The sequence below is a fragment of the Aquarana catesbeiana genome, linkage group LG08 (genome assembly GCF_042186555.1).
Source record: "Aquarana catesbeiana isolate 2022-GZ linkage group LG08, ASM4218655v1, whole genome shotgun sequence".
NCBI classification, from domain to species: domain Eukaryota; kingdom Metazoa; phylum Chordata; class Amphibia; order Anura; family Ranidae; genus Aquarana; species Aquarana catesbeiana.
This window is the reverse complement of record NC_133331.1, coordinates 225928123-226195113: the sequence shown is the minus strand read 5'-3', so window position 1 is coordinate 226195113 and position 266991 is coordinate 225928123. Positions and strand designations below refer to the sequence as shown.

At 42.1% G+C, this 266991-nt stretch overlaps 2 protein-coding genes across 2 annotated transcripts; both read right to left on the bottom strand.

Moving 5' to 3' along the window:
- Nucleotides 1-38279: 38279 nt before the first annotated feature.
- Nucleotides 38280-241454, bottom strand: CHAT (choline O-acetyltransferase). The gene is made up of 15 exons (XM_073596902.1): nucleotides 241252-241454; nucleotides 236531-236639; nucleotides 199716-199907; nucleotides 195542-195660; nucleotides 153556-153609; nucleotides 151037-151217; nucleotides 147639-147816; nucleotides 107223-107392; nucleotides 84108-84208; nucleotides 77655-77783; nucleotides 75762-75884; nucleotides 72485-72626; nucleotides 71038-71100; nucleotides 54895-55032; nucleotides 38280-45545 (listed from the first exon to the last, which is right to left on the bottom strand). The coding sequence occupies exons 2-15, from the start codon at nucleotides 236591-236593 to the stop codon at nucleotides 45282-45284; spliced, it is 1917 nt and encodes a 638-aa protein (XP_073453003.1). The 5' UTR covers nucleotides 236594-236639; nucleotides 241252-241454; the 3' UTR covers nucleotides 38280-45281.
- Nucleotides 241455-245635: 4181 nt separating this feature from the next.
- On the bottom strand, nucleotides 245636-248907 carry SLC18A3 (solute carrier family 18 member A3). Its single transcript, XM_073596901.1, has 2 exons — nucleotides 248570-248907; nucleotides 245636-247729 (listed from the first exon to the last, which is right to left on the bottom strand). The coding sequence occupies exon 2, from the start codon at nucleotides 247600-247602 to the stop codon at nucleotides 246028-246030; it is 1575 nt and encodes a 524-aa protein (XP_073453002.1). The 5' UTR covers nucleotides 247603-247729; nucleotides 248570-248907; the 3' UTR covers nucleotides 245636-246027.
- Nucleotides 248908-266991: the final 18084 nt, after the last annotated feature.

The following is a 266991-nucleotide window of genomic DNA, read 5'->3' as shown; positions in this document are numbered from 1 at the left end:
GCAAACTTTTTTTTTTTTTTTTTAATAATTATGAATCTTCTCCATACCTCATTCTACTGTCACTGAAGTTTTCAAAAAAATATTTTTTTTTCAGATTTGCCCAATGTTCCACATGCAACAACATCCTATCTCCATTTCACTTTTCTTATCGAAGGGGGAACACTCAGTCCTAAAGGAATTAAATTACAGACATGGCAGCACTATGTGGTAAGCAGATACTCCAACTTGTGGCTTAAGGGTGTTAAATTATAAACCTTGACAGAGCGGTAAGAAATTTTAAAGATTTTTTTTTTTTTTTGGTTTTGGTTTAGTATAGAATTCTTGCCCAAGAAAAATCAAGATATTGACTTAAAAGCTATTGAGATTACTGCATCTAATCAATTTTCACTCCATTATTGCAGCTAAGTCATATCTGACACTCAGGGGTTTGTGCTTACTATGAGCCTTTCATAGTATTTTGCAGTTTCCTGAGATGTTAGACCAAGGCTGAGACATGAGCAACTGCATCTTTTTAATTAGCATTATTACCAATGGGGTAGTGTGCTTGAGGATGCTGTGACATTTTTGTTCATGCAGAATATTCTTACCATAAACCAACATTTCCCCCCACTTTGTCGTGACAAAAGCTTATATTGCATGTACTAAAGAAAAACAAGGCTGCTGATGTGCTGCACCCAATATTAGGGCACCTTTTTTAGCACTGAGCATTCAGAATTCACTACAACAGGGCACGGATTAGCTCACCCTGCTCACATTCAAACACCAGGAGTGGAGGACTCCCTTACTCCACTGTTTCCAAATAACTTCTTTCCCATTATCAATAGAAGAAAATGCTAACAACAATGCAGGCCACTTCAGGTGGAGAAGTATGTAAATAAAAAGCAGACTTAGGGCTAGGTTCACACTGCTGCTGCAATCAGATTTTGATCCAATGTTCAAAGTGATTATGTAGTGCTACATGGACTCCAGAAGTCTGCCAAAATAGGTGACCAAAATAGGTGAGGTGGAAGCTTTGGTGCATGGAGAGAACTTTGATTTAATTGGTATTGCTGAATCTTGGCTTTATTTTTCACATGACTGGGCTATTAATATTCCTGGCTATGTTCTCTTTCGGAGACACAGCGTAAAACAGAAAGGTGGTGGTGTCTGTCTCTAAGTGGGAAGTGATCTCAAAGCGAGTATGAATGAGGACCTAGTTGATGGTGAGTGTGATGAGGCTGAAGCATTATAGGTAAAACTGCACATGGGTGTTCATACTACAAAGGTAATAATTGGAGTTTGTTACAGGCCACCCAATCGTAATCAGGAGGTGGAGACCTGGCTACATGCACAGATAGAAAGGTCTGCAAGTGCAGAGGGAGTGATAATGAGGGATTTTAACTACCCAAAATTGACTGGAGTAATGGCACTACAGGAACAGTTAAAGGGCAAAAATGTATAAACCTATTTCAAGACAATTTTTTGGTACAGTTCGTAGCGGCCCCAATTAAGAATGATGCTTTGCTGGACCTGGTAATCTCAACCTTGCAGAGCTTATTACCAATATTCATATAAAAGAACATCTGGGTAGTAGTGACCATAACATGATTTCATTTAATGTTAGTTTTAAGCAACAAGCATATACTGGAAATATAAAAACATTTAACTTTAAGAGAGCACATTTTCCAAGGATGAGGGCTACTCTCCAAGACTTAGACTGGGATGGAACATTGGCATGAATTAACACAGAACAGAAATGGGAATTCTTCAAAAAACACTGTATGTGAACACACTGCAAAATACAGTATATTCCAATGGGCAATACATTTAAAAGGCTAAAAAAGCTATAAATAATAACAAAGGAGCTTTTAAAAAATATAAAAATGAAGGAACACTATCATCATTTAAATGTTACAAAGAATATAACAGAATATGTAAAAAAGAAAAGGCAGCAAAAGTTCAAAACAAACGACAGATTACAAAAGATAGTAGGACAAACTGCAAAAAATTCTTAAAATATATTAATAGTAAAAGGGTCAGGTCTGAGCATGTAGGCCCATTAAAAAATAATCTAGAGAGGGTGACGGGACAAAGAGAAGGTACATGTATTATATACTTTCTTCAGCTCTGTGTATACAAAGGAGCATGGGGGAGCTCATGTCCATAATGGGGATGACATTGACATAGCCCTAAATAATCCACAATGGCTCAAAATGGTCCAGAAATATTTAAACAGAATAAAGGTGAATAAGATGGCATACACCCACAGATCCTAAAAGAATTGAGCTCTGTGATTTCAAAGCTATTGGTTCTACTTTTTAGGGACTCCTTAATGACTGGAATAGTACCACTGGATTGGCATAAGGCAAATGTGGTGCTTCTATTTAAAAAGGGAACAAAGTCTTTACCACGTAACTATAGACCTGTAAATTTAACTTCTATAGTTGGGAAGATACTGGAGAGTTTAATGAAAGACCACTTAGAGAGGTCTTGCTGGAAAAAAATATTTTAACAGCTTGACAACTAGTGCACAATGATATACATCTGCACAATGGCATGGCTGCACAAATAAGCGTACCTGTACGTCCCCTTTAAGACGCGGCACCGATCTCTCCCTTCCCCTAGTCAGTCCCATCCCCCACAGTTAGAATCACTCCCTAGGACACACTTAACCCCTTGATCACCCCCTAGTGTTTAACCCCTTCCCTGCCAGTGTCATTTATACAGTAATCACTTCATTTTTATAGCACTGATGGCTGTATAAATGACAATGGTCCCAAAAGTGTCCAATGTGTCCGCCATAATGTCGCAGTCATGATAAAAATCACAGATCGACACCATTACTAATAAAAAAAATAATAATAAAAATGCCATGAATCTATCCCCTATTTTGTAGACGCTATAACTTTTGCGCAAACTAATCAATATACGCTTATTGCGATATTTTTTTTTAACAAAAATATGTAGAAAAATACATATCGGCCTAAACTGAAAAAGAAATTTGTTTTTTTTATATATTTTTGGGGGATATTTATTGTAGCAAAAAGTAAAAAATATTGCTTTTTTTTTTTAAATTGTCGGTCTTTTTTTGTTTATGGCGCAAAAAATAAAAAATGCAGAGGTGATCAAATACCACCAAAAGAAAGCTCTATTTGTGGGAAAAAATGGACATCAATTTTGTTTGGGTGCAACGTCGCATGACCGCGCAATTGGCAGTTAAAGCGACGCAGTGCCGTATCACAAAAAGTGCTCTGGTCAGGAAGGGGGTAAATTCTTCCAGGCTGAAGTGGTTAAGCAACAGACAGCATGGATTCACGAAAGACAGAAGTTGTCAAATAAACCTGATTTCTTTTAATGAGGAGGTAAGTAAAACCTTGGACAGAGGTGTGGCTGTAGACATGGCATAGTTGGATTTTGCAAAAGCGTTTGACACAGTTCCACACGCATGGCTAATGTGTAAGGAAAAAGTCCACAGGCTTGGAAAAATCAGTTATAAATGGATAGAAAACTGGCTAAAAGACTGAATACAGAGAGTAATGGTTAATGATTCATACTAGGGATGCACCGAATGTTTTTTTTTGGTGCAGAAACCGATACTGAAAATAAATCTTCCTTGGTCCCGAAAACTGAAACCGATACCGAAACAGCACCAAAACTGAAAGTAACTGTTTTTAAAAAATATTTTTATAAGGAAGATGGTCAGAGACTGGGGACAATGTACAGAAGATTGTCAGAGACTGGGAACATGGTACAGGAGATTGTCAGTGATTGCAGACACATTACAGGAGATGGTCAGAGACTGGGGACATGGTACAGGAGATGGTCAGAGACTGCAGACACATTACAGGAGATGGTCAGAGACTGGGGACATGGTACAAGAGATGGTCAGAGACTGGGGACATGGTACAGGAGATGTTCAGAGATTGGGGACACGGTACAGGAGATGGTCAGACTGGGGACATGGTACAGGAGATGGTCAGAGACTGGGGCCATGGTACAGGAGATGGTCAGAGACTGCAGACATGCTACAAAAGATGGTTAGAGACTGGGGACATGATACAGGAGATGGCCAGAGACTGGGGACATGGTACAGGAGTTGGCCAGAGACTGCGGACATGGTACAGGAGATGGTCAGAGACTGCAGACACATTACAGGAGATGGGCAGAAACTGGGGACATGGTACAGGAAATGGTCAGAGACTGCAGACGTGGTACAGGAGATCAATGCAGCCTCACCAGTGTCCATCAAATGCAGCTTCACAAGTGCCTGTCAGATGCAGCCTACCAGTCAGCTGTAGCAGTCTGTCTGTGCCCATCATGCAGCCTCACCAGTGCCTGTGTCCATATGTAGCAGCCCGCCAGTGCCCATGCCATGCAGCCTCACCAATGCCCGTGCCCATCAGATGCAGCAGCCCGCCAGTGCCCATGGCATGCAGCCCGCCAGTGCCCATGGCATGCAGCCTGCCAAGGCCCATGTTATGCAGCCTGCTAGTGCCCATCATGTACAGTCTGCTAGTGCCCATGTTCTGCAGCCTGCCAGTGCCCATCATGTACAGCCTGCCAGTGCCCATGTTATGCATCCTGCCAGTGCCCATCATGTACAGCCTGCCAGTGCCCATATTATGCAGCCTGCCAGTGCCCATCATGTACAGCCTGCCAGTGCCCATGTTCTGCAGCCTGCCAGCGCCCATCATGTACCGCCTCCCTAGTGCCTGGTAATGCTATGTCACGCTGTGTGTCAGATCTGAATCACCGTGCAGCCAGTTTCATCCCGGTACACCCCTCAGAGTCTCCGCTCCCTCCTCCTCCCATCCTGTCCTACACAGCCTCCCCAGTGCCTGGTAATGAATGTCACACTCACACGCTGTGTGTCAGAGCTGGATCTGAATCGCCGTGCAGCCGATGTCCCGCCTCCGATGACACACGGCACAATGATTCCTAGCATTGGATCAGAGTGCCGTCTATCACAAGAGGCGGTCTAGGAGGCGGGACATCGGCTGCACGGCGATTCAGATCTCTGACACACAGCATGTGAGCGTGACATTCATTACCAGGCACTGGGGAGGCTGTGTAGGACAGGAGTGAGAGGAGGAGAAGGAGGGAGGGAAGACTCTGAGGGGCGTGCGGGATGAAACATGTGTGGCACCCGGCTGGATGGCCCCGCCCCTTTTTTTCGGCGCCAGTATCAGCAAAAATTCTCTTTCGGCTTTTTGCCGAAAGGGCCATTTTCGGCCGATATGTTTCGGTGGCCGAAATTTCGGTGCATCCCTAATTCATACTCTAAGGTTATCAGTGGTGTACCCCAAGGTTCAGTGTTGGGACCCTTACTTTTTAATAAATTTATAAATGATATAGGATCTGTTATTAAAAGTAACATTTCTGTCTTTGCAGATGACACCAAGCTATGCAGTGGAATAACATCCTTACAGAATGTCTCCATCTTACAAGCTAACCTCAATGCACTGTTTAATTGGGCTATTATGTGGCAAATAAGGTTTAATGTTGATAAATGTAAAATGATGCACTTGGGGGCTAAGAATGTGCACGCATCATGCATACTAGGGGAGTACAACTGGGGGAATCAATGGTGGAGAAGGTTCTGGTAGATCATAGTACTAAGTATAAAATTGATGCGCTTTAAATAAATAGTGCACAATATGCTGCTGCGACTAAGCTTAAATCCAGGAATAAAAAATGCATACATGTGAATAAAATAGATAAATAATTATGGTGCTAATACATGTGTTAAAATTGCCAAAATAAATCTTCAAATTGGTGATGTGACGGTGAATATAAATAAAATAATAATGACACTCTGAGGACAATGTCCAGGCAGAGATAAATAGTGGGGGAAAGTAAAAATAATTAAACAGTTCCTTCCCTTAATCCAGATTGATTGACTCACTGGGTTAGATCGTTTGTATCAGGATATTTAGTTTTTCTTCCATCCCACTTTAGCCATAATACTGCTGGTGATTCGACTCTCAGGATAAAGGTTTTATGCAAAGCAAGCAAAGAAAAAATAGATCATTGTGCAGTGAACTTACTAGATAGTACATAAGCAAAACAGGGACAAGAGATACACTCACAAACTCCCGGTCTATTAGAAGCATGAAGATTGCAGTCAGCCGCTGTGGACGAGGTTTCCCATAGAGAAACAGCTGCTGTTAACCTTCAGGTGTATTGCAGCACTGAACGTCCTAAGCTCCTCCCACGCATTGCATCACTGACACGTGACTTTTTCAAGGATCCTTTTTATTCCTGGATTTAAGCTTAGTCGCAGCAGCATATTGTGCACTATTTATTTAAAGCGCATCAATTTTATACTTAGTACTATTTGTTTGGTTATCTGATCACCCTATATTGATAGCAGCTTTAATTTACTGATTTTATCATAGCACTAACTATATTGGTATATATATATTTTTAAGCACAATTTATTTATATCACACATATCTATCCACATCAGCGTTTGGTTTTTATTCATTTTTTTCTGGTAGATCATAAGCTTAATAATAGCATGCAATGCCAAGCTGTGGTTTCCAAAGGGAGCAAAATCCTTTCAGGTGCAGGCGCAGCCATTCCAACTAAGGGAAACCAGCAGTGGAGCCTTCAGGCTTCACAGCCGGTTTCCTACTGCGCATGCACAAGTTGTGAGGTGCTTTGTGAATAGCCAGCTTGTCTTCAGGGACACACACAGGAACACAGGAAAAGGAGGAGGGCTCGCCACAGAAGAGGTCGTGACGTACTGTGCTGTGGCTGGGCTAGGATGGAAGTAAATTTATTCTTTCAAAAAAGGTAGGCAAGAAAAAAAAAATAAATAAATATCCAAAAACGAGGGGTGGTCTTTAGTTTAAGACCACCTTGTAAAAGTGGGTGGAACTCTGCTTTAGGGTCATTACACAGGACACTTTTTATGTCTGGAGGAAAAGAGATTTAATCTCCAAATACGGAAAGGTTTCTTCATAGTAAGATCTGTGAAAATATGGAATTGACTCCATCAAGCGTTGGTTCTGGCCATCTAAGTAGACTGCTTTAAAAAAGGCTTGGATTCTTTCCTAAATGTACATAATATTACTGGATACTAACATTTATAGGTAAAAATGATCCAGGGAATATCTGATTGCCTCTTGGGGATCAGGAAGGAATTTTTCCCCCCACTGGAGCAAATCGGATCATGCTTTGCTGGAGTTTTTTTGCCTTTCTCTGGATCAACTGCGGGTATAGAATTGTGTATATAAGATTGTATGATTTTTTTTCTCTTTTATTGGTTAAACTAGATGGACTTGTGTCCTTTTTTAATAAGACTTACTATGTAACTATAGTCTGCATACCATGTTTGCCCGAAAATAAGACCTAGCGTTATTTTCCAGGAGGGTTGCAATATAAACCCTACCCTGAAAATAAGCCCTAGTTTAACCACTTCCGCCCCAGAAGATTTGGCTGCTCAATGACCAGGCCATTTTTTGCGATACGGCACTGCGTCACTTTAACTGACAATTGCGCGGTCGTGCAATGCTGTACCAAAACATAATTGTCCCTTTTTTCCCCACAAATAAAGTTTTATTTTGGTGCTATTTGATCACCTCTGCGGTTTTTATTTTTTGCGCTATAAACAAAAGAAGAGCGACAATTTTGAAAAAAAAATTTTTTATAACAGCTTACCTGTAAAATCCTTTTCTTGGAGTACATTATGGGACACAGAGCCATAGTTATTAACTTAATGGGTATATAGGCACCTTCAGGTGATGGACACTGGTATACCCAATACAGGAAGTTCACTCCCCTATATAACCCCTCCTCCTTCCAGGAGTACCTTAGTTTTTGTAGCAAAGCAATCTAAACCCCAAATGAGGGGAGGGACCTCTGTTTCCCATGATGTACTCCAAGAAAAGGATTTTACAGGTAAGCTGTTATAAAAATCCTATTTTCATTATCGTACATCATGGGACACAGAGCCATAATTATTAACTTAATGGGATGTCCCATAGCAATGCTATTTGAGTGGAGGGAGAGACAACCTGCAGGGTACACACAGTCGGAATTTGTTCGGACATTCCGACAACAAAATCCTAGGATTTTTTCCGACGGATGTTGGCTCAAACTTGTCTTGCATACACATGGTCACACAAAGTTGTCGGAAAATCCGATCATTCTGAACGCGGTGACGTAAAACATGTACGTCGGGACTATAAATGGGGCAGTGGCCAATAGCTTTCATCTCTTTATTTATTCTGAGCATGCGTGGCACTTTGTCCGTCGGATTTGTGTACACACGATCGGAATTTCCGACAACGGATTTTGTTATCGGAAAATTTTATATCCTGCTCTCAAACATTGTGTGTGTTTGAAAATCCGATGGAAAATGTGTGATGGAGCCTACACACGGTAGGAATTTCCGACAACAAGGTCCTATCACACATTTTCCATCGGAAAATCCGACCGTGTGTACGGGACATTATACTGCTGACTGCAGCACACTGCGCCCGAAGGCGATATCCTCCTGCCTCCTTACATCCACCTGATAAAATTTGGTGAATGTATGTACTAAAGACCAAGTTGCGGCCTTACAGATCTGAGCCATGGAGGCCTGGTGACGCACTGCCCAAGAAGCACCAATCGTCCTGGTAGAGTGTGCCTTGACTTGAAAAAGGGGACTCTTACCCCTTAAATCATAAGTCTGAATTATAACTTGGCAAATCCACTTAGCGACAATGGATGTCGATGCTGCCTGCCCTTTCTTAGGACCCTCTGGCAGAATAAATAAGACATCAGTCTTTCGAATCTGAGCAGTCGTCTTTAAATAGACTTTGACCACTCTCACCAAATCAAGACAATGTAGTGACTTTTCTTCCCTGGAACATGGTTTTGGAAAAAACGATGGCAGGACAATATCTTGGTTCAGGTGAAAACCTGAGACCACTTTTGGCAAAAAAATCTGGTCGAGGGCGTAACACCACTCTGCCCTCATGAATAATCAAGTATGGCTCTTTACAAGAAAGAGCAGCCAATTCCGAAACCCTCCTTGCTGAGGATATAGCAACCAAGAACACCAGCTTCCTTGTCAGAAGGACTAAGGGAATATGCTGTTGGCTGTTTTTGTAACACTGACAAAACTAAGTTCAAGTCCCAAGGGTTCAAAGGTGATCTAACTGGTGAATTAATCCGCATCATCCCTTGCATAAAACCCCTGACTAAAGAATGTGTAGCAAGTGGTCTTTGAAATAAGACCGATAAAGCTGAGACTTGGCCTTTAATAGTACTGAAGGCCAACTTCATCTCTACTCCTAATTGTAGAAAGGCAAGAATTCTGATATATCTCCGAGGGTGCCAACCCTTGGATTCACACCAGGAAACATAAGCCCTCCAGACTCTATAATATATAGTTCTGGAAGCTGGCTTCCTTGCATTAATTAAAGTAGTGATAACTGACCCGGAAAGCCCACGTTTCTTCAGAATGTGGGTTTCAATAGCCAAGCCGTTAAATTTAGTATTCGCAAGGTAGGATGGAATATCGGCCCCTGTGAGAGTAGGTCTGGCCGTAGTGGAAGGGACTATGGACCCCCCCACCGCCATCTTTAGGATTTCTGCATACCAATACCTTCTGGGCCATGCTGGTGCTAGCAGAATTACTGGCTTTCTTTCCAGCTTGATCCTGCAAAGAATTCGAGGCAACAACTGAATAGGGGGAAATGCATAGATCAGTGAGAACTGATCCCACGGGGTTAACAACACATCTGTTCCGCATGCGAGTGGATCCCTTGTTCTGGACACAAAGTTGATGTCAAGTATCAGGTGTGACCAGAGCTGTGTGGATGGCAACAGAGGAACAAACGCAGGTAAGGTGAAAATATATGATTTATTAAGATAAGTGAATAAATACAACCACCTCCAATATACTACAATGTGCAACCAATCAATCACCAACAGAAACCCACAAATAATAACAGACAAATATATACAAGTAAAGGGGAACCAGAATCATAAACAGGGCCAGGCCAGGGTCGTCAACAGGAGGTCAGCAGCTGAGGAAAAGGAAGACAAACAAGACAAGGAGAGGATGGATGGATCACAGGTTGGATGGGTACAGGTACAAGGCTCAGGGTCCAGGGTTCAGGTAACAGACAGAAACAGGATCAGGTACAGGTACAGATGCAGATACAGAGCTTCCCAGGTTCAGGGTCATGGCGCAAGGAAAGATACCAAGGCAAGGTATCAGTGTGTCTGCTGGGTACTTATACACACCTCCTACAATCACTCAGGTGATGCCTGAATGCAGGAGATGATGTCGGCTCCACATGCCAGGAACTACCCACTAGTGGACGCCAGTACTGCGGCCCAAGGATCACATAATACCACAAACAGGGGAAGGCTCCCCTGGCAGTTCCAGACTGCCAGGAGACACCTGCTGGTGGACCACAGTACTGCACACCAAATGTCAGACAGTATCATCAGTGGGTGGAACCTTTCCTGACAGTACCCCCCCAAAGGAGCAGCCTCCGGATGTACCAGCTAGCTGCTGCTGAGGAAAGTCCATGATTTCAAGCCAGACAACGGATGGAGGTACATCAAGCCGGGCAGCGGGCACATCAAGGCAGACAGCGGGCACATCAAGGCAGACAGCGGGCTCCGGGTCATCGAGCTGGGCAGCAGACTCCGGGTCATCGTGCTGGGCAGCAGGCTCTGGGTCATCGGGCTGGGCAGCAGGCTCTGGGTCATCGAGCTGAGCAGCAGGCTCCGGGTCATCGAGCTGAGCAGCAGGCTCCGGGTCATCGAGCTGAGCAGCAGGCTCCGGGTCATCAAGCTGGGCAGCAAGCTCCATGTCATCGAGCTAGGCAGCAGACAGCAGCACATCAGGCGGGGCAGCAGACAGTGGCAAATCAGGCTGCACGGCACACAGTGACACATTAGGCTGGGCAGCAGACAGTGGCACAACAGGCTGGGCAGCAGACAGGAACACATCATGCTGGTCATCAGACACTTCAGGTTGGGCATTGGGCACTTCAGGCTGGGACACTGGATCTTCAGGCTGGGACATCGGATCTTCAGGCTGGGACATCGGATCTTCAATCGGGGACACAGGCGCCGGAACTTCAAGTGGGGACACAGGCACCGGGATGTCAGACTGGACCGCAGGCACCCAGACATCAGACTGGAAGGCAGGCACCTAGACATCAGACTGGAAGGCAGGCACTGAGATGTCAGACTGGAAGGCAGGCACCGAGACGTCAGACTGGAAGGCAGGCACTAAGACATGACACTGGAAGGCAGGGATTGGGACATCAGACTGAAAGGCAGGCACCAAGACATCAGACTGGAAGGCAGGCACCAAGACATCAGACTGGAAGGCAGGCACCGAGACATCAGACTGGAAGGCAGGCACCAAGACATCAGACTGGAAGACAGGCACGAGACATCAGACTGGAAGGCAGGCACCGAAACATCAGGCTGGAAGGCAGGCACTGAGACTTCAGACTAGACAGCGGGCACTGGTATGTCAGGCAGGAATGGATTAGCTGGTGCGGAGGCAGGTTGGGTTGCTGGTAGGATCAAATGGGTAGGAAAGAACTTCGTCTCTTTTTTAGGTTTAGCTACTAAAGTCCTATAGGTAACTGCAGGACTGTACGTAGGGAATGAAGCAGACTGGAGAGGAGGGTTGGAATATGGCAGGGAAGAGGTAACAGTAGCTGGGGGAAGTTCTTGAGGGATTGCAGACAGCCGAGAAGAGGCAGGTGGGTTAAAGGCAGGATAGGTGCAGGGAGTAGAAACTGGGTATTGATAAAAGACATTTGGGCTGGCAGGTGTCTGATGGCAGAGGTGGTTAGTTGTGGGTTGGCTGGGGCTGATTGCAGCATATCAGACCATGCTAAGAGTAATGGTTGCACAAACTGTAGTTTACATTCTGCCTGTCTGACCAGGGACTGAACAGACTCAACGCACTCTGTTATGACTTGTTGTGAGCAGGCTGAGTAGTGTTCACAAAAGTACGTGGGATCATCTTCCAAAAGCCATACCAGGGATACAACCTGATTAACATTAAAAAGGTGGAGAAAAGTCATCACGGCCTTTGGGAATACTGGGTAGGGCCAGCTCTGTACATATTTGAATTAAAGGCTGCACATCCCCAAACAGCAAACAACCCTGATCCACCAGAGAGTGAGCTAAACGCATGATTTCAAACAACTGGTCACTAGTCCACTCCTTAAGTGTCTGGCAGAGATATTCGCCACTCTCTGACGCCAGCAGAGCATAGTAACTAATAACATCCAAATTAATTTTCACAGAAGTAAACAGAACTGGGATGGTTCCTCTGTGCAGCCACTTCTTGTCAGGAAGGCCTTGGTATACTGTCAAGTATCAGGTGTGAACAGAGCTGTGTGGACGGAAACAGAGGAACAAACGCAAAGGTGAAAATATACGATTTATTAAGATAAGTGAATAAATACAACCACCTCCAATATACTACAATGTGCAACCAATCAATCACCAACAGAAACCCACAAATAATAACAGAAAAATATATACAAGTAAAGGGGAATACCAGAATCACAAACAGGGCCAGGCCAGGGTCGTCAATGGGGGGTCAGCAGCTGGGGAAAAGGAAGACAAACAGGACAGGTAGAGGATGGATGGATCACAGGAGGGATGGATACAGGTACAAGGCTCAGGGTCCAGGGTTCAGGTAACAGACAGGAACAGGATCAGGTACAGGTACAGATGCACATACAGAGCTTCACAGGTTCAGGATCAGGGCACAAGGAAAGATACCAAGGCAAGGCATCAGTGTGTCTGCCGGGTACTTATACACACCTCCTGCAATCACTCAGGTGATGTCTGATTGCAGGAGATGATGTCAGCCCCACATTGGAACTACTCGCTGGTGGACGTCAGTACTGCGGCCCAAGGATCACATAATACCACCAACAGGGGAATGCTCACAGTACTGCACACCAAATTTCAGACAGTATCATCAGCGGGTGGAACCTTTCCTGACAGTTGACTAACTTCATGTTGAATCTGGACGCTAGTAGATCTGCGATCTACTGCACACCAAATGTCAGACAGTATCATCAACAGGTGGAACCTTTCCTGACAGTTGACTAACTTCATGTTGAATCTGGACGCTAGAAGATCTACGTCTGTAGTCCCCCATCTTTGACAAACAGCCCAAAAATATGTTGGGTGAAGAGACCATTCCCCCGGGAATAACTGCTGGCGACTCAGGTAGTCCGCCTGCCAATTCTCTATTCCCAGAATGAAGACTGCCGACAGGCACGGAACATTCCTTTCTGCTCAAGTTAGAATATGGTTCACCTCTGTCTGTGCTGCAAGACTCTTGGTGCCCCCTTGGTGATTGATATAGGACACCGCTGTGGCATTGTCGGATTGGATCCTGACAGGACAATCCCGTAACCTGGAAGTCCAGGCCTTCAGAGCCAGACGCACTGCTCTAGGATCTCTAGCATATTGATGGGCAAGGCTCTTTCGGTTCTTGACCACTATCCCTGGACAGTTGTCTTCTCTAGTACTACTCCCCAGCCTGAAAGCCTGTCGTTACCACTTTCCAGATAATTGGTCTGAAGGATTTCCCTTTTAGCAGATTCTGGGTTGGTAACCACCAATTGAGGCTTTGGGACACCCTTGGGGACAGCTGCATTGGCAAGTCCAAAGCTTGGATCATTTTGTTCCAAGCAGATAGAATACTGTTTTGCAACAGTCTCAAATGGAACAGGGCATAGGGAACTGCTTCGAATGAAGCCACCATCTTTCCTAACAACCTCATGCAAAGGTGAATGGAGGGATCTCCTTTCGACCTGATCATCCGCACCAACTCTCTTATGGAGTTGATTTTTGCCTGATGCAAGAACACCTTTTTCTGGGCTGTATCTATGATCAGACCCAAATACTCTAGCTTTCTTAGCGGTTTTATGGGAAGACTTCTCTAGGTTGAGAATCCAATCCAGACTTTTCAGGTAATTGGTTGTAATGCGTACACTTTGCTCCAAACGAGCCACCTATTGGTCTATTAGCAATAGATCGTTTAGGTACGCCAAGACTGTTATGCCCTGTGCCCTTAACCTGACTAGAGGTGGGGCCAGTATTTTTGTGAACACCCGGGGTGCTGTGGCTAGCCCGAAGGACAAGGCTACAAACTTAAAGTGCTGCTGTTCTACTTCGAACCGCAGAAACCTTTGGTAGGCTGGAAATGTAGGGACATGCAGATATGCATCCCTGATCTCGATAGACGCCAGAAGTTCTCCTTGTAGGATAGAAACTATTGACCTGATCAACTCCAAGCGAAAGGAGCAGATCTTCAGGAACCGATTTAGACTCTTAGATCTAGAATGGGTCTGACATCTCCTTTCGGTTTTGGTACAGTAAAGAGGTTTGAATAAAACTCCAAACCTTGCTCTTTTGTGGGGATCTGTATGATCACCCCCTGAGCTAGTAACCGGTCTAATGCCTGAAACAGAGATTGTCTTTTCCCTGGATCTTTGGGAACGTTTGATCTCAGAAAACGAGACAGTGGAAATTCCCGAAATTCTAGTTTGTATCCTAGAGACACCGGGGAGATGATCCATCTGTCCTGAATTTCCTCTTGCCAGACTTCTGAGTATTGCAGAAGTCTCCCCCCCCACTCTGGCGAGGGGGTCGTCTCTTCATAATGAGGCTTTAGTATTCTGCTTTGCAGATTTCCGGCCCCAGGTCTTTTTCTGTGCCTGGGCCTGACCCTGAGGCTGCCTAGAGGTGGATGCCCCTGGCGCAGGGGAAAGAGTCAGTTTAAATGAAGGACGTTTATACTTTCTTTTGACTGGCAAAAGAGTACTCTTCCCACTAGAAATTGTTTGGATGTATTTGTCCAAATCCTCCTCAAATAGTTGATCCCCATGAAAAGGGAAACTAGTCAGAAGCCTTTTGCAAGGTGCTTCGGCTGACCAATTTTTTAACCACAGGGTCCTACGCATGTGTACTAGCAGAAGCACAAGGCGGGACACCTGGTGAACAGAATCTTTCATGGCGTCTATGGCAAAACATAGCGCCTTTTGGTAGTTCGGCCAAATCACGGGCCTGTTGTGCAGGGACCTCTTTAAGGGCCTGGCTAAATTGGTCCCTTAGGGACTGACAGATGTCTATTGCCAAAACTGCAGGCTGAGTAACGGCACCTGCCAAAGAAAAAGAGGATTTTAACAGAAATTCCAATCTTTTATCAGCTGGCTCTTTAAGCATTTGTGCATTGTCTACTGGACAAGTTAGGCTATTACTCACACTGGAATTAACTGCTGGTACCTTCCATCTTTTGGTGAATTTCTCCTCCATGGGATAGAATGCTGTGAATCTCTTTGCAGGGAGAAAATGCTTATCTGGGTAATCCCATTCAGTATAAATAGGCTTTTCTAATAATGCATGTACAGGAAACGCATGAAAAGGCTGTGAAGGTTTTAAGGAACCTAAAGAAGAAACAGAACTATCAGCTGACTCTGCTAGAAGTAGCTTGAAAGAGGCACGAACCATCTCTGTAATGCCCCGTACACACGGTCGGATTTTCCGATGGAAAATGTCCGATCGGAGCATGTTGTCGGAAATTCCGACCGTGTGTGGGCTCCATCGGACATTTTCCATAGGATTTTCCGACACACAAAGTTGGACAGCAGGAGATAAAATTTTCCGACAACAAAATCCGATCGCGTCAATTCCGACCGTGTGTGTGGCCTGTTCCGACGCACAAAGTGCCACGCATGCTCAGAAGAAATTCCAAGACGGGACAGCTCATTCTGGTAAACTTAGCGTTCGCAATGGATACAGCACTTTCGTCACGCTGCAATGTTAAAAATGGTTTAATACAGCGCACTCTCTTCTTCTTTATAATGTGACAAGAATTAAGTAGTTTTGCTGCTCATATTCACGCACACTTCTCACAAACTTCTTTCGTTACTATTTATCGGGATTCCCTCAATATATTTTGATTTCTCACATCTGACAACATATTTTTGTATATTTTTTATATATTTTTGGGCTTTAATGTAGATTCTTTTTTTGTGTTTCTATTTTATTTTTTTTATTTTTGCGATTTTGATTTGTACTCTCGAAAATGTTTGAGTGTGTTTTTTGTGACAAGTTCCCACAACACCATTGATATGTTGTTCTATTTAATCTGTAGGAGATTGTTTGGTGTTGTTGTCTCTTGTTAATTTCACATTTTATGTTAGAAATGTACCTGAATCCTCACCAACAAACTGTCCTTTTTGGATGAAAACACACACAGGAGAGTAGAATTTCCCCAAAAAATTTATTAAGGGCTCACAACTATAAACAAAGAGGGAGGCAACGCTGGAGAAACTGCAGAAGTGGGTGAAGCCTTGTACCCCCAGGGCAGACATCAATTATTTAAAAGCCAAATTGGTGGCCTGAGCAGTCCTTATCTAAGGGAGGGCAGTGTGGTCCAGAAGTCCCAGAGATCCGGAAAGCAGCAGATGACATCTGGCTGTGGTCATACGAGAGACTGCATCTTCTGTCAGACCAGACTGAACCCAGGGTCATCACTCTCTGGTCTTCTTTCCACGCCTCCTTCCACGTGGTGGCTGTGGTGGTGGAGTTGTGGCAGCAGGAGGAGGAGGAGGAGGATCGTCCATCTCAATGACATCCGTCTTGGGTGTTAGTTCCCCACTCACCCCCTTACGTAGGACTTTATAAATAAGGTCCTCAGAGAGGCAGTGTTGGCCCTCCTGCATGCCCTGCAATTTGGTGGCAGTCATGCAGGCAAAGGCCTCTTCAGGAGTTGGTAAGGCTCTGAGGGACGCAGAAGCCTCCTGGATCAGCCTGAATGCTGAATCCTGCACGGGACTCGGAGTCGTCTTCCTGGCTCGTTTATGTGGCAGGTGGAGGGGAGGGACCTGAGACTCAGTCAGGCTGCGACTTGTCCCAGGCTTCTCCTGGCTGACACTTAGCCCCGCCTCCTCCTGGCTGCCACTAATCCCCGCCTCTTCCTGACTGCCACATTCCACAACCTCCTCCTGGCTGAGGTCTTCCTGTGTATGAAAAAGGGACATAGTTTTATTTTTTTTTTCATCACTCACACACAATTTTCACCTCCTGACTGCTGCAAATTGAATGTTAACAAATATAACTGACTATCATTCTGAGCCCAGCATTTTTCATTCTTGTCCCAATTTTGGGTGCCCACTACTGTCTATTGATATGTAAAACACTTTTTTCAATCAGCAATTAGTGATCAATAATAAAATCTAGTAAACATCATTTATTTATTGACCAGAAATCTGTAGAAGAATGCTATACCTGACTCCAGCTGGGCTCCTCCACTTCTTCCTGGCTGGAAGTCCCAGGTTGGACATCGGAAGCCTCAGCTGGGGCGGAAGGAAGCGTGGAAGGAAGAGTGGAGAGGGATTCCCTGACTTCAGTGTGGTCTGACAGAAATCGCAGTCTCTCATAGTACCACAGTCTGGGGACATAAACGTCATCTGCTGCTGCTCCGGATCTCTGGGAATCTGTGACCTTCTTGCGCTCCCTTAGATAAGTGCTCCTCAGGCCACCAATTTTAGCTTTTAAATAAGGGATGGTTGCTGTGGGGACCACCGGCTTCACCAACTCCAGCAGTTTCTCCAGCGCTGCCTGCCTCTTCTGTTTATGGTTATAGTGGGGGTGTCTCACTTGCCACAGACAGGGCAGCTCCCTGTACTTGTCTATGAACAGGGGCAGGAAATTGTGGTCGTTGAACCCATCCATTTTCTCTGCAAGACACAACACAAGACAAACCCTAATGTAATGCCAAACTCCCCTTATCTTGTTACAATATAGGCTTCCATTTCGAAGCAGTATAGGCCCAAGTTTAGATCTTACCTTCGTTATCACGATCGGCGTCTCCGATGCTCCTTCCTCCGCTCACAGATCGTATGTAAGACGCACGTGTGTTACGCTTTATACACACTGCGCATGCGTATAACTCCGCCCGCCCCTGACGTTCTTTCTAGTCTATTCCCCGCCCCTTTTCGTTCGGCGCAGTGGGGGAAGAGCACATGGCAGATAGACAGCATGATCGTGATAATTGGAGCAATGAGGAGGAGGAGGAGGAGGAAAGGCCGGAGCCTGAAACGTCCCGATCCAGAAGGAGATTTAAGGACTCAAATATGTCCTTTGGGGAGATGTTGGAAATGGTGGACATCCTGAAGAAGGCCGACTATGATGGAAAGTATGGGCCTTACCCCAACCCCAATGTCCGAAAGGCCAAGATCATGGCGAAAGTGGTCAGGAGTCTGCACCGGAAATTCGGGGTACGACGATCGAAAGATCAGCTCAGGAAGCGGTGGTCGGACCTGAAATTACGAGAACATGAGCAGTACAGAAAGATCCGGAGAGTGCTGCAAAAAAGTAAGTAGTTGTGCTGTGTTCCTATTCTTTTTGTGTTTATTACGTTCGTGCTGCTCCATGTGCTTTTAGGAACTGTTGTACAGTTTAAATTGGCAACTTTCATGTTCATGGGCACATTATTCGTTCGGATCAAACATTTTTCGTTTCCAAATATAAAATACCATTGTTTAGCCCATATGCATTTGGCCACCATTTTGACGCCCTATACTTGTCTTCAAAGAATTGGGTTGTGTAGATGGCTTTGTTACTAGAATGAAATGCAAACTAGATTCTGTGTAAGGAGAGGACACTCAGCAGCTGTTTTCACATCTGGACACTGGAGCACTAGTGTGGGACACAAAAACGCCATTTTTATTAGGGGGGCCACACAGGTGCTCCAGTGTATACTATAGGGGGGGCTACATCTGTGAAGCTCACACTAAACAGGTAAAGTATTGCAGGTTGACAAAGGGCATTCAACAAATTACAACTTGGAACTCTGCTAAAATTGACAATTGTACCCCACTTCCAAGCAATGTTTCCTATTTATAGTTCTGACATTAAATATCTGTGTGCTAATTATACCATTTTGTTTCACATAGGGGAGAAAAGACTCGGAGGACACCCCTCATCTGAGGAGACCAGAGCCCCCCCCCCCTCTGGAAGAAGGGGAAATCCCCCCAACACAAGCTGAGCAGGAGGAAGAAGACGTGGTGGAACTAGTCACCACAACAGGTGAGTGTCTGCAACCACAGGCTCAGATAAGAGATGGATGGCGGCATTTTTTTTAAACCAAATTTATTTTGGGGTTCCTCTCTTTTTAGGTGATTGTGAGGTTGTGGATGAAGATCCTTTCACATCCGAAAGTGCCCAGATCCTGATAGGGGAGATCATGGGGTGTAATTTACAATTGGAAATCATCAAGCAAAACATCAATGATGTTATTCCAAAATATAAAAACATCATTGATGTTTTGGGGCGAGTTTAAAACCCCTCCAAATCACTTTCTTCTTTTGTGTGCTACAATGTGCTAAATGTTTTTGTGATTTTTCCCAAAGCCAAATTTGGAGGATGCACACAGTGTGCCAACATGTGCTATCTGCCATCACGGGAGATCAATGGACGCGTTTTGGGGGTGCAACCCCTTCCTCAATAATAAAGTAGCGGTGAGGAAGGGCTTGCTCCCCCAAAACACATCCCTTGATCCCCCGTGATGGCAGGTAGCACATGTTGACATTGGGAAATTTGTGTGCATCTTCCAAATTTGGCTTTTCCAGGGGTGACTTCACCCCATCTGAACGCAATATCAAACACAGTTCCTAAATACTCATGTCTGATATTGCCTTCAAGTTCTACCAAATGTGAACTTTGTAAGATCAAGATTTGTGTCTTTCTTGTTGGTTTTACACAGGCCTGTTTTCTATAAAATGGACATTTTGATTTTGGATAATGCCACCACAAAAATTGGTACACAACAAACATGTTGGTTTGTGTGAAAAACCTTTGGTAAATGCACATGTGATTGTTCAGGTATTAAACTCCCTGGCGGTTTTCCCGAGTGTGGCTCGGGGTTAAAATTCAGCACCATTAGCGGTAACCCCGAGCCACACTCGGGATTACATCGCAGGATCCTGGTGCCTCCTTACTTACCTTGTCCCCGGGATCCTGCGATGTCCCCCGCAGTGTCCGCGGGCTGTGTCCTCCTCCGAAACCTCTCTGTGCCAGGCTCCGTTCCCTGCAAGCGTCGCGACGCACGGGGGCGGAGCCTGGCGGCAAATTAAAAAAAAAGATTACAGTAATGTATGAAATGATTTCACATCCCTTTTGTCCCCAGTGCTTTGGCCCATGCCCTGCATACAGTTTTACATGATATACACTGTTCTTTCTGCCTGGAAACTGGAGATTGTCCATAGCAACCAAAAAGTGTTCCTTTACGTCAAAAGTGGCTTTAGACCAGCTAGAAAACAGCGATAGTAAATTAGAACACTTGCAGAATTGAGCGATAGTGAATCGTGGGGAAATTTATTTTATTACTATTTATTTTTATTTTTTTAAATTATTTATTTTTATTTATTATATTATAATTTATGTTTTTGTGTTTCAAACTTTATCATACCCGGGATATCTACTAGACTCTGGTTTGGACAGATTTAAGTGTGTTATTGTTAAGATTTACAGACCTACAATATAAAACGCCAAATTTCCATGCAAAATAATTGTACCGCTTTCAGCACCTAAAATCCGAAAGAATCGTACCGCCAGGGAGGTTAAAAAGATTGTTAATCAAGAATGTGTGGATTATTGTCTCAACGCTACAACACTTTTGGGGTGATGTAATTGTTGTTTGATGAGAAAATGGGGGTTATTTCCTAAGGGCAAATCCACTTTGCACTACAAGTGCAGTTTCAGTGCAGTTGCAAGTGCACTTGTAGTGAAATGTGTTTTTGCATTTAGTAAATAACAGCCAACAGTGCTTTGTATAAGGTTACACAATCACGCCATTTTCTGCACTCCAAACATTTCTGTCAGGGTCAGCTAAAACAAACACAAGCAGTAAATGTCCACAAAGATTTTTTTTTTTTATTATAAAAAGGCTTCACAGATTGTCTAGCATATTGATGGCCCCCCTACCCGCAAAGAACTCCTGGTATCGTAACCGGACATCACGGGCACTTAGGGAGGGCAAGCCAGGACGGCCGCTTTCAAGCGCCGTCAGTGTGGTTTGATGTATCATTCCGGCCTCAGGCCCAACTGAGCCAGCATAGTTGGCTGAATGTTTCCTTAAAAAGTTATGGAGAACACAGCAGGCAAGTATTATATGGTTCAGTTTATACTCCGCCATATGGATGGGTGTCATAAATAGGCGGAACCGGCTGGCCAGGATTCCAAATGTGTTCTCCACCACTCTTCGGGCTCTGGCCAGCCGGTAATTAAAAACCCTCTGTTCCAGGGTGAGGGTCCTCATTGGGAATGGCCACATCAGGTGGTCCCCCAGCGCAAACGCTTCATCAGCAACGAACACGAATGGGAGTCCTTCCACATTGTCCTCTGGAGCTGGCAAGTCCAAGCTGCCATTCTGGAGACGCCTGTAAAACTCCATCTGGGCGATGACTCCACCATCGGACATCCGGCCATTCTTCCCCACGTCCACATACAAGAAGTCGTAATTAGCCGACACCACCGCCAACATCACTATACTATTGAACCCCTTGTAATTATAATAGTACGACCCCGAGTTGGGTGGTGGGACGATGTGGACGTGTTTCCCATCAATTGCCCCTCCGCAGTTAGGAAAGTCCCACATAAACAATAAACATTACTATTTTTACTCTGAAACATGGCAAGCAGATTAGACACAAACATTATGGGGCAACCTCCAGATAGCATTTATTAAGGGGAATTTAACAACACCAAAGTATAAGGTACACCTATCATATTCCCCCTCCCCCCCTCTCATGGGCCATTTCTAACATTATAGGGGGTGTGTGGAAATCTTGGACAGGTAACCCTCTTCACTTCATTGAGAGATGAATGCCTAAATAATGGGGATTACTTGGAACAGCCTCCCTTAGTTACACTATTGGCAGCCCACTGGACAGGTAAGAAGTGTCTGAATACAAAGATATAAATACACACTGTACACATTTGAGGACATTTGGACATTCTGCTATTACCTATCAAGATAATAATAGGATACAAAAACTTTAAACAGTACCATTGGAAAGTATACAGGCAGGCCCTTGCACTACATGCTTTGGGTAATTCATCCATAAATCTGACCAGTAAAGAGGTGGGTATAGTGTGTATGGGTTTGGCAAAGTCAGCAGTTAGATGATTGAGGATAGATAGAGAATTGGGATCAGCTGACTTAGCAGTTGGGGGAGGGAGGGTTACTAAAAATTATTTGGGGACACCACAAAAAAAAGCCTCTGGCACTCTGCCTGAATTTAAATCAAAAATAACATTTCCAAACATTTTAGGGGGTGTTTGGGGTAAAGCACTACTATGGAGCTGATAAAATACATTGTTAAGTGACTACATGAGGTGAATATAGGGCAGGAGGCACCATTCTGGGGAGATTAGTGAAGGGCAAATATGTATGAAGGACCTAAAATAATAATTACATAAAAATCCAGCATGCATGAGAACAAAGGGGACATTCACAGCATATTACAATCATGGTAATTAGGGAATGAGGAAAGAAATACAAGATATTATCAAACATTCAATACAATAAAATGTGATATTAAAGGATAAAAATCTTACCTTCATATACTCCTTCTGCAGGACCTGTATGATGGCAGAACAGGTCTCTGGGATGATGATACCCAGAGCCTGGGGGGAGATGCCTGTCGAGAACTTCAAGTCCTGCAGACTTCTCCCTGTGGCCAAATACCGCAAGGTAGCGACCAACCTCTGCTCCGGAGTGATGGCTTGCCTCATGCAGGTATCCTGCCTGCTGATATAGGGGGTCAGCGAAGCCAACAGACGGTGAAACACGGGGTCCGTCATCCTGAGAAAGTTCCTGAAATCATCAGGATTATTCTCACGGATCTCACGGAGCAAAGGCATATGAGAGAACTGGTCACGCTGAAGCAACCAATTCTTGGTCCATGAACTCCTCCCCACCCTGTTCATGGACTGGATTTGTGTCAAGGTCAGGACCCCAACACCAAGCCCCCACACAGCACGAACTCTACGAGGAGTACGCATACGAAACATGGCTAGAAAACGGTCGGCTGCTCAGAACGAAGTAACAGAACGCACTGAAGAACAGCAAGGCCTGTGAAGAGCGACCTGAAAAACAGTAACGAAGGAACAAGAATACAATGACTACCTAAAGTCACGCGGAACTTGCTGCACGCACTGAAGAGCAGATACAAACCCACAAGCACAAACTGAACGGCAGAAAACGATCTGAAAGCCACGAGTCTGAAAAAGCGCGATTCGTCTCTCACCAAACTTTTACTAACACGAGATTAGCAAAAGGAGCCCAAAGGGTGCCGCGCTTGGTTCTGAACCGGCCTTTTCTAGTCTCGTCGTACGTGGTGTACGTGACCGCATGGTTGGCGATCGGAAATTCCGACAACTTTGTGCGACCGTGTGTAGGCAAAACAAGTTTGAGCCAACATCTGTCGGAAAAAATCCTAGGATTTTGTTGTCAGAATGTCCGAACAAAGTCCGACCGTGTGTACGCCCTATAAGAGATTGTATCAGCAATTTCTCAGATTGTGAGGCTGGAAAAGGTTCATCTACCATCGTTTTCCTCCCTTCTTCCTGATCCCCTGAGGGTAACCCCTCATCCTCTACCCACTGTTCCCTTGGTAAGGGTTCTGAGGTGGGGGAGGGGGATCTAACACACTTCCTATCCTTTTGGATAGCGGATGCGATTAAAGTTGCTAATCTTCCTTCTAGGCCCTGCCTTAGCCACGCCCATAAGCCATGCCCCCTCCGTCAATCAAAGCCCCCCTCTGTCTTTAATTAGCTCTAATCCATGCACGCGCGGATGGCTGACATGCTCTTTGAGCGAGAGGGTGGCAAGGGAGTGCTTAAAAAACCTTCTGTGGGGAAATAGAAATAAATTCTAAATGAAAAAGCCACTGCCGCCAGGGGGGGGAAGAAGAGGGGGGGAATATAAGCTTCAGTTGTACCTCCCTGCCCCAGGGGGGAAATGTTCAGGATGAGGATACCCTCTGGCTTTTGAGACCACACACGTGCTGTTCAGCTGGGACTTCTGAGCTGACTGTGAAGCGACGTACTAAGGTAAGCATTTACTCCCTCTAGTGGAGACTTTAGGCATGACAACATTTTTACTTATGTAAGAAAAAAGCATAGTTGGACTTTTTACAGTTCCTAGGCTTCTTCCCTTACCTTTTCCTTGCTGCAGGATACTGCTGTAACAGACAGATCCAAATTTCACCCATCACGGCGGGCTGCGTTAGTAAACCTTCAAGGACCGGGTCCCTATTATAGGGGGTCCACTGCCTTGGACCTGTATAGCACCCCTCAGGAAAACTTTAGGTAATGTAGCATGACCAAAAAAGTCCTGGGTTCTGGGGTCCAGCCCTGCAAAGAGAGGCTTTGCAGGCAAAACCTTGTGCTTCGTATACGAGGCCCGGGTACCATCCACCTTGGCTGCAGTGGCACTTTGAATGTATCTGGTCTATGGAGGCTGTTTAAATCCAGCATGGGATCCCTCCAGCTTCAGAGCACATCTTCACTCGTGACCAACACCTTAGACACTGGCGAAAAAACTGAGGTACTCCTGGAAGGAGGAGGGCTTATATAGGGCAGTGAACTTCCTGTATTGTGTATACCAGTGTCCATCACCTGAAGGTGCCTATATACCCATTACGTTAATAACTATGGCTCTGTGTCCCATTAAGTACGATAAAGAAACATTATCTTTTACTTTTTGCTATAATAAATATCCCAAATTGAAGAAAAAAAATGTTTTCCTCAGTTTAGGCCGATATGTATTCTTCTACATATTTTTGGTAAAAAATCACAAGAGTATATTGATTGGTTTGCGCAAAATTTATAGCGTCTACAAAATAGGAGATAGATTTATGGCATTTTTATTATTATTTTTACTAGTAATGGCGGTGATCAGCGATTTTTATCGGGACTGCGATATTGTGGCGGACAAATCGGACACTTGACACATTTTTGGGACCAGTGACATTAATACAGCGATCAGTGCTATACAAATGCACTGATTACTGTATAAATGACACTGGCAGGGAAGGGGTTAACACTAGGGGGCGATCAAGTGGTTAACTGTGTTCCCTAGATGTGTTCTATATATAATTGACCCAGGTGGTATGGATGTGTCATTGCCATCATCCCGTAAAAACTTGAAGAAAACTGCATAAACCTCTATTGAGATTTTTAAGGCAATGAAAACTATGAACTTAAGTAAAAATATGTTTATTACAGATATAAATTTAATTACATAAATACAATTTAAATAAATGGATAGGACTTGATAATGATATCACATTGCTAAATTATTTTAAAAAAGTGCATTGCTAAGAAAAAGGGAAAGATTGGAAGAAAGTGATACATCATACTACACGATACAATCACCACAGACAGGAAACTGTGGCGTTGAGTAGTAAAATTCCAACGCGTTTCAACATGCTTATTTCAAAGAAAGTCTTCTTCAGGGAAATGTATCACAATCTAAAGAAAATTAAAACAGCAATGTTATGAGCTATGTGAAGCTATATACATATCTCGCATGTATTATGGCTACCACACCACTTACATCCTCCTAATGCACTTCGTGGGTAAATGGTATTTCCAGTGTAAAGGAGAGAGGTCCTAATCCTCCATTAGCTGACAATGTCCTATATCCTCTACAAGACGGCTGGATATGACATTACAATCCAAGTATTGGCGTTCCCAGCATCAAATATTTGATAGCTGTATAAAACAGGGTAAAAAAGAGGGTAATGAGAAAAAAGACAAAAAAACCATGATAAGGAAAAGGAGGTAATAGAACCTTCTCATATGCCGGTATTCAGGTATATAGATCCCAAATAAGTACACTTACTTGCAACAGGGAATATAAGTCCAATCAACCTGGAGCAGTCTGCATACCCTGGAAGCCCTCGGCTAGTAATCGAGGGAAGGAGTGACGCCATTTGCCTTCTCTGGCGTCCTTTTAAGTGGTGTGGTGGTACATGCGAGATATGTATATAGTTTCACATAGCTCATAACATTGCTGTTTTGATTTTCTTTAGATCGTGATACATTTCCCTGAAGAAGACTTTCTTTGAAATAAGCATGTTGAAACGCGTTGGAATTTTATATCTGTAATAAACGTATTTTTACTTAAGTTCATAGTTTTCATTGCCTTAAAAATCCCAATAGAGGTTTATGCAGTTTTCCCCTAGATGTGTTCTAACTGTAGGGGGGATGGGACTGACTAGGGGAAGAGAGAGATGGGTGTTCATATGCAGTATGAACACACGATCTGTCTCCTCCCCCCTGAGAGAACTGGGATTTGTGTGTTTAGACACACACACACACACATCCCCGTTCTTATTCTGTAACGAGCAATCGCGGGTGCCCGGCAGTCATCGCACTCCCCGGGCACTCGCACCGGCCCCGGGGACACGCTTCGGGCGTGCGCGCGCCGCTGGAGGTGTCTTAAAAAGCTGATGTATAGCTACAATGGCTCGCTCAGGGAAGCCAAGCTGGTCCAGAAGCGGTTAAAATGCTTGTAAGATCATATGATCCACTCTATTTCAGTAGTATATAATGTACAATGTGTGTGTTTCTATAACATAATTCCGGGAAAGAGAGCTCCGGCGGGTCACAGAAGCCCAGAGAGGTGCTATAATGGAGGTATTTGGCACAATTATATTACAGAAACACACACATTGTACATTATATACTACTGTAATAGAGTAAATTATAGGATGTAATAGAGTAAATTATAGGATTTTACAAGCATTTTAACTTTTTTAAGACAGCACATTACATGGTAAAACCTACCCTGAAAATAAGCCCTACTGTGAGTTTTGTTGCCAAAATTAAAATAAGACCTGGGCTTACTTTCAGGGAATGCACCAAAGTAGTGAGTAGTGCAGGAACCTCTTCAAAAATCGCACCATGCTGAATTGCATTGATGTGAACAAGCGCTATTGAAAACATTGTGATTTCAATTGTCATGCAATTCTGTGTGACTCAAGTCGCATCTGAAATCCCATTAGTGTGAACAGAGCCTTACTGATTGGTAGAGGTGGGGGCTGTGATTCATAATGCAAAGAGAAAGCTGTTGCAGAATAGGGCTGTGACTGATGCTTGAGGGCCACTGTGAAATATGGGGTTTGGCATTAGGAATGATTGATGGGGCAGGCCCCACAAAGCTCTGCATATAGGAGGAGAGGATTAGAATTTTCCCAGGCAATTGACCGGAGGTCTGGGCAGTGCAGTGTCTGTTCATGGCACAAGAGAGACTGAGTCTGTGTGGAGACTGTGGTGCCATTGCTGGATTTCTGAGACCAGGACTAGATTTCTGAGGCCAACCGACCACCAAGTTTTCTGGACCGGATTTGCTGTGTACCAGAAGTGGTGAGCTGAATCAACTGTGCTTATTTCATCATCATCTGCATTTTAATGCCAGTAGAGACTGCCCAATACTTAGCAGCCCAACAGTCATCATCTGCATGTAATTTTAAAAAGACAGTAACATGTGCACCGCTGTACTGACAGGCCTCAAGCTGTCTTAAATTTGATAGTTAGGCCCAGTAGTTACAGCCATCCCCAGGGGTAGCCCTCTCAGGAATGCGTAAGCAGGCTGAAGCAGTCAGTGGGTGCTGTCCTAGCTGGGAGGGCTGGGGTTAATACTTTGCCCAGTCTTTTAGGCTTTTTGGCAGGTTCCTGTCTGGGTCTGGTCAACTTGCCCTGTGTAAGAATAAAAGGAGACAATGGTCTGGTTCAGGGGAGCCACCGTCGCCCTGTAGGAGAGAGCTGCACGACAGAGAGAGAAGCCAAGGAGTTCTAGTGCAACTGTAGGTTGTGAGACCCGTAAGGGTTGAAGACAGGCGAAGAGACCCGTTGGAGTAGGAGAATGTCGTTGGTCATGGCCCGCAAAAGAGACTTTTCACTTGGGGTTCACCCTGAAGACACCAGTGCTGAAGAAATGCCTCTAAAGGACTGTAATTGTTGGACTACATCTTAGCAGGTATGCCAAGCATCACTTAGCCTGTATTTATAGTTTAGAGTAGGGAATTATCATGTCTTGCCTGTTGGACTGTGAAATGTCTCCTTCTACACCTTCGCCAAGTAAAGTATTAAAACATTGTCCTTGCCTGGTCTGAAGTTACTAAAGAGATGTATCGCAAGTAACTGGCACACACAGTTAACAGTGGGTCTTAACACATTGGAGCATGAATACATCCGAGTGGAGTTATGTAAAGACATAAGTTGTTGCCATGAGTGATGGACGTATAACAAGCAGCCTGTTGATAGCGTATACCTGTAATACCGCGTACACACGATCGAACTTCTCGTCGGTAAAAGATATGATGGCTTTTCCGACGGGATTCCGCTCAAGTTTGCCTTGCATACACACGGTCACACAAAAGTTCGCTGAACTTACGACCGTCAAGAACGCGGTGACATACAACGCTACGACGAGCCGAGAAAATGAAGTTCAATGCTTCCGAGCATGTGTCGAATTGTTTCTGAGCATGCGTAGGAATTTTGCGTGTCGGAACTGCCAGAATTGTATTTTCAGATAGAAACTTTTCCTGACCGAAAAATTAAGAACATGCTCTCAATCTTTTGCTGGCTGGAATTCGGCCAGCAAAAGTCCAATGGAGCATACACACGGTCGCATTTTCCAATGAAAAACTCTCATCTGTCTTTTGCGGGCTGAAATTCCGATCGTGTGTACGAGGCATTATAGGTGGCACGGTCTCTAGTAGCCAGCAGTCTGTTTTCCATATCAATGGGAGCAGATTGCACCACAGAGGTTCCCATCCTGTGTAGAGGTACAAAAGTTCAAGAGTTAAGTGCAGGGTGCACAGTGGGGATATTTTTTTTTTATAACCTAACCCTGCTTTAAACTTCTCCACAACCTTATCCCTGACCTGTCTGGTGTGTTCCTTTGCCTTCATGATGCTGTTTGTTCACTAAGGTTCTCTAACAAACCTCGGAGGGCTTCAACAGAACAGGTGTATTTATACTGAGATTAAATTACACATAGGTGGACTCAGAATGGTTCAACTAGATTTTTTTTTTTTCTCAATACATTTTTATTGAATATTTCAAGAAATAAACAAGTTACAGAACATAAAAGAAGCTCATAGTGATATACATTTTAGTGTGAAACATATTCAGAAGTGATGTTTATGAAAATAGTTTACAGTATGTAATCTAAACCTACAGATAATGTTAATAGTATGAAATCACCTTTTGTGTCATCAAAATCAGAATCAATAGGGCCATATAGACCAACATTTGTTGAATGTCACACATTTTGATGAGTTTATCGCTAGGAGACGTTCAAAAGTATAATTCCTGTTAACCGCTTTGATGATGTCTGTTATGTTAATGGCAGTTGTTGATTTCCAGTTGCGTAGGATCAGTAGTCGTGTCTCTAACAGTATATGTGTTACTACAGGTCTGAAGTCTGTGTGAAATTTCTCCATGTGTAAGTGTAAGATTGCCATAGTCGGGTCTGGGGGTGTTAGCATTCCGGTTATAGAGGATATTAGTATAAATACTTGGTACCATATGCTTTTAACTGTAGGGCAGTGCCAAAGCATGTGTAGAAGGGATCCAGTGTGTCCACATGCTCTCCAGCAAAGTGGTGAAGTTCCGGGGAAGTAGGTTGCTAACCTATATGGGGTGTAGAGCCATCTGTTAGCCATTTTAATTGCTAGTTCCCAGTGCTTAACACAGTGAGAGGCTTTGTGTATTTCCTTGAATGATTGTTGCCATTGTTCTGTTGAGAGGGTAATGCCCATTTCAACCTACCATTTTCCCATTGCTGTAGTTTTTATAAATGTGAGTTTATCCCTTATGTAGTTGTAGAAAAAGGATATACCTTTTGTGTTACTGTCAGCAGTTGAGTAGAATCGCCACAGTTTGTCTGGAAGGGATATGATTGGTCTTGTGTGAGATTTAAGAAAGTGTGTGATCCCCAGACATGTGAACTTCTTGTTACTCGGGAGGTTGTATTGTGTCATAATTTGGTCGATAGGTTTGAGTTGTGTTCCGTTATAGAGATCTAATATGTGTGTGATACCTTTTTTGGTCAGATTCTTGACCGTCAATAATGGAATTTTTGTCTCTAGCAGTGTCAGGGGTAGGTTGTAGTGTATTTCTTGTATGTCTTTATGTTTTTGTTCAAGTATGAACATCCATGCCCTTAGTGAGATCTGCATTGGGGGAGTTAATGATTTTATGTTCCATGGAGACCATCCATCGCTTAGCAGTAGTAAGGTCAGGTCTTTTGTTGGTGCTAGTGCTTTTTTATTGTCCACCCATAATGGTGTGTCATTGGTTTTGAACCATAGTTTGGTCTGATCCAATTGTACTGCCCAGAAGTAATCATATATGTCCACTAGGCCTGCCCCTCCTATTTTTTGGTGGGATGTGAGGATATTTCTGGAGCTTCTGGCTTTTTTACCATTCCATATGTATTTCCAACCTAGATTCATTATACTGTTAATATAGTGAAGAGGAATGTGGATCGACAAGGCACGGAATATATGCAATATTGTTGGTAATATCATCATCTTATATGCTGTAATTCTACCGAGCCATGAAATTTCCTTGTTGGACATATCCCTGAGTTGGGCCTCCAATTTGGCTACCAGTGGGACCAGATTAGAATTGACAAGTGTTGAGGTTCTATTCGTAAGTGTGGTACTGAGGTATGTGATGCCTCCTGTACTCCATGTGTAGGGTAGTTGTAACTGTAACAATTTGCGCTTGGGGGGTGATACACCAAGATCCAGTATTAATGATTTGGCGAAGTTAACTTTGTAGTATGAAACTTCCCCAAATGTGTTAAGAATTTTATGGGCTTGCTGTAGTGATGTAACCGAATTAGTCAAAATGAGGATTACATCATCTGCAAAGAGGTTAATGGTGTGTGAGCTGGAGCCAAACTGGAAGCCCGTAATCAAGGGGTGAGTCCTAATAGTCTCAGCTAGGGGTTCAATCATCAAGTTAAAAACTATTGGGGATAGGGGGCATCCCTGTCTAGTTCCATTTGTTATGTCGAAGGGTTTGGATAAAAATCCCGCAGCGTATACCTGTGCTGAGGGACATGAATATAGAGCCATAATGGCTCGTAGTATGGGGCCCTGAAAGCCAAACTTGGTGAGAGTCATTTTCATATAAGTCCAGTGGACTCTGTCAAACGCCTTCTCTGCACCAATCGACAGTAGCAGAGAAGGCGTTCAAGTTTTTTCAGCAAAGTTTATTATACTAACAATTCTCCTGGTTGCGTCTGAGGTTTGTCTCCCCCTCACGAAACCCATCTGGTCACGCTGTATGATATATGGGATGATGTCTGTCAATCTTCTGGCCAATAGTTTTGCATATATTTTTTAATCGGAGCTAAGGAGGGAAATAGGGCGAAAATTTGCTGGTGTGGTGGGTTCTTTGCCTGGTTTTGGTAATGTTACTATGTGTGCTCTTAACATATCTTGTGGGAGGGTGGCGGTCTCAGCAGCTTTATTGAATACTGTTGACATGTGTGGTGATAGGATATTGGCAAATGTTTTGAAGTATTCATTAGAGAATCCATCAGGTCCTGGAGATTTTCCATTGGGGAGTGTGTGTATTGTCTGTTCTGTTTCCTGTACCATAATTGGTGCATTCAGGGTCTCTAGATGGTGTGCAGAAAGAGTGGGGAGATTGATAGCCTGTAGGAATGATTCAATCTTTTCTACTGATGGTTGTGGTGTGTTGGGATCAATGTGTAGGTTGTATAGCGAGCTATAGTATTCTGCGAATTTGTTAGCTATATCTTGTGGGTTCATTATTTTGTGTGACAGGGTAGGATGTTTTAAGTTAGCTATTCTGGTTTTGGATCGAATCGCCTTTAGTCTATTTGCTAGATATTTACCTGCTCTATTAGCGTTTGCATGATAGTTTAGTTGAAGGCGCCTGAAGTGAGTGTCATATTGTTGTGATAGTATGTTTCTAAGTTTTTCCCTAAGGGAGTTTAATTTATCAGTTAATGGTATAGTAGGAGCCTTTTTGTTTTGTGTTGTAGCAGTGTGTATTTCTGAGAGAACAGTGTCAAGCTGCTGAGCCTGTTTTTTCTTTTCTCTAGCTCCTATTTGATTTGCCTTGTGTGAATTCCACAGGATATATGGGTCATTTACTGATCTATTATTGTCTGTGAAGAAATGTTTTAAGTGCTGAGATATGGTTTTTTGGTGTTGTGGTTCGTGGAGTATGCGAGTGTTGCAGCGCCAGATGGGGGGTGAGGAGGAGATTCCCCTCTCTGCAATGGACATAGATATAGCAGAGTGATCTGACCACATAATATCATGTATTGTCGTTGTTTCCACATTTTGTAAGAGCCATTTATCCGTTAAGAATAGATCTATGCGGGAGTATGAACAATGTCTGCTAGAGAAAAAGGTGTAGTCCCTTTCATTGTCATGTAGACATCTCCACATATCAAATAACTCCTCTTTGTGTAGTAATGATTGAAGGGATAATGTTCCTTTACCGGAGGAAGTATCCAGAGATGGGTCTGAAGTCACGTTGAAGTCTCCACAAATCAGGAGATTGCCGTATTTCATGGCGTTCGCTTTGTAGAGCACTTTTTTAAGGAATCTGACTGCGAATTTGGTGCGAACAACGTGACGATTGTATATGGTTTGGAAATAATGTCTCCTGTGGCAATGATGTATCTACCCTCTTCGTCAATAGCAATATCTTTAGGTGCAAAGGATAGAGAATTTTTAAAGGCCAGGAGGACACCCCCTTTTTTGTGGTGTGGTGTGCAGGCCATATAAAGGTGTGGGCAGTCCTTGTGTGCACAGTATGGAGTGTTATCGAGTTGGAAATGCGTTTCTCGGACGCACAGGATGTCCGCCTTTTGTTTGTGAGCTTCTTTCCATAAAGAAAACCGTTTAGCCGGGTGCCTTAAACCTCTAGCATTAATTGAAAGGCATGTAATCGTCATTGTATTATATGTGGGGTAGATCGTGTAGCTATGCCATAGGGGTACTCACTGTAACTGAAGTGCTCAATTCGTAGTGTAGTCTTGCCATTGGAGAAGGATGACTGTGGCGAATCGTATTCCGTGGATGAGGTGAGGTTGATTCGTATTAAGCTGCGTATATCACTTGAAACATGAGATGAAAAGAAACTGAAAACAAAAAGAAAAGTCAACATGTGTAACATAAAAAATGGATCCTAAAATTGATCCTCGTGCAGATGTAACTGCTATTGATGTTATAGGGGAGAGGGAGAGATTTGAATCAAGAAACTCGACCCTGGAGATAAATTCATGTGACAATGGGTTTCAGTTAGGAGCTTCCACCTGCATTTTTCTTATTTGAGCGCTTGAAGGATACAACTTGCCATTCATTTTGAATGAATGTGGGCCCTGCTGGAAAAGGTTGTGAAGTGGGCTGGTCAGGGATGATATTCCATCGCCTTAAAGCAGTGAGCCCTTCTTCTAGGGTAGATATTGAGACAGTGACCCCGTTGTGGGTGATAGAGAGTGTGGCAGGGTATTTCCATTTATGGAGGATTTTATGGTTCCTCAAGGCTTTCGTTATTGTTAACAAGTTACGGCGGCGTTGTAAGGTGTGTCTGGAAAGTTCCTGACGTTGGCATACTGCTAAGGGATGTTTTCTGGCTTGCGTGAGGCCTGGAGTACACGGTCTTTTATGTGGTAAAAATGCATCCTCAGTAAGACATCTCTGGGAACTTCGGCAGGGGGGAAAGACGGTTTAGGGACCCTATGTATTCTGTCCACCAGAAGATCATGTGCTGAAGCTTCTGGAACCAATGTGGAGAATAGGGTCTGGGCAAATTGCAGGAGCTGGTTAGGGGAACATCTTCTGGAATACCCCTCAGTTTGAGGTTGTTCCTCCTAGACCTGTCCTCTAGGTCGGCCATTTTGTCCTTTATCCATGTGATGTCCTCTCCCTGAGCTGTATGAGCCTCCACCATCACATTATAGCTTGTACTTCCCTCTGACACTCGTTTATCCCTCTGACCATGTCTGCTTGCAATATGGAGCGTAAGGATTAGTAACATATCCTTCAGTAGGGTGTCTGAAACGGGCCGGTCTGCAGTGGGAAATTCCTTAATGGGGTCCCCATCACTACTGCTTTGGAGTGTAGGATTGCTGTGAGGCCCGCTTACCTCCATGTCCGGATCGGTCCTATGTCTGACTGGAGAGTTCCTCCTTGGCTTAGATTTGGCTGGACTTCTTGTGGAGGGGCTGGATGGGCCCGAGGAGGACTCACTGGGCAGATTGGAGGATCTAATAGAGGCGGATGGTAGTCCGTTTTTGCCGCTGCTCGGATCGGGCCTGTGCTCTGGCCTACTATCTATCGCTCCGCTGCCATTTTGTTGTAGTCCGCGAGCGGTGTAATAGCTCGTCATTTTCTGCGGCTGCTGTGGGTTTTTACGATGTCTAGGCATCCTTGTGCAGCGGGATCTCACCGTTAGGATGGCAGGTTTATGAGTCGTGACTGGCGGCAGTGGGCTCTGATGGCTGTGGATTATCTCCTGTGGGCGAGCGGAGCTCCTGGGTTAAGTGTCCATCTTGGAGCCCGGTCGCCACACCCCCCCCCGGTTCAACTAGATTTTAATTAGGGGTATGAGAGCAAAGGGGGCTGAATACAAATGCACGCCACACTTTTTAGATATTTATTTGTAAATAATTTTGAAAAACATTTATAATTTTCCTTCCACTTCACAATTATGTGCCACTTTGTATTGGTCTATCACATAAAACACATTAACGTTTTTGGTTGTAACATGACAAAATGAGGAAAATTTCAAGGGGTATGAATACTTTTTCAAGGCACTGTAATAATAAATTTGAATATATTTAAGTGCATGTTTGGAGTTGCAGATTATCTTCTTCTACTAATTGTGTTATAAAGGTACCCTTGAGTATATACTTAAGGGTACCATTATAACACAATTAGTAGAAGAAGATAATCTGCAACTCCATACATGCACTTAAATATCTTCAAATTTATTAGTACTCCATAAAAGACAAATCTGTTACAGCAGACGTTAACGCGTTTCAGCCATGGCGGCCTTGTTCACAACCGTAGTGGCTGAACAAGGCCATCGTGGCTGAAACGCGTTAACATCTGCTGCACCATATTTGTCTTTTATGAAGTACTAATAAATTTGAAGATATTTAACCATTTCACTGCCAAGTCCGTATGCTGTATGGACCTACAGAAGTGCCTGCAGGTGGCCAGGTCACTACGGCGTACGGACCTCACTTCAATGACCATAAGCTTATATCAGAATTGCTCAGCAGACTCTGCTGAACAATTCTATAACTCTGATCAGTGCATTAAAACCCGCTGATCAGAGTTATTAACCATTAATGTGACCGTCCCCCCCACCCATGCCGCCGCTTTCATGCCCCCTGCCTCTCCACCCCCGCTACACCCTTCCATCTAAACCTGCCCCCCACTCTCCTCTCCTATCCCCTTCACCCCCTTCTCCCCCCCAGCACTGTTTACCCCCCTCCACCCGATCTGAACCCCCCTGCAAACCCGCTCCCCGCAGCCACCATCATTAGCCGGTGGCTGCGGGGAGGGGGGGTAGCGGTGCGGGTGGGGGTGAAGTAGGTGCTTGGAGGGCTTAGTAAACATGTGTTTACTAAACTCCTCCTTGTAGAAGAGGGGGAGTATGCAGCGATCACTACTGATCGCTGCTATGTGCCCACTGACACTGATAGCTGATATATTGTAATACTCGCGGTTACAATATATCAGACTGTCATTTTCTGAATTAATGAAATCTTTATACAAATTTTCAATCATTCAAGTAAAGTGATACAGAGAAAAGGGATTATCTTCAGTCCCTTTCTCTGTCTCAAAAAAAGAGATATGGGGGTCTGTTTAGACCTCTGATATCTCACCAAAGACCCCCCCCCACCCCCCAAAAAGCTAAAAATAAAAAAAGACTGTAAAAAAATGTAAAAAGTAAAAAAAAAAACAAAAAAAAAAACGCCCACACTCACCCCTCCAAGGTGAAGTTTCCCCGCCCCCCCACTCACCCCTCCACGGATATCTCAGCTTCTCCTCTCGGCTAACCCGATCCATCCTGATTGGCCAGGAGGAAAAGCCAGAAGACAATAGTGAATATCTATTTGCTTTTGTCACAAGTGGGTGGGTTCAGGGTGCAATGCTCTGCTCCCCGAGCCCAACCTTTTTCATGCCAATTAGAGCCTCAGGCTCTAATCATGTGGCTTAAAAAAAAAACTCATACAAACGTATGAGTTCTTCGCCATGCAGGAGGGCGGTGCCCTAGCTCCCCTAATGGACCGGCCGCTCCTGGTAAGACCCCTTTCACATGGAGCCAACTCTGTCAAACAGATCCACCTGCTCAGTGGGGGATCTGTCTGCTGATCCCCACTGAGCAGGCGGATAACAAGTCCGTGTCCACTCTGCTGATGCAGAGCGGACACGGACACAGCTCGCTATTCTCTATGATGGCTGCCTGTCCAGTTCCATCAGATACCATCCGATCCAATCTGATCTGCTAGAAGGATGGGGAATGGAATCCCCATCTGTCTCTTTTTAGCGGACTGAACTTGATCGGATGCAGGTGGGTGTAAACGGACACATGTCCATTTACATCAGCCACTCCATAGAGAACAATGGGTGGTCCGATTGGGCCCACCTGAAAAACGGACAGGCAGACCTGATTGGTCTGCTTGTGTGTAAGGGGCCTAAGGCCTTGTTCACACAGGGCATACCCAGCATACCTTTACAGGGATGCACAGGTGTTCCAGGCATCTCTGTGCAGACAGTCCCATTGATGTCATTTGGGATATAGCACCTGCACGAACAGAGCCGTTGCTCCCAATTTTACATCCATGTAGGTCTGCATGCATGTCCCTGAGCTTACACTGACTGCGTTTGGGGTCATGTACCCACACGGATGTCAGATTGGGTACAGCAGCTATGCCTATGCAGCCGTTGCATCCCAATTGACATAAATGGGATTGCTTGTACGGGGATGCACGGAACACCTGTGCATCCCTGTGAGGGTAAACATGGCCCCCCATGGGCATACACTTTAGTATGCCACATGTGAATGATGCTTTAGTACTAATTTAGCAGGAATTGTGTAAGTTACATTGTGTTTATGTGCAATATTAATAATTTTTGTGTATTTTTAGTGAAAATAGCAATATGATGAACATTTGCGCAATTATTGCGGGGCCCAAAAAATCAATAGCACTTTTTTATATTCTACAGGTCATGTGCTTTTAGAAAATGTCTAGTTTGAGGGGTCTTTTAAAATTCTGAAAGCTGTAAGTGAAAAAATGAAAACCTCGAGATTTTTAGAGAAATTTTTGGGTACGTTCCATTTTGACCATTTTGCAAAAAGGCGCAATTTAAAATTTACAAATGTTTGTTATTTATTAACTCCATACAGATTAAGCTTTTATATTTAGTAGAGATTTAGCAGGAATTTTGCAAAATTAGCTGTGTTTTTATCTGCTAATAATGGTTTTAGTGTATTTTTTGTATATATGTGTGTATATATATGTATATATATATATATATATATATATATATATATATATATATATATATATTGGGGTCTAAAAAATCAGTAGCACTTTCTTTTTATTCTAGAGGTCATATTCTTTCAGAAAATATATGGTTTTGGGGGTCTTTCACAAATTCTGAAAGCTGTAAGGGAAAAATGAAAACCTTCAGATTGTTTGAGAAATTTGGATATTTACACTTTTGCGTCTGTTCAATTTTCACCATTTCGCAAAAAGGCGCAATTTAAAAGTTACAAATATTTGTTATTTTTTTAACTCAATACAGGTTAAACGTTTATATTTAGTAGGAATTTTGTAAAATTTGCTGTGTTTTTATCTACTAATAATGGTTGTAGTGTATTTTTTGCAAATACATTGGTTTGATAAACATTTGCCCAAATACCGCTGGGTCTAAAAAATCAGTAGCACCTTCTTTTTATTCTACTGATCATGTGCTTTCAGAAAATATATGGTTGGGGGGGGGGGTCTTTCACAAATTCTGAAAGCTATAAGTGAAAAATAAAAAAGCAAAGGAAAAATTGCAAATCTGGCCACCTGAGTGCACAAAATGGAGCACAGGGCCTGGCAGCAAAAGGGTTAAGAGCATGTAGGGAGTTGCGGATTATCTTCTTCTACCAATCGTGTTGCCAGCTGTGTGACTGCTCATCCTGCTCAGAAGGATTTTTGGACAACTTGGGGTAGTAGCACCGTTTCTCTCTTTTGATGACCTTTATAACACATCTGAGCAATCCAATACTGTGTTTCTGACTTCTGAAATAATCGAGTTACAAGATAATAAACCATGTGTAATTTTATTTTTTTTTTCTATTACCATCTAAGTATAGAGTTTTTTTTCTTAAGATAAACTTAATAAACTATTCACACAAAGGCAATTATATATTCCACATTATAAAAATAAAAGAACACTGTTCACTTAGCAGTTTGAAATGGATCAGCATTATGTTTGTAATAAATAATTCTTACATTGATAAAAATAATTCTAGGCTCTCTACAATAGTTACATTTTTTTCATCGGAAACTAGACTTTACTAGAAAACAGATATACACAGAGCACATACAATTAAAACAACATAAAATATGTTAGGGCAAAGTAAGACAGGTGCTTTCTCTAATTCAAGCAGCATTAGAAAAGAACACTATACTGTGGACCCTTTTTCTAGGGAAAATCAAAGGTGCATATAATATACTGAAATTTACTTTCATTACACTCCTTTATAAGCTTCTGGACATGAACAGGAAATGTCATTTTACACAGCCATATTGTTTATGAATGAGGCGCTCAAAGCTCCCTTATAACCTTTTTAAAATAAGCCAATACCCACCCTGGCTCTCATATCTGAAGCAACCAAGAAGATAGTGGGGGTTATTTACTAAAGGTAACTCCACTTTGCACTACAAGTGCACTGCAAGAGCACTTGAAAGTGCAGTCGTTGTAGATCTGAGGGGGACATGCAAGGAAAATAAAAAACAGCATTTTTGCTTGCGCATGATTGGATGATAAAATCAGCAGAGCTTCATCTCATTTCAGAGCTTCCCCTGAGATCTACAGCGATCTACAGTGACTGCACTTACAAGTGCAGTTTCAGTGCACTTGTAGTGCAAAGTGAATTTTCCTTTAGTAAATCAACCGCATTGTTTGTTTTATACAATAATTCACTCGGGGCAGTAGGCCATAAAATCTAATCTACAATCATCTTTTACTGTACTGACTGCTCAAAATTGATGAAATGTAAATGTTAATAGGTTGTTTTTTTCCAATGCCTTACTGGATAATTCCTAATGGGATTTAATTTAATAATATTGTACAAGAACCTATGACAACAATTTCCACAATCTTTGAACACATTAATGTAACTACACATAACTTTTAAAGTCTGACATTTAGTTAATTGCAGTCCCAGCGTGTGATTTTCTCTTTGCATTTTTTAAATTCGTAAAATGGTTAACAGCTTTCATATTTTACTTGTATTTAAACATTTGAACGTTAACTGTGTATTAAGTGACATTAAAAAACAATTTTCCATACTGCCATGCAAATACAGTTTTTTTCCCTTTAAGTATGTTCTAAAGCTAGAACTTTTATACATTTCATTTCAAATTCAGTAGAGGATAGTTTAAACTGCCATCTGTGTCCCATTTGGAAGATATCCCATCAGTTTCCTGTCCTGCAGACAGCAGAAATAGAGAGAATCTCTCCAAAGTGAGGAAGATCCCAACAATGGTCACCAGCACAAATGGGGAGGATGAACGATGGTAACTTGACACAAGGCTGGCTGTCCCCCTCGTTTATGTCTTTTACATTTAGAAAAAGATTTACTAGCCTGGCTAATAGCAAACTCTACAGTCTGTTACTTGTTAGTAGATATGCCAGTTTGTATTCTTTGAAATTCTTAACTGATATTGAATCCTCGCAGACACCTATGTCTCAATCCTATGCAAAAGGGCACCTAACTGCTGCATGGGCAACTTTGGTAACAAATCACTAAATGCACAACAGCACCAACACACTGATATGCTAGAGCTCAAATCCTTAATATATGCAGGAGTTTAAATCTGAATTATTGGTTGAGCTTAGGAAAAATGCATATATGTAAATTGAATTATATATTATGTGGAGGAATGTTCACAAAAAATAGCACGCCCAGTGGAAAAATATTTATATGTTTGTGGCGATAACTGTAATTATTTTAGCTCTTTAAATGTCAATTACTCTGCTCACAAGGAGGCATTGGTAGTTTTCTCTTTCTTTAATAACTCATGCTTGAAAAAGAGAAATATATATATATATATATATATATATATATATATATATATATATATATATATATATATATATAAATATATATATAGTTCTTTAGAGATACACGTACACAGTATAAATTATTACAAATATACACACTTACAAACATCTCTATATTTCATTATGCATAGCTTTGTTTGAGGCTGGATCATTATTATTACTTACAAGTTTGGCACTGAAGTCTTATTGCAAACAAAATTAGACATTGTGGGAAATAAATAGACAGTCTGTCTTTGGATGGTCTCCAAATCGCAGCAGTGGTACATAAGCAGCCACTACTCCAGCACTTGCCAGTAATATGCATAAAGAAAAAATCACTTTTGCTCTGAATCAAAGACATTGGATCATTTTGCCTCAGGAGTCACTGTGTTCCTTAAGTCAACAAACCAACTTTATTCATGTTTAACAGCATGCAAAACTGAGGTCGATTCTATACCCAACCAGTTAATGTTGCAACTTTACCAAGAGCAACATGAGATCTTGTTGTTCATGACAAATAGGTGTGCTGTTGGTCAGATGTTGGTTTTATGGACACACTGATTTCTGAATTATTCTACAAACTGATACAATATCTTTACCATGGGTTCATAGCAGAAACAGTTTTTCCGTTATGTGTATTACTTATCTTATGGAATTAAGAAGCAAGAAAGATCAATTGCTTCTGCACATGTCTTGACTTTGCTTAGTGACTTGTAAAATACAATTTTTTATACAACAATTGCATTGAATAATTTTCATATTTAATTTGTAACAAACTGCATTGTGCATGGTTACTGTGTAAATGGAGGTCAACACTTGCAGTAGACTAACATTTAAGAAAACGTGCACACTCCTCATTCTACAAGCTGACCCTTAGGTTATAGTAGTTCAAAACCTGATGTGAATTGCTTGTTTTTCTGCTACACAGTTCATCCCAGAATTAAATTCATCACTGCTGTTCTGCTGTTCATAACAAGCTACCCACAGACATGAAATGACTTACTCAAAACAACTGGATTGGGTGACGAAGTCATGTCTAAGAGACCTAAGCTTTTCTTACAGCCATTCTCTCTTTAAAGGAACAATTGATTGGCTGGTAAGAATATCCACCTATAAACTGATTGCCCTTCGGTGTCTATAGGTGTTTGACATTTCTGGAAGATTTCAGACATAGAGGCTCTGCATAGAGGAGTGAATGCCTTATTAGATACAGCATGTTTCATGCTAAGCTATGGAATAATATATTTATCTAGCAAGGTTATGTCTTTATACATCGTTATACATTACCGCTATTGCCTTTTTGTAAAATTGAGCATTATTTGGTACATCATGAACATTTTCAAGATAAGTTTTAATCTGTATATCTAGAAATACTGATTTTTTCCACTTTGAAACTGGCAGTGTGTTTCTCCTACTATCTGATGGTTATTGTTTGTTTTTTTTTTTGTTTTTTTACCACCGACATAACATGCTTAAAACCAGACTGGTTGCAGACAAAAACACATATAAGTTATGTTGTATTAAGCAAAATCTAATATTAGTTTACATACACAAGGTCTTGACTCACTGAATCCAGTGTAATTTAATTTACGTTCGGAAATCTCCATTTAGGTAGTGCTTATTACGGCATAATTGCTGCATGCTTCTACTAATGAGACCTTAGCAATGTTAATCAAGAACTACATTATTTACATACTAATTACACAAGATTCTAGTTTGGTACAATATTTTACTCTGAATAGACAATTGTGTACATGAATTACAAAAAATATATATTTTTAAATTACTAATGAATCGATGCATTTTTTATTGCACTCAGTAACTTTGCAGAAATATAGAAGATGAATGCATTTGAAATTCTCTTGGTGGATAATATATATTATTTTTGTAAAGTGCATCATATACAGTACACACACACACACACAAATTTCAGCCTTCTCAAATAAATGCCTTTGTCTAATATGGCTTATCAGGTAAACACCATTTTTTCAATAAAAAGTAAATTCAAAGCTGATAATAATGAAACACTTTCTCCAACACGTATGTTTTCAATGTAAAAGATAGCCCATTCTAAGTTCAAAAGATTAACCCCATTTTATTTGACTGGATTTATATATAATTTGTCTATTTGTAAATCATTTGCAGGGTTTTTTATACTTTATTTTTAAAGCTTCTTATTTATATGTTATCACTCTAATGCCCCGTACACACGGTCGGACTTTGTTCGGACATTCCGACAACAAAATCCATGGATTTTTTCCGACGGATGTTGGCTCAAACTTGTCTTGCATACACATGGTCACACAAAGTTGTCGGAAAATCCGATCATTTTGAACATGGTGACGTAATACACATACGTCGGGACTATAAATGGGGCAGTAGCCAATAGCTTTCATCTCTTTATTTATTCTGAGCATGCGTGGCACTTTGTGCGTCGGATTTGTGTACACACGATCGGAAATTCCGACAACGGGTTTTGTTGTCGGAAAATTTTATAGCCTGCTCTCAAACTTTGTGTGTCGGCAAATCCGATGGAAAATGTGTGATGGAGCCTACACACGGTCGGAATTTCCGGCAACAAGGTCCTATCACACATTTTCCGTCGGAAAATCCGACCGTGTGTACGGGGCATAATAGTTAATGTGCTGGTCCTCATCTAGTAGTCTAGGAATAACATGTGGTAGCAAACTAAATTTGATGTTCTTTGTGCATGTCTCTCAGCCGGCGGGTTTCATGCCACTCTAAATACCCTTTTATTTATGCACATCTACTGTATAAAGCACACCGCTAAATAAATGTTGATATTTCTATTGTATTGCTTTAGAATTTAGCATTATTACCAACCACATTCTGAGTGCTACCTTTTTTTTGCTCTTCTTTCTTCTTTACTTGTTAATTTGCATGTAGCCTACAAGCTCAAGTGTTGGGGATTAACAAACTGGCATGAATATTGAATCAATTACAATTTCACAGCAGTGATTGCTATATTTCAGTATTTTCTAATGAAGTCCCCATGTCAAGTGAACAAATGCAGCTAAGAATTGATGAAATATTGTTAACACTTTTGGGGAGACAGCTGTTTTATCATTCTCTAGCCTGTACCAGGCCAGCACAGTGTTTACAATGCTTGCACCAGATTCAAGCTGAAAAAGGATTGTTTGGAGGACTAGCTCTTAAATATAATGACAAGTCTGTTAAAGTGGACCTTAAATCAAAAAATTAAGATTTGCTATATTATAAGGAACATCTAGAAGTGGTAACTGTGCCTAAGCGGTATTCTAAAAGGTTTACCTTTTGTCTTGAATTCCTCCTGAAAAATAGCAGTGCGCTTTCTGGCATGTAAGTGTAGGTACTCCTGTACCTACAGCCTCTGTGGTGTGAGATTTAAGACACTGCTACCTCAGAATGCTAGTCTTAGAAGATTTGAAGTGGGTTTTGGTTTTCACTACTGTGATGCTCACTGTTCTTCCTGCTGAACTGACAGCGTATGGTCAGCTTAAGTAAACACTGTGCTTGCCTTAAGCTGGCAATACATGAATTGAAATTTGGCCAGTTCAGCAGCTGTCGTCCCAATTGTGATCCATGTATGGGCAGGATGGTTGTATAGAAGTTGATCAGCCGGTGTTGCTGATCAGAATATTTTGTTAACGGGGAAGTCTCCCTGCTGTCAGAATATAAAAGCTCAGCAGGAGGATTCCGTCATCCACCTTAAATGTGTGGATGGGGGAATTGAACAAAAAAAAAATAAATAAATAAAAGACTAATTTATGGGCTGCTTAACTTTTCTCCTCAATAGAGATCGGTTATCCTTTAAATGGAAACCCTGGGACATGGTAAGAAAGTAATAGTATAAAGTATATTTTAAAGTATATCTTTTATTATATTTGTTGGGCAGGGGAGCCCTGAAACCATATGCAAAGCAGCATACAGTCATTTTATAGTTCAGAGGTCACCTATAAACCTTTTTTTATGTTGTTTTATTTTAACTTTTATCTCTTTAAAATGGTTAGATGCCTGGGGGGAGTCACCAGTTAATATTGATGCACAACTCCACCAAAAACCTTTGTCACTTCCTGTTTTTTTCTCTGGCACCATTAATTAGACAAGGCATGTGGGTAGGAGAAATATTCCCAATGGGGACAAACACAGTAGGTAAAGGCTGATATAGTTTTTTTTGTCATTGCTGGACCTGTGTATCAAAGTGATTGTAAAGGGAAAGATTTGTTTTTATAACAAACATGGTATACTTACCTGCTCTGTGCAATGGTTTTACACAGAATAACCCCAATCCTACTCTTCTGGCTCTTCCCCCCGCTGAGTGCCTCCATAGCAAGCCGCTTACTATGGGGGCACTCAGGCGGGCTTGCTCCCAAGCCACTCTCTATTTCTATTGACACACACAGTGCGGCTAAGCTCCCCTCTGCTCCCTGTGATTGACAGCACCTTGAGCCAATGGCTCCTGCTGCTGTAGTGATATAGTAGTAGGGATGAGGCTTGATAATTATTATAATTCAAGTTATTTCTGCAGCAATGTCCTACAGCTGTTGCTTCTGAGCCAGTGAGGAGGGAGAGAGAGAGCAGTGATGCTGCTCTTATGCAACAACGCTGGATTGACATCAGGCTCGGGTGAGTATGAGCGGGGGCTAAAAGGGGATCTGTACACAGAAGGTTTTTTTTTTTTTTACCTTTAATGCAGAGAATGCATTAAGGTAAAAAAAAACTTCTGCCTTTAGAACTACTTTAAATCACTGACTAAAATTTTAAAGATTTATTTTAAAATGCAAGGTCACTTTATTTTGACTTATCTTTCCTTTACTCTTATTTACCTGTTTTAGCAAAATACATCTACTATAGATGAATACATAAATGATTTAAAGTCAGCTAGGTTCCATGCCCATTCTTAGACTCTGATTTTCTTTCTTTTGCTGGTGTTTGTGGCTTAGAGTTGTACTTTAGACAAAGGTCCCCCATATCAGTTAGGCTTTCTTCCAAAGCTTTGGCAAACATAGTGGATGAAGTCTCTTTACAGTCTCGGAAACTTGAGATACAGAAAAGGATGTGTTCAGGCTGGGGATTATAGCAGGCACCATATCCATCTGGGACCACTGGGCCGTAGCAGCAGAACATTTCCATTGTGGTAGGAACCTGGAAAATCATTGAAAAATATCCAAAGGTTAGCACAAACCTACAGAGGTTAGCAATCTGGTGTCAATCCTTCAAAGTAGCAACTTTCATTAACACAAAACAATCTTACTAAAGAGCTGACTGTTCAGTAGTGTTTAACATCTTCGATCACATTTGAAATAGAAAATGGCTTTTAAAGGCTGGGGTAAGAAACTATTGACATACGCTTGTAATATCAGTAGCAACAGTAACATGTTTAGGAAAAGAGACCATATGACTTGGTTTCTGCTGTTACAATGTTATAATTGTTAACCAAATGAGCCTTTTTTATACCAACAAAGAATAGAAATCTATGGCAGATCGTATAGCTTTATCCAGGTAAAACTAAGAAAAGAGATACTCTACTTGTAGTTTTTCACTGATTAAGCTTCAGTGGAAACATGTTGCAAAAGTTTCAAGATGATTACAAACTAGTAAAAAAAATGTATTGTGGGCAGTGCCATTCTGAATGATTGTTTTTTTTTTTTTTGCACCGTCCAGTCTAAGCTCTCACTTCTGAGAGCTCTTTCTTCTTTTTAGCTTTCCCAGATAGAACTTTACCTTAATCCCAGATGTTTCCCCCTTTGTACCTTTTAGGTTCTTTGGACATCTTTCTGGTTTAATAGGGGGCTAGAAGGATGGGAAGTTTCAAAACACATTATGGCCATACAAGGTCAGATGTAATGCACCTAGAGTGCAATTCTAACACTTTACAGCTCCTAGACCCCACTGGTTTAGTTGAAGTCCCAGAGAGTATTTTTTTTTTTCCTTGGAGGGGTGCCTGTTTTGCACCTTGTAAATTAGTTTTTGTAGTCATTCCTAATGTATTACTGTATACATAATTATACAAAATATATCTTTTTCTCTGCATTAAAGTAAAAGACTCCCCACTATCTATTTTAACCCAACTCGCTCCCCCCAACTCCTAAACACTTACGTGACTCCTCTCAACAATCCAGCGCTGTCCTTGCAGCACTCCTCTTCTCTCTCCTGGGTCTCAAGCGAGAATCTGAGAGCAACGGGAGCCATTGACTACTGTCAGTCAAACTCCTGTGATGCGGTAGCATGGGCATGCCTTACTGTTGAGGTGCATGTCTGTGGATGCACACAACCCAACTCAGAAGCATGCCCACATGGGTACACTCATATCACATGGCTTGCTAAAAGGGGACCAGAAAGAGTTTGAAAGGAGTTGACAGTGCAGACAGGGGACCGCCAAGCAGGAGGTAAGGGAATGCTTTGTGCAATATTGTTGCACAGAGCAGGTAAGTATCATCTTTTTTTATCTTAGTAAAAAAAAAATCTAGCCTTTAATAAGACTATATATTAGGAATGAAAACAGAAAGAATTAGAAATGCATTTGTCTGTCATTTTTCTCAATGTAACTTGTATGTACTAGTTCATCTAAGTAGTAGTAACTTATTATGCAGGCCCAGATATTTTACCAAAAATTTAATCTACAAAGTTTTTTGACTAAATAGGAATAGCAAATATGTGTAATTATTACATAGCTGCAGAACGGTAAAGCTCAAAGCTTGTTTTTCGATTTTTGTTGAGTTTTTTCCCCTTTGGGTGTAATGCCCCGTACACAAGGTCAGAATTTCCGACAGAAAAAGTCCGATGGGAGCTTTTAATCGTATATTCCGACCGTGTGTATGCCCCATCGGACTTTTTATATCGAAAATTCAGACGGACTTAGATAGAGAACATATTCTATATTTTTCTGACGGAACAAATTCCTATCGGGTAACCCTCTCGTCTGTATGCTGTTCCGACGTACCAAAAATGATGCATGCCCTGAAGCAAGAACAAGACGTTGTGCGTGTTGTCCCGTCGTACGTGTTGTACGTCACCATGTTCTTGACGGTCGGAATTTGGTGTGACCGTGTGTATGCAAGACAGCTTGAGCGGAATTCCGTCGGAAAAACCTTCAGAGTTTATTCCGACGGCAAAACCGGTCGTGTGTACAGGGCATAACAGTTTGAAAAATTAATCTGCCGGCACAAATTATTAGTGTGACAATAGGATAAGAATTTTTACTTTTGTAGTCAGTAATTAGCAGCATGGCATTCATTGCCGTAGGTTTACAATCACAAAAACTGTATATGACATTGTGCACGTTTAATAATCATACAATAAGCGTGAGTGTCACCCAGTGCATTTTAGGTATTCATTTAGACCTAATGTGGAGCAGTATTTTAAAAAATCTGCATTTCAATAATTACATGTTTAAACTTATTTACACATTTATGTTCTCTGTGGGGGCCCTGATGTAGTACCCTCATGCACTTCTGCAGCAACAGGTCACAAGGTCAGCTGATTGTACTGAACTGTTTCTGCTTGGGTAGATAGTGCAAAGCTGGGGCAGTTCTACTTTACTTAAAGATAGCCACAGGATTTTACATGAAACCCTGATGTCAATGATGGTATCATGAGATTTGCTTCTTAAAGCCGCTTACTATGGGGGCACTTAGGCGGGCTTGCTCCCAATCTATATTTCTAGTGACACACACAGTGCGGCTCAGATCCTCTCTGCTCCCTGTGACCTGTGATTTACAGCAGCTGGAGCCAATGGCTTCTGCTTCTGAGCCACTAAGGAGGGAGAGAGAGCAGTGATGCTGCTTTTGTGCACAGCACTGGATTGACCTCAGGCTCAGGTAAGTATAAGGGGGGGGGGGGCTAAGGGGGGTGCTCTTAATAAGCATTAACTAGGCCAAAATAATGTCCTACATCCCATGGACATTTTTTTTTATTTACCCCCTTTCCGACCAGAGCACTTTTTTGCAATACGGCACTGAATTGTTTTAACTGACAATTGCGTGGTCGTGCGATGTTGCACCCAAACAAAATTGACATCCTTTTATTCAGACGAATAGAGCTTTCTTTTGGTGGTATTTGATCACCTTGGCAGTTTTTATTTTTTGCACTATAAACAAAAAAAGAGCGACAATTTTGAAAAAAAAGCAATACTTTTTACTATAATAAATATCCCCCAAAAATATATAAAAAAAACAAATTTCTTTCTCAGTTTAGGCCAATATGTATTCTTCTACATATTTTTGGTAAAAAATCGCAATAAGCGTATATTGATTGATTTGCGCAAAAGTTATAGCGCCTACAAAATAGGGGATAGATTTATGGCAGTTTTAATATTATGATTCTTTTATTAGTAATGGTGGCGATCTGCAATTTTTATCGTGACTGCGACATTATGGCGGACACTTCGGACACTTCTGACACTATTTTGGGACCATTGTCATTTGTACAGCGATCAGTGCTATAAAAATGCACTGATTACTGTGTAAATGACACTGGCAGGGAAGGGGTTAAACACTAGGGGGCGATCAAGGGGTTAGCGTTTTAGCGCTAAAAATAACGCTCTGAAAACGCTCATAAAATGTTCCCCATGCATCTCAATGGACCCTTTCACACTGAGGCGTTGCGCTGGCGGGGCGTTGAGAAAAGTCCTGCAAACAGCATCTTTGGAGCAGCTTTTGGGCGTGGAAAAAAACGCTTCAAAAAGCCCCTCTCCATTGAAATGAATTAAAAATGCTGTAAAAACGCCTGGATAGCGCCTATAATCCGCCCTGAGCTGTAGAAAAGTCACATGATCTCACAAAAGGGTAAACATGCAAGCAGAAAAGAGAGCATCTACAACAACAGGACTGAAATTGTAGGAAGGTCAGAATGATTAAACAGACCATCAAAGTTCCAAAAAAACAAAATTAAAATGCCAAAAAAAGAATTAATCCCAGAAAAATGAAGATTTGCTTGTTACTTTACAAGACACTGCTTGTTTTACATGATCTCACAAAGGATAAACATGCAAGCAGAAAGATAGCATCAATAACACATGCTTCAATAACGCTTGAAAAACGCTGTTAAAACGACTGCAGCATTGCGTTAATTTTACCGCTAGCGCCCCTAAAACGCGGTAATAACGCTAAGGCGTTTTAGGGTGTTTTTGAAGCGCCTTGGTGTGAAAGGGGTCTTAGTGCATCCTAGGGAGTGAGTCTAACTGTGGGGGGGATTGTCTCACTAGGACATGACAGAGATCACTGCTCCCGATGACAGGGAGCAGTAGAATCTCTGTCATGTTGCTAGGCAGAACAGGGAAATGCCTTGTTTACATAGGCATCTCCCCGTTCTGCCTCTCCGTGACACGATTGCAGGCCCCCGGCGGACACCAAGCCCGCGGGCACGGTCACGGACTATGCAGCGGGCGCATGTGTGCCCACAATGCCGCGATTTAAAGGGGACGTACCTGTACGCCCATTTGCCCAGCCGTGCCATTGTGCCAACGTACATCGTCGTGCGCTGGTCGGCAAGGGGTTAAACGGCAAAAGGGGTTTTCTCAGGTAAGCACACCTTCCTGCCGGCATGCCTGAGCTAACGACAGATGTATTCCAGGAAGTAAATGCTACATGAGTCATCTGCCCTTAAGATGGCTGCCACTTGAAAGTCTAGGGGATGTCTTTCAAAGTGATTGCTCAACAAAATAAAGCATGGAAACATAAAAAAGTAAGCAAGTTTGCTTTGAATAATAAAAATTAATAAAACTGGTTCCTCACTACTCGTTACTTGTTAATTCCAAACAGTGTTGCTGTATCTTACAATGTCCCATCCTGCTGTACTGAATCTGTGTAACTGACTTACTAAATTGATGCTTTTTGTGCCTTGTTACTGATGAAAATCAATAAATATACTGAACAAAAAAATTAATTAACCTCTTCTGGACCGCCCACTGTACATATATGTCATTAGTTTGATGTTATATACTGGGGTTATGGCAGCAGATAGCTGCCATAACCCTGGTATTTTTTTATACAGCGGGTGATCCTCTTTCCGATAAAAGTTGCCCCGGCAGCGGATTCACCACGGGATCAGTTTTAGGGGCGGCGGGAGAGGTGCCCCTCCCTTCCCGGTCATCTCCAGACTTACTGGACCTTTCGGTAAGGCTGGAGCCGATCCGATCCTGTGTGGCTGGGCAGGAAGTCGAGTGAGGGCAAAATAGATAAGATCTAAAATGAGGGGAAGCTCTGCTGATTTTATCATCCAATCACGTGCAAGCTAAAATGCTGTTTTTTATTTTCCTTGCATGTCCCCCTCAGATCTACAGCGACTGCACTTCCAAGTGCACTTGTAGTGCAAAGTAGATTTGCCTTTAGTAAATAACCACCATGGCATTACTAAGCACTCCGTTTTAAGTATTTATACCCTGCAGCTGATTGGTTTAGCTTTTCATCCTGGACTCCAGCTATTACTGATAGCTAGCGATTCCAGCAGAAACACCTGTCTGAGCCGGCCACAAATACAATTTAAAACGGTGCTAAGAAAACAAACGTAGTTAGAGCATAATTTTAAAATGGGACTTAAAGCGGAGCTCCACCCAAAAGGGGGAGCTCCGCTTGTCCGCATGCTCCTGGTTTTGACAGGTCCCTGCTCCCTCTTCCTGGTAAGATCGTTAATCGCGATCTATGACATTTACGCCCCCTCCCCCCCCCGCCTTCTGGAACACACATAGGTCCCAGAAAACAGCGGGACCATTCAGGAAGCGCAGCACGACTCGCGCATGCATAGCAGGAAACTGGCTGTGAAGTCTGAAGGCTTCACTGCCGATTTCCCTCACTTACAATACCGGAACCTGCACCTGAAGCTGATTGACGAATTGACTTGGGGTGCCAACATCGAGGGATCCCTGGACAGGTAAGTGTCCTTATATTAAAAGTCAACAGCTACAGTATTCAGACTCTTCTTTAAGTTTTGAAAGAGAAAAGCAATTTACAATATTCACATTTATCTGGATACAGCAAATCATTTTCTTATTTTGTGGTAAATTCACCTATAATTTGTAATATATTCTGCAAAGTAAATGTATTTTTACGTACACTCGCTTGAAAAGATGAATCACATTTACTAATGGGCCTACTTTACGGCTTTGGCAATCTTGTGGTTTTAACGACATTAAAGACAAACTGGCATGACTGGCATGATAACATATATCTGGCTTTAACAACTTGAATTATGATACACTAAAACATATGATCATATCCAGATATAGGCTGTTGTGGTATTTTTAAATGGTTATGATTTGACCAGTTGACTGGAATGATGTACTGAGACTTATGTATTGTTAGCACCTTTTAATAAGGGAGCTTTTGTAACTGGTTTATAAACAGCTTCTGTTCTCATAGTTACATCAGTTGCCTATAAATGGCATCAAACCTTTATTCATGAACTGCATAATTTTGTAATTTAAGTGCGCCTTACCCTTTAATACTGACCATGATACATTTATTTTTAACATTCAGCAAGAAAAAAGTAAATGAATACAATGTTGGCATTGTCTGCAATGTGTGTATAATTAGACTTAATATACTGTACAGTGTGCTTGTTAAGCAATAAACCATATAACCAATGATAACCAATGTTCCATGGTCCATTATGTATAATCTCTATGAATTATTTATTTATTTTATTTTTTTGTGGGGATAAGCTATATTTTCAATACATGACACACTTGCTATAACAGTGATACACTGGGGTAGATTTCCTAGAACTGGTGCACACAGAATCTGGTGCAACTGTGCATAGTAACCAATCAGCTTCTGACTCCAGCTTGTTCAATTAAGCTTTGACAAAAAAAAAAAAAAAAAACACAGAAGCTGATTGGTTACTATAAACATCTGCACCAAATTGTGTGTGCACCAGTTTTAGTAAATCTCTCCCATTGTGTGGGGAATTAGTTCATTGAGGGACACAGGGTTGAGAAACATTTGGGACATCAAAAAGCAGTCCAACTAAGGAGTGGGCAACATTCGCCAATTCTTATCACTTGTCTTTGAGAGCACCTCACAACGAAGCTACCTCTAGAACCTTCTACAAGAAATGTGTACCTGCAGAGTAGACATTTTGGAACCTATGCCACTCTGTGCCCTTTCATCCCCTGCACACCATTCTAGGGGTGTTTGGGTCATCTTGTCACTTTGGACTATAACCAGGTATGTGATAATATCCCCATTTAGACCTGCTGGGAATGAGGAAGAATACTCCAGCACTTCCTGCCATAAAATAAAGTATGTCACTTCCTACATGACTTATGAGTATGACAACTACAGAAATGTAGTTGGGTAATATAGGGAGGGAATATGTAGTATGCAAATATGATTTGATAATGATGTTTAATAGTGTACAGTAAGCAGGGTTCTGCATAACACTTATAAAGCATAACTTCACTTATGTTGAGAAAAAAACATTCCCCCCTGGGTGATCTATGTACATGCAAGGATTATAACAACCTTTGTTGCAGATTCCTACCTTTTTGTTAGACCCCTTTCACACTGGGGTGCTTTTCAGGCGTTTTAGCGCTAAAAATAGTGCCTCTCAAGCCACCCCAGTGTGAAAGCTTTCACACTGGGCGGTGCGCCTGCAGCATGGGAAAAAAAGTCCTGCAAGCAGCATCTGTGGGGCGGTGTGGGAGCGGTGTATACACCGCTCCCAAAACGCCCTGCCCATTGAAATTAATGGGCAGTGCTGCCGAAGCAACACAGGTGCTTTTAACCCCTTCTTCAGCCGCTTCTATCAGTCAGCTGTGGCAGCTGCAGGGCACTAATGAGGAAATCTGCTGGGCCTGCATTCCTTTAGACGTGTTCCTGTTGGAAATATCTCATCAAAAATGACATTTTTGTTGCAGGGGATGCCTGAAATCTGACTTGTATCTTAGGCAGACTTCTGGGAAATTTGGTGAGCCAATCACACAAGCAGGAAACTATGTTTCTGTGGAGTGGTTAGTACACATTCTGTGTACAGAACAACTCCATGTAGCCATATTACACTGCATTTACAGGAAGTCCTCGAGTTACGAACACAATAGGGACTGTAGGTTTGTTCATAAGTCGAAGTTGTCCGTAAGTCGCAACACTGCATTTGTTAGTGTAACTTCCGGTCGGAACACTGCATTTGTCCACCTGTGCAAGGATGTGGGATGTTCCGGGCGCTTGTTATGTTATCTGGGGCTCTACTGGCCATGCAGTACATGTAGTACTGCAGTATGGGATGTGTCCGGAGGTATCCAGGACCAGCGTGGAGCACAAGTGGCCGGCATTTCAGGCCGTTTGTAAGTAGGAGTCGTTCGTAACTCGGGTGTTCGTAACTCGGGGACTGCCTGTATAGAAAATTACAGCTGCTGCAGATTGCAAAGGAAAGGTCATTTTTAATAACATTCAATTACAGTATGACTTGTATCGCAATTGTACATGCTCTATTATTTTTGTTTTTTTTCCCCTCAAAAGTGGAGTTACCCTTTAAATGATTTTTTATTGTTTTTTCGGTATAATAAAGGCCAAAAAATATTTTAAAGAGTTATTTTGTTTACAATCATTCAGTATGAACAAGCACATAAACATTTAATTTGTGTGTAGCCTCATCCTCTGTTTAACCTAGCGATCATTGTCAGTGGCACAGAAAGTGAGTGGAAATCCAAGATTTTAAGGTTATCACAGGAACTAGTGGTGAGGGGAAATATTCCTGCTGTGACAGCTGTTTTGGTAAATGCTTCTCTTTGATACTTCCTCTCCCTTTCCGCTATATCTCTAGGATAGGAAGCTAAGGGATCGAGATAGGAAGAGGCGACTGATAGAGGTTTTAGGTACAATGTGTATTCCCTAATAAATCCAAAACTTAGAAAAGTTTGGTTAAAGATACTCTAATGCCCCATACACGATTCGGACTTTCCGCCAACAAAACCGTAGATTTTTATTCGAGGAATGTTGGCTCAAACTTGTCTTACATACACACGGTCACACAAATGTTGTCGGAAATTCTGAACGTCAAGAACACGGTGCCGTACAAGACATACGACGAACCGAGAAAAAGGAAGTTCAATAGCCAGTGTGGCTCCTTCTGCTTGATTCCGAGCATGCGTGGACTTTTGTGCGTCGGACTTGTGTACACACGATCTGACTTTCCCCGACAACAAAGTTTTGTTGGCGGAAAATTTGAGAACCTGCTAACAAACATTTGTTTGGCGGAAAGTCCGACAGCAAATCTTCGATGGAGCATACACACGGTCGGACTTTCCAACAAGCTCACATCCAACATTTCCCGTCGGAAAATCCGACCGTGTGTACGCGCCATAAGATCCGCAGAACCATTTATGTTTTAGACTGTTCTTGCTGGAAGCACCACTATCCCACAAGTAGGCAATCAGATTGTGTCCCCCTTCAGCATACTTAGCAGTACATGACCAATGTAAATTGAACATACTGTATAGTTTATAATGGTTTTACTGATATGGATGACCTATAATATTTTGTTTTTTTAAAGCACCTACCTGACTGGTGGAGAGAATGAATCGATTACTTATCAAAAACATATCATCTGTAAAGATCTCAGGTAGTTCCTTGCAGTGTTCATGTGCTAATTCTCTAAGAGCTAGCAAATGGTTGTCTATTGCCTTTCCTGTAATAGCCTGTGAAAAGAATAGAAAATATAATTTAATTTTTTTTTTTCCCCTTGAGATAGGACCTACACATTAAAAATATATAACAGGTAAATACTACAAAGGCTCCTCCAAAGACCTCTTTATTTTTCTGCCTTCAATAAACTGTAATTCTTATAGCATTATGAACAAATTCTGTTTTTTTTCTTTATGAACAATGTATATATCGCTTTTATATGGCTGGAACAGGGGTGAGTAACAGGCTTTCTCCTACCCAGAAGTACCTGGCAGTTTTTTTCTCAAACCAGACGCTGTAATTTAGGGAGGTAAAGAGAACCTGCTGTGTTGCCCTGCAAAAACCCCTCACAGCTACACTAATAGCAGATAGGCTGATTAAGTCAAGGTCAACTTTAGTCCATTATTTTTTAAAGTTGCTTGCAAGCGACTAAAAATACACGGACTAAAATTGGAGCTTCTTCTTTTTGTTCCTGATAGTCAAATGGAAAGCAAAATGAAAGTGAGCATATACAACTGTTTGGACCTCAATGAAAGTGACCCTGTTACTTTGCTGAGGAGGAGCAAGGCATGGATTAAAGTGGATGTAAACCCAATGTCATCCTTTCTAAACTACTGCCATAGGGGTTATCTATAAGGATATACATGTCTCCTGAATGTATCTTTACCTGTCAAATGTCTCCCCTCTGTCTGTTATGAGACCCAAAAAACTGCAGATTCTGTGGGTGGGTCTGTTGTCTGGAGCTCGGTGGGTGGAGTTGTCAGGGCTGGTGCAAGGATTTTTGACACCCTAGGCGAAACCTCATTTTGCCGCCCCCCCCTCTTGGCTCCACACCATTTGCCCTGCCCATGTATACCCCACCTTTTAATGAAGCGCCCATCAATTCAGCCTCACCAGCGTCTATCAAATGCAGCCTCACCAGCACCAATCAAATGCAGCCTCCCCAGCGCCCATCAATGCAGTCTATCAGTGCCCATCAATGCAGCCTCCCCAGCGCACATCAATGCAGCCTCACCAGCGCCCATCAAATGCTGCCTCACCAGCGCCCATCCATGCAGCCTACCAGCGCCCATCAATGCAGCCTCACCAGCGCCCATCAATGCAGCCTACCAGCGCCCATCAATGCAGCCTCACTAGCGCCCATCAATGCAGCCTACCAGCGCCCATCAATGCAGTCTACTAGCGCCCATCAATGCAGCCTCACCAGCGCCAATCAATGCAGCCTCACCAGCGCCCATCAATGCAGCCTCACCAGCGCCCATCAATGCAGCCTACCAGCGCCCATCAATGCAGCCTCACCAGCGCCCATCAATGCAGCCTCACCAGCACCCATCAATGCAGCCTACCAGCGCCCATCAATGCAGCCTCACCAGCGCCCATCAAATGCAGCCTCACCAGCACTCCTCAAATGCAGCCTCACCAGCGCCCCTCAAATGCAGCCTCACCAGCACCCATCAAATGCAGCCTCACCAGCGCCCCTCAAATGCAGCCTCACCAGCACCCATCAATGCATGTTTGCTTGCTTCCATACATTCGGGATTTGGGACACAGACACAGACCTCCGCTGCCCATGCGCCTCTGACACTATGTGCGAACGGAGCGGTGTCTGCCTGCTGATGCTGAGACTTAGTTGCTTGCTTCAGAGAGAAGAGAGAGTAGGAACACCAGTGGCCGGGCGCCCTAGGCAGCAGGGCGCCCTAGGCGGCTGCCTAGTTTGCCTAGTGGTAGCACCGGCCCTGGGAGTTGTGATGTCAGTAGACTCCCCGCTCACCTCTACACTCCCCTATGCATTTTCTCCTGTGTATTTCTTACACTGAACTTCTGCTATGATCTCTAACATCCAGTGAAAAGACAGGAAAGTAACCACATGACTTCAGCATGCCAAATCATACTGAGGTGTGGAACAGCCAATCCTTGCAGAGCTGCTGAAGAAAGGAGTGGGGGTGGGAATTTAAAAATAATGCATGTCTTAGGCTAGTGCACAAGATATGTAAATCACCTGTCACTCACAGCAAGGGGGAGGATTTGACAAAGTTTTTCTCTGTTTGTCAAGTTTTATCTCACTGAACAATAAAAGAGGATTGCTCAGAGATGGATTAACTCTTTGTGGCAAGACTGGGCTCAAATGATAGGAAATCTTATACTCTACATTATGACATAAAAAAAAAAAAAAAAAAAAAATTGGTGTTTATATCCACTTTAACTTCATGCATTTATCTTCTGGGTGATGATGATGGGTTAAAATAGGAACACTACAGAGTTTGGTTGTGACACTTATAGTTTTTGTAATGTAATATGTTGCTTTTTTATTTTTCCAAGTTACTGTATACAGAAAGTAACAGAGCTAGAAAGGACTGGGTGGCAGGCTCCAGTAAAGCAATGCTATCAGTGTAAATCCACAGGATGCCCATGCATTTCATAGCAGAAAAATTAGTGCGCTAATGTCCATACATATAAAGTGATGGCAGGTAGCTAACTTTAGGGTGGATCAATTGACATAATAGTGTTAATCCAATGACTAGTTTTGGTGACATTTAAGCACCACTTTTAGCTGTCAGGTGGGCAGGAAAGAATAAGAAGGAAAAACAGTGGGAAGTGTGTGTGGAGGGGGAGGGGAAAAGGGTACAAGGCAGGTGACCAGTCAGGGTGGGTAACCCTCCTGAGTAGCAATTGCATTCACATAGATGCAATCAACCCATGGAATAACCTTTTGTCAAAAAAGTACAGAGATGTGGCAGAGTTAAAGAAAGCAACCCAGACACTGCAGCATTCAATATTTTGAGTGTCTATCATGTATTTGAGCTATGAATTCCTTAGGGTACATTAGACTAACTAACCTCAGCCACCCAATTCAATTATTGAGGGGCTTGTCATTGACCACCAGTGCCTGCTTATTATCCCAAGAGTAGAAAGTGGTCCTGGTAGCACAGATATTAGAGTGATCTGAAGGGTAGGTTGTAAGGGGATCTCTGATGGGTGAGATATGGTATCCCGGTAAGGATGATTTTGTTATGGAGATGTGCCTTAAGAGTAGAAAAAATGTATTATTCATGGTACCTTCGTCCCATCAAAATATGGAAAGAGGGAGAGAGAGAGGCTGTGTTTGGACTGATGGTACCGTATAGTTAAATGGTATTAAACAGTCAAGAATAAAATTATTCAAGGAATTTTATTACAAAAGGGAATATGATAGCTCATTTTACAAAAGTAGATAAAAACAGATTATGACAATCAGAAAAAATTGCATCCTATCTTTAACAGCTAGGACTTTAAAGCCATCTATATGCTAGTTACTCGAGGTTTCATGGACTTAGCGGCTTCTTCAGGAGCTTTCTGTAGTTGGATGGTGTAGAAAAGTGATTGTAAAATAGCTAAAGAAATAAAGATATAAATATTATTTACAGAATACTTTGTATGAACGCAACAAATAACATTTCATGTGTATATAAGACATCTGTTGCAAAACACCCACCATCCATACGTCTTGATTTCAAAAGGTACACTTTATATAGACTGTACTGTGTTTTATGGGCACAAGTCTGATTGCGTCTATATGCACGCGCCTGCCTGTGGTCTGCATACATGGTACACTATACATAGAGTTAATTCCCCTTTATAGGGACTAATCATAACACTCCATTGAGCCTGCATGATTGTATATAAAAAGCTACCCCATTTCTCAGGTATGTAACCTTACCAATATGTTTATACATGTAAAGAGGTGTACCCTGATTCAAATGTATTGTATATCTGTCATCCCTGAGGGATGACTTTGGATGCATTTGACAACACTTCTTCTTGCTTTCTTTTCTAAATTAGGCTAGCAATAGCTGTATTCAGTGCCTTCCAAAAAGCTCCCTTGCCCTCTGGGATGGGTCGCCTCCTTGCTGGGCCTCTGGCCTCTTGACACCCTCCGTTAAGACGTATGGATGGTGGGTGTTTTACAACAGATGTCTTATATACACATGAAAAGTTATTTGTTGTATTCATACAAAGTATTTTGTAAATATGTATATCTTCTTTCTTTCTTTAGCTATTTGACAGTCACTTTTCTACACAATCTAACTATAGAAAGCTCCTGAAGAAGCTGCTAAGTCTGTGAAACATGTTGAGTAACTAGCATATAGATGGCTTTGATGTCCTAGCTGTTAAAGATAGGATGCATTTTTTTCTGATTGTCATAATCTGTTTTTATCTACTTTTGTTAAATGAGCTATCATATTCCCCTTTGTAACAAAATTCCTTGAATAATTTTATTCTTGACTGTTTAATACCAGTTATCTATAGAGAACCATCAAAGTCCAAATACAGCCTCAATCTCTCTCCCTCTGTCCATATAAGGATGATTTTGTAATAGGACCACCAGACATGTAGCATTGGGCTCCAAAGCACCAGCACAGGTCAGGGACCGAGAAGAAGATTTTATATAATAAAATGGGGAGGTAGTTTAAAATTTAGTTCCTGAGCTGTGATGTTGATGGAGGTTTTATGTGTAAGGAGAAATAGTTGTTCCGCTTCTCATGTGTGAGAGAATGACCCGTTTTCTTTTCCCAGTGTGCAGTGTAGTATGGTCATCGAGGCAATTCATGAGTGAACAAAAGTTGATATAGTCTGCAGTTACCACTTGAGTTAGTGGTTTGTAAAAACAGATTCAAAAGGATTGAGATCACTATGTCTTGACCCCTGGTTTTTAAGATGGGTATAAAAGTTTTGTAGTTGGAAATAGTAAAGCTAGCGTTCCCCCATTTGCCTGTTAGACAGAGAAAAGGGAGACTAATGCCGCGCACACACGAGCAGAATGTCCGACAGAAAAAGTCAGACGGAAGCTTTTCATCGTATATACCGATCGTGTGTAGGCATCATCAGACTTTTTTTTCAAAAAATCTGACGGACCTAGAAATGGAACATGTTCTAAATCTTTCAGATGGACCCAATTCCTATCAGGAAAACCGATCGTCTGTATTCTGGTCCGACGGACCAAAAAAGACGCATGCTCTGATACAAGTACGAGTCGGAAACTATTGGCTACTGGCTATTGAACTTCCATTTTCTAGTCCCGTCGTAAGTGTTGTAAGTCACCACGTTCTGGACGGTCAGACTTTGGTCAGACTTTGGGTTGGCTGTGTGTAGGCAAGACCGCTTGAATGGAATTCCGTCGGAGTTCCGTCAGAGAAACCGTCGGAGTTTATTATGACGGCTAAAACGGTTGTGTGTACACAGCATAAGGGCTTTAAGTCAAGCCAGGGATTGAGCTTGGTAAATAGAAGAATGGCTATGTGTCTTCCATTGGAGAAATGTACCAGCAAGTGATGTGTCCCAAGTCTAAAAGAGGGAGTACTACAGTACTGGAAGGGTAGAAGAACAGGGCCTAAGTTGGGGTTTCGCGAGGAGAATATCTGTTAATAATTGTTCAAGAAGGATCCATAATTTATGTTTGGGTACAGAAACCTTTTTACAGTTTTGCCATACAAAATGTAGTTGGGACATTATTCAGAGGGGTTAATACTGAAAAGTAGCAGGCCCCAACATGAGTCCTTCACCAGAGCTCTGTCCTGTCATTTTGATTTCTATTCAACCTCATTAAGAGAAATTGGCCAGCAGATTAAATGAAATGTCATGTTACCACATAACATTTACATTTTTCATAACATTGACATTTTGCAACATTTATCAATGCCATGCCAGATGGGAAATTGAGAACATCTAATATTATACTGTACTAGGCAGTACATTTGATTAAACCATTTGAAATAGAATCTCAAGGGCACCAGATTTATGTCAAATAAAATCACTTGTGTATCCTAACAAATAGCGCAGCACAGGAGAATTCAGTAGAAGGCTGAAATGGTGTATCCCATCGCAAGAGATTTCCAGTAAAAATTAAAACCATTTGTCTTTGCTATCCTGTAGCATGACATTATATTATAATGCATTATTTCCCACTATAATCTACCTAGCACTGAACACAACTTTTAAGCTTTGTACACTGTGCATTTTTGTAAAGGTTCTTGGTCTTTCACTTGTTAAATTTTGAAATGCCTGAACATGAACTATCATAGTAATATATGCACACATAAAAATAAAAAAAAGTGCTTAGGAACATGGTTTATTTGTCACCCAAGCTATGGAGGTTTTTTGCATTAAAAAGTTGCCTTGAAAGTTTTTTTTTTGTGATGGGAATCTGTATTCCGCCTATTTTGGGTTCTACAGCTCGATTGAGGGGGAAAGGGTCAGCTCCCTGACCAACATTCCATGCCAGATTTTCACGACACAGAAGGTTGCTGTTTTGGTGACAGTTGTCCTTAGAGAGTATGTTCTGCAGTGTCATTTATGTGTTTGCACTGGGTTTTCTCCTACGAGGAAAGACCGTTGTTAAATCTTTTTGAATGATTATTACTGGGTTGGAAAGCACTGAAACCTACACTTCAGATCACTCTACTATCTGTGCTACCAGGACCACTTTCTACTCTGGGGCTAGTAAGCAGGCACTGGTGGTCAATGACAAGCCCCTCAATAAATGAATTGGGTGGCTTTTAAATAATAGTTTGTCACAAAGTTTATGTGTCTTAACCGCTTCAGCCCCGGAAGATTTTACCCCCTTCCTAACCAGAGCACTTTTTGCGATTCGGCACTGCGTTGCTTTAACTGACAATTGCGCAGTCGTGCTCAAACAAAATTGACATCCTTTTTTTCCCAAAGTAGAGCTTTCTTTTGGTGGTATTTGATCGCTTCTTATTATTTGTGCTATAAACAAAAAAAGAGCGTCAAAAAGATCAAAATCATCAAAAACATTTTTTTTCCTCAGTTTAGGCCGATATGTATTCTTCTACATATTTTTGGTAAAAAACCCAACAATAAGCTTATATTGATTGGTTTGCGCAAAAGTTATAGCGTCTACAAATAGGGGATAGTTTTATGGCTTTTTTATTCATTTTTTTTTACTAGTAATGACGGCGATCTGCGATTTTTATCGGGACTGAGACATTATGGCAGACACGTTGGACAATTTTGACACATTTTTGGGACCATTGTCATTTTTAAAGTGATCAATGCTATAAAATTGTCACTGGCAGTGAAGGGGTTAACCACTAGGGGGCAGTGAAGGGGTTAAGTGTGTCCTAGTACGTGTTCTAACTGAAGGGGGGATGGGACTGTGCAGGGGAGATGACAGGTCGTCTGTTCATACTCTGCATGAACAGACGATCTGTCTGTTCTCCCCTCGGAGAACCGGAAACTGTGTGTTTACACACACAGATCCCGGTTCTCAGGGTGCCCCGAGCGATCGCGAGAGCCCGGCGGTGATTGCGACTGCCGGGCACTCGCATCGGCTCCATGGGCGAGCGTGCGCACCTCTGGCGGCGTGCACGCTCCCCCTAGTGAGCCAAGCTATGTTGCGGCAGTACAAAAGTTCTGTCATTACATGCTACGAACAGATGGGCTTTTTTTATTGCAGAAGAGACATGCAATTTCTCTTCTACAATAAAATACACCTACCTGGTTGCTCACAGCAATCCATGGAATGTAAGCTGAGCTGAGCTGCGCATGCACAGCTCAGCTTACAGCAGCCGGCCTGATCGTGTGTGCCAGGACTACTAGCTTTTGTGCATGAAGTAATGGAAAAATGATTGTTCTGAGCTTGTGAGACTCTTACTTGTGGCACAGTAATCAAAACGTATTTTATGGTTAAAAGAATGCGTTTGTTTTACTTAACCGTGTTCCATGAAGCCCTCCTACTGTCAATTTGGCCACACCCAATGTTAGCCGCTACGCATGCCACATTACTACTGGCCTTGGGGCACCCAAAGGTGTCTAAGGTCTTCTACAATACTACAGAGCAGGGGTAAGCAACCTTTTGAGCACAGTGTGCTGAAAAATGTTTTCAAAGAAACTGAGCGTGCCGATTTTATAACAAAAAGATTTCAACTTCACACTCTCAATCACGAAAAGGATTTTTTATAAAGTAAATGCTGTAAACTACTTTAGTAGTGAGAAATTAACATCCTGCACTCTCACGCCTCAGATCAATCCCAATTCCTGCAACTCCACACCTCAGATGAGCCCCAATTAATGCACCTTCACACCTCAGATCACTGTCCCCCCTGCAAATCTGTTTCACCACGTTACCCCATGCACATCTGTCCCACCACTGTACTACCCTGCACATTGCCCAACTACTGTATCACCCTGCTCATCTGCCCCACCAATGTACCTCCTGCTCTTCTACCCCACCTCTGTTCCCCCCTGCTCTCTTGCCCCACCACTGTAACTTCCTGCTCATCTGCCCCACTAATACACCTCCTTTCACATCTACCCCAACACTGAACCCCCTGCTCATCTGGCTCATCACTGTACCCCCTGCTCTTCTGTCCCACTGCTGAACCCTCTTCTCATCTCTTCCACCACTGTACCTCCCTGCACATCTGCCCCACCGCTGTACCCATCTGCTCTTCTGTCCCAGCTCTGAACCCCTCCTGCTCATTTTCCCCATCAATGTACCCTTTTTTCATCTATTATACGCATGATATGCAGAGTGGTGAAAGGCAGTAGAGATGACACATCTATCTGTCCTGGCACACTCATCCTGCTGATCCAACTCTCATATCCAGCCCACAGCCCAAACTTCAAAGGGGGCCTGCACTGGGGCTGCGTCACTGGAAATATCTGAGGGTTCTGAGTTGGATTATGAGATGTATGGGATATATGGGATGTTGCATACAAGCATATGGAATGGATGAGCTCAGGTCAGAGGCATTTTCTGAAAGCAGTGGGCCTGTGTGTAGGATCATAAGTTGGGCCCCTGCAGCTGAGAAAAAGTGGTTGGGTGTGATTTTCATTGCGCTGAATACTGGCTGTGGCTTAAAGGGACACAGAGTGCAGGGGTTCAGTAGTAAGTTATGCAAAGGTTCAGGAATAATTTCCACAAAGTTCAGAGAAGCTCAACAGTAATTCCAAAAGCTGTCACCTCATTGTGATTTTCTCAATCACAGTGAAATCCCTTTTTTCTTAGATTGGTAGTGGCAACCAAGCGAGTCATCTTCCTCCAGATGGTGGACGGGGCTAGCAGGACTGTGATTGGCTTTAGCGGTGGCCAAGACAGTCCTCCTCCTCCTGGAAACAGGGACCGCCCCCCAGCAGAACTGCACCCAATCTCTTCCCCATATCAAAAGCTGACGATCGCAGCTACAGCAAAGTAGCTTGTAAAAGATGTTTCCCATCTTTTACAATGTGTGGAGGACACAGTGCCTCCCCCTCGGTGCGGCATGGGGAATTCTGAAATCGTAATGCATCTCACTGACACTTCCCTGCGCTGCTCTGCTGATGGGGAGGGAGTCGAGTGTCAGCAAAAAAGGCTTTGCGTGCTGCTTGCGGCACTAGTGCTGGGGGTTGCCTACCCCTGCTATAGAGTATACTAAAAAAAAAATTGCCGTGCTCTGCGAAATGTTCGGGTTGACTAAAAGAAAAGGTGGCAACCCTAGCAGGAGAGTGGAGGAAGGATGAGTCATAGGAAAGCCCAGGAGAGCTGCAGAGCTGGAGGAGCTGGATGAGGGCAGAGATAACAGGAGACTGCATAGATACATGTGTATTCATCAAGAGAGGAGAAATGTGCAGGCAAGCAATGGTGTGGGTGTGTCTGTCTGTGTATGCGTGTGTGTCTTTGTATATATGTGTATGTGTGTGTGCCTCTGTGTGTCTGTGTAAATCCAAGAAGTGAACATGCAGCAGCTTTGACTGGCCACAGTTAAAATGGTTGCAGCCAGACTTAGTGGAGGGAGATTTCTGCAGCATATCTGGCAAGTATAGAATCACAATATATATAAAATAATATGCAAAGTGTTTGGAGGGAAGTGTCAGAATGGCAAAGATGTTTTTATTACAAATTCTGTGAGCAGACTGCAGTTTCTCTTTAAGCTGGCTGCACATTATACAATTGTCTTGTTTAATTTCCTTTAGCTTTACCTTCAATTATATAGGACAAGGGCCTGACTGATTGCATACAATTTGAAAGTGTTTAGGTTTGACCTCATATTATATGGTTTTGGTAAATCTAAAGAAAAATTGTACAAGAAAATTGTATAATTTGCAGTCAGTTTAAGGCACTGCAGTGAGAGATTTCAAGTAGCAGATTGAGCCATTCACCAAGCCCATATTTTGGAAATTTAGTGGGGTAACTCACTAAACACTAATACACAATTTGTGTATAGCATCAATGTTGAATTGTAAGGCTTGCATACCCAGTGACGAGTCTATGGCACACAATGTCAACCCCAGTTTCCTGTCAGAAACAAAAAACAAATTTTTCCTTGTTTAGGGTGAGGTTGTTTTCATTCATTCTGTGAAATGTTTTTGAGTAAAGATCAAATTGCTTTTCTCCAGAGAGGCTACATTGATGAGGATATCATCAAAAATAAATTATTACACCAGGTATTCCTGCGAAAATAGTGACCATTATTTTTTGGAAACAGTTTGAAGCTGTGTTTAAAGCAGAAATGCCCCAGATGCCTTTATGGAGGTCTAGTTTAGTGTTTTGACCCATGGCATTTGGAAAATGAATCCTCTGTAGTAGGCTAACAGTCAAGCAGTATTGCTTTGTTTACCAGGCGAAGGTCAAAACATAGTTGGATTGTCCTTTCTTTTTGGCTCTCAACAGGTAATAATATTCTCCTGCAGGAGTTTTTTGCAGCTCTTTCTCAACCACAGCCCAAACTTCAAAGGGGGCCTGCACTGGGGCTGCGTCACTGGAAATATCTGAGGGTTCTGAGTTGAATTATGAGAAAATTTGTGAATGAGACCTAGTCTAGTGTAGACTGCAGGTATTCTTAGCCAACACAGAGCCCAGTGCCCTAAGGTCATATTACAACACTTCCCTGTGCTTTTTCTCTTTGCAAAAAAACAGGGAGAGGGGCGCCTCTGAGTATGTATCATAAAAACAATATCCACTCACATGGAAGAAAGTGAAGTAGGGTGCATCTCTGGGCTGAGCAGGTGGGACTACAGGTCACAGAAAGTCCGCTTCTAGCTGGCAAGGTGCAGCACATCAGATTCCGGGGAGGATAGGGGGCAGTGAGTCATTGGAGCCTGTGGAAGACAACGCTGCAGCTTCAAAATTCCTGTCCAGGGACTGCGAAGATGGAGGATGGCCGTGCGGTGTAGAGTCCAAAACAAAGCTTGAACAGCAAACAACGTGGCACAGGGCAGTGACGTCACTGGAATCCGATGCGTTTCTGAGCGTGCGTGCTACGAATGGTACAGTAGCCACACTCCTTTGTCAATCATCTTGTCAAGCATTCCATGTGAATGGATATTGTTTTTAAAATAATGTGTTTATGATATATACTCAGAAGTGCCCCTCTCCTTGTTTTTCTTTTCTTCACTGGAATTTGCTTCTGCTCTCCTTGGTGGCAGCCCTGACAGACTCACCTATTTCCCCTGACACCTGCCTTTGGACTATTATGGACCTTACATAGTCATATTGAGGTATCTGAGCATTGCGCCTTGTACTTGTTAATAAAAATTTTTCTCTTTGCAGACTATGGTTCCCTGGAAATGCTGAGTTGTAGCTGATCAAAAAAACGGTGAGCACTTTTAAGCTACAAAAGAAATCTTGCTAAAAGAAAAGAATAGTTTTGATTAAGTCAAAATAGATAAGCAAGGTCTGATTCTCTCAGGAAGAGAGAAAGAAAATGTCCAACTCCTGAGGACACTAGCAAAAAAGTCATGCTAGGAGCAAGAGCAGTTATGCTGCTCTATTACAACAACTCTGTTTGGTTGCCAGTGTCCCATTTCATTTGGATGGCTACAGAGCCTTATATCTCTGAATAACCTCCTGTGTCCCCTAATAAGTGAATAAAAAATAATGTTACCAGTACAGGGCCGTTGATCAGTTTTTTTCCGGGTGGGGGGGGGGTTCAGGTCTTTCAAACCCAAAGGCATCATTTACACTTTTATGTTGGGTGAGGTATGGTAAAAACATGTGACCGCAGAGTGGGGCCATGAGGCTTTGCAAAACACAGAGCAAAAATTATCCCCATTCAACTGAATAGAATGCAATGCATGCAGTTGTGGTGCGGTAGTGTACTCATTAGTACAGCAAGCTCCTCCTAAGCTCCCTAGTTTGGGTGATGGGCTGAAAGGAGCCACTGCTGTTAACATGTATCTGCACATCTAGTGGTCCCCATGTTTAAGCTCCGGGGGACAAAACAAAACACATTGGGGTGTGGCCTGGCAGGAACCTGGGCTGAGGTAGTCTCTCCCTTCACTACTACATTACCATAGGACTCCAGGGATTTTTTTTCTCTCTTCCCTTCATTAACTACAGGAGCTGGGATGAGCTCCATCCCTCACCGGCACTTCTGCAGCACATTCGGTATCATCTACATTACTCACCACATCGATTGAGCCTGAGTGACACACTAACAAACTGTGGGTTACAGTGGTTACCTGCTGTTAGGGACAGATTTCTGACCCTGGAGAGATTTTATCCAAGCAAAAAATGTATCTCTACCTGCAGGTAACCACTGGATGTGCAGAGATACAGGTGGATACATGTTTACAGCAGCAGACAGCCTTGTCTCTTTTCAGCCCATCACTCAGGTGTACAGGCTGAGCAGATATTGGAACATCTGAGATCCCGGGTACAGATATTTGCAGTATACTTGCTGCACCATGGTCATGTAGGATGTACGAATGAGACCCAAGACTGGATTTTAACTAACCTTACTGTGCAAGTTGAGCAGGTGCAAGGGACAGCATATTGTGGTAGGCAGTAAATTTAGTGATTTATTTAAACCTTAAAAAACTGTGTCTTATGAAATTGTATGAAATGTTTTAAGAGATTAAAAAAAATATATATATTGTTCACTGCCTAACACAGGATGGTGCCCTTTGCACCTGGTCAATATGGTTGGCTTTTATTCAGTCTTAAACTGTAGTTAACCCAGCTTTTGAACTTGTATTTACAAGTAAGCCTATAATAACGCTTAACTGTAGGTACAGTGAATATCTCCTAAACATGTGATGTTTAGGAGATATTCACATGCAAAGCAGCCGGTGATGTCTCCGGTGAATGCGCTCTGAAGGGACGGCATACCGCTTGGCTGTACTTCTCCAGGGGAGGAGTGCAGTTCGTTCTGCACTTTTGTGACCCATTTTTAGCAAACAACCAGCTATAGCCCACTGTCAGCTAACATCGCTCTGCAGGTCCAGGCTGTGGAAAGATCCTCACTTTAAAGTCAGGATTCACCCAGATGCCTGGACCAGCAACTCGCTCAGCCTCTCAGTGAGCTGCTGAGACCCTGAGCCAGCTGCTCCTGCCCCCTCCACAACCTGGCATTCCAGTGAGCGTGGTGGGGAGGCAGAGCCAGGGACTGACAGTCACCACTCTTTGCTCACTGAAGGCTGAGAACTGAGTGATCAGTGATCTTTGATCGCTCTGTTGTTGGTCTTAGAAGCAGCTGGGGACAGATGCAACATTGGATCGATGCTCCATCCACCTAGGTAAGTATAATAAAAAAAAAATCTCTTTCAAAGGAGAAAAAATCCCCCTCTCCCTCCCTCCTCCCCAAGCAAAGATTCCCACTGTAAAATATCTACCTCCCTCAAATATCCTCCCCCAAAATTAAACCCCCCTGTCTCTAAACCGAACCACCAAAGCAAAAATATCTCCCTCAGTCAACACCCTCTCCCCCAGCAAAGATTCCTAATTATGAAGAAAATCTCCCTTCATCCAATCAAACTCCCTTCCCAGAAGCAAATCCTTGCCAATAACCACCCCCTGTAAACTTCTCTACAAGAAACTCTCCCCTTCTCCAAAAGCAAACCCACCCCCCATTCCTTAACCCCCCCAAAAGAAACTCCCACAGGCCTCCTTCCCAAAATAGACAATTGATGCCTCCCCACTTACCAGACCTCAGATTCAGCATGGCACAGAAGCAGGAAAACTTCTGCATCTCCAGTCTCCCTTCAGCTGTGTCATATGATACCTCAAGGAGGTGTCTAGGAGTTCCCTCAACCGTGCACTGTCAATTGCCGGTGTTCTGTCGAGAAGTGCCCGCTAGCGAGAACTGCCTGGTATGTACGGTGCATGCTCCGTGCACAACAGCACAACAGCTGATTTGCCGATCAGCTGGGCTGACGTAACCAGGGTGCTTGTGCACATTGTAAGAGGTCTCTCTCTATGGGAGATACAATTTCACAGGCACAATTTAAACCTATACAAACAGCGGGGGAGGCCGTAGTTCTCAGATTGTGCATCGCTGCTGCTGGAGGGCGGCTAGTGGCTGTGTTGAAGAGCTGTTTTTGTCTGTGTTGCAACTCGCCCTTTCACACAGGCAAAACCGGCCTTTCAACACAGCAAACCTGCCCTGCAACACAGACAAAACCAGACCATCAGCACACTGTAAAGCCGCCCCTCAACAGCGAGGTACAATGTGAGAACTACGGTCTCCCCCAACTGCTTGTATAGGTTTCAATTGTGGCCGTGAAATGGTATCTCCCATCGAGAGATGGCTCCTACGATGTGCGCTTGCACCCTGTTCACGTCACTCCAGCTGATTGGCAAATCAGCTGAAGTGCGGCTCCCTCCTGCGCATGCATGGGCACTATTCGATGGGGGGCACTTCTCGACAGAACACCGGCATCTGAGACTTCACAGTAATTTCATGCTTTTCAGGGGGACCTCTTATTAAATTGAGGGGATGGGGCACAATAGAACGGGGGCTGGTTGCTGCACTCCGAAACTCTGATTGCTTCTACTGTGCTAAAGCTGAGGCTAAACAGCAGGCACACTGTCTGGACATTTTGCCAGGATGCTCTGGTGGGGTTTGAACACCCCTGACCCCCCCCCCCCCCTTATCTGCACCCCTGTACCAGTAGGACAAACAGAAAATATCGGTTTGAGGTGCTCACTCCCTAAGGAAGCACTGAGTTTAACAGGCACCGCTAGCCTAGAAGTAAACTAGCAATGACCACACTTGGGTGACAATTGTTTATCTGACTTCCACTCTGTCAGTGTTTGCCTAAAAGCAATTTATTTGCACAAGCTTGAGGGAAAAGAGGGTTAGGGTACAGGATACCCATAGAACAATTGTAAGACCCTGAACTCTACACACAGCCAATATGGATCAGGACTTTTAAGCCGAAATCAGCACAATGTGTTCTTCGAATTCAGAATGTTGAGTAGACAGTCTTTACGCTCCCTGAACAAGCCAGCAGACTTCCAGTAAGGTTCCAGCTATAATCAAGTTCCTCAGGACACCTTCAGCAGCTGAAGTTCCTGCCTGATGCTCCTGTCCAGGGTCCAAGTTCTCCCCTTCTGGGCAATATACTCAGTAAAGCAGAGCAAGCTTCATGCCCAAGACCCTGTTCTTGTTCCTTAAGTAAAAGTGTTCTCTGGGGCACTTGGCCTGAGAGGTCATAGCCGCAGCCCGCATCACACGCATTATTCCCAGGCAAAGTCTAGGAGGCAAGATAAAGCTCACAAGGTCACCCTACATATTTATATCCTCCCTCAGTCTGTACCACTGGCAGTAAATCTCCTGGTGGTTGGCCAAGGAAACATAAATACTCATAACCCATTCAGCAGGCAGAATCAAACAATAACACTGGGCTTAGGGGAGACCAAATTAACACAGCTTTATCAGTTTGGCTTAGGATGATTGAAGCTCAGTAGAACTAAACTGAGAGAGTCCCTCCTGTTTAGGGCAAGGCCTTCACAACTTTGTATGTGTGTACACTGTATACTTCCACTTTTCTTGATTGCTGTGTGTAAAGTAAACCATCTGAACACACTGCACTGTCATAGTTAAGTTAATTGGGTTTACTTCTTAGTATCTTTTCTTATTTCTATGTTGAAAGCTGCATAGCGTTGGCACCTTCCTTTAAAGTCCTACATCCTTAGGTGTCATTCTTCTTTAAATATAACTCAATATCAAGTACAAATAGAATCTGAATCCTTGACTTGTAACCCTGACCTGAGTATCAGCTAATGTATATAACAATCGCACACAGCTTGTAATACATACCAAAATAGTATAATTTGTTTGCGCTTCAATAGCATTTTGAAGATGAGCCATTTTTTCTGAATCCTGTAAATACAAAATATAGTATGCTATAGTAGCATATATTCTGACAAAACTCAAATATATACATTAATTTATAGCATTGTTATGCATTTATTTGTTACGCATGTTTAAGAAAATATAATAAATATAAACACATATACAGTATTTACACAACAATTTATACATTTCCTTTAGTAGAAGACTTACGGTAATATATACTATATGCAACAGCCTCTGCCAAAAGCATTAACATTTCAGGTCCACTGTACTAGGAACTTTTGCAGATAAAGGCCTCATGCACACTGGACATTTTACTATGTATCCTAGAAGTCTTTCCTCCTGACAGCAGCGTTTTGGAAGAAACTTGTAAATACATGCAGAATTTTGAGGCGCATCAAGCGCTTGGGCAATAATTTATTCCATTGGCCAGAAAAATAATTTATTCTGGCCACTGAAATGAATTAATGCACATGCGTTAGAGGCGCCTATCATTAACGCGTGTTTAGACCCATTTACAAGCATTTTTCTGCCAAAACGCCGGTGCTCCTGGATGTGCTGGCAGTGATTTTTTTTTTCCTGCCTCTAAACGCCCCTGCCTCCAAACTCTTCTAATTGCCTATATGTACATGGACACACAGGCAGAGCTGTCCTAATGCATGTGCACCCCTGGGCCATGCAGAGTCCCCAGGTGCATGGGTGCACCATGATAATCTTGCATTACATCATACTTGCCAACTGTCCCAGATTTGCGGGGACAGTCATGCTTTTTACTAAATTGATCCAGGATGGTAGCACCCTGGAACCTGTACTGTGACCTCCTGATCTCTGTATTGTGCCTTTCTGCCTCGCCCCCACCTCCCATACTGTGCCCTTTGTGTTAATTAGTCTTTGATTTATGGCATGTTTTCTTAATGTTTAAAATCAATTTTATTGAACATACTAATAAATACTGTATATGTTTAATTCATTAACTGTTTATACTTTAATTCCTGAGAGTAGGTGCATATATTGGGGCAGGCTGGTAGGGGCCCCAGTGCATTATTTTGCCCAGGGGCCCATGATGTTGTTACAGCAGCCCTGCACATTGGCTTTTTTTTCTGCATCTAAATACCCCTGTATGTTAGCCTGACACCCCTAGTAGCCAAGTTAAAAATATCCAGTGTGCATGAGGTTAAAAGTTAATGTAATCCTTCTTTGGAGGTCTTTCACTAAAATACTCATATACCTCTACAAAAGGAGTTAAACTTCAAACTACTTTGAATTTGTTATCATTTTACATATTTTAATCAATGTGATAAGAGGTACAAGTTATTTTTTTATTGCCTTTTCAATGCAAATTAACTACACTATATTGAATGGCAAAATTATTTATAACTTGTATAATCAAAATTTAGTGTAAGCCACATACCGGTATTGTAGCTTTTCCATCTATCATTGCCTTCACAAATACTAGAGCTTCACTCGTGGATGATCTTATGTTGTCCACCCTGCCCATCCGAAAGCGCCGTATGGAAGCACTCTCATAGGTTGGGACAAGTCTCCTGTGGCACCTAGAGTGTGAGAAAAGAATCTTATTTTGAGATATAAAAACAGAATAAAAATTATTTTTTATAAAATATTACCGTCTCTTTAACTAGTTCAGTACTGAAAAAATTCAAACAACTCAATGCTTCTGTAAAATATTTGAAAAATTGTAATACAAAATGGGGTGAATTTTTCAATTTCCCATTGTGCCGGTAATCTAACTGGAGCCTTCCTATGCTGGATAAAATGCTAGATTATCAGATTTACAACTATGTTGACTCTAGATCAGTGATATTCTTCTAACATCCCAGGCACAGATTTGTCAATCTTTGCTTTCTGTGTATACAGCTATGTCGGGCAACACAGTGCCTTAGTGGTTAGCCCTTATGCTTTGTAGCACTGATATTCTTAGTTTGATTTCCACCCAGGACAGTATCTGCATGTAGTTTGTGTATTCTATCTGTGCTTACATGGGGTGGGTTTCCTCTGGGTGCTCTTTTCTACAACATTCCAAAGACAATGTTTTCTACAACATTCCAAAGACAAGCAGTTAGGTCTATTTAGTTCTGTCTAAACAAATCCTAGTTTGTTTGTGCTGTTCACAAATCTAACTGGAGACCCTGGTAATACTCTGAGTGGTTAGAGATCTGGTACTCATTTCAGACATGGAGTCACAGAAGATGTAACGTTCCAAGGTTTGAAGTGCCCGGAGATCGCAAAAAGGGTCAAGGTGGTGAATGAGAGGAATAGGTATATCTTTAAGGGATTGTTTACACTTGCTTTAAAATGTGGCATTGTACATGCTTTTTTAAAGCACTCTGAATGCCAATCAAGCACATGTCACTAAGTAAAATGATAAGCTCACAGTCCTGTTTAAACATTGCATTTAATTTGCTTCAAAGATCATATCCCATGTCCCTTTCTTGGTGCTCCAAAATATCTCCAAAGCCTCCATAGAAGTCTATGACAAAGCTCGCTAGCAGCACCTGCAGGTTTTGAGAGGCTTTTATTCAGCTTTAGCTTTGCTTTGTTTTGGAGGTATTGCAGGTGTGAGATATCCCTCTATGCATTTGGAAACTAACAAGTGAACTGGAAAGACACAATCAGCATTCACTTCTGGTTCATGTGTATATATTGTGGAAGAGTCCGTTGCAGACGTCACATCTGGTGTGCAGCATGGAGCAGCAGGAAGGTGAACAGGGTCCGGAGTGGAGCAACTAGCAGACGGCACACGAGTTGTGCAACATGGGAACATTATAGCAGAAGGTGAGCAGGGACAAGAGAGGGAGGACTGAGCGGCAGAGGATCAGCAGAGCTGGAGGACTGGAGCAGAAGAAAGTAGCAATGTCAGACGTGGTGCATAACGTGTGAGCAATATAGTAGGGGGTAAGCGGAGACCAGAGAGAAAGAGAGGAAGATCAGCAAACCAGAGGATCAGCAGAGCTGGGGCTTACTACTGAGTGGGAGATCAGCAGAGCTGGGGGTTACTACTGAGTGGGGGATCAGGAGAGCTGGGGGCTACTACTGAGTGGGGGATCAGGAGAGCTGGGGGTTACTACTGAGCGGGAGATCAGCAGAGCTGGGGGTTACTACTGAGCGGGGATCAGCAGAGCTGGGGGTTACTACTGAGCGGGGGAACAGCAGAGGTGGGGGTTACTACTGAGCGGGGATCAGCAGAGCTGGGGGTTACTACTGAGCGGGGGAACAGCAGAGGTGGGGGTTACTACTGAGCGGGGATCAGCAGAGCTGGGGGTTACTACTGAGCGGGGGAACAGCAGAGGTGGGGGTTACTACTGAGCGGGGATCTGCAGAGCTGGGGGTTACTACTGAGCGGGGGAACAGCAGAGGTGGGGGTTACTACTGAGCGGGGATCAGCAGAGCTGGGGGTTACTACTGAGCGGAGATCAGCAGAGCTGGGGATACTTCTGAGTGGAGCATCAGCAGAACTGGGAGTACTACTGAGAAGGGGATTTACTTAACGAGGATACTAATAAGCTAGGGATCTCCTGAACAAGGGTACCAATGAGCTGGGGATATGCTAAACAGGGGTGTTAATGAGTTGGGGATCTGCTGATTGGGGGCACTACTGAGCTGGGGCTCTACTGGGCCCCTTTAAAACAAATAGAAATTCAACACGCACACACAGGGCATTTGCCAAGCTTCATTAAAACTTCAAAAAAGCATCATTGAAGAATCACAGAAGTATCACTGAAGTATCAAAAAATGATCAAAGAAGCATATTGAAGCGGTAGGCACTTTAATGTGTACTGAAATCGAAGCAAGTGTAAATGAGCCCTTTGAGTGATTATTATAGCCGTCAGTCTAATAATCCTGGATGGCTGTAAATGAGAATAGGGTAATAGCCTTTATTCCAGCACTGGGTCTTGCTAAGCTATTTTCTCATCACTGGTCTGTACTAATACAAGGATCCCCTCATATTACATGTGCAAACATTTAAAGTTACAATTAAACACCCTTTTAAAATGAGCCATGGTTTCCTTGTTTTAGAAAATATAGACTATAGTCAGCAGATAACCAAATGGAAACAACAATGTGGGCATAAAAGGAATGTTGCTTTATTTTGTAGGAAATTAAATATAAACAATATAAAAGTGGAACTAGGCAAGGGGAACACGCTTATAGAATGTTGTTAAATTGGGAGTAAACGCTCATGGATAATTTATACCTATAGGTGAGACTATAATTAGGCTTACCTATAGGTACTTTAAATATCTCCTAAATGTGCACCATTTAGGAGATATGCACTGTAAATACAGCTGGTGATGTCACCGGCGCATGCGCTCTGAAAGAACGGCCATCTGTGGCGTTCCTTCAGAGTCTTGTGCCATAACGGGTGTGACATCACCACGGCTCCGGACACTCACACAGCTGGAGTCAGCAAACCCAGAGGGAAGAACAGGTGAAGATGGAAGCCTTGTTAGCAGTGACAGCTCACCGCTGGAAGGCTTCATTCTAAGGTAAGTTTCACATAATGTGCTAGTATGCAATGCATACTATAATATAGCACATTATACTATTATAAACAATATCATAATATATTATAACATCATAGTACATTATGGCTTTACCTTGCAGGTTCCAAAAAAAAAAAAAACCCACACACAGCGGTTTACTACCACTTTAAACAGTAAATATGTTACCTGTAGAATGCAAGCTGAAGTGATAGTTGGATGAAAGCATCAGGACTCATTCTCTGCTTTTTGATAAACTCCTTTCCATATTTATTAAACCTATGCACTGTAAAATCAAGATTTTGCACTATCCTGTGAAAACACAGAAAAAGGTGGGATTACATATTGGACTCTATGAATGAAACTCTCACATCCAAGAGAGATATTACACATCTTCTCAGTAATGGGTGCATGTAGTATATCCATTATTTTAACATTGTCAAATGCAGTAGCTGGGATACAGATTTCCTTTTTTATGGTTATGGCACTGACTTAACAGTACATAACTGCAACATCCTGCAACAGCTTGTAAAACGCTTAATTCATTTAAGCCAATTTAATGCTAATAAAGTAGTTTCACCAAGCAAAATATTTATGGTGCTGTACAACCAAGTGATTTCACACTACATAGCCATGCAGATGACACTACTTTCAGCTTTCTATGTCACCCCTCTGCCTATTGAACTAGGAATCGGTATCATTATCTCTGTCCCATGAGTATGGAATTTAGCCAGAAAGCACTTAGGCTCGGTTCACATAGGGGCGACTTGTCAGGCGACCTAGTCGCCTGACAAGTCGCCTCCCGTTCTGTGCTACGGAACCGTTCTAATAGGAGCGACGCAAGTCGCTCCGACTTAGAAAAAGGTTCCTGTACTACTTTGGGGGCGACTTGGGGCGACTTGCATAGACTTCTATACAGAAGTCATTTTGCAAGTCGCCTCGGAAGTCGTTTGCAGGTCGCCTCGCTGAGGCGACCTGCAAGTCGTGCCGCCCCTGTGTGAACCGGCACTCAAGGGAACTTCTGGTTTGTGGTGTGGCAGGGGTGGGAGAATTACAAGAATGGACATCTAGAATTACAATTTTGTTTGTCGTAGAACATTAACCATATTTTGTGTATATTGTATTCATAGGAATACAGTATGTGCATTAGCTGTTTGTTTAGCTCTTTACAATAGCATTGCATTTCCATCATAATCTAATCTTGAGTGGCTGTTGCAGTATTTATTGCTTAGAATAAAGATTCAGGTTCTCTAATGATTCTCAGCGTAACATCATCTTTCACATTATACAAAAAAAAAAAAAATGGGCTAACTTTACTATTTATTTTATTTTTTTAATTGAAGTGTATTTTTCCCCAAAAATTGCGGTTGAAAGACTGCTGCTCAAATACAGTGTGACATAAAATATTGCAATTACCATTTTATTCTCTAGGGTCTCTGCTAAAAAATGATATAATGTTTGGGGGTCCTAAGCAATTTTCTGGCAAAAAATACTGATTTTAACTTGTAAGCAACAAGTGTCTGAAAAAGACCTGGTCTTTAAGTAGTTAAACTGACCTCATTTGCTGACCTAGTTTATCCCTTTGATCTAAAAGAACCCAATGTTACAATGTATCTTTTATCTCTCAATGTTGATAAACATTTGCCAGATGGTTGTTTTTTGTTTTTTTTTGACAGCTGTGAGTGAGCAGAGAACAGCTCAGCACTTGGTATATGAATGAATCGTGAAAATGCTGGATTAAGATCAAGAAGGGGGGTTGAATCGAGATTGCGATTTTTTTAACGATTAATCGTGCAGCTCTAATAGAAACTGTTGTGTTCTGTGCAGTCACCTGTAGGATCTCTGTGCTGATTGAAGTCTGGACAAAGATTTAAAAATGTCTAAATAAGGGACTAAATATTATAAGACTAATTTTACATTATAGATGGTTTGCACAAGGCAAAGTATCTGTTAAAAAAAAGCTAAATTTTTTATCAAAATCTAGAGAGCTTTACATCTGTTTTCTGGAATCCAAAATTATCCTAAAACAATGTAATTTTCTTTCTTTAAGCTGAGAGAGAAGAGTAATACCCAAATACATACCTTTGTAGCTTTTCAGCAGCAGATGCCAGATGGCTTTGAATATCAGGGGAACACTTCCACCTGAGTCTTCTAGGTGCTGAAAGTTCGCTGACTGAATCTGCTCTCACTAATTTTTTGGGACTACTTTTCCTGAAAAGTGATTTAGAAATATTTAAAACGTCAGGACACAAACAGTATAATGACATGCCAAAGGCATTTAGACATTTCGATTTTTTTCAACTTCTCCTTTTTTTTGATCACCCATAGCTAATCATAATATGCTTTTTGAAAAAAAAAAACAATAAAACACAATATTAAATGTTATAGCTATTATAAAGGCAACAGGTTTAAGGCTCCATTCACACTAGCGCGTTTTTTGATGCATTTTGCATTTTGCAGAAATGCATGGGAATTTTTTAACATGGGTTCCTATGGAACATGTTCACATCAATGCTTTTTTGTATCTCTGCGTTTTTGGAAAGGGTCGGGGACTTTTTTTCATGCAAAAAGCAGCGTTTTGCATGTAATGGATTTCAATGGACAAGCATCAAAAACGCAAGTGCACCGTTTTTGCAGCGTTTTTGCAGCGTTTTTGGTGCGTTTTTGCCGTTTTTTTTTTTTTTTTTTTTAAGACTGTAAAAAAAAATGAAAAAAAAAAAAAAAAAAAAACGCAAAACGCAAATCGCGGCAAAAACGCGGCAAAAACGCTACAAAAACGCTGCTCAAAAACGTGCCAAGCATGGAAAAAAAACCTCCAAAAACGCTCAAAAGCAACATGCATAGGTGTGAATCGAGCCTATTGCTGGCCATACACTATACAGAAAATCGGCAGAACCCATTTTCGAAAAACGAACGTTCGACCGTGACCGCAAACGATCGTGCCATCATATAATGTCCGATAATCTGTTCAGTGGACATGAATAAATAATTTTGTGTTCGTTTTTTTACATATACCTAGTGCAGGCAGTTCGGACGGGAAACACATTAACCTTGCAATTTATCGTACGTTCGGCAGAAATTTTCCAAACATGCCGTTCGTTTTTTTTCCACAAAAACGTCACAAACGATTATCGATTTGTACCCACTAACTTGCCGAAAAACGAACGAAGTGTCCATACGAACGATTTTTCGGCCGATTTTTCGTATAGTGTATGGCCAGCATAAGGCTCGATTCACACCTATGCATGTTGCTTTTGGGCGTTTTTAGAGGTTTTTTTTCATGCTTGCCACGTTTTTGAGCAGCGTTTTTGTAGCGTTTTTGATGCGTTTTTGCGGCGTTTTTGCCGCGATTTGCGTTTTGCGTTTTTTTTTTTTTTTACAGTTTTTTTTACAGTCTAAAAAAAAAAATTAAAAAAAAAAAAAAAAAAAAAAAAAAAAAAAACGGCAAAAACGCATCAAAAACGCTGCAAAAACGCTGCAAAAACGGTGCACTTGCGTTTTTGATGCTTGTCCATTGAAATCCATTACATGCAAAACGCTGCTTTTTGCATGAAAAAAGTCCCCGACCCTTTCCAAAAATGCAGAGAAACAAAAAGGCATTGATGTGAACATGTTCCATAGGAACCCATGTTAAAAAATTCCCGTGCATTTCTGCAAAATGCAAAATGCATCAAAAAACGCGCTAGTGTGAATGGGGCTCCATTCACACTAGCGCGTTTTTTGATGCATTTTGCATTTTGCAGAAATGCACGGGAATTTTTTAACATGGGTTCCTATGGAACATGTTCACATCAATGCCTTTTTGTTTCTCTGCATTTTTGGAAAGGGTCGGGGACTTTTTTTCATGCAAAAAGCAGCGTTTTGCATGTAATGGATTTCAATGGACAAGCATCAAAAACGCAAGTGCACCGTTTTTGCAGCGTTTTTGCAGCGTTTTTGATGCGTTTTTTATGCGTTTTTGCCGTTTTTTTTTTTTTTTCTTTTTTTAAATTTTTTTTTTAGACTGTAAAAAAAAAAAAAAAACGCAAAACGCAAATCGCGGCAAAAACGCCGCAAAAACGCTGCTCAAAAACGTGGCAAGCATGAAAAAAAACCTCCAAAAACGCCCAAAAGCAACATGCATAGGTGTGAATCGAGCCTCAGGCTCGATTCACACCTATGCATTTTTAGTGCTTTTTGCATTTTGCAGATTTGCACTACAGAACATGTTCCATAGGAAACCATGCTAGATGGACTGTAGTGCAAATCTGCAAAATGCAAAAAGCACTAAAAATGCATAGGTGTGAATTCAGCCTAACAAGGAACCTAATTTAGGTTCTCCAAAACAAACGCGCAGCCCTGAATATCAGTCAGCTGACATATAAAAAGGCATTTGGACAGCTGCGATCAATTAATGAAGTCTGCCTATCAGGTAGGAGGTGGACCTAGGAATGAAGGCTTTTCCCATCCAAAGCATTATAAAGCCTTCAGACTCCAGGAACAGAACTTAAGGGCTGTGCTTGTTTCTACATCATTCCTTAAGGACACATGATCATTGATAATCCATAGATAATTAGGCTGTACTGCCGACTTCAGAAGGACATAAACACTGGCAAAAAAAAAACAAGAAACAGTTGGCCATGAGGTATGGCCCCCACTCCCATCTTTACTAGTCTGTCTTTATTGAAGTAAAAAAAAAGACTTTGATACACTGCTAAGATGCAGCAATCACAATTCATTGTGATGCCTCAGAAGCTGTACCTAAACCCTGCAAGACCAACAATGAGGACTGCCTGTAAAGTGTACTTCAGGCACTGGGCTCTGATTGTGAAACTTCCCAGGGCTCTATCTACTGTGTCTGTCTACACTTATGGTGAGACCCATTCTCTGAAGACTCCTTAGTGGGCTACTCCCAAGAACAGGGCGAAGATAATCTGGACTATGGCCTTCAGCACTAAGACATTGGTTAAACATGCAACTGTGTACCCTGATGAGTCCCAATATAAGAAAAAAACATACACACAAATGAAAATACTTGGGTGGATTCCTTTATCCTTTTGAGATGACATTGGAAATAACTAGGTGGCAAACCACTGATTTTTAGGTGGAGATGCTGTGAGCATTTAATGAAGGAAACATTTAGGAAAAAAGAATCAGGTATGTTGATTAGTAAATCATTGGGCAGGAATTGTGAATTTCACTTTTACCTGATATACTTCACTGTATTATATTTTACATTTAACAAAATTATTTAAAACTTTACTTTAAACTAAGTACCTGTTATGCATCAAATAATAAAAGTGCTGGACCCTGTAATGCTTATTACTGGGACTTTTGTTGAGATCTACTGTGTAAGCCAGAAGCTCAGCTTGTAATTTAAACTGGCGCTTGGTTCATAACTCTTGCCACAAAGCTTCCTCCTTCCCAATAACCTTATTAACCTCTTCCGATATCTGATGCTAGTAATCAGAACACTTTGCTTGATAATATGCAAATGGCAAGTGAAAGGTAGAAACACTACATCTCATCAACCACCAGAAGAGGAAAAGTATCAAGTTAAAAATATCACTCTATTAAAAATGTATTCTTTAGATCCATGCAGATGATGGGGGTATAAGTGTCCAGTAAGGATGAGCCAACTTCCCCCCCAGTTCGGTTCGCACCAGAACTTGCGAACAGGCAAAAAATTAATGCGAACACGTGAACACCATTAAAGTCTATGGGACACGAACATGAAAAATCGTGCTCTTGTATGCATGTTATTTCCATAAAAAGTGTTTGGGGACCTGGGTCCTGCCCCAGAGGACATGTATCAATGCAAAAAAAAATTTTAAAAACAGAATTTTTTTCAGGAGCAGTGATTTTAATAATGCTTAAAGTGAAACAATAAAAATGAAATATTCCTTCAACTATCGTGCCTGGGGGGTGTACTTAGTATGCATGTAAAGTAGCGCATCTTTCCCGTGTTTAGAACAGTACCACAGCAAAACATTTCTAAAGGTAAAAATGTAACTCAAAACTGCTTGCGGCTGTAATGAATTGTTGGATCCTGGCAATATAGATAAAATAATTGAAAAAAAACTGCATGGGTCCCCCCCCCCAGTCCATTACCAGGCCCTTCAGGTCTGGTATAGATATTAAGGGTAACCCCGCACCAAAATAAAAAAAATGGTGTGGTGGCCCCCCAAAATCCATACCAGACCCTAATCCAAGCATGCAACCTGGTAGGCCGCAGGAAAAGAGGGGGGTGAGAGAGAGCCACCCCCTCCTGAACCGTACCAGTCCACATGCCCTCAACATGGGGAGAGTGTTTTGGGGTCCTCCCAAAACACCTTGTCCCCACATTGATGGGAACAAGGGCCTCTTCCCCACAACCCTTGCCGGTGGTTGTGGGGTCTGAGGGCGGGGGGCTTATCAGAATTTGGAAGCCCCCTTTAACAAGGGGACCCCCATATCCCGCCCCCCCATGTGAATGGGTATCGGGTACATTGTCCCCCTACACATTCACCAAAAAAAGTGTCAAAATGGTAAAAATTACAGTAGACAGTTTGAAACAACTCCTTTATTAAAAAAAAAAAAAAAACTGAAAAAGTGTCCAGTGATGTAACTCCATCTTCGATGACAGCATTGACGACCCAAGGAAAGAAAAAAAGCGGAAAAACTCCGCCTCCATGGGAGGCGTCCCGCAACTGCAGGCTTTTTGCAATGACAGCTGTTATATAGCTAAGGGCGGGGGGGCCACCCGCTGACGTAAACAGGTGACTCCGCCCCTTCTGACATCATGTGATGTCACGTAATGTCAGAGGGGGCGGGGTCACCCATTTACTTTACCGGATGACCCTGCCCTCAGCTATATAACAGCTGTCATTGCAAAAAGCCTGCAGTTGGCGGGAGCCTCCCATCGAGGCGGAGTTTTCCCTTTTTGTTTTTCTCGGGTCGTCTGCGCTGTCATCGAAGATAAAGTTACATCACGGGACACTTTTTTTTAAAATAAAGGAGTTGTCCAAAACTGTCTACTGTCATTTTGACACTTTTTTTGGCGAATGGGTATCGGATACAATGTGGGGCGTTCTGCGGGTGCTTGAATTTCCCGCAAATGCCCCATAATGTTCAGTATTCGCCGAATGGGTGAACACCAGATGTTCGAGTCGAACTTACAGAAAATACCTCCCTGATGTAATTTCAGTTTGTTACAGGGGGCTGATTTCTGAATTAGTATCCACCAACCTGCCTGTGCCCTTTTCAGTAATAGTGCCTTTAATGGCTACTGAAACATCAACTCATTGGACAGGGGGTGGCAGAAAGTGTACTTTTAGAATATTTACTGACAGGTTTACTCTAATGCAAATTCACCTGCTAATGAATTCTGAATGATCTCAGAAACATCTCAAACTGATTTTCAACTGATGGCCCAACTCATACTGATTATTTAAAAAATGTGCATTTATTACTTTTTTTGCATTGGAGCCTGTAAAGCATTGCAACCTTGATCAGTGGGTTGAAAGTGCAATGCTTTGGCTCCTGCAGACTATTCATCCAGCTTCAGGTCTTTACCATGGTACAGACCTTCAGTTGCAGGGCTGGAGGAAGTGTCAATGGACTACAAGTGTGGTGATGTCATCACACTTGAGCTCCATTGATAACTAGAGTCCCTCTACTAAGGTGGAAGAGGGGACTTGTAGTTTTTTTTTAATTCACAGTTCCTTGTAAATAAGTAACATGGCTGCGCAGGTGGAACCATGCCAAATTCAAATAATGACAGGAGCCAAGGAGGAGAAGAACACGGATTCTATAAGGGGTTGGGGTGGGGGCGGCTTGGGGGTGGAGGATTGCAGACTCTGACAATGTTTCATATTACACCTTAAATATGGGTGCAACATGAAACATAGTCAGAGAGAGGCTTTTCTTTTAATCGAGGTTAGGAGTGGTGAAGGTGGTCCCCCTTTTAAGGCTAGGTTCACACTAGTATGCCTGTATTTTGATTATTTCTTTCTTTTCTATTATTATGGGGCCAAAAACATACTATGTCGCACCAAAAGATACCCCTGCACCTTTATCAAGTCACATGGAACATATTGCATAGTTCTGAAAAGGGCTCATGGACAATAATGGGATTTCACTTGTGCATTGTCACAAGACAAATCCTAGGAATGTGAACAGGGACTAAGAGGATTCCTTTTCGGCACCCATTCTTAACTGAACTTGCCCATAAATTCTATTTTCTGATTCATATTCACTTGTAGGCCGAACTAGATGGACCTGTGTCCAGGTTTTTTTTTCTCATGTTAACTATGTGAATAAACTATGTTAAGTCCTTCACTAATTAATTTGACCAGCAGCTAGCCATTGCTTCCATACAAGGTTTTGGTAGATTATTCTTTTAGGTCACACACCAGGTCTTACATAATCCTATATCACAGAAAGCAAGCACTTGCACAGTAACCTATCACATCTTGCATTCCAATATTTATATAGTTTGAGTAATGAAAGCTTGTCTTTGATGTGTTGCTTTAGGCTGCTGTTCATCATTACTCTAAGCAAAATCTGACAACTTACATGTATTTCAACAAATGTTCGGTACATTGTACAAGGACTATTCCATCAAAAGGAGAATGTTCACATATAGTTCCACAAACTCCATCTCTTCCTACAACAAACTGAAAAAAGAAGAATTAATCATAATCATGACAAAGCACACATAATTTATAAATAAAATAAGAACATATTACATTAAATTACATTACAGATACGTAGGCAGTTGCACTTTTCCAAGTCATGTCCTTACTATATGCGTTATTAAGTTTCAGTTGTTACCAAATGAATTTGCATGAGTTTTGACTGAAATTTGCTTACATTAAGTCATAACCAGACTCCTATATTAACATTGCACAGCAATGAAATGTATTACTATGTGAAGTAACTCCAAAGGTTCATGTGAATCTTACACCACTGTATTTCTCTTTAGGTTATAGATAAATTAAGTATAACGGCCATTGTAGCAATAATTCGGGATAAGCATTATATGTATGTATTTATGTAGAACAACTATGCTCCATATTTGCCAGTTCTTGCTTTCCACCAGTCCGCTGCAGGTTTGAATTTCAAGAGGGGGTCCCTCATTTATTTGGGGGTACATGTGCTTAATGCTGAAGGGCATGGTGGATTACCGTGTATGCTTGTGGCCCTAAAACTATGGGGCTGCTAATCTATATATCTCTGGTGTATCACTCTAGTAGGAAGACACATGCTGCTTATTTATACACCGATTAGCCATAACATTATGATGACCCACCTAATATTGAGTAGGCCCCCCTTTTGCTGCCTAAATAGCCCTGACCCATCAAGGCATGGGCTCCTCTAGACTTCTGAAGGTATGCTGTTGGCATTATCCTTCTGACAGAGGCCACTGCCATCAGGGAATACTGTTTCCATGTTTCCATGAAGGAGTGTATTGGTCAGCAACAGTGTTTAGCTTTAGCAGAACATTCTTCCCACCCTGGTGCCATTTCTTCCCCAGGTAAGTGATGTGCACAGAAGCTGAAGGTGAGAGGCAGACTCTGGAGGTGAGAGGTAGAAGTTGGATGTAAAAGGCGGATTCTCGACATGCTGTGAGGGCTGATTGCAAGAGCAGAGCGGAGCTTCCAGGAAGAGGAGTGACAGCGATATGAATAATTGAAGGCTCTGCTGGTAGTTGGGCAATGTGAATAATGAGTCATTGACAGTAACTTGGGGCACTGTGAGTAACTTGAAGCGCTGTGTATAACAAGCATTGTGAGTAACTGGGGCACTGTGTGTACTGAGTCAGAGTAGCTGGGGGCACTGTAATCAATGGGAGCATTGTGAGCAACTGGGCATTGTGAGTAACTATGACACTGTAACCTGGAACAGTGCAAGTTGGGGCACTCTGAGTAACTTAAGGGGATTGTGAGCAATTGGAACATTATGAGCAACTAAGGCATTGTGACAGGTGCACAGTGAGTAACCGAGGCACTGGGAGTACTTTGTCACTGTGAATAATCTGGGGCAGTGTGAGGACTGAGAATTTGTGGGTAACTGACACTAAGTACTGGGGCACTGTATACAGAGACATTGATGTACAGAAGAATAATGACTATGGAGCAGAAATTGAGTCTAAAGTATGTAATATATGAAGCAAGGGAAACATAAATGGTGGGGGAAAGCCCATAGGGTGCTACTGTGGTTAGTGATAGTAGTGGAATTGGAGTACCTAAGATCAATGCACATAGGCTGGCAGAATCCTACTGCAGCCTCAGAACAAACAAGAATAAAATAATATGTGTTGGTACAAAACTAAAAGGTTAGGAGTTTGGTTAATAAAATGGAAGAACTTGAATTACTGATACACAAGTTGGACTTTAACCTCCTGGGAGTATCAGAGACCTGGTCTCACAACTCACATGACTGGTTTGCGACTGCCCAGGGGTATTCCCTGTATCAAAGGGACAGGGTAGGTAGAAGAGGGGGAGGGGTGTGCATGTATGGCAAGAGTGATTTGCAAGTGAACACAAGGAATGAAGTTGCTAACGAGGCAAGAGAGGAGGTGGAATCCTTGTGGCTGGAGCTTCAAAGGGAAGAAACAAAAGGGAAATTAATAGTGGCTGTATGCTATAGGCCTCCAAGCTTGAAGTATTAAGAGGAGACTGATCTCCTTTCACAGTTAGAAATGGCAGCAAAGCAGGGCAATGTGATTATCTATTACCCAAATATTGACCGGGCAGAATGAAATGCTCACTCATCTAAAGGCTTGTCATTTCTTAATGTCTTGGAGGGAAAATTTCATGTGTCAGTTGGTGGCTGCTCCATCTAGAAACACGGCTCAGCTTGACCTACTATGTACAAACAACACAGAACTGATTATGAATGTGGAAGTAAGAAATAACTTGAGAAACAGTGATCACAGGGTAATTACGTAAATCATAGGAAAAGAAAATACAATGGTAGGAGAAGAACATTAAATTTTAAGAGAGCCAATTTTACTAAACTGTGTTCCATACTTCACAACATTAGATGGGAAGATATATTTAACAAAAATAATGTTTAGGAAAAGTGGGAGTGCTTTAAGAGCATATTAAATAATGGCTTTAGCCAGTGTACTCCAATAGGCAACAAACAGAAAGGAATGAAGAATAAAACTGGGGTAAAGAGGCATATTAAAGAGAAAAATAAACTCTCCTTTTACAAAAAATGTGACTAACGCACCATCGTTAACATTCCAACTACAAAGAATGCAATAAGAAATGTAAAATTGTGACCAGGTCAACAAAAATAGACCACAGAAGATAAATAGTGGAATAAAGACAATCCCCCCCCAAATGTTTAAATGCATTATTTGTAAAAAGTATAATCAGGGGACGTTGGATGCATGTGACAAGGAAAGGGGAAATGTATTAAATACATTCTTCTCCTCAGTTTCTACTATGGAAAAGGAGGGGTATAATAGACAAGATGCAATTGTTTGCAACAGAGCACGGATTGTGTGTGTAGAGGTAAACACAGAAGTGATTACAGTTTGGGGTGCAAATGTGAGCAAACAGTGGATGTGCAGATGTAAGGGGAAGGGTTGGGGTGACAAAAAAAAAAGGAGGCAGAGAGAGGGGTTTGAGGTTTAGAAGGGGGGTTTGAGGTGCTGAGGTTAGCATGGGAATTTAGGATGCAAAGGTGTACTGAGATGGAGTAGATAAGGATGCAGAGATTAGCAGAAAGATGGGAAAGGGGGGGGGGTGTCAAAGTAAATACTCCTGGTATTTCACTGGTAAGTGTAAGGCTCTGTTCACGCATATTGGGCAACCCATTCATGAGAAATGCAGGAAGAATTCTCTGACCCTTTTTCCAAATGTGCTGCACCAAACCACATTGCCCTGCAACACCATGCATTTTGGTGTGTGTCAGGAGATGACACTTCCATGCATCTACTAAAAGGCAGCGCATTTCTGTGCATTTCAGGACACTAGTGATCAGTGTGAATACATCACCTTGGGGGTCAGTGTAAATCTCCCCTTACATTGGTGGTCAGTGTAAAGCCCCCCGTACATTAGTGGCCAGTGTAGAACTCCCCCTTTATATAGGTGATTGGTGTAAAACAGGGGTCTTCAAACTACGGCCCTCCAGTTGTTCAGGAACTTCAATTCCCATCATGCCTAGTCATGTCTATGAATGTCAGAGTTTTACAATGCCTCATGGGAAGTGTAGTTCTGCAACAGCTGGAGGGCCGTAGTTTGAGGATCCTTGGTGTAAAATCTCCCATTGCATGGTGTTCGATGTAAATTCCCCACCCACCCTTACACTGGTGATTGTTGTGAATTCCCCATTACATTAGTGGTCAGTGTAGAATCCCCCAATACATACTATGCATACAAAAAAAAGAAAGATTTCCAGCTTTGCTCTACGTTTTAAAAATTTGCCACATTGTATTGCCTCCTAATTTGGTTTATTATACAGGATTTTTGACACCTACAACCTACCAGCAATCACAACAGCTGTTGCAGCTCTCAGTAGAAAGGGCAGTGTTCATATAAAGTTTTCTAAGCATTTTATGCCAACGATGTTTGCAGTGTAATTTGTATTTGTCACTGTTCTGTTTGCAAGAACAGTTGGATTGCCACACTTTAACTACTTGCCGCCCACGCTAAAGCTGAAAGATGGCTGCAGCGTGGGCCTTAATTGCCGGGAGGGCGTTCATGGACGTCCCCCGAGCAAGCGCTGCCTGCGCGACCCTGCAGATTGCGCGTGGCACGCTCTGTGATCACCAAGTCTATGGGACTCGGCTGATCACAGATCCGAGTAAGGGGCCGATCTCGGTCCCTTATTACCACGTGATCAGCTGTCAGCCAGTGACGGCTGATCCCGTGATGTAAACAGAAGCTCAGTAATTGGTATTTTTCTTCCTCACACTGTCCGTCACACAGACAACCGTGGCTGCATTTTCTGTGCCCTGTCAGCTGCCAGTGCCCACTGTGCCACCTATCAGTGACACCTATCAGTACCCACCAGTGCCCACAGTGTCACCTACTAGTGCCCACAGTGCCACCCATCAATGCCCACCAGTGCTGCCAATCAATGCCCATCAGTTTCTCATAATCAGTGCCACAGATCAGTGCTGCCTATCAGTGTCACCTATCAGTGCCTACCAGTGCCCATCAGTGCCACCCATCAGTGATCATCAGTGCCCATCAGTACCAACCATCAGTGCCCATCAGCACCACCTATCAGTGCCGCCTCATCAGTGCTTAACAGTGCCCATTAGTGCCACCTTATCAGTGCCGCCTATCAGTGCCCACCAGTCCAGCCTCTCAGTGCCCATCAGTGCAGCCTCATCAGCACACATCAGTAAAGGAGAAAAATTACCTGTTTTCAAAATTTTATAACAAACTATGAAACAGTTTTGTTTTCAAAATTTTCGGTCCTTTTTTGTTTTATTTAGCAAAATATAAAAAACCCAGCAGCAATTAAATACAACCAAAAGAAAGCTCTATCTGTGTGGAAAAAAAATATTTTATTTGCGTAAACTGTAGCATGACCGCGCAATTGTCATTCAAAGAGTGACAGCGCTGAAAGCTGAAAATTGGTCTGGGCAGGAAGAGGGTTTAAGTGTCCAGTAAGCAAGTGGTTAAATAGATTGTGTAGACTAAGGCTAGCTAGACATGTGAACATTTCTCTTGTTCAGGAAATACATAAATATTTTCTAACTAATGAACAGTATCTTCTTGGCTATGTTTCTGTCTGTACAGTATTTTAAAATGACAATGCTCATTATGTTAATCGGTTAATGATATGCCTCTCGTAGAGCTACACAGATTATAAATGAATGCCCCACCTCTAATCAAAGTATATTCTCTGCATGGTTTGTTGGATGCATAGCAAAAAAAGGTGTCCCTGATTACTTGGGTACATTTCAAGTCAAAAAGTTCTGTCCTAAGTGCACGTTCACACCACAAAAACAACCTCCAGATCTGTTCCGAATTCGCTTTTGATCCATTCCGTATGCTTTACCGATTGCATCCTAAATTATTTTTTTCTTCATTTTCCTCTTTTTTTTATCACTGTACTGGGGTCTGGTGCTGTTTGAGGCGTTTTTGATGCTTTTCAGCATGTTCCAGTACAGTTCTGTGCAGGAAAAAAGCAGCATGTTGTATTTGTGTCTGGACCTGAAAAGCACTGGAACGCACTGCACTGGTGTGAACTGTGCCATTGGAACCCATCTAACCTACTTTCCATGTGTTTTTGATGCAGAAAAAAGCACTGCATTGCACTGCATGTGGTGTGAACGGCCCTAAAGGTTGTTTATTAGTCTCTGTTCTGAAATTAGATCAAATATATTTTCCTATCCCTCTGCATCATTTTCAAGGATGCATAAAATTATTTTACAAGAACCATAAATATACAACTTTCCATGGCGAATGTATAAAATATGTGAGCCCTTAGCATAAAGACTGATGCTCTTCTAGTCTCATTGTCTGGTTATTTAAAAGAAAAATAAACCTACAACCTAAATCAGTGCTGCTGTGTTGCCCCTCAGTAAAAGAAAATTCATCTGATTATATTTTGTATGAAAATCCCCCTGAGATTGACAAGCATTCAGCTTTTTTGTCTGCATATTTATTCATTGTCAGTTTGATTTTTTTTTTTTGTTAATATGCCTGGGCAAAACAAAATAATATTTATTCTCTGGTATTCAGAAATAAATGCTAACTATCTTTCTAAAGCTGAGTTTAATGTAATTGGGAATGTTCTGGATGCAAGAAAACATATTTTCTTTTTTTGAATCTATTGGACCTAACTGAAAATTTTAAGATTGGATAAGTTCACTTCTGTAAAAAAAAATATATATATATATATATATATATTAAATGCACATTTTTTTTCAGGTAAAAAAAAAGTGCAATTATTTATTTTTTTTGTACCCTGTAAAGCAGGGGTCTCAAAATGCTGGCCCTCCAGCTGTTGCAGAACTACAAGTCCCATGAGGCATTGCAAGGCTGACAGTTACAAGCATGACTCCCATAGGCAGAGGCATGATGGGACTTGTAGTTCCGCAACAGCTGGAGGGCTGCCAGTTTGAGACCCCTGCTGTAAAGCATTGCGCCAGCAATCAGCAAATCGCTGGTGCCATGCAGGTCTGCCGGAGATCTGTCAGAGTATCTGTGTGCCCGTACATCCCGTATTTGCAAGCGAATACACTACCTTAAACAATGTAGGCTGGTGATGGTGCCTAAATGTAAAAATTAAAATCGTGTAGCTGCCCCTTTAAAACGATTGAAAACAGACACTCCAACATGAAAATAAACTAAAGGTAAAGGTGTTAGCGCTACTAAACATCACATATATAGTGAATTAACATAGTACTAAATTATATATATATACCATGTGGATAATCATTTGCAAACTAATAAAGTCCAAATAAAACATAAAAAAATTAATCCTAGTTTGATGTATCTTCAAAAAAATGCTTCACCACGAGTGCTCATGAGGTAGATGGCAACTCACCAAAGGTGTTTGATCACTTTTTACAGTAGGTCAAAATATTCTTTATTTGAATAAACCAGATGGATCCTGGGTTTACACTTCTCCACTTTGAAACTCCCTCTGGCAAAAGCTGGGGATGTGGGAATAAACTCCACCAGGGACACAAAGAAGAATTTTATGGTGTAGTGCATTTTATTTAAAAGGTTTTAAAATCTTGTATAAAAAGCACTCACATGTGACTGTGCCAGTCCCGGCACTAAGGTGTCTACAGCATGTGCGGAAAGGGTATACCAGGCTTGTATCCACGCCTCACTCTGGATATACTACTTAGATAGATCTCACACATGCGACCCCGAAATTAAGAATCCCCACTCCGACGTATGTTTTACCATACTGGCATCTTCAGGAAGAGAAGATATGCCATATCCGGTTTGCATTTATAGTGGAAGGGCGGATATTATTGGTTGGACTTCCCAAAAATGGGGGATGGAGACAAAAACGAGATCTACCTCGTCCCAGTATATCTATCTGCCCGTACCGTATGTACACATCCTATCGACAATTGTGGTCATAATTATTTTGTATAAAATCATACAAAACATTTAACAATCATATTTATTTTAAAAACATAAAGAACTCCCCATAATATACATAGTTTGCTAAATTTTAGCATACCATGTATGGGCAGACCATACTTTGGCTCCATCTGTTGGGGAAAAAGGTAATTATCATGAAATATTTAATATAGGTGAATAACAATTGATAATATATGGTACTAAATAAAATTGTAATAAAAGGCTATTTGGTAAGATCCGTCTTCCTTTGAGCACTTGCCCTTGCATGGGCATGTTTATCTTTTAATGTGTATAGTTTGTAACCTAGTTTTTATGAATACGTAGAAACTTTCTTGTATGCATTTATTTATTTTACATATGAATAAATTGTATCATCTTGATTAAATCGTTACATCACGCGCCTTCCACCTCTTTCTTTCACTCGGCCTTCTTTGGATCACCCCTGGTCAGTTTAGGCAGCGGGACACGCATGATCATCCTCTATTTTACATTAGTACTACCATTCTATACCAACATCGCCTTCATGAGCGCAGGAGAAATTCTTTCTCTATCTGGATCTGTTCCAACCCTGACTAAATGGGCACAACTAATAATAGGAAATACACCTTTTTTTTAAAAGGAAACTGTAGGTGGAGTTCCCCAAACATGGTAGACCCATTACAGATAGGGCTGTAGACTATACCCAGGGGCCACACCCCACAACCAAACTGGATTGATAATCAGTAATAAAGCATTTTAAATCTATATCAAGGTTCAGGCCCTGGGGATATAAAGATTGAAGTCTGTATATCCACTGGGTCTCTATCTGGGTGACTTCTTTGGTCATATCTAGACCTCTCCAATGGGGACAAACTTTTTCTATTCCTCAAAATCTAAGTAGAGGGGGATATTTGTTGTGCACTAATCTAAAGTGATTGGAAACACTGTGGTTTTTAAAACCTTTTTTGATGTTATCTACATGTTCTCCAACCCACTTAGCCAAAATTCTAGTGGTTCGACCTATATATTAAAGATTGCAGGGGCACATAAGAAGATAGGTAACATACCTGCTATCACAGGTTATAAGTTGTTTAATATCGTATTCTCTACCTTTGACAAGTGAAGAGAACTTATCTGTTTTTCTAGTTCTGTCTCTATTTTGCATGCTTTGTACTTTCTACATTTGTAAAAACCTGTGCAGTCTAAAAAAGTGGAGGCCTTTTAGGAGGTTGGGTAATATTCTTGGCCAGCATAATGGTACAGCCCCAGTGCCCTTCTGTAAATAAATTTAGGTTTGGTTGGAAGGATTTTTTTCAAATTATGGTCTGTTAATAATATAGGCCACTGTTTTTGATGGCTTTCTCTACTTCCCTATATTGTAAGTTATATCCTGTAATTAATGCAAGGTTTAATTGGTCTCCTGTCGAGTCCCTCTTTTTTGGTACCAGTAGGGTGTCCCTATCCATTTGTCCACCTGTTCCCTAGTGTTTAACAATTGCTGTTTACTATAACCCTTTTCTAGGAACCTTCCTATTAACATGTCTGTTTGGGCTTGATAGTCCTCTTCCTTTTTACAATTCTGTTTTATTCTTAAAAAATTGTCCTTTTGGTATTGCTCTTACCCATTTGGATGGTGACAGCTCCGGGTAGAAATGCACCCATTATGGTCAGTATCTTAAAAATGGGTATGAGTCCCCAAAAGATTCCATGAATTTCTAGGTCCAAAAATTGTTTGATTGACTTATGCCATGTGCTGGTAAAATTGATTTTATACTTTTTTGCATTCATATGGGTTATTAACTCTTCCAATGCTTTTTGTGATCCATCCCAAATAATAAATATATAATCTATGTACTGTAGGTACATTTTGAGTTGTGGCCACTGGTTTGTGAAAATTTGTTCCTCCTCCCATTTATTCAAAAGATGTTGGCAATACTGGGGGCATATCTAGCCCCCATTGCTGCCCCTTTAATTAGATTGTAAACCTCCCCCGAATACCAAAAGTAGTTGTTGGTCATAGCCAAACTCAGGGTTTCTACTAGATATTTAATTTGTGGGGTTGTTAACTCTGAATATTTATTTAGGGCCCATAGGGTGGCATCCAAGGCATCCTTTTGTTTGATAGCTACTGTAGCCAGTAGCATATGGTCCCCCACCTCTATATCCCCGATCAGGTTAATAAGTTGTTACTATCTTTCAAATAGGCTTTACCCTGTGTGGAAACCGGCTGCAAGAAGGTATCTATATATTCCCCTAGTCTGGAGTAGAGTGAACCTATCCCACTGACTATGGGTCTACCAGGTGGAGTCCTCCTATTTTTGTGAATCTTTGGAACCTGGTAAATTACTGGAATTTTAGGGACTTTTGGAAGAAGGTATCTGGCCTCTTTTTTTATTCAGTATTCCTAGCTTAGACCCTTTTGTATTAATTGGTTAAGTGAGGATTTTAGTTTGATAGTGGGATCCCCCAGTATTTATCTGTAAGTGGTTGGGTCCTGGAGAATTCTCTGCATTTCTGCAGTATAATCCTCCTGTATAAAGATCACTACCCCCCCCCCCCCTTATCTGATCACTATGGTCACTATCCCTTAATTCTGTTCTAATTTTTTTGATGGCCTCTCTGATTTGTTTGGTATTCCGTTTACTTTCCATTTACTTTGATATCCTCCTGTACCATATGTTTAAAAACAATGAATTGATGGGAAGAACTTTTGGGATTACAAACGGATTTGTTCCGTAATCCTCTATAAGTTTAAGTGGATTGTATGCCTGTGTCTCTTCTACTGGGAAGTTCCTCTAAAAACTTTTTAACGTTAAGTTTCCTAGGCAAATTTTTCTAAATCTATATAAGTTTCTAATTTGTCTAGGAATTTAACAGGTGCAAATTGAAAACCTTCACTTAAAACTGAAAGCTCCTCCTGTGTGAAAGAAATCTTGGTGAGGTTGAATATACCTTCTTTTCTTTTCTGCCCCCTCTGTAGCTCCTTCTTCCTCCTTGAGGGTGGGCAGCAGGTATTACGTAAGCATGGCCCCCCTCCAAATGGGATGTTGGTAACCCCCGCTTTGTTGGTATTCTGTCTGGGCAATTTTGAATAGTTCTTTCCATTCCCTCCATTCCCCCCTTGTGTATGATATGTTCTGGCAGGTGGTCTACTCCTTCCTCTACCCCTACTTCTAGGGTTTCCCCTATATTCGCCCTATGGGGTCTAAATGAAAAATAATTTCCATTGTGACCTGGTGTAGAGGGGGTCATTGGGGGTTGGTATTGGTTATAAACCGGTACTCTATATTGGGGGGTCCTTGGTAAAATATCACCTCAAAAAGAGGGACCTCCCCCTCCTTCTAAATGGATGAATACATCGGGGTAATTCCCTTTGGATGGTTTCTTATTATTTTTTCCCCCCCTGAGGTTTGGGTGGGTGTGGCCTCAATCTCATAGTGTGATGGGTAGAGTGTATCTTCTGATGGAGAAGTGTTGAGATCTTGCCACTTGTAGATTTTTTTTATCTTTATAATCTTTAATATCTCGCTGGTATTTTTTAATGTTTTTAATTTTGGTTTCATTATCCTGCTTGGTGAGCTAATGTTGCAGTTTATCTGCTTGTTTTTCACCTATACTAAAAATTTCTTGACAATTACCTTTTTTCCTCAACAAAGAGAGCCAAAGTATGGTGCCCATACATGATACGCTAAAAATTTTTTGCAAACTATGTATATTATAGGGAGTTCTTTGTTTTTAAAATAAATATACTTGTTAAATGTTTTGTATGATTTTATACAATATAATTATGACCACAATTGTCAATAGGATGTGTATGGTATAGGTGGATAGATATACTGGGACGAGGTAGATCTCTTGTTTTTGTCTCCATCCCCCATTTTTGGGGAGTCCAACTAATAACATCCATCCTTCCACTATAAATGTAAACCGGATATGGCGCGTCATCACTTCCTGAAGATGCCAGTACGGTGAAACGCACATCGGAGTGGGGATTCGTCATTCCTGGGTCCCATATGTGACATCTAAGTAGTATATCCAGAGCGAGGCGTAGATCGCACGAGCCTGGTATACCCTATCTGCACATGCTGTAGACACCTTAGTGCCGGGACTGGCACAGTCACATGTGAGTGCAACTTTTTATACAAGCTTTTAAAACCTTTTAAATAAAACATACTACACCATAAAGTTCTTCTTTGTGACCATGGTGGAGTTTGTTTCCACATCCCCAGCTTTTGCCAGAGGGGGTTTCAAAGTGGAGAGGTGTAAACCCAGGATCCATCTGGATTTTTCAAATAAAGCGTATTTTGGCCTACAAAGTGGTCAAACACCTTTGATGAGTTGCCATCTACCTCATGAGCACTCGTGGTGAAACATTTTTTGAAGATTCATCAAACTAGAAGGAATTTTTTTTATTTGGTGTTGGGTTTGTCACATTGGACATTGCAAATGATTATCCACATGGTATATATATATATATATATATATATATATATATATATATATATATATATATATATAATTTTTTACTAACTCACTATATATGTGATGTTTAGTAGAGCCAACACCTTTACCTTTAGTTTAAATACACTAAGGGCCAGTTCACACCACATGCAGTCCAGTGCGTTTTTTTCTGCATCAAATAGGCATGGAAAGTAAGTTATATGGTTTCCAATGGCATAGTTCAAACCAGTGCGGTCAGTTCCAGGGCACTCCAGTTCCAGAAAAAAAGAACGTGCAGCATTTTTCCTGGACTGTACTGGAACACGGTAAACGCATGAATAATGCACTGGAACGCATCAAAAACACACCGGACCCCAGTACAGTGAAAAAAAAAACAGGAAAAAAGAAGAAAGAAAGCATCGGGAATGCATCCGGAAATGCATAAAAAATGCATTAAAAATGCACCAGAAAGCACCAAAAATACATTAAAAAGCAGATGAGGAATTTGTATACAGAGTGCCTGTCTCTTTCCCACTTTTGCAGCCCCCCCGCTGGGAAAATGACAGGACTTAAGCAGGGTATACACGGACCAAAAATTGGCCAGTTCAGCCGGTTTGTGTTGATAAGGGGATCTATCAGTTTTTTTTTTCAAACCACATGTTCATACCCAGCTTTCAGGTTCGAATTCAATAAATCAATAACAATACTTTTTTCTGGCCCTTTAAAATGGTCTGCCACCTGTTTCTGTAGATTTACTGACAGAAGCAACAGATTTAGGTAGTTCCTAATCTATCTCTTAATCTAATTTTACAAAGTGGTGCTATTAATGCATCAATTTAAAAAATAACCTTCAGTTCATAGATAACAAAACTGAAAGTAATTAAAATCAACTCTTAGTTGGTGTAAAGAAACAGGTAGAGTGCCTGTCTCTGTATGCTGTATAGCAGAGTGACATATTTGCCATGCTACCCCTTTCCCACTTGTCACTGGTTGTAAAGGATGCTGTCCGCCTTCATAACTGATAGCCTCTTAACAGCCAATAACACTCCGTGGGCGGGGCCTAACCCTAATCAGCCCTTATTAAAAGATAAGTATGGGTTTGGGGGGTTTTCCATATTCATACTTACCTAGGTGGATGCAGCATTGGTCCGGTGCTGCATCTGTCCCCCAGGTGCCCCTGCACTGAGAGCCGAGCCATCGAACACCACAGATCATTCGGATCTGACAGCTCTCTGAGCAGAGAGCCGCTGACTGTCAGTCAGCAGCTCTCTGCTCTGCCCCCTCCTCGCTCACTGGAGTGGTGAGCTGTGGTGGGGGTGGGGGCGGCCGGCTCAGACTCTCAGCGGCTCACTGAGAGGATGAGCGGGGTGTCAGTCCAGGCACCTGGCAGATCCAGACTTCCATTGTTGCGATGACACGGTGCCTGGACTGAAATTCATGAAAACGGGTCACAGGAGTGCAAAACGAATTGCACTCTTGTGATCCATAGGAGAAGTGCAGCCAAACAAGCTTTGGCTATACTTCTCCTTTAATTCCTTTCCACCTTCTCCTTTTAGATAATATTTTTCTGCTGAAAAAATTTTGTTTCTATTTTTTTTAATGACCATTTATACTTTTTTTTAATACATTTTATCTTATTTATTTAATTCCTTTTTCTTGGTATCACATAAAAAAAATATGCAAAATTGAAAAACAAATTTTATTTCATTTGTGAAATGCTTTGCAATGCCTTGCCCAGAAATATAATTATAATCCCATTATAAAAGTGCAATTTATAGAATAGAATCTTTACTTTTTTATTTGAAGTAACACTTTTTTTTTTTACTTATACTAAGCAAAGTAGCAAAAAGTGTTTTTTGTTTTTTTGTTTTTTTTTAGTTTTGTCTATGGATTACTAGGAAAAACTTTTTTGCAAAACAATATCTCCAAAAGAAAGCATTGTTTGCCCTAAAAAATACAATATGTGTATTTTGTTGTTCTTTGTTATCTTTAGAAATGGCTATGTTATCACAGAATTAACAGGCCCATAGCAGAAAGGTAAAAATTGGTCTTGTCCACAAGGGGAATACAGGTGCAAGAGTCCAGCGATTAGAAAAGATAATGAAGTACTGACACCTGTATACTGTCTTTTTTCCAAGGTATTTCTAAAAGCCAATAAATGAATAGTGCTTCAGCTAATAATCTTGTGATAACTCCTGCCTGCATTTTATTTAGTTTTTTTTTTTTTATAGTAGAGTAGGGAAGGGTTAGAATCTGTTTTTCTTTTCCAATAATCATATTAGTTTATATGAATAATACACAGTTACATAGTAGGTGAGGTTGAAAAAAGACACAAGTCCTTCAAGTCCAACCTGTGTGTGATTATATGTCAGTATTACATTGTATATCCCTGGATGTTGTGGTCGTTCGGGTGCTTATCTAATCGTTTTTTTAAACAGTTAATCAAAACAAGGTATGGATACTTCCATTTAGTTTTGTGGATCTGGAGTTCCAATTCCTATGTTTTTTTTTGTATAAATAACCATTACTTTGTTATACAGTATACTGTATAATTATAATAATCATCTTATCATTGCCATCAGACAACGTATATATGGCTTCAACTTATTGGCGGTCCAGATATCCATCTACAAAGCTTCAGTATTTACAACCAGATACAATATGAGTGGAGAGGAAGAGAAGACGATAAAAAGAGTGGAGAGAATAATAAAGAATAAGGAGTAATCATGAAAAATAAATGTGCCATACTGCTCTGATTGATCTATGTGCCCAACCTTATATAGCAGTTTATTGATTTCCAGAGTTGGGGGTTTAGCCATGGGTCCCATGTTTTTGTTAAATAAACTTGTTTTGCTGTTCAAAGTACCCGATCATTTTTCATTTACCTTTATCCAAGATGATTCGTTTATTAATTTAAACAAGATTTTCGAGGATTTCCATGACTTCGCTATTACAATATTACAGATATAATCTATTTCTGCAGCTGTAGTGGCCTCTGTGCCTCCTATTCTGGGTATTCTGGGTATTCTGGGTGTACTACCTGACAGAGAGTCTCACAAATCCATAATTGATGACTTTGTCATTCAATAGGCATACCAAATTGATGTTGTGAGAGTCACAATTAGAATGGAGCAGCCTGTAGCTTCAAATAGTGCTCTTACCAGTCTGGAATCATTGACAGGGCCCGAGATTGTAAACATTTCCCAGTACACTCCTTATTTCAACCTGTTTTTTTTGGAAACTGGGACTATTGTGTCCCAACTACCAAGGATTTTACTGTTATTGCATATATCATTTTTATGTTCTGGTATATACTGATACCTGTTCTGTGCCCCTATAATTTAATTATGTTTTAGCATTGGTATGTGCCTTCTGTTTCCACCTCCCGTTTAGAGCTAGTTGGTACAGTCTTTAGCTAGACCCCCCTCTCTCATGTTCCTCAGATTCTCTTCGTAACAGAAACCATGCTGGGAAACTTCTTACATGTCAAAAGACTGGAAAAACATCCTTTGGTACTGTACTTTGTGAAGTAAAATTGCACTGGATTTAAGCTGTGTGTCTTATTGAAGCATTAAAGTGATACCAAACACAAACTGTTTAAATTAAATTGTCCCTTCTATTTCTGTATATGGGTAAAGGCACTGTTATTTTTTATTTTAGTAGATAGCCGCGCTAACTCCGTTATAAATCAAATCCTGTGAAAAATAAATAATTATAAACAATTATGTGCAAGTGAACCCTATAAATCTCACATGTGTACAAAACACCACTGTGTGCCAGTGTTCACATACTTAAGCCATTTAAATTAATAAACCAAGGTGAATGAAAAAATGTGTATCCAACTTTTTTCAAAACTGTCCACCCAAAAAGGTGAATATCAATGCTCTTGCACTTTCACCAAGATGCATACATCCAATTTCTTATTGTGTACACTAATCACCACCAATTCCCATGCTGAATCCTCCACCATGTAACCAAATTGTCATATATTATGAGCGTAATCATGCAATCCACCCGGGATCCTTTATTCACTATATGGGATGTCCCCTCTTGCTCAATTAGAAAATGAAAGAAATGCCATCATTGCGCAACATGTTTATTCTTCAACATCGGCACTGAGTTTATCCAGCGGTCCATATCGATGCCTTGCAGGCCGTTCTGTGCATGGGAACCGGCGTGCGTTTCAAATCGCAAATTCAATGGTACCAAGGGCAGGAAGTGATATGTGCATTGCAATACTATGCTTCAACGTGTTTTACATGAATAATGCATCATCAGGAAGCCTTTGTATGAGCAGATTTCACATTCTGATGGGATTATAGGTGCAGCACACTACGTAGCACATTTAAATTTAATTTTAAGTTAGGATTTTTTGTGCCGGTGACACATTCTTTTAAATTTTAAGATTTCTGCCAGTCACAGGCTGTGTCACTCCCCTCCAGACTGTGTCTTAGAATAAGAGGGAGTTGAAGCCTCCGTCAATTTACATATAATATTCTGCCCCCATTGTGTTTAGCTGGTTAGTGGGCATGGATGAGGAGGGAGAGAGTGGTCTGTCATTTACCACTGTGTATACACCCACATGTGTGACTTTATAGTCACATGGGCTGCTCAGATGTGATAGGGAGGAAATGCCCAGCATAGAAACTCACTGAAAACTGAGCATGTGCAGAGCTGCCAACACTGCTCTGCAAAATGCCCAGCTCAATTAATCACTTGGACAGAAGGGGGAGATAGAGAACAGCAGGAACTAGGTTTTTTTGCAGAATACAGAAAACAAATCTCATGGTGACTGAGTATGAACAGCATATAATACAGCATTTATTGGTAGTTTTTGTAATTGTAAAGTCTTGTTTTTTTTTTCCTATTAAAAAAATAAACATGTTATACGTACCTGCTGTGTGAAGTTGGTTTTACAGAGATCCTCCTCCTCTGGGGTCCCTGGCAGGAGCTCTTGGCCCCTCCCTGGGCACTGCCCTGTTATCTACAATGTCAGCGGCCACAAATTGCTGGTAAGTGACATAGAACTGGGATATGTGCCAAATGCTCTTTTACAGCATCTATATATCTTTGTTCATAGTTATACAGTCATGTAACCACACATACAGACTGTGCCATATTACAGGTGCTGACAGAGTGTCTAAAGTGATATTAAAGTCTCGTTTTTGTTTTTTTTTTAAATATTAAACATGTTATACTTACCGGAGCCGCTGCTCCTGGCCCCTCCCTCCTGTAGAGTGCCCCCACAGCAAACAGCTTGCTATGGGGGTACCCGAGCCGAGCTGCAGTTCCGTGTATCTATTCAGACACGGTGCTGCAGCCCGGCCCCATCCTCTCTCTCTCTTGATTGGCTAACTGAGTTTGATTGACAGCAGTGGGAGCCAATGGTGCTGCTTCTGTGTCTCCGCCAATCAGAAGGGAGAGTCCCGGATGGCTGAGGGACTCGTGGACATCGCTGGATAGAGATGGGGCTCAAGTAAGTATTAGGGGGCTGCTGCACACAGAAGGCTTTTTATCTTAATGCATAGAATGTATTATGATAAAAAAAGTCTGCCTTTACAACCACTTTAAGCTGTCTGTGGATTCTGGTCAATTAGAAAGTGGTAATATTGTTCTGACAAATTGAGATCTATGGAGGTATATCAGTGCATAAAACATCAGTGGAGACAGAACAATAAGAAGACAGATTTCTAAAGCCTTTACACACTTTGCTATCTACTGTAAGGTTATTTTGGTTCCAAAAAGTACATGTACTTGTTCTTGTCTGTACTCTGAGTAAGTTCAAGGCTGCAAAATAGACTCTAATATCTGCTGGCAATAACACTATCCTAGCCACTACAGTCTGTAGTCTTCTGTTTGCAATACTGCGCATACACCACATTATCTGTGTATTGAATTTGCTTGTGGGACTACAAGGGCTGTTGCTTCTGGGATTATTCCTGCTGCTGAAATGGATGTGCTGTGATGGATTGTTTTTTTCCTGCTCTTTACAAACACCTGTTTTTTTGCATAACATGTCCACACACAAACATAACAGAATGTCCCACAAGAATCTATACATTTGTTACAATTAGACAGTAAGCAACCTTCTCTTCCTCAAGATGAAGCTGATTTGCAACAGGTAGAGGTGCTTGCTAGACTCAAACATGCAATTAATACTTTCTTGAAGCTTAAAGTTATAGAAAACATAAAGTTATTGAAGTATACAGTTTTATAAGAAACAGAGCAGAAATTACATGTTGAATAAAAATGTGCAATGCATGATTTCTGCTAATGAAACATCCAATTATACAGAGCAACTACAGTAAGTAGTGCCCTTGCAAAGCTAACATAAAACACTTGTGACAGCAATAACATGCTATCTGAAAAAATAGTCTTCTCTTCTATCATATAATAATACAGAGGAGTCTGTTCAAGAGCTAAATAGCTTAATGCCCCATACACACGGTCAGACTTTGTTCGGACATTCCAACAACAAAATCCATGGATTTTTTCCTACGGATGTTGGCTCAAACTTGTCTTGCATACACACGGTCACACAAAGTTGTCGGAAAATCCGATCGTTCTAAACGCGGTGACGTAAAACACGTACATCGGGACTATAAACGGGGCAGTGGCCAATAGCTTTCATCTCTTTATTTATTCTGAGCATGCGTGGCACTTTGTGCATTGGATTTGTGTACACACAATCGGAATTTCCGACAACGGATTTTGTTGTCAGAAAATTTTATATCCTCTCAAACTTTGTGTGTCGGAAATTCCGATGGAAAATGTGTGATGGAGCCTACACACGGTCGGAATTTCTGACAACAAGGTCCTATCACACATTTTCCGTCGGAAAATCCGACCGTGTGTATGGGGCATCACTGAGCTTAACCAACAAAGACATATCACAATTGTATGAAACTAAATCTCATTACTTAACATCCACTAGACAAGATAACCCAGTTCAACATTTTCCACACTTAGAGAGCTTACAAAAGCTCATGCAGAGGCAGAGGTTGACAAGGTACAGGTTGCCTTTGTAGAAAAGGAAGCAGAGGTGGAAGCAGAAGCTGCTCAAAAAAAGTGGCAATGGAGGCAGAAGCTGCCTGCAAGGAAGAAGTGATGGAGGCAGAAGCTGCCTGCAAGAAAGCATTGCAAAATCTAAATCTATGACCACAGAGGTAGCCTGAACATTTTTCAGAACATTTGGGATATGTGGCAGGCATGATCTGCTACTAGTTATCCATTTGATGTAGCTACTATTTGATTTTGAACAGTGGCTCTCTTAAATTTAGGTCTGACTTACTCAGGCTGCAGTGTCATATACTCTTAGGATCTGTTATGCAAAAGGGTACTACTAAATACCAAATATACAACTTTTTTGGTTAAGGTTTTCATAACTAAACCATAACTCAACAGATTAATTATACTCTAATTATATCGACTATGATGACAAAGTTCCACCTTTTTCTCTTAAACACGTTATAAAATAAGATAAAAAAGATTTTATACTTACCTGCTCTGTGCAAGGGTATTTCACTGAGCTTTCCCAAACCTTCTCTTCTGGGGTCCCCCGCTGGCGCTCTATGCTCTGCCTCTTCTCTGTGTGCCACCATAGGAAGCCGATTCCTTTGGGGGCACACGTGTGAGCTCGTTACTGAACCAGGCTGTGTGTGTCCATAGACACACACAATACAGCTCGGCTGCACCCCCCTCCTCACTCAATTTGACTGACAGTGGCAGGAGCCAATGACTCCTGCTGCTTCCACTACTCTCAACCAAGCTTGTAAAAGCAAAACTATGAAGAAAACAGGATTTTTGCACTTTGCTACTGCTTTTCTACAAAACTGAGGCATCCTGGGAGTAAGGGGGTTACACCTGGATGGCTATTGTCCAAATGCTTGTGTAGTTGGTAATATAACCCAATTATCACAGATTAACAGAATCTTATATTACATTAATTATAAGAAACAGATTCAAAAATCATGTAGGGTGGGTGAGTAAAGGTTGGGACTTCAGGCAATGGTTTTATTGTTATCTTTGCGTTTCTGGGTCAGTTATGTGCACCCCCCCATTTTTTGTATGGTTTCACAGGTACAGAAAGTGTAAGAACATTTTCCACATGTGCAGCATTAACAACTCCAGAGAAGTTCTAGCTCTTATCCACAGTTTAGGATGGAGTTGGGCTTTAATCTATTTATTTATTTGTGCATGAATGTCAACAGCCTCTGTACAGATTGGTTGTATAGTTCATTTTAGTTTTGAATAAAGAAACAAGATGGATTGGTTGGAGCATGAACTACAACATGTGCTAATTACTAATTAGCTATCATATATTGGACAGCACTCAAGAAAAGATCTAAGGGGATATATATGATTATTTTAGTAAGCTTGTGTTTGGAAACAGATGGATGGATTGTTTGTTTTTTATTTTTCAGAAATCCCTTTGGTGTGGTCCACAGTGGTCCAATGTCTGTTGTACGTATTGTATAACAAACCTGCATCTGTTTTGCACATATTTTGATTCTTGTCAGAAATCAGGCTGGGCTACAGCATTAACGCTTTGACTGCCAATGATATGTCCTACATGTTGTGTGTTTTACCTCAGTATCTTTGAGAGAGTCACTGAACGGGAGAAGCTATCCAAGGAATAGTGGTCTGATGTGCTAGCACCCTTTTTAACAAGGGATCCCCAAAATGAGTACTTTGTATTACAACCCCAAGGATTCCAAGGAGTATACTAAACTTGAAGGAGAAATCATAGGGTAGGGGTTACCATGACTGTTTGTAGTATGTGTTCACACCATGAAAAATCCATGAGGTCCTAAGTTTATGATTTTAAAAAAGTGGTTGCAACCAGAGGTGCTCATGCCTGCTCAGAAAGTCTTGTGACTGTGACATCCAAGCCTTGCCTGTTAGGTTACAGTGGTACATGCAGACCCGAGTCTGGATAAGATGCTGTCCCTTGTAAATTGACATATTGCTACTAAGGACAATCTCCACGATCTGCCTTTCAAGTTGGTAACCTCTGAAAACAGGAAAATATTACCCTCGGGTAAGATTGTTCCTTTTTATCAAATTAGTAAACAGGTTTTAAAGCCTAGTTTCACTTAAAATAACCCCCCACCCCCTAAAAAAACAAAACAAACAAACAAACATAAAATAAATAGCACAAGGGATATTACTTACCATCAAGGTGGTGTCCCTTGTGCTGCTCTGTCTTGGTTTAGCAGAAATCTTCCCCCTTCAATGCCCCCCCCCCCGCCACCATAATCATCCACTGCAGTGGTAGTTAATAGAACTGAGGGAGCTTTGACAAGTGTGCCTAACTATGCCGCCCTTTCTGCTTGCCTACTTCATTCAGAAAAGCTGGTACTACAGCTTCTACTGTATGAATAAAACAGGATCTTTAAATGGACAGGGTGGATCATCAATATGTGAAGATACTGTAGTGTTCTTTCCATTAAGATTTTTTTTTTTTTTTACATTTTTATTCTTTAAATTTTATTTTTCTTTATGGATGCCCATAGGATTGTATTTTGCTGGGTGTTTGCATACAGTTGATTTGAAATATTCCTATTTCTGCTCTGTGTTCTTTGATGACAATATTTCCTCCCAATCTAAGTCTTTGAGATCAGCCCTCAGCCTTGGCAAATTTGCTCCCAAAATTTTTATCTTTCCACTATGTGCTTGTTTTTACAGCATACATTAAATTAAATCATGTTATGGTCACTGATACCCCATTGTTCTTTCATATAAACAGTCGTAATAAGCTCTGCATTGTTTGATACTACCAGCAGAGCATAATTTATAGCTTGGGCTTTTACAAATTTCATCCTTAAATTATCTTGTAATAAATTATCTTGATAAAAAAAAAATCCGCCTTTTAGTGTTCCAGCAGTGCCATTTTATGGTAGTTAAAAGCTACCATTATTACTGCTGCTCCAGCCCTTGCAGCCTATTCTATCTGTGCGAGGAGTTGCATCTCCACCTCCTCATTAACACTGAGTGGCCTGTAACAAATGCTAATAGTTAACCTTGAAGTATGTGCACCCATATACAATGTCACCCATGATGCCTCAGCACTATCACACTCTCCATCAAGGCTCTCTTTCACACTCTTTTAGATCACTTCTCACATTGAAAAAAATACAACCACCTTTTTAATTGACCGTATATCTTTGAAAGAGAGCATAGCCAGTAATATTAATATGCTGATCATGTGAAGAACAATGCCAAGTTTCAGCAATAGTAATTAACACTTAGTTCACTTCATGCACTAAAGCTTCCAACTCTCCTATTTTGCTTGGCATACTTCTGACATTGGTGAACACACACATTTATCCATTGTTGTTGATAAGGTGTATTAGGGAACTTCCAAAACATTAAATCCCCTCTAACCTGCTTCCAGTAGCATTGAATAAGTAAAAAAAAAAAGAGCGCAAGTTTGCCTTATTACACTGTCTAATTCCAGGCCTGTTTTCTTATCAGTGGAAACTTGCCTCCTACCTATTCTTATCAGCTGAAAGAACTATTGCCCAAACCTGGAAAAAGCCATCCATCCCCTTTCAGGGGGTGAGAGATCGCATGACCGCGTTGATGCTTAATGAACAGATGTCGAGCATCCGCGGGGACACTCATGCTAAGTTCCTCAAAATTTGGGAACTGTGACTGTCCTATGCCTTTCCTACCCTCCCCCCAGCTAGCTTGGGCTGCCTGTGAGAGGCAGTCCGGATGTTCCCGAGCCCTTTCCTTTTCCCCATCTCCTGGTCCCCATCCTCCTTGTCTTCCCTTTCTTTCCTAGATTCCCCTATCCCTCCTGTAGCTCTGTACTCAGTAGGGGAGCGACCTCCCTCTCTTCAGCTTCTCCTGTCTGCCTAACTTTCTTCTGTCTTCTGCCCCTCTATCTTTGTTAGTTCAGTTCTGGCTGTACATTGCACCACCTTCTGGGTTTCGAGGGGCCTAGGGGGGTAACCCGATAGTTGTGGGGAGCCTCTTTAGACCCCTGGTTCCTGATGGTATCCTTCGCACCTGAATTTACTACTGTTGCATTTTTTCTATTTGTGTCACTTAATTTTTGCTCTTCTTATGAGCTAATACTTGTTCCAACTTCAATACCAGCCCCTGCGTGGGTGGAAATTTTGCAGATTAACCATTTGTTAAAACTGAATAAAATTATTGAAACAGAATAAGTAAAAAAAAGATTTACCTGCATAGGCTTATCATACCATCGGTTTCCACCATTTTTGTTGTAACCTCCACCATGAAGAAGTTGAAGAGCTCTGTTGGTGTCATTCAGCTCTACACCTGTTGGTGCATCTAGACACACTAGACACATACATCTTTCAATCATATCTAGAGAGTCACGGTTTGTAGAATCTGTAAAAATATAGGCAACAGTATAGAGTATTACAAATGCGTCAGCTATGATGTCAACAATTACCACAAACAATATTTGCATTTTTAGGTATATCCTTTAATGTTGTTCTTTTCTAAAGTAAAAAATGAATATTGACATATCTAATACATCTATGTACCTGAAAAACTGAAAAAGATTAAATTCAAATTCAAATGTTTACTATAAGAGTTGACTGTGCCTTGTGTGTGAAAAAAATGAATGGTGAAAAATGATATTTATAATTTCAAAAAGGTATTTGTATATGTGCAAATTACAGTTAGAGTCTATGCACAATTACAAGCCTAAGGATTTAGGCATGTGTACACCACAGTGTAGTGCATTGTGTATGTCCTAGCATGAAACTAGCATTCTTGCAGTGTTTTAATAATCAGTGAATTGGCTGCATACAGTGATGTCTCCAACCCAAATCCAAACTTCCTTGATGTGCTTCAGCACTCCAGGCTTGCGCACAAGAATAGGACTTTTGATTTTTCAAGCTCATGTTCCATAGACTTCAATGGGGTTTCGGAGTTCGGGTCCAAATTTTTGCTATGTTTTGGTGCGCACCGAACTGGGGGGGTATTCGACCCACCTCTACTGCTTAGGCACAACTGACATTTCTAAATTTTTAGCACAGTAAATATTTTATTTTTGAATTCAGTTCCACTTTAAGAACAAGTGCTCATTTAAATAAAGTGCAGTTATCCTTTTTAACCTCAAATTTACAGTGTACTGCAGATCTCTCAGTTGCCTTTAAGTTGCCTTTAAGCAAACAACAGAAGCCACAACCATGATTGCGAGGTAAGCATGCATCTGGGGATGGCAAGCCTATTTAGCTCACCAGGAGGGCATAAAAGGATAAGCCCACTTTGATTGCAATATGGAAATTGTGGATGGTCATTGCTGAATTCCTGAAAAGGTTCATTCTTAAGGCAGAAGGCATGTCAGACCACTACTTTCACAAAGAATGTAGCAGTCTTTATCTACAGCAAACTGTTAGGGCACAATGTTTTCTACTGAGCCTGAATTACAAAAATATAACATTTAAGATGTTTCAACAAGTTGACATTAGCTATTTTGCTTTAAATGGGCATTTATGATGAAGTACATTTTTTACCCATGTCCTGGCTTTCAGTAGGCGCTGGTAATGTAGCCAGGGCATCAGAGCTGCTCCCTGTCAAAGCTATGTCACCAGTACCTTCCAGGGAGAACTTGTTAATAAACTGCAAGATTCTGCAGTCTTGCAAAATCCCAGTGGGACAAGGCAGAGAAGAAACTAAGAATGAGATTCTTATGCAGATCTTGCACAGACATTATTGGCAGGCTGGTTCAGAGAACAAGAAAGAAGAAGCCAGCCCATATGATGTGTTGCTTTTTTAAATGACCATGCAGGGAGCATTGTGTGGGCAGGAGGAACCAGGGCCTCAAGACAAGAAGTTAAATAGAGGTCTCCTCTTATAAATGGTTAAATGTATTTTACCAAAGAGCTATGACTTTGGCTTGGTGGTGTATACTCAAGACAAAAAAGTTAAAAAGTTTACTCCCGCCCCCCCACCCCCTCCAAAAAAAGAAAAGTAAAGGCAGACTAGTTTTCTATGACAAGGTAGTTGTTCATATTAGCTGTTGATCTGAATTTACAGTATTCAAAAAAGAAAAATATATACTTTATATATAAAATACATTGTTCTCCCTATGATGACTAGCACGCTTTCAACTTCAACAGTCATAAATATCTTACAATAATTTCTGTAACAGTGGTGCAGGTATTCATTTACTGCTTCATCTACTGTTAGATACTTGCAGACTGGAATTTGTAGATCATTAGGCTAGTATGCTCAACAGATATAGTATTGATCAGTTAGCAAATTCACAAGACAAATATAATATTGATCAGGTAATAAATCATTGCCCTTGTTCAGTTTTGCTTTGTTTTTCAATCAATCAACAAGCTTATTATTAGCTTCAATTTGCTGTAACTAACTGTTATTAACAAATGCTTAGAATTTTGTTTTTCATATATATTATTTTTTTTAACAAATATCAAGATTTCTGTATACAAATGAAGTATTTGCAATGAGTACTGTTGAATCTGCTTGTGTGTCAGAAAAAATGTTCATGAACTAATGAGGCTCATTCAGTTTGTGAGTGAAGTTATTTTTGCTGAGACAGCGGTGGTGTATGTGGGTGTAAATAATTCTTTTGGTAGTAGGAAACTTTTATACAAATGTTGTCTGGAATGTTTGTATGCCAGAACAAAGATGTTCATGTTGTGGTAGGACACAGAATAAAGACACAGGCTTATTTATTTCACATAACATTGAACCTACTGTCAATTTCACAAATCAGCATATGCTACCATGGGACCCTTTAAAGTAATGTTCAACTTCTTCAGTATATTTGTTCTTGGTACAAGCTACTAGAACTAGTACCTTTTGGTGCAGAATGAAAAGAATATCCTAACGCTCTCTTAAGGTTTATCTCTAGGAAACACCCTTTTTTTTTTTTTGGATGGTGTGGAGAAGGGTCAAGATTTGGAACTCTTGTCAAGATTGTATTGCTGTCTGTGTCCCCCTTGGAGAGATTACCACTCTATTTGTCATGATGATAATAATCAACAAGAAACAAAGTGAGAAAAAATATAAAATTTTCAAATTTTCCCCAGATCAAAAGGTAAGGTAAAATTATCTATTGGGGACACTTGTTACAGGGAGAGCTGTCTAAGAGGGAGATTTCCTCTTACTTCCTATAGTAGCTCTGGAAAAGGAAGTAAAGGTAAATTTCACCAATAATACACTAAAATAAATTGGCAGAGGTTTTAACTATTTTCTTCATAATTCTTCATAAATGTAGGCCAATATGTGCTGCATATTTTTGATTAAAAAAATTCCAATAAGCGTATAATGATTGGTTTGTGCACAAGTTATAGTGTCTACAAACTATGTGATATTTAAAAAAATATATATATTTTTATATTTTACTAGTAATGGCGGTGATCAGCAACTTACAGTGGGATTGCGATATTGCATCAAACAGTCGGACATTAAATAAAAATATTCACTGTCACTGTACTAATAAAACTGTCTGGGAAGGTGTTAAACATCAGGGGCAATCAAAGGGTTAACTGTGTGCCTAGCTAGTGTGTTTGGGTACTGTGGGAATATTACTAGGGAAAGGCATGGATCCATGTCACTGCTTTGCAAGAACACATAGGATCCATGCTTTCCCTACTGACAGAATGGCGATCTGCCTTGTTTACATAGGAAGATTGATGTTCTGCCTTTGTGCTAGATGATTGGCGGGTAATGGGGGACATCGAGTCCACGGTACCCACAGATAAGCTCCCGATGTGTATATTGGGAGCAGGTTGCCTGCAGCGCACATGTGCGCGCAGCAGTATACCCAATGTACACAAATTAAATCTTTATTGTTTTTTCACAAATAGAGCTTTCTTTTGCTGGTATTTAATCACCACTGGGTTTTTCATTTCTTGCAAAATAAACAAAAAAAAGACAGAAAATCTTTTAAAAACATTTTTTTTCATAGTTTGTTATAAAATGTAGCAAACAGGTAATTGTTCTCCTTCACAGATGTGCACTGATGAGTCTGCACTGATGGGCACTGATGAGGAGGCACTGATGGGCATTGGTAAGCAGCACTGATAGGTGCTGTAAGAAACATCCTACATATAAATCTAAACTTCAGGCAGAAAAAAATGATTCTTTGCAGTGGGACTTTACCTGCACTGATTGGACACAGCTGATCACTTAGTAAAGAGCCGCTAATTGGCTCTTTACCTCAATCTGTGATCATGTGTCTGGAGGAAAAAAAAATATCATAACCATTTTGTTTTATTTAAAAAATAAGACAAAAACAATCTTTAAATATGTTAGTTGTAAAAAGAACAGGTCTGAACATATAGGCATTCTAATCCAATAAATAGGTGTTTGCCATGGGGAACACAGGAAAAATAAGCCATTTAAATAACTTACATAGTTACATAATTACATAGTAGGTGAGGTTGAAAAAAGACACAAGTCCATCCCTATGTGTGTGATTATATGTCAGTATTACATTGTATATCCCTGTATGTTGTTCAGGTGCTAATCTAATAGTTTCTTGAAACTATCGATGCCCCCCGCTGAAACCACCGCCTTCTTTAACTCTATGTAGACAAAGCAGATCAGTGGTGCTGGTGCATGATTTTAACACAAATTCAGATGCACCCAAGTGGCTCAACACTGATGTGGTCCAGAAACAGTTTGACAATATCAATATGAATAAAGCATCTGGACCGGATTATACTGAGTCCTCATTGTCCATTGTTTAAAAATGTTTTTGACTCTTTAATGACTGACTTGGTACCAGTGGATTGGTATTAAATAATAGTGGTAACAGTACTTAACATGATTCAAGAATTAACCCAGTAACTACAGAATTGTTATGCTTACCTTTTTTTTTCAGGAAAGATAGCTCATGGATTGGTAAAATACCATATGCAAGATTGTTTGCTAAAAAATAAAAGTGATGGATTTTGAAATAATAGAAGCTGCCGAATCAAAAAAAGGGGTGCCTATATACATATCATATTTTGGCTGTGCTACTGTGTTTGACATGGTTGCATATAGAGGGCTATTGAATAAGTATAAATAATAGGCTTAAAAAACGAAATCATTAAATGGCTATAAAAATATGCTTACAGGTTGCATGAATAATGACTGATACTTTTTGCATGTTTTCACACATCCCTGCAAGGCGTGTTTAGGGCAGCAGTCCTATGTGTGAGAAACATTCCAAAGGAGTAGACATGTGCAATTCGTTCCAAATTAGTTTTTTAACAAATTTTGTCAAATTCGTTATTTCAGAAACATCCTAATTAACGAAAACCCGTTTAGCATTTTTTTCAGAAAATTTGTGAATTCTACAATTCTAAAATTCGTAATTTCGTAAATTCGTAAATCCGAAAACCCAAAAATGCCAAAATCTGAAATAATAACTATTAATTATTTGGAATTTCCTTTCAAATCTGGCTGTTAGTGAACGTAACGAATACGAATTTATCCAAAGTTATGAATTATCCCAAATAACGAATGCCTTATCTAAACAAATGGAACGTAACACATTAATAATAATAAATAACAATAACAATAAAAATGTTTTATTATTATTATTTATTATTACTTCATTCCGTTCATTTGTTTAGATAAGGCATTCGTTATTTTGGATAATTCGTAACTTCTGATAAATTCGTATTCGTTACGTTCACTAACAGCAAAATTTGAAAGGAAATTCCAATACCTAAAATTTTTTAGTTAGTTATTATTAGTTATTTAGTTATTATTTAGAATTTTTAGATTTTGTATTCGGATTTTCTTTCTTATTTTTTCGTAGTTACAAAATTCTGAATTTTTGAATTTACAAAATTAAGAATTTTTGAATTCACTAATTTTCAAATGTTCAAATTTACGAAATTCAGAATTTCCGGATTTTGTAATTCACAAAATTACGAATTGCATTCATACCGAATGACCCAAAAAATGAAAAAAAAAAAAAACCTAATGAAATGAAAACAAAACATTTTTCAGCAGTGCACATGTCTACAAAGAAGTCCTTGACTCTTTTTAAAAATCGTGCAGCAGCAAAACACTTGGTAACTTGTTAGCATGGCGATGAAATTAAGAATTAATGGCAATGCCGTGCATCTGCTAAAAAGGTTACATAGTTACATAGTTATTCTGGTTGAAAAAAGTCCATCCAGTTTAACCAACAGAGAAAAAAAAATCCCACACACAAATTGAAAATCTCCATATACACAATCCTTTACTCACAGTTGATCCAGAGGAAGGCCAAAAAATAAAATAAAGCATGATCCAGTTTGCTCCAGCGGGGGAAAAAAAATCCTTCCGGATCTCCAGGAGGCAATGTGATATTACCTGGACCTATAAATGTTAGTATCCAGTCATATTATGTACATTTAGGAAAGAATCAAGGCCTTTTTTAAATAATCTACTGAGCTGGCCAGAACCACCTCTTGAGGAAGTCTATTCCACATTTTCACAGCCCTTAGAAGAAGCCTTTCTATATTTGGAGATTAAACCTCTTTACCTCCAGATGTAAAGAGTGGCCTCTTGTCCTCTGCGTATTTTTGTGTGTTTCTGGAAAGCTCACAGTTTTGTGTATATTCTCACACTGCACAGCCGTGAATGTAGTCTTAGTCCTAAAGTGTAGCTAAACCCAGGCCCTTTTTCCTTATTTTTTTTACCTGTTAATTCTTTTATTCTATTATTATTATTATTATTACTATAGGGACACTTCCTGTCCCTGGATGGCAACACTCACACTACTGTATTTATGGAGGGAAACATAGAAGTCATCCAAGCTGGATTTCATTTGTTTCCATACGCAAATGAAAGAGGGGTTGGGGAAAAATAAAAAAGATAAGATTGTGTTTTCTGTACAGCTCACAGAAAGTGACATAGGCACTGTATTGTTTGCAAGATCATAAAGTATTTACTTTACCTGTTAAAAAAGTTTCTAGCTGTAAAAATGAAAAATAATGCAGCCACTGCATCTAAAGACTGGTAAGATGCAATATATACCGTATTTATCGGCGTATAACACACACAGGCGTATAACACGCACATTCATTTTAAGAGGGAAGTTTCAGGGGAAAAAACTTAAATTTTAAATAAGAAACTTTGAAGCAAAATAAGGGTCAGTGCCCATCTGAAGCCTCACCATTGCCATCAATGCAGCCTGATCAATGCCCATCTGCAGCCTCACAAGTGCCATCAATGCAGCCTCATCAGTCCACATCAATGCAGCAGCCTCACCACTGCCATCAGTGCAGCCTAATCGATACCCATCTGCAGCCTAGAGGGGACAGGGAGGGGGGTGGGACAAGCGCCGACAGATTACATACAGTGAGAATCTCCTATGTTAGACATAATAGTGGTCCAATGGCGGCCCAGGAGACGGGACTTCCTATTACAGAGGCCACCAAGTAAACAGAAGTTTCTCACTGTATGTAATCTGACGGCGCTCGTCCCGCCCCCTTCCCTGTCCCCTCCGAGGCAGCTAAAATTGAAGTATTGGTGTATAATACGCACACGCTATTTGCACCCAATTTTCATGGTGAAAAAGTGAGTGTTATACGCCAATAAATACAGTGTATATATATATATATATATATATATATATATATATATATACATATACACTCAGTTTGTAAAGAATACTCAATTGCATGCAAGAAAAAAACAAAACAAAACTTATTTTTGCTTGCACGTGTTTGGATGAAGGAAGTCAGCAAACCTGGGTACAGAGAAGGACAACAAAAAAGGGCATTAAGGATCTTAGCTATAGGGAAAGATCCACAGAACTAAATGTATTCGTCCATCCAGAAAAGTAGATTAAGAAAAAATATGACCGCCTTGTTTAACCACTTCAAGACCAGACTGTTTCAGCAGTCATTGCTCAGATATCACATTTTGGATTACCCTATAAACACTGTACTAAAATAAAATTTATATCATTAGCCGGAGCTTTCTTTTGGTGGTGTTTAACCACTTCCCACCCACCCACCATCAAATGAAGGCTGAGCGGTGTGGCTCTCGTTCTGGGACATATGATGATATGGGGCGATCGCAGGCATACCGTGTTCCTGTGACAACAGTCAGTGCCCATCAGTGACACCAGTCTGTGCCCATCAGTTATGCCAATCAGTGCTACCTTTCAGTGCCCATCAGTGCCTGCCCATCAGTGCCACCTATCATTGCCCATAAGTGCTGCCTATCAGTGCTCATCAGTGCTGTATATCAGTGTGCCACCCATCAGTGCCCATCAGTTCTACATATTAATGCCTCCTCATCAGTGCCACCCCATCAGTGCCCTTCAGTGCCGCATCATCAGTGCCCATCAGTGCAGCCTCATCAGCGCACATTCGTGTAGGAGAAAAATTACTTATTTTAAAAAATTGCTAAGAGAAACTAAGAAAAACTTATTTTTTATCAAAAGTTTGGGTCTTTTTTAATTTTTTTTGCAAAAAAAACCCCCAAAAAACAGTGGTGATTAAATACCACCAAAAGAAAGCTCTATTTGTGTGAAGAAAATTATAAACATGTAATCTGGGTACAGAGTTGCATGACCAAGCATTTGTCATTCAAAATGCGACAGCACTGAAAGCTGAAAATTGGCCTGGGCAGGAAGGGAATGAAAGTGGCGAGTACTGAAGTAGTTAATCACCACTGGGTTTTTAATTTTTTGCTATATAAAGTCTTTTTACTGAAAATTTTGAAAAAATATTTTTCTAAGACTCTGTTATAATATTTTGCAAATAAATAATCTTCCTTCATACATTTAGGCCAAAATGTATTCTGCTACATTTTCTTTACACTTCCTTGCTAAAACGAACCCAAATAAGTGTACATTACTTAGTCGGTGTGAAAGTTGCAGAGTCTACAAACTATGGTATACTGTATATATTTGAAAATTGATCTCACTGCCTATTACATTTCTTAAGGGCCTAAAATGCCAGGGAAGTTAAAATAACCCCCCCCCCCCAATGATCCCTTTTGGAAAGTGAACAATCAAACTTATTAAGTAAGAGGCATGGTGAGTTGTTTTTAAGTTGTATTTTTTTACCACAATTTTTGGGAAAATTAAGAAATTACATTTTTTTTTTTCTTTTTCCACAAAGTTGTCAATTTAACAAGTTATTTCTCATGTACAGCAAATTCATACTTACAAATTACACCCCAAAAACATTCTGATATGCCTCCCGAGTATGACGATACCACATGTGTAAAACTTTTTATATAGCCTGGATGCATACAGGAGCCCCACATCCAAGGAGCACTTTCAGGCTTTCTAGGGGCATAAACTATACATATAATTTCCTGACTACTTATCACATTTTTTGGAGGTCCTGGAGCACCAGGACATTGGAAAGACCCACAAAATGACCACATTTTGGGAAACAAACACCCCAATGTATTTTCTAGGAAGCATTATGAGTCTTTTGAAAACACCCCAAGGTATTTTCTAGGAAACATTATGAGTCTTTTGAAAACATAATTTTTTGCTACATGTTTTTGGAAAATGTGGAAAGAAAACTAAAATGTATTTTCTTACACAAAATTGTCAATTAATATTTCTAACGCACAGCAAAAGATATTTCACACACAGCATGGGCATACTTAATTATGGAATTATGCCACAAAACACATTCTATTTAAAGCCTAACTACATATTATACTAACCACATAAAGGAGCCCAAAATTCAACACCATAAGGTTTTCTAGGGGCATACAGTAAATCATGCATCTAAATTCCTGAGTACCTTTCACATTTTTGAAGGCCTAGAGAGCCAGGACTGTAGAAACACTCACAAAATTACCACGTTTTGGAGAGTAAACACCCTAAGGTATTTATGAGCCATGGGTCTTTTAAAGACTTTATTTTTTGCCACAAGTTTTGGAAAATGCGGATTCCACAAAGTTGTCAATTTTATAAGATATTCACACACAACATGGACATACTTAGAATGACACCCCGAAACACATTCTGCTACTTCTCCCAAATATAGGGATACCACAAGTGTGAAACTTTTTTTTATGTCTGGACTGATTATGTACCTGACATTGCATGTTGTGTACAACAAAATAGTATCAAAAGCAATGTACAAGTGGTCAGGGAATATAACTCATTTATAGCAGTCCCTATTCCTATAAGCCAAACAAGCCTAGCTTACTTTTACTTGGCTGCCCCCAGGAATGCCATGTTCACTGGCCAGGAGGTACAGGAGGCTGAACAAAGGGTGAACAAAAGAGTTCCTGTGGTTCCAATAGAGCAGTTATCTGTATGGGGATGGCTGAGATTGGGGGATTTATACACCCCATGTGAATGAGGCCTTATGGTGACACTGGGATTGGTATGGAGGTGTTCAGGGACACTGTGACTGACTGCTTTAGTGTGGTGAGTGTGTAAGGGCTCATGTACACTTGCAGGTAGATGGTGGTAAAACCCGCAATTGGGAACACAAATGCTGCGCATTGGTAAAGTCAAGGTATCCATGAGAAACAAGTAGATAAATTGGAGGATGATGAATAAACAAATAAAACTTGCTTCCATATAAACCATGAAGACATTTATTATGTGGCCATAGATAAAGCACGCAGTCCAGATAATAGCACAGTCATGTGTGAATGACACAGTCTAATTTAAAAGGTAAATGCCCAAGTCTCATCCAGCCACAAACACTAAATGGAAGACCCAGCACTTGTCATGGAAACAGGCTCAAGGTTCACATACTAGCCGGAAGGCTTGCTAGGATCATCTGTTGGTGTCCTGCAGGGAAGGCACACTTAAGTGTGGTGTGTAGTAAAGCTAGATCCTAACAAGAAGATGGCCCCTCACAGGATGGAGACAATAATGCGGAAGGCCAAGGGAAATGACATGGGCACTCCGGCGGCCCATGACAGAGGAAGGGGCGGGACCAGGGGGGCTCTTTCTCCAATCGGATAATGTGTTTCAAAGCTCCCAGCGTCTTTGTCAAATCTAGTTTGGTGAGGGAGCAAGGAGGATAAATAGTGGTTAGTGGGTTTTTGCCCACTGTAATGTATCTCACTCTGATGACATGAGAACAGTTGTAGCACTTAGGTATCTCTATTTCTAGCTGTTTTTTGGCAATGGGATTGGGACAGAGGGTGAGGATTAGGCTGGATTCCCACTGTTTTGTATGTGTTGCCGCATTCATGGTTATGCACTTGTAGGTATAACTGAGCCCACATATTTTTCCTTTCTCTTTTACACTAAACTGCAGCACATAAATGTAAACCAGTCAAATAGGAGATAATAGTATTTCTATTTGAAAAGTATTTTTATGCAGCAAAATGCATGTGTTTTGCTGCATGAAAACAAGCAAGTGTTTATAGTCCTTCGAAGGTTAACCTTGAAGAATTTCATGCCATGTCATCTAACTGCATCCATTACCTATAATGGATAACTTCTTGTCTATGAATTTTTTATGCTGAAGCAGATGTGGCTTGCTAATATTCCTTTTTATGTTCTGCTGGCTCCACTCACACAACAATCACAGCCATGTCTTCAGAAAATGCCATGATTTTGGTTAGGCTCATTCTTTTCAGCACCACCATGATCCTCTAAGGTCTCTTTGTCATCCGGAACTAGTTCCCACATTATGCCTATAACTATATTGTCACATAACATTTACAAGCTGACAGAGTCAGACATGCAACTCCCAATTGATATTACATAGTCTAGTTGAGAAAAGACACAAATCCATCTAGCTCAACCAATAAAGCGAGGGGGGGATATTGCTAGAGAAAGCTATGGGATCAGAGCATTAAGTGGTTTTTGCCCACTGTACTGTATCTCACTCTATTTGCTAAAACCGTTATGAAATGTTTATTATTGCATGAGAATTAGAATGCCATTTCCAGCGCCTCATCCAAATTAGTCAACTGTTACAAAATCTGTTACTTTTTGATCACTTTACTTGGCAGTCTGAATGAGAGATTGTGTGTCTGATTGACTAAAAAAACAGCAAAAATAATAGTAGTTTCACAGCATTCTATAATTTTTGCTTGATGTAACGGGGGAAACTTTTAAAATTAATTACACACAACAACATGAGAATTATGTCTTGCTCAACGCCAACAAGAGACTATTGTTGTTCTACATAATTTCTTTTTAGCATGCTAGTCGTGGAGAGGTACGTTGAGAGATATTGGATTTGAATGTGCAAAAACTGCAAGAATACTTGATTATACTCAGTATGGGCTAAAATGTGTTATACAATGTTTATTTGTACATTAAGAACATGTAGAACTTTGTATCACATGTAGCTATTTCTTGCAGGAAAGTAATTGTCTATGTATCGACTGTATGTATGTAATACTATTAGCAATGTTAATCTGCATTGTTAATCTGCATTTAATTTATCTGTGAATGTAATATATTTCACAGTATATGGGTGGAATATAACTTTTTCATTCATGTAGTTGGTTTAACTTTTAGAAAAAAATAGAACAGAATTTAGCCTCTCCACCCACACACAAATATGCTTCTCCTTGCCCAGCAGCAATAGAAAGTGGTTTATTTAGTAGGTACATTTCAGACTGTGATTGATTGAGATACTGAAATCTTGTTTCCTTTTTTTTTTTTATTTATAAACAAATATGGACTAGTATGCATAGAATAGAATGCTTTATTTTGTGCAGAATGTATATTCAGAAAAAACACAAACAGCTAGAATAGTTGTGATGAGTTTCTGCATTTTTTGACTAGTTATAAACATATTGAAGATATTGGGTGTTGATTTAATAAAGAAATAGAGACTGGGGCAGGCATAATCTGGAGCAGCTGTGCATAGTATCAGCTTCTAACCTCAGCTCGTTCAAGCATTGAAAATGAAAGCTAGAGGCTGATTGGTTGTCATGCATAACTGCTCCAAATTTGGTCTGTGTTAGTCTTAAACCTCATACATGTGATCGGATTTTCCGCAGACAAAACCTCAGACTTTTGTCCGAAGGCGTGTGCCTGGATTTTGTCTTACATACAAACGGCAGGGAATTGTCGGCCAACAAACACGAAGGTACTGAAGTGGTTTTTCAGCTCTTTAGCGCCACCCGTGGTTTTTCAGCTCTTTAGCGCCACCCTTTGGGCTCCTTCTGCTAATTTTGTATTAGTAGAAGTTTGGAGAGTGTTGATTCACGCTTTTCAGTTTGGGCTTTTCAGTTCATTTCTGAATGGCCATTCATCAACCAGACATGTTGCAGAATCAGAGGAGCTAACGTGTTATTTATTATTGGCCTTGGAGTTATTGCTTTGACCCAAGTCCAGTCCAGGAACAGGAGGAAGAGAAGTTCTTGGACCAAAAATTGGTTGCTTTATTAATTGTGACCAATTATATCATATGCCATTGCTGCGGGAGCTCCAGGAGAATAATCCAGATGTTTTTCGGAATTATCTCCGGATGACGGACCCCTGCTTTCACCAACTTTTGGCATTGTTGACCCCCTATATTAAGAAGCAGGAAACATGCATGAGGCTTTTATTTTATTTTTTGGTTGAATAATAATGATTTGATTTGGTATATTTTCTATAATTTTGGATGCATAGAATGCACTTTTTGGTTAAGTTCTATTGGCAGATAGCATGTCTAATTTTATTTATTTTTTTTTTTTAATGCACAATAAAAAAACATGCGTAGAATAATACTTGGCTATTTGTTTTACTTCAAATGACAGTTTGGGAGTAGGTAGTTACATTTAAAAAAATACAATGTAAAAGTGACAAGGGACGCCAACAGCCTGCCATCACACATTTCCCGTCGGAAAATCTGATCGTGTGTACAAGCCTTCAGTCAATTCCCCTCAATGTGTCTGAACTTAAAAGAAAACTATATTTTACTGTATTTCTGTGCATATATGACAGCTCAAAAATATATAACAGAAGTGAAATCTGGCAGTCATTGAGGCCCATTAGTTTATGAGAAAAAATATGAATTGTATTCTGAAGGGGTTAGGGTTTTAAAAGCACACACAGAGCAAATATGAAGTATCCCCAATCTTGCTATTCTGTCTTGGCATTTACAATTTCATTCTTGTCCTTACCCAGTCTATAATATTGCCTGCTTAAAATATGCTTCTAGTGTGTGCGACAATGGGCAAGTTAAGCTGAACCACTAAAAAAGCAAGATGTACTAATAAAAATTAATGACATCCAGGCACTGTCAATTATTTTACAACTACCTGATTATATGTCAAATATTGGTTTAAAAAGCTACAAGAATAGTGGTAGCTGCACTTTTAAAACACTGCAAAGCACTACTGATATAACAAAGATGATGATGAGTGAACATTATGAAGCACTGTCAGTGCAAGGTAGTAGTGAAGCCACTGATCAGTTGTGCTCTAACACGCTGTAGACATCAATTGCAGGTTGATGATGAGGAATAAAAAGATTAGAAAGCACTGTGTTGAAGGTTCTAAGCAGCACCACATATACTGTATACTAAGGTCAGATAATAATGAGTAAGAAATACTCATAAACAATGTTGTAATTAGGGATGAGCTGAACACCTCCCGAACGGACCGAAAATTTGCACGAACGTTAGAACCCCATTGACGTCTATGGGACTTGAACGTTCGAAATCAAAAGTGCTCATTTTAAAGGCTAATTTGCATGGTATTGTCCTAAAAAGTGTTTGGGGACCCGGGTCCTACCCCAGGGGACAGGTATCAATAAAAAAAAACTTTTAAAAACGGCAGTTTTTTCGGGAGCAGTGATTGTAATGATGCTTAAAGTAAAAAAAAAAAAAAGTGAAATATTCCTTTAAATATTGTACCTGGGGGGTGTCTATAGTATGCCTGCAAAGTGGCGCGTGTTTCCCGTGCTTAGAACAGTCCCTGCACAAAATATAATTTTTAAAGGGAAAAAAGTCATTTAAAACTGCTTGCGGCTTTAATGTAATGTCGGGTCCTGGCAATATGGATGAAAATCAGCGAGACAAACAACATGGGTACCCCCCAGTCCATTATCAGGCCCTTTGGGTCTTGTATGGATATTAAGGGGAACCCCGCACCCAAATTAAAAAAGGAAAGGTGTGGGGCCCCCAGGCCCTATATACTCTGAACAGCAGTATACAGGCAGCGCAAACAAGACAGGGACTGTAGGTTTGTTGTTAAGTACAATCTGTTTGTAATTTTGAACTGGTACATTTTTAACGTGTTTAGCTACAGCCAAAAAATCTATAAATCTATTTTAAGCTTTTTGGAAAACATAGGGAAGGGTTATCACCCCTGTGACATTTGTTTTGCTATCTGTGCTCCTCTTCAGAAGATTTCACCTCACTTTTTGTCCCAATGACAAATGTTTTTTGAAAATTTGGGTTTTTTTTGTGAAACAAGAATTGGTGATAAAGCATCAGTGGAAAGGAGAAAAGTTTTCCCATATTAACTCTTACAGGAGAGAGTTTCCCTTCCTAGGGGTAGATTTCATCTCACTTCCTGTTGTCTCCTTCCGTTTGCAAGTAGGAGTCGTTTGTAAGTTGGATGTTTGAAAGTACGAGCCTGCCCTATAAACTCAGCAGAAATTTGGGCCTTAGGTGTTGTGGCCACAACACTGTAAGCCCTCACAGGGCCCTGCTGTGAAATATTAGATCAAGAATTGTAATTACATGCCCCTGTTGAACAGGGGCAGAAAAATTGGGCCTTAGGCACTGGTGCTGGTGCCACAACACTGGAACCCCTCACAGATACTCTAGTTGGAGCACAGGAACTAGCCCTGCTGCAAAGAATTGCATAAAAAATTGTAATTACACGCCCCTGTTAAACAGGGGCTGAAAAATTGGGCCTTAGACACTGGTGCTGGTGCCACAACACTGCAACCCCTCACAGATACTCAAGTTGTAGCGCAGGAACTAGCCCTGCTGCAAAGAATTGCATGAAAAATTGTAATTACATGCCCCTGTTAAACAGGGGCTGAAAAATTGGGCCTTAGGCACTGGTGGCGGGACTGGCGGCGCCCAGAACCAAAAATGTTCTTACAAGCTATCATCATGATCATTGAGGAGGAAGAGGATAATTACTCAGTATAACAGGATAGTCACTCAGCATCAGCATAGGCAGTCTTTGAAGGGATCTGACATTTCAAAAAAATTTATTCGGTTACATCAGTATCAGGTGCTTGGTAGCTGGTGGTGATCCAAGACTGATTCATTTTTATGAAGGTCAGTCGATCGACAGAGTGGGAAAGGTGTCTAAGTCAGATCTTGCCCCTAGGTATTCCTGCACCATGTAAAACAGACGCTGGCGATGGTTGCTGGAACCAATCATACCTTGGGGCTGTGAACTAAAAAATTATCTGAACGCACCGGTCAGACGGCCACCTTTTCCACCACTCCTTCTTTGACTGACCAAAGCCTCAGCAACATGTTGTCCAGAAACAGGAGTTTGTAACCTCCCAGTCTCTGGGAAGGTGTTGCACAGACCTTTCTGCAAGGCCTCCCGAAGATGTTTCATCCTCTGCTCCCTCTGCAACGGCAAGATAAGGTCCGCAACCTTACCCTTGTAACGTGGATCAAGGAGGGTTGTCAGCCAGTATTGTTCCTTCTCCTTGATACCACGAATACGAGGATCCTTCCGCAGGCTTTGCAGGATCAGGGAGGCCATGCAGCTTAGGTTTGCTGAGGCATTCGATCCGGAGTCCTCTGGTTCACTAAGGACGGCATGATCCGCAGCCACCTCCTCCCAGCCACGTACAAGTCCATGTGTTTCTTGGGACTGTAAATGATCCCTTAAAGACTGCTGCTGAGTGCCAGGCTCCACCTCCATACTGACACAACCCTCCTCCTCCTCTTCCTGTGTGATCGGCGGGCACGTAGGAACACTGTCTGGATAAAGGGGGCCTTGAGAGGTAAGGAAGTCCTCCTCTTCCTGCCTCTGTTCTGCCTCAAGTGCCCTGTCCATTATTCCACGCACCATGTGCTCCAACAGGTGGACAGGGGGGACAGTGTCACTGATGCATGCAATGTCACTGCTCACCATCCTCGTGGCCTCCTCAGATGGTGACAGGACAGTGCATGCATCCCTGATCATGGCCCGCTGGCGTGGGGAAAAAAAACAAGCTCCCCTGACCCTGTCCTGGTGCCATAGTCGCACAGGTACTCATTGATGGCCCTCTTCTGTGTGCAGCCGCTGCAGCATGGCCAACGTTGAGTTCCACCTGGTGGGCATGTCACAGATTAGACGGTTCTTGGGAAGGTTAAATTCCTTTTGGAGGTCTGCCAACCAAGCACTGGCATTATATGACCGGCGGAAATGCACACAGACTTTCCTGGCCTGCCTCAGGACATCCTGTAAGCCCGGGTACCTGCCCAAGAACCGCTGCACCACCAAGTTAAGGACGTGAGCCAAACAGGGCACATGGGTCATTTGTCCCTGTCGGAGGTTGGAGAGGAGGTTGGTGCCATTGTCGCAAACCACCATTCCTGCCTTAAGCTGGCGTGAAGTCAACCACCTCTGAACGTGCCCCTGCAGAGCTGACAGAACCTCTGCCCCAGTGTGGCTCCTGTCCCCCAAGCACACCAGCTCAAGCACCGCATGGCATCTTTTGGCCTGCATACTTGCGTAGCCCCTTGAACGCCTACGGAGCACCGCTGGTTCTGAGGACAAAGCACAGGAAGAGGCCATGGAGGAAGAAGAAGAGGAGGGGGTGGAGAAGAGAGGTGTGTCAGAATCATTAGTAGTGGCATCTTGGAGGCGTGGTGGCGGAACAACCTCCAACACTACTGCACCTTGTCCTGCATCCTTCCCAGCTGCCAGCAGAGTCACCCAGTGCACGGTGAAACTTAGGTAACGTCCCTGTCCATGCCTGCTGGACCACGAGTCAGCGGTAATATGCACCTTACCACTGACCGCCCTGTCCAGCGAGGCATGGACATTGCCTTCCTCATGCCGGTAGAGAGCCGGAATCGCCTTCCGTGAGAAAAAGTGGCGTTTAGGTACCTGCCACTGAGGAACCGCACATTCCACAAACTCACGGAAGGGGGCAGAGTCTACCAACTGAAAAGGTAGAAGTTGAAGTGCTAGCAATTTCTCCAAGCTAGCATTCAACCACTGGGCATGTGGATGGCTGGGAGCGAACTTCTTTCGGCGGTGCAGCAGCTGGGGCAGGGAAATTTGCCTGGTACAATCTGACGTCGGTGTACCGAAGACACTTGGCTGTGACACACCTAATTCTACACCTTCATTTCTCTCAGTGCAGGTCTCAGAGAGGACTGAAGGTATAGTGGGGTTAGAGATCTCAGCTGATGAGGAGCAAGGAGAGGTCCTCTTTGTATTTTAGTGTGGGTCTTTTAGATATGCGTGTCAACGAACTGCATGGCAGGTTAACATATGTCTGGTCAAGCATGTGGTGCCCAAGTGGGAGATGTTTTGGCCACGCGAGATACGCTTGAGACATATGTTGTAAATAGCAGCGGTGCGATCTGATGCACTCGTCTCAAAAAAGGCCCACACCAAAGAACTTTTGGAATAACGCGCAGAGACAGCAGCGCCCTGCACATGCGGAGCTTTGCGGTTTGATGCAGTCAGCGTGCTGCCCTTAGGTTGGCCCCTGGAGGGCATCCTGGCTCGTTGGTGATGTGCCTCCTCCTCCTCCTTCTCTCTCCTATCAGGCACCCACGTTGAGTCAGTGACCTCATCATCCCCTCCCTCCTCATCACTGGAGCAAACCTGGCAGTATGCTGCAGCAGGGGGAGCATGACTGCCAGATTGCTGTCCTTCTTGGGCACCCCCTCTGTCCGTGCTCACGTTACTGCCTTCATCTAGCTCAATATCATCATCAGAGCTTTCTAAACGCTGGGCATCCTCCTGGAGCATGTACCCAACACTGTGGTCAAACAGTTCGAGGGCCTCCTCAGGAGGACATGGTGGGGCTAGGGAAGGAGTCACTGATGCCATTGAGCCGAGGGAAGAGGCCGCGTTGGCAGCTGCTTTGCCAGACAAGGTACCCTGAGCATGGGTGAGAGAGGATGAGGAGGATGAGGACGGCTTGGTCATCCACTCGACCAAGTCTTCCGCATATTGCGGCTCAACACAGCCAGCTGCCGAAAAAAAGGCCAAGCGTGTCCCACGGCCACGTGCTGATGAGGATGCATTGTCTCCACGACCAGCACTCTTGCCTCTAGACACAGAGCCTGCTTGCCCTCTTTTATTGGCTTGGGACTGTCTGCCTCTCCTTGTTGGCCTTCCAGACATACTAATGGCCTGCAGTGAGATGTAGCTGCACTAAGCTGGGATATATATATATATATATATATATATATATATATATATATACTGATACTGCAGCTAGCAAAATCAACTGCCTGCCTGTAGTATGAGAACACCACCAATCTTCTACAGGTAGCTTTAGATGAACACTGTGCAGAGATTGCACTACACTAACTTGTAGCTTTAGCTGCTGAACACTGTGCAGAGGTTGCACTACACTAACTTGTAGCTTTAGCTGCTGAACACTGTGCAGAGGACGCACTACACCAACGTTAAAATAATGTAGCTGCCTGCGGTAGTGATAACATCAGGAAAACACCACCAACCTTCTAAAGGTAGCTTTAGCTGAACACTGTGCAGAGGTCGCACTACACTAACGTGTAAATAATGTAGCTGCCTGCGTTAGTGATAGGATCAGGAAAACACCACCAACCTTCTACAGGTAGCTTTAGCTGAACACTGTGCAGAGGTCGCACTACACTAACTTGTAGCTTTAGCTGAACACTGTTCAGAGGACGCACTACACTAACTTGTAGCTTTAGCTGAACACTGTGCACAGGTTGCACTACACTAACTTGTAGCTTTAGCTGAACACTGTGAGGAGGACGCACTACACTAACTTGTAGCTTTAGCTGAACACTGTTCAGAGGACGCACTACACTAACTTGTAGCTTTAGCTGAACACTGTGCAGAGGTCGCACTACACTAACTTGTAGCTTTAGCTGAACACTGTGAGGAGGACGCACTACACTAACTTGTAGCTTTAGCTGAACACTGTGAGGAGGACGCACTACACTAACTTGTATCTTTAACTGAACACTGTGCAGAGGTCGCACTGCACTAACGTGTAAATAATGTAGCTGCCTGCGGTAGTGATAGGATCAGGAAAACACCACCAACCTTCTACAGGTAGCTTTAGCTGAACACTGTACAGAGGTCGCACTACACTAACTTGTAGCTTTAGCTGAACACTGTGCAGAGGTCGCACTACACTAACTTGTAGCTTTAGCTGAACACTGTGAGGAGGACGCACTACACTAACTTGTAGCTTTAGCTGAACACTGTTCAGAGGACGCACTACACTAACTTGTAGCTTTAGCTGAACACTGTGCAGAGGTCGCACTACACTAACTTGTAGCTTTAGCTGAACACTGTGAGGAGGACACACTACACTAACTTGTAGCTTTAGCTGAACACTGTGCACTACACTAACTTGTAGCTTTAGCTGAACACTGTGCACTACACTAACTTGTAGCTTTAGCTGAACACTGTGCAGAGGTTTCACTACACTAACTTGTAGCTTTAGCTGAACACTGTGCAGAGGTCACACTAAACTAACTTGTAGCTTTAGGTAAACAATACTTTCGCGCCCGTGATAGTAGTAAATTTAAAAAAATTATGAAAAATTAATAGTTGTAATAATAAGTGTATAAAAAACAAAACAAAAAACAAAAAACAAAAACACAAAAAATCACAAATGCAAGCTGCTCCCCTAATTTTGAATGAAACAATCAAATAAGTAGTGGTGTACAGTAGGGGGCGCTAGAGACCTGAAAACATATGTATCTGTCACTAGATACACACACAATCCACATTAACCGCAGTGAATTGAATAATACTGTTTGTGCTGTAATGAAATTATACCAAATACATAATATGTAATAAAAATATACAAATATATAAAATAAAAGTGAAGAACAGTGAAACACAAAAGGGAATCTCCATAGCGTAAAACCATTTAATGTATAAAAATAAAGAACAATAAAATAGCCAAATGGCCTCTTACATTGATCGGTGCCTACCCGGCACTGGGACTGCTTGCATGTCAGGGTGAATGGTGTCAGAAACCCTTCGCATCACATCGCACATGCGGCGTGCATTCCACCCCGTGCGTCTAGCTAGCCAGATGATCCGGAAGTAGGTGGGAGGGATCTATGCCCTATGTACAGGAGCGGTACGTGGTCACATGTCCAGAATCGTCCCACCTACTTCCGGATCATCTGGCTAGCTAGACGCATGGGGTGGAACGCACGCCGCATGTGCGATGTGATGCGAAGGGTTTCTGACACCATTCACCCTGACATGCAAGCAGTCCCAGTGCCGGGTAGGCACCGATCAATGTAAGAGGCCATTTGGCTATTTTATTGTTCTTTATTTTTATACATTAAATGGTTTTACGCTATGGAGATTCCCTTTTGTGTTTCTCATATTTCCTATCCTGAATGAATGGGACGGGAGGGATCTATGCCTAAAGTACCATCCAGCCTTCCAGCCTTCATGTGAACAGGCACAATCCTGTACAAGCGCTAATGACTCTCTTTTTAGTTAAAGGAGTCATTGGTATCTGGTAAGCAGATATCTATTATCTTCAGGTGTTTTTCCTCTTGGGTGACGGAATCTATATATCATCGCAAGATTTGTTGCATTTTTGAAGATCTATGTGTCAGCTTTAATGTTGGTTTCAACTAACTGTTTGCTCTGATCTTTTCAATGGATTGGGACAATCAAACATCACGAATTCATCTATCACACTTGCACTAAGAACTTTTTTGATTTTAATATCACTTTTCACTTTTATTTTATATATTTGTATATTTTTATTACATATTATGTATTTGGTATAATTTCATTACAGCACAAACAGTATTATTCAATTCACTGCGGTTGATGTGGATTGTGTGTGTATCTAGTGACAGATACATATGTTTTCAGGTCTCTAGCGCCCCCTACTGTACACCACAACTTGTAGCTTTAGCTGAACACTGTGAGGAGGACGCACTACACTAACTGTAAATAGTCTAGCTGCCTGACTGTGGTACTAATAGGATCAGAAGAACACCAGCAATTTTCTTCAGATAGCTGTAAATACTGTAACAACACAAGCCTGCCTGTCAGTAGGAAGATAATAACAGGAACGGATCTAGCTAAACTGAATACAGTGTATATGTATATATATATATATATATATATATATATATAACACCTGGGATGCATATATATACACAATACACTGTAAGTGCAGCTAACTGACTGACTGTTCTGCCTGATCTATCTAACTTAAATCAAATGACACTGTCTCTCTGTCTCTGTCTCTCAATGCCGGAACAAGGGCCGCCGTGCAGGCGTCCTTATATAGTGTGGGGCGTGTACTAAACCCCCTGAGCCATAATTGGCCAAAGCCACCCTGGTTTTGGCCAATTACAGCTCTCTCTACAGACGGTGCTGTGATTGGCCAAGCATGCGGGTCATAGTGCATGCTTGGCCAATCATTAGCCAGCAATGCACTGCAATGCTGCAGTGAATTATGGGCCGTGACGCGCCACACGAATTTGGCGCGAACGGCCCATATCGTTCGCAATTCGGCAAATGGGCGAACAGACGATCTTCGAGTCGAACATGGGTTCGACTCGAACACGAAGCTTATCCCTAGTTGTGATGTTTCTGAGCAGCACTGTTGTGTGGGTTCAGCACTATGTGCATATAGAAACTGGAAAGCATGTGCCACTGCAATTTTATAGGAGACACTGGGGTTGATTTACTAAAACTGGAGAGTGCAAAATCTGGTACAGCTCTGCATATAAACCAATCAGCTTCCATTTTTTTTTATGAAAGCGTAATTGAACAAGCTGAAGTTAGAATCTGATTGGCTACCATGCACGACTGAACCTGATTTTGCACTCTCCAGTTTTAGTAAATCAACCCTATTGTTTTTGATGACAGGGCTACCCTGGACTGTCTTGAGGGAGCCTTCAAAATGTTCTGCCATGAGTCAAACAACAGAATAATCTGGCTCGAACATGGTAAATTGATTCAGTCATGGGTTGATGGGTTGGACTTGATGGACTTCAACCTCACCTACTATGTAACTATGTCATTTCTCGTAAGGCATATTATTTTAAGAAAATTGGAGTATCTTTATCTTACAGACATTGCACACTTTCAGATGTTTTCATGGTTTTAGATAGGTATTAGTGTAGTTATATTCTTTGTGCTGTTTGTTTGCCTTACCTTGTAATGATGGGCTCACATGTTGTGCCTGCAGTTTGTGGTGGCATGGCTGATCCAATTCCCCTCTGTCCATTTAATGCTACAGTTGGCCTATCCCTATTTGCCAAAAGGACAAGACAATTTCTTTTCCAGCTAGCATCCAATGCATGCATTGTCATCGCCTCTGTTTTACATCACAAATGTGGGTGTGCGAATGTAATAGGAAATAAATCTTACAGCTGCATCAATGAGTTCTCTGTATGTCTGCTCTTCATACTTGTGTCTGTGTCAGATCTCATTACTGTTTAGCTCTCCCCTGCGCTGGACTGAGAGGCCCAGATTGTTGAATATGTAGTTTCTTAACAGGAAAATACAGTTCTCACACTACAGGCAGAGGTCATACATTAACCTGTGCAATGACATGCAGCATGCCTCATATTTGAAAAAAAACCTGAAACTGCAAACACAGGAATGTGAACATTCACTCTATTATAGGCTGTGCATACAGGGCTACAAATGACACCATGTAACTACACAATGAACATGTTATGCAAGTGAAAGACACAAGGTACAAGTAGGAAGGTTTCCAATTAAAGAATGCCATCTTATCTAATGGAAATGCATGGAGCAATTACTGACTAATTGCTCTGTACCATATCTACGGTTTCTGGCAAACTGTTGAACTGAAGGGTAGCACAACTTTAAAAAGCAGTGGTATGGCTGTACTGCTGCCTAAAATAATACCGCTGCCTAAAATAAAGAGCTTTGTACAGTTAGAAAACACAGCAGGGAGGAATGACCATTTATGTGACCCCTCACATGACTGGACCATCTATAGTGCCAAGCAGAGAGAACTCCATGCGGCATTGCAGGTTAGACATTGCAGCCTGCCTTGTATAAATAGGCTGCAATGTGCATAGGCCTATGAAGTACAATTAAGTAGTTGAGCTGGTTTACTGAATTGGGCAGAGATGCACACATGTATTTGTAGGCAATACAAGATAGCTGCAGCTTTTTTTAATCCAACAAGGACTACATAAAAGGTGAGGATCACTGTTGCAATTATATCTTGTGATACAAAGTATTTCAAAGATACACTATATTACCAAAAGCATCGGGACGCCTGCCTTTACACGCACATGAACTTTAATGACATGCCAGTCTTAGTCCATAGGGTTCAATATTGAGTTGGCCCACCCTTTGCAGCTATAACAGCTTCAACTCTTCTGGGAAGGCTGTCTACAAGGTTTAGGAGTGTGTCTATGGGAATGTTTGACAATTCTTCCAGAAAAGCATTTGTGAGGTCAGGCACTGATGTTTACGAGGAAGCCTGGCTCACAGTCTCTGCTCTAATTCATCCCAAGGGTGTTCTAACGGGTTGAGGTCAGGACTCTGGGCTAGGCCCAACCACTGAAAAACAACCCCACACCATAACCCCCCCCTCCATGAAATGATTTGGACCAGTGTACAAAGCAAGGTCCAAAAAGACATGGATGAGTAAGTTTGGGGTAAAGGCACTTGACTGGAATGCACAGAGTCCTGACCTCAACCCAACAGAACACCTTTGGGATGATTAAAAGTGGAGACTGCGGGGCGTGGCCTGGATGGTGTGAGGAGCGCAGCACGGGAGCTCCGCTCGAGGGAACATCCGTAGCCTCAAAATCCTGCAATTCTCAGTAGCCTTTCTACCACTACAAAGCTTAATATCCTTCTACTGACCTCCCGCTACCATGTCGCCGCCGAAAAAAACGGCAGAATCAATTGCTAAACTCGACAAATACTGGCTGAAGGAGAAGGGGAATTCAGGTGAAAATGGCGCCGATGCATCTTCCTCCTCTGAGCCAACGACGGACGATACAGCCCGGGTTCTAGAGGCAATATCAGATTGCAAAAGCTCCCTGACCTGCAAGATAGAGGAAGTGAAGATTGATGTGTCCCTCATAAGGCTGGATCTACAAAAGCTCAGGGAACGTGTCACTGAAACGGAGACTCGAATTAGCAGAGTGGAGGATGAAATGCCACCATTACAGCAGGCCACGGATCACATACAGCAACAACTCCACTCCATCCTCTCCAAACAAGACGACATGGAGAACCGCTTGAGCAGATGTAACCTCCACTTTGTGGGATTACCGGAGGGTGCGGAGGGCTCAGATCCCCCAGCATTTTTGGAAAACCTCCTCATTTCCACCTTTGGGCGAGCAGAATTCTCGACGTCATTTGTGGTAGAACGAGCGCACCGCTTAGCGGCAAAACCTCCACCGCAAGGGGCACCCCCCAGGACATTTATAGCAAAATTCCTGAACTTTAGAGACTGGGACGCTATCCTTCGCCTCACAAGGCTCAAAGGTAATATCCCTTTCAGGAATTCCGAAATAAAAGTGTTCCCGGATTTTTCAGTGGAGGTGCAGAAAAAAAGAGCGCTCTTTACTGAAGCAAAGCGCCAACTCCGGATTCGTCACTACACGTACGCCATGTTATCTCCCGCTAGGCTCCGCGTGGTGGGGGATGATCGCACCCACTTTTTTGATACACCGGAGGCAGTATTCATATAGCTAGAAGACCGAGCTGCTCCTCGCCGCCCACCACCGGGAGAATAGTTACTCCTGCTGACCATCTTATCACGGCTGAGCTTTCCCTTTTACTGGATTACTCCGTCCGGCTTCAAGACCCTAAAGGCTAATACTGTGACTGTCGAATGTCTAAGGTACCCTCGAGCTACTCCCCACCTACAAGTTAAATGACTGGGCATGCAGTAACTGTTTTATGTTTTTTTATCCTGCCACCTTATTTGATAAGCCCGCTCCTGAAGATAGCTTTCATCGCACTGTTGCTGGCTTTTCAGCGGATGTTCGTCCCACTAGTCGCGGGAGCCGTATTGGACCCCGCTATTTCAATACAGGCTTATACTGTTAACGTTTCACAAGCTAAGTTTCCCCGGTCTGTCTGGGAACACACTCCCCGTACATATTCACGCGAGAGGTGTGGTGAGCCCAGCCAGATCGGCGCAATGGTTTATAGGAATGTTTTGTTTAGTTTTAAGTTTATCGTTCTTATTAATTTTATTACAACACATGGTACTTTGCAGTGGTATATAGATCCGGCAAAAGTAGGTAGAGGTGTGCATGCTAGACCTGCTCGCGTGCTCTCAGGTTGTTTGGTGGACACCTCCCAGCATTACTGGGCGAGTACGCCCAGTTGCTGGGACAGGTTGACACAAAATGAGAGCTATGCATACGCTTTGATCATAACGCTATGTCATCCCTAAAATGCTTAGCGTGGAATGTTCGGGGCCTTAGAGACAAATCCAAAAGGAATGCTGTTATGACGTACTTTAAGGCACAACAGGCACAAGTGATGGTTTTGGTAGAAACACATTTAACTGGTCAATTAATGCTTTCGCTTAAAAAACCTTGGTTGGGATGGGTTTACCAGGCCCCATACTCAGCCTATTCTAGAGGGGTGGCGATACTGGTAGCCAAAACAACGCAGTTTGTTATGTTGACACTGAGATCTGACCCCCAGGGCAAATTTCTATTTATACACTGCAGATTAAACGGACTAGAACTACTTTTGCTGGCAATATATATACCTCCCCCGTTTCAATTTAATGTCATTAATGAGGGATTGGACTTTATGGCACAATTTCCCACACTCCCAGCTCTGTGGATGGGAGATTTTAATACGGTACTGGACAACCACCTAGACAGGACTTCCCTGACATCTCCGATGGACAATACACCCTCCCCCACACGTTTCGGGAAATTACTAAGTGAAATAGGCCTACGAGATGCTTGGAGATCCCATCACCCCTTAGTAAAAGCGTTTACATGCTTCTCTGCGACACATAATACCATGTCGAGAATCAACTTAATCCTTCTATCCAACACATTGGCACCAAACCTCAAAAAAACAGGGATGTCCCCCGCATTCTCTCAGATCACACCCCCTGTTGGATAGAACTTGAAGTGGGCCCTCCATCCTCTTCTTACACATGGAGGCTTAACCCCTTCTGGCTCTCAGTCGTCCCGGGGCTAAATGATCTGGGGGAGGAATGGGAGTTCTTCTTCCGCACCAACACAGGCACAGCCCCTTTTGACTTAGTATGGGACATGTTTAAAACCCACGCCCGCATGCTTTTATCACAAAAAATAGCCAGACACAAACGCACTTCAAACGACATTATCCGGCAGGCAGAACTAGCAATGACAGCTGCAGACAGAGCCTTTTCAGAACACCCATCCACCGAAACAGCGAACCAGGTAAAACTACAAACGCGTATAGTGAATGGGCTTCACTTTGAAAGAGCAGAAAGAAAAATATTCTACATTAAACAAAAAGTGTACGAGTGTGGGGAACGCGCGGGACGTTTATTGGCCTACTTGGCACATATGGAACACAGGCCCCCTACTGTTGTTGCCCTACGAGACCATGCGGGAGCTCTGATACAAGATCCTGACAGGGTGGTTGATGTGTTCTGCGCCTTATATGCTTCTCTATACTCGTCTAAGACTAACAAATCAAAACAAGAAATAGCAGACTTCCTATCCAATGTAACCTTCACACAACTAACAAGTTCCCAAATAGAGATACTGGAGGCGCCCATCTCTAAAGATGATGTTGCGGAAGCCATGTCCCACCTCGCCTCTTCAAAAGCTCCTGGGTCCGACGGTCTCCCACTGGAGTTCTATGATACCTACAGTGAGATCTTAACCCCCAAACTTCACGCGATATTTACCTACATATTCGAATCTGGTTCCCTCCCTAAATCAATGAATGAGGCATTTATTGTACTTATACTAAAGCCGGGTAAAGACCCAACACTCCCAGAATCTTACCGCCCCATCTCTCTACTACAACTAGACATAAAAATATTGGCCAAGGTCCTGGCACTACGTATGAACAAGGTGATACTGAGTCTTATACACCCCGATCAAACCGGATTCATGCCGACAAAAAATACAGCGTTTAACCTACGTAGGCTATATATGAACTTACAGGCCAGACACGACCGAATGGGCACCAGATTGGTAGTGTCCCTGGACGCTGCTAAAGCATTCGACTCTGTCGAATGGGACTACCTTCGGGAGTGTCTGGCCAGGTTCGGGTTCGGTCCTAAATTCATTCGTTAAATCCAGCTTCTATACCAAGCTCCAAGTGCCAGGATCTTGGTTAATGGCAAAACGTTGCAGACATTCCCGCTAACTAGAGGTACTCGTCAGGGCTGCCCCCTCTCCCCTCTATTGTACGCCTTGGCGGTAGAACCCTTGGCGACATCACTGAGAGAACACCCAGGGGTTAGGGGCCTGAGCCGAGGTCCACTGATCGAGAAGATCAGTTTATATGCGGATGATATGCTCTTATACCTAGAAGATTCAGGTGACTCCCTGTTAACGGCCCTCAAAATTATCAAGCAATTTGGAACTTATTCAGGTCTAAAGATTAATTGGGAAAAGTTTCAGATGCTCCCTGTGGATCTTGGAGCCCCAACAGAGACACAGACATCCTCACCACTGATGCGAGTTAGTGAAATTACATATTTAGGCATAAAAATTACACGCACCCCAGAAGACTATATTAGATTAAACTTGGAACCGCTATTTCAAATATTAAAAACTAAAACACAGCTATGGTCCAGACTGCCATTGGGAGTTATGGGTCGAGTAAACTTGACAAAAATGATACTGTTACCCAAATTTCTATATGTATTCTGGCACGCACCTGTCTATATACCCCTGAGATTTTTTAAATCTATAGAAGCGATTTTAAACACATTTGTGTGGGGTAAAGCACGGCACAAGTTGTCCTGGCGGGTGCTGAAAAACCCCACTGATTTAGGGGGCACAGCATTGCCAGACTACAACTTGTACTACTTGACAGCACAGCTATCCCACTTCTTTCATATTGATAAAGGTGATAAGGAGCGATTCATGATTTTAATAGGCTCTCAAGCTACAAAAATACACATCCACCCCTTCCAGCTTATTCTTAGAGAGAATAGAGAATGCAATGGGACAACCCAGGCCTGCCCGAACTATTACATTTACCTGATAATGAGTTGTGGATCTCTAGAGGGGTTGTTTATTTAGCAGACATGTACACCGGGAACGTACTCAAATCATTTCAACAACTAAAAGACCAGTTTGGTCTCCCTAACTTTATGCACTTCCGATACCTCCAGCTTCGCCACGCTCTCCAGACCCAATTTCAAAACTCTCCACCTAACCTGGAACAACTGGATATTCTGGCTGTGATAAATAGCCCAGATCAACAAAAGCTAATATCTATATTCTACTCATACTTAATACGCCCAGGTGCGGTAACAATCGCCTATAAGCTAAAGGAGTGCTGGGAGGGAGACGTGGGTGAGATGGGGGATGAGGAATGGGAAGAAGTTCTAGACGCCTGCAAAAAAGTCTCACACAAACTATCAGACCGTCTTACGCATTTGTTTATCCTACATCGTACCTATCTGACCCCCATACGATTGGCCAAATTTAAAATTAACCATAGCTCACTTTGCCCTAGATGCGCAAGTTCTCAGGGAACATTTTTTCACCTTCTTTGGCTATGTCCAATGATACAAAACTACTGGGCCCAAATAGTTAAATTTATCCATGACAACATGGGTTCCCCTCTAACTCTATGCCCGAAGCAGTGTCTACTGGGAGTATTCCCAGATCCTGAGTCGGATAAATTCCATCATATTTTTCTTCAGGAAACATTGTTCATTGCCAGAGTGCTTATTGCTAAGAAATGGCTTAGAGCATTACCGCCCACTGTCATGGAATGGGTTGCATTGGTAAATGCTGTCCTGCCATATAAAAAAGAAATTTATGCTCATAGAGGTTGCCCCACGAATTACAATAAGATATGGGATACTTGGCTAAATGAAGCCTCCACATGCGATGAACTAGCTGTAATGCCATTTGCCTAAATAGAGATATAATTTACTAGTATTGCTAGTATTCCAACAACTGAGATTATTGATGTGTAGCAAATAAGCTTACATATATTAATATATCTGTTGTATATCCATCACTCTGCCTTTTAAAAAAATTGTCAAGCCTCGACTTAACTGTTATCCATGATGTGCTGATTATACCAGTTATATGTATCACGAAATTAATGCACTGTACACCTGTATATTGTTTCAATAAAGAACGTAATTTGTAAAAAAAAAAAAAAAAAAAAAAAGCGGAGACTGCGAGCCAGGCCTTCTTGTCCACATGAGTGCCTGACCTCACAAATGCGCCTCTGGAAGAATGGTCAAACATTCCCATAGACATACTCCTAAACCTTGTGGATAGCCTTCCCAGAACAGTTAAAGCTGTTATAGCTGCAAAGGGTGGGTCAACTCAATATTGAACCCTACGGACTAAAACTGGGATGCCATTAAAGTTCATGTGCATGTAAAGGCAGATGTCACAATACTTTTGGTAATATAGTGTATATGAATAGTTTCATAGTTAGGTTGAAAAAATACAAGTCCTTCTAGTTCAATCAATAGAAAAAATAAATGAACAAAAAACCTCTATATACAAAACTATACCCAAAATTGATCCAGAGGAAGGCAAAAAACCTTTGAAGCATGGTCCAATTTGCTCTGGTGGTGAAAAATATCCTTCCCAATCCTCTAAGAGGCAATCGGATATTCCCTGGATCAACCGTCTCTGGTATAATAATAAATGGTAATTTTCATGCATTTTGTGCATTTAGTAATGCATCCAGTTCCCCCATTATCCTTTTTGATATGTATATATTTATATATACAATATATTTAATGGTACTGTAAATTTGTTGCAATTTTGCAATTAAAATCTCTTATTTCCCTATGATGAGATCAGCTGCTTGCTTGCTTACTCACAAGACTGTACTGCTTACCATTTGATCTCATCATAAAATGAATAAAAAATGTAAAGGCAGCAAATTTGCAGGATCATATGCCATTTGCTTGATGTAATAATTTAGCGATGAGTATGGAGCCCTAGAAATGGAGGAACTTGGCAAAAATACTTTGCCAAATAACTTGAGGTCTACATCATGTTAGCTGTAAATTATCCAGCATCCAGCACAGAGTCCTGTGCTGGATGCTGGAGTGAATGGTCACAAGCCTAACAGTGGTGGTGACTGTGTTCTCTACAACAAAAATTTCCCTGTACATTCAAGTGGTTCTCACGTACCATCTGCAGGGATTTTCTCCTCTTTTGGCCTCAGTGGGTCCTCTGGCTTTCCCCTCCCGGGGTTTGCGTTGTGTGGGGGAGCTGGGTCAGTATTCTGGGCCATGCACCCCTCTTTTGAGGCCCGCCACCTGTGTTGGATCTCTGGCTCAAGCAAACTGGGAGCATTGTTTTGCACTTGAATGTTTTTATTCAGCATCATCCCACTATATTATATAAGTATTCTTGCTCAATTATAACCTTGAAGAAGGAGAGATACACATGTACTCCGAAACGCGTCAGGTACAAGAACTACTAGTTTGCTACTTGTATCATGTTATGATGACAGCATTGTAAATCCGTTCTAATACATTTTATGTGTCTGTTATACATGTTTTTGTGCCTATTATATTGAATAAATATTTTTCAAACCAGATTAACATTTCTAAATAATTTTTGTGCCTTTAAAGTCCACCACAAGGGGATTTTGTTCTTTTCTGTAATATTGGATGTGGCACAACCAAATGCTCAAATATAGCTGACTCACTCCTTGCGTCCACTGGATATAACACCATCCGCTGGGATGTACCATCCAATTGCATGCTCTCTGGGTGTCCTGTGACCACCAGGGATCAAAACCAGCGTGGAATGCGCGGGGGGGAAAATGACGTCACCGGATGGGTGGGAACAGACAGGGAGACAATACAGGTAATGCGCTCTGAGCTCCTGCTCCTTCTACAGGCCTAAGTGAAAATGTCCAAATTGGGCCCAATTAGCCATTTTCTCTCCCCGGTGTCATGTGATTCATTAGTGTAAACACGGTCTCAGGTATGAATGGGGAGCAGGTGTGTTAAATTTGGTGTTATCGCTCTCACTCTCCCATACTGGTCACTGTAAGTTCAACATGGCACCTCATGTGTGTCTTGCCTACAGTCAAGCATGGTGGTGGGAGTGTCATGGTCTGGGGCTGCATGAGTACTGCCAGCACTGGGGAGCTACAGTTCATTGAGTGAACCATGAATTCCATGTACTGTGACGTACTGAAGTCAAGCATCATCCCCTCCCTTCAGAGACTGGGCTGCAGGGCAGTATTCCAACATGATAATGACCCAAAACACACCTCAAAGACAACCACTGCCTTGCTAAAGAAGCTGAGGGTAAAGGTGATGGACTGGCCGAGCATGTCTCCAGACCTAAACCCTATTGAGCATCTGTAGGGCATACTCAAACGGCAGGTGGAGAAGAGCAAGGTCTCTAACATCCACCAACTCCAGTGGCAACCTGTGAAGCTCTGGTGAACTCCATGCCCAAGACGGTTGAGGCAGTGCTGGAAAATAATGGTGGCCACACAAAATATTGACACTTTGGGCCAAATTTGAACATTTTCACTCACTTTTCTTGCCAGTGGTTTAGACATTAAAGGAGTTGTAAACTCTCGTGTTTTTTCACCTTAATGCATCCTATGCACTAAGGTGAAAAAACTTCTGCCAGTCACCGCCCCCGCAGCCCCCCCCCCCGTTTTACCTACTTGAGCCCTGGAATTTCCAACGGCGAGGACGCGCTGTCCCTCTACCCGAAGTCCTCGGTACTTGATTGGATAGATTGATAGCAGCGCAGCCATTGGCTCCCGCTGCTGTCAATCAAATCCAGTAACGCGGGTGGCGGGGGGCGGGGCTGAGTCCGGTATTCGTTTCAATAGACACAAATGCTGGACTCGGAAGCGCGCCCGCAAGGTAACCCCCCCGGGAGGGCGCTTCTCCTAGGGGGTTATCTGATGTGGGGTGGAGCCGCAAGAGCCACCGGGGGACCCCAGAAATCGAGGATCGGGGCCACTCTGTGCAAAGCGAGCTGCACAGTGGAGGTAATGGAGGTATAATATGTTTGTTATTTAAAAAAAAAAAACAAAGCTTTACAATCACTTTAGTGGCAGTGTGTTGAGTTATTTTGAGGGGATAGTAAATTTATACAAGCTGTACACTCACTACTTTACATTGTAGCAATGTGTAATTTCTTCAGTGTTGTCACATGAAAAGATATAATAAAATATTTACAAAAATGCACACATATATACACACTTACAAACAGTACAAACACATATAGACACACAAGAACATACAGGCTTTTTGCAACTGCAGTATTGTACCTGCAATTTCACTGCCGGGTACTCCAAGGAGTAGGCAGAGAGCTTGGATATCTCCCCCTTCCACAGCTTTCACTTTCCTGACTGCATTTCACAGTCCAGAATGAGCTCCCACTGTGCCAATGTACAGTTCAGCGGGGAGCAGGAACTTGGTCTCATCGAAATGCCTTGATCTACCAGGATGCCATGGCACCCTAGTTGAGAAAGTCTGCTTAACACCCCTTTCACACTGAAGGTGCTTTTCAGGCGTTTTAGCGTTAAAAATAGCACCTGAAAAGTGCCTCTCAAACCTCCCTAGTGTGGAAGCCCGAGTGCTTTCACACTGTGGGCGGTGCGCTTGCAGGATAGAAAAAAGTCCTGCAAGAAGCGTATTTGAAATCAATGGGCAGCGCTGCCGAAGCGCCTGCAAAGCGCTTTGGCAGCAGGGTGCTTTTTGGACACTTTTTACCCCTTTTTAAACCCTTCTTTGGAGATAAAAGCACCCCGCTCCCGCTCACACAGCACCGATAAAGTGCCGATAAAACTAGCGGCGCTTTACCGCTAACGCTCAGGTGGTCTGAGCGTGAACGGGGTCTTAGGCAAGACCACGCTGGACTGGTGAATGATGAGTATGGTGGGAATCATTTAAGGGGTATTTTCCCCCACAAAAGTAGGTGGTGGTGTACTCAGTCGAGATTTTGGGACTGTTACTTTTCTGATACAATGTCAGTCTCTTCAGCTGGAGCAAACTTGAGCACGTGTGAAAGAGCACCCGGTAACAGATAATCCTCTTACTAAGTTTTTTGTTTCAGAACTTTATTGGCAATAAAAATAACAGATGTAGCCAAGGCATTTGGAGGAACAGCCCCCCCCTTCTTCAGGGCTAGTAAGTCACCAAAATGGATAAACATTCAATATCATATGCATGTGAAGAAAGGAATCTGTAAGAAACATCTCTACTCTATATAAATACTGTATATCTAAATGCATATACCAAAATTATAAACAAACGAACAAAGATTTTTATGCAAAGAAATTATGAAAACAGGCAAAAAGTTATATATAACAAATCATGAAAAGAGTTAGAAACAAAAAAATGTAATAACGATCATGATCCTAATTAAAATAATAGCACAAAATTTATAATAATAATTACAAAAATAATAATAAAAATTGTAACAATGATAAAAGTAAGAATAAAAATAATATAGATAAAAAATGCAGCACTGCCTATTCTAAATGGTAAATGGAAAATAATAATGGAGGAACCACCTAATGTGTAAAAAAAATGACCTTAGTTTATATGACCAAAATAAACGTGAATAACTAATACATAACTGCATACATAACTAATAAATAACTAATGCATAACTAATACAAATCAAATAAATATCCTCATAAAATTAGAAAAAGCGTACATCCGCATGCAGCAGTGGTGACCACTTCCTCAATCCAAATGTGTAAATCAATTTTACAACCACACAAAACATTAAGAATGTAATAGTAATGAAAGTAAAAACTATTAATGATCAGTAGTGAAACAAACATTAGAAAAAAAACCACAAAAATACATCAGCAGTCGTGGTGGGAACCCCTTCCCAGTATTAAGTCTCTTAGTATGTAATATTGCTTGCTCAACAGGTTCAAGTAAATAAAGCAATACAAGTGTACAGTGTTAATTAATTTATTAATCAGAATCCTCAGAATCCTCAGTGTGCAGTGACTTCAAAATCACCAAGTTATCCGTCACCTTCCTTTCAGACCTACTGCCAGGTCCCAATATTCCTTCACCTTACTGGGGTCTTATCCTGTGGCAAAGTATTATCAGTATCATCAAATGAATCCTCTGCTGCGATTGTGGTAATAATGGAATCACCCCCCCTTCCTTATTTCAGTTTGGCTCAAAAGAAGTTATAAAAAGGTCATCATTGGTAATATTGTGTATATAGCATGTTAGGGTTCTAAAACATTGTCCCCTTAAGACTGATTCATGGATAAGGAATATGATGTAACACTACTAATATTATGGTACACCATGGTATGATACCAACTGTTCAAAACATAAACATCAGGGTGTGGCCTGTGTTAATGACATCATCACGTTTTTCCTCTTCGGAGGCTGATGGTTACAGCAAGCAGCGATCAAAGGAAGCCTGTGGAGACGCCGCGATCGAATCCACCATGTTATACCGCGCATAAAGATTCTTTATCTTGTAAGTGCAAATTGCTTTGGCTCATTAAATGTATTCATTTAAATACTACACTATGGAGCCTATTCTGTTTATGTCTTTTGAGTGACACGGACCTAGAAGCTTCAGGCATCCAGACATCTACATAGGTTTTTGGGAGACCTAATTCCCTGTGCCTGGTGAGACCGCTTTCTAGTGGTCATTTTAGTCGGTAAGGAGATTATATACTCACTTGGGTGTAAACTAATCTGGATGAAGGATTTCTCTTCACGAATTTTCCTAGTCACCTTATTCCTGCACCTGTATGAGAACTCATTGATTAACCCTTCGTTACACGGATTTTAATTTGGGACTTTTTTTAGTGTTTCATCTTCATTCTTGGGACTTTGCTCTAGTTTTTCTTTTTAAGATGTTTTTCACCAAATGCATTTGAGAATTGATATTCATTGTATCATTTTTATATGTTGTTAGGTATTTTTATATTTCACAATTTTATTGGGATTATCTTCACCATTTCATTTTGATTGTATAAATTTATATTTCCAGTATTATATTAATTTATATTTTGGTATTTCACTGTTATTTTTATTTTTATCATTTAGCACCCATTGGTTAACACATCTCACATGTTTTCCATCTTATTTGGTGAAAGTTTTTTTATTACACATGTTCGAACTTTGTCTTAGTTTTCCTCATCCAATTTTTTTCACTAATTCATTTGATTATTTTTTCCCTTTTTTTTATTAATTGGGAATTCATCATGTCTAGCGCTGCACCCATATCCTATTCATAATAAACATCAATCAGGTTATATTCTAGCCAATTTTATTTTTGGATTTAGTATATCTTTATGCACTTTCTTTTTGCTGTTTTTTGGGGTGCACATTATTTTGATTTTATTAGCACCAATCTTCATGATTATCTGGCCAGCTATGTTGTTTATGGCTAGGATTTACATAATTAAGTCTATGATTTGGCCTCTATCACTTCCCTATATACAGGCGGTCCCCGGGTTACAAACATTCAACTTACAAACGACTCCTACTTACAAACGGAGATAGACAACAGGAAGTGAGAGGAAATCCACCCCTAGGAAGGGAAATTTACTCCTGGGCTCTTTCACACGGGGGATCCGTATGTCCGTTTTTCATCCTTCCGTTTTCAGATGAAAAACGGACATACATGTATCCCTATGGAGCGTCGGATGTCAGCGGTGACATGTCCGCTGACATCTGACGCCGCTCCGATCCGAAAAGTGTAACGGAGGAAAAACCTACTTTTCCATCCGTTTTCGGATCGGATCGGGTGACGACGGACACTACGGTCCGTCATCATCCGATCCCCCATAGGGGAGAGCGGCGCTCTGACAGGTCCGTAGCTGCACAGCGTGCAGCGATGGACCTGTCATCTTTCTGCTCAGCGGGGATCGGCGGAGCGATCCCCGCTGAGCCAGCGGGTGTTCACGGGGCGGATCATCACTGATCCGCCCCGCGTGAAAGAGCCCTAAGAGTTATCATGGGAAAAAGGTGTCTCCACTGAAGCTTTATCACCAATCCTTGTTTCCACACGAACCAAACATTTTCAAAATCCAATTGTCACAGGGACAGAAAGTAAGGTGAAATCTTCAGAACTGGGACTTAGAAATGTAACAGGGGTGTTAACCCTTCCCTATGGTATCCAAAAAAATGTAAAAAAACATTTTTTGGGCTGGCGTTATACTTAAAAAAATGCACCTAATTCTGACTTACATACAAATTCAACTTAAGAACAAACCTACTGGCCCTATCTTGTTTGTAACCCGGGGACTGCCTATATTTGGTCTCTAACAAAATGGCACTGGCTTCATTATTATTCTCATTGACATTGTATGGTATATAAGTAGTAAGATAGCCTGGAGACTCCTTTTCCTTGAGGGAATCATGGAACTGGCGATGAAATGCATCGGGGGAGTCTATGACATCATCACACCATCAAAGAAATGCTGTCGTTAGCTTGGTATACTGTTTGCTTTGTCCCTGGAGTCTTAGCTTGGTATACTGTTTGCTTTGTCCTTGGAGTCTTAGCTTGGTATACTGTTTGCTTTGTCCTTGGAGTCTTAAAGGGACAATGTGTTAGAGAGAAACCTGACATGTTATATATTTATGTGCACAGATTTTAGTGCACTATTTAATGTGAGTGTTCCTAGTCTTTTTAAATAAAATTTGGAACTTTTTAATGGTAATGCTCAATGATGGCCTTTTTTAACCTCTTTTGAGCCAAATTGAAATTCGGAAGAAGGGTGAGTCCATTGTTACCATGATCGCAGCAGAGGAGTCCTTTGAGGATTCAGAGAAAATGTTGCCATGGGATAAGACCCCTGTAAAGGGAAGGAGTATTGGAACCTGTGAATAGGTCTGAAAGGAAGGTGAGAGCATCTATTAAAAGGTGGTGGATCATGTGGTGTTCTTGAAGTCGCTGCACACTGAGGATTCTAATTACTACTGTGGACTTGTTTTGCTTCATTTACTTAACCCTGTTGAACTTTATTCAAGCAAGCAGTATCACATACTAAGAGACTTAATACTGGGAAGGGGTTCCCACCACTATTGCTAATGTATTTTTATGTTGTTTTTTTAATGTTTGTTTCACTGCTCTTCACTACTTAATTAATAGTTTTTATTATTATTATTATTATTATTATTATTATTAAATTGCTCATATTTGTGCGGTTGTAAATTGATGCTATTTACACATTTGGGTTGAGGAGGTTGTCACCACTGTTGCATGTGGATTTATGTTTGCTAATGGTTGGAGGATATTTATATTTAATTGATTTTTATTAGTTGTTCAAATGTATTTTGGTCATTTAAACTAAGGTCATCTTTTTTTTTTTACACATTAGGGGGTTCCACCATTATTGTTTTAACCATTTAGTATGGACAGCACTGCATTCTTTTAATCTATATTTTCAGTTAGGTTTGTGAACACACAATAGTGCGCAGCTGCAAGCCTTTCATTGTATTCACTTCACATACACCTAGTAGCGTGGTGATTAACCAAATACCATTATTCTAAGAATAAAAACAAATGAAAACATTTTAAAAAATAACCAAAAAAAGATGATAAATGGTGGATCGTTGTGAATAAATTATGCTGCGGTGTAGGGAGAACCCTAACAGCCACTTTTAAATGTGACAGCATGTGCGAGGAGAAGATCCTCCACCCGCTGTCAATATGGATGTAACATGTTACAAAAGGTAATCCTGTAAAGATATATGGGCCTCCAGAGACGGAAGGGGAAAAAGGGGAAGGTGACGTTGAATACTTTAGTCAAGAATGAAGTAAGCGCAGTGCCGAAGCACTTTTAGAAACTGGGGGGTGAAGCTGGTGGCATCCAGGCTTTTCCCTGAAGTAGAGGCTTTAAATCAGTGAGCTAATTCAGTTTCTGAGAAAGTGTAGTTGGGAGCCTGCTTAGATTCTACATCAAGGGTCGGTAGGGCTGTTTCAGCTCGTAATCTAATAAGGTTGTTTTTGGATGTTCACCGGAATAATTTATAATTAACTATATTAATTTTTCTATGTGACCTTATGTTGGTGTCTTTGGTGTTATCATTGTGAACAATAAACGGCAATTGGGATTTCTGGATGTGCAGCCACTTCTTTCTTCTCTTACAAGTTTCCCATGGAGGAGGGCCAAGGCTGGCACTCTATGAGATACTCCATTTTAGGCTCTGATTATACACCTAGAGCAGCAGTTCTTTTTCTTGTATATTCATTTTTGATGGTGGTGGTAGGTTTAGGGTAACATCATTGGTAGTTCTAGTAGAGGGTGCATAGGTTGTATTAGATTGTGTGTGTGCATTCTGCAACCTAGCAGTCTACCGCATCTGTCTCCAAGTAAATACAGTTTTTAGTGCATTTGGTTCTGCTGTCTTTGATATGAATGACCATAGAGGGTAAGTAATTATGTAGGTTTTCATTAATGAGAGTTCTACCAGAGTTTAGGAAGACGTGTTGCTTTTAAGAGGCATCAATGAGATAATACCTCCTAATTTTAACGATCTAATATGTGTCTGCTGAAACAATGATGGGTGAGTCTATGCTAGAACCTACATGATATATCAAGTAGTATCAGAGTGAAAGGCACCAGGAGTTGAAAAGAGTCACTAGTATGTTTCCTGAAAATAGACATAGGGGGATTGGAAGTGGGCTTCAGCAAAATTCAGTGTTTAATATTCAAACTCAGTATACGTGGGCTAAGAACATCCAAATAGTGCCCAATGAGCTCAGCATTTTGGTAGAAAAAGATGGGTATTTCCCAGAGTATGTAATGGTAAATAGCCTGAAAGCTGTCTTTTGTTCCTCTAAGCAATCTGTGGGTGGGATTTTGAGCAAGAATGTCAAAGTGTTTAAAATAAATGCAGATGCCAGGGGTATGGGGAAAATTAAATATGGAAATAAGCTGTGCCCATGGCCTAAAGTAGGCTGTGAACCTTAATACTGTTGCAGCAGGTCTTGTCCTCTGTATCATCAGCAGGCACAGGTTTTGCATTATAGACTCTTGTTGGATATTAACCTACTCAGATACTGTAGCTGTTTATAGCAAGGCAGTGTCTACAGTTATTTGGTGCATGCTTTGCCTGAATGTCTGGATTTTAGCCTTGTAGCTTGCTTTCATACATTCTGTCAATACAATCCCTGTCCCAGTCATCCTCAGATTTTTCTAAAAGTCGGTGAAGAGAGAGGGCTGGAGATCAAAGAACACATAAAAGTTGCAGTTCAGGTCATACACAGGCAGATGTTTGAAAGACGTAATGTGAATTTCACTTACAATAACCTTCAGTTATATGAATGGTGAATAATGTTGGTAACACTGTTTATGGTCTATGATCTATAGTTTTAATTACAGTATATTACCTTATATGCAATTCAATTTTTTTTCCCGGTTATTATTTTTTATAACTGATATTGCAGATTTGGAAAAGCTATTTTGTTACCTTTCATTAGAATCTCTCTTGCTCGGGCCCATTCTAATCTTCCGTCAGACGTCAATAATCCAATTGGTGGAAGTCTCTCATCTTCATTTTCTGCCATCCTAACTATTTTCCTGAGCTGAGTAAATAGGTCCCCTTCACTGAGACGGCGAAAGTTGATGACAACATCTAATACAAAGAACTGCAAAACAGATGACAAATGCATCAGTTATATGACAAGTCATGACAGATTTGTAATGTCAATTTGCCAAATGCAGATATTCAGTTGCTGTGACACTAAAATTATAAATGTCAGAATGTTTCTGGTTTAGTAGTTTTACCTAGCAAATCATAATAATAGTAATTGATAACAATACTGATGAAATATATGGAATACAAGCTGTACATCCTTTTTTTCTGTTTAGTGACCAAGCAAATCTACAAGGCAGCAAGCCAAGTATAGTTAAAGTGATGCAAAAGTACGAAAGGTATATATTTTTTATTTTTTTCAAAATAATAAGCATTTACAGGAGGATTGGACTTCCTTTGTCCAGACCTGCTCTATCTCTTGGCTTCTGCCCTGCTGCTCTGCTTTCTGAAAGGTAAGGGAGACTCTACTGGACACACATGGATGTAAGAGGGGACTCTGGTGTGCACCCCTAGATTTTGCAGTAGACACTGCCGGACATTCCTGGATGTAAGGGGCAGTTCTGAAAGCTAATCATGGATGCAAGGAGGGCGGTGGCGGTGCGTCCATAAGGACGCACGGGGGCCGCCCCCTCTCTCCTGCTACCCCCTCTATCACCAATAAATAGATTCATGCATTGCATGAATCTATCTATGGCCGCCGCTGCCACCCCCTATTCAGGCGCCTGGCCCCTTTTCGGGCGCTGGGCGCCTGAATTACAGCGGCGGAGGGTGTTTTTGAACCACCTGATTAGAGCCTAATAGGCTCTAATAGGCGTCAAAAAAAGTGACCTGCGAGCGCCATGCTGGGCGTTCGCAGGTCACTCAGCTGTGTAATGCCCTGTACACACGATAGAATTTTCCGATGGAAAATGTGTGATAGGACCTTGTCGAAAATTCCGACCGTGTGTAGGCTCCATCACACATTTTCCATAGGAATTTCCGACACACAAAGTTTGAGAGCTTGCTATAAAATTTTCCGACATCAAAATCCGTTGTCGGAAATTCCGATCGTGTGTACACAAATCCGACACACAAAGTGCCACACATGCTCAGAATAAATTAAGAGATGAAAACTATTGGCCACTGCCCCGTTTATAGTCCCGACGTACGTGTTTTACGTCACCACATTCAGGACGATCGGATTTTCCCACAACTTTGTGTGATCGTGTGTATGCAAGACAAGTTTGAGCCAACATCCATCGCAAAAAATCCATGGATTTTGTTGTCGGAATGTCCGATCAATGTCTGACCGTGTGTACGGGGCATTAGAAAAGCGAATGAATATTCGCTTTCCTAACACTAAACCGCTTCTCTGCCAATCAGGTGCTTGGGTCTGTTACCTGTCACCTGATTGGCTGAAACAACAGGCGCTGCTATTGGACGCCTATCAGCAGGAGAGCACGGGATATGAGGACAGCAGTAGACGCATGAAGGCCCCCAATCGTCGCTGTCACCCGCTGGGTACAGTGGCAGCGTTTGGCACAGTGGTTGCAATTGATGGCACAGTGGCAGCATTTGATGGCATAGTGGCAGCAGCATTTGGTGGCACAGTGGCAGTGTTTGAGGGCACAGTGGCAGCATTTGATGGCACAGTGGCAGCGTTTGATGGGCATAGTGGCAGCGTTTGGCACAGTGGCTGCATTTGATGGGCACAGTGGCAGCATTTGATGGCCCAGTGGCAGCATTTGATGGCACAGTGGCAGTGTTTGATGGCACAGTGGCAACATTTAATGGCACAGTGGCAACGTTAATGGGCACAGTGGCAGCGTTTAATGGTAACAGTGGCAGCATTTGATGGCACAGTGGCAGTGTTTGATGGCATAGTGGCAGCATTTAATGGGCACAGTGGCAGCCTTTAATGGGCACAGTGGCAGCGTTTGGCACAGTGGTTGCAATTGATGGCACATTGGCAGCATTTGATGGCACAGTGGCAGCGTTTGATGGCACAGTGGCAGCGTTTGAGGACACAGTGGCAGCATTTGATGGCACAGTGGCAGCGTTTGATGGGCACAGTGGCAGCTTTTGGGACACAGTGGCAGCGTTTGATGGCACAGTGGCAGCGTTTGATGGGCACAGTGGCAGCGTTTGATGGCACAGTGGATGCAATTGATGGCACAGTGGCAGCATTTGAGGGCACAGTGGCAGCATTTGATGGCACAGTGGCAGCTTTTGATGGGCACAGTGGTAGCATTTGAGGGCACAGTGGCAGTGTTTGATGGGCACAGTGGCAACGTTTGATGGCACAGTGACTGCATTTGATGACACAGTGGCTGCCATTGATGATTTTTTTTCAAAATGTGTTTGCGCCCCCCCCCCCCCCCCCGAAAAAAATTTTGAGCACCAGCCACCACTGAAGGAGGGAAGTATTTATTCATTACATTTTATGCACATTTATACTTTTTTTTTCAGACCATGAATATTTGTAAATATACCATGTGGTCCTCATACTGAAACGTTAAAGGAGAAGTCCAGCCTGATTTCCTTTGGCTGGGCTTCTCCTATGGGTCACAGGAGTGCAATTGGTTTTGCACTCCTGTGACCCGTTTTCAGCAGAGAGAACAGACTGAAGTCTGTTCTCTGCTGACGTCACCAATATAAGTCCAGGCACCGCGTCATCCCAACTCTGGGAGTCTGGATCCGCCAGGTGCCATCTCAGCGAGCCACTCAGAGGCTGAGACAGCAGCTCCCTGCCCCTCCACAGCTCAGTGCTCCAGTGAGCATGAATGAGCAGAGCAGGAGAGCTGCTGATTGACAGGCAGCAGCTCTCTGCTCGGGGAGCTGTAAGAACTGAGCCATCGGCGGTGTTTGATGGTTCGGTTCTCAGTGTAGAGACGCCAGGAGACAGATGCAACATCCACCTAGGTAAGTATTAATCTGCAATAACCCCCAAACTCATACTTCTTTTTTAAGAGACCCCTTACCTAAACTATGGAAGGAGAAGTAAGCAAAATAAATGGGCTAGTCACTGGAATTTTCTGTGCTTTTCCTGCAGCTGATAGTCTCTCCAATACTTACTTAGGGTCAATGCACACTGACTAACCTAGGACATTGCTCTGGTTGATTAGGGGAAAACCTCAGAATAATGAGAATATTAGCTGTTTGGGTAGATGGGGGTATCTTTTTTTTGCCTTTTTGACTACTTTTTAATAAAAACACTTATTGCAGCTCCAAACACAGTCTTTCAGTATAGTAGTGAAGTATTCAGTGGTCTGTATAATGTCATAATAAAATACCTGATTGTTACAAGCAACAATTATATGCTCTGGTTCTGGCATAACACTGCTCTCTTGGGCCACTAATGTGTCTTTCATGCCACCTGGAAGACGGTAAGATGAGAAGAGCCCATAGTACTGCTTCATACACATAGGCTGACCAGATAGTTGACCACGAGCATAGTCCATTGGCAAAGCATGCCTACAGTAACAGGAAAGATACAAAAAAAATAAACACTGATTACTAAGGAAAAAGTAAATGTAATGCTAACTTGTTACATAGTTACATACTTAAAGTTAAAAACATACTACTGTTGTCTCGCTGATCCTGAAACAATTCCATGTCTCGTGCATCCTGCTACTCTGTTAAACTTGCCAATAGGTATGTCATTCCCGTAGGCAGACTTATTATTTTGGTTAAGCCCAGTGGTATTTTTTCTGCCTTTGCCTATTATTATTGCCTATTCTAGTTTTTCCTGTTGTTGCCTCTCCTTTATCCAGCCTTACTGTTTCAGTTCCAGTTATACCGTATCTCCTGTTTCTGGTCATCCTACATGCAGCCTTCCTGGTTGTATCTATCTTGTATACAGCCTCGCTGTTTCAGTTACTACTACATATATCCACTTAAATAACCTGCTTACAGTTACATTTGTTCCTGTTTCTTATCATACTGTGGCCTGTCTGTCAACTGTTGCTATAGGATAACACAGTGGGATCAGCCAGGGACAACAGGGTCTGGTTACACATTAGATTCTTTGCTTTAGTGGGAACTTTCATGTACCACTGGCAACCTTTCTGTCTCCTGTTTTATTTTTTTATTTTTTGTAAAAAAACAAACAAAAAACTTCCTATAGTGTGCCTATGCCCCCCGAATTCCAGAATGGTGTGGAAATATTTTAATTTTTATTCCTGAATGTGGCCATCCATCTCATTAGGTTTTATCTGAGAAAGATGAAATCAAGGTAAAATCTAACAATGTGAAATTATTAATGGGCTGTTCTAGATGAACATGCCTAGCTGTCAGTCTTCTTGAAAAAATGAAGGGGGTGGGCACAGACCTTTTCATAAGGATGTAAAGTACTTATTTGCATTTCAGGCTTAATACTACATTCATGAGGCTGTAAAAAAAAAAAAAGATGTAAAGTGTTTTTTGTTTACGGATTTGAATGCACCTGCATTGTTTTCCATGGGGATGTGCACACAGGTGCGTAAACATGCATTGCATACAGATCCGTAACCCAAAATAAAAAAAATTGAATCTGAGGATATGCATTCTATACGCTTACAAATGAAAATGCATGCATACACATATAATGGATGCATTTTGTTATAGGAAAATAAAAAGAGGAGGATATGGAGGATATGGAACTATTCTATACAATTTTATGCATTTAACAAACAAATCTAAAAGCAAACATTTTACTGATCATTTCTGCAGGAACGTTATGTTCCAGGAAAAATTGCCTATTTTATCAGCAAAATTGTAATGGATGTGTGAATGTAGCCTTGAATGGTTCTATTCGGTGATTTTTTTTTAATGTGATCATTTATAAAAAAACAAATATGATTAATATTTATTGATTTGTAACTAAAAAATCCTTTTTACTATGATTTTTCAGGTCACATGGGAGCCACTGCTACGTGTCAAGTAACAATTTTATATGCAGAAATCTCTTCAGCTCGCTTATTTCTACTTTACTTTTCAGAGATGCACATTTTCGCATGCTGTTTTCACATAAATTATACTGGCCCTTCATCCATCACTTGTTCGTCTCCTCTAGAGAAACTAGCCATCTGTTTTACAGGCACATCAGGGGTGCCACTACATCTGAGAGCAACTTATTTGGTCACTCCACTGTAAAATTAGGGTTAATGTCTGCCCTCCTGTAATCTGTGAGGTATACAAATACAATGTGAATACATTTACATTTGTGGGATGTTTTTTTCTATGTCCAAAAACAATTGTTGGAGCCTTGACAAGTTCCTTTGTAGTCTATACGTTGATAGGTTGGAATATTGATATAAAGAATCTGTAAACTTTGATGAGGGTGGTTCTGTATTCTCCACACCCTACTAGTCAACCTCTGTATCTCACAAATTTATGGCATATTTCAGCTACTAATCTTTAGACTCCCTCTTCGCTACCAGGCAGCCAGCAAATAAAGTGAGTTAAGATGGAACGTGGATAATAAACAATGCCTGTTATACATGAATATCAATTTTAGAGAACATACCGGTACTAAGAAAAGAGTTGTTGTACCTATGACATAAATCTTTACAATCCTTGTTAAAATGTGTTTCTTGCTTTGTCTATGCTTCCCATTTAAGCATAGCTAACATGTCTATTTGTATATACAAATTTATATGTATTACATTTGTGGCATTTGTAATACATGTAAGCCTTCAAATAAATATACAGTACATATTAAAAAATGAAATAAGCTGGGACATATTCCCAATAAACAAAGTTATATTTAATTGCTGAAAAATAGTTGAGGCTGTTATCCAAGTTCAAATTTATTAGAAGAACAACAACTTACAGATCCAATAAAGTTTTATAATCGAGCACTCCGGAAATGAGATTTGCTGTAAACCTGCAATTAAAAGAAAGAGAGCAATGCGTCTGAGTACATAAAGATGACTTTCACATTACACAGTGAGGTCCCTATTACAGGACACTGGCTAATTATTCCTAGACCCTGGATTATAGAACAACAAAGAACCCCTGTAAATAGGACTACACTGGGTATACAATTAGATTAAAACTATGTTTATAAAAGTATTAAAACTTTATTTATACAAAATAAGACAAAGTACAAAAGAAGCTAAAAGCATTGGTGCGGTTGATACTTATATACCATATACTAAGGTTACATAAATGGAATGGCTGCTGGTTCTGTCTACATGGGTCTGTGTACCATAGAAGACAGAATACCCAACGCATTTCGAATAACAATTCTTTTGGATTTTTCTTCAGGGGTACAGACATTTACAGTGTAATTATTCCTTTTTGTATATGACACGATTAAAACCGCTTTCATAAAAACATGGCACAAAAAGACTTACCGCTGTCTTGGCAAAAGGATTCTCACTATAGTTGTTTATTGAAGGGGGGGGGAAGGAGAAGAAGATGTTCGCTATGCCTGCAGGGGTCCAGAGACACTCCCAAGCCAGCTGGGGCCAACCAGCTCCGGACCGCAAGGACTGTCACCAATTCCTCAGTCAGGGAAAAGGGAAATTTAGAATTCTGTCTGTATACAAATGATTAGCAATCCTTGATGGATTCCTCCTAAAACCTTGAGGGTGCTAGGTTGCAATAAAGGTATCAGGGCAGGTCTGAGCCACGTGGTTCCCTAGGCATGTTTGCAGCAGCAAGAGGACCCTGTATTATGCTGGTACCTTCAGGTGATTGGACACTGACAGGTTTTTGATAGCATCCCTTCTGTCTGCTCTCCTTTCCCTCCCATAACCCTATAACCCTACCCCACTCTGTCCTCAGTTTTTTGCTAGTGTCTAAAGGTGATGGACCTATTCTGCCTTATGAAAAATCACTCTTAGCATGACTATTTTATTATTTTCTCTTTGGACTCTTCAATAACATCTTTACTGTCTCATGACCTGTAGAACTGTAGATAGATAGATAGATAGATAGATAAATATAGGGTGTGTAGCAGATGGGATGTGTTAGCTGATGACATTATATTTTTAAAATGTAACATTTTAGAATGTTTTCAATGATTTTACAGTTACACTTTTTCCCCTTAAGACCACTCCCCCCATCCTCTGTGTATATGCAGAATACCTGTCTGCTGGCTGAGAGCGTAATCATTTTTTTAATAGAAAGAACTGTAGGAACTGAGCTCCCTGAGCAGAAGTAGAATGTAGAAATGTAGTATTTTTCCAAATTCAGTTTTTGCATTTCTGTGATTTAGTAGCGAGCTTTGGTCAGCTTAGCTATGTTTCTGTTAGGGTCTATTTACATCAGCCCATGGCCTCTTGTGTGAGCTGTGAAGGTGCAACACTTTGTTAGAACACTGTGTACTATATAACTTGTTTTTCTTTTTTAAACTTTATTCAAATGACATGTCTTTTATGCTTATGCATTGCAGCAAGTTGTGATGCTGTGTAGTCAGTCAGAATGCTCTGCACTGCGTAGAGATTCAGGCAGGCTTTCAACAAGCTTCAAGAAGTTCTAAAGCCTGCTAACAGCTTGTTTAAAGTAGCAATCAACATAAGGATCTGTGTTCAACATTTACAAGCTGGAGATGACTGGTACTTTAAAAGCTTCAACAAAACTTTCTGAAAGCTCTTCAAATGCTTTGTCAAAGCTTTCTGTTTACACTGCTCTTACACATCTGAAGCTCATATGAAACAGGCCTTTTTTGTTTTTGTAGCACAGTTGAACTGATAGGACATTGCCTTGTCTATATGCTGGGACTACATTGGGCAAAGCATGCGGAGTAGATAGGCTCTTAATGTTCTCAAAGCATGAAGTGTATTATCTCATGAAAGAAACCGACAGGTATCCTGTGCTCCCACCATCTTTCCTATATCTCCATGTGCTAGTGCAATAAAATCTACAAAAAATCGCAACCTAAGCAACTGGCACCCATCATTCTGATCATCCAGAGTAAAGCATCACTCCCTAAGGAGAATGTATTAGGAACAATATTTGTCAAGTAAGTGGGCCTGTAGCTAATGAGCTGAGAATCCGTATTTCTGCCAATCTTGCTAAGCTATTTAACAAAAGTTCTACAGTGAAAAACAGGGGCTACAGGTTCAGGGATGAGCTCAGGCATGTATAGATACAAATCCAAACCTTTCTGAGCTATCCTGCCAGGAAGTTGTCAAAGCAGACAGCCAATCATAGCATACAGATGATATGACAGGGGGAGTATGTGCAGGAGAGGATTAGGGAGGGTATTACAACAGGCTGTAGATAAAGAAGAAAAATGTGGATGGTATGATGGCGGGCAGTGTGCACCAGTGGCGGCTCGTCCATAGGGGGCGCACGGGAACCACCCCCCCATCCATGCGCCCGGCCCCCTAATCTACATGTGGGGCACTGGACGCATGGATTTCAATGGGGTTTAGATAAAGAAGAAAAATGTGGATGGTATGATGGCGTCAGTGTGCACCAGTGGCGGCCCGTCCATAGGGGGTGCACAGGTGCCGCCCCCCCATCCATGCGTCTGGCCCTCTAATCTACATGTGGGGCACTGGACGCATGGATTTCAATGGGGTTTTTTTTTTTGTTAAAGCACATGATTAGAGCCTGAGACTCTACTGTCTTAGGACTCCCGGCCAATTGGATCTCATTCAGGACCAATCTTCCTGTTTGGCCTGGAGGAGAAGCGATGGCCCCGGAGCGAGGAGCTGCAGCCTGGATCCATGTCTGCCTGATCTGCCTCCTTCCTAAGCTAATCGCCACCGCATTCCTATCCGTCTCCCGCGGGAAGGGGAGGGGGATTGCCGCATTCCTGTCCGTCTCCCGAGCATGGGGGAGGGGCGGGTTGGCATTGGTTTGCTGCCCCCCCAAAAAATATTGAGCACCAGCTTGTGGTGGTGTGCACAGGAGAGGAATTCACAGGATCTGGTAGGGGCAGTATGTAGAGGAAAGCAGTGCAGGTGATCCGACATGAGGCGGTACGTGCAGGAAAGAGGTGCAGAGGGTCTGACATGAGGCACTACATACAGGAAAGGGGTGCAGAGGGTCTGACGTGAGGCAGTATGCGCAGGAGAGGGGTGCAGAGGGTCTAGCATGAGGCACTACGTACAGGAGAGGGGTGCAGAGGGTCTGGCATGAGGCACTACGTACAGGAGAGGGGTGCAAAGGGTCTGGCATGAGGCACTACGTACAGGAGAGGGGTGCAGAGGGTCTGACACGAGACAGTACCTGCAGGAGAGGGGTGCAGAGGTCCTGGCATGAGGCAGTACGTACATAAATTGGTTACAGAGGGTCAAACATGGGGCAAAACATGGGAAAAAGGGGAAGAAGTGAGAACCACATTTTATATAGCAATAATTTTGTTTTATTGAAACGAAAAAAAAAAAAAAAGCATATTCCACATATTCCACAACCCTTTGCAATATAGCTACCATATATACTTGAGTATAAGCCGACCCGAATATAAGCCGAGGCACCTAATTTTACCACAAAAAACTGGGAAAACGTATTCTCGAGTATAAGCCTAGGGTGGGAAATGCAGCAGCTACTGGTAAACAATGCTCATCTGCAGCCTCACTGTGCCCGGGTATCTCCTGCTGTGTCATGCAACTGCAGTCTTAGTTCGGTGGCCGTCCTCTGTAACAAAGCCCCGCTTCCTCCTCGTCCATGATAGATGGAACACTGTTCCAGTTTCCCAGCATTGTATCAGTGTTCCGTCTATCACGGACGAGGAAAAGGTGGGGCTTTGTTACAGTGGACGGCCGCCGAACAGTTAAGACTGCATGACACAGCGGAAGACCCTCACTCGAGTATATACAGTAGTTTCCCTTCTCTCTACAATATAACCGGTTCTCCCAAATATAATTGGCTTTTATTACCCTCTCTGTAATATATCTTTGCATAAGAAACTCTACATGTCCTGGGGAAGAGGATTTCATACAGAAAGAACTGACCAAACAAGCAGAGCATGATAATGATCTGGAAATGACATGAGGACTGGTAGCAAATGGTTATCCTAATGTTTGCCCCTTATTCAGTTAAGTCATGTTCCTATCCCAAGTGCAAGCATATCGCATACAGCCTGCTGCGTTTTAGTTGCTCTCCTTGCAACTGTATGATATTAAACAATTTTTTATTTTTTTTCCATTTTGTTTCACTGGTCAACATTATTGAAACCCAAAAGGTTTCCCTGTCAGCGCATTACTTAGAAGAGAATATGACCATGAGCACTATGTGGGGGAAAACAATGCGGAGGGTCTGACATGAGGCAGTGTGTAGAGAAGAGGAATGTGGAGAGTATGACAGTGTGCAGTGTGCCTCATTCATTTGTGCAGAAAAGAAATGGGTCTGTCATGAAGCAATGGTGGGGTTTGCTGTCTGTGCTGTGAATAGGTTTAGTCCTTGTACTTTAGTCCTTGGAGTGGAAGAGGATGGGGTGGAGAGAACATGGAAGCAGTAACCGCAGCCAGGTATAAAGTCCAGAATTCTGAGTGCTGCACTGTTTTCCTGCATTTGCCAAAGACAGATTCACAGTTTTAAAGCGGAAGTAAACCCATCGATTTAACGGTTTAAAAAAACAGTTACATTCCTGCTATGCCGGGAATGTTAACTGTCACATTGGTTGTGCTCTCAACCAAACTGTCAATCCATCCAATGGCTGGTGTTATAACTGATCACATGTGCAGCACCATGGCAGTTGAAGATTAAACAGAGGCTAATAAGGCAGCTTCCTTGGCTGAAAATAATAGGGGGGTTTACTACCACTTTAAGTGTGCACATGTTTCTGTTCCCTGTATGACAAAACGGAAGTATGGGTTTTGAAAAAATAGAATTAACCACTTGCCGCCTGCCATATAACAAAATGACGTCAGCAAAGTGGTTGTGTTATCCTGACCGGGCGTCATATGACGTCTTTCAGGATAACAGTCTGACACACCGCAACACCGATCTAGGTAAAGAATCTCTGAGTCTCTGATAGTGCTGCATATCAGTGCCACCTATCAGTGCTCCTTCAGTGCCGCATATTAGTGCCCATCATCAGTGCCCATCAGTGCCACCTCATCAGTGCCAACTCATCGGTGCTCATCAGTGCCACCTTATCAGTGCCCATCAGTGCAGCCCCATCAGTACCCATCAGTAAGGGAGAAAACTTATTTATTTACAAAGTTTTGTAACAAAAACAAAAAAAATTTTTTTTTTCAAAATCTTCTGTCTTTTTTTTATTTGTTTAGCAGAAAATAAAAATCCCAGAGGTGATCAAATACCACCAAAAGAAAGCTCTATTTGTGGGAACAAAATGATAAAAAGTTTGTTTGGGTACACTGTAGCACGACCGCACCATTGTCATTCAAAGTGCGACAGCGCGGAAAGCTGAAAATTGGTCTGGGCAGGAAGGTGTATAAGTGCCTGGTATTGAAGTGGTTAAGGATAAGGCCTATTTAGGGCTAGTCTGCTTTTTTTTTGTAAGACTTACTTTTAACAAAATGTGGCCTTTTGTTTCAGGTTTGTATTTTTTTTCTTAGTTTTTTCAAGTTTTTTTTGTTTATGTAAATATGTTGCCTTCTCTACGTTAGGGGTGCTTAAAGCAGAGCAGCCATATGTAATTGTACAACTGTTCTTCTAAGTAGAATTGCAGGTTTACCATAACTTTAAATAGTTTGTTTGGGCCAAGCTAGCCAAAAGAAATTATTTACATTACAGAATATTCTGGCTGCTGTAGTAAACTGTAGTAGCAATAGCTACTTACAGTAAGCAGCACAATGTTCCAGCAGCAGTATGAGACACTGACCCTCTGCTGCTGGGTATAGATGAGTTGGTCTTGCTGCATCACCCACTATTCAGGAGAAGCCTTGTACTTTTATAATTGAATAAAAGGTTTCCTCTGATTGGTTGAGGTAAAAAGGCAGGCGAATGATGTTACAATCTTCATTTTGGTCAGTCATCAGAAGAGGTGCATTAAAGAGGAACTTCACTCTCTCAATCAAGATTGACTATCTCTAATACTAATGCTGCTAGCATTAGTAAATAGATAGGAAATTATATCGTATTTACTTGTTTTAACTTTTTTTTTTTCTTTAGTTACTTACTGGTTTCCACTGGTGTCATACATCCCAGGAGTCTTCAGAAGGGGAGGAGGGGCTTTCTCAGCTAAGTACACCCCCCTGCTTGCATGCCTGAGCTAAGAGCAGATGGATTCCTGGAAGTAAATGCTACATGAATTATCTGCCTCATTCAAGATGGCCATAACCAGAAATGCTAGTGGGTGTTTTTTAAGGTGATTTCTTAGCAAAATAAAACATGAAGACATTAATAGATGGAGGAGCCTGATTTGAATATTAAAAATGAATGAAATAATGTTTTTAGTTTGTGGTGCTCAGATATAGTGTAGTTTTGCTTTACTTCATAGAAATACAAGGCTTCTCCTGAATGTTGGGGAAGTGCTAAGACCAACTTAATCTATACCTGGAAGCAGACAGGAAATGTCTCACACTGTTGTTGGCGAGTATTACACTGTTGTATCCTCTGTGTATCTTAATTCTTGTATGTCTATGCTGTTTGTCTCTAGTAAATTTGGGCCTATGCTTGCTTTTTAAAGTTGTCCTGCTGCTAGCCAGTTTTACACTCTGTCTGAGCCTACGCACCCTGTCTCTAGTAAATTTGGGCCTTGCTATTAAAAATTGTCCTGCTGCTGGCCAATTTTACACTGATGTCTCTTTTAAAGCGGTATAAAACCCTAAACCCATAATATAATATATTACAGCTCACCAATCATTAGATGTGGTGGCTGTATCACTTTTCTTTTCTTAGGCTTTTTTTTCCCTATGTTTTCACCTGGTGATCTGGCCAGTAACATACATTACAGTGCCCACACTCTGCATGAAGGAGCACAGGTTGCACCTTTGGACAGCAGCTTTGCCAGACTAGTGGGAGTCTTAGATGTACTAACAGATTTAAATACACTAAAAAATTGAAGCCAAGCTTTGGCTAATCATTTATAAACAGTTAGCAGGGATAAAGACTTTATATAAATAAAAGCTGAACATTGTAAGCAGCCCTGCTAGTGTTTAATGGTTTGTCTTATCGCTGTAACTGATATATACCGCTGGAGAGCTTGTTCTTTTAAAAAACATCAGACTTACTGATGTTACTAGAAGAAAGCCTAAAAAAGAAAATGAATGCAGCCATTACATCTAAAAAAGGGTTGGCTGCAATATAATGTTTGCTTTTTGGTTTAATATCACTGTAATTATTGTAGTAAAACACCTGACTGCGCTTTTTTTCTCTAGAGCATTTCAGCCAATTTTTTACAATTAATGAAAAGCATGTGTCGCTGATAAAACTACCTGAAAACAATCTTTTTTTTCCCAAACTTAAATTTATCATGTTGGGGTGCTCCCCCGCTGTATATAAACCAAGCTAAATGTAACAGAAAAAAATCAACTCCACAGCCAAATATGTGCTGTAAGTGTATGCTGTTACTGATACTGTCCATAAAAATGATATGGTTCCATAACACCGTGTACAGCTTTAAGGCTTTCCAAGCATATTATTTTAAGAATTTCTATATGTTCAGTTTTGCCCCTGAAGCTACATAAAGGGACCCTGTCTGGTATTTTTTATTTTTCCATCGGTACTGTGGCAGGGCAAGGCCGTGCCACTGTTTAACCACTTCAGCTCTGGAAGGTTTACCCCCCCCTTCATGATCAGGCCATTTTTTGCACTGCATTACTTCAACTGACAATTGCACGGTCATACGACGCTGTACCCAAATAAAATGTCATTTTTTTCCCACAAATAGAGCTTTATTTGGTGGTATTTGATCACCTCTGCTTTCTTTTATTTTTTGTGCTATAAGCAAAAAAAGACCGACAATTTTTACTTACTGCTATAAAACATTCCCAATAAAAAAATGTAAAAAAAATCTAATTTCTTGATCAATTTAGGCCAATATGTATTCATATGTTTGGTAAAAAAAATCCCAATACGCATATTATGATTGGTTTGCACAAAAGTTATAGCGGCTACAAACTATGGTATATATATATATATATATATATATATATATATATATTTTTTTTTTTTTGATTTGTACTAATTTGTTACCAGTAATGGCAGCGATCAGCGGCTTATAGCAGGACTGCGATATTGCGGTGGACAAAAAGGACACCTAACTAACACTCTTGACACTTTTTGGGGACCAGTGACACTAATACAGGTGGTCATTAAATTGACCATTACTATCTTAATACAATTTACTAATTTTGATGTAAGGGTATACAAAGCCCACACTTAATATGGCGGATTCAGAGCTTCTTGATGATGGCCCATTGATTGGCTGAAACAGGTAGAGGCTTGATCACGTCATCGCGACACACGTCCGCCCGCGCAACTTCCGGGAATCGAGCCGCGAATACCAGCAGATTGTGGGCCAATTTCCCCTAAAAATCACATGCTATACACACCGGGTGCCAGGACGATAGGCACCATTACATGTGTGTGTAATCTCATACTTGTATTTACCCAATAAATGTAAAAGGGTTTTACGCTATGAGGTTTCCCCTCTGTTATTTTCATCCATCCATGTAAGGTCTATCCAGTGCAAGAGTTGCCAGCAACTCTGTGGTTTCCCCACACACTTAAATGACCATACTAGAGATAGTTGGTCAACACCTTGGGGTGAGTGTACATCTATGTGGGGCACCCAGTCTGAGCACAAGCCTATGGAGCACAGATATTTTTATTATTGAGCACGAGCACTTATGACTGTAAAGGACTTTTATATGTGTTTTTCCAAGATCACATTTGTTATCACCTAGAGTGGTGATGTATACATTTATGACACTAATACAGTGATTATTGCTAAAAAAATATGCACTGTTACTGTACTAATGACACTGACAGGGGGTTAACATAAGGGGCAATCAAAGGGTTAAATGTGTTCCTTGGGTGTGCTTACTAACTGTGGGGGATGTGCTTAGACTGGGGAAATGTAAAGATCCGTGTCACAGGATCAGCACATTCCCCTCTCACAGAACGGCGGTCTGCCTTATTTATATAGACAGACTGCCGTTCTGCCTTTCTTCTGAAAGATCGGTGGGTCCCGGTGGACATACATTTACTGCAGCCGCCCTGCAGTCGGTCGGATTTTCCAATGGAAAAAGTGCGATCGGATTGTGTTGTCGGATATTCCAATCGTGTGTGGGCTCCATCGGACTTTTTCGGCAGAATTTTCGACACACAAAGTTTGAGAGCAGGATATAAAATTTTCCGACAACAAAATCCGATCGTTTAAATTCCGATCGCGTGTACACAAATCCAACGCACAAAGTACCACGCATGCTCAGAATAAATTAAGAGATGAAAGCTATTGGCTACTGCCTCGTTTATAGTCCTGACGTACGTGTTTTATGTCACTGCGTTCAGGACGATCGGATTTTCCGATAACTTTGTGCGACCGTGTGTATGCAAGACAAGTTTGGCCCAAAATCGGAAAAAATCTGATGGATTTTGTTGTCGGAATGTCCGATCAATGTCCGATCGTGTGTACAGGGCATTAGAGTCTGCAAAAGGCTTGAGACTGGGGTGGAGGTTCACCTTCCCACAGGATAACAACCCTAAACATACAACCAGAGCTACAATGGAATGGTTTAGATCAAAGCATATTCATGTGTTAGAATGGCCCAGTCAAAGTCCAGACCTAAATCCAATTGAGAATCTGTGGCAACACTTGAAAATTGCTGTTCACAGACGCTCTCCATCCAATCTGAGAGAGCTTGAGCTATTTTTGAAGGAACAATGGGCACACATTTCACTCTCTAGATGGGTAAAGCTGGTAGAAACATACCCAAAAAGACTTGCAGCTGTAATTGCAGTGAAAGGTGGTTCTACAAAGTATTGATGCAGGGGGGCTGAATACAAATGCACGCCACCCTTTTTAGATCTTTATTTGTAAAAAATGTTGAAAACCATTTATCATTTTCCTTTAATTTCACAATTACGTGTCACTTTGTGTTGGTCTATCACATAAAATCCCAATAAAATACATTTACGTTTTTGGTTGTAACATGACAAAATATGAAAAATTTCAAGGGGTATGAAAACTTTTTCAAGGCACTGTACACTCCTAAAACCCGATAGTAACACCTGACTATTGCTCAGGTTGGGCTTGGGCATCTATTTCTCTCCAAAAGTTATTTGCATGTGTGTCTTAGTAACATCATAGTGAAGTTGTTTCTATTTTAGACTAGACTAACCTCATAAGTAACAGACAGACAGATTTAAAAAAACATAGCTGGATCTGCTTTTCATTCTATAATGATAGCTTCTTAGTAATTGTTTCCCTTGAACAACTAGAAAGAAATATATTATATCTGTCAGTAGCGCCAGGCAGCTGGATGTCTATTACAATTGTGTCTGCATTTCCTGCTCATCCCTGGCTGACTGAATGTGGTCTGAAAAATTATGATTGTAATTGTACCCCTTAGATGGTTGTGACTCCGTAGTTAAGCTGATATTAATTCAATCATTCTCTGTTTACTTAAAGGGATGGATAGTGTCAGCAATACAATTCATTTTAAATACTATTTATTGTTCTACATCAGTGTATATGTCTTTGTGTGTAGAAATCATATTATTCTCCCTAACAGCAGCTTGGTTCCTAAATAATCTGGTGTTAAAATATTATTTGCTGTGTTTTACAACAACCATGCAGGCCATTTGCAGTAGGATCTGGCTAATGTTAAACATTTGCTCATTACATGCCTCTAAAGTTAACCATACACATATAATGCCTTTATTCATATACCCTTATGGCAGGGTCAGACGATGATTTGGCTGTATGCAAGGTAGGGGTATAAATGGTACATTTAAAGCAAATTATGCTTTTGATTTTTGAAAACCACCTGGACAATTTCTGACATTCCAGGAGGCAATTATTGCACAGGGAAAACCTGATCTTTTACTTTGCTATGAAGAAGATGGATCAAAGCTACTGTGCACCGTTACAATTATCATGTGAAAACCGAAGCGGGTCCCACTATCGGACTGACTTGTTAAAGAAAGGCAGATACTGTATACAGAATAGAGAATACTTTATTAATCCCAAGGGAAATTGGGAAATTGTTGTGACACCACCACACTCAACACAAGATCACAACAATGAACAGAACAAGATAACTATATTACCAAAAGTATTGGAACGCCTGCCTTTACACATACATGAACTTTAATAGCATCCCAGTCTTAGTCTGTAGGGTTCAATATTGAGTTGGCCCACCCTTTGCAGCTATAACAGCTTCAGCTCTTCTGAGGAGGCCGTCCACAAGGTTTAGGAGTGTGTCTATGGGAATGTTTGACCATTCTTTCAGAAGTGCATCTCCCCACTACCACCCACCACTTCCACCACATGCCAAGATACACCCAGTGGGCTTGTATGGAAAAGAGGAAGCTACATAGTTACATATTAGGCGAGGTTGAAAAAAGACACAAGTCCAACAAGTCCAACCTATAAGCTGAGGGCCTGGTGGGCGGCCTATCTGACTTCTAGACAGACTTACAAGCCTACCACTTTCACCCGACAGCTCAGAGTGTGGCCTTCCTGCCCAGACCTTGTTGGCGCATGCACAGTTGAGCAGGGCAGGGAGGGAGGGGCTGTACTAAACTGGGTGTGGGAGGGCTGAGCAGAGAGTCCACAACTGGGGAAAAAGGCTTGCCTGGTTAGCCTGTGTAGGTGAAACTGAAAACTCAGGGGACCCAGGACAAGCATGGGTGGGCCCCTGTCTGGCCAACCAGGGCCCTCTGAGTTTACTGAATTACCTATGCAGGATGATGTGTCAAGCATTTTTCTTCAGTGACACAGTGTGAAACAGGGATAGACAACCTTTGTGAGGTGGAGAACTACATCTACATCTGAACAATATAAAAGGGATCAAAGGGGTTTGGCACCCTTTTTTTAAAGATTAACTAGCAAAGCTTGAGAAAATTTGTAAAAAACATAAAAAAAATGGCACTGTAAAAATAAAAACAAAGCCTGCCTTAAAAATGGATAGTGTTAGTCAGTAGAGCATGGACAGTGTCAGTAAGTCAGTGGCTTTGGTGAAATATCCAGTGTCTTAAGATTCCCTGGATGTCTCACTTTTGAGACAGAGAAAGAGATCAAAGATCACCGGGGTTTGGCACTCTTTTTTAAAAGAAATTAACTAGCAAAGCCTAACTAAACTGTAAGGAAAATTTAAAGATATAGGTAAACAAATGGCACTGTAAAAAAACAAAAAAACTTAGCTTACCTTAAAAATGAACAGTGTGTGGACAGTGTCAGTGAACCGTGTGTGGGTAGGTCAGTAGGTCAGTGGTTGTGTCAGCAGGGCAAAGGATAGTGTCAGTAGAGCAGTGGATGTGTCAGTAGGACAAAGGTTGGTGCCAGTAAAGCAGTGGATGGTGTCAGTAGAGCAGTAAATGTTGTCAGTCAGTGCAGCAGTGGACAGTGTCTGTAGTTTTTAAATTTGTATTATTTTTCACAATTTCATTTGGCTTTGGTGAACTATCTCTCTATGTCTCTAAACAAACCCTGGATGTCTCACTTTTGAGACAGAGAAAGGAGATTGAGGACAGAGTGCTCAATCTCTGTCTCTGCAGCCTCAGCTACAGAAAATGAAGGAACAGAAATACTGTAGCTCCTGTTCCTGTTCATTTACAAACAGAAGCATAGTAAACACAGTTTACTAGGCTTCCGTTATGCATGAACACAGTGAGTGATCGTTACCGATCACTCACTGTGTTCATTAACAAAAGGAAGGAGCCTTTAAATATGACATATTTACCCCCCCTCCATCCTGAAACATCCCCTGAAGTAACCAGCATAAGAGTAAAGGGGGGAAAGCTAGTAGCACTAGGGGGAGGGCAGGGGGAACTAGGGGAGCACACAGTGGGGCCCAGGCAGCAATAGGAAGTGGGAAGGGGAACCTAGACAGGGGGTAGCATTTGCTGGAAACAATCCCCTTTCTTCCCGCAGCAGCTGAATGCCGATGGAAGAAGGAGAAGCCAGATTTCAGCTGCTGCAAGAGGGAAAGGGGACTGGTTCCGATAAATGCCACCCCCGCTCCCCTCCAGGTTTTGTAAAACCCAATTTGACAGGGAGGTCACACGGCCCCCTGGAGCATGGGTGGGGTTGCCATTGCAACCCCTGTGACCCTTGAGGTTACACCCATGTTCTTGCTGTAATGTTATCAGCTCAGGATTTATAAAAAACACATTTAAGTTTTGACTCTTGCAGGGGACACCATTCTGGAATATTTATTCTGTTTTTCTGCAAGCTAAACTTTTTTATAATAGGGCAATGGTCGTCTTAAGTGTGCTTTGAGTGCTTATTCCCTTAATTGCTTAGGTAATATTCATGGCATTTATGATGAGTAAATGAAAAAGGCTATCTGTTTTGCTAAGCTTGGTTTTGATATTAGTTAAGAGGCTCTGCCATGGTCTTTCAGTGTACTGATTGTTTAGAATGTGGTTAAAAGGTTGTTTATCATAGGTGATGCAGTCCTGGTGTATTCTCCCTGGGTAGAGTTTGGAATCAATTCCATGCTGTTAAATTTAAATCTTACTTGTGTTGCAACCTGGCAAATTTTAACAGAATAAGGGTATCCTGTTGTTCCTGATTCAGTTTTGGGGTATCCCAGATATCATTATCATCACAACAGGCAAGTGAGATCTGTCATTTTTTGAATCTGTCAAGTGTCAAAGACCTGTACAAAATATCGGTAAAGATTTATTAATGCTTTATCCCTGTTAGTGGCTGTCTGGAGCTAGGAACCACGCTGGACAGAATGGATTTTTTTAGTCTGTATTGAGTAGTTCTATGGATAAATGGAGGTCTATGTCTCCCTTTGGAAATCTAGGCCGCTACCTGAACTGGTCCGAATCTGATGTACCTTTAGTAGAAGGGATATTTAAATAAGAAAAGAGTAACGTCCAGTGTCCGGAGTGATGCCACACTTGGTGCAAGGATATCAATCGTTTATTGAGAATCAAGAATTAACAAATCAAGCCGTGTTCGGGGGAACTGCCTTTACCCTTCTTCAGGACTAACATAGAAGCATAAAAAAGAGGGGGGGGGCAAGAAGTATGCATCTCCAACCCTGCCAGACACGAATGGGAGAGGGACCCCTCCTCACCAATCATCTTAATCCCATTAGCAACCAATATTGATGGCCTGTTCACTCCTCTATCCAACCACTCCCAATATACCACCACATCTTTGATTCATTTGGTAGACCTTCTGATCAGCTCCCTGTCAATCGCAATACACCCACCGATACAAAGTCCAAAACCACAGAAAATCATGCAGTTCTTCACATCTCTAAGATCCAAAATTTAACACACAGACACCACAGGAGGGGATGTAGAGGAGGAACCAGAAAAATAAATAAAGACAGCAAATCAAGCGCAAATAGGAGAGCAACAAGTGGTTAAAAAGATCTGTGCCAGCTAGGAGAAAGCCTAAATCTTACAAAAGCAGCAAAAATCAAACAATATAAATAATTCCTGCAGTGCTCACACACAAATCCTTTATGCAAATATGAACATAAATTAATAAATAACATGTATAAAAATAAAACAAGACACTCACTCTATATTGCCAGCTACATGTTGCTTCTGAGCTGTGTTGCTTTAATGTTGCTAATGCAGTGCAAGCATTTGTGTGTATAATGACAGGTTCAATATGAGCAGCGCAAGGGAGAGGAGCACCAATCAACTTAACACAAAGACAGGAAATCAAAAAAAGAAATACAAGAAACAGTAAAGATCTTTAACCTGTCCATGTACAAACTCACTTCAGTGGAAGAGAAGCTCCTCAGAAAGGGCCTCAATTTCTGCCCTGCGGCCAGACCTAATACATTCAAACTTTCCATAGATCTGAAAAATTACATGACGAAACCCACCCTGCAAAGCTACCAAGCTCACAAGAAACTTAAGCAACAATGAATTACAGACAATGTAACCCCTATACTACTCAACAGTTCCTCGCCAGAGTATGACATTATTTACAGCTACAGACATCAAAGCCAAATCCAAGGCATAGCCCGTACAATATAAGGGAAATTTCATCTCCACCTTCCAGACCCTGGTTGCAACCATCTATAGATTATCGACTACTGAAAGGGTAGTTGATGCTTAGAATAAACTTCCAGCAGAGGTAATGAGCCAGTCAACAGTAAATACTTGGAACATTTTCCTCTTGCTGTCTCTGCTTCAAAACTCCCACATACTGCAGAGCTGCTGATTGAATATATTTAACCCTCTCAGAGTCTAACTAATCCCCTAAGAAATACAGCCCTGGAGAAGGGGAATGCAATTTCACCGAAACATGTTGGCTCTTCTTTATATGTTTATATTCAAACTATAAAAATCATTAAGTGAGACTTTTTTGGACATTGCATTTGCCAGTCACCCAAGTGTTCCCTACGGTAACCCCCTATTGTTGTTATCAGAAAGGTAGCAGCCCTAGATCACAACAGAGTCTATCCCCTACCATCTACAATTAGTATATAACCCATTGGAAGCAATTCCCTTTATACCCCCATACAGTAATCTGCCGCTAGGCAGCCTCCAGCGGCACCAGTTCAGTGTCTTCCACCCAAACTTGATAGTCAACCGTAAATGGCTTCAAACATGCTTGGGACAAACATAGATCTATACTCAAGACAAAAAAAAACATGTATTAAAAAAACAAAAAAAAACAGATAGACTCAATGAACCACTCAGTCTTTTTCTGCTATCACTTTTCTATGTTTCTACCCAAGTTACAAAACCGACAACCTCAACAAACAGGAATGGGAAGCACTGAAAGATAAGGGGATTGTCATAAAAAATTCAGACGGGGTAATAATTATACAAAATCCGGGAAACCTATATTGCGTAAGCCAAAAGTATCCATAGAGAGAGAGCACATTATACTGTATCACCTTAGGAGGAGACCCCATGCAACAGTTCTCCAAAGAATATCACAATTTCATCAAAGAATTACACACTGGCTTATTGACCAAAAACGAGAAAGAGTGCTTGACCATAAACATTCCCAACATCCCCTTCCTCTAACATCTCCCAAAGATCCACAAATCTCAACATAATCCTCCAGGCAGACCCATCCCCTAGACATCAATTCACTAACATTCAATCTTTCTCAATTTATTGATCACCACCTCCAGAACTTCTTGAAGAACCTTCTATCGTGTCTTAGGGAAACTACAAATTTATTATTCAATCTTCAACACCAAACTTGGTCCAGAAACTCCCACTGGCTCACTTTGGAATTGTCCTCACTCTATTCAAACATTCCCCATTCCAATGGTATCACCACCATTAGGCAATAACTTTATTCTGACCCACTCATGCTCAGACAAAAGACAACTTTTCTCCAAAAGGCCATCCATTTTATTCTCACCCATAATTAATTTACTCACTTAGACGACTTTTATTTGCAGATTAAAGGCACAGCTAAGGGGGCGTGGCTTGACTATGGAGGAGTAAGGACGCATATCGCCTCAGCTCCGTACCCACCGCTTCTCAATCAGCAGCAGGGAGAAGAGCCTGCTCCTCCAAATCAGCAGAAAAGATGTCCCAGGGACAGCGGACACTATCCCAGCAATCGCAGGCAGACGGTACCCGGCAGGAGCAGCTGGAGGCTTTCTTCTGCGGGACCCACGGAATGGGACATGAGGCCTCCAAGATGGCGCCGACACCGAACTCTACGAAGGCAGCAAAGGCAGAACAGAAGGCTGCGGCCCAGCAGACACGCCTCATGGAGTCCCAGATCCCCTCTCCCAGGCTGGTGAGTGACACTGCCCCCCCCATCTCCCCGGATCATCTACCTCCCATGACAGGGGCTCTGATTTTGCAGACTTTCTAGGGGATGAGGATATAAAATGGCACATCTGGTCCCTCCCCACCCGGGAGGACTTGGAGAAATTCACTACCAGGGTGGAGAAGGCCTTCAGGGAAGACATAGCTCAGCTAAAGACTGACACTAACCACCTAGGGGTCAGGATGGAAAACGTAGAGCAGAGACTTGATGAGGCCCTGCCTGCCATTTCTATGCTCCAAGACAGATATACAGCTCAGGATCAGAAAATTGAAACTTTATTGTGCCAGTTAGATGACTTTAAGAATCTCAGCAGGCGGGCAAACATCCGCATTCGCGGTCTCCCAGAAGCTACAGCCCCTAAAGATATTGTCCCTACTCTGGAGGATATATTTAGAGAAATACTGGGACTTCCTGCAACAGCACCTATTAAGATAGATTATGCTCACAGGGCTCTTAGGCCTCCCTCAAAGGATGCAGATAATCCTAGAGATGTTATCTGCAAGCTGCACAAGTACACCCTAAAAAATAAAATCATGCAGAAAATGCGTGGCAAATCGTACTTTGACTTTGATGGAGCACACCTTTTCTTCTACCAGGACATCTCTAGGTGTACCCTAATGCAACACAGGGCCCTGTGACCCCTGCTGGATGCTATCCAAAAGGCAAGTCTACCTTACCGCTGGGGGTTTCCCCTTTATTTACAGTCGACCAGAGATGGAATGCAAGCAAGTTATGTACCAAAGATGACCTCCTGCATTTCCTGGACACACTGGAGCTAGAACCAGTAGACTTCCCGGACTGGAGGGGGCCACAAGAATATCCTCCTATGCAACTCCCCCAACCCTGGATACCAGCTAAACACAAAAGTCGTAAGCGGGACAGCAGACGTCCCCCTGCTGCCTCTCCTTCAGGTCCAGCATCCCCAAGGGACTGATGAGATACCCACCGAAGCACTTGCTCTTATTTTCCCCTTCATATTTTTTTCTAATCCCGCCAAGTTTTGGAGGTTTTTTCTTCCCCCTTCTTCATACGCTCTGAGAGAAGCCCAGCCCCCCCTCAGGGTCTACCTACTGTGACAATGGGGAACATGGGCCCTACCAAGATACATGCCTCTGGCTGTTCCCCTAGTGGGCCATATACCTAACCCGATGGGCACTATCCCCCCCATATGTTGATCCTGTTGACTTTTGAAGATAGCCAGAAGTTGAGGCTTTGATCACAGTTTTCCACATCCATTTAACAGCTGCCCGGACTTCCAAAATCCCCCCCTTTGCCCCTGGTAAACAGCTCTATTCTCCTGGTTAATTACAAGCAGCTATGGGGCGGTGGTGGACTGAGGCAGACTCTCACGACCTCCCCTCCCATGTTGGTTCCTGTTCCTCGCGCAGGCCATACCTTATTAGGTATTTTTCCTCTTTTTGGAAATGGGGACGGGTTTTGGGGGCATCCCCCTAGTGGGGCTGAACCCGGCGCCTGCCCCCAGGTTGTTTTACAAAGTGGTACTGTTACCACAGATAGATTGTGTGTTACATGTTTGTATTACTGTTTCTAATCATTTCTTCCCCCTCCTTCTCTCCCCATCCTTCCCCCCTGTTCATCCCCTCTCTTTACATACCCTTTTACAGGAACTGCATTCGGCTCCACCTCTTGCACTACACCTGCCAATGCAGCGTTAAGACCTACCTACCCTATGGACCTCCTATGGCTTCACTTAAGGTAATTACTTACAATGTCCGTGGTCTCTGCTCCCCATGTAAACGCAGAAAGCTATGGTGGGAGTTGAAGCGGTTAGGGGCCCAAGTAGTCTTCTTGCAGGAGACACAGTTCACACCCCAGTCAATGCCCAAACTGCCAACTCACCTTTATAACCAGTGGTTCTTGAGTAACTCACCGGTCGCAAAATCCAGGGGAACGGCTATTGCCATACACAAATCCTGCCCCTTCCAGGTCACAGGGAACAGAGTAGACCCTCAAGGACATTACGTCTTCTTGAAAGGCACACTAGCAGGTCAGAAATTCACACTTGCTACAATTTACGCCCCTAACTCCAACCAACTTACCTTCATAGATAACACGCTGGAGATTCTAGCGGACTCTAGGGAAGGCACACTGATTTTGGGAGGTGACTTTAACGTCAGCCCAGATCCAATGCTAGATACATCACACCGACACCCCTCCCACTCCCACGCCTTCCTTAAACACTTTCGCAGATCCTTACAGAACCACCGACTGATGGACAGCTGGTGTGTGCTACCCCCCTCAGACAGAGGTTACAGCTATTATTCAAAGGTAGATGACGTATATACCAAAATAGATTTTATATGTGTAGACCACCTGACCCTAGAGCTACTACAGGCCTCGACCATTGGAAACCTCACTATTTCAGACCATGCCCCAGTGACAGCCACATTAGCCCTTCAGCCAGGCACCATAGGGCCTGGTCGTGGCAATTGAACGAGTCCTTACTGGGTGACACGGGGTGGTCTCTGGGGTTACAACTGTCCTAACCCACTATTTCAGGAAAAACAACACAGAGGGCATGAGTAAAGGGATCATATGGGAAGGACATAAGGTGGTGGTACGGGGTGAACTAATCTCTTGGGGCTCTAGGCTCAAGAAGGCCCGACAAGTCGACTTCGACAGGGTACTCCAGGCGCTTTTAAAAAGCGGAACCGGAACATAAACGGAACGGTGTCCTGGAGGCTTTGAGGAGACTGACGGAAATGAGAGAACTATTCGCACACCTACTAAACTGCCAGGCTCGTAAACAACTGCGATACATGTCGCATAGGTACTACGAACATGGCAATAAATGTGGCAGAATACTGGCCAGAGCCCTCAGGCGGAAAAGTGCGCTTATGCATGTACATAGGCTGCACCTCCCCTCTAACGAACTCTCTGTTAGGTCCTCTCAAATAGCCTCTGGGTTCCGGAACTATTACACCACCCTCTATAATCTGAACTCTGCTCAGCCCCTGGATGCACAGGCAGCGAAACTGGCAGCTATTCGAGCTTACATGAGCGCGTCTGGCCTCCACCCGTTGACTGACGAACAGTGCTTCATTCCGGAATCCCCCATTACTCCAACTGAGACAGAGACAATAGTGAAATCTTTACCAAATAGGGAGAGCCCCGGCTCTGATGGGTTTACCAAAGCTTACTATCAGTTATTCTTACCCCTGCTATCAAAGGCACTGTGTGGCTACTTTAACACTATAGCTGGTGGTGCCGCAATCCCCCAGGAGGCACTGTTGGCTCATATCTCAGTGATTCCCAAGAAGGGTAAGGACCCTACTATGCCCCCAAACTACCGACTTATATCCCTCTTAAAGCTCCGATGAAATTCACTTGCCGAATGAAACGCGTCAGTAGACGCCCCTGTCTTCACAGTGCCCACCACGGACCTGTCTCTCCCACTACTCCTGCCCTGGGAACAGTCGATGTAAGATGAACACAGACGGCCGCATTGATCCCCACTCATGACTGCAGCCTAATAGCCAGCACTCTCCATGGATGAGCTGATTTTCAACCCCTGTGAATGAACTTGTTCTGGGCTCATTGATCCTGATGGAGACGTAGAAACCTAATTTGGACCACTAAGCTCTCACACACCTGGTGACCAGCGTACCGCTGATGTGAACGAAGCTTCCGTCTGGAGCTCTATCACACAGGCTTCGACTCCAGCGCTGCACAGCCGGTGTGTGTGTCTCTGCCTGTCAGCTGAGCAGTCCGGTCCCGGTGAAGCCGGTGACTACCCCTGCATGGACCAGTAAGTCTTTAATGTTGATACTGTCTGGATACACCTAGTTGGAATTTCCAAAGGGATATCTGTCGGCGGAGACTAATCATACTACTTACCTATGTACATGCAAGTGTGTGCATCAGCCAGCTAATGAAGTAAGCTTCTACTGAAGCCCATTCACACAGACTTGGGTAAGAGAAGGGAACCTACTTCCCCATTCATCTGCTTTCCTGACAAAAAGCTGCTCTATTCAATAGTGTTGCTGCAGCACTTTCCTCTACTCCCCATAATTGTCTCAATATCAGGGGCTTTCATCTACTATCGAAGACTGTTCCTGTAGCCCTCCATGTGTTTTTTCGTCTGCTCCAAATTAAGACTGCCTCCAATATCTGAAGATTTACCACTTAGCGTATTGAAATTTGTAACAGCTAACTACTTGTATTATTTTTCTTGAATGCCTGAATGACTGAGGGGTGCTGTTCGTGGTGATCACTTGTCATATGATAACGTTATCATTAATTTTAACTGTGTGGTGGAGGTATTGCGGTATTTAATTGTATTTATTGTGGGTGGAATTTTTGTTTTTTCTAAATAAAAGAATTCTATTTGATATTTTGGTATACTTGGGTATTCCTCTTTGAAGAATCCTTTCCCTACCCCCTCGGGGTACCTTTTCTACTCTCCCCCTGTTCCCGGGTTTTTTTCATAGTACCAACCTATATCCCTCTTAAATGCTGACATTAAGATCCTGGCAAAAATCCTTGCAACTAGACTAAAGCATCTAATCTCTACCCTTGTACACACTGACCAGACGGGATTTGTCACAGGCCGAGAGGCTAGAGACAACGCCATCAGAGCCAAACAACTAATCCACTGGGCACGCACCTCCCCTGACTCTCCCTTCTATCCGATTCTGTCCACTGACGCAAAGAAATCGTTTGACCAGGTCAACTGGACCTATCTACGCGCAGTGTTAGAGACAATAGGACTGAGAACACATATGTTGACCCTGTACTCAGACCCGAGTGCCCAGGTCAAGGTCAACGGACTCCCTTCCCCCAGGTTCTTGATCAAGAACGGCACGAGACAGGGGTGCCACCTTTCCCCCATTCTTTTTGCCCTGGTGCTCGAACCTTTTTTGCGCACTGTGCAAGCAAACGCAGACATTAAAGGCCTGATGGTAGGCCCTACAGAGAACAAGCTCTCGGCTTATGCCGTTGACATGCTTTTCCACCTTACAGACCCCCTGGTCTCCCTGCCTAACTTGATGCAAGAACTTCAACATTTTGGAACACTATTATTTCAAAATTAATTATGCAAAATCTGAGATACAACTAAGGCCCCTTTCACTCGTGCGGACCGTATGTCTGTATTTCATCCATTTGTTTTCGGATGAAATACATGCATCCCTATGGGATAGCGGGTGCCAGTGGATGAACATCCGCTGACACCCAATATCATCCGTCCCCGCTATCGTCCGATTCTGCAGACGGAGGAAAATCCTATTTTTCTATCTGTCTGTAGAGCAGATCGAATGAACACGGACAAACGGTCCATGTTCATCCAATCCCCCATAGGGGAGAGCGGAGATCTGAAAGGGCAGTCCCTGCACAGTGTGCAGGAACCGCCCTGTCATCCGCCGGCTCAGCGGGGATCAACGGTGAGATCCCCGCTGAGCAGCGGATGTTCACAGGGCAGATCGTCACAGATCCATCCCGTGTGAAAGGGGCCTAACACCCTCTCTGACCAGCAGTTTACAAACAGCCTTCCCATTTACCTGGACTAATTCATCCCTAAAATACCTGGGCATATGGCTGACAGACAGGCCCTATATGCTACTAACTACCCCCCTTTACTGGCAACGGTGAAAAAGAACTTGTCACAGTGGACTAAGACCGCTTTCACCTGGTTGCGACGACCTAACATTGTAAAGATGAATATACTCACACGCATATTGTTCTATATGCAACTGATACCTGTGTCTATACCAAGAGGTTTTTTGCCCAATTGTTTAGTATAATCTCGAGCCTTATCTGGAATAACCGGAAACCGAGAATTGCACTAAGATCACTAAGTCGCCCAAGAGAAGCAGGAGGCCTAGGATTGCCAGATATCCGGATATATTATCAGGCTACCGCCCTCCAGTGGTTCCACACACAAACCAAACTCTGGGTCTCCCTGGAAAAATACCTGGCAGGCAGAAACCTGTCCTATGCACAGTGGTAGGCCCTGGAACACAGGGGGTTGTCGGATTTTACCTCCCCGCTAACGACCCAGGCACCCTCTGTGTCCCTACTGGCCCCACTAGGAGGGTTCCTGTGGTTCCCTCCAGGAGAACAGGTGGCTTTTTTCGGCCCCTGGGTGGACGACAGCAAAGCCAGCTGTGGTAAACTCCTGCAGGATGGTAAACTGATATCCTTAGAGACCCTACGAGATAGACACGGGAGCTTCCCTATGGACTTCTGGCACTATAGACAATTACACCACTTTTTTGAAACTCACAGATGTTCCATACGCGCTGTCACTACTCTTACACCCTTTGAACGCCTCTTCATATCTGAGGATCCACTCCCTCATATGGTCTTTGAACTCTATTATATAATTGGATCTGCGACCTCTGGGATGAAGCCTACATACATCAGATCCTGGGGCTAGTCTTCACCCCCACCCAACTGTCCCACCTCTATCAACTCACTAGATCCAGCTCAATTGACTCCAAGACTCAAGAAACAAACTATAAGATACTGTCGCATTGGTACCGGGTACCAACGGACCTAGCAAGAATTTACCCATCCATATCGGATCGGTGCTGGAGGGGCTGTGGTCACCGGGGAAGACTCCTACACATTTGGTGGGACTGCCCGGTGGTCAGACCCTATTGGGAAGACATCAAGTCCCAGATTAAAGACATTATGGACCTGGACATCCCCCTTTCACCAATACACTACCTACTACACATTCCCCCTATGCCAGTTACCCAATTTAAAAAAAGTATTCTACCTCACTTATTGAACACAGCTAAGCGGTTACTTCCCATATTCTGGAAACGCTCACAAATCCCGAATAGGGCGGAATGGAAGCATAAGGTGAATGAAATAAGAGACGCAGAAGACTGGATTGCCACTTGTAGGGGAACCAGAGGCCGCTTTTCCAGCACCGGTCAGCCTGGACAACATATATTTCAGACCCAGGTCAGGTACCCTCCAGCTTAGATGTGGCCCTGTTAGAACTGGCAGATCCATCCCTCAAAAGAGGCCCCCAGACCTCACAAGCGAGAGCAGAGACCGTGGACAAAGTGACTTAATCTATTTTAACAGCCCAAAGGGGAGGAGAAATTTTTTCCCTTCTGGATACCCATAGTACTTCACTATGGCAGCACAGAAGAAGCGTGAGAGGTGGAGTTGAACGCGGGACTCCAGGTATGTCCTAATTAACCTTTCTTTTTTCCCCTACATTCTATTCTCTCTCTAACTTCTCTTTTTTAATTCACCCTGGCCCCTTGACCAAAGGCGATTCTGATGTTAGATCGATAGGTGGAGCGTGAAGTGTGGACGTGCCAGACAGTTAGACCGAATGGAGAATTTATTGACGTAGCACCACCTGACTTATCTGGGGGTCGATAATAATACTGCTGGCAAGGGGCAGCTACCCTGCCTTGGGGTGATCTCAACACGAGTGGTGTGTGGAGATAGGTTAGCCACTTGATGCCCCCCTATCCTTGTGCCTGCCTGGTCAAATCATCCCTAAGTCACCAGGACAGACTCTAATTTAAGGACAGAGTGGGACCTGGCTGGTACCCCCTCGTACTACGACCCCACTATGGGGGACAAGAGCGAAATGTGGAGGGGGGGGATTTATCCCTCACTCTCCATGAGAGAAAAGAGACTCCACTACTTACTCACCACCTGAGTACTCTTACGAAACCTCACACATACCTAACATACTGCAAATCTTTCCTAACTACTAGTCTTGCTCCCTCCCCTATGGGATTATACCAAGTCCACTCATTTTTCAAAAAACACTAATTTTACCCAAACCTAAATGACTAAATTATGGAGCAATCCAGAACTAACTTGGCTATCTAGCTTATGAAACGTTACTACATATCCTGTAACATATTTTGGATTTTTAATGGATTGTTATGGAGACCTGCTGTCTATGAAACTGCTTTCTATAATGTTTACAATATACAATGTTTACAATATAAACCCATTTTTACTACACTGTATTTATGATACATTTTATTTATGATGTAAGACTTGGTTTTCATAGATCTGGGTTTTTTATAGTACCAGTATGGACCATGTTACAGTCTGTACCTTTGTTACCATCTTACATTATTAAACCATGTTATGCCAATTGATGTCATGTGATGCTTCTACTCAACGTTTTTGGTTCTGCTTTATTTTTAGGTACCTGCCATATTCATGGTTGCGGTGTTGTCTCCTGGAGTGCATGTTTCATTTAAAGTCCCACCTTTTTTGTTCCTTTCCTTGTCCAAATTATCGGGGATGGAGGCGCTTGGCTCTACACACCTCGCGCCTCATTCAAAGTCCCACCCTCCTGTTTAGGTTTTTTAAGTTTATCATACTTATCAAGGGATGGAAACATGCACCCCTTACCCTTTTTATTATATATGAACATTGGTATTGTCCATTATCTTTATTTATTTAGGTGCCTCTTCTATATTCAAGCATCATTTAATTTTTACACTGCGAATCTTGTTTTCTTTCTTTAGTGTCAGTCTGGAGGAGTCTATCATACTATGCTACTGCCCCACACTATTATTCTCATTGCGTGTGCATAGCCACGCTGTCTTTCTATGTTGTTATTGTGTTGGGTTGGGAGGTGGGCTGGTCTGGCTCTTCCGGCTGCTTGGCCTATCTTTGGGAGCTGCGATGCTCTCCTGGGGTCCTCCCCTTTTTCCCCCTCTCCTCAATCTGAGTGACGTGGAGGATCGGGTGTACGTCCAATTGCGCATCGACGTCACGCTTCCGGCGCCGGCGCGCACTGCGTCACTAGCTGTGACGTCAGCGCGCCGCCGCTGTCGATTCCATCTAGCATCCTACACGAGATGATGACCGTCGGACAGTGGGCAGCCGATACTGCTCAGCTGTTTGGCGCCATCGCCTCCTGTTGGCTGCCAGCGTGCCGTTGGTGGTCACCCATGATCACATTGGAGTACAGATACTCCTTCCGATTCATTCCCAGCCCCCACACACTGGTCATCCCCACGGCTTGTATGCACTCCCGGTTTACATGGCCCACACCTCTTCCAGGTAACTCTCTTGGCTTTTTCCACCATCCTTTGTCCTTCTCTTCCCTCCTTTTCTTCCCCTTTGGTGTTCAATCCTCTCACGACTCTACACTGTTCCCACTCTCTGTCATCTTTCCTTGTTTTTTGACCGACACTTGTACCAACACACTTTTTTCACCACTCACACCAGTCACCTCTCCACATACATACACACATGTACATATTCACTATATATCCCCTTGCTCTTAGATGGCTATCACGTGGATCACCCCCATTCCCGTATCCATGGGGATGTTTCTTTAGGAACTGTTGTCTGTTATCGGATCTCCATCTGTGTGCTCTGGGCTAGTCCACCTCAGCTCCCAACAGGCTGATGTTTCGCAGGTTGACCCCCAGCCTTCTACGCCTATGCCTAACCTCATAGGAGTATCTGTAAGTAGTTTTTAGAATCGGGCTCTACCCCCCCTTTTTTCCCCTCCTCCACATTTACACAGATTGAATATACAATATTCATTATTATAGATGTTTTCTAATATAGATGTTTTTTAATACTTATAGACACCTACCTCATACTTGCTCCTGAAGAGTGGCGTTCGCCACGAAACGCGTTGAGCCAATAGATGCCCCTACGTTTATACCATATTATTATCATGCTACTATATACATACCAATTGGACTACACCAATCAACGATGACTATAATCATCTACCATGGAGACACACCTCAGTGAACTTGGCTATCTACATTATTTATGGCATGAACCAACTAGGTTGTTCCACTATGGGATTACGAGCCAATATTTGCCCCCCCCCCCGTTGTCTATAACTGCATCAGTTTTTATTATTATCCCTACTTTACATTTAATTGGATATTATTTACCCACTAAGATTATAATGGATTGTTATGGAGACCTGCTGTCTATGAAACTGCTTTCTATAATGTTTACAATATACAATGTTTACAATATAAACCCATTTTTACTACACTGTATTTATGATACATTTTATTTATGATGTAAGACTTGGTTTTCATAGATCTGGGTTTTTTATAGTACCAGTATGGACTATGTTACAGTCTGTACCTTTGTTACCATCTTACATTATTAAACCATGTTATGCCAATTGATGTCATGTGATGCTTCTACTCAACGTTTTTGGTTCTGCTTTATTTTTAGGTACCTGCCATATTCATGGTTGCGGTGTTGTCTCCTGGAGTGCATGTTTCATTTAAAGTCCCACCTTTTTTGTTCCTTTCCTTGTCCATATTTTGGGTCCAGACCCACTTTGTTAAGGTTTATGCAGAAGTGACTGAATTTCAATTGTAACTTTACTTTGTCGCTCTAAAAATTTTAACTGTACAACTTATGCTCAAGCCTTCAGTATGTTATTCTTATACATAAATAAATAAAAATCTTTTAGGAAAAAAAAAAGTAATAAAGTATTGTATACAGCGCAAAAAAAAAAAAAGAAGAGACACACAGAAGAGCCCTTAACCTCCCAAGAGGATTGCCTTTGACCATCTATCTCAACCAGACAATCCGATCCCCCCATACAATGCCACTTTATTACTAGATATAACACAGACCATACCCGGATTAAAAGCTTCTTGTCTAAACATTGGCATATTCTTCAGTCAGATCTTCTTCTACCCACCCTAACTCTTGCAACCCAACACAAATTCAGAAGAGCAAAGACAACTAAAAAACACCTAGCTCCCAGCAGACTACCACTGACCATACAGCCTTCAACACTTGCAACCAAGACTGGCTGCTATCACTGCAAAAATTTGAGATATCTCTCTTACTCCATACTAACAAATGGGACCACTATACTCCATTCTGCCAGCAATTCTAAGATTTGGCTAATCACCACTTACCTCAAGTGCATTTCCCAGTTTATCATTATCTACTTACCTGTCTTTGCAACCTTCACTATGTTGGAAAGACCATTAAAACCATTTGTGAAAGATTTAACAAGCATAGGTCCAATATTAAAAACAGAGCTCCAGAACACAGTGGGGGTTATTTACCAAAGGCAAATCCACTTTGCACTACAAGTGCAAACTACAAATGCAAAGTGCACTTGAAATTGCACTAAAAGTGCACTTGAAAGTGCAGTTGCTGTAAATCTGAAAGTAGGGGAAGCTCTGCTGATTTTATTATCCAATCATGTGCAAGCTAAAATGCACTTTGCACTTGTAGTTTGCCTTTAGTAAATAACCCCCAGTGTCTCCTCTTTCTTTTCAACACACCATGACAAAAACCGGGATCTTGTCATTACGACAATCATTGACAGATTCAATAGATTCAACAAGCTCTACCAAAGGGAGTCATATTTGCCAGCTCAATACCGTAACCCCTTATGGACTGAAAGAAGTTATAGAATCATGTTAATTGAACTTCCAACTTAATCTATACCATCTTGCTTCTATAGCAGTGATTCTCCACTCCTGTTCTCAGGACCCACTAACAGGCCAGATTTGCAAGATAACTGAGATACATCACTGGTGATTTAATTTGCTGCTCAGTGATTGCAGTATTCTAGGCTGCAAATCCCCAAGGTAATACTTAAAATCTGGCCTGTTAGTGGGTCCTGAGGACAGGAGTTGACAACCACTGTTCTATAGGATGAACATACTCCCCATATATACCCACTACATCGCAGTATCCTTTAAATTCAATCACACTTACACATTCACACTTATAGTTTCCATACTCAATATCCCCCTGGTTCATTTCCAGTACTTTTTGTTTCAGGCCCACAGCTAATTTACAAAAATCTATCATGTAGCTTTTCATGATCTATAGCTGTGATGAGCTCATAGTTTTTTCCTTTTTTTTTTTTTTTTTTTGCCTTTTCCCATTCCCCTTCAAATCACAGTAATCCAGTCCCTCTACACATCTATCAGTCTTCCAGTCACAACTCCCTGTAAAAGTTTAAAATTTCTGGTGCCAAATCTTTTACAACTTGCTGCCTCTGTACCGTTCCAGTTACAAAGTAAATGGCAGATGCATCTGATCCCTGCCATTACTTAGTTGCCATGTTCTTCCCTAATCCAAGCCTGCCGAACCTTCCTAGCAATACTAAACATCAGATATCAACTCCTCAGACCTGTTCACCACCACCTCTTCCCTCTCCCATGGCCAGTTCAGCTCTAATTCTATCCACTGTAGTTCACTCTCCCTCCTCCTTTTCCTTTGTTGAGCCAGCTTTTCATCCCAAGCCTCTCCTAGTCCTTAAAGCGATGTTGAACCCAAGACCAAAAGTATGGTGTTTTGCAGCTTGCCAGTTATTGGATGTTGTAGCTGCATCGGTTTTCTTTTATTTGGCTTTTTTCCCCTGTGTTTTTAGCCTGGAATTCTGGCCAGTGGCATGCATCCTGTATTGGTGGGATGCGGCTTTGGAGGGGGGAGCCTGGGAGGTGCAGTGGATAGCAGCGTTGTTGGCCTGGGGCGAGGGTGTGTTGAATTTATTTTTCAAATTTAGAACCACTGGCAAATTGGGGCTAGGCTTCAGCTCACATTTTATAAGCAGTTGTAGCAGGCATTTTTATTTATTTTAGGATTCGTATGTGCAGGTGCATTCTGCTGGAGAGGAACGCTGGACTTGCTGGCTGTATCTCCTAATCACCTGAAGGCCTAAATCAGGAGACATCTGGGGATTGGTGGGCTGAAATATAATAAATGTTTGCTTTTGGGTTAATTACTGCTTTAACCCTTGAATCCTTCCATTCAGCAGTCCTCGCTTCTCTACATGACAAGCAATCCTCTTATCAGTGCCCCTACAACTGTCACATTCTCATCGTACTGCCAGTATTCCAAATTCCATCTTACCATTCATTCATTTGCCAGATCTAATACTTGTCTCCATTGTCATTTTCCCAGTCACAGTCCTTTCATTAACCCCTGCTGTCTTACACTGCCCATCCTATCCCCCCCCCCCCCTTGCAGCTCTCTTGCCATATTCCATTTCCAGTAAACACAAGCTAGACAAGAAGACATCCAGATACACACACAGCTGAAGGAGTCAGCTTTAATTGCAGATTTGTCCTTGCATTTTGCTAAGCCTCTGAGTATCAGTACTGCTTGGACCCAAAGGAAGGATGAAAATGTGTCCTCTAAAACAAACTACTGTAGTATACAGTATTATACAATGAGCGTGCCTGTTTCATTTTATTCTTGAGCGTTTTGGAGACACCAGTGACTGGCTCAGACTGAGGAGACGGAATGGTCAGAGGGTGACCTTAATCCCCCATGTGCTGTATGACCATCTGTAGTACAGAGGTCAATCCCTTCTGGTAAGAAGCTGGCCGGGGAACACTGCATATTAGTTCTTCAGTTAGTCATCACAGATATTTCACCAGTTGTTACTCACCACAGAACATGACAGCAACTTCTTGTTCTTTTTATTGCGGACTCTATTTGTGGACTCTTTGATCAGGTTTGGATTATGTTTTTTTCTATATTCACTTGTCTTTACAATTTTTTTTAAACTTTAGAGGTTCACACTTCTTTGTCATTCAATTTGTTTTCAGCTCTGCACTTTTTTGTATATATTCCATTTCCAGCAATACCTTCTACTACTTGCTCTATGGTCACATACTGCTTTTCTATAGTTCCATAGCTCTCATTACCACCAGCTGTTTATATATACTGTATCCAACTACTATCAGGACCCCCCCCCCCACACTCCCCCATCCCTAATAAAGTAATTTATTCTAATATATAACATAAAGCAATTCCTATAAAAGCTATAAGACTATATCTTAACAATGCTTCATATTTATTCAGGCTCTTTCTTATTCAGAGACACAAGTACCACCACGGAGCCCACGTATCTTCTCTTCTCCGAACCATATGGGGTCCACACAATACAAGACTCCTGAAATGGGTATTCCACATCAGCCTTCCATGTATCTATGCCATCTATAAAAATCTTGTTGTGTTAACTTTGGATAGTAAAACATTTTTTTCTGCCAGTAAAAACCATACAGCCCACTTCCTCTTTCTTGTCTGGTCATTAGCCTAGGCTTATGACATCATGCACAGCTCTCTCTCGCTCAATCTCGTGAGAGTTTGGGAGGGGGAATGAGTCATAAGAGGACCAATGAGAGCTGCATGGCTGCAGAGCTGGAGGTGTGCCTCTGTGTGTCTGTGTAAATCATAAAGTGAACAGGCAGCAGCTTCAGCTGCCCACAGTTAAAATGGACGCAGCCAGACTCAGTGCAGGCAGATTTCTGCAGCATATTTGGCAAGTACAGAATCACAGTATATATAAAATTATATGCAAAGTGGTTGGAGGGAAGCTTCAAAATGGCAAAGATGTTTTTATTACAAATTATGTGAGCAAACTACAGTTCCTCTTTAATATCATCAACTGATTATCCTTTTACCATTTATATAAAGTTCTTTGATTTTTAATTAATCGATCATGCTTATTTTTAAGTGTGGACAGGTTCACATCTTGGAATATATATATATATATATATATATATATATATATATATATATATATATTTATATTTATCATAGATTTATTGGATTTGTGTTGTGCTTTGCAACCGCAGCTTAAACAGAATGTAAATGGCATAATGCATTTACAGTGTGCTTAAAACATGCTTGGGACACGTTTCAATTGAAGTAAAAAGGGACATCTGAATTCTGCAGGCAATGTTATTTTTACCTCAATACAATGTGAGGCAATGCCATTGCTGCACTGTGTCCACCTCCACCTGCTCCCTAGGAGGCAGTAAAACCCTGTGTTTGAGGCAACGACTGGGTTGTACATATGCCATAGTTGCAATGTATTGCCAAAGCAATACATTACAGCACAAATGATAACCTCTGTTGCGCTTGGTGGGCACTACTGCCCACCTAACATGGCCAAGTCAAGTGAGTGGGGCACACAGTAACTGCGCAAAACGTAAATGATTGCAGCACAATAGTCCAGCATTTAGGGGATTAAAACAAGTGGCGAGGAAGTGACACAACATGGATTGCACTTCAGACAGCAAAGCAAGCCTAAGCATCTGGAATTCTAATGATGTGAATACAGAGTTTGTATATCTAAGCCAGGGTTCTCCAAAGTATGGCCTTCTAGGACACTTATTCCAGTCCTCAGACCATTTTGTACACTTGACATTGGCAGTTGGGCCTATTGTCCCTTCTCTAGTTATACCCCTTGTCATATTGGCTAAATGGCTAACATGTCAGACCTCCAGCTGCTTCTTCTATGTTAATATATTTTATTTTCTTCTTTCTCACACCTCAGTTGATCACCAAGCTTTTGTTGCGCTCTACTATAACAACACTTAAATCAGCACAAAAATCTTTTTCTGCATCTAAGCTCTTTTTTGCCTTTAACTTTTCTACATGAGTAATGTATTTGTGCCTTGAAAAAATAAAACTATCCTTGGTACTCTTATCATGGAGTTGTTAGAGTATCTATAGCAGTGATGGCAAACCTTGGCACCCCAGATGTTTTGGAACTACATTTCCCATGATGCTCAACTACACTGCAGAGTGCATGAGCATCATGGGTAATGTAGTTCTAAAACATCTGGGGTGCCAAGGTTTGCCATCACTGATCTATAGTGACTAAGTATGGTTTCATTTGGTCACCAAGAATCAGCAGAATTTCCCTACTAGGGACCATGACAGCAGCCTTGGTTAGGCTTTTATTGCTATTTACATTGGGAAGCTAACACTCATTTCACGGGTGGTAACATCACTGATATAGGAATTTATAGCGTAACTCCCATTTTGTGATCCCCTCCGAGTAATCAATGAGTATTGTAAAGAATATGACAAACTTGTTTTGCAAATTCCTAACTTTTTCTGCTCTGAAGAAAAAGCTGTTTGTTTCATTAATGCTTTGTGGATTCTGAAATAGAGGGTCTAGTTCATTAAAATCACCTGTTGCATTCTTAGTGTTCTGATGAAAAAAGTTGCAGTGTCTGGATTCCTTTGAAAGAATTTAACCCTTGTAGAGTATCTCACCAAAACTAAAATCCCTATTGTGGGAATTCCTAAAATTTGACTTGTATCTTAACGCAGACTTTTGGGAAAATCAGTCAATCACATCAGCAGGAAATTACATTTTTGGGGGCATTCTGTACACCAACTGTGTACAGAACACCTCTAGGAAGCCATATTGCATTAAATGTTACAAAAATGATAGCATCTGTTGATGGATTGGTAGTTGTCAAGAAAATTAAAGAGGAACTCCAGTCTCCCCTTATAAAATTAAAAGTCAGCAACTACAAATACGGTCGTTGCTGACATTTAATATAAGGACACTTACCTGTCCAGGGATCCAGTGATGTCCCCATCTGAACGGATTCTTCAATTATTAGCTTCAGGTGCAGGCGCAGTAATCTTAGATAAGGGAAACCGATTTCCTACTGTGCATGTGTGAGCCATGCTGCACTTTATGAATGGTCCCATAGTCTTCTGGGACCTGTGATATGTCCCAGAAGGCTGCGGGGAGGGTGGGGGGGTTGAAGGAGTGGGGGCCAAATTTTCGCACAGATCACCGTGGCAATTTGACTGAAAGTGGGAGCAGATACCTGTCAAAACCAGGTATCTACTCCCCCCCCCAAAAAGTGCCAAATATGGCACTGGGAGGGGGAAGGAGTTTGTGGGGGACAATGCAAACAAGTGGAACCTCAACTTTTGGGTAAATTTCCATTTTAATCTACAATATGGCCTGTGTAGCAATTGTATATTGTATACTTTTTTTTTTAATTTGCAACAATTTTATATTTCACAAAAGTGGAGTTATCTTTTAAATGTCTCCTGTGTGGACACAGAAACCAATAAAAACCTAAGAGATGTTTTCATCCTTCCTCACTTTATCTATGACAAAAAAAAAAAGATTTCTCTTGTGGAGGTCATATTTATTAAGCTGAACCTTGACTGCTGTTAAGGCCATTCACTATTGGTTTTAGTAACCCTTTCACCATTCTTTACACTTTTCTGTTTCCTTAGGAAATAATCCTTATATAACAGTTATATGGGCTAACACTGTATGTGCCTGTCTTAAATCCTCTTAAATTACCTCCCCCGTCCTTCTTCCCCACTGTCGTTTTTCTAAAAAAAGGTGCATGCTTAAATGTGCTGCTGGTCTCTTATTAGGATTTGGGAACCGTGGAAACTATTGGTACGCCTGTGCATGCATGGCTGATTGCCGCATGTTCACACAAATGCCACCAGCTTCTGGTGGATGGGCACTGCAGTGCCCTGCGGCATTTGTGAATGTTACATAGTTACATGGTTAGTCAGGTTGAAAAAGACACAAGTCCATCTAGTTCAACCATAAAAATAAATTAAAAATAATATCAAACAATCCAATATACACAATCCTATACCCACAGTTGATCCAGAGGAAGGCAAAAAACCCCAGCAAAGCATGATCCAATTTACTACAGCAGGGGAAAAAAATCCTTCCTAACCCCTGGATCAACTTTTTTTAAAGGTGTATTTTTTTATTGTTTCATACACAAACAACAAATACATAGGTATACATATCGAGCGAACATCGCTCAGATAGTGAAAACAAAAACAATCTTCAGGTATCCAGTCAATATACATAAAGTGACTTGACAATTACATATCTAATCTGCTTGTTTGGATCCTTATGGAATCTAGGTATAGGCATACATTTAACATAATCTAATGTTAATTTTAATGTCATCCCACAGATATTAGGCATCACAGACTCACCCAGTGGTTGAGTCAGCCATTGTTGCCAGCAAAAGGGGGTGAAAAAGGAAGGGGGATGATTTTCCCCCTTCCTTTTTCACCCCATTGTGCTGGTGCCAATGGCTGCATGTGGAGGACACTCGGGAGGCCAACGACGGGGTGAGTCTGTGATGCCTAATATCCCTTGCTGAGGCTGCAGATATTTTTTACAAATTACTAGTGTTCCCATCGGGCCCTCTAATCTATCTATTGATTATCCATTAATACTATGAATAATATTATTCTGGTTATTGTCTTTTAGAGTTTCTGGCTACGGCCCCCTAGTGCATACATGGATAAGTGGGCCACCACTCGCTTTATGTATCCACTGTATTTGGTGTATGTAACACTTAATGGACGTTTGCCTTCTGCTGTGACCCACCCACATGGGTGGTGCTTCTTTGGCCCCTCTGGGAGGAGCCTCCCCAAATGCTCATTGCTGTGTGTGTACATGTGTGTGTGTGTATATATATATATATATATATATATATATATATATATATATATATATATATATGGGAAACTGTAGGGGTTAACGCTGCTAGGCTCTGAGGAAGAAGGTATCCCTCCAAAACGCGTCAGTCGGCAGTGGCCCTTGATATCTCCTGTGTACCATTTGGAGTCTGTCTGTCAGTCAACTAATTGTCCTCATCTGGAGATGGTTTGTATTTGCGAATTTTTTTACATATGTTTGTGAGTAGTATTTTTATCTTATTTTTTAATAAAAAAGACGTTTAAAGGATAATGCACAAGGCTGGTGAACCCTCTTTTTCTTCTTGAGTTGCAAGGTGGTTTTTGCGTTCCGAACCGCTCCTCCCCTCCAGATAAAGTTGGTGAGGACAGAGTCTATCTCTTTGAATTTGGCTTTAGTGATGTAGATTGGTGAATTACTCAAAATATACAAGAAGCGCAGCAGAAAAATCATTTAAAAAATATTTATCCTACCTAGTAATGTTAGAGGAAGATTTGACCATATCTTCAGTGTGTTCCTTCATCTACCAATAAGAGAGTCCAGATTAATTTTTACATATGAGGAGATAGGGTGCTGTATCAAAACCCCCAGATAACAAAAAGAGTGGACAATCTGTAGTGGGCATGTGGGAGGCAACAATATAGAGGCTGTCTGGTCTATCATAAATAGGAGAGATTTGTCCCAGTTAACCTGGAAACCTGAGAAATTACCAAACCGCTGGATAGTATCTAGCAGGGCTGGGAGAGACAACTGGGGGTCTGCCAAACATATTAGCATGTTGTCTGCATACAGGGATACCTTTTCTTCCAGGCTGCAAAGCGTCAATCCCACAATCACCCCACAGGTGTGCCACAAGGGGTTCTATCACCAGTGCGAACAGCAATGGCGACAGAGGACACCCTTGTCTAGTACCTCTCCTTATTAGAAATGGATCAGCAATGGAAGCATTCACTTTTAGTCTAGCCGTAGGCTTATGATACAGTAGTTGTACCCATCTGATAAATGCGTTGCCAAATCCAAATTTAGCCAAGACTTCTAGTAGATATGGGCATTCGACCGAGTTGAAGGCCTTATGAGCGTCTAGGGCCAAAATGGCTGAGAGCCCATGGTATCATGAATCGCCTGCATGTTTTTGAAAAGCCTGTGCAGATTAATGGAAGTCGATCCCCCTGGGATGGATCCAGTCTGATCTGCTCCAATAAGAGTAGTGATTACTGTATTCAATCTCCGGGCAAGCACTTTGGGTAAAATCTTCACATCTGAGTTTATTAGCGAAATCGATTGGTACGATTCGCAAAGAAGGTGTGATCCTTATGGGGCTTAGGGATAAGGACAATCAGTGCCTCCGACATGGAGGGCGGCAACTGTCCCGTCTTTAGGGCAAAGTTATATACCTGAAGCAAGTGTGGTATCAGTAATTCTCTAAAATGCGTGTACCACCCTATGGGGAATCCATCTAGCCCCGGCGTTTTATTTCTGGCAAAGGACTGGATGGCCTCCCCTATTTCCTCAGTCGTCAAGGGAGCATCAAGAAGTGAAGCCTGAGGGTCCTGCAACTTTGGAAGTGAGATGTTAGATAGTCATCTAGTTCCACAATAGTGCAGTGCGCCCTAGAGGAGTATAACGTAGAATAAAACGTAACAAATGCATGCATTATTTCTGTGTTTTGTTCAACTATGATTCCCTCATAGTTGATTCCCTTTCTAATATGGAATGCTGCACGGCTGATAGTCAGGTCTGGAAAGATATGCTAACAGGCGACTGTTCTTGTCGCCGAACTCAAAAAGCTGCTGATTCTGATACAGCAACTTTTTTTGGGTGTGTTCTAGAAGCACCAGATTCTCTTCTCTTGCCCTGTGTCTCCAAACAACATACAGTATGTTTCAGGAGTAGGAGATGTAGAGTATGCTAATGGCTTTAAAGGCATCCCACACCAGATGGATGGAGGCGCTCTGTTTGTTGGTTATCCAATAGGATTTCATTTCAGCCAGGCTCTGATCAACAACAACCTAGTCAGCCAGCCATAGTGGGCTCAACCTCCATATTCGATAAGAGGAAGGTGTTCCTATAGCAAGGTCCATCATCAAAGGAGAGTGATCAGACATCGTTCTAGGGAGGTACTTGACCTCAGACACCTTATTAAGCATAGCCGATGAGACCAGACATAGATCAATACGTGACAGTGTATCGTGAGAGTCAGAGGGGCATGAGTATTCTCTGATGTCCGCATGTTTCCACCTCCAGGCCTCCACCAGGTCAAATTGAGTCAGAATGGCTCCTAAGGGTATGGGGGGCGATGTAGAGCATCAGTACCTATCAATGGAGCTGTCAAGGACTGTGTTGTAGTCACCCGCTATCAATAAGGGACCCTCTGCGATTTCCAAGATTGTGCCCATTACTCGCTCAAAGAATTGTTTAGTAAAGGGTGGTGGAACATACAGGCTAGTGATTGTATACAGTTTACCAAGGAGTTCAAGCACTAAGATTACAAAGCAGCCACCCGGATCTAGTTTGATGTGTTTACTTGTGACAGGAGCTAAATTGGCTAAAAGGATAGATGTATCTCTAGCATATGTTGAATATGTGGAGTGAATGGGATATGCTATTTTAGCTCTTTTAAGGGCCATAACCCTGGAGCCCTGGAGATGGGTTTCCTGGAGGAGGATCACATGCGGATTATGCCTCGTCAAATATTCAAACATCAGAGAACGTTTCACTTTGGAGTTAAGTCCCCTAACATTCCAAGAAATCAGGCGTAATGAAGCCATAAGCAAGTATTAAGCATAGTCATCAGTACACATCTCTCACAGAACAGTAGAACACCCTAACCCTCCCGGCTCCCAGACCCAAACACATGAGAGCAAAATTGCAAAGCAGGGGGGTCATGGTAAGGTCCCACCACTAACAAACCAGATGAAGTGGAAGGAAGTCAGTAGCAATGTGCATCCATCCGTGTTCGCACAGGGCATTTCCCATTGATTGACCCAAATCCTAGAGTGTTCCAGGGTGGTGAAAATTTTCAAACAAGATGGGAAATGAACAAGAGGGGGGGGGACAATGTGGAGGTGATAGTCATCCCGGGTAAAGGGCTTCAAGGCAATATATGGCAAGATGTTGGTAGGTGTCCCCAGCTTCTCGTGGAGAGGAGTGAGAAGGAGGACGGGAAGGCATTGTGGTGCTCTCCCCCCCCTCCCCCTGGCAACATAAGCCAAATGAGGTGTCAAACAGGAGGTAGAGAGATCTATTTGTAGGGCTTTCACATTCAGCGAGGAGGAGACCAACGGTGCTGGTTTCCTGGATCCAGAGGCCCTAGGGTATCCACCCAGTGTGCTGCATCCTTAGGATCAGCAAAAAAGTAGGCCTTGCTCTGATGAATGATCTGCAGCCGTGCAGGATATAGCATGCTGTAGGGTAGTTGGAGGTCCCTCAGCCTTCTTTTGATAGCCAGGAAGGTAGCCCTCTGTTTTTGTGTAGCTACTGAGAAGTCCGGGAAGATGGTGATTCCATTACCATTAAAGAATACACGGCCTTTCTCTCGGCAGCTCTGAGAACCACTTCTCTGTTCCTGAAGTGCAGTAGTTTAATAAGCATGGCACGTGGTGGGGCCCAGAGGGCAAGGGGCGTAAAGGAACTCTATGAGCTTGTTCAATGGATAGTGGTGAAAAAGTGGAGGTGCCAAAAGTGGATGTCAGCCATCTTTCCATAAATGTCTCAGGGGCCTTCCCTCTGAGCCCTCCAAGAACCCCAGAAAGCACAGATTATTATGCCTCGGACGATCTTCCATGTCAGTAAGCTTGTCAGCGGTGTAACCCTGAGCTTGACACAGCTTTCTAACTGAGGCTTGCAAGGGACGTGTCTTCCAGCTCTCCAATGTGTTATTCAGCATTAGACACTCTGTGCTGGAGGTTGTGCGCATCCTGTTTTAGGAAGGATAGGTCAGTTTTAATGGAGTCCATTTGTGTGGTGAGGGAAGCATGGCTGTGCTGAATGACCTCCATGATCTGTGCCAGGGTCGGTTTTACAGGGCCTGTGTCAGGATTGCCTGCATTAGGGGTGGCAGGATCTGTGCCCTCAGCAGGGAAGAATAGGAGGGGATCCTCTGGGCTAGAAGCGGGGGGACGCTGTGACTCACCCTTCCCTGAGAGATGCTGCGCCATGGAGGAGGAAAAGGATGGCTGGCTGTGTCTGTGAAGAATGCTGGCACGCGCCATCTTGCTTCTGCCCGCATGGCGCCATCGGCGGCGTGATTCCCGTGGCGTCCTCCATTGGCGGGCCGTATTTGACCATCGCCCGTGAGGCTGTGGGAGCAGAAGGGGCCCCTGAAGAGCGGACGAGTCTGCAGGATCAGGTGAGAATAAGTGCGGCACGAATGGAGCTCAAGCAACTCGTGTTCTCACATCCCGGTCGTTGGCCATTGCCCCTCCTCACTGGATCAACTTTACCTATAAATGTTAGTACCCAGTTATATTGTGTGCACTTAGGAAAGAATCCAGGCCTTTCTTAAAGCAATCTACTGATCTGGCCAGAACCACCTCTGGAGGGAGTCAATTCCACATTTTCACAACTCTCACTGTGAAGAAACCTTTTCCTCTAGGCATAAAGAGTGCCCCTTTGTCCTCTGTGTTTTGAACGTAAAGTGAATATCTCAACACCAAGTTCACTATATGGACCCCTTATATATTTGTACATGTTGATCATACCCCCCTTAATCTCCTCTTCTCAAGTGACCTTAGGGGATTTTACCCACACTCCCCTAGGCTGTAGCTTCCGGGAGTGTGTGTGAATCTGATAATCTGACTGTCAGTTGTATGACTGAAGTGATCCGGTGGCTGTGCAGCCACTGGATCGCTTTCATAAGCCTCCACCCTTGCCCTAATTCCTGGGCTCCATGCATCCAGCATAGCAAGTATTGTTGGGTAGAGGGGTGGGAGATCAGAGAATGTATATTCGCTGATCCCCCTTTCCTGTTTCGGACCTGGAAGCAATGTGTAAAACATCACTGCCGGGTTCTGGTGTCACTGTCTCCAGCCAGTATGTCTGGGGAAGACACTAATATGATCTGACTGCATTCGTTTCATTGGAGGACAGGTGAGACATCAAGTCTTCTAGACTCCTGATTTCTCATTAAAGAGAACCTGTCACCAAAATTGCATCCCCTATGTCAGGGGTAGGCAACCTCGGTCCTCCAGCTGTGGCGAAACCACAAGTCCCATAAAAACATTGCAAAACCCTGACAATCACAGGCATTGCTCCTAGAGGCAGAGGCAAAATGGGATTTTCAGTTTCACCACAGCTGGAGTGCCGAGGTTGCCTACCCCTGCCCTATGTGATGAAACAAAGTTTAGTAAACTTAAAAAAATTTTTAAAAAAAATTGTAAAAAATGAAAGTCACACCTAAATACCTAATATCCCCCCTCCCCCAAATTTTTTTGAGCCCGCCCCAACCCCCACACACACACATCCAGGGCACCTATGCATGAAAATGTTGATTGGGCTACACGTACTTATAGGCGCACATGCTGAAGTGAGAGCAATCATTTTAGGACCATTTGTCACAATTAACTTTAAACAAATGACTTGTAGGGGCTTTTAAAGCATTGCCTATGGAAAATATAGGGTATTGAAGTTTGTTGCCTTTCACGGGCACACACAATTTTAAGGCTTGACATGTTGGGTGTCTATGTATTCGGCATAACCTCATGTTTTTTTTTATTTTACCAAAGAATTAGGTAATATAAGATGTTTTCTGTACCCTAAAATGTACTTTTGTTTATTTTTTACTGTCATTTTCCATTAACTGTGCTAATATTTGGAACTTGGAACTACCAATATTTTATTCTCTAGGGTCTCTGTTTTCTGAAAATACATCATGTTTGTGGGGTTTAAGTAATCTTCAAGCCTGAAATTATTTTTAAATGTGTGCAAAAAAAATTAAAGTGGTTCTAGCATTAGATATTTGTTTTCATGTTAAGTAAATTCAGATGAAGTAATGCAAAAATGTAACACTTTCGGCTATTTATTAAATCTAAAAAAGATCATAGTACTGTAAAAGATAATGCCTTTATCTGCTCATCTCCCCAGAAGCACAGTCCTTTTTTGTTCAGACATCATCTTGTGTCATTGACCTCCTGCACTGCGATGCTAGCTCAGATTTGACATAATCATTTAAATACTGGTGCCTGTGCAGTTGTTGGTATGTTCACAAATGTGTGATAAAAATCAGTCCTTTCTGCTGCCTCATACCTAGTGACCAATTGGAAAGGTACAATTTACAATCTAATAGCTTGAAAGGGAAGACAGGAAAAATTTTCTGCTGCAGGCTGATGGAATCATCTAAGCCTAGGCAAGGTACATGTACTGGAGCTCAGGGGATCTTTTTTTATTGATAAAAGATACAGCTATTGCAAAAAAATTACATTATTGTTCTGTATTGTGATATGTTGGGATTTTATTATTGAAAACTTGTAAATTTCCACTTTGCAGAAATATTATGGTTCTGCATTAAAAAATACATTCTGCAAAGAAAATTAAAAAAATGAAATAGTTGTTTGAGTGCCTTGTACAAGCAGTTTGAACAATCGGCTATTGTTTCTCTCTATGCAAAATATTCAGCTATACAGGGCTCTTCAGCTTCTTTGTATATGAAAAAGAATTTGCATTCTGGTTCTTTTTTCTAAAATACTTTTAGCATTAGCTGGTGTAACCACAAAACAGATAAAGTTACAAGTCATAAATGATGCATTACAACATGGGAAAACAGAATTTCACAATATTGTTATCCTGTTTTACCTCAGGTGATCATTGGTATCCTGAAAATTGTGTCGCGCAAATATTACGGCTGGGCTGGAATGAACTGGCAGGGGTAGTCGGTTATTCAGATACATGTCATCAAGCCAGTATTCATGTATCTAAGGAAGAAGAAGAAAGAGAACACTTTAACAAGAATAAAGGCCATATATGTAATTAATACAGTTGGCTCTAGATGATAAAGAGGCATAGTATATTTTGTAGTGCTTAAAATGATGCAGAAATATGTATGCCTCATTAAATCCAAGAAGGTAACTTGTTGCTGTTGGAATTGTAGATATGTCCATTGGTTTCTAGTCAGTACAATCTTATTTTCATAGCTGTGCTTGCAGATATTTAAAGGCAAGGGTCAGTCAATGACTTTAAATGTTAACATACAAGAATTCTACTATCATATACAGTACAGTGCAAAAGTTCTAGGAAGGTGTGAAAAAATGCTGTAAATTAAGAATGCTTTAAAAAATAGAAGTGTTAATAGTTTATTTTTATCAATTAATAAAATAGGAATTATATGAACAGAGAGATGAGAGAAATCCAATTCAAATCAATATTTGGTATGACCACCCTTTCCCTTTAAAACAGCATCAATTTTTCTAGGTATACTTGCACACAGTTTTTGAAGGAACTCAGCAGGTAGATTGTTCCAAACATCTTGGAGACCTAACCACAGGGTTTGGCATCAAGGAGACAAACCCTGGACAAACACCCTTTGGCTATCAGATGTTAGGACCAATGACAGACTACATAGAAAATGGAGGATCCCTAAGAATCAATTTAAAGAATTGGGCTGCACTTTGAAGAAAAGGGCCTCTAAGGTTATATTCTGTGGAACATTTAAATAAATTGAACCCTTGCACTTGATTGATAATGATCACAGGACTGCTGCAACTAATGTATCCTGAATATTTGACCCGATGCAATGCTATTCACTGATTCTGATCAAACAAACATATATCAGTCTAAAAAACAGGATAGGGCTACGCACTAAGGAGCCAGGTGGACCAACGAGTATCAGATGCAAGTGTAAAAACCTCCTGGGAGTGGAAGCAAAGTAATACAAACCAAGAACAAAAATGAAAACAGCACACTGAAACTGAGCAATAGCTAGTAGCCAATGATGTTGGAAAATCTTGTCCAAAAAGAGGTTAAAAAACAATGCAATGCTGTCCAATATATCCAAACATATATCAGTGCCCTTAATTCATAAAAAATGAGAACAACATGATCCATACATTTAGAAAATTCATATGCCCAATTAATAACCAAAGTGAAAAAAATACTTATTTGAAAAATTAATGTATACACATAGTCCATAATAAATCATATGTGAATAAAGAGCTCCTTGTTCATAAATATCCGTAGAAAAAGTGCTCCAGTGCTAAAAGTGCTCAATAAGCAAAAAGGGCCTCTTAATAGACGGAAGCGATCTCGAATTACAGAGATCAAATACGCTTTTGTATCCCAAAGAAAGATGAGCACTCTCACTATCAGACCCCCAGGTGTTCACCAAAAAAAAGTCAAAACTAAAAAAAATCCAGAGAAGTCCTTTATTAAAAAAAATGTCCGCCAAAACAGATCAAACGTTAATCACGATGAACGCCGACCTGCATGTAAAAAAAAAAAAAAAAGCCAGCTGAACACAACATGACACTCGTGGATTGACAGGTAAACATGGGGGCAGGGTCTTACAGGGACATCACCGAGTTACCCAACTCCCATGTTTACCTGTCATTTGACAAGTGCCTCTCCCCAGAACACATTGTGTTTGGAGGGGGGAAAGTTTACTTTCAGGTTTTTTTAGTGTGAGTCAGCGTTCATTGTGATTGACATTGGATCAGCTTCGGGGAACACTGGGTTTTTATTTACTTTTGAAATTTTTTTGAGGAATGAGTAGGGGTACTATGTACCCCTACTCATTCACATAGGGGGCAGTATCTGGGGGCCCCCTTGTTAAAAGTCACCCCTGCACCCCCACAACCACCGGGCCAGGGTTGTGGGGAAGAGGCTCTTGTCCTCATCAACATGGGGACAAGGTGTTTTGGGGGGGGAATGCAGCCTGGTATGGTTCGAGGATGGGTACTCGCTTGCACCCCCTCTTTCCTGGCCTGCTAGGCTGCATGCTCCAATAAGGGTCTGGTATGGATTTTTGGGGGACCTCATGCCATATTTTAAATTAAATTTTGCTGTGGGGTTACCCTTAAAAATCCACACCAGACCTAAGGGTCTGGTATAGATTTTCTGGGGGACTCCGTGCCATTTTTTAAAATTATTGGTGTGGGGTTCCCCTCAAAATCCATACCAGACCCAAAGGCCTGGTTTGGATTGGATGGGGACCCCCATGGTATTTTTTTTTTTAATATTTTTATAAGTGGTGCTTCTTTTGTTTATATTTTGCTGTCAGCAGGGAATCTCTGTTTTAGATTTGTTGCCATTCGTTTCTATGTCCATTCAGAAATTCGGATACATCTGAATCTCCAAAAATTACATTTTCTTCTGAAAATTGAATAAGAAAGAAACAATTACAGATGTCTAGTCTGCTGTGCTAGGGGAGAAGTTTATGGGAAATCTGGAGAAGTAGTAAACTAGAATTAAGGGGAGGATGGTCAAACATTCCCACAGACACACTCCTAAACCTTGTGGATAGCCTTCCCAGAAGAGTTGAAGCTGTTATAGCTGCAAAGGGTGGGCCAACTCAATATTGAACTCTATGGACTAAGACTGGGATGCCATTAAAGTTCATGTGCGTGTAAAGGCAGGCGCCCCAATACTTTTGGTAATCTAGTGTACTTTCTATTCTCAAAGCTATCCGGGTTCGGTCACGTGATCTCTCCAGTGATCTCCCCAGAAGTTGGCTTCAGGAGAGAGTGCTAACAATGGCTGAAATGCCTGGGTGGTGATGTCACAGATTTCTATGGACCATCTGTTGTTGGCTGTCCCTCCTCTCTCTTAAAGCTGCCACTGGGAGCCAAGCACGTGACCTTAATGGGGTGTCCTGAAAATAGATAGGTATACGCAGCTTCCTTTTACAGGGCTGTTAGAAGGAGGGTAGGAGCTGTTTTAAGATTAGTTAGATATAGACTGGAATTCCACTTTAGGAGCCCATTTACATGTTTGTGGTGCATTTTACATGTGTTGCGTTAAAGCAGCCCAATCATTTGAATAGGCTTTCTAACCACTTGTTATCAGGGCCATTTCTGACACTTTGCTCCTACATGTAAAAATCTACTTTTTTTTGCTAGAAAATGACTGAGAACCCCCAAACATTATATATATATTTTTTAGCAGAGACCCTATAGAATAAAATGGTGGGTGTTGTAATTTTTTATGTGACACGGTATTTGTGCAGCGTTTTTTTCTAAACACTATTTTTTGTGAAAAAAAACATCTTCATGAATTAACAAAACACTAAAAAGTTAGCCCAATTTTTTTTTTTTGCATAATGTGAAAGATGACGTTATGCCGAGTAAACAGATACCTAACAAGTCACCCTTTAAAATTGCATCTGCCCGTGGAATGGCGGCAAACTACTGTGCTTAAAATTCTCCATAGGCGATGCTTTAAACGCCTTTACAGGTTACTAGTTTAGAGTTGCACAGGAGGTCTGGTGCTAGAATTATTGCTCTCGCTCTGACGTTGCGACAATACCTCACATGTGTGGTTTGAACGTTGTTTACATATGCGTGCAGGAGTAAGGTATGCATTTGCATTTGTGCATAAGCATAGTGGGACGGGGGCACTTTCATTTTTTTTTTTATTATTTTTTTTTTTTTTTATTTCTTACAAAAAATATTCTATTTTTTTTTTTTTTAATGTTTTTTGTTTTATTACTAACTTTATTGCTATCACAAGGGATGAAAAAGCACCATGCCCCATTGAAAAAAATCCAGTGTGGGCTCTACTTTTTCTACCATCTCCTTACTTTACTAAGTTACAGATCTACTTTATCAAGCCATCATCTACCCAGCACCAAACATTTTATTTTTTAGAATATAGCTTTTGATAAGATCAGAACACGGTATGTCATTTTTTATGATACTGGGACTTTTCACATTTCACTTTTCAGAAACAGTATCTATATTGATCCCAAATGCATTGAAAAAAACTACTACTGCTAATAATAATGTCAACTACAATAGTAATTCAAATAACATCTCACCCAGTTTTCTGTTTTCTCTCTCCGCTCGAGCAATTTTTGTTGCAACATTTCCCCAAGGCCTTCGGGCATCACAAACTTCTCCACGATAGCTTTACTTTTTTTATATTGCTCTTCTGACACCAGATGTTTCATACATTTCAGATACATGTCCATTGTTTGTTGTAAAGGAGGCACTGGTAGCTTTGGTAACTCCTACAGCAGACAAAAAAAAAACATGGTTTTTTGTTTCATGTTTATTCATAAGGGATCCTTTACTAGGAGGAACACTTTTCAATTTCCCTTTGTAATATGGATCAAAAGTTCAAATGTTTTGCATATTCTATATAATTCCACATCACAGTATGTGTATACTCTTAATTTTCTATGACTCTGGCAAACAGGTTGTTGACTGATAAATAATGTGACATTTTTATTTGTGGGGAATATGCTAAAGTAAAAATATGCCCAGATTATTGGCTTTGTTCCTAACACTTTGGCTAACACTCCTAACACTTTGGCTCACTCAAGGACAATGGTTTTTCAGATCTGCTAGTTTCCACTTGCAAACTAGCAGATCTGAAGAGTTTCATCCTTAACTTGTAGGAAAACAGCTCTGAAACCATCACTTTCTGGATATAGGATTTGTTTCTAAGTACAGTTGTGCTCATAAGTTTACATACCCTGAATATGAGAATATGAATGATAACACAAAAACATTTCTTTCACTCATGGTTAGTGTTTGGCTGAAGCCAGTGGCGGCCGGTGCTCAACATTTTTGGGGGGGGGTGCAAACAAACTAAAAAAATACTGAAACCCCCAATCAATTGCACTGTATCCATCATATGCAGCCATTGTGTCCATCCAACGCAGCCACTGTGCCCATCAATTGCAGCCATTGTGCCCATCAAATGCAGCCACTTGTGCCCGTCATATGCAGCCATTGTGCCCATCAAACACAGCCACTGTGCCCATCATATGTAGCCATTTGTGCCCATCATATGCAGCCACTGTGCCCATCATATGCAGCCACTGTGCCCCATCATATGTAGCCACTTGTGCCCATCATATGCAGCCACCTTTGCCCATCATACACAGCCACTTGTGTCCATCATATGCAGCCATTGTGCCCATCAAACGCAGCCACTGTGCCCATCATATGCAGCCACTTGTCCCCATCATATGCAGCCACTTCTGCCCATCATATGGAGCCACTGTGCCCATCATATGCAGCCATTGTGCCCATCATATGCAGGCACTTGTGCCCATCATATGCAGCCACTTGTGCCCATCAAATGCAGCCACTTTTCCCATCATATGCAGCCACTTGTGCCCATCAAATGCAGCCACTTGTGCCCATCATATGCAGCCACTGTGCCCATCATATGCAGCCACTGTGCCCTCTCATATGCAGCCACTTGTGCCCATCAATGCAGCCACTTGTGCTCATCAAATGCAGCCACTTGTGCCCATCATATGCAGCCACTCTGCCCCATCATATGCAGCAATTGTGCCCCATCATATGCAGCCATTGTGCCCATCAAACACAGCCACTTGTGCCCATCATATGCAGCCACTTGTGCCCCATCATATGCAGCCACTTGTGCCCCATCATATGCAACCACTTGTGCCCATCATATGCAGCCACTTGTGCCCATCATATGCAGCCACTTGTGCCAATCAAATGCAACCACTAAAATGCAGTGCAGCCCTCTGTGAGAGGCAGATATATTGGGGTAAGGTTATTTTCATTTTACGTACAGTGTGCTGTCTCATACTTTCCTTTACAGACTCGGGCCGTGCATTCCATGGAGCTGCCAACGTCACTTCCAGTTCAACACTAGCATACAGAAACCAAAAGTAACCAGTTAACTAGAAGAACAAAGCTCCCATCCGTAGTAATACTACAGGCGGAAGTTGTCTGGCGCTTTGGAATGCACCACAAAGCAGGTCAAAACCCGGCAAATGAAGCGCCTCGTTTGCAATCTCGTGCTTGCATTGACGTGGTGCTTCCCATAGTGCACTGTGTCTGGCTCTCAAACACAGTGCACTTAAAGAACATTTTTTTCTATTTTTATTTTAAAGGGGCCTTTTTTAAAAAAAAATATTTTTTTTGTGACTGTTGGGTGGGGCGTCGCCCGTGCGCCCCCTATGGACAGGCCACCACTGGCTGAAGCCATTTATTATTAATCAACTGGGTTTACTCTTTTTATATCATAATAACAACAGAAATTACCCAAATGACCCTGATCAAAAGTTTACATTCCCCAGTTCTTAATACTGTGTATTGCCCCCTTCAACATCAATGACAGCTTGAAGTCTTTTGTGGTATTTCTGGATGAGGCTCTTTATCTTCTCAGATGGTAAAGCTGCCCATTCCTCTTGGCAAAAAGCCTCCAGTTCCTGTATATTCTTGGGCTATCTTGCATGAACTGCATGTTTGAGATCTCCCCAGAGTGGCTCAATGATATTGAGGTCAGGAGACTGAGATGGCCACTCCAGATCCTTCACTTTATTCTGCTGTAGCTAATGACAGGTCGACTTGGCCTTGTGTTTTGAATTATTGTCATGTTGGAATGTCCAAGTACGTCCCATGCGCAGCTTCCTGGCTGATGTATGCAAATGTTCCACCAGTATTTTTTCATCACATACTGCATTCATCTTGTCATCTATTTTGATCAAATTTCCTGTGTCTTTGTAGCTCACACATCCCCAAAACATCAGCGATCCACAGTAGGAATGGTATACCTTTAATGATAGGCCTTGTTGACTCCTCTCCAAATGTAGTGTTTATGGTTGTGGCCAAAAAGCTAAAGTTTGGTCTCATCACTCCAAATGACTTTGTGCCAGAAGGTTTACGGCTTGTCTCTGTGCTGTTTGGCATTTTGTAAGTGGGATACTTTGTGGCATTTGCGTACTAATGGCTTTCTTCTGGTGACTCAACCATGCAGACCATTTTTTTTCAAATGCCTCCTTATTGTGCATCTTGAAACAGCCACACCACATGTTTTCAAAGAGTCCTGTATTTCACCTGAAGTTATATGTGGGTTTTTCTTTGTATCCCAGACAATTTTCCTGTCAGTTGTGGCTGAAATTTTAGTTGGTCTACCTGACCAGGGTTTGGTTTCAACAGAACCCCTAATTTTCCACTTCTTGATTAGAGTTTAAACACTGCTGATTGGCATTCTCAATTCCTTGGATATCTTTTTAAATCCCTTTCCTGTTTTATACAGTTCAACTACCTTTTCCAGAAGATTCTTTGACAATTCTTTTGCTTTCCCCATAACTCAGAATCCAGAAATGTCAGTGCAGCACTGGATGAAAGATGCAAGGGTCTGTCAGGAGTCCAGAAACTCACTGACCTTTTATACACACACCCTAATTACAAGCAAACAGATCACAGGTGAGGATGGTTACCTTTAATAGCCATTCAAACCCCTTTGTGCCAACTTGTGTGCATGCTATCAGGCCAAAATCACCAGGGTATGTAAACTTTTGATCATTTTGGTAGTTTCTGTTGTCATTATGATTTAAAAAGACTAAACACAGTTGATTGATAATAAATGGCTTCAGCCAAACACTAACCATGAATGAAAGAAATGTTTTTGTGTTATCATTCATATTCTCTGAAAAAATGGTAAAAAAATCATAAATTCTGCCAGGGTATGTAAACGTATGAGCACAACTGTATAAATTCAGAGGTTCATTAACCACTTAACAAACGGCCCATAGCCAAATGACGGCTACAGGACGGTTGCTTAACTCTGGGAGGGCGTCCAGGGACGTCCTCCCAGAATTCTGCTCTTGCGCGCCCCCTAGGGCGCGCACTCGAGAGCATCCGTGACCGCCGGGTCCAGAGGACCCGGCGCATCACGGATCCCGGTAAATTGTCGCTAATCGCGGACGTTTACCATGTGATTGCACCGTCAAATGACGGCGCGATCACATGTAAACAAACCGGCGTCATCTGATGACGCCGGTTCCTCTCCTCCCCTCCTGTGTACCGATCGGTACACTGTGAGCGGAGAGGGGGATGGATGGATGGATGGCTGCAGCGTTGTGGGCTGCATCTGTAGTGCCCACAACGCTGCACAGTGACATCCAGTCATCCATCCATCCATGCTCAGCCATCCCCACTACTCTGCATGCCCTGCAATGCTGTGCAATACTCTGCAATGCCCCACAATACTCTGCCATACCCCGCAATACCCCTGCAATACTCTGCCATACCCTGGAATACCCCTGCAATACTCTGCCATACCCCGCAATACCCCTGCAATACTCTGCCATACCCCGCAATACCCCTGCAATACTCTGCCATACCCTGGAATACCCCGCAATACTCTGCCATACCCTGGAATACCCCGCAATACTCTGCCATACCCTGGAATACCCCGCAATACTCTGCCATACCCTGGAATACCCCGCAATACTCTGCCATACCCTGGAATACCCCGCAATACTCTGCCATACCCTGGAATACCCTGCAATACTCTGCCATACCCTGCAATACCCCGCAATACTCTGCCATACCCCGCAATACTCTGCCATACCCTGCAATACCCCGCAATACTCTGCCATACCCTGCAATACCCCAAATACTCTGCCATACCCTGCAATACTCTGCCATACCCTGAAATACCCCGCAATACTCTGCCATACCCTGCAACACCCCGCAATACTCTGCCATACCCTGCAATACCCCGCAATACTCTGCCATACCCTGCAATACCCCGCAATACTCTGCCATACCCTGCAATACCCCGCAATATCCCGCAATACTCTGCCATACCCTGCAATACCCCGCAATACACCGCAATACTCTGCCATACCCTGAAATACCCCGCAATACTCTGCCATACCCTGCAATACCCTGAAATATCCTGCATTACTCTGCCATACCCCGCAATACCCAGCCATACTCTGCGATACCCAGCCATACTCTGCCATACTCTGCCATACCCAGCCATGCTCTGCAATACCCCGCAAAAATCTGCAATACTCTGCCATAACCCGCAATACTCTGCCATACCCAGCCATACTCTGCAATACCCAGCAATACCCAGCCATACTCTGCAATACTCGGTGATACCCAGCCATACTCTGCCATACCCAGTCATACTCGGCGATACTCTGCAATACCCAGCCATGCTCAGCCATACTCGGCCATGCTCACCCATACCCAGCCATGCTCAGCCATACCCAGCCATGCTCAGCCATACCCAGCCTCTGTATGTGGCCAGGCTGTGGAAGTCTCACACACGTGGTATCGCCATACTCAGGAGAAGTAGGAGAATCTATTTCGGGGTGTCATTTTTGGTATGTACATGTTATGTGTTAGAAATATTGTATAAATGGACAACTTTGTGTTAAAAAAAAAAAAGCGTTTTAACCACTTCGGGGATATCTGAATGATGGGTGCAGCTACAGGCATCATTCAGATATTAGCTTTTTCAGCCGGCGATTCCCTACACCATAAGAATGATCATAGCGGCAGTTCCACTGCTTGATCGTTCTTACGGGAGGCGAGAGGGAACATCCCCCCCTCCCGCCGCCCTCCGGTGCTTCTACCGACTCACCGCTACGATCGAAGCCAGGATCTTTTTTTTTTTTTTTTATTTCAGGCACAGCCTAGAGGTGAGATGTGGGGTCTTATTGACCCCATATCTCACTGTAAAAAGGACCTGTCATGCCATATTCCTATTACAAGGGATGTTTACATTCCTTGTAATAGGAATAAAAGTGATCAAAAAAATTTTTTTTTTGGAAAAAAGTGTCAAACTAAAATAAAAAAGTAAAATGAACAATAAAAAAAAAATTTAAAAATTTTAAAGCGCCCCTGTCCGTGTGCTCGCATGCAGAAGCGAACGCATATGTAAGTCCCGCCCACATATGAAAACGGTGTTCAAACCACACATGTGAGGTATCGCTGCGATCGGTAGAGCGAGAGCAATAATTTTGGCCCTAGACCTCCTCTGTAACTCAAAATTTGTAACCAGTAAAACATTTTAAAGCGTTGCCTATGGGGATTTTTAAGTGGCAAAGTTTGGCGCCATTCCACAAGCGTGTGCAATTTTGAAAGGTGACATGTTAGGTATCTATTTACTCGGCGTAACTTCATCTTTCATATTATGCAAAAACATTGGGCTAACCTTACTGTTTTGTTTTTTTTTAAAGCAAATAACTGTTTTTTCTCCAAAAAAAAACGCGTTCGAAAAATTGCTGCGCAAATATCGTGCGAGATAAAAAGTTGCATTGACCGCTATTGTATTCTCTAGTGTCTTTGCTAAAAAAACATATATAATGTTTTGGGGTTCTATGTAATTTTATAGCAAATAAGTGATGATTTTTACATGTAGGAGAGAAATGTCAGAATTGGCCTGGGTGCTCCAGAACGCCTGAAGGTGCTCCCCTGCATGTTGGGCCTCTGTATGTGGCCACGCTGTGTAAAAGTCTCACACATGTGGTATCACCGTACTCGGGAGTAATAGCAGAATGTGTTTTGGGGTGTAATTTGTGGTATGCATATGCTGTGTGTGAGAAATAACCTGCTAATATGACAATTTTGTGAAAAAAAAAAAAAAGAAAAAAAAAAACTTGATTTTGCAAAGAATTGTGGGAAAAAATTACAACTTCAAAAAACTCACCATGCATCTTTCTAAATACCTTGGAATGTCTTCTTTCCAAAAAGGGGTCATTTGGGGGGTATTTGTATTTTTCTGGCATGTTAGGGTCTCAAGAAATTAGATAGACCGTCAGTACTTCAGGTGTGATCAATTTTCAGCTATTGGCACCATAGCTTGTGAACGCTATAACTTTCACAAAGACCAAATAATATACACCGATTTGGGTTATTTTTACCAAAGATATGTAGCGGTATAAATTTTGGCCAAAATATATGAAGAAAAATTACTAATTTTCAAAATTTTATAACAGAAACGAAGAAAAATTTATTTTTTTACAGATTTTTCGGTCTTTTTTCTTTTATAGAGCAAAAAGTAAAGAACCCAGCGGTGATTAAAATTGTCATTCAAAATGTGAGAGCACCAAAAGCTGAAAATTGGTCTGGTTATTAAGGGGGTTTAAGTGCCCAGTGGTCAAGTGGTTAAGAGACAAACATGAAAATATCATCAAACTATGCTTGCATTCAGGGCATGCCTATCAAGCAATCTTATCACTTAATGTAGAACTAAAGGCAAAACTTTTTTTTCTTTTTGGATAAAACAAGGGAGAGTTATAACCCCTGTCAGATTTTTTTTGCACCATCTGTGTCCCATTGCGGAGATTTCCCTTCACGTCCTGTCCCATAGCCAAACAGTAATGCCCCGTACACACGGTCGGATTTTCTGATGAAAAATGTCCGATCGGAGCGTGTTGTCGGAAATTCCGACCGTGTGTGGGCTCCATCGGACATTTTCCATCGGATTTTCCGACACACAAAGTTGGACAGCAGGAGATAAAATTTTCCGACAACAAAATCCGATCGCGTCAATTCCGACCGTGTGTGGCCTGTTCTGACGCACAAAGTGCCATGCATGCTCAGAAGAAATTCCAAGACGGAACAGCTCGTTCTGGTAAACTTAGCGTTCGCAATGGATACAGCACTTTCGTCACGCTGCAATGTTAAAAATGGTTTAATACAGCACACTCTCTTCTTCTTTATAATGTGACAAGAATTAAGTAGTTTTGCTGCTCATATTCACACACACTTCTCACAAACTTATTTCGTTACTATTTATCGTGATTCCCTCAATATATTTTGATTTCTTACATCTGACAACATATTTTGGTATATTTTTTATATATTTTTTGGCTTTAATGTAGATTCTTTTTTTGTGTTTGTATTTTATTTTTATTTTGTTTGCGATTTTGATTTGTACTCCCGAAAATGTTTGTGTGTGTTTTTTGTGACAAGTTCCCACAACACCATTGATATGTTGTTCTATTTAATCTGTAGGAGATTGTTTGGTGTTGTTGTCCCTTGTTAATTTCACATTGTACTTTAGAAATGTACCTGAATCGTCACCAACAAACTGTCCTTTTTGGATGAAAACACACACAGGAGAGTAGAATTTACCTAAAAAATGTTATTAACGGCTCACAACTAAACAAAGAGGGAGGCAACGCTGGAGAAACTGCAGAAGTGGGTGAAGCCTTGTACCCCCAGGGCAGACATCAACTATTTTTAAGCAAAATTGGTGGCCTGAGGAGTCCTTATCTAAGGGAGTGCAGTCTGGTCCAGAAGTCCCAGAGATCATGAACAGCAGCAGATGACATCTGTGTCCCCAGGCTGTGGTCATACGAGAGACTGCATCTTCTGTCAGACCAGACTGAACCCAGGGCCATCACTCTTTGGTCTTCTTTCCATGCCTCCTTCCACGCGGTGGCTGTGGTGGTGGAGTTGTGGCAGCAGGAGGAGGAGGAGGATGGTCCAACTCAACCACGTCGGTCTTGGGTGTTAGTTCTCCACTCACCCCCTTACGTAGGACTTTATAAAGCAGGTCCTCACAGAGCTTGCGTTGACCCTCCTGCATGCCCTGCAATTTGGTGGCAGCCATGCAGGCAAAGGACTCTTCAGGAGTTGGTAAGGCTCTGAGGGACGCCAAAGCCTCCTGGATCAGCCTGAACGCTGAATCCTGCACGGGACTCGGAGTGGCCTTCCTGGCTCGTTTATATGGCAGGCGGAGGGGAGGGACCTGAGACTCAGTCAGGCTGCGACTGGTCCCAGGCTTCTCTTGGCTGACACTTAGCCCCGCCTCCTCCTGGCTGCCACTAATCCCCGCCTCCTCCTGGCTGCCACTAATCACCGCCTCCTCCTGACTGCCACATTCCACAACCTCCTCCTGGCTGAGGTCTTCCTGTGTATGAAAAAGGGACATAGTTTTAATTTTTTCTTCATCAATCACACACAATTTTCACCTCCTGACTGCTGCAAATTGAATGTTAACAAATATAACAGACTATCCTTCTGAGCCCAGCATTTTTCATTCTTGTCCCAATTTTGGGTGCCCACTACTGTCTATTGATATGTAAAACACTTTTTTCAATCAGCAATTAGTGATCAATAATAACATCTAGTAAACATAATTTATTTATTGACCAGAAATCTGTAGAAGAATGCTATACCTGACTCCAGCTGGGCTCCTCCACTTCTTCCTGGCTGGAAGGCCCAGGTTGGACATCAGAAGCCTCAGCTTAGACACAAACATTATGGGGCAACCTCCAGATAGCATTTAGTAAGGGGAATTTAACAAGGCCAAAGTATAAGGTACACCTATCATATCCCCCCCCCCCTCTCATGGGCCATTTCTAACATTATAGGGGGTGTGTGGAAATCTTGGACAGGTAACCCTCTTCACTTCATTGAGAGCTGAATGCCTAAATAATGGGTATTACTTGGAACAGCCCCTCCTTAGTTACGCTATTGGCAGACCACTGGACAGGTAAGAAGTGTCATAATACAAAGATATAAATACACATTGTACACATTTGAGGACATTTGGACATTCTGCTATTACCTGTCAAGATAATAATAGGACACAAATACTTTAAACAGTACCATTGGAAAGTATACAGGCAGGCCCCTGCACTACATGCTTTGGGGAATTCCTCCATACATCTGACCACAAAAGAGATTGGTATAGTGTGTATGGGTTTGGCAAAGTCAGCAGATAGATGATTGAGGATAGATAGAGAATTGGGATCAGCTGACTTAGCAGTTGGGGGAGTGAGGGTTACTAAAAATTATTTGGGGACACCACAAAAAAAAAGCCTCTGGCACTCTGCCTGAATTTAAAGAAAAAATAACATTTCCAAACATTTTAGGGGGTGTTTGGGGTAAAGCACTACTATGGAGCTGATAAAATACATTGTTAAGTGACTACATGAGGTGAATATAGGGCAGGAGACACCATGCTGGGGAGGTTATTGAAGGGCAAATATGTATGAAGGACCTAAAATAATAATTACATAAAAATCCTGCATGAATGAGGACAAAGGGGACATTCACAGCCTATTACAATCATGGTAATTAGGGAATGAGGAAAGAAATACAAGATATTAGCAAACATTCAATACAATAAAATGTGATATAAAAGGATAAAAATCTTACCTTCATATACTCCTTCTGCAGGACCTGTATGATGGCAGAACAGGTCTCTGGGATAATGATCCCCAGAGCCTGGGGGGAGATGCCTGGCGAGAACTTCAAGTCCTGCAGGCTTCTCCCTGTGGCCAAATACCGCAGGGTAGCGACCAACCTCTGCTCCGGAGTGATGGCTTGCCTCATGCAGGTATCCTGCCTGCTGATATAGGGGGTCAGCGAAGCCAACAGACGGTGAAACACGGGGTCTGTCATTCTGAGAAAGTTCCTGAAATCATCAAGATTATTCTCACGGATCTCACGGAGCAAAGGCATATGACAGAACTGGTCATGCTGAAGCAACCAATTCTTGGTCCATGAACTCCTCCCCACCCTGTTCATGGACTGGACTTGTGTCAAGGTCAGGACCCCAACACCAAGCCCCCGCACAGCACGAACCCTACGAGGAGTACGCATACGAAACATGGCTAGAAAACGGTCGGCTGCTCAGAACGAAGTAACAGAACGCACTGAAGAACAGCAAGGCCTGTGAAGAGCGACCTGAAAAACAGTAACGAACGAACAAGAATACAATGACTACCTAAAGTCACGCGGAACTTGCTGCACGCACTGAAGAGCAGATACAAACCCACAAGCACAAACTGAATGGCAGAAAACGATCTGAAAGCCACGAGTCTGAAAAAGCGCGAATCGTCTCTCACCAAACTTTTACTAACACGAGATTAGCAAAAGGAGCCCAAAGGTTCTGAACCGGCCTTTTCTAGTCTCGTCGTACGTGGTGTACGTGACCGCGTGGTTGGCGATCGGAAATTCCGACAACTATGTGCGACCGTGTGTAGACAAAAAAAGTTTGAGCCAACATCCGTCGGAAAAAATCCTAGGATTTTGTTGTCGGAATGTCCAAACAAAGTCCGACCGTGTATACGCCCTATAAGTATGAGGAAATCCCTGAAAATGAATGGAATTCCTTGGGACCTCAGGTAACCAGAACTAGTGCGTCCATTGGAAGATTTCCCCTCTATTAATTTTCTGGGGACAACCCAAATTTGTGATTTTCTTTTACTTTCACTTTCAATGATAGTGGTAAACAGGACAAATCGAGAGGGTGAGTCTCCTTAACGGGGGGTACAGACAGTAATAAAAACTGACAGGAGTTCTAATCCCTCTCCACTCCACTAAAAAAAGTTTTGTCTTTAGCTATACTTTAAGTTGCTACTCTAGCATGCCATAAGTGCTGTTGAGTCTTGATTATTAAGGCCTAATGACTCATTTTTGATTATGCTCTCAATAAATTGAAAGTCACAGTAGAAAAACTGATGGGCACTGTCTTTAGGCCAAACCGGAAATTTTTAAAATAATATAATTATTTAGCTTTTAGATCACTTTTCAGAGGGCGTTTGAAAGGTGGTGAGGAAGCATTATATCACCTTCGCACCACCTGATTTAACCCTGTAATGCATTGCAAGAGGAAGAGCGAGTATCATGGGCGGAACTTTATGAAGAAAGAAGAAAGAGTCCTTATGAAAACTTTAATCAGGACTGCTGCACTGTAACATCAGAGCTTACCTCTTGGCTATAATTTTCACTAAAATAAAATTGCATACTGGCTAGAGAGCCTGCTTTGTGGAATTCTGTAAATGTTGTTAACAAAAAAAGAAGACTTCTTTGGCTATGACATTCTTTGACAGTACAACACCTTGTCACTGTGTGAGACAGGTTAGGTGGCACTCAGTGCTCTCATCCATACAGGCTGAGGGGCTACAGGATGCATGTTTGGTACACTAACATACACACTGGTTGTTCAGTGTCCTCTGAGATGAGTAAATCCTGGTATGGATCCTAGAGCTAGGAGGCTTTGTCGAGACTTGGGAAGGATGAAGTCCCAAATCCTGGGTCTTGTTTTACCAGCAACCAGCACAGATATTGTGCAGGAGTGCACAGCCCTTTTTAAAGGGCAAAAGTTTAGGGATCCACACTCCCTAATAGTCCGTGTAGCTAGAAAGGAGCAGCCAGAGATGCATTTGTGCACCAAGAGTTTGAAGATTGTCAGTATAGGAACAGACAGAGCCCTTAATTCTGAGCAGCAGAGTAGTGGTGTTGCAAAAGAAAGCCAGGGGGCTCAAGGGATTGATGTGTTATGACAATGGAATGCAAAAAAAAACCCCTATGATGGTAGCCTTTCATGTGATATAAACTTTATTTGAAATAAAAGTGGGCAAGAAAGCCCTAAAACAAAGATTTGATGAGTGGACTGTAACCTTGGAAGCACTACACTTCAGCTAATTCCCCACAATATATACTGTATACTGTATTGTATATAATAAACATCTGTGAATGCTTTTAGGATCAGCCAGGTTTTTTAGGTGTTACAGGGGGCCAAATGACACAGCACAAGCACTGTGTCATATAACACGCTTTAAAGGAGCAGGATCCTTTTTTTGTTTTGGGTTAACAAACGCTTTATTTTAATGCGTGTCAGTGCACAAAAATGTGAGCATTAACACGCTAACATTAACACCTGTTAAGGTGTCAGTCTCCATTCAATCTTAATAATCACCTAAATAAAACCTGATAAAACTAGGGGTCGGCCTAAAAACAGCAGGTCAGAATAGAATGTTACTGGATCTGTCTGAAACCTTTCCCTTTTATGGCGATCTTAAGGATCCACAAACATAAAGTTGGTTTTACTACAAATGATATGTCCAGTTTTCAAGAGAGTCAAGTTCACTAAACTGTGCTCCATACTACATGACATTAAATAGGATGACATTCTAAGAACATATTAAATAATGGCATTAGCCAGTGTATTTCAATAGGCAACAAATATAAAAGAACGAAAGTTTAAACTGGGTGGCTAAATTCCAACATAAAAAGGCATGTCAAAGAGAAAAACTATTTTAAAAATATAAAGCCGAGGGGTCACCGTCCACATTCCAACTCTACAAAGAATGCAATAAGAAATGTAAGCGCGCGATCAGGACAACAAAAATGGACCACGAGAGACACATAGTGGCGGAGAGTAAAAGTAATCCCCCCACAGTTTTTAAATATATTAATAGTAAAAAGGCAAAGTCCGAGCATATTGACCCCATAAAGGATAATCAGGAAAAGTGGGTTCAAGTGACAGGGAGAAGGCAACTGTGTTAATTACATTCTTCTTCCTTTTAAAATGAAATAGGAGGGATTTAATAAACAAGACTGTATTGTTAGCAACACAACAAGGAATGCACCCTTGTGGCTAACAGAAGCCAGTATTAAAAAAAGACTTGAAAACCTTACACCTACGTGTCCTCAAATAATTTACCCATGTTATAGCCAGACCATTATTCCTAATCTTTAAGGACAGCTTACTGGAATGGTACCAGCTGATTGGTGAAAAGCTAATGTAGTACCAATAGTCAAAAAAGGGCTAAGATATATACTTGGAATATACAGACCAGTTAGCCTAACATAAACACTATTAGAGGTGATGATAAGGGACCATATCCAAGAATTAGTAGGCCCAGGCATTTTAGACTAAGCAGCTCGGAGGGGGTTGGAGGTGTTCACGGGGGGGGGGGGTTGGTGACGAGATTTGGGGTTTCAGGATGTGTTGATTTGATTAGGTACCTGTTTTAGTTTAATGTGACAGATTGGGGCCAGTGAAGGTCAAAGCTGCCATATGATGCTGTTTTTTTGTCTTACTTTAAAGTGGTTGTATAGCCATTATTTTTATTTTTACCTACAGGTAAGCCTATAATAAGGCTTACCTGTAGGTAAAATGAATATCTCCTAAACCTGTACGGTTTTAGAGATATTCACTTTGCATGCAGTCGCTGATATCAGCAGTGCATGTGCTGTGAAGGCCCAGCTGAAAGTCTGGCAGACGCTGCCGGACCTTGCCGTGACATAATCGCGGCTCTATCCCTCACAGCGCTGGAGCCGCAAACCCGGAAGAAACGCAGAGGGAACATGTCAGCTCCCTCAGCATGGACTGGGATCAGATGCCGAGGCCTTGTTCTAAGGTGAGTATTTCATAATGCCAGTTATTAAATTATTACTCACAGAGCCAGTTATAAATTATTACTCACAGAGCCAGTTATAGTATAAACTATTACTCACAGAGCCAATTATAAATTATTACTCACAGAGCCAATTATAAACTATTACTCACAGAGCCAATTATTACTCACAGAGCCAGTTAGAATTTATTACTCACATAGCCAATTATTACTCACAGAGCCAGTAATAAATTATTACTCACAGAGCCAATTATTACTCACAGAGCCGGTTATAAATTATTACTCACAGAGCCAGCTATAAACTATTACTCACAAAGCCAATTATTACTCACAGAGCCAGTTATAAGTTATTACTTACAGAGCCAATTATTACTCACAGAGCCAGTTATAAATTATTACTCACAGAGCCAGTTATAAACAATAGTACACACAGAGCCAATTATTACTCACAGAGCCAGTTATAGTATAAATTATTACTCACAGAGTCAATTATTACTCACAGAGCCAATTATTACTCACAGAGCTAGTTATATTATACATTTTTACTCACATAGCCAATTATTACTCACAGAGCCAGTAATAAATTATTACTCACAGAGCCAATTATTACTCACAGAGCCAGTTATAAATTATTACTCACAGAGCCAGTTATAAACTATTACTCACAGAGCTAATTATTACTCACAGAGCCAGTTATAAACTATTATTCACAGAGCCAATTATTACTCACAGAGCCAGTTATAAATTATTACTCACAGAGCCAGCTATAAACTATTACTCACAACGCCAATTATTACTCACAGAGCCAGTTATAAGTTATTACTTACAGAGCCAATTATTACTCAGAGAGCCAGTTATAAATTATTACTCACAGAGCCAGTTATAGTATAAATTATTACTCACAGAGTCAATTATTACTAACAGAGCCAATTATTACTCACAGAGCTAGTTATAGTATACATTTTTACTCACAGAGCCAATTATTACTCACTGAGCCAGTTATAGTATAAATTATTACTCGCGGAGCCAATTATTACTCACAGAGCCAATTATTACTCACAGAGCTAGTTATAGTATAAATTATTACTCACAGAGCCAATTATTACTCACTGAGCCAGTTATAAATTATTACTCACAGAGCCAATTATAAACTATTACTCACAGAGCCAATTATTACTCACAGAGCTAGTTATAGTATAAATTATTACTCACTGAACCAGTTATAAATTATTACTCACAGAGCCAATTATAAACTATTACTCACAGAGCCAATTGTTACTCACAGAGCCAGTTATAAATCATTACTCACAGAGCCAATTATTACTCACAGAGCCAGTTATAGTATAAATTATTACTCACAGATCCAATTGTTACTCACAGAACCAGGCAATAAATTATTACTAACAGAGCCAATTATAAAAAAAAAAAGACCATAGTTACCATTAAGGAAAGGAGCACTCTCTTGTCCTGGAGCATCAGATCTAACCCCTTCATCGGCGGGAAGAGGAGTGGGCGTACACTAGCTTGCCTATATGCGGTCACAGCACCTCGCCGGCATTCATGTGCAGGAAGCGAGTATGAGACACGCCTTCCGCACTTACAAGCCAGCAAGGTGCTGCGGCCGCATATAGGGAAGATAGTGGCTTCGGCTTCTCCTCTCCTGGCATCCTGGTTGCCAGGTGACGGTGGCTGCGGGGTGCATGCTCAAAACACGACTTTCAGTTGCCATGGTGGGCGGGGGAGAGACTTTCCGATCCTCCCACCATGGCATATACGTGCATAATTATCCACCCGCGCCCGGCCCTGCCAGTGCGAACCGCGACTTTCAGTTGCCATGGTTGCCAGCTCTTTTAAAGACATGCGGCCTCCGGCCCACCGAGCAAACGCCGGTCTGCGCTATGGCCAGTCCGGGCCTGCTAGGGGGAGTACAACTGGGGGAAACAATGGTGGAGAAGGCCCTGGGTGTTCTAGTAGATCATAAGCCAAATAATGGCATGCAATGCCAAGCTGCAGTTTACCACGAGCAAAATCCTTTCTTGTATGAACTGCAGAGGGAGAGATATCATTTTGCCCCTCTACAAATCATTAGTAAGACCTCATCTGGAATATGCAGTTCAGTTTTGGGCAGCAGTTCTCAAAAAGGATATCGGGGAACTGGAGAAAATGCAGAGAAGAGCAACCATACTGATAAAAGGCATGGAGGAGCTCAGCTACAAGGAAATATTAGAGGAACTGAATTACAGGAACTCTAATACAGGAGGTGTGTTATCGGCCAGATCACTTGGTGAAAACAGAGAAAACAAGGAAAAAGATTGGATGTGTCAACAGATGAAAAAAAAGAAAACAAATGCAGCCACAACATCTAATTATTGGTAAGCTACAAAATATTACATTTTTTGGTTTTGGGTTTAATACCGCTTTAAAGGCATCCCGATACACACTAACACAGCACACTGCAGTGTGCAATGCACAGTTGTGCGTTGTGGTTCAATGCATCAGCAAAAATATCAGTACATTGGAAGCCCAATTAGCTCACATAATGCATTGTGTGTTAATGTATATTCCTTAACTACTTGGCCTCTGGAAAATGTACCCCCGTTTATTACCAGGGCATTTTTTACGATACGACACTGTGCTATTTTATACTGACAATTGCATGGTCGTGCCACCATGTACCCAAATAAAATGTATATCCTTTTTTCCCCCACAAATAGATCATTCTTTTGGTGGAAATTGATCACCTCTGCGGATTTTGTTTTTTGCGCTACAAACAAAAAAATACTGACAATTTTGAAAAAAATATCTATTTTTTACTTTCTGCTATAAAACATATCCAATAAAAAAATTTAAAAAATCAAGTTTCTTCATCAATTTAGGCCAATATGTATTCTGCTACATATTTTTGGTAAAAGAAAATTCTAATAAGCGTATATTAATTGGTTTGCGCAAAAGTTTTAGCGTCTACAAACTATGGGATATTTTTTTTTTTTAACTAGTAATGGCGGCGATCAGCGACTTTTACCAGGACTGTGATATTGTGGCAGAAAAATCGGACACTAACTAACACTTTTTGGGGACCAGTGACACTAATACAGTGATCAGTGCTAAAAAAATATGCACTGTCACTGTACTAATGACACTGGCTGGGAAAGGGTTAACATCAGGGGTGATCAAAGGGTTACCTGTGTGCCTAGCCTGTGCTTTCTCACTGTGTGGGAGGTGCTTTGACTAGGGGAAGGCATTCATCCATAAACATGGGATCAATACCTTCCCTAATGACAGAACGGCAATCTGCTTTGTTTACATAGGCAGATCGCTGTTCTGACTGTGTACTGTATAATTGACGGGTGCCTGTGTACATCAGGTCCGCGGTACCCACCGGTGGACTCCCGACGCATGTGCATGCGCCCCAGACCCAGACGTGTCAGATCACAAACTAGGTACATGACCTGGCACCGAGCGGCCATAGTGGGGGTCCGCAAGTGGTAAAGTGATTCTAAAGGAAGTAATTTAGAAAAAAAATATAACAAACATGTTATACTTGCCTGCTCTGTGCAATGGTTTTGCACAGAGCAGCCTTGATCCTCTTTTTGGGTCCCCTGCTGGCGGTCCTTGCCCCTCCCCCCTGCTGAGTGCCACCAATAGCAAGCCTCTTGCTCCTAAGGTGCACTCTGTGTGTCCATTCAGCCCCCTGCTCTCTCCTTATTGGCTCACTAGCTGTGATTACCAGCAGCGGGAGCCAATGGCTCCCTCTGTTGTGTGAGCCAATGAGGAAAGCAAGACCCAGACGAACTCCTGTTCTCATGCACATCGCTGGATCAAAATGGGGCTTAGGTAAGTATAAGGGGGGGGGGTTGCTGCACCCAGAAGGTTTTTTTACCTTAATGCATAGAATTATAATAATAATAATAATAATAATAATAAAACAACCTTGAGCCTTTAGAACCACTTTAATGTATCAAAATGCAGGGTGGATATGTGAATGGGCCCTAAATTGATATAAAAAACGCACTTGGTCCATTGAACAGCAATACAGTAAAATATGAAATAAAGTGTTCCTGATGACGGCTTGATGCTGAAACGTGTAAGATGTGGTTTGGATCATGACGTCACCCAACGCAGCCTGTCCACTCGCGGCTTGATGCTATGGCTGGAGTCAGCAGTACTCAGAAAGAAAGCATGCATACCCTACTGTACCCAACTGTCAGGCTGATACTCCGAGATTGTAAGTGTAATATGTTTATGTGCAAATATAATGTATAGCTTTTTTACACTATGGGTGCCCCTCTTCTCCTCTTTATGTCTGCATGAGCGTAAAGAATATGAGCAGATGAACAAAGTTCCATCCCTATAATGTTGTACAGGAACATGGGGGCTGTAATTGAATGAAGAACCTTTTACCCTTTATGTACTGGAGAGGATTAGATGGTCTGGAGAGGATTTTCCATCTGATTAAAGAACTTTTGTAATGTGTAAAAAGATAAAGAGGATACTGTGTTTGTGGATTACATTCCTCAGTTGGTGAGTACAGTGTGTGTATGGTGATCACCAGAATGTTTTAGACATCACTGATTGGGACACTTTTTTTTGGTTACCAGTGGATTTACCTTGTATAAGGACTGCGCGTTCATGTTATGTGTATATATAATTTTTTGATGTGGACTATATGAATTATTTTAAAGCGTAATTATTTTTTTAAGATGGTTTGATGTTTTTTTATTATTTAGGATGAATTATTTTTGAACGCTTTATTTCATGTATAGATAACCACATACAGCATGGTTACAATTATTATTAAACACATATACCCTTTTGGTCTAGTAACTGCAGCTCATATCATTTTCATATCATTTTTATTTGCATTTACCAATTGGCACAGATTTTTACATTTGTACAGAGTAAAATATGAATACATAAAGAAATGTATAAATACACGTTATGTGCTAGAAATGTCAAATTTGCAAAATAAACAAGTGCATAAAGATAAAGACAGCAGCACTCATCGATATTAGGATACTAAAATATCTAAAATATATATGATGCACCCTAAAGTCTAGGCAGGATTGCTCCTAAATTTACCTGCCAGGTATAGTTGCCTTGGCCAATTGTTAGGGATCAATTTATTTCACCCTAAGTCTGTAACTGCTACACTTCTCTCTTCTGTCGCTGGGTGGCCGGGTACCTGGTGACATTAGGTAAGACAAGGGTGATGCAAGGACAGATTAGTAGTATGTAAGGTGTCTCAGCCAATGGGCAGGGGTTTTCTTGGGCCCCTTGGCCTGCTGAGAGAACCTATATATTTGGGTGGAGTCAGGTGATCGGGGTTCTGTGCCACCTGGGTGGACGTGTTGTTGGCTGTCTGGGCTGCTAGGCTGGAGTTTGGACCTATCCCGGGTACATCTAGCTGCTAAGCTGTCTGAGGGCCTATCCAGAAGCAAGAGAGCAGTGTAGGGTTGGGACTGTGGCTTGCAGTTCAATCAGAAGTGACGGTTCTGCCAGCTGGAGAACCTGATGTGGTCAGAGGTAGAGGGGAAGCTGTCGCCACTAAGGGACCAACCACCTTATTTCCAGGGACCACAGTGAGTAGCTGAAGCAAGTACCGGAGCAGTATTCTCACCAACCGGGGACGGTGAAGAATCTGGAAACTTCAGCAGGTGCCAAACCAGGGACCCAACCAGTGGGGTGACGCTTGAAGATTATCTGGAGTGCCCAGCCAGGGACCCAGCAGGGAAGTGGGGGTGACACTTAAGGAAGATCCTGAGTAAGAAGATTTGAAGAGCTCATGGGATTCAGTGGCAGTGAATCAGCAAGTCTAGTAAGAGAGACTGGGAGCTCAGTGGGCTAAGAATCTACAAGAAGTGATTGTAGGAAAAGTAAAGGAGCTTGTTACAAATTGTGTTAGGAACTGTTATAAGACTGTTGCCATAGGAAACAGCGCCCCTACCCATGCAGATGTGGTGTCTTGCTGGATGCCTTTCCCTGCATGGCTGTCTACCTATAGAAGTCTCAGAGTCTGCTAATTAACATTGCAACTAATAAAGGGTGTCCTGGCCCAAACCCTCTCTGTTTAAGAGACAATAAATCTCTTTGCGTTCAAGAAGTGTCTGGCGCCCATGAATCTATCTTGCACTACAGCCACCATGCCTTGTAACCCACTCTACAAAGAAGGATGTCAGCTATCCTTAACTTAGTTACATAGTTACATAGTAGGTGAGGTTGAAAAAAGACACAAGTCCATCAAGTCCAACCTATGTGTGTGATTATGTGTCAGTATTACATTGTATATCCCTGTATGTTGCGGTCATTCAGGTGATTATCTAATAGTTTCTTGAAGCTATCAATGCTCCCCGCTGAGACCACCGCCTGTGGAAGGGAATTCCACATCCTTGCTGCTCTTACAGTAAAGAACCCTCTACGTAGTTTAAGGTTAAACCTCTTTTCTTCTAATTGTAATGAGTGGCCACGAGTCTTATTAAACTCTCTTCTGCGAAAAAGTGTTATCCCTATTGTGGGATCACCAGTACAGTATTTGTAAATTGAAATCATATCCCCTCTCAAACGTCTCTTCTCCAGAGAGAATAAGTTCATTGCTCGCAACCTTTCCTCATAACTAAGATCCTCCAGACCCTTTATTAGCTTTGTTGCCCTTCTTTGTACTCGCTCCATTTCCAGTACATCCTTCCTGAGGACTGGTGCCCAGAACTGGACAGCATACTCCAGGTGCCTTGTAGAGTGGGAGAATTATTGTTTTATCTCTGGCGTTGATCTCCCTTTTAATGCATGCCAATATTCTGTTTGCTTTGTTAGCAGCAGCTTGACATTGCATGCCATTGCTGAGCCTATCATCTACTAGGACCCCCAGGTCCTTTTCCATCCTAGATTCCCCCAGAGGTTCTCCCCCCAGTGTATAGATTGCATTCATATTTTTGCCACCCAAATGCATTATTTTACATTTTTCTACATTGAACCTCATTTACCATGTAGTCGCCCACCCCATTACTTTGTTCAGGTCTTTTTGCAAGGTTTCTACATCCTGTGGAGAAGTTATTGCCCTGCTTAGCTCAATATCGTCTGCAAATACAGAGATTGAACTGTTTATCTTATCCTCCAGGTCGTTTATGTACAAATTAAATAGGATTGGTCCCATCACAGAACCATGGGGACCCCGCTACCCACCCCTGACCATTCTGAGTACTCCCCATTTATCACCACCCTCTGAACTCGCCCTTGTAGCCAGTTTTCAATCCATGTACTCACCCTATGGTTCATGCCAACGGACCTTATTTTGTACAGTAAACGTTTATGGGGAACTGTGTCAAATGCTTTTGCAAAATCCAGATACACCACATCTACGGGCCTTCCTTTATCTAGATGGCAACTCACCTCCTCATAGAAGTTTAATAGATTGGTTTGGCAGGAACGATTCTTCATGAATCCATGCTGATTACTGCTAATGATACCGTTCTCATTACTAAAATCTTGCATATAGTCCCTTATCATCCCCTCCAAGAGCTTGCATACTTGATGTTAGGTCTGTAATTTCCAGGGATGTATTTTGGGCCCTTTTTAAATATTGGTGCTACAGGTGACCGCGATTTTCTGTCAATCTCGCTGCTGTTATCGACCAGATTTGACACCTGCGAGCCCCGTCGCGGGAGCCAGCGCTGAGCTGGCTCACTCATCGGCAAAGGAAAACTGTGTTTTTTCCTTTCCCGATGAGCGACAAGCATTGCTGACAGGTGTCTGGTATGAATCATGAGGGGGAACGCAGCGCCAAATTTTAAATAAAAAACCGGCATGGATTCCTCTCCAGGGGCATGCCAGGCCCTTCGGTCTGGTATGGATTTTAAGGGGAACCCCCTATGCCGAAAAAACGGCGTGGGGGTCCCCCCAAAATCCATACCAGACCCTTATCCGAGCACACAGCCCGGCCAGTCAGGAAAGGGGGTGGGGACGAGCAAGCACCCCCCCTCTTGAAACGTACCAGGCCACATGCCCTCAACATGGGGGGTGGGTGCTTTGGGGCAGGGGGGGCGCCCTGCGGCCCCCCCACCCCAAAGCATCTTGTCCCCATGTTGATGAGGACAAGGGCCTCTTTCCGACAACCCTGGCCGTTGGTTGTTGGGGTCTGCGGGTGGAGGGCTTATCAGAATCCGGGAGCGCCCTTTAATAAAGGGGCCCCCAGATCCCCAGGAGCCCGGCTGAAGAACCGGACAGCCGTGAGAAGAACCAGACACCTGGGGGCCCCCTTTAATAAGGGGGCCCCCATATCCAGGCCCCCCACCCTATGTCAATGAGTATGGGGTACATCATCCCCCTACCCATTCACCTGGGGGAAAAGTGTCAATAAAAAAACACACTAGACAGGTTTTTAAAGTAATTTATTAGGCAGCTCCAGGGATCTTCTTCTGACATTGGGGGTCTTCTTCCAACTTCTCCGCTCTCTCCGGCCTCTTCTCCCGGTGTCCGGTTCTTCTCCCGCTCTCCAGCCTCTTCTCCCGGTGTCCGGTTCTTCTCCCGTTCTCTGGCCTCTTCTCCTGGTGTCCGGTTCTTCTGCCGGGCTCCTCCGCTATCTTCTGCTCTTTTGCCGCTCTTTTGCTAGTGATGGCCTGGACTTCTCCATCTCTTGTTCCCTCTTCTCTTCTTCCGATGTTGACACAATGCTCTCTCCTGCTGTAATGCTGTGTGCGAGGTGCGCAACGACTTATATAGGCATGGGGTGTGGTCACCCGGTGACCCCGCCCCTTATGACGTCACAGTCCCATGGAAAACACATGGAAACACATTCTCGCGGTCAGGTACTGTACATTGGCTTTTCACCAATCAGCCGGTACCATTCCAGTCAGTAAACTGTCAGTAAAAATTAGGAACAATGGTCTGACAATTACTTGACTGAGTTCCCTAAGTACCCTTGGGTGCAAGCCATCCCGGTGATTTATTAATGTTAAGTTTCCCAAGTCTAATTTGAATTCTGTCCTCTGTTAACCATGAAGGTGCTTCCTGTGATGTATCATAAGGATAAACACTGCCAATGGCATCCCTAGGGGGGGGGCAGAGGGGGCCCTGACCCCCCCAACATTATGCTGTGCCCCACCATGTGCCCCCCAGTTAAAAAAAAAAAACATTTTTTTTTTTTTTTACAAAAAGCCAATGTCTAAGAGGAAGAGTGTCCCCAGTCCTCCTGCGGGTGATTCCTCCCCCCTCCCTCTGCTTGCTGGCACTGCATAATGCACTGCATTATAATGACCCTGCAGGGCTGCCCGATCTGCTCCTTCCCCTGCATCCTCATTGGCAGGGAGAAGAGCGAGTTGCAGGAAGGACTCCACCAGGACCCTCAGTTACTGAAAAAACAGACTGATTTCTCCCGTCCTTAGGACAGGAGAACTAGCCTGTAAATTCCAAGAGATGCCAGACCAGCTGTCAATAGCAGGGGCAGGACAGCAAGGGGAGGCTGGGGATCCCCACAGTGGCAGAACACCAGGGCCCGGTGGCAAGACAACCTTTGCAACCCTGATAGTTCTCCCACTGCTTTGGACCCTTATATTTTCTTGGTATGCTGGTGACATATATCTCTTGTTTTCTGCCACCCTGGGGGGGCCCAATACAGTAGGAAGTGAGCTCACTGCAGAATATGTTGCAGTATGTGGAACTAAGCAAACATCTCAGCTGTGTTTTAAGAAAAAGTTATTACTGGTTTCCATAAAAAGTAAGAAAATCCAAAGCAGTATGTTAGGTCATGGTTCTGAAGGCATATGACCACTACCAGGCAGAGCTCCCTTCCATAATAATGACAGAGTTTTCTCAAAATTTGTTTTAGAGGTCAGCTCCAGGAGCCATCATCCTCCTAGTTTTCAAGAGGTTACTAGGTGTTTATCTCTTCAGTTCAGTTATGTAGTGTGTTCTTTCATTAAACATGTCAAAAGGACTCCTTTTTAATTTTGCCAATTGTATACCCATTCCTATACCATTGACATCAGTAAGTCTACTACGACTGACACCAATGCTGACCTTGCATCTCCCCCCCCCCCCCCCCTTCACCACCCCTTTTTCAGGTACTTTACCTCCCCCTTATCATTCACAGTCCGCGAGGACAGTATGGCCTGCAAAAAAAAACAATAAAAAGCATGCCCCCCCCAAATTCCATACCAGACCCTTATTTAAACATGCTGCCTGGCAGGCCAGAAAAGGGGGGTAACAAGCTCATTAAAAAAATGTAATCAGTAAGTAGAGGGACCACAGGTCCTTTATTAGAAAGAAAAACAAAAACAAAAAACATCCCACATCTATCATCAGTAAAATTATCTAGCAATGATACTTGTTAATCACTCTGAACAAGCATGCACTAATGGAAGGAGTGCATTGGCTGTTTTTAGTATAAACGAATACATGAGTTTGGACTTCTTTAGCCTTTGGTATGGTGTTCCTTCTATTAGTGCATGCTTTTTTATGATAACCTGCTGGGGTACCCACTGGCGGGTAGGCTTGTCTGTTGTAAGCAGCTTAACCTGAGCCAATGAGCTCTCTGAATGTTTTTGTTCTCTCACTACTTTGTACTCACATCAAAGTCCCAGCTTATCTTGGATGCTTTTTTATTCATTGGAATCACCATAGACAACACCCGCCAAAAGTTAAAACCCATTGACATATCCAAACTCATTTGCTGCAAATGACAGCTCACTAGCTGACAGCTGAATGTGAATAAAGGGGGTAGGGTCTCTTGGGTGACACTGACCAAATATGGCCATGACCATATTTGGTCAGTGATATCATGTGGGATCCTGTTCACCTGGGGAGGCTGTCCGGGGGTCCCTTTTTTGTTAAGGAAGCTTACAGATTTGGATAAGCTCCCCCACAGGACCCCAAAACCACAGGGCTAGGTTTGTGGGGATGATGTTGTTGTCCTCAACAAAAAAAGGTGCATTCCCTTGGTGCCCTACCCATGTTGAAGGGGTGCAGCTTGACATAGTTCAGGAGAAGCACACATTCTCTCCCCCTCCATTCTTAGCATGCTGCATGTTAAAATTATGGCCTGGTGTGGATTTTGGGGGGACCTTGAGCTATTATTTTCTTGATTTTTGCTTGGGGTTTCCCCTTAACATCCATATTAGACCTTCATCGAGGATAAGAGCCTGCTAAATTTTTAGGGAGGACCCCGCAGCATTTTATTTGTGTGTAGTCCCCCATTGACATGTACACCAGACAATCTTCTAGGATAAGGATCTGGTATAGATGAAGAGAATTTTCATCCATTTTGTTTACAAGTTGAAGAGAGCAGCCAGGAGCTGTCATATACTGTACTGTCAATTTCAACAGATTTTTTTTTTTAAATGTCAAATTTGCTGTAGTTGGTTGTATACATTGTATAGATGTGACACTTCACAGGCAGATTCAAGGCATCCTCAGGCATGTTTTTCAAAAGGAAATTTTGCATTTTTAATGTTTTACTATAAGCATTGATAAAAATACTGCTCTGCCCCAAACAGAATTTTAAAAAAATGTTCTTTGCTTTAGCACATGCCCCACTTCCCTGGGCAGTGGCCAGCCCCTTGTGTGGTTTGTTTGACAATCATTGCCTATTAGCCTAGAAAATGTGTTTTGGACTTGGCATTCGAACTTCAGTTAAGTTAGCCAGAAATGCCACAAACTGAACACAGGTATATAGTGACATCTGGCTGAAAAATGACACAAAGGGCCTGGTATGGATCGGGGGGGACCCCACGCCCTTTTTTTCACGTTTTTCTATTGGCGGCTGTTCTTGCACCCATTGCCCAGTCTGCTTCCTGGGATGCACAGGCGACTCACCTGCATGAGCCATGGTAAAAATTGCTAGGCACTCATGCCACTCTGTGCTCTCATACCTCCTGTCACTCTACCAAGGACCTGGAGGTTTAAGAGAGGCCTACCCTTTCACATCAGACTCTACCACCAGGTAGATGACAGTATGTGTATGTCTGTGTGTATGTGGGGGGGCTTTCATTTTTTTTAATGATTATTTTATTAAATGTAACATTTTCTACTACCATAATAAGGGGACTGATATGCCTCCTACATGATAGAAGTGCCAGGATGTCTTTATGAAGATATTATGGATGACCCCTGTTCTGTGCCATGCCATTAGTCCAAGCAGATGTGCTTGTACACTTGACAGCTCTGTACCTGGAAAGGCTCAGGTCTGAGTAAGTCCAGGTTCATTCTTGGTAGGGAAGTCCTCCAGAAACTCAGCCATCCTGAAAGCCTGCATCCTCTATTGCTCCTGGGCTCACATAGGAGTCAGATGACCCCTCATACTAGAAGCCATGGTAACTGGTGCCTGCTCACCCACACACCCATTACCCTGTAAAAATATAGCTGCCTGAATTACTTCTACATGAAAAAGAAGCCTCAGTATCAATGGAAAGCATTCTCCGTTCTTTTACTGTCCCCACTATAGTGGGGACAGTAAAAGAGCTTCTTTAAAAGTTAAGGGTATGTGTCTACCTTCCCTGTAAATCCTATGAATGATCTAGTTGTCCAGCCAGATTGGTATCCTTGTTACCCTCTGATAGGGTTAACACTTGTCTGGCTATTTAGAATGCATGGCGAAATAGCCATTCTTACATTAGCTATGTCGACATGAACAACATAATGGTGGGGGGGGGGCATTAACAATGGTGTTGTCACTGCTGATAAATGAGCTATTAGTTTGTCTTCCCATTTCTTCCCAAATAAGTAGCCCTTAGGTAAATTAGGACTCAAAGTATGGAAGGCTGGGAATATCATTTTATTTGGGTATGTGGAGGTTTCAGGTCCCAATTAAGGAGGCTTACCACCAGAGCTACATGCTATGGCTTCCTTGGGAGCAGTGGTGGCCACATTGGTTGAGGGCTTCTGCCCTCAGTGGAGCAGGAAATACCAGAAGGTGGCTGAGGAAGAAGCTGCGCTGTAGTGTACAAGCTGCTGGCTTCAGGATTCACTTATGCTGCTGCACACTCTCCCTCTGGATCAGCCAGACCAGGGATGCTGCTGGCTCAAGGCTCCAGTGTAAGCTGCCTCTCCTGCTGGGTGTTGTCAACTCCAGTGGCCATGACTGTGTTTATCATAAGTACCACCATTGGTTCTCACTTTTTATAGGACTCTGGGGAAGTTCAGGTGGATTTTATATCTTTTTTTTAGGACACATGATCATTTTTAGACTTTTGGATTTTGTGAAAAATGTATTGCAAACTTGCATGCATATGGGGCATGCATTATATGCTTCCAATGCTGGCTGTATAATTAGTTTTTTATGCTTTGAAGGGTGTGTTAATGCATAGCTGCTGTATGTTCACATATTTTTTCATGGTTCAAGGTTTGCTTGTTTATTTTGTCATATGTTTACCTGCTGGTAGAATGTTTGCTGCTGCTAAAAGTCAAGGGAATTCTGGTGGCCCTGGATGACCCTGCATTTCATGGTATGCAGATATCAATTGTCTGGTACTGGACACTGTTCGGTGTCTACCACCTTGAGAAAACCCGTTGTCTGAAGGGCAATTTAAAGCCCTGCTTTACAGCTGCTGGCTTTAACGGCTTGGCTTCTGAAAGCCAAGGGCTGATGGACAGGGTCATCCACCCCATGCTTAAAGTTTGCATGGCCTTGCAAGTAACTTAAGAGTCCTTAAGGATATGCCCTTGTCCTTCCTCCATTACCCACCTCCTGGCTTTTCTCCAGCATAAAATGAAGCATCAGCCGGCCTTACACATGTTAACACTCCCAGTCAGGCTACCCTTGTCACAGTGGGACCTGAACCTCATAATGTCGGTGTTGCAAAAATGTGGTTTTAAAGATATTAGGAAGATCACACTATAAACACTCTAAAAAGAAAGTAGCGTTGCTAGTAGTCATTACTTTGGTACGCAGAGTCTCTGAAGCTTGTTACCTTGCAAGTCTCTATTTTTGGCCCTCATAAGGATAAGGTCTCTTAGCTGTCACATGATTAGGAGCCCTTCCTGCTGACTACTGATCAGAAAATGGGACTAAATGCTGTCAGGGACAGCTCAGTCACCGTGCTCTCTGCACACAACCTCAGGCCACTGTAGACACGTATGTGTGGCAGCTGAGCATTGAAGCCCATTTTCCTTTAATGCTACGTACACACAATCGTATTTTCTGACAACAAATGTTCGATGGGAGCTTGTTGTCGGAAATTCCGACCGTGTGTAGGCTCCACTGGACATTTTTTGTCGGAATTTCCGACAACAAAAATTTGAGAGCTGGATCTCAAATTTTCCGACAACAAAATCTGTTGTCGGAAATTCCGAGTGTGTGTACACAATTCTGATGCACAAAATTCCACGCATGCTCTGAATTAAGTACGAGACAGAAGCGATTGGTCTGGTAAAACTAGTGCTCGTAATGAAGATACAGTAGCACATTAGTCTCTCTGCAAATTTTGTAATCTTTCAATGCAGCGCATTCTCTTCTTCTTTATAATGCTAGAATTATGAAGTTGTTTTGCAGCTGATATTCACACAGAGTTCTGACAAACCGTTTTTTTTTATTATTTCTTATGATTTCATGAATACATTTTTTTTTTGACAGATCTCCAGAATAAGGTTTTGAATTTTTGTTTATAGTAATCTCCTTTTTTTTTTGTTTAAATCAAGAGCTCATGTTTTTTTTGTTTTTTCTAGTGATCTTCTTAATATTTTTTTTTTCATTTTGTGTAAAGTTACCACAACACCATTATTATCTTGTATTTTTTAACCTCAAAGAGATTGGTTGGTGTCCCTTGTTAATTTTACATTGTCTTTTTGAAATGTACCTGCCTACTCACAAACAAACTGTTCTTTTTTATTTTTTACACATAGCCAATGATTTTAGACAAAAAATAGACATTTATTAGTAGTCATACCAAAATAAAGAGGAAGGCAACGCTGGATAAACTTGTGAAATTTGGGAAGCCTTTGTACCCCAGGGTCCATTTAATAGGGAGCACAATCCGGTCCAGGACACCGAGAGATCAGGAACAGCAGCAGATGACATATATGTCGCCAGGCTGTGGGCTTACAGCAGCCTGTGTCTTTTTCCAGACCGGAATGAACCCAGGTCATCACTCTCTTGTCTTCCTTACACGCTTGCTTGCACGCTTGCTTCCAGGCTGTGGCTCTGGTGTTGGAGTTGTGGCAGGAGGTGGAGGAGGAGGAGGATGGTCCAACTTACACAGGTAGGTATTTAGGGCCATATATATCACTTCCTCACAAAAGAGGTGTTGGCCCACCTCCATTTCCTGCATTTGGTTGGCAGCCATGCAGGCATAGGCCTCAAGAAGACTGGGGGGTTGTGAGGACCGCAGAAGCCTGCCGAATTAACCCAAGTGCTGACTCCTCCATGCTCCTCCCCTTCCTGGGCCTTTTTTGTTGAAGGCGGAGGGGAGGGACCTGGGATTTGGTCAGGCTACTGGGCCCGGCCACCTCCTGGCTGCCACTTACCCCCGCCACCTCCTGGCTGCCACTTACCCCACCACCTCCTTGCTGCCACTTTCTATAGCCTCCTCCTGGCTGAGGATTTCCTGTGTATGGAAAAGGGACATAGTTTTAGTTTATTGGTCATCAATCACACACAATTTTGAGAAATATGTTAAACAATGCTATAGCTGACGCAAGCTGGGCTCCTCAACATCTTCTTCCTGGGTAGAAGGCCCAGGTTGGAAGTTAGAAGCCTCAGATGGGGTGGAAGGAAGAGTGTAAGGAAGGATTGAGAGTGATGGCCTGATTTCAGTCTGGTCTGACAGAAACCGTAGTCTGTCGTAGTACCACAGCCTGCATACATAAATGTCATCTGCTGCTGCTCCTGATCTCTAGGAATCCTGGACTTTCTTTCGCTCCCTATTTTATGTGCTCCTCAGGCCACCAATTTTGCACTTCAAATAGTTGATGTCTGCCGTGGGGATCTGCGGCTTCACAAATTCTAGCAATTTATCCAGTGCTACCTTCCTCTTTAGTTGATTTGTATAAAAAGGGTGTTTTGTCGGCCACAGACAGGGCAGCTCTCTGTACAAATCAATGAATTGGGGGAGGAAATCATGATCGTTCAATTGATCCATTTTGTCTGCAAGACACACCACAGGACAATCCCTAATGTCAGGCTAAACTTGCATAATCTTGTCCCACTATAGGCCTCAGTCTCTAAGCAGTATAGGCCACTGATGCCCCAACTTAAAATTGTATCTTCGTTATAACGATCGGCGCTTCCGCTACTCCATCATCCGCTCACAGATCGTATGTACGACGCACACGTGTTACGCTTTATATACACTGCGCATGCATGAAACTCCGCCCGGTCCTGACCTTCTTTATAGTATATTCCCCTTCTCTTTCAGCGCAGTGGGAGAGCACATGGGGGAGAGACAACAGGTGTATGAAGACAGCAGCAGTGACGAAAGCCCGGAGGCACTAACGTCCCGATCCCGGAGGAGATTTAAGGCCTCTAATATGTCCTTTGTAGAGATGGTGGAGATGGTGGACATCTTGAAGAGGGCTGACTATGACGGGAAGCATGGACCTTATCCAAACCCAAATGTCAGAAAAGCCAAGATCATGACTACGAGGCAATCCAAGGATCTGAGGAAACAATGGTTAGACCTCAAATTGAGGGAGCAGGATCAGTACAGAAGAATAAAGAGAGTGCTGCAAAAAAGTATTTTGTCATGTGTTCCTATTCTTCTTATGTTCGTTCTGCTCCATGTGCTCCAGGAAAACATCAATGATGTTCAACAAAAAATGAAGAACATCATTGATGTTTTAGGCAGAAAATAAAACACACCAAAATTTTTGCTTTTTTAAATTTTTATTATAACTTTTCTAAAAAATGTTGAAAGCCAAATTTTGAAGATGCACACATGTGTCAAAATGTGCTATCTGCCATCACAGGATATCAAGGTACGTGTTTTGTGGGTGCAACCCCTTCCTCGCAACTCAATTAGCTGAGAGGAAGGGGTTGTACCCCCGAAACACGTCCATTGATCCCCCATGATGGGAGCTAGCACATGTTGACCTTAGGCATGGGATCAGGAGTGAAATACACATTTTGACTCCCAATTTGTGTGCATCTTCAAAATTTGGCTTTCACAGGGGTGACATCACCCCATCTGCTGAAGGCAAGATCAACACAGTTTGGACATACTATAATGTCTGATATTGCCTTTAATCTCTCAAAGTTGAACTTTGTAAGGTCCTGAGTTGTGTATTGTTGTATGGTTTAAAAAACATGCCTGTTTACCACAAAAAAGGATATTTCTACTGAAAAATTATGATTTTAAAAATATGTTGGTTTGTTCAAAAACCCTTTTCTAAATGCACATGTGAATGTGCACAGAGTAAACATTTTACAACTCAACAATGTGTGGCTTCTTCTTTCAATGCTCAAGAGCAGTTTTTTGCTTAAGTTGTTGTTTACAGTGACAATGGGGGTTATTTACTAAAGGGAACTCCACTTTGCACTACAAGTGCACTTTCAGTGCAGTTTCAGTGCGCTTGTAGTGCAAAGTGGATTTTCCTTTAGTAAATAACACCCACAGTGCAAGATAATTTGCATCAATCAGGCCATTTTCGTAACTCCAAAAAATATATTCATGGTGCGGAAAATGATTAATATTTTAAGCATTAATGCATTACATACATTAACAACAAAAACAAGGTGTGTGTAGCAGACCCACAACATAATAGTTCGCTGAAGAAGAGATTGTCACCTCATGTATCAAAGAAATTACGTTTGCACTATTGAAGAAAATGGGAAAAAAAAATTGGATAACCTAGGAGACAGCTAAAAGAAACACAAGCAGTAAATCAAAGGAAATATTTCATTTTAAAATACAAATTTATTTAAAAAGGTTTCTTAAACATTTTCTGGCATATCAATGGCCCCCCCTACCTGCAAAGTACTCCATACATTTTTGACGGATCTTGCGTGCTCTTTGGGGGGGCAAGCCAGGACGGCCAGCTTCAAGCGCCGTCAGGGTTTGGTCTTGAAATCCTGCCTCAGGCCCAACTGAGGCCACATAGTTCATCGAATAAGAAATGGGTGAGACCTCGTGAGCTGCCAAAAAACTATAAACTACTGTGGACTAAAAACTGAAAAAGCTGCCTGCACTTCCCACACTTCCCCACAATGTGAAAAAATAAATGTATATAAAATGTGCTACGCTACTCCTAACCCACAATCAATACAACCTATGTTGTAAAGTAATCTGGATGATATGTGTATCATAAAACAGTGAATTACAAAATAATCCAATCATTATATAAAGTGCTCGTGCTCCGTGAATCACACACAGTCCATAATGATATAAAAATAATCAACACAGTCCATATAAAGTGATAAGGTGTCTTCATGCAATGTGCACTCCTCCCCCTTCAGTTGTACCCTCAACTTAAGGGCTTAGAAAATAAACCTAAAGATGTTTTCAGCAGATATCCTGGACCATCCTTATATCTCCTATAAGTATACTGGCTGCTGTGTGCTGGTACTCCTCACTGGTTACCTCCTGCTCCTGATAATAGCCCAGCTTTAAGAGGATACCAGTTTTCTCCTGGTCACTTCCAATAACCTCCTCCTTTGCTGCCTCTGCCAACAATGTCTCCTTGCTAGGTCATACCTCATGGAACTTCTTGTCTTTATCAAACATCACTTCCTTTGGTGAATTCATCCATAAATATGACCACAAAAGAAGTAGGTATAGTGTGTATGGGTTTGGCAAAGTCAGCAGACAGAGTATTGGTATCAGTTGACTTGGCGGTTGGGAGGAGGGGGTGTTCCAAATGATTTTGTGACCCCAAAAAAAGCCTCTGGCACTCTGCCTGAATTTAAGCACACAAATAACATTTATACATATTTTAAGGGGTGTTTAGGGTAAAGCACTACTATGGAGCTGACAAAATACATTGTTAAGTGAATAGGCTAGGTGTATATGGGCCCAGGATAGCATGCTGGGGAGGTTAGTGAAGGCAAATATGCATGAAGAACAAAAATGGAGCATTAAAAACTCCCAGCATGCATGAGGACAAAGAGGACATTCACAGCATATTACAATCATGTTAATTCGGGAATTATGAAAGAAATACAATACATTAGCAAACATTAAATACATAGAATGTGATGTTAAAGGATAAAACTTAACTTAATATACTCCTTCTGCAGGACCTGAATGATGGCAGAACAGGTCTCTGGAATAATGATCCCCAGAGCCTGGGGAGAGATGCCTGTCGAGAACTTGATGTCCTGCAGACTTCTCTCTGTCGCCAAGTACCGCAACATGGCGATGAGCCTTTGCTTGGGAGTGATGGCTTGCCGCATGCAGGTGTCCTGCTTGGTAATATAAGGGGACAGCAAAGCCAACAAACGGTGAAAAAAGGGGTCCGTCATCCTGAGATAATTCCTGAAGTCATCAGGATTATTCTCACGGATCTCCCGCAACAAAGGCGTGTGAGAGAATTGGTCACGCTGGAGCAACCAATTCTTTATCCATGAACTCCTCCCCACCTGTTCATGGACTGGGCTTGGGTCAAAGTAAGAACTCCAACACCAAGCCCCTGCATAGCAGGTACTTTACGATGAGTACGTACCCACAACATGGCTTCAAAAAGGTTGGCTGGTCAGAACGAACTAACAGATCACACTGAAAATAAGAAAAACCTGAGAAGAGCGAGGTGAAATTCAGAAACGAGCAGACAAGAATGCACTGGAAATCAAATACGTACTATAAATAGCATGCACTGAAAACTAGATACGAACTGACTACACGCACTGAAAACCAGATTCAAACCCACAAGCACAAACTGAAGAGCAGTAACGATCTGAAGAGCACGAGGCTGAAAAGCGCAAATCGTCTCTCACCAAGCTTCTACTAACTCGAGATTAGCAGAAGGAGCCCAAAGGGTGGTGCACTGGCTATTGAACTTCCTCTTTATAGTGCCAACATACATGTTGTATATCAGCGCGTTCCTGACGATCGGATTTTTCGACAACATTTGTGCGACCGTGTGTATGCAAGACAAGTTTGAGCCAACATCCGTCGGAAATAAATCCCAGGATTTCGTTGTCGGAATGTCCAATCTTGTGTACACAGCATAACTGCATATGTGCATTACACTGTTGGCAAAAGGTTAGAAAGAATCTGTCCAGAAAACCAAAAGCCACTGAAAGGTATGAAGTGCATCCACCTAGAGGTGCCTGCAAATACCTGCAGCAGTTTTCAGTAACTCCTGCTTTGCATAAAAGCCAGGTAAAGTTCTAATACTTTTCCTATTGGCCCACCAATATGTTGGGGTGCCTTACTGGCCAGGAGGAATGTGCAGAATTTAGGAAGAGGCATGCAAGCTTTAGCAGTATCAAGAAGACCCAAAATTCAGGTAAAGAAGGAGGTACAGAAAGCTGCAACAGCTATGCACAGGCACATCTGGGTGCTTGTACTTCAGTCCTTTCAGCAGCTTTTGGCTTTCTTAACGTGGCAGAGTCCCTTTAGGGTAACAGCTAATCTTCTTGCACATGCTCAGAGGCTCCACATCCTCTCTGTTCTTTTCCAGGCATTAGACTTCTCTCCCAATGGGAGAAAGCATGGCCAGTTCAACAGAAGACCACCATGAACTTTTGCACACACTCACTCTCTTTTCTTTTTTTTATGATCTTTTCTAAAAGCCCCCATTATCAATCACCAAGCTGAACAGATTTCCATACAGCCAGGAATCCTGCCCAACCTCTCACTAACTACATACACCTCTAAAGTGGACCCATCACCCTATACATCCCCATTTTCAGCATGGATGACAGCATTCCTCTAAATAAAACCATATTGGTAATATTGGAACATTTCTAACCATCTATCAACAGTAAAATCCAAAAAGCCTACTAAAATATACATATATTTATTTAGGTAAAAGCTTAAGGTGAACCTGTGCACTTTAATGCTTGCCTGCAGCTTCTAAACGTATGCTCCGTTTGCGGTGTTTTAAATGCTGGCTTATATACAGAAACTGCTTTTTGTTGTATATCCTACTAAGCATTACTCTTGTCAATGATATTACTGGTGACTTACTACTGTTTTGGCAATTACACTTTTAATTGCTTTTGTAATCATTGATCCTTCTGTGGCTAATATTTAGCGGGTAAAATAAGTATAGAACATGCCACCATTTTTCTAGGTAAATATATTTCTAAAGGTTCTATTAACATGAAATGTTCCCCACATGCTGGTGTAACAACCCATGCAATCCATGCATACAAAGAAACCAAATCAGATAAGTTCAGAAATTAAGCTATGTGTAATAAAATGGAATAACACCAGGAAAAAGTTTTGAACACGCTAACTGAAATATATTTAATACTTCGTACAAAATCCTTTGTTGGTAATGATAGCTTCAAGACACCTCCTGTATGGAGAATTAGTTGCATGCATTGCTCAGGTGATTTTGTCCCATTATGCCACACAAACAGTCTTCAAATCTTAAAGGGTCTGTGGGCCTCTTCTATGAACTCTGATCTTTAGTTCTTTCCATAGATTTCCTATTGCACACTTGTGGTGAGCTTCAGAAAGACCTGGAATTAGTGGGTACAATTGTTTCAAAGAAAACAATAAGTAATTCACTCAACTGCCATGGCATGTATGCACACTCACCATACAAGACTACATTGATTGCTGAAGAAAAAACATGTTGAAGCTTGTTTAAACTTTGCTGCACAACATTTAGACAAGCCTGTTAAATACTGTGAGAATATAATCTGGTCGGATGAGACCAAAATTTTACTATTTGGATGCCATAATACACACCATGTTTGGAAATCTATTGGCACTGCACATCACCCCAAAAACACCATACCAACAGTGAAGTTTGGAGGTGGAAACATCATGGTGTGGGGCTGTTTTTCAGCATACGGTACTGGCAAACTTAATTTCATTGAAGGAAGGATGAATGGAAAATTGTACCATGACATTCTTGATAAAAATCTTCTGCCATCTACCAGGATGATGAAGATGAAATGAGGGTGGACATTTCAGCAAGGTAATGATCTCAAACACAAAGCCAAGGAAACTCTCAACTGGTTTCAAAGAAAGAAAATAAAACTGCTAGAATTGCCAAGCCAATCACCTGACTTGAATCCAATAGAAAATCTATGGAAAGAACTAAAGATCAGAGTTCATAGAAGAGGTCGACAGAAACCTCAAGATTTGAAGACTGTGTGGAAGAATTTGCCAAAATCACACCCGAGCTATGCATGCAACTAGTTTCTCCATACAGGAGGTATATTGAAGTTGTCATTACCAACAAAAGATTTTGTACGAATCATTAAATACATTTCAGTTAGCATGTTCAATACTTTTCCCAGTGTCATTCCATTGTGTTACACATAACTTTATTTCTGAACTTATCTGATTGGGATTCTTATGTATGTATGGATTGCATGGGTTGTTACCGACATGTGGTGAAAAATTTCATGTCAGTAGCACCTTTAGAAATATATATATTTACCTAGAAAAATTGTGACGAGGTCAATACTTATTTTACCCACTATATATATATATATATATATATATATATATATATATATATATATATATATATATATATATATATATATATATATATATATATATATATATATATATTAACAATTTTCTACTCAAAAGTATAATGTCACTGTGTGTCCAGAAAATTTAATGAATACACAAATTCCATCTTTTCCCTATGCTTAGTATTCAGTCAGACATGCATAAAATTTATCTTACCTCTGCATCTTGTGAGCCTTTGCTTTCTGATTTTTCCAGTGTGGGTTTCTTTAATACTGGCATTGTAAAGCAGCAAAAATGGTATGCTTATTCTCTAAGTAAGTTCAGCCTATAAAGAATAACAGTGCATTGCAGTGAAGATACTATTCAACAATTACACAACAGGATGATAAATTAACATTTATGCATATGTTTAACAATGAAAGTTTGTACTCATAATTTAACATTGTTTTATGGTACTTATTTCCAAATGCAGATTAGCTAATTAAGGAAAATTATTTTGACTTGAAATGTATGTTTCATATGGATGCTGACTGTTTTTTTTATGACATTACTAGTTAGTCTGGTAATGTCCATATTCGGGAAATTACTGGAGTAACTGGATGAACGGAGCCTGATGGGGAACTGAGAGATTAGTTGTTCATCAGGTCTACCTTTCAATCAAAAGTGGATGGTAGTGGGCAAATTTAATAGCACTACTGGACTGAATAGCGGCTATAGATCCATCCAATCCTGTGTGCTGTGAACAGCAGGGTGGACCTGATGGGGACCTTTTCTTTCAGACCTGCAGATTACATTGGGAAAATGTTGCTCTCTCGTTGTAATTAGCAGAGCGTCACAATCATTTTTTTTACACGTTTTCTGTTTTTGTTTGTCAACAGGGCTGTATTTTGATGGCAAGTGATAATTATGTCCTCATGTCTTTTATCATCAGTCACTATTGTTCTGAGATTTGAAAGCAGAATGTTCTCTTCTTTGGTTTCTATGCTGAGCTATAATGAAACTGTATACTGTCCCTGTGAGGATCCACCTGCTGCCCAGGTTCCTACATGTATGGATTGCATGTCTTGTACTACATCTACCTGTGTGCTATCCTTCCTGCACACACCTTTTTTTGCCTTCCTCTTGCTGTTTGCTGTATGTTTCCTGCTTATCACTTGGTGTCTCTGCCATGATCAGTCCCATTTTCATGTGGTGTTTCTACCCTTCCTGTGACTAGTAATTGGGGTGTGTCCATTTGTCTCTTGCTGAAACACCATCAGAAGTTCTGGTAAACACTAATCACTCTCAAGTCCTGCTGCCTCATAGTAAGCCATTGCCACCCACTGGTGACACAGCTTGTAGTCTCTGTCCAGTATGTCTCTGTATATCATAAATATCTTGTTTCAGATATTTCACAACTTCCTAACCCCTGGTTGTCCAATTACCTTCACTGACCTCTAGCAGTGCTTTAGTTTACAATATGCTTCCCCCCTAAAACCAATGAACATCACACAAAGAAAAGGGAGATGGTTTTATATTACTTGATCCACTGTGTTTTGATTCTTCTTAGTAGATCTGCATCCACTACCTATTTCATTTTGGTTGATAACCTAATTCATAGATGACTGAACAAGGAAAACAGATCTTCTGGTGCTGGCTCCTTTCCTTTTCCACCTGCCCTACACAGGTCCGTTAGTGCTAAATTTAACTCTGACTATTGGAATTCTTTACTATGTCAAAGAGAACTGGACATAATGAAGTGACTTAAGCAACCAAAAACTGGCCATCTTTCATTGTTCTGGTTGAACAAAGCTTAAATCAGATTGGTTGCTGAGGGTTATTATAACTTGCACATAATCATTTTTGGTTGGGCTGCCCGAGAGAGAATTTTGAAGGCTGCCATTGCTGACCTATTCCTGAAAATGTATGTTGTCTGGCCATCATGCTGATCAAGTGGCTTCAAAGCTTTAAAAATCACTGACCCAGAACAAACATACAATTTAGTAAAATACAGAGCTCCTGATTTACATTTTCTTTATAAAAAATCAATTGAAATGGCTTCAGTCTGATTGCTATCTTTAAGCATGCATTCACGTTTCCTTATATTCAATATAAAACCAAAGAAAGTGCAGAACCATCATACCAACAAAATAAAAACAAGGAGGATTTTGCAAGTTTTTTAAGATACCACTCTTTATGATTCAAATAAATGTTTGGTACTCTAATCAAAAAGATAGTAATGTGGAGCCAGTCTGCAACTAATGCTTTAGAGGGAATAAAATGTCTTCAGATACAGTCAACATCACGAAACATAAACATACAAAGTCATGAATAGACAAAGGAGACTGAGTAATATATTTTCATTCCACCCTTGGGATAGATAGAATGTATTTTCATATTCATTATTGGGCGGAGAAGGTCTTGCAAAGTAAAAGCATTGTTATATGTAGCTGCACGACAGGGATTGATCAGCTTGTTTACAGGGTCATTTTAAGTTATACATTTGACTACTTTATTTTATTCTCTGACTAGACAAGTATATTTTGAGCACTAGGCATAACATTATACCACATTTTTTGAGCAAACATAGTATTCTGCATTATCTTGGTTTATCAAGAACAGTGGTCTTTGGCCATGTGTTCTCCAATCCATGGCCAGGGAATTTAATGTAACACTTAGCAACCTTTGTTGAATCTTAGTAGCCTTTTAACAAGTAACCCATCTATATGAAAAATTACTTCATTTGGCACTGAAAAAAAGACTTCCTGACTTATATACAGTAAACACTCAGTAGCAAAAACATATTTTTTACAACAATAGTGTTCACTGTTTGTTATTTATTTTTATAACATTTTTATTCATTTTCCAATTATACAAAATATAAATAGTTTATTCACAATTCACAATCTCCCCCCCATATTATTCCTCTTACTCCTTTAACATATAATATACTTGTTTTTCTTTCCTCTATGCCCTCCACTTCTCCTTTCAAACTCCCACCATCGTAAAGTATTTTCTTGTGCTCTTAAACTCTATCCAACTCCTCCATACATTTACAAATGTTTATATTTTATCTTCTCCATAGTGATACATTTCTTCCATGTGGTTGATAAACTCTACCATTTTAACCCAGTCTCTTATCGCTGGGCTTTCTGGAGATTGCCAATATTTTGGAATCAAATATTTTGCTGCATTTGTTCACTAATTGTTTTAACTGAATAAAGCTTTTATGCTAACAAGAGGTAGTGATGTGTTGTGTAGAAATTTAGACTGGAATTCAAAAAACCCTATTCTGGTCTCCAACTCTCCTTGTAACATTTACAAGGCCTGAACATAAAGTCTTATATAAAGTGATTCTTTTTTAAGACAATAGTAAGCGAGTATATGATTTATATTTTGGTCATCTGCAAGTGTTGTTATGGCTGGTAAAATTGTACTTGATAATACAGGACTTGGCCTTTCGTGATTGACTACTCTTTAGCCATGCATTTTGTGGCTTTGGATGGGCCTATGAACTGAATAATGATCTAAAGAGAATGTTATAGAATATAGCATTCCTCCATCAGGTCCACCTTTCAATCAGATATGTGTTAACAGGGGCCCACTAAGACTGTAGTGCATGTGAGAAAGATGTTTGTTATCACAGTTTCATATAAACTCAGCAGTACAAAAATTAAAAGGTAATATATTCAAAAATATGTCTTTCATCCAAATATTTAGACTCAATTTATTGATTATATTTTATAGTTTAACATTGTCCGTGTTGGAGCAAATTGGATCATGCTTTTTGGTGTTTTTTGCCTTCCTCTGGATCAACTGTGGATATAGGATCGTATATATATATATATATATATATATATATATATATATATACATTTGTATCATTTTATTTTTCCTTCTATTGGTGGAACTAGATGGACTTGTGTCTTTTTTCAACCAGACTATGTAACTATGTAAATATTGTGGTTTCTTAAATGCTTGCCTTAGAATGATCAGTGCTGTTAATAGCTCCTTTATATGTATGACAAGGTTAGATCTTTAGTTTCAGCAATGCCAAAAGTAGTTCTCACTTGTGCATGTCATAATACATTTGTATCAAGCAAGTATGCATATCAGAAGTGTTATTTGCATCAATAAAATTACACTTTTACATATCTATATTATCTCCACAAAACTTTGCAATTTAACAGAACTGATGTGTTCAATAGATCCTGCAATACAGCAGAGCTGATGTAGGTTATAATGTGTTTTTATATAAGTCTTTTTAAGGAGGAAGACCTCATAATTATAATTATTCACAAAGTAGGAATCTACACCTTTTTCCTGCATCTACTAAAGGATTACTTTTAGAAATACAAAACTGCTGTCCTCACAAATGGACTCTTATTATTGTTTAACATATTTGTTGTGCTGTGATCCCACCAGCACATCCTGAAAGGCAACTAAATAGTAATGCTTATCAGATAAAGTTGCCAATGATGAGAGATCAGCCTCACTCATTAATAATTAAAATTAACCACAGAAAACATCAGTCGGATTGGTATACAGTTCAAAGCAAGAAATCTTCACAAATTGAATTTGCACAGGACTCTGTTACAATGAAGGCTGCTACTGAAAAGCTATTTGGCTGTCCCTGTGAAGGAGTTTCATTCTTTCTGTTCTGTATATTTATTTCATTTGCCATTACCAACCAAAAGTGAAGGTAAAATGAGCCACTGAAGAGCACTCAAGAGAAGTAGAATAAGAGAAAACAATAATGTGTCTAGAGAAAGCTATGAATGTATTGGTATTCCATCCTCAGCCACCACTGGAAGTGTTCTCTTCCGCTGAGGACAGGTGCCAAGTGTGGATGTCCTCACCATTTCAAACAATATTGAGTCAGAATGGCTCCTAGACTTTGAAAACTTTAAAAGCCTCTTGTATAAAATTGGCCTATTGAATGAATGAAAAGTGCTTACCTGCTTCACTCAATGGATCAGAAAGTAGTGTCGGGAGCAGTGGGGAGCGCTGAACTCGCTGCCATTGTAGGTGGTGTGAGTTGTGTGCTGACGTGTGTGCCGCTGTCCATGGTCCTATCCCCGCTACTGCTGGAAGCACTCACCAGCCTGTGATGTGGACAAAGGCACGAGTGTTAGAGCAGATCGGCCCCCAGCACCCTCCCTGCCCACCTTCACTCTTCTCCCTTATAACTCCTCCCTATGGAAGCCTATTCGTGTACATTGACATCGCTGCTCATACAAACTACAACTAAAATCCTGCCTTCAACACAGGGAAACTTTGCAGAATGACAACCAAACAACAACACGTTTCATAAGGCTTTAGTCAATATGTCTAACTGATTAGATTTGCTGGATATAATACAGAAAATAGGCTGCGACCTGTGTGTGTCCAAAATACAGATATTGTATGCAATATTAGTAAATAGCGAAGTGGAATATTTACAGATACCTGATGCTGTGGGGGGAATGTACTAAAAACTGAAGCAGATGCGCGCAGAAAGCAATAAGCATCTCGTTTCAGCTTGTTCATTTAAGCTGGCCATACACTGTGCAATCTGTGTACACTCTGCTTAAGCTCTACCAAAATGATGCAATTCGAAGGCAAACCTGAACAATTCAATTAGTATTAAATCGTGCAGACCCTTGCACTGGGTAATTGATGGTAGTTCTTAAGAAAATTTGGTGCAATCGTATTGTAAAGTGTATGGCCTTCTAGCTTAGAAAATAAAAACTAGAAGCTGATTGTTGTCATGCACAGCTACTCCAGATTCTCTCTGCTCCAGTCTTAGTAAATATCCGTTCTGTGTGTTCTGTGAAAAACTTAAGAGACAATTAAAACAGGGCGTGCTTTGTTTCTCCCTCCTCTTTCTCTCTTCCTTCAACCTCTGTTCTCTCCTCCTATACCTGTTACAAAATTTTCTCTTTATCGCTCCTCTATCATTTTCATCTTTCTTTCTTTCTTTCTTTCTTTCTTTCTTTCTTTCTTTCTTTCTTTCTTTCTTTCTTTCTTTCTTTCTTTCTTTCTTTCTTTCTTTCTTTTCTTTCTCACTTTTTCTCTCTTTCTCTTTTTTTCTCTCTTTTTCTCTCTTTCTTTGTCTCTCCTTTTATTTTATTTTTTTTTACTTTCTTTCTCTCTTTGTCTCTCTTTTCACTTCTTTTCTCTCCACCCTCTTTCATTTTCGTCTGCTCTCGTTTCTCTCTCTCTCTCTCTCTCTCTCTCTCTCTCTCTCTCTCTCTCTCTCTCTTACATAGTTACATAGTTACATAGTAGGTGAGGTTGAAAAAAGACACAAGTCCATCAAGTCCAACCTATGTGTGTGATTATGTGTCAGTATTACATTACATATCCCTGTATATTGCGGTCATTCAGGTGATTATCTAATAGTTTCTTGAAGCTATCAATGCTCCCTGCTGAGACCACCGCCTGTGGAAGGGAATTCCACATACTTGCCGCTCTTACAGTAAAGAACCCTCTACGTAGTTTAAGGTTAAACCTCTTTTCTTCTAATTGTAATGAGTGGCTACGAGTCTTATTAAACTCTCTTCTGTGAAAAAGTTTTATCCCTATTGTGGGGTCACCAGTACAGTATTTGTAAATTGAAATCATATCCCCTCTCAAGCGTCTCTTCTCCAGAGAGAATAAGTTCAGTGCTCGCAACCTTTCCTCATAACTAAGATCCTCCAGACCCTTTATTAGCTTTGTTGCCCTTCTTTGTACTCGCTCCATTTCCAGTACGTCCCTCCTGAGGACTGGTGCCCAGAACTTGACAGCATACTCCAGGTGCGGCCGGACCAGAGTCTTGTAGAGCGGGAGAATTATCGTTTTATCTCTGCAGTTGATCCCCCTTTTAATGCATGTCAATATTCTGTTTGCTTTATTAGCAGCAGCTTGGCATTGCATGCCATTGCTGAGCCTATCATCCACTAGGACCCCCAAGTCCTTTTCCATCCTAGATTCCCCCAGAGGTTCTCCCCCCAGTGTATAGATTGCATTCATATTTTTGCCACCCAAATGCATTATTTTACATTTTTCTACATTGAACCTCATTTGCCATGTAGTCGCCCACCCCATTAATTTGTTCAGGTCTTTTTGCAAGATTTCCACATCCTGCGGAGAAGTTATTGCCCTGCTTAGCTTAGTATCGTCTGCAAATACAGAGATGGAACTGTTTATCCCATCCTCCAGGTCGTTTATGAACAAATTAAATAGGATTGGTCCCAGCACAGAACCCTGGGGGACCCCACTACCCACCCCTGACCATTCTGAGTACTCCCCATTTATCACCACCCTCTGAACACGCCCTTGTAGCCAGTTTTCAATCCATGTACTCACCCTATGGTCCATGCCAACGCACCTTATTTTGTACAGTAAACGTTTATGGGCTTTTCTCCAATCAGTATTCTCTCTCTCTCTCTCTCTCTTCCCCCTCTCTCCCTTTTCCCCCTCTCTCTCCTCCCCCTCTCCCCCCCTCTCCTCCCCCATCTCTCCTCCCCCCTCTTTCTCTCTTTCATATCTCTCGCTCTCTCTCCCCCTCTCTCCTCTTTCCCCATCTTTCTCTCCCCCCTCTCTCCTCTCTCTCTCTCCTTCCCTCTCTCCCCTTCTCTTCTCCCCTCTCTCTTTCTCCTGTAATCTCTATTTCTCTCTCTCCCCTTCTCTCTCTCTCTCTCTCCTCTCACTCCTTCTCTCTCTCCTCTTTCTCTCTTTCTCCTTTGTTCTTTCTTTCTTTCTTCCTTTCTTTCTTTCTTTCTTTCTTTCTCTTTCTTCCCCCCCCCTCTCCTCTCTCCCTCCCCCTATCTGTCCCCCCTCTCCTCTCTCTCTCTCATCTCCCCCCTCCCCCCTCTCTCTCCTCTCTCTCCCCTTTCTATCTCCCCTCTCTCCCCCTCTCCTCTCTCTCTTCCTCTCCTCTCTCCCCCCCTCTCTCTTTCTCTCCCCCCATCTCGCTCTCTCCCCTTCTCTCTCTTTCTTTCTTTCTTCCTTTCTTTCTTTCTTTCTCTTTCTTTCTCCCTCTCCCCCCCCTCCTCTCTCCCTCCCCCTATCTGTCCCCCCCTCTCCTCTCTCTCTCTCTCTCATCTCCCCCCTCCCCCCTCTCTCTCCTCTCTCTCCCCTTTCTATCTCCCCTCTCTCCCCCTCTCCTCTCTCTCTTCCTCTCCTCTCTCCCCCCCCCTCTCTCTTTCTCTCCCCCCATCTCGCTCTCTCCCCTTCTCTCTCTTTTTCTCCTTTGTTTTCTCTCTCTCGCTCTCGTCGTCTCTCTCTCCTTCTTTCTGCCCTGTTATCTTTCTTTCTTTCTTTCTTTCTTTCTTTCTTTCTTTCTTTCTTTCTTTCTTTCTTTCTTTGATCTGTATTTCCTTACTTCTTCTTTTACCTAGTTAATCTTCAATCTGCCCAACATCGCTGGAATGGAAGAAGGATTTTGGAGTGGTGCATCTAACTACCCCTTAGTGAATTGACCAGCTGTTAAGAGATTTAATTAAATATGTTTTTACCGTTTCCTGGCTACAGTATGGAGGTAACTGTCAGGCTGAGATTGCTAATTTGAAAATTGCAGTGCTTTTCCACAGATGATGGTATGGGACCTGTGTCATGGATATGGGTTATATAGGTGAACTTGTGTAGAAATGTAGCGTTGCCCCATGATGTTTAGAAAACCTAGGTTATAAAGAAACATAGGAGTCTATAGTGATATTTGAATGTGGCCTTGCATAAAGCATAAAGCTATTAATACCGTCTGCTTTCCGAATTACCGGCATTTCAGCACCTGGACAGCGCCTTCTGTAGCACAACTTCTGTGATCCATTGGCGGTGACTAAGAAGGTGATTAATGGCTTGCCTCTGTATTCCTTGTAAGCCGTCATCTTCTTGGACGTTTGATGGACACTTCGTATTATATATTTATTGATAAAGAACTTCTATTTTCCTCAGTCATCAGAAAACGGAAGAGGAGATTTGTCAAAGAAAAGAGTAATGGTACAAAATGTTCAAATGTATTTGAAGACTAATAACTCTAATCAGACACTTGATTTTGTTAATTTTTTTTTTCACTGTACAAAGTAACAAGATCTGTACATGCCCATTACTTTGTCCTGCATTTAACTTGTTGCTTCCCTGCCATCAGTAACCTGAGTGTATTATAGTAAAAGTATAGAGAATCTCAGACGTGAACAGGTAAGCTATGCCTTTGGGTGTGATCAAGTGAATATATTCGTTTTTTATTTTTTTAGTTTTTTTTCTCGTATTCCTGTTGTAAGTTCTTATTGTTCTCATGTTTCTCTGAAGAAGGTACTGGTATTGTTCATTGACACTTCATTTAAAGTTTATTTAATCAAGTCACAAAATATAGATATATACAATATTTATGAACTTTTATTTCCCTGAATATGCAATTTTATTTCATATAGTTATTTCTTTTGTACAGATATACAGTATTTCACATAAAGTGTTTGAACGTTAAAAATGAACAATGAAACAGTCTCACAATACTGCGCCTAGGTTTTGGGGGAGATTGGAAGCCACCTAGCTTGAACTTAAAGGACGGATCGATTGAGAACAATATATATTTATATGTATTTATATATATATATATATAGAATTTACCCCAAGAAATTGCTATAATAAAAAATAGGTTTTACAGGAACCATGACCATCATGAACATGAATACGATGTAAAAATTAGATCTTGGTACGTAAACATATGGCTGATTTTTTTTTACTTTTCACTCCATTAGCTTTGCATACATTTAACTGTACTCGTAATCAGAGGACTGATCGTCAGACATGTATTTCCCTGTCTGGCCATGATAATTGTCCATGCTGTTCTCTTGAACCTCGCCATCTTTAAGATGGCTCTTTCTAGACTTGGCTTTACGCTCTTCCATTTTAATAGTGTCATACAAGCCCTTAGGTTCCTCATCTAGTAAGATGTTCCTCTCAGAATGAGAGGGTTTCATTTGGCACACATTTCTAAGGAATAGAAGGGCGGGGGCATACAGTACATTTGCTAGTCCCATGCCAAGATTAAGTTGGGTGAAGCCCATAGTATGGACAATTTGGCTGGCCACTATAGGCCCAAGGGCATAAGCCACAGAATAAGATATATCTGCTATTGCATAGACGCTTCCATATACAGAGACATGGCGGAGATCTACTAATAAGGCGAGAGTGGGCAATAGTGCAGTGTCTACCAATGCAATGCCAAAGCACAAACCACACAAAGGAATTATAAGCTGTTCAAAAGTTTTACAAGCTGGCACCGTGCAGGAGCTGGCCCCTATTATTACCATTCCTATGGCACCATAGAACCATTGATACTGAGGGTAATTGGCAGCAAGTTTTACAGTAAGATATACCCCTAGTATGTGAGGGAAGAATGCTGGCAGCCAAGTGAGACCCATTTGCCACTCCGAGGCACCCATAGTGGTTTTCATCCAGTTTGCTATGGTGGGTTCCAAAAACGCCAGAGGAATGTTACAGGTGGTCAACGCTCCTGCCACTACAGCGATGTAAGGGTCAATCATGAGTCTATGGATGGGTGTGCCCACTGGCATGTTCTCTCTAGTCCGATTGGCGAAGGGTTTGATCACAGCTAGCAGCAAAATGCCATCAATGAGAGAGATGGAAGCCAAAATCAAAAAAGGTACTCTTTTCCCTACAAATTGATATAATATGCCCCCAAAAGGAGGCGCTACCAAGCTCCCGAAAGAAATAAACGCTATGGCTATACCCAAGGCTTTGCTCCTCTCTGCTTCCTCTGTGTATTTGTCTGCGATCATAGCGATACCAGAGGTGTCTGCAAAGGCAGATCCCAAGCCTTGCAGACTTCTGGCTACAAACAATGTGGCATAGTTCTCTGCAAACGCAAAAATGACAGTTGACAGAAACATAACAATCAGTCCAATGAAAAGAGGGATGTCATAGCCAACCCTGTCCATGAAAGTGCCACTTAGTGGGTTGACCAGCAGCTGTAGGATCGCTTTGGAGGCAAACAGGACTCCTATCTTGATGTCTTCATTCTCTGTTGGGTACGTGGGCCTGATGATAGATTTATTGGAAGAGACTGAGCTGGAATTGATGTCTCTAAAGGATTTTTCACTATCCAACCTCATACTTTGAATATAGTCTGGAATTATTGGAACTATGACCATGTAGAGCATGTTATCAAGAAAAAGTGCCACGCAGACGATGAACAAGACGAGTCTCCTATGGTGGGGGGCTTCCTGCATGGCAGTGCCTAGCCGTTTAGTTCTTTCCCCCATGGCACAGGAGAGTTTCTCCATGGCGGACTTGGCTGCCCCTTGGCTGTCTTCTGAAGCCATGATAGCTCCTTCTTACTTGATCACAAAAAGCAGAGAACGCCAGCAATCACCCCCACTTTGCAAAGCTTCTCAAGGGAACCGCTTCAACCATAAAAGAACCATTCATGGACCATTTAAAGCGTGGATCCTAAAGAAAAAGATATTTAAAGAGCAACAGTCATCCAGTTCTATTCTTTCAGATCATCTATAAACATTACTAAGCATGCAGCAGCACTGTAAGCATTTACAAATAGCACTACAAGGACCACACGTCATTCAAGAGTTAAACTGGTCTTTATTAATAAAAGCCAACTGTGAAAATAACTTTCTCATACACCGTCCCCAAGGTTGGCTTTATCAACGCTGCGCATCCTAACCAAATATATTCTGTTATCTAGTAATCAATGCCCCAAAAATATGTCTATGCAAAGGTGAAGAAATAACAGTTGTGCTTTAAAGGAAATAACAGTCGTGCTATACAGTAAAGAATGACAGCTGTGCTTTAGTATGAAGAAATAACAGTTGTGCTTTAGTATGAAGAATTGGCAGTTGTGCTTTAGTATGAAGAAATAACAGTTGTGCTTTACTGTAAAGAATGATAGTTGTGCTTTAGTATGAACAAATAACAGTTGTACTTTAAAAGAAATAACAGTCGTGCTATACAGTAAAGAATGACAGCTGTGCTTTAGTATGAAGAAATGACAGTTGTGCTTTAGTATGAAGAAATGACAGTTGTGCTTTAGTATGAAGAATTAACAGTTGTGCTTTAGTATGTAGAATTGGCAGTTGTGCTTTAGTATGAAGAAATAACAGTTGTGCTTTACTGTAAAGAATGACAGCTGTGCTTTAGTATGAAGAAATTACAGCTGTGCTTTAGTATGAAGAAATAACAGTTGTGCTTTAGTATGAAGAAATAACAGTTGTACTTTACTGTGAAGAATGACACATAACCCCCCCCCCCCCCCTTTTGAAGGAAACATTGACTTACTTCTCTGTCTCTTTTCTCCTGTAAATCAGTTCCAGCTCTGGAGAAGCATCTTCAGATGTTGGGCTCTCAGCAGCACAGATGATGACCATAGACTTGCCCAAACACGGCTTTGTCTTAATTAGTGGTGGCAAGCGCTGGGCTGGTGGCTGTGACCTGCATACCTGGCTGTGATAGCAGCATTGGAGAGAGAGGTCCACGCTTCACCCGAGCATCCCTCCATTCCTCTGTGCTGCCATTGGCACAGATTGAGTTGCATGCTTCTCGATTCCTCCACTTTCTGCGGAAGGCTGTGACGCGCGGCTAGCTTTGGCCCCCAAGTGGCTAGTTTGGGAGCGGCGTCTCCTTATGCTAATTTAACACATGGAAGAACCTTAACCAATTACTGAGAGCCGACCCTCCTCTTTATTGGCTTCGTAGGCATCGCAAATAGGGAAGGGACTCCCTGTCCTCAGACACTCTTTTTTTATTCCCCCCCCCCCCTTTCATTGAGAACGGTATAATAGAAATGATTCAGTTAACCCTTTGCAGAAGCTAGCAGGATAAAATGTGAGTCCAGCCTTTCTCATCCAGGGATTTCTGAGAAGAGAGAAGTGACAGATTGATCTCCTGCCTACACTGGTTACCAACTAAAGGAACAATACAATTTTACTGCCTGTTATTTTATTATTATTTTTATTTATTATTTTTTACGATTTTTTAAATTATTTTTAATCTTTATTATTATTATTATTATTATTATTATTATTATTCATTTCCTTTCATGATTGTCAGGGAATCCCCTTTCTTTACTCTTTTTATTTAAATCTCTGCACAATCATGCTAATGTACTATGAGCTCCCTGTTCCTTAAAACTTCCCTAAGACATGAAAACTATTTTAAAAGAAAAGTATGGGTATATTTTCTATGGTAGAATCATACGTACCTGGGTGGATGCAGCATTGGCCCAATGCTCCTTCAGTCCCCAGCCGGCTCTAAGTGCTAGTTCACATTAATGCACTCTATGAGATAGCATGTGATTCACAGCGCACTGCAGTGCAAATCACATGCAATGTCCATGCCATGTGATCTCTGCCATAGAGATAGTATGACTGAATTTACATCGCATTCGGTCCAAACTCGCACAGGACCCTTTTTTGGTCCTCACCAGAATCGGATCGCACAATTCACACAATTCATGTCCAAACTGTCAGTTCACAGTGCAATATGCGAGCTGAAATGGGGGGTCATTAACATTGTATTGACACTCCCAGCAGTTCGCATATGGTAGTGTGAACTTCAGTGCGAGTCGGGTGCAATTCAGGAAACCGCAGTGGATTCGCAGTGTTCCCGCATTGCACCTATGTGAACCGGCAATCTGGCTCGGTTCACACTGGTCCACTGCGGGTTCCGGCATCACATCCAACTTGCAGGCAGTTCACACTTCCATATGCGAACCGCTGCAGGGTCAATATAAAGTTCATGACACTGCCAGATCAATTCGCATATCGTAGTTTGAACTGTCAGTTCAGACATGAATCGAATCGCATGGGTGTAAACACTCATGCAATCCGATTCTGGTGCGGACGAAAAAAAGGGTCCTGTGTGATTTGGTCCGAATGCAATGCGAATTCAGCCATACAATCTGTATGGTTGAATTTTCATTGCACAGAGATCGCATGTGATTTGTACTGCAGTGCGGTGCGAATCATATGCGATTCCGCACAGCGCAGAAGTGTGAACCCAGTTTAAGACTGAGAACTGAGCGATCAAACACCGCCGATCACTCATTTCTCTAAGCTCCCTGAGCAGGGAGTTGGCAACTGTCAGTCACCAGCTCCCTCTCTGCCCCCTGCTCACTTGAGTGCTGGGCTGTGGAGGTCAGGCTCTTAGAGGCTCACTGAGAGGCTGAGCCGGGTGTTGGTCCAGGCATGTGGGCGGATCCCGACCATATAGTCTCAATCTTTCCTGAGCCTGGACTGGCTCTTTGATGTCAGCTGACAGCAGGCGTTAGCTGAAAACAGGTCACGGGGGGGGGTCAGAGCAGACTGCACTCCTGTGATCCACAGGAGAAGTACAGCCAAGGTTTCCTCCATGGTTCCTCCATTTGCTATAATAACAGGTTGTCGACAGCTGCAATTATTCGCTACGCTCTGCACAGCCAGCGATCACCTGCATCCACTGGCCTTAATTGCTGGTGTGAAAGTAGCCTTAAAACATCAGTTCATGTGGTGGTAAAGGCTGAATGCAAGGTAAAGGTAAGGTAAAAAAACCTTCTATGTGCTTCTCCCCCACAGCCCCTCTAATATTCACCTGAGCCCCCTCTTGATTGAGCAATGTGCACAAGAGCCTCGGCTGTTCCAGGACTCCCTCTTCTCACTGTCAGCAGCAGAAGCTATTAGCTCCCACTTTGTGGGAAAACACACAAAAATGCTGCACGATTTTTCCGCATTTTGCATTTTTCTGTGGCCGCAGTAAATGTAGGCTAGTGTACATGAAGCCTAAATGTGTTTTTTTTTTCTGTGTTTCTGTTTTCATCTCTATGCTCATGCCCCTCAAGTTAATTAAGCCAGCCTGGTGCAAATTGTTATAATGTCTTGATGTTGCACTATGTCCTTAGGTTGACCAGCTGAGGTGCAGGTAACTGAGCAGGAAGAATTAACATTCTCCACACCTTTCTGCAAGGTTACCACCCACTGCTGGTTTTATCATATACTGTAAAAAGGGCTCACTACATGTCCTGACAAGGAAGTTCCTGGGAAAACCCTTCCAAAATGTAGCTGCTACTCAGCTGGAGTAGATCACTCCCTTTAGGGTAGGGGGGTTGATTGGAGCTCAGTCAGGGTTCCCATAGGGGGGTCTGGAACCTGGAGACCCTCATGGACTTACAGATGCCAGTGATGGACTTATTGACTTTATGGATTATGAGCAATTCATGGACTTTTATGGATTTGGTTGCCTTTTGTAAATGTATTACCTAAATAAACTCTTGTCTTAAAGGGATTGCTTAATGGATTTTGCCATCTGGCTAAGGTACATTCATTTCTTGGGGTACTAGAGAGCTGTGTACAGGAACCATTTGAAGATGTTTTTGAAACTATTACTTGTTATTTGCAAACTATCTCAGTAAAGGATCTTTGTTTACCTGTTTTGCCTGGTCTGAAGTCTCTTAAGGGTGGTGCATGCATGGCATACCAAAAGACCAGCACTTACAACAAAAGGACTGAAAATAGAGAAGATACATTACATGGGTCCTATGTACAGTGTGCTATCCAGAGGAATCTAGAATGTCATTGCTAATTTTTACAGTGTCTGTATCACATGCAAAGCATCCAATCAGCAAGGAGACGGGTGACATGGCAAAGGTGACAGTCACTCTAGTAGTGAACGGGGTTATGTGCTTGGCACCTTCATTAGTGGCCAGTTTCCCACTTTCTGGGACTGGATCCCTGGTGCGGAGTGCCTAGGAAACCAGCCCAGAGAGGCTGGGATGTATGAGGTACCTCGGGAGAAAAGGAGCAAGCATGGAGAATGAAGAGTTTCCTGCCTCCAGTGGCAAAACTGGACTGGTCACTGGGAGAGAGGTAACGTACTGCTGGATTGTTTGAGAGCGGTACAGGCTCTGCAGTGCCGGTCCTTGAATGCTGCTCACCTGGGCAAATGGTGTTCTCTAACAAAGAGTGAATCTGGCGTGTTCAAGTGTCGTCAATGTAAAGAAATCAGCCACAGATTACAGAGATAACTGTGAGAGTTGCTGCCCACTTCTAAGTCTGGGGTTGTGCCTTAATGTTGATTTCACATGACCGCGAACTCCTGCCTAGTGTTTAGGCATTAGCGAATGTAATTTCTTAGTGTCCCCACTAGGGCTCTCTAAGCCTCACCCACATACCAACAAGTATATAATGCAAGGTCTGGCTGGATACAAATTAATTAGATCGTTTAGGTAGGTCCTCATTTTTTATAGTTTTGTGTACATCTAAGATTAAAGTAAAAAGCTTTCTCCATGCAGCCTTCTGCCCCCCTCCCCATACTTAATGAGCCTGATCTTGACCAGTGATGTGCATGTGAGCAGCAGCTCTCTTGGCTCTCTCCCTCCTCATTGGCTCAGAGACAGCAGTGAGGAGGGAGCAGTAGAGCCTCTCTCTGTGTGTGAATGGACACATATGGGCTGATTTACGAAGCATTTGCGCCATGAGTTGCGGTGCACGCCGATGCGCAAATGACATTTTCGTATTTACAAAGCATATGCGCTGGTAACACAGCGCAATTCCCCGTTTACTATTCTCTTCCCGGCGCATGGGAAGAGGCGATCGGTATGTCACTATAGACATGGCGCACGGCATCTTTAACTTCAAATTTAAACAAGCTGGAAGTGCCAATATTATGGGGGTGATGTAGGGTGATGTGAGGAAGTATGGTACTAACTGCCCAAGTCACAAATATGCCCAAAATAGAATGAGAAAGTAACTTTCTCTGAACAAGCCAGCTGTGCCGGCAAATACATTTAGAACTGCGGGAGGTCAACTTACGCACTGCACATGCTCAAACGGCATTTGCACTTGTTCAAATGCGTTGGTTCAGTGTGCCGGCAAAATCTTAGTAAATGTCAAGCAACGTAAATGCACGTTGCCTCTACACTTTTTTTTTTTTTTTAACGCTGGTTCACTTCGCGGCTATAATGAAACGTAGGTCCGGCAATACACATAAAAAGTTCATTGATAAAAACAACATTAAGAAAAAACAAAATTAAGAAAAAAAAAAAAGCGTGGGGTTCCCCCGAAATTCAATACCAGGCCCTTTAGGTCTGGTATGAATTTTAAGGGGAACACTGCGCCAAAATTTAAAAAAAAATTGTGTGGGGTCTCCCTAAAAATCCATACCAGACCCTTATCTGAGCAAGCAACCTGGCAGGGAAAATGGGGGGACGAGAGCACCCCCCCTCCTGAACCAGGCTACATGCCCTCAACATTAGGAGGGTGCTTTGGGGTCCCCCCAAAGCACCTTGTCCCCATGTTGATGAGGACAAGGGCCTCATCCCCACAACCCTTGCCGGTGGTTGTGGGGGTCTGCGGGCAGAGGGCTTATCGGAATCTGGAAGCCCCCTTTAAAAATGTTTAAAAATGACAAGAGACAGCTTTTGACAAATCCTTTATTTAAAGCCTTCTTCTTTCCATCTTCTTCGGGTCTCCTTTTTTTTTTTTTTTTTTTTTTTAGTTTTAAGTTACTTTCCTGGTGCCTTCATGGTAGCACATGCATGGATTGTGCGAATGCTGCCATGGATAGTGACCAGGAAAGTAACATTTCAGAGTGGTAAGTATTTAATTTTCTTTTTAGAAAATGTTTAGGAAATGTATCTTATCTAAAATAGCTGTCCAAAATACAAAGCCTGATTTCAAGCACCTGTGCAAGATGAAGGAAAACCTGCAAACATGGCCTGTTGGGGGGTACTTGAGGACAGGGTTTAGAGCACTGAACTAAAATCAAGCTGAAGACAATCCTATTCTATTTTTTTTGTTTTTTGTTTTTTAGGTTGGGCTTTGTGTCCCTTTTCTTAAAATTGGCTTTGCTTCCTGTCACATAGCCAAACAGGAAGTGAGAGTAAAACCCTAACAATATTTTTCCTTGGGGACACACAGGTCAATCTAACTAGTGTCCCCATTATGCAAATTGCACTCTAGCACTTTGTTGTGTACACCCCAAATTATTAGGTATTTTGGGGTTTATTAAAGGCAAATCCTTTCTGCAATACAAGTGTAGTTGATGAAAATCAGAAGGGTAGCACTGGTGCTTTTATCATCCAATCATGTAGAGGCAAAGATGCTGTTTTTTTTCTTTTCCTTGCTTGTCCCCCTCGGATCTCCAGCAACTGCACTTCTAAGTGCACTTGTAGTGTAAAGTGGATTTACCTTTTAGGAAATACACCCCAAGATACATAATAATTTGGGATGTAAATGACAAAATGCTAGAGTGCAATTTCCCGAATGGGGAAACTATTTAGATTGACCTGTGTGTCCCCAAGGACATACATTGGTAGGGTTTTACCCTCACTTCCTGTTTGGCTATGTGACAGGAAGTGAAAATTTTGAATGAGAAATTGGCAAAATTTGGGAGGTGTCTTCACCCTATCAGGGGTGTAGACATTCCCCAAAACTTCTAATCCCTCTGCAGTCTATCCCCAAGAAAAAATAAGAAAGGATTTTAATTAGTTTAACGTTGCAAAGACACATTCCTAAGTTCAATTGTGATGCATGTTAATGGCCCATTTAGACCTTTAATAGAAAGTCATCAGTTGCCTTTGACTCTAAACATTTTTTTGGTCAGTCCTTGAAATCTGCATCTGTTTTTCTATTAACCACTTGGTGTCTGTGCTATAGCCAAACGACAGCCACAGCGTGAACCTGAATTTCTTGGAGGCTGTTATAGGATGGGCTCCCCATGTGCTCCCTGCAGGGTGCACTGAGTCACTGAGACTCGGATGATCACAGATTGAAGTAAGGGCCGATCCCAGCCCCTTACCACGCGATTAGCTGTCAGCCAATGATGGCTGATCACATGATGTAAACTAAAGCTCAGTAATTGTTTCTTTTTTCTCCTCACGCTGACAGCATGAGGATAAAAATAAAAGCTGATCACCGGCTTAGGTGCAAGGGACATTGGTCCCAAAGAGGCAATTCTGCCTCATCTGTGCCCACCAGTACCACCTGCCAGTGCCACCTATCAATGCCCACCAGTGGTCCCAAGCAGTGCTGCCTATCAGTGTAACCAATCAGTGCCGTGCCGCCTCATCAGTGTACATCAAAGAAGGAGAAAAATTACCTGTTTGCAAAATTTAATATTAAAATATCCAAAAATATACAAAATTATTTATAAAAATCTGTCTTTTCTTTTTTTTTTTTTTTTTCTGAACAAAAGAAAAAAAACACAGAGGTGATCAAATACCACCAAAAGAATGCTCTATTTGTGAGAACAAAAAACAAAAAAAACATTTGGCTAAGTATGACCGCGCAATTGTCATTCATAGTGCATCAGCGCTGAAAATTGGTCTGGACAGCAGGGGGGTATAAGTGCCCAGTAAGTGGTTTCCATGCCAAAAATGGATTTTTGTAATAAAGATGTGTGCCCACTGTGTATACAGCATCTGCGCATGGGCGTAAGCAAGTCGCACACATATGAACGGTACTCATTGTAAATCATGGGGTAGAACTTGTGTTGCAACTTTTCAGTTCCTAGTGGCATGACAAGTTGCAATAGTGGAAAACAAGCCGAAAAAGCACATTGTAAATCACGCAACTTTGGGGTTGAAATAGTGGAAACAGAGCATTAGGCTAAAGCGGTAATAGGAAGATGCACTCTAAGAATTACTTCTAATTATAGAAAACCAAACCGGCTCTTGCACTGAATCTAATTTATGGAAGATCTAACTGATTGGCCAGTGTATGGTGACCTTTAAAGAAATGAAAAGTTGAATTTCTGGTGTTTAAGCCTCATACACACGATGGGACTTTGTACAAACTTTCCCGTGGATTTTTGTACAAAGGGCGTTGGCCTTAGAGTTCTTTCAAACAGACGTGTCCGTGTACGGAGTCCGTTCTGCTCAGCGGGGGATGGCTCCCTGGATCCTCGCTGAGCAAGCAGATGACAGGTCTGTCTCTGCACACTATGCAGGGACGGACCTGTCAGAGTGCCGCTCTCCTCTAAGGAGGATCGGATGATGACGGACGGTAGAGTCTGTCGTCACCCGATCAGATCCGCAGACAGATGGAAAAATAGGTTTTTCCTCCGTTACACTTTTTAAGATTGGAGTGGGTCGGATGTTAGCGGACATGTCACCACTGAAATCCGACCCTCCATAGAGGTTTATGGAGTGTCCGTTCAGGTCCGCAGGTCCGAGGCGGACCTGAAAGGTCCGTCCATGTGAAAGGGGCCTTAGGCCTTAGGCCCCTTTAACACTGGGGCAGTGCGGGCAGCAGCGGTAAAACGGCGCTATTTTTAGCGCTGATTTACCGGCGGTATTCGCTCGCTAGCAGTTTTAACCCCCGCTAGCGGCCGAAAAGGGTTTTATATAAATCCGCTCGCAAAACGCCGTCGCAGTGGCGTTTTGCCGGCGGTATAGCCACACTGTCCCATTGATTTCAGTGGGCAGGAGCGGTTTATACACCGCTCCAAAGGTGCTGCTAGCAGGACTTTTTTTAGGCCCCTTTCACACTGGGACAGTTTTAGGCGCTACATCGCTAAAAATAGCATCTGAAAAACACCCTAAAGAAGCGGCTCCATTCACTCCAGTGAGGGCTTTCACACTGGAGCGGTGTGCTGGCAGGGCGTCACAAAAAGTCCTGCCAGCAGCTTCTTTAGAGCGGTGAACTCACCGCTCCTCCCCATTGAAATCAATGGGGCAGCGCTGTGATACCGCCGGCAAAATGCCGATCCAGCAGCGTTTTGTGGGTGGATTTAACCCCTTTTCGGCCGCTAGCAGGGGGGGGTTAGAACCGCCCCACTAGCAGCCGAATAACACCGCTAAAATGACAGTAAAGTGGCACTAAAAATAGCGCCACTTTACGGCAGATGCCCCTACTGCCCCAGTGTGAAAGGGGCCTTACTGTCCTGCTAGCGCACCGCTCCAGTGTGAAAGCCCGATTCACACTGGAGTGAATGGAGCCACTTCTTTAGGGCGTTTTTCAGGCACTATTTTTAGCGCTATAGCGCCTGAAAAACGCCCTAGTGTGAAAGGGGCCTTAGGCCCCTTTCACACGGACGGATAGAATTGCGCTTTTAGCTGCGTTTTCTACCACAGCTAAACGCACACAATGCTTTTCTATGGCCGCATTCACACACTGCGTTTTGATTACATGCGGTTTGGTGCGGATAGAAAAAATAGAATTGACTGTGCCCAGGAGCGATTTAGCACAGCTATTTGCACATAACCGCAGGTAATCGCACTGCACTGTGTCAGCTGCAGATGGCAGCACCGAGCTGGCTCGCTCATCGGGAAAGGAAAAATGTTTTTTCCTTTCCCAATGAGCGATAAGCACGGGGATCCGACTTGGATCCCCGCCAATACCAGGCACTGTGGTATGAATCTTGAGGGAGAACTAATTTTACATAAAAAACCGGCATGAATTCCCCTACGCGGAAAAAAGGGCGTGGGGGGTCACCCAAAAATCCATACCAGACCCTTATCTGAGTACGCAGCCTGGCCGGTCAGGAAAGGGGGTGGGGGCAAGCGAGCGCCCCCCGCTCCTGAACCGTACCAGGCTGCATGCCCTCAACATGGGGGATGGGTGCTTTGGGAAAGAGGGGCGCGCTGCGGCCCCCCCACCCCAAAGCACCTTGTCCCTTGTCCCCATGTTGATGAGGACAAGGGCCTCTTCCCGACAACCCTGGCCATTGGTTGTCAGGGTCTGCGGGCGGGAGGCTTATCAGAATCCGGGAGCCAGCTTTAATAAGGGGGCCCCCAGATCCCGGCCCCCCACCCTATGTGAATGAGTATGGGGTACATGGTACCCCTACCCATTCACCTGGGAGGAAAAAAGTGTCATGAAAAAAAACACACTAGACAGGTTTTTAAAGTAATTTATTAGGCAGCGCCAGGGGTCTTCTTCTGACTTCGGGGGTCTCTTCTGCTCTCTCCGGCCTCTTCTCCACGTTCTTTGGATCTTCTCCCGGTCTCCGGTTCTGCTCCGCGCTGTCCGTCCTCTTCTGCCGGTGTCTGGGTCTTCCCCGCACTGTCCGGTTCTTCTGCCGGGCTCCTGGGGATCTGGGGGCACCCTTATTGAAGGCCACAGACCCCGACAACCAACGGCCAGGGTTGTCGGGAAGAGGCCCTTGTCCTCATCAACATCAACAAGGTGCTTTGGGGTGGGGGAGCTGCAGCGTGCCCCCCTTCCCCAAAGCACCCATCCCCCATGTTGAGGGCATGCGGCCTGCTACGGTTCAGGGGGGGCGCTCGCTCATCCCCACCCCCTTTCCTGACTGGCCGGGCTGCGTGCTCGGATAAGGGTCTGGTATGGATTTTAGGGTGACTCCCCACGCTGTTTTTTCGCCGAGCGCGAGATATACCTTGCCGAGAACCAGCGCAATGGGATTGCGGGCAGGTACTGCTGTGCGTGCGCCGGTTCACACGCTCAATTAAGGATTTATCCGGCATACCAATTAAGGTATGAACATTCATCTTAGTAAATGACCCCCCATAGAGCATACTTCCCACCTTTTTGAGATGGGAATGAGGGACACCTGTTAGCGAAAGTATGTGGGCATAGGTCACACCCCCTGCCATGCCCTTTGAAAATTACAAATGCAGCAATTTGGAAACTGGATGAAAGGTTTAGCAATGGGAAACACTTTTTGAAAGATGAAAAGTGCATTTTCTATACAACTATAGAGATCAGACCAAAATGAGGAACAGATGAGGAGAAAAGAGGGACAGAGGGGCTGTGTTCTAAATCAGCGACAGTTGGCAGCTATGCATAGAGTGGGGCTTGGGAATCAGCACGCATGAGTGCCCCCATAGCAAGCCTCTTGCTATGGGGGCACTTGGCTGGGGGAGTAGCCTGAAGTGCTGGCAGGGAACCCGAGAAGAGAAGGATTGGGGCTGCTCTGCGCAAAGCTATTGCACAGAGTGCTTATGTATACATGTTTGTTATTTTCATTTTTAAATATGTGAGCATTTACAATTACTTTAACCACTTAGCAACTGGCCCATAGCCGAATGACGGCTACAGGGCGGTTGCTTAACTCAGGGAGGGTGTACTATGACGTCCTCCCAGAATCCCGCACTTGCACGCCCCCTGGGGCGCGCACCCGAGAACATCCGTGGACCCGGCGCATCATGGATCACGGTAAACAGCCGCTGATCGCGGCCGTTTACCATGTGATCGCTCCGTCAAATCTTGATTTTGCAAAGAATTGTGGGAAAAAATGACAACTTCAAAAAACTCATCATGCATCTTTCTAAATACCTTGGAATGTCTTCTTTCCAAAAAGGGGTCATTTGGGGGGTATTTGTACTTTTCTGGCATGTTAGGGTCTCAAGAAATTAGATAGGCCATCAGTACTTCAGGTGTGATCAATTTTCAGATATTGGCACCATAGCTTCTGGACTCTATAACTCTCACAAAGACCAAATAATACACACCGATTTGGGTTATTTTTACCAAAGATATGTAGCAGTATAAATTTTGGCCAAATATATATGAAGAAAAATTACTAATTTGCTAAATTTTATAACAGAAACAAAGAAAAATGCATTTTTTTTTTTTACAGAATTTTCAGTCTTTTTTCTTTTATAGCGCAAAAATTAAAGAACCCAGTGGTGATTAAATACAACCAAAAGAAAGCTCTATTTGTGTGAAAAAAATGGACACAAATTTCATATGGGTACAGTGTGGCATGACTGAATAATTGTCATTCAAAATGTGAGAGCACTGAAAGCTGAAAATTGGTCTGGTTATTAAGGGGGTTTAAGTGCCCAGTGGTCAAGTGGTTAATGCATTTTCTACATCAAGGTAAAAATATCTGGACTTTAGAACCAAGTTTTCACTCACAGATTTATGTAAGTAATCAGAGTTGGGTTTTTGTGAGATTATAAGTGGATTCGCCTGGCAATTAGCATCTGCCCTTTAAAGCTATCACTTTATATAGTTAGTTGCACATTTCTGACATTATCACCTTTAAGATTTGATACTACGTATGTAAATTCATACACTCATCTATTATTTACTTCTTTAGAATTGCACATATTGTTCAGTTCTGAATAGATATATATACATATGTTCACTAGTTGACTAGGTGGATTTTTATTGATTTTCTTAGGATTTGGATGCCTCTTTTTTGGATCTGACACTTAGGCCTGGGGGCTTACCCTGGATGTGCTTGAATTCCTCTCCCTCTCCCTGCTTATCCACAACTAGAAAACAGTGGACCTGTGAGTTGTTTGATCCTGGCCTCTCCTTTTTGTATATATTTGGAAGACATTAGCTTTTAATAATCTGCTTGCCATACTATTATATTAAGGTGGAATTTGGCCACAACTCTCACAACTGTAAGTCAAATATGTGAGGCGTGATGTATGGTGGGACTTGGAGGTTTTTTTTTTTTTTTTGTTATATATATTATTGGTACTTACAGTATGTGTATCCTTTGTCTCCAGATATTTCTGTTCTTCTCCCGAGGAAGCAAAGTTTTGAACTTGTGAAACGCGATGAGAACACCAGCACCGATTTTCCAGGCTTATGGCGGATATCAATACAGACCATATAGGTTCTCTGCAAAAGTTTCAGTAATTGAACTGTACAGTATTTAGAATGTGCTTCTATCTTTGCTATACATATATGACTTGCTGTTTTTAAATTAATGCACAAAAATACATTTTTGTATATTTAACCTGTGTTTGAGGTGTGACTCAAAGGGTCCCGTGGGCTTTAAATAAGTTGTTGTTCTAGACTTTAGAATCACTTTAAGTTAGTGTAGAAATGAAAAGCAGTCAAACAGATGCCAAACAATGCTTTTACAAATATGACATATTCAGACTTATTATAGGGTGAACCTGTCACTGACTCAGTTTCAGTATACAGAAAAATCAGAAAAAAAAGAAAAAAATGCATACCTGTCCCAGTTAAAGTGGTTGTAAACCCTTACATATACCCAGTGACTGGCCTCAGATAATACACAGAAATGAAACCAATCCTACATAAATTGTATCTGATAATCTGCAGCCATTTGTCCTGCATAGCCTTCTACAACACACAGAATAACACAGAATTTGTCAGCATCTCTCAGCAGCAGAAAGCAGGGGGACGTGGATCTGTGTTCACACATTGCACAGCTAAAGGCTTCATGTACACGGGACATTTTTACAAACTCTCCTGAACGATTTAACTTGACAGATGTTAACCCACATTTAAAACGTCTGTTTTGCAGCGTTTACATGCCGCGTTTAGCGGTGTTTTGGAGCATTTGCGTTTAGAAGCGTTTGAAAAAACATTTTTTTCTTTTTTTTTTCAAAATAGCCAAAAATGAAAGACGCCTGTAAACAAAGCATGGCTACATGCGAGTTACTGCGTTTAGCCACGTTTAGAAGTGTTTGGTGCTTGCAATGCCTCTAAACACAGCTTCTGAATGCATTTTTTTGGGGTTCCAAAGAAAGCCTCTAAACTCAACTGTCTAGAAATGACTATAAACGCCCCTGTGTACATGTACTGATAAGATAACATGGAGGAGAGTTCAGGGGTACTTGAAAAAACTCCCAACTGCTCCTAAACGTTCGTTTACAAACAGCAGTGTACAAGGGAGAAGAACTCTGAGCCCTGATTGGAGGGTAGGGACACACCCTCCTCCTCACTCTACACCAGCCTTTTTCAACTGGAGTACCTTCAGATCTCTTCAGTGGTGCCTTGACAAAATGACAACAAATTGGCCAGATATTGTATACAAGTCAGAGGGTGGGTGAAGCCTGGCTTTTATAGTTATACAAAGTCACAGGTTTCCATTGTGCACCATTACAACCTTCTAGTCGCCGCGTCTTAACCAATGACATTATCGGTTGATAAGGAGGACACTGGGTGCCTTCACAACATCCTTGTTTGCCCCTCCCATGTCCCTCCACATCAGCACCTGGGTCACGTTAGTTGAGTGAGGGAGAGAAAATGAGTGAGAGGAGAAACATTGGAATACTAGTCAGTACCAGAGTGCAAAGGTGTATCTGTTTGGATGAATATATCATCTCTAATGTTGTGTGAGCTATGTGTGCGGATGTTGCTGTGTTATGTGACACTATTAGTTTTGTGTTTTACATTTTAGAATAGGGTGCTTTGAGATTTTGCAGAATTTTAAAGGGTATCTTGACTGAAAAAAGGTTGAGAAACACTGCTCTACACTGAGAACAAATACAGTTGTGGCTGTGAATCACAGACTGTGTGCTGGAGCTTTCCTCTCCCATCTCTTGGTGTCAGGAAAACAGTTTGAAGTGAGTCATGCTGAAACAGTAACTGAAAAACCAGTCAAAAGAGAGAAATGGAGCTTGGGGACGGGCAAGTACACAGTATAGAACATCGTGCTTTGTTTATATTTAATGGCTAAGGTTTACAACTACTAAGTGAATCAAAGTACTAAAGTAAGGAGGATAGATTTACAGCTTAGGGAGCTAGCATTTTGGGATAACTTAGTAATGGCAGCATGTCATGACAGTTTTCTATTTTATTAAAATACAAAGACTGTATGCAATGTACAGTATCAGTAACTTAAAAGAGAAGTAAGGGTTTTTTTTTTTTTCCCCTTTTATACTTACCTAGGTAGGTGCAGCATGGGACCAATGCTGCATCTGTCCCCCGGCGTCTCTACACTGAGAACTGAGCCATCAAACATCGCCAATCGCTCGGTTCTCACAGATCCCAGAGAGGAGAGATACTGACTGTCAATCAGCAGTTCTCCACTCTACTCCTTCACGCTCCATTGGAGCGCTGAGCTGTGGAGGGGCGGGAAGCAGATGTCTCAGCAGCTTGCTGAGAGGCTGAGACAGGCATCAGTCCGGGCACCTTGCGAATCCAGACTTTATTGTCATGATGACACAGTGCCTGGACTGATTCCAGTGACGTCAGCAGAGAGAGGACTGCGGACCGCTCTCTGCTGCAAACGGGTCACAGGAGTGCAAAACAAATTGCACTCCTGTGACCCTGAGGAGAAGCACAGCCAAAGGAGCTCAGGCTGGACTTCTCCTTTAAGGCAGCCAACAGATGTCATATTTTTTTTATTAGACTTGAATAAACTGAAGTCTGGTTGGTGTCCATTGTGTAATACTTCCACTTTTATGATCTGTCTTTAGGATACAGTACTTGTATCCTAATGACAGTGTCCCTTTAAAATACAAAAGATGTTTTATAATTACTAGTACAGCTCTGGTGCATCCAGTCTTCCTTGTCTTGCAAAACTATAAATACCACTATTATTTTAAAAATCCAACACCTCTGGATGTTGAATTGTCCCCCTGCTATGCTCTGGCTCCTTTCTTCACACTGTCACCAGTGTGTCACTTTCAGAGCTGCAGGGACACACTAACGATGTAATGTCATGTATGTAGAACTGTTAGAAATCATGGGGCCTCATACAGCCTACCTGACAGGACCAGGTCCTGATCCTGACCAGTCCTCCACCTAGCCAGCAGGCAGTGTGTGTCGAGGAGAAATGTGGGTGTGGCAAAATTTTGTTAACAATGGGAGAGGTTTGAAACTTGTCCAGAGCACAGGGGTCAAAACTATGTAACATACAGAGCATACATCCCAATCGTCTCAGATTTCTGGGCTGAATCCAGCAGCAGAGCCTAGCGCCATAACAAGTTTTGACACTTGATTCAAATAATCTCCCGGTGAGATGCGCATCACAACTGTCAAGGCTGAGATTGACACGCTCATGCCCAGCCAGCACAGTCCCCCCACCCCCCTGCTCACCAGCCCACTCTACAACCTGCAGAAAGGAAAAGGTGGGAGGGTAGGTATGCTCCACCTCCTCCCCATGTCCCCCTGTGTCCACCCACAACCCCCAGCGTGCAGCCCATGCTGTGTCTGTGAAGGGGTTATGTGGGCAGTAATTTTGAAGCAGTGCTCTTGATGTCAATGCCTGAGCCTCTGTGTGAGTGAACACAGTCTGTGACTAAACTCTCCCCTCTCTTTCTTCCTTCCTTCCATATAACATGATCCTTCCTGCCTTCCATGTGCCATAGTGATCCTTCCTTCCTGCCTTCAATGTACAATAGTGATCTTTACTTCCTGCCTTCCAGGTGCTATAGGGATCCTTCCTTCCTGACTTCCATGTACCATAGTGATCCTTCCTTACTGCCTTCCATGTACCATAGTGATCCTTTCTTCCTGCCTTCCATGTACCACGGTGATTCCTCTTTCCTGCCTTCCATGTGTCATAGTGATCCTCCCTGCCTTCCATGTGCCATAGTGATTCTTCTTGCCTCCATGCGCCATAGTGATCCTTCCTGCCTTCCATGTACCATATTTATCCTTCCTGCCTTCCATGTAGCATAATGAGCCTTCCTTTCTTCCATGTTCTGTAGTGATCCTTTCTTCCTGCCTTCTGTGTACCATAGTAATCGTTTCTTTACTCCATGTACCATAGCGATCCCTCCTCCCTTTTTTCCATATACCATAGTGACCCTTCCTTCCATATAACAGTGATCTATCCCTCTCTCAAATCTCTCTCCCTAAAGGTTGGTTCGCACTGGAACACAGTGCAAGAAAGGCACATTCTGTGTGCATTTCCCGCACTGCATGTAACCATGCTGCCCTTGTGAGATGCACGCGGGTTTCATTAATTGTTAATAGTAGCGTGTTTGCGGCCACCAAATGGCATGGTACTGCAGTACTATGCTGTTTGGTGTGGTAGGATTTGAAAAAGTAGTGCTTTGCACAGCGACTCCATTCACTTGAATAGGTCGTGGTCAGTGGGCAGTAGTGGGCAGTGTATCAGGAGATACAACTGCTGCTGCAGCCGCAAAGCAAAGCATCGTGGAAGCAGCATATGTACAACCCCAGCTGCTGCCTCTGTAGCTAAAGGGGGAGCAAGGTGGTAAAACCCGGTGATCGAGCCACAGTTTTAACACCTCTACAAACACTAATATGAATTAGCCCTAAGTGTTGTGTTGCATATATTCCGACATTTGCGATAAGATTTCCTTCTTCTCATTTGTTCATGCAATGCTGTCAGTGAAATTCCTCCACCCCAAACTTGCTCATCTATGTTTTTATGGACCTTGCTTTGTGCACTGGTGCACAGCCATGTTGGAACAGGAAGGGGCCATCCCCAAACTGTTACCATAAAGTTGGGTGCATGAAATTGTCCAAAATGTCTTGGTATGCTCCCTTCACTGGAACTAAGGGGCCACACCCAACCCCTGAAAAACAACTCCACACCATAATACCCCCTCCACCAAATAATTTGGACCAGTGCACAATGCAAGGTCCATAAAGACATGGATGAGCAAGTTTGGGGTGGAGGAACTTGACTGGCCTGCACAGTCCTGACCTCAGCCTGATAGAACACCTTTGGGATGAATTAGAATGGAAACTGCGAGCCAGGCCTTCTTGTCCAACATCAGTGCCTGACCTCACAAATGTGCTTCTTGAAGAATGGTCAAACATTCTCATAGACACACCCCTAAACCTTGTGAACAGCCTTCCCAGAAGAGTTGAAGCTGTTATAGCTGCAAAGGGTGGGCCAGCTCAATATTGAACCCTACAGACTAAGACTAGTATGCCATCAAAGTTCATGTGTGTTTAGTCAGGTGTCCCAATACTTTTGACAATATAGTGTATATCATATCTAGGAATCTCACTGTCTGACTTATTTAAAGACAACTTCATTCCACTCCACCAACAGCTTAACCAAACATTACAACAACTTTCCACGTATGAATTTTCCTGGACGGGCAGACTGGCGGCATTTAAGATAAATGTTCCCCCACAGCTATTGTACTTTTGTACTCTTTCCATACCTATCCCAAAAAGTTACCTAGCTCCTTGCCAAAAATTATTGCACGTGTTTGGCAGGGGATCAAAAATGTGTACCGCTTGCTGCAGACTTATTAAACATAGATCAGTAGGTGGATCAGTTTCAGTTAATATAGCTGACTACTATTACGCCACTGTCCTAACCCAGCTGAAAGAATAGTTTTACCAACAGCCTCCTCACTATGGGGTGACACTGAACGCAACATAGTACCCAGGCGGAACTTGGATATTGACCAAGTCAATGGCTTCACAGCTCCCCCCCCCCACTATTAAAACAGCAGTAGAAGCCTGGCGCTGGTTTTTACACAATTCCTGGTCTGCCACCTTCGCTACATCTATACAGTTGCCAATTTCTGCACTTTGGCTTTTTACCCTTGATGTTCAGCTAAACAATTGGTCCAAACATACTCCCTTTATATGTGGTTGACCTATGTACTACTGGGAGAATTAAGCCATTCCCTATATTGCAGCAAGAACTGGGTCTCCAACTCTCTGACTTATTCCAGTACCTCCAATATGCCCACTGTCTCCAAGGGTCACCTAATCACCCATATCCCTGTTCAGGCTAAACTATATTTTTGCCCCAGATCCAAGAAAGTTAAGGGCATGTCCCATTTTTATAACTTACAGGAGAAGTTTTTGAGTATGCACCTCACATCTTACAATGGGAAACCGGCCTAAGGCAACATTATTCTATGAATCAATGGTTTGCTGTCCTCACTTCCATAAATAAAGCCACCCATTGCACCTCACCTTGGAAACGAACTCAGAAATTGACCCAACAGAGATAGCTTTCTCTGCAAATCATAACCAAATTCAGCGGTCCCTCCTCTCTAGATTGTTGGAGAGAGTGAGGTGCAAATGGATCGCCATTTCACATCCTTTGGGAATGTCCCCACTTAGCAAATTACTAAAGCAATGTATTTCTCCTGATCTCTCAAA

What these genes read in the sequence shown, in the direction of transcription:
- CHAT (XM_073596902.1), bottom strand. Translation starts at nt 236,593, where the DNA reads ATGCCAGTATTAAAGAAACCCACACTGGAAAAATCAGAAAGCAAAGGC. An exon ending in GAACATTTGTTGAAATACAT is followed by an intron (nt 77,784 to 84,107) that starts GTAAGTTGTCAG and finishes ATCACTTTTCAG; the next exon opens with GAAAAGTAGTCCCAAAAAAT. An exon ending in ATGGAAAAGCTACAATACCG is followed by an intron (nt 71,101 to 72,484) that starts GTATGTGGCTTA and finishes TTGTATTTACAG; the next exon opens with GATTCAGAAAAAATGGCTCA.
- SLC18A3 (XM_073596901.1), bottom strand. Translation starts at nt 247,602, where the DNA reads ATGGCTTCAGAAGACAGCCAAGGGGCAGCCAAGTCCGCCATGGAGAAA.